The sequence below is a fragment of the Schistocerca nitens genome, chromosome 3 (assembly GCF_023898315.1).
Source record: "Schistocerca nitens isolate TAMUIC-IGC-003100 chromosome 3, iqSchNite1.1, whole genome shotgun sequence".
In the NCBI taxonomy this organism is placed as follows: domain Eukaryota; kingdom Metazoa; phylum Arthropoda; class Insecta; order Orthoptera; family Acrididae; genus Schistocerca; species Schistocerca nitens.
The window spans coordinates 179,282,796-179,542,696 of NC_064616.1; the positions used below are offsets into that span (position 1 = coordinate 179,282,796).

General features: G+C 43.2%; 2 protein-coding genes across 2 annotated transcripts; one reads left to right on the plus strand and one right to left on the minus strand.

The window, feature by feature from the left end:
* Window positions 1-30,976: 30,976 nt before the first annotated feature.
* Window positions 30,977-88,133, minus strand: LOC126249134 (coiled-coil domain-containing protein 70-like). The gene is made up of 2 exons (XM_049950787.1): window positions 87,729-88,133; window positions 30,977-31,051 (listed from the first exon to the last, which is right to left on the minus strand). Exons 1-2 carry the CDS (start codon window positions 88,131-88,133, stop codon window positions 30,977-30,979), a joined length of 480 nt encoding a protein of 159 aa, XP_049806744.1.
* Window positions 88,134-88,165: 32 nt separating this feature from the next.
* On the plus strand, window positions 88,166-198,029 carry LOC126249135 (uncharacterized). Its single transcript, XM_049950788.1, has 6 exons — window positions 88,166-88,361; window positions 100,646-100,842; window positions 116,045-116,155; window positions 140,717-140,927; window positions 157,563-157,694; window positions 197,866-198,029. The coding sequence occupies exons 1-6, from the start codon at window positions 88,166-88,168 to the stop codon at window positions 198,027-198,029; spliced, it is 1,011 nt and encodes a 336-aa protein (XP_049806745.1).
* The last annotated feature ends 61,872 nt before the right edge of the window (window positions 198,030-259,901 follow it).

The following is a 259,901-nucleotide window of genomic DNA, read 5'->3' on the forward strand; positions in this document are numbered from 1 at the left end:
TTGAAGCACACTGCACTTTAAATTACTTGCGTGGAGTCATTTATACACACTCCCTCGATGGATTGTCTGACGAAGAAATTCAGCACTACCTGTCTGACCAGGGCGTAATGGCTGTTCATAGAGTTATGAAAAGGGTTGACACGAACATCATTCCAACCCGCACTGTCTTCTTGACATTTGACAAAGTTCAACTCCCATCGAAAATCAAAGCAGGCTATGAGATCATTTCCGTTTGCCCTTACGTCCCAAACCCTACGCGTTGCTATCGGTGTCAGCGGTTCAATCACACCAGCCAGTCCTGGTCCAATCCAGCGAAATATGTTACGTGTGGCAAGGATGCCCATGAGGGTGCTTGTCCACCTCCATCCCCTCGCTGCATCTGTAAGGGTGACAACGCTGCTTCCTCTCGAGATTGCCCCGTTTTTAAAGACGAAAAGCTCATCCAGGAAATCAGAGTGAAGGAAAAGGTGTCGACCTTTGCTGCTCGAAAATTATTCGCCAGTCGACAGCCCACAGTGCCTCAGACAGGAAAATACAGCACTGTCCTTACTTCTCCTCGGCCAACAAAGGAGGCGGCCACGCAGACTTGCGACCTCACCTTTAGTGCCACAGTCGTCAGATCGGCCAGCGCAAAGATCGCCCGTTCAACCTCCCCACTCTCGCCTGCCCACTCTATGGCTCACCCTTCTTCGGGTTCTGTTAGATCTCGAGCCTAAAAGTCAGACACCAAGACTTCGAAAAAAAAAAAGCATACTCGTGAAGATTTTTTATGTACCCCAACTTCCCAACCATCGGTTCCTCCTCCATCTAAACATCATCCTTCCAAGAAGGCTACAAAGAAACCCAGTTCCTCTCCTTCTCCGCCAAGGCGTGTCCCATCTACTGCACCACCTGGCGGAAATCGCCCTCGGCCGTCTTCTGTGTCGCCGAGGCGCACTGCTAGCGGCCGATCAACCGGCCGATCGCTGGTGGCAAGAGCTGCTCCTGACCAACCTATGGATCAAGATCTTCTGCCTTCGGCTGAATGCCATTCCATGGTGTCGGTCGCAAGCTCTGAGCAGTCGTTGAGTTGACGGCAACCCTTGGTCACATTCCTCCATTTTCTGTTCACCCTATGTCCATTATCTACTGGAATATCCGCGGCATTCGAGCCAATCGGGATGAATTGTCGATTCTCTTACGATCCTACTCGCCGGTCATCTTCTGTCTTCAGGAAACAAAGCTGCGTTCCCATGACTGCTTTGTTTTCCCCCATTTTCAGTCCGTCCGATTTGATCTCCCTTCTGTTGAATGCACTCCAGCCCATGGAGGACTCATGATTCTTCTCCATGATAGTCTACATTATCACCCAATCCCCTTAAACACTTCCTTCCAAGCTGTCGCTGTCCGTCTTTCCCTTTCTGGATATACCTTTTCTCTTTGTACTGTATACATTCCATCGTCCACACCAATGGCACGAGCTGATCTCCTTCATCTTCTTGGTCAGCTTCCACCCCCCCTATTTGCTGGTTGGGGACTTCAATGCCCACCACCCGCTTTGGGGATCTCCACATCCTTGTCCACGTGGCTCACTATTGCTAGACGTCTTCCACCAAGTGGATCTAGTTTGCCTCAACACTGGGGTGCCTACATTTTTGTCTGCCTCCACGACAAATTTCTCTCGTGTGGACCTTTCGGTCGGTACTGTTCCGCTAGCTCGGCGCTTCGAATGGTTCGCTCTTGATGATACACACTCGAGTGACCACTTTCCATGTGTCCTTAGACTGCAGCCTCAACTGCCATATATACGCCCGCGACACTGGAAGTTTGCCCAAGCCAATTGGACACTTTTTTCGTCTCTAGCGACATTCGATGACCGTCACTTTCCTAGCGTCGACGATGAGGTCACACATATTACCGACGTTATTCTTACAGCTGCGGAACGTACCACGTACCACGCACCTCCGAATTGCACCGGCGCCCCCCACTTCCTTGGTGGAACGAGGCATGCCGTGACGCAATACGTGAGCGGCGACGTGCTCTTCGCGTTTTTCGCCACCATCCTACTTCGGCCAACTGTATCCGCTATAAGCAGTTCCGTGCGCGATGCCGTCGCGTCATCCGCGATAGCAAGAAGGCAAGCTGGAAATTCTTTATTAGCTCATTTAACACCTTCACTCCCTCCTAGGAAGTTTGGAGTCGGCTTTGACGGTTCTCAGGCGCGCCTTGTTTCTCCCCGGTCTCTGGGCTTACTGTCGCTCATGATACATTAGTGGACTCCGTCGCAATTTCTAACTCACTGGGTCAGCACTTTGCTGAGATTTCGAGCTCTTCAAATTACCCGCCAGCGTTTCTCCCGAAGAAACGTGCAGCGGAAGTGCGACCTCTTGCTTTCTCCTCTCAAAATCGCGAAATACTGTTTTCTCCATGCGGGAACTCCAACATGCACTCTTCTTCTCGCTCCTCCGCCCCAGGACCGGATGGTGTCCACATCCAAATGTTGCTGCATTTATCAACCCATAGTCTGCGTTTCCTCCTTCGTCTTTATAATCGAATTTGGACCGACAGTACTTTTCCCAGACGATGGTGGGAAGCTATCGTCGTTCCTGTTCCGAAACCTGGAAAGGACAAACATCTCCCCTCTAGCTATCGCCCCATTTCTCTCACGAGTAGTGTCTGTAAGGTTTTGGAGCGTATGGTGAATTGCCGTTTAGCTTGGTGGCTGGAGTCCCGCAGTCTTTTAACACCTGCCTAATGCGGGTTCCGAAAGCACCGTTCTGCAGTTGACCATTTTGTTGCTCTCTCCACTTACATCATGAACAATTTTCTCCGGAAACGCCAAATAGTAGCAATATTTTTTGATCTGGAGAGAGCATACGATACCTGTTGGAGGACAGGCATCCTCTGCACACTGTCCTCTTGGGGCTTTCGAGGTCGGCTGCCCCGTTTTCTTCGCGAATTTATGGCGGAGCGCATATTTAGAGTGCGGGTGAACACTACACTCTCCCGTACTTTCTCCCAAGAAAACGGGGTACCCCAGGGCTCCGTGCTAAGTTTTGTACTGTTTGCCATTGACGTAAATCCAATTATGGATTGCCTCCTTCCTGATGTCTCGGGCTCCCTCTTTGTGGACGATTTTCCGATCTACTGCAGCTCTCAACGGACCAGCCTTTTTGAACGACGTCTTCAAGGATGCCTCAATCGCCTTCACTCTTGGAGCATCGAAACCGGCTTCCGTTTTTCTCCCAGTAAGACTGTTTGTGTTAATTTTTGGCGACGTAAGGAGTTTCTTCCACCCTCCTTACATCTAAAACCTGTCAACTTCCGTTTTCGGACGTCGCTAAATTCTTGGGTCTTATGTTTGACAGAAAACTGTGCTGGTCCTCCCACGTTTCGTATCTTTCGGCTCGCTGTCTGCGATCCCTCAACACCATCCGTGTCCTGAATGGTACCTCCTGGGTAGCGGACCGAGTGGTCCTCCTCCGCCTCTATCGCATCATAGCGCGCTCGAAATTGGACTATGGAAGCATAGTCTACTTCTCTGCTCGGCCGTCTGTTCTTCGGCGTCTCGACTCTATCCACCACCGTAGATTACGTTTAGTGTCTGGAGCTTTTTACACCATCCCTGTGGAAAGCCTTTATGCTGAGACTGCTGAACTTCCGCTGTCTAATCGGCGAGCAGTCCTTCGGAGTCGTTATGCTAGCCATCTGTCTTCCATGCCTGCTAATCCAGCACATGACATCTTTTTCGACGCCTCCTTTGATGTAGGGTATACAGGCCGCCCCTCCTCCCTACTACCACCGGGAGTCCGCTTCTGTCAACTGCTCCATTCTCTTTCCTTCCGCTTTCCTAGAACCTTTTTGACAACTTGGGGTACAGCACCGCCTTGGCTCCGTCCCCGGATCTGCCTGCTCCGTGACCTTTGTCAGTTTCCCAAGGATGGTACCCCTTCACTTGTTTATCGTCGGGCATTTTCTGCTATATGTGCACAAATGAAGGAAGCCACATTTATTTACACTGATTACTCAAAAACATCGTTTGGTGTAGGGAGTGCCTATATTGTTGGCGACACCCCAAATCAATTTCGGCTTCCCGACCAGTGTTCTGTTTATACTGCGGAGCTTTACGCTGTTCTCCAGTCTGTCCACTACATCCGCCATCAGCGGATACAGTATGTTATCTGTTCAGATTCTCTCAGCTTTCTCCTCAGTCTCCAAGCTCTCTACCCTGTCCACCCTCTGGTCCACCGGATTCAGGACTGTCTGTGCTTGCTCCACCTGGGGGGCGTCTCGGTGGCGTTCCTCCGGCTCCCGGGACACGTTGGTATCTGTGGAAATGAGGCGGCCAATATAGCGGCCAAGGCTGCAGTCTCTCTTCTTCGGCCAGCTATTCGATCGAGTCCCTTCGCCGATCTGCGGAGCGTTTTATGTCGTCGTGTTGTTCTTTTATGGCACGCACATTGGTCGACACTACCCCATAATAAATTGCGGGACGTGAAAGCTCTTCCTTGTGCTTGGACCTCTTCCTCCCGAACGCGTCGTCGGGAGGAGGTAATTTTAACTAGACTCCGGATAGGGCACTGTCTTTTTAGCCATCGACATCTTTTAAGCGGCGATCCTCCCCCACTCTGTCCCCACTGCTCGCAGCTGTGGACGGTAAGACACCTTTTAATTGAGTGCCCCTTTTTTAATCCGTTACGCTCCCGTCTACAGCTATCGCCTGATCTATCGTCGATTTTAGCAGATGACACGCGCTCGGCCGATCGCGTTCTCGAGTTTATTAGTACCAGTGAAATGACGTCAGTCATTTGAAGTTTGTTTTTGGGACAACCAACCCCTTTCTGTAGTGAATTTTTAAGCCTTCCTTCTGCTTTTAGTTTCTCCAATTTTTTGAGTTTCGTTCCCATTGCTGCTGGTTTCCATTTTCGGTTTTTTACTGTTTCCTAAGTCACGGACTGGGCGCTAATGACCATAGCAGTTTTGCGCCCTAAAACCAAAACAAAAAAAGAACCAGGAATACAATTGCAATCCATGTCTGCTCCCACTTCTGTGAACTCCAGTTATTTCATCTACCACCTCCGTTCTGGGCCCACTCTGGTGCATCCCATGGCCACAGCTTTGTCTCGACCTATCTCAAGATCTAAAAGACTCTGTCTATCCCAAGGCCCTCTGTCACCAATTTTTATCCATTCTTGGCGGATGTCGAGAAGTAGCCTATACTGATGGTTCGATGGTTGCTGGTCATGCAGGATTTGCTTATAGTGCTGGATATAATGAACTGTGCTGCTTGCTGGATGGTTCTAGTGTTTTTACTGTGGAGTTGATAGCCATCTTTCGTGCTCTTGAGCACCTCTCTCGCGGTGGTGGTGGTGGTGGTGGTGGTGGTGGTGGTGGTGGTGGTGGTGGTGGTGGTGGTGGTGGTGGTGGTGGTGGTGGTGGTGGTGGATGGGCGGGCGGCTTTCTCATCTTCAGCGACTCCTTCAGCAGTTTGTAAGGTCTCGACCAGTGTTACCCTCGCCATCACTTGGTCATGGCTATCCAGGATTCCCTTATGCAGTTGAACAATATGGTTGTTCAGAGACCTTTGTCTGGACGCTGGGCCATGTTGTGATCCTGGGGAATTAACTCACTGATAGCATGGCCAAATTGTTTACAAGTAAGCCAGCTCTTGAGACTAGGATTCTGGAAACAGACCTCCGATCAGTATTATGCTATCAAGTTTTATGGATATGGAATGCATAATGGCTCACTCTTTCAACAAACTATGGGTGATAAAGGAGGCTACGTATTTCTGGTCATCCATACAGGCCTCTTGCAAGGACTCTGCCCTCCTTTGCTGGCTCCACATGAGCCACACTCAGCTGATTCTGTCGCGAGGACCCTCCTCATTATAGTTGTGGTTTCCATTTGACAGAGGTCCTCATTATGCTGGGCTGTCCGAACCTAGACGCCCTGTGACATACCCCTAATCTCCCTGACTCGTAATCCCCAGTGTTAGGAGATGACGCCTTAGCAGCTGACTTAGTTTTACATTTTATACTTGAAGGGGGCTTTTACTACTCTCTTTAAGAGAGGACCACTTAACCTTACCAGCTGATTGAGGGGTTGGCAGAAAACACTGTGTGACCGTCTGCCCTGATTGGACTGTTGATGTCTGGGCCTGGTGGTCTATCCCAGCCCCCATCCTACCTGCTCTTTTACTCTTCCCCTCCCCTTTTGCATGGTCTGTTTTACTTGTTTCTCTTTTGTCTGTGGTTCTCTTTTTCTGGTCTTTCCTAGGCAGTTCCTGAGTGGAGTACCTATGGTAAGTGCAGGGAGACGGAGGCTGTATGTCCCCTCATTCCAATCTGCCTTTGGGGACTTCCAGCTGCTCTCTAGATGGGGCACCTTGCTGCTTTTCTCCCAATGCCTTCCCTTCTTCTTTTCTGTCCTTTATCTAGCCTGTGTTGACCCTTGGTAGGCCTGGGTTTTGCGTAGTAAGCCATCTCTGATGTAGAGTCACATAGGCCTGTCTGTTGGAGGAAAAAGGGCCTGATGACCTTGTAGTTTGGTTCCTTTAATCATCAACCAACCAACCAGAAGCTCACTGAAGGAAGATGAATACCATAACATCCAAATATACCGAAAATAAACGCAGAATATATCTATTTAAAAAGCAGATTAAAATTAGTTTGACGCCTTTCTAAGAGGAGGTTACCATTCATTCCACGGTAACGCTGTAAGCGTAGACCATATCGAGTTCAAATTCAAAGGAATAGTACTAAGGACGGTTCAGAAAACATCGTTCTTGTGAAAGAGAACTGGCTCTTTATGCACATGAAGTAATCAGTGCCATCGACAGGGGCGGTCAAGTTGATTCAATCTCTCTAGATTTCCAGAAGACTTTAGATACCGCTCCTCATAAGAGACTACTATTCAAACTGCGTATCTATGGAGTACCGACTCAGGTGTGCGACTTCCAGTCAGAAAGGAAAAGTTCGTAGTAATTGACGAAATGTCGTGGAGTTCAACAGATGTGATAATTGGCGTTTCCCATGAAAATGTAATAGACTCTCTGCTGTTTCTAATCAATATGTTTTTAAAGACAATTTGAGCAGCCCCCTTGGATTGTTTGGAGATAACCTCCAGTAAATTCATTACGAGATCAAAATAAATTGCTAAATGATTTAGACAAGATATGCATGGTGCAAAAAGTGGCAATTGATTCTAAACAATAAAAAGTGAGAGATAATCCATGCGAGTGCTGAAAGAAATCCGTTAAGTTTGTCACACGATAAATAACACAAATCTAAAGGCTATCGGTTCAATTAAATACCTAAGGATTTCAATTATGAGCCACTTAAATTGGAACCTTCAGGCAGAAAAAATGTGGAAAAGATCAACAAAACCTGCATTTTTTGAAAGACCGCTTAGGGGGTGCAACAGATCTACTAAAGGCGCTGCCTACATTATGCTTGTCTATTCTCTTCTGGGGTATTGCTTTGTGGCATGGGATCCTTACCAGATAGGTTTAATGGAGGAAATCGAGAAGTTGGGAAAAAGGGAGCTCGTTTTGTATTTCATGAAACAGAGGAGTGTGTGTCACGTTTCTGACATGCGAGTCGGGTGACAACTATTAAGAGGCGTTTCTTGTTGCTACGAGATCCCCAGCAGGGGGTTGCGCTTCTTTTGTAAGTTCGTGTGTGGTCCACATGGGGCCCTGAGTTATTGCAGACCATTCTTCCTCCCCAGGCTGCATTTCCTTCACTGTGCCTCTCCTTCACCACTCTGGCTCCTACCTCACTGCCCTCTCCTTCCCCTCTCTGTGTTTTTATTTATGTCGACCTGGCTATCTACCTGGTTCCCTGTATTCCTTGCGATTTTCTTCCCCTTGGCTGTTCTTTCATCCATTTTGGCGTTTTTGGTCTCCTTTGGGGTCTGAAATCCACATCTATATTTTCCGTCTTTAGTGTGAGCCATTTGGGGAAGAAACCCCTCCTTAGTATCTGTGGATTCCTCTCCTCCCATCCTTCCTTTCTTCCTTAGCAGCTGTAGCACCTCTATGCGCCCCCCCCCCCCCCCCAGGTCACATCAGCATGTGTAGCCAGTCCATGTGGTGGGGCTGTTATATACCCGTATGGCTGAGCTACCTAACAACACTACTGATACCTCATGTGTTCCCTCCCCATTTATGGCAAGGAGTTGTTCTTGTCCTACTGGAGCATCAGAACTCCTTGCAATGGCCGCTGTTCCAGGCGGCCTTTGCGGTGGCTGGCTGGCGCCCATGGGGCAAGCCCCTGCTCGGAGTGAGTGGTATAAGAGCAGATGCTGGTGCATTAAGTATACCACGCAGCAAGAATCTGGCGGTCTCTCCAAGTGGTAAATCTTAATTGCATGCTGCAGCCTCCCCTTCCCTGGCTGCACCCTGGGCCAAGTTCGCCGTCTTGAGTTGAAACACTTTCCCCACTACCTGGTCTGTACTAGGACAGCTGGGGACATATTCACTGCCACAAACCCGCTGTTTTTTTGTGGAGAATATCGAAGGGAAGTTTGGCAAAGTGGAGTCTGTCAGATCGGGTTGGGCTCCCTGTTGACCAAAGCTGCTTCTGCCTCCTAATCTGCAGCCTTCGTGCTTGGGATCGTCTTGGTAACGTCCCAGTCTCTATCACACCTCCTCATCTCTGAATACAGTCCAGGGACTGATGTTTTTATAGGGGACCTGATCCTGAAAACTGATAAACTCTGGGCTAATCTGGAGCGATGTGGTGTTCATTTTGTTTGACATGTGTAGAAGGGTTGTAAAGACAACTGCACTGATACCAACGTCTTTATTTTGGCTGATGAGGGGATACTCTCCCAGAGAAGGTCACTGTTATGTGTCACAAATGTGATTAGAAGCTGTAAATCCCACCAGCCATGAGGTGCTTTTGGTACTTGTCTTTTGGGCATGTATCTTACCACTGTTTGGTGGACCCTCAGTGTGGTGACCGGAAAGTCCCTCCATGAGGAAGCCCCTGTGTTCCGCCACCTGTTCGCTTTAACTGTCATGACTGCATCTCCACACTCACCAGACTGGCCAGTTTTCAAGAAAGAGGATCCAGGGGGACAAGTTCCTGGATCTTCTATCTTATGCAGAGACTCGCCAAAAATATGACTGACTCCATCCAGTGTCGATTTCTTCTACTTTCACCTCTGATACATCCTTTCCCCCTACTACCTCTTCCTTACCCCAGCCCTGTCCACCTCTCACCTCCCCTTCCCCTGCAGTTGCCATGCTCTGCCAACCATGTGCTGCTCTCCCTCCCTGCCTACCAGTGATGGGGGGGGCTCCCCCCCAGGAGCCCTACCCTGCCGGCCTTTCTCAGACCAAAGGCCTGCACCTATAACTCGGCTATGGGATGCACCATCTGTTTGCCCCAAGGTTGCCTGCTCTCTTTTAGTTCTGGGTCTTGCAGAAGCCTGCTCTCCCTCTGTGCCCTGCCCTCCTCAATCTCTGAAACAGGGGGGGGGGGGTGGTGGTGGTGGTGGTGGTGGTGGTGGTGGTGGTGGTGGAGGAGGAGGAGAAAGAGAAAGAAACATAGGTCTGAGGACAAGGCCCACCTGGTGTCCCCTGAGTTGCAATCTCCCCCTTCGCAACCTGAGTCTAACATCTTATTTATGGATGTTCCATCTTCATTGGTGATAACCACTGACCCGTCCTCCTCTGGTGGCTGAGTGGTCGGCGTGATGGAATGTCATACCTAACCGCCTGGGTTCGAGTCCTGGCTGGGTTGGAGATTTTCTCCACTCAGGGACTGGGTGTTGTGTTGTCCTTATCATTTCATCCTCATCGACACACAAGTCGCCAAAGCGGCCTCAACTCAGACTTGGACCAGGCGTACGGTCTACCCAACGGGAGGCCCTAGCCATGCAGCATTTCCCACAGACCCAATCATATGCCATCCTCTTTGCTGCTTTGTCTAACTGGGGTTCTCGCCACACAGTAATCCAGTGGAATTGCAACAGATATTACAATCACTTACCTGACATAAAACTTGTTTCCTTTTATTCTGTGTTCTGTCTTGCTCTTCGACAAACGTAATTCTGTGATGAAAACTCTCCAACGTTTCGTGGTTATTGGGCATTCTGTCGGAACTGTGCTACCCCAGGATAGTGTCTGGCAGGGTCTGCACTTTGCTTTGCACTGATGTCATCAGTGACTGGATCCCCCTTCATACAAGACAGTGAGGTGGCGCAGTGGTTAGACACTGGACTCACATTCGGGAGGACGACGGTTCAATCCCGCGTCCAGCCATCCTGATTTAGGTTTTCCGTGATTTCCCTAAATCGCTCCAGGCAAATGCTGAGATGGTTCCTTTGAAAGGGCACGGCCGACTTCCTTCCCCATCCTTCCCTAATCCGATGAGACCGATGACCTCGCTGTCTGGTCTCCTTCCCTGAAACAACCAATCACCTTCATACAAACCTGGAAGCAATAGCAGTATGATTGTGAACGACCTCAGCCATCACCATTTGCAATGACTACCTCCCTCCAGGTGGGCCACTTTCTTAAGTTGACCTGACAACCTTAATACAGCAAGTCCTGTCCCCATTCCTCCTTCTCAGGGACTTCAATGCACAGCACCCCCAGTAGGAATCTTCTAATTGACCATCTTATTACAGACATTGATTTGTCTCCTCAATGACGGTTCCCCTACCCACTTAAGTGTCGCTCATGGCACCATTTCTGCTATCAGTCACAAGATCTCCACCCCTACTCACGTGGCTTCGCTACATTGACCACCCCTTAATGGGCTTCGTGACAGTGACCACTTTTTGGTGATTCTATCGTTCCCCTGCCGCCCCCAGGCAGACAGGTCCCCACATTCGGCATTCTGTAGAGATTGATGCGGTCGTGAAAGACGTCTCTGAGACTCTTCTTCATGCTGCTGGCACTGCTGTCCCAATCCACAGGTCCCTCTCGTAATCGACCGGTACTGTGGTGGACCAAGGATGTCACATTTGCTGTCCAGGACCGCCTACTGGCGCTGCAGCGATTTAAGATGGTCTTCACAGACCAACTTTATTACTTTTAAGTATCTCCATGCTAAGGCTCGCTACTTTATTAAGCAGAGTAAAAAGGAATGCTGGGAGAGCTATGTCTCCTCCCTGGGGCTGTATGCCTCTTCATCGCAGGTAAGGTCCAAGCTCCCTAGCCTTCTGGTCTGTCAGCGACAGTCAACTCCTCAGTGTCTTATCCTAAAGGGTATTCTGTGTACTGATCCATCGTCCCTTGCAGAAAACCACGTGACAACCTTTGCAACAGCATCGACATCCTCTTTGTATCCTGCTACCTTTCTCTCACAAAAACGATGAGCTGAAGATATCTTCCTCTGTTTCAACCTCTAAAAATCTGAATCCTATAATGAACCCTTTACTGAATGGGAATTCTTGTAGGCTCTTACTTCACATTATGCAGCCCCAGGCCCCCAGATACCATCCACAACCAGATGATCCAACACATTGACATTACATAGTGGCAACATCTACTTCCCCCCCCCCCCCCCCCTCTGGGTCCAGGGTTTAGAATAGGCCTGAGGTATTCCTGCCTCTCGTAAGAGGCGACTAAAATGAGTCGCACGTGTTTCGGCCTTTGTGATGGTTCCCTGCACGGTTTGACCTCCATTTTTCAAAACTTTCCCGAAGAGCGAGCCAATTATGGAAGGGTGCCTTTCATGGTGCATAGTGTCCATCATGTGCCGAAACCTCTCGCATCCTTCATCGACGTGGATCTGCACTTAAGGTCATTCTCCAGCTGTTGGGCGAGATCACCCTCCTGCGAGCATTTTCCTCCATCTTCTGTGCAGTATGGCTTCCTGCGCTGTCGACAATGGACTTCTTAGCTCGTTTGTACCTGATATCCAGCACGGTAGCCCATCCATTGTGGTGAGGCCGCCATGTACACTCTTTGACATAAAACTCGACCGGCGGCCGGCCGCTGCAGAGGATAAGTCCGCGCCGATCCCGCCATGGGACAAATAAACTGACCAAATCGCTAATTCTCTAAGTCTGGCTATCTGCACAATCTGGCAACACTGTAGACTGCGGCACTTCCTGGAGGAAGTCTTGTCCCATGTTAGACAAAAGGTAGACTATATACGCCTGTGGTCTAGCGGTAGCGTCCATTGTTTGTCTACAATGTCTGTGGATCGAGACCAGCTGGCGCAAAAATTTCTTATAGCTTCTTGTCTCTGAATGCTGAAGACCTTAATGTAATGGTAGCGCAGATTCAATCTGTTTCACTTTCTGACACACCGATAACAAAATTTTATCCAGTTACCATTTTGCGGCATATTTCTCGCAGACTGTCCTCCTCTGGACGCCGTATGCGGCAAATCTCCGGTATCCACTTTCTGGCTACCGGCAGCGCCCGTGGCGACAGCAGCGGCGCTGCACTCCCCCATTCTGTATCGAAAGCACCTGCTACCGCTCATCGCTTTTGATGATTTAAAACGCTTTATTATTATTAAATGTTGCTCTACAGAAAGTTTCTACGAGTTCAATTCTCGCTCGAAAGCAACGGACACAAACGCCCTGATTATTAGATGGGTACTGTATTAATCTCCAAGATATGCCGCACATATGGATAATGAGGAAGTCTGCGTCTTAATACGTTTACTCCTTGTAATCTGTACAACCCGAAATTAATTTTATAGACTGGGACGAAATCAGACTACCTCACTACATTAGATGATAGGCGAATGTAAGAATACTATGTCGCGACCACGAAAAGTAACTTGAAAGTTAATAGAATTTGATATTTCGTTTGAGTAATGCGGTGAACAGTAAAGTGTTGGAATTCAATTTTAAAACAAGTACGACACAAATAGGATTCGTGTGACTAACTACTATAGCCGAAAGACCTGGCACTCACCACATAGGGTTGATGAAGAAAATGAAGAAGAGTGGTTACGTAGTGCTAGGAACCGTTAGTTTATAAGTCGGAATGTGTTGATTTACCATAATTCCTTTTAGTAATGCTCAATTTAAATTTATGATTTTGGTTAGTTTCTTTCAAAATCTGATCTGAAAGTGTAGGAAAATATTATCTCGTGGATTTAACTAATCGAACTGCTAACAGAGTGTTTCAATTTGTAATTTTACGAGTTTCTGAAATTCACGGATAAAGCCAAGGTTACTAATTTAGTATGAAAGAATAAGAAGTCACATTTTGTGAAATGAGTCAGTAGAAATTTACACGTGAAGCTAATTCTTAGAACAACGGGATTTGAAAGATACGTGGGAATTAGTGATATCGCTTTCCTGAATTAAATAAAGGGGAAAAAGCATCGTGTAGCCATGCTATGCACGCTCTACAAGAACTGTAAGTATTGTGAAAAGTTCTGTGTGTGTGTATTTAAGTATCTTTTGGAGGGGAGGTTTTGGATGGTATATTATTTAACGGTGCCGAGGTATAATTAGGATATCAGCCTAGGTAACTTGTGGAGGTTTTTTTTTTTTTTCAGTTTCAATAACGTGCCCCGCACGAATATGAGGGGAACGTAAATTTCGGAATCGCGACCACGCGAACTTTCCAACCACTCGAGAGTTAGTTAACGTCGAGGCACGTCAATAAATGAGGTGTTTTTGGGATCAGACAGTGATTGAAGAAGTTATAGAATCTTTCTAGTACTGGTCCGCGTGGAGATACCATCATTGCTTTGCCCAATGGTAATAAGTGTGTGTTGCTGTGACGTTATGAATCAAGCATTGTAGGTTATCCTTCAGAAAATGGTTATCTTCGTAAGAGACCATAAGGAAGTAGAAATATCTTTGTGCTGTTACAAGATCAGCTGTTAGGCAATTTTATCCTGTATGTTACTGGTAATACCGTTATTATGTTTTGAGTAATGAAAGTAAGACAGAATGAAAAGAAATAGCTTACAGAACGGAGGAGTTATTATGAAGGCCCAGTTACAATTCCGGTTACTTACGCATTTTCTTTAAACGCAGTCGGGTGATTAACAGTGTACCAAATTTGTGGTTAACATTTCAGAATCAAACATTTACCCGTTCCTCATTCATTTGTTCATTTATTTCTTTGAGTAAAGAATTTAATTAGTAGTTACTATGGGTAACAACCACGCAGTGACACATTTAATGAGAATACACAGGGACCATTTAGTTTTAGTAGGTTTCCGGAACACTTTAGGACCTCGCAACTGGTTTGGCCTTTATTTTTCTTTCAGTACCCTACCCATCCTCCCTCGTTTTCTGTAATTAATCGAAAGTATCGGGGAAGTGATAAGGCTACATTCCTCGAGAGATTATGATGATCGTTTATCTCCCACCATGTATTCTCTATATTTTCCCACAGAGTTTCTGAATTCCTTGACCCAGGTGGTAACGACCCCGTAACCTCCAGCCACATATTTTCAATGGGGTTGAGGTCTGGTGATTTTGGCACGAAAGGAAGTAGTTTTATTCTCTGCTGACCTTGGAACCAGTTCTGGATGGCTCTGCTATTATGAATCGGGCTATGATTCTGTAAAGAAATGATCATCCATTAACACATTAATTAAATACTTCTGACTAATAGTATGAATACTTAATTTCCATGCTGTGAAAAAATTCGACAAAAAAAATTCAACAACTGCAATGGCTGTTTATTCGGAGGATTCCACATTCCAAAATATTTTGCTGATATCTGTTGATAAAAACCTACATTGACAAGGGAAGGCTGCTGGGACGGAGATCATAATACAGAGTGAATGGTAAAATAGTTTAAGGTGCCAGTTATAACACGCAGGTAGGCCTTCTTTCAGAATATACCGTCCTCCTTTGCTTTGGTAATGATGAGATGGGGTGTAAGTTGATCAATACAGTGCAGCAGTCTGTTGAACTGTTAGACTCTGTTGCATGGTTGTAAAGCTAATCTGCTTCGCTTATTAAAAACGATTGCTTGCCTTCGCTATACACTTCTTTTTTCTGTCTTTCCACTGACAAGGATATATAGAAGAAACAAATCTGTTTTAAAGGGAGATATTCTCTACGGACTTCACACGTGCTCGTTCACTGAATGTGTTGCATTTACCGAAGGCGACCGTGGCCGCTAACGTCACCTGTTCACGTCTACGCGGCCCCGCGCTCGGAGTAAACGCCTACAGTGAAGTGGTTTTGAGTTAGGAAACGTATTTCAGTTCAAAATGGTCGCTTCATGCAAAAGGTGGCCATACTCTCGTGTTTCACGTTGCGAGCTGTATACGTCAGCTAGGATTATGGCTCTGAGCACTATGGGACTTAACATCTGAGGTCATCAGTTCCATAGACTTAGAACTACTTAAGCCCAACTAAGCTAAGGACAGCACACACATCCATGCCCGAGGCGGGATTCGAAGCTGCGACCGTAGCAGCAGCGCGGTTCCCGACCGAAGCGCCTAGAACCGCTCGGTCACAAAGGCCGTCAGCTACGATTAAGGGCAGTATTTACTGCTGTGCGAACAAGGCAATGCTGCAGTAAAGTGCTCCATTTATATAACTATAGATGCTTTTTTCATTAGTTCCAGTTTTTCTGCAAGAGCTTTACCTTATCAGGTCTTTCCGCTACTGCTCTTTTTTAAGTTCTAGTGCCTAAGGGACCAAACTGTTTGGGTCATCAGTTCCTAGACGTAGTAACTACTTACATTAACTTAAACTAACTTATTCTAAGGAAAAGACACACATCCCTGCCCCGGGGAGGACTAGAACCTCCGGCGGAAGCAGCCGTGAAATCTGTGACACGGAGCCCCAGACCGTGCACCACCCCGCGCGGCAACTACTATTCTAAAGGTCAGAACTAAGACTATTCATAACCCTCAGTATCATGTGTGTTCTGTAAACCTCTCAGGATTTTCGGCAGTAGCATTCTTCGCGGATACCAATTTACATCAACAACAAAACAAGACTAAGTCCCTGAAGAGACTAGAATTAAGCCAGCTACTCGAATTTGTGTTGTTTACATCATCTAGGTGTCAAGTAAGACGGTAACAGCTACTGAAGCAATAAACGAGGTTTTTATTGATGTATTAACTATGGCACCTATGAATATAAAAACGTATTAAAATGCACATCAGCGCATTTTCCCATTGTTTCCTTTTTTCTTCAGTAGTCCCACATTACATTTTTCTTTGTGAATGCACCATATGAGTTCGATGTGTTGGACTATTATCCATAACACCTGATATTCTAGTCATGTATAACAAATTTCACTGAAGCTGATCAGTATAAGTACACAATTCATTCGTAGATTTCAGTGGTGTAACGTGCTATCGGGTAGGCGTCTGGCAGCGCAGCTCCACTAGGGCTGACACAAACAGGCTGTGGATGGCAGTGAGGCCTTTCTGATCTGTCCCATGCTTTCTTCATACTGCTACTGTTTTTGGTACTTGGCAGACGTTTTCAAAGTTTTTGGCACACCTGTAGTCATTCACTCTCTTTCAGTATTGGTGCTGAGGCACATGCTCAATTCCCATAACATTATCTTTTTACATTGACGAGTAATCTAGATAGTCGTCACGTTCATGTGCCATCTACATCGCAAATTAAATATTACGGTTCTAGGAACTACCCTGCAATACGTTTTGTATTTCATAATCGGAACTATCTGCATTAACCATCATCAGAACAATGTCAGGGAACAGATTGCAGCAGTGCCCTGGTAGCTACTTGGGGACCTCCTTGAGTCGTGATCTAAGGAAAGGGTAGTTGCTGGTTCACATATTACACTAGCGAGAAGTACCGAATTTTCCTTTTTCTCTGAAAACTTCCAGTTTGCATCATTGTGCCAACTCAACGATCAACCTATTTTTACAGGTTTTTATTTTCACAGCCATTCTCGTTCTGCATAGCAATAAACTTCATTCATTATTTGCTTGTTCTCGTTACGATTATTATTGTCATTCTCTCACTCGCAAGAGTTTTCACATCCCTATTTGGTATCGATGCACATAAAGAGTGTCTATGAAAGGAGGGAATACTGAATGTTACGTCATGCAGAATACACTCATATACCTCGGCACCTCGTGATCAACGCTACAGGAGAAGTGAGATACATAAAGTTGACAATGGGAGGACAGATATGGTGGCACAACTCTGCAACTACTCCTGTTGATTTAACACAGTGTTATCAGATAAACTGTTGCTCCGGAATCGAAAATGTAGTACGGGCTTTGCCACAGTAGCAGAGAGCTGCTAATTTCGGACCATGACCGAGCGTTACCCTTGGGTCAGCTGCTGGTTAGTGTGTTGCAACTGTAAATGGAAGACTTTGTTTGATAGTCTTGTGCTGATGCTGACTGAATAAATTATGCCAGTGTATAAAAAACGGTTTATTTTTGGGTCCTAACCCTCGAAGGCGGGGGGGGGGGGGGGGGGGGGGGAGGGAGGGTGAGCACAGCGGTCTGCTTCATGATTTCCAAGCAAGAAAACAACGCAGAAAAGGGTTCGAACAACTACATTCATGCAGAGACATGCATTTGGAATCTGTTCATCGTTTAAGGGGCCAAAAAAGAGGGTGACATTACGGGAACATTGAACTGGCTACTTAGTATATAATAGAGCATACAGATTTCAAGGAGGAAACGTATGAAGACGCAGACTTCCTCATTATCCATATGTGCGGAACATCTTTCGTGTTAACGAAAGTAATATCCCGCTTTACCTCTTAATAAATCACAAATGAAATGAATGCCATAAGGAATCGAATATTTGTTGATTGCACCTCTTCTTGCTTCCATCCCTACCAACATATTTCTTCATTCTCGTGGTAATCATGACATTCTATATGTATGCTGCAAAATATTTCACGTGGACACATTCGACATCGATGTGCAAAGCGTTTGATATCTTACATTATATTCAATTCAAATAAGCTTTCGATGTATTTTTACGTCGTTTGTATTTTGAGATGATTATGAACGTTACGGAAGATTATCTCACGTGCTTTATGCTGAATGAGAAACACTGAATCATCCGTTTTGCTTTCCCTGCGTTGAAATGATATAATGTCAGAGTCTCAGCGTTCTTCCACGCCAGAAGCTGAAACTTGTATCATTCTGGATTAATGATAATTGAATGCCTCAGATGTATACATAGCCCACAAGGCGACGTCAGAAACTATCAGGGGAGAATGCCGCAAAGAAATCAAACGTGTGCGCGCGTCTCCCCTCTGAAGAACCGTATCGGACAATCACAAGCATTTCGCTAAAGAGCTGCCTCGTAGGAGAGCTGAGAATTGGCAGCGTCGTAGCAAGTATTTGTCAACACAGTGATAGTGCATTTACTTCCGGGTGTAGCCCAGAATTGCCTCGCTAAATTCACTTGGCATTCGTTTTTCACATCGAAGACTCATACGATATAATCCACTGCAAGATGACACTTATAAAGTATATTTCATTTCTGGATTCTAAGAACGGCGTTCTTCACATAAATAACACCTGTTTGTGTGTTTAATGTTGCGTTTTGAGGATCAGGCAATATCGCAATGACTATAGTCCGCCTGTTGCCCCCAGTGTGTCGTTACCTCAGTGGTTCCCTTACGTGTTATGTTGCTAGTCCTATGAGGTGCCAGTTCCAACATCGGTGAAAGCCGCTGAACACAACCTTTTATTTTCCATTTTAATTAATGGAGTTGCAAACTGCTAGTAAAAATTCCTTATACGAAATCTGAAGAATGCCTTTACACACAAATATTCGTGCAATTTCGAATTATGTTAATATCATGGATGTCTGCTTTGCAAATGCCAAGGTGTTTAACTGTAAAATAGTTTCTGAAAAGATTCAAACCGACTGTCAACGATACGAATTTGAGCTTTGTTCGTCATATAGGTCTAACATATAAGGAGGTTGTTCATGAAGTGAACATGTTGATTAATATAGTTCCTCTCTTCTAAATTTTTGCAATAGCATTTAACTGTAGACATGTTATGGCACCAGCGTTAGCAATTCCTTTCTGTTCTGTGAAACCTCAAAACCGATAAATTTTTCTGGTTTAAATCTGATGACTTTAACTTTCACTTCCGATCGACGTTAAATACCTTTTGAATCCATACATGGGACTCCAAATGTTCAGTGTTCCTGTATTGCTACAGAGCATGAATTGCAAGGTATTCACACAGTTTATCGCATAGACTTACCATAAGGAATGAAACAAAAACTGTAATACACTTTACACCACAGACGCTCACTCTGGCTTGACGAAAGCATCCGAATATTGACCAAAATTTTGCACAAATAATTGACTTTGAAAGGAAAAGAACCGAGGTATAAAGCATTTATAAATTCATCGAATGTAGTGAGGTGGTTTGATTTCGTCCCAGTCTATAAAATTAATTTCGGGTCATACTCAGCTCTTGCCGATTAATGTGATACAGTACCCATCTACTAATCAGGGTGTCTGTCTCCGTTGCTTTCGAGCGAAAATGGAAATCGTAGAAATTTTCTGTGGAGCAACATTTAATAATAATAATAATAATAATAATAATAATAAAGCGTTTTAAATTATCAAAAGCGATGAGCGGTAGCAGGCGTTTTCGATAAACAACGGGGGAGTGCAGCGCCGCTGCTGTCGCCACGGCCGCTGCCGGTAGCCAGCAAGTGGATCACGGAGGTTTGCCGCATACGGAGTCCAGAGGAGGACAGTCTGCGAGAAATCTGCCGCAAAATGGTTACTGGATAAAATTTTGTTATCGATGTGTCAGAAAGTCAAACAGATTGAATCTGCACTACCATTACATTAACGTCTTCAGCATTCAGAGACAAGAAGCTATAAGAAATTTTTGCGCCAGCTGGTCTCGATCCACAGACATTGTAGACAAACACAATAGACGCTACCGCTAGACCACAGGCGTATATAGTCTACCTTTTGTCTAACATGGGACAAGACTTCCTCCAGGAAGTGCCGCAGTCTACAGTGTTGCCAGATTGTGCAGATAGCCGGACTTAGAGAATTAGCGAGTTGGTCAGTTTGTCCCATGTCGCGATCGGCGCGGACTTAGCCTCTGCAGCGGCCGGCCGCCAGTCGAGTTTTATGTGAAAGAGTGTACATTGTTGGTTGTATCCTCCTGAACACACACGGATTGCTCTGCTGATGCCTGCACCGTTAACAGCCCATGTATGCCAAGGAGTAGATGCTCGTCACTCTTGAGCATTGGGACTCCCAGCAATGTCCATCCTACCAGGTGGCCTTTGCTGCTGCTGGGTGATGCCCATGAGGAGGGCCCCTGGTTGGAGTGGGTGGCATCAGGGTGGACAACACTCCATGAAGTGTAGTACATCATCTCTTGCTGGTGGTCAAACACCAGCAGTCTCTAAGCGGTCATGGTTTAACTTCAATGCTAAGAAGTACGACCCCAAATCGTCCCCCCCCCCCCCCCCCCAAGCCCTCGCCACACCATGGGAGCAACGCCAGGCTAAGGATGGCAGCAAAGCTTACACACCCAGTACCTCGTATGTATGAGAGTTGATGGGGAATCTTTCTTGTCAATGAAACCTCAGTTTTTTGTGGGGCATTTAGAGGACAAGTTTGGGGAGGCGGAGGACTCGTCCAAAATGCGGTCAGGGTCGGTCTTTATCAACACAGCATCCTCTGCCCAGTCACAGCATTACTCACCTGTGACTAGCTGGGGATATTTCTACTTCCATCACGCCCCATAAGAGCTTAAATATGGTCCAGGGTATCATATTTTACAGGGACCTTCTTTTGGAGTCTGACGATGAGCTGCGCGCCAATTTATAGCGACGAGATGGCCATTTCGCCCGGCGCATCACACCGGGGTCGAAGGTATAAATAGATTGCCCCCCCACAGTACCTTCATCTTCGCCTTCGAAGGTGACACATTACCTCAGAAGGTAAAGGTGATGGTCTACCGTTGTGACGTAAAGCTGTATATCCCTCCCCCATTGTGGTGCTTTAAGTGCTAGAAGTTAGGCCATATGTCTTCCCACTGTACTTCCAGTGTCACCTGTCAGGATTGTGGACGTCCTTCACATCCCAATACTCCATGTGCCCCGCCTCCCAACTGTGTCAACTGCAGAGAGCACTATTCACCTTGCTCGCCAGATTTCAGGATTCTCCAGAACGACAAAAAAATAATGTAATACAAGACCATGGACCGACTGACCTACACTGATGCTAAGAGAAAATGAGAAGCTACAACCTGTGCATATGTCAACCTACGCAGTCATAGACTCAAGCCCCTGGCTTCCAGTTTTCATCCAAGAAGTCATGTCATGCATTTATATCAGTGTCACACCGTTCATCCAGAACAATAGCTTAACCTTAATGATGATCCACTCACTGTAGTGGAGACGTAGCGATTCTTAGGACTCGTTTTTGTTTTTGAGGCATGATTGACTTGGTTATCTCAAGTTCGTCAGATTAAGCGGAAATTCTGGCAGCACTTCAACGCCCTCCGCTGCCTGAGCGACACCAACTGGGGTGCAGATCGCTCTACGCTGCTGCAGCTCTACAGAGCCCTTGTCCACCCTGCCTTGACTATGGGAGTCTGGTTTATGGTTCGGTGGCGCCCTCAGCGCTGCATTTACTCGACCCAGTGCACAAACGTGGCGTTCGACTTGCTACAGGAGCTTTTAGGATGAGTCCCTTGACCAGTGTCCTGGTGGAGGCCCGAGTCCTTCCATTCAGCCCAGGTCAGGGCTTAGGATTGTGGTTTGCGTCCAGTCCCTTCTGTCTGAACTGGAGTCCTTCCCGTTTACACCTCTCCTCGAGATCCATTCACATACACCTCCATGGTGTACACCTAGGCTGCAGATTCTTCTGGAAATCTCACATGGCCCTTAGGACTCTGTTAATGCTGTGGCCCTCTATCACTTTCTTTCGACTCTCGACATGTACCAGGGCCATGAAGTGGTTTACACCCACCCCTCGATGGCTTATGGTCACACAGGCTTTGCATATGTTCATGGAGGACATATTGAACAGCACTCCTTGTTAGAGGGATACAGTTTTTTTTTTTTTACTGCAGAGCTGGCAGTCATATCTCGTGCTCTTGAGCACATCCGCTCATACCCTGGCGTGTTATTTCTCCTGTGTTCTGACTCCTTGGGCAGCCTACAAGCTATAGTCCATTGCTACCCTCAGCATTCTTTAGTTGCGTCAAATCAGGAGACCATCTATGCCCTGGAACAGTCCTGTCGTTCAGTGGAGTTTGAGGACCCCAGGACATGTCGGAATCTCAGGCAACGAGCTTGCTGACAGGCTGGCCAAACAGGCTATGTGGACCCCCCAGGGGGTCCACAACACTTTTGTGGACACGTGCGTAGCGAGCACGGGACCCCGAGGTAATGTGGCCCTCCTTCCTTTCCGGGCTGCATTCCTTCCCTTTCCGCATCCTTCCCCGTCCCCCATCTTCGCCCCCCCCCCCCTCACCTCTGGCTCTTTCCTTCCCTTTCTCCCACTCTGGCAGTATGGTTTGTGCCTACGTCTGGAGACGGACGCTCGAAACTGTTCCAAATTCCTTGCTTTCTACACTTGCAAGTCCTCATCCTTCCTCTGTCCTTCCCTCTTCTCTTTGCCCTTTTCTTTTCCTTCCCTCTTCTCTTTGCCCTTTTCTCCGCTGCGGCGTTTGAGACCCCCTCTTCTTTCCTTTCCCTTTCTCTTTTTTCCTCCCTGTGCGTGTCTGAAGGCCGACCCACGCACTTCCATGCGTAGCCGGTGACGGGGTAACGCGTAATTCCCCGCCCCGGGTAGACAGGTAGGACACGTACGTACCCCCTGGTAACGGCCAGGCCCAGGGAGGGGTGATTACCCGAGCTGATACCTTCCGAAAGTGCCGATTGGTCCCTCCGTCCGTTTGTCGGGAGGTGTGACCTGAGGTGTGAACAATCACCTAAGGCGGGTGTGCCCTCAGTGAGGGCCCCCACAAGGGAGGAGCGCGCCATCGGAGACGCCGGTAATCATGGGGGATTCTTCCGCAATGGTTTCCTCACCTTCCACTATGTCTGCTCACAAACGTAAGTTCACCGAGTCTCAGCCACAGACGGTTCTTCCATCGTTGCCACAGTTCCTTGTTGTTTCTCGGTCTGACGAAGGTCACGACTTCTCCACGGTCAACCCTTTCATTATTCAGAAAGGTGTCGACGCAATTGCAGGTCCTGTAAAGTCTTGTTCCAGATAACGGAATGGCACCCTGTTGTTAGAAACACACAGTGCCCTCCAGGCACAAAAATTGCTGTGTACTTCTCTGCTCCACACCTTCCCTGTCCGGGTGGAACCGCACCGTACCTTAAATTCCTTGCGTGGAGTCGTTTATACACGCTCCCTCGATGGATTGTCTGACGAAGAAATTCAGCACTACCTGTCTGACCAGGGTGTAATGGCTGTTCATAGAGTTATGAAAAGGGTTGACACGAACATCATTCCAACCCGCACTGTCTTCTTGACATTTGACAAAGTTCAACTCCCATCGAAAATCAAAGCAGGCTATGAGATCATTTCCGTTCGCCCTTGCGTCCCAAACCCTACGCGTTTCTATCGATTTCAGCGGTTCAATCACACCAGCCAGTCCTGTTCCAATCCGGCCAAACGTGTTACGTGTGGCAAGGATGCCCATGAGGGTGCTTGTCCACCTCCATCCCCTCGCTGCATCAACTGTATGGGTGACCACGCTGCTTCCTCTCGAGATTGCCCCGTTTTTAAGGACGAAAAACTCGTCCAGGAAATAAGAGTGAAGGAAAAGGTGTCGACCTTTGCTGCTCGAAAATTATTCGCCAGTCGACAGCCCACCGTGCCTCAGACAGGAAAATACAGCACTGTCCTTGCTTCCCCTCAGCCAACAAAGGAGGCGGCCACGCAGACTTGCGACCTCACCTTTAGTACCACGGTCGTCAGATCGGCCAGCGCAAAGATCGCCCGTTCAACCTCACCACTCTCGCCTGCCCACTCTATGGCTCACCCTTCATCGGTTTCTGCTAAATCTCGAGCCCAAAAGTCGGACACCAAGTCTTCGAAAAAAGAGCATACTCGTGAAGAGTTTTTACGTACCCCAACTTCCCAACCATCGGTTCCTCCTCCATCTAAACATCATCCTTCCAAGAAGGCTACAAAGAAACCCAGTTCCTCTCCTTCTCCGCCAAGGCGTGTCCCATCTACAGCACCACCTGGCGGAAATCGCCCTCGGCCGTCTTCTGTGTCGCCGAGGCGCACTGCTGGTGGCCAGTCAACCGGTCGATCGCTGGTGGCAGGAGCTGCTCCTGACCAACCTATGGATCAGGATCTTCTGCCTTCGGCTGAATGCCATTCCATGCTGTCGGTCGCAAGCTCTGAGCAGTCGTTGAGTTGACAGCACCCTTGGTCACATTCCTCCATTTTCTGTTCAACCTATGTTCATTATCCACTGGAATATCCGCGGCATTCGAGCCAATCGGGATGAATTGTCGATCCTCTTACGATCCTACTCGCCGGTCATCTTCTGTCTTCAGGAAACAAAGCTGTGTCCCCATGACCGCTTTGTTCTCCCTCATTTTCAGTCCGTCCGATATGAACTCCCCTCTGTTGAAGGCACTCCAGCCCATGGAGGACTCATGATTCTTCTCCACGATACTCTCCATTATAACCCAATCCCCTTAAACAGTTCCTTCCAAGCTGTCGCCATCCGTCTTTCCCTTTCTGGATACACGTTCTCTCTTTGTACCGTATACATTCCATCGTCCACACCAATGGCACGAGCTGATCTCCTTCATCTTCTTGGTCAGCTTCCACCCCCCCCCCCCCCTATTTGCTGGTTGGGGACTTCAATGCCCACCACCCGCTTTGGGGATCTCCACATCCTTGTCCACGTGGCTCACTATTGCTAGACGTCTTCCACCAAGCGGATCTAGTTTGCCTCAACACTGGGGTCCCCACATTTTTGTCTGCCTCCACGACAAATTTCTCTCATTTGGACCTTGCGGTCGGTACTGTTCCGCTAGCTCGGCGCTTCGAATGGTTCGCCCTTGATGATACACACTCGAGTGACCACTTTCCATGTGTCCTTAGACTGCAGCCTCAACTGCCATATACGCGCTCGCGACACTGGAAGTTTGCCCACGCCGATTGGACACTTTTTTCGTCTCTAGCGACATTCGGTGACCGTCGCTTTCCCAGCGTCGACGATGAGGTCACATATATTACCGACGTTATTCTTACAGCTGCGTAACGTTCAATACCACGCACCTCCGAATTTCCCCGGCGCCCCCCAGTTCCTTGGTGGAACGAGGCATGCCGTGACGCAATGCGTGAGCGGCGACGTGCTCTTCGCATTTTCCGTCAGCATCCTACTTTGGCCAACTGTATCCGCTATAAGCAGCTCCGTGCGCGATGCCGTCGCGTCATCCGCGATAGCAAGAAGGCAAGCTGGAAATTCTTTATTAGCTCATTTAACACCTTCACTCCCTCCTCGGAAGTTTGGAGTCGGCTTTGACGGTTCTCAGGCGCGCCTAGTTTCTCCCCGGTCTCTGGGCTCACTGTCGCGCATGATACCTTAGTGGACCCCGTAGCAATTTCTAACTCAATGGGTCAGCACTTTGCTGAGATTTCGAGCTCTTCAAATTACCCGCCAGCGTTTCTCCCGAAGAAACGTGCAGCGGAAGTGCGACATCTTGCTTTCTCCTCTCAAAATCACGAAAGCTACAATACTGTTTTGTCCATGCGGGAACTCCAACATGCCCTCTCTTCTTCTCGCTCCTCCGCCCCAGGACCGGATGGTATCCATGTCCAAATGTTGCAGCATTTATCAACCCATAGTCTGCGTTACCTCCTTCGCCTTTATAATCGAATTTGGACCGACAGTACGTTTCCCAGACGATGGCGGGAAGCTATTGTCGTTCCCGTTCCGAAACCTGGAAAGGACAAACATCTCCCCTCTAGCTATCGCCCCATTTCTCTCACGAGTAGTGTATGTAAGGTTTTGGAGCGTATGGTGAATTACCGTTTAGCTTGGTGGCTGGAATCCCGCAGTCTTTTAACACCAGCCCAATGCGGATTCCGAAAGCATCGTTCTGCAGTTGACCATCTTGTTGCTCTCTCCACTTATATCATGAACAATTTTCTCCGGAAACGCCAAACGGTAGCAATATTTTTTGATCTTGAGAGAGCATACGATACCTGTTGGAGGACAGGCATCCTCCGCACACTGTTCTCTTGGGGCTTTCGAGGCCGGCTGCTCCTTTTTCTTCGCGAATTTATGGCAGAGCGCATATTTAGAGTGCGGGTGAACACTACTCTCTCCCGTACTTTCTCCCAAGAAAACGGGGTACCCCAGTGCTCCGTGCTGAGTGTTGTACTGTTGGCCATCGCCATTAATCCAGTTATGGATTGTCTCCTTCCTGATGTCTCGGGCTCCCTCTTTGTGGACGATTTTGCGATCTACTACAGCTCTCAACGGACCAGCCTTCTTGAACGACGCCTTCAAGGATGTCTCGATCGCCTCCACTCCTGGAGCATCACTGGACTCGCATTCGGGAGGACGACGGTTCAATCCCGCGTCCGGCCATCCTGATTTAGGTTTTCCGTGATTTCCCTAAATCACTCCAGGCAAATGCCGGGATGGTTCCTCTGAAAGGGCACGGCCGACTTCCTTTCCCATCCTTCCCTAGTCCGATGAGACCGATGACCACGCTGTCTGGTCTCCTTCCCCAAAACCAACCAACCAACTCTTGGAGCATCGAAACCGGCTTCCGTTTCTCACCCAGTAAGACCGTTTGTGTTAATTTTTGGCGACGTAAGGAGTTTCTTACATCTAGGTCCTGTCAACCTTCCGTTTTCAGACGTCGCTAAATTCTTGGGTCTAATGTTTGACAGAAAACTTTGTTGGTCCTCCCACGTTTCCTATCTTTCGGCTCGCTGTCTGCGATCGCTTAACACCCTCCGTGTCCTGAATGGTACCTCCTGGGGAGCGGACCGAGTGGTCCTTCTCCGCCTCTATCGCGCCTTAGTGCGCTCTAAATTGGATTATGGAAGCATAGTCTACTCCTCTGCTCGGCCGTCTATTCTTCGGCGTCTCGACTCTATCCACCACCGTGGATTACGTTTAGTGTCTGGAGGTTTTTACACTAGCCCTGTGGAAAGCCTTTATGCTGAGACTGCTGAACCTCCGCTGTCCAATCGGCGAGCAGTCCTTCGGAGTCGTTATGCTAGCCATCTGTCTTCCATGCCTGCTAATCCAGCCCATGACCTTTTTTTCGACGCCTCCTTTGATGTAGGGTATGCAGGCCGCTCCTCCTCCCTACTACCCCCGGGAGTCCGCTTCCGTCAACTGCTCCATTCTCTTTCCTTCTGCTTTCCTAAAACCTCCTTGACAACTTGGGGTACAGCACCGCCTTGGCTCCGTCCCCGGATCTGCCTGCTCCGTGACCTTTGTCGATTTCCCAAGGATGGTACCCCTACACTTGTTTATCGTCGGGCATTTGCGGCTCTATGTGCACAAATGACGGACGCCACATTTATTTACACCGACGGCTCGAAAACATCGTTGGGTGTAGGGAGTGCCTATATTGTTGGCGACACCCCAAATCAATTTCGGCTTCCCGACCAGTGTTCGGTTTATACTGCGGAGCTTTACGCTGTTCTCCAGGCTGTCCACTACATCCGCCGCCATCAGCGGATACAGTACGTAATCTGCTCAGATTCTCTCAGCTCTCTCCTCAGTCTCCAAGCTCTTTACCCTGTGCACCCTCTGGTCCACCGGATTCAGGACTGTTTGCGCTCGCTCCACCTGGGGGGCGTCTCGGTGGCGTTCCTCTGGCTCCCGGTACACGCTGGTATCTGTGGGAATGAGGCGGCCGATATAGCGGCCAAGGCTGCAGTCTCTCTTCCTCGGCCATCTATTCAACCGATTCCCTTCACCGATCTACGGAGCGTTTTCTGTCGCAAAGTTGCTCATTTATGGCACGCGCATTGGTCAACACTTCCCCATAATAAATTGCGGGAAGTGAAAGCCCTTCCTTGCGCTTGGACCTCTTCCTCCCGAACGCGTCGTCGGGAGGAGGTAATTTTAGCTAGACTCCGGATAGGGCACTGTCTTTTTAGCCATCGACATCTTTTAAGCGGCGATCCTCCCCCACTCTGTCCCCACTGCTCTCAGCTGTGGACGGTAAGACACCTTTGAATTGAATGCCCCTATTTTAATCCGTTACGCTCCCGTCTACAGCTATCGCCTGATCTATCGTCGATTTTAGCAGATGACACGCGCTCAGCCGACCGCGTTCTCCAGTTTATTAGTGACAGTGAAATGACGTCAGTCATTTGAAGCCTTTTTTGGGGACAACCAACCCCTTTCTGTAGTGGATTTTTAAGCATTCCTTCTGCTTTTAGTTTCTCCAATTTTATGACTTTGTTCCCATTGCTGCTGGTTTTAAGTTTCGGTTTTTTACTGTTTCCTAAGTCACGGGCTGGGCGCTAATGAACATAGAAGTTTTGCGCCCTAAAACCAAAAAAAAGGCTTTGTGGAAACCGCTTTTGGAGATGGGCATCTCCAAAACGGATCTGTGTTCTGTCTTACGCCGCCGGGATTTTCGACTTTGGGAGATGGGATGGCATAACAGTATGCACACTAAACTGTGTGTCATTAAGGAGACTATGAATGTGTGGAAGTCTTCCATGCAGGCCTCTCACAGGGAATCAGTTATCCTCTGTCGGATCCGCATTGGTCACGCTTTGGCGACCCACTGTTACCGCCTGTACTGTTAAGACCTGCCTGAATGTTGGTGCGCCACCCAGTTGACAGTGGTCCATATTCTGGTGCACTGTCCCACTTTGAGTGCCCAGCGACGAAATCTTGGGTTACTGGACTCATTGCCGCTAATTTTATCAGACAACGCCTCATCGGCTGATTTAGTTTTACGTTTTATTCGTGAGGGTGGGTTTTATCATTCGATCCAAGTTTTAGCGTATGTCCTTTGTCCCTCTGTGTCCTCCATCCTAGTGCTTCTAGGGTGGAGGTTTTAAAATGTTGCAGAGTGGCTGGCTTCTCCTTTTTTTATTCTAATGGTCAGCCAGCCATGGTAATCTACTTTGTTGTTTTAATCTCTACATCCCTTTTCTTGCGTTTCTGTGGTTTCCTTGTCCCTTTTTGTCCATTTATGTGTTTGTTGCCCTTCATCGTTCTTGTGATTTTTCCTTTCATTCAGTTTTGAGTTTTCAGTCTCGTTTATTTTATTCTCACACTTGTGGCATTGTTTTATTTGGAACAAGGGACTGATGATGACCTCGTAGTTTGGTCCCTTTTCCCTCTTTTAATCCAACCAACCATCTCTCGCGCTCATGAGCAAATGAGTCCTTCATCTGTAGTGGCTCCTTAAGCAGCCTACAAGTTCTTCACCAGTACTTCCCTCGCCATCCTTTGGTCATGACTACCCAGGAGTCACTTTATGCCCTCAGAAACAGTGGACGTTCAGCGTCCTTCATTTGGACCCCAGTACATGTTGGGGTCCCAGGCAATGAACTTGCTGACAAGATGTCCAAACAGGCTACTCTGGAGAACAGCCTGATGGAGACTGATCTCCGATCAGTCTTCTGGTGTAAAGTTTTCGTGACCCAGAGTACTGAATGATGCACCCTCAGTATACCAAATAAACTACATATCAAGGAGACAAGAAATGTGTGTTGGTCATCCATGCAAGTCACTCTCGGAGACTGTTGTCCTTTGCCTGCTCCACATTAGCCATACGTGGCTGACTCATGGTCACCTCCACTGTTGTATGGACCCACCTGCGTGTCACTATAGTTCCCACATGACTGCCATTCACATGTTGTTCGACTGCCGCGCTGTGGCGGACTTTTAACATTCTGGACACACTGCCAATGATTTTGGCAGACAATGCCTCAACAGCTGATGTTTTACGTTTTATTTGTGAGGGGTGGGGGTGGGGGGGAGGGCGTTTATCTCACAATCTAAGGGTGGGCGTCTGACCTCTTCTAGGCCTCCACGCTTAATCCATTTTCACTCTTTCTTTGCTGTTTGTTCGCCTTGGTGCTCATCTTTTCCCTATGTGTGTTCCTCTACCCCTGACTTTTAGGCTGGAAATTTGTGTGCTGCAGAGTGGTGGCTCATCCTTTAATTTTTCGATCAGCCAGCCCAGGCCATCTGCTATACTATTTTAATACCTTCCACTATTCCATTTAGTGTACGTTTCCCCTGTTTGTTAGCTTCTTTCGATTTGGCCTTCAGTGTGATTTGAAGTTAGTTTTATGCCTTTCACTTCCCTCAACTCCTTTTGGGACTCTTTTTAACTGGAGACCTGTTTGACTGTGGAAAAGGGGCTGATGACCCTTTAGTTTGGTCCCTTTGTTTCCCAAACCAGCCAGCAGTTGCTCAAGACTGGGTTGGTTCTCTAGCTGTACTGAATGGTAGTTCGCCTTGATACATGTTGTATTCATCCACTTAATGCTTTCACATATGTCCTGTTCCCATAATTTGTTGTTTCGCCTTTTTTCCCCATTCCGGAGTATGCCTTCTTCCACCGGGGGGTGGAGAGGAAGGGGGGGGGGGGGGAGGGGAGATGCCGATCGGATCCAGAAACTGCTCCTCCCCTCTCGTCCCCGCCCGCAGGATAAGCCACTGGGGTGCTCGCAACTGTTTTCGGCAGGTGCACCTGCCGTATTCGTTCGTCCTCCTTCCCAAATAGTTCTGTATCACAGATGATAACGCATAGGATCAAACTGACTTGTTAAATTATCAAATGGATTGAAGATCTCGCTGATTTTAGTCACTTTTTACAACGCCAGTTGATCGCTGAAAATGTTTGCCATAGTAAGAAGTAAAGATTGAACACAAGGTACAAGCCTTTTTAACTAGTAAAAGCTCTTACGGGAACATTGATACACTGGAATCCGTGACAATCTTGTGGAAAGGCTTAATTCTTGTTGAAGCAGCCAGCACATCAGACTACGAAGCTCATAAGTTATACTCAGGCACACTCGGATGATCTCAGTTGGGTCATTGATGCCACCACGGCAAATCATGACTTTTTTAGTTTAATAATGTAGTCTTTCGTGCACTAGGTACTAAGGATTGTCTCTGTAATCTAATATCCAGTTGTCAGGAAGCTTCTTGAAAATGCGACAAGGCTGCTCGTGGATCTGTAACAGCACGTTAGTATTTACTCACAAAACGCTGCTGGCAGCGAAATAAATCGTGCCCGAAAGGAAAAGTTTCGTGTAACATTACAAAACCAAATATAATCGCAGAATTAGAGATCTATAGAAACTGCATAGTGTATTTTGCATTTTTGAAACTATTTGCATTGCCTTCCGTACTGCAGCAGGGTAACGTGATACATAATTTTTATGCAGCAAATAACGTGATACACCAAATGATAACGTTTGAGTTTATAGGCATCTTAAGTTTGTAGAAACCTAGTCTCTTAAATTTTTCTCCACTTTCGCATTCTGGAGAGCTGCCACAGTGTATTTCCGTAGATTTAAGGAGCAATATCATGACTGTATTTCAGAAACGTGTTAAGTCGTGGGACCGCTGTTCAACCGACAGGTTTATTGGAGTACGCTGTCGTCGTAGGCCGGGCGTGTCCATTCATCACTACGAACGAACTTCAGATCACCTAAGAAAGGATATACTCCTTCAGGTAAGAAGTTTTTATAAATAGTAAGTAATAAAACATTGTTTCTTGACACACTCCGATGTCACTGGTCTGTTACCATACTAGAAGACACAGGCAATCGTTAGTAACCTTATTATGACTGTAAAAGTATGCATGTCTTGTCTGTACATTGTTGCTGTGGTCTTCAGTCCCAGTACCTACTGCAGCCTACATCCTCCTGAATCTGCTTAGTGTATTCATCTCTTGGTCTCCCTCTACGATTTTTACCCTCCACGCTGCCCTCCAGTACTAAATTGGTGATTCCTTGATGCCTCAGAACATGTCCTACCAATCGATCCCTTCTTCTAGCCAAGTTCTGCCAAAAACTCCTCTTCTCCTCAATTCTATTCAATACCTCCTCATTAGTTATGTGATCTACCCATCTAATCTTCAGCATTCTTCTGTAGCACCACATTTCGAAAGCTTCTATTCTCTTCTTGTCTAAAATATTTATCGTCCATGTTTCACTTCCACACATGGCTACACTCCATACAAATACTTTCAGAAACGACTTTCTGACATTTAAATCAATACTCGATGTTAACAAATTTCTCTTCTTCAGAAACGCTTTTCTTGCCATTGCCAGTCTACATTTTGTATCCTCTCTACTTCGACCATCATCAGTTATTTTGCTCCCCAAAGAGCAAAACTCCTTTACTGCTTTGTCACATTTCCTAATCTAATTCATGCAGCATCACCCGACTTAATTCGACCACGTTCTATTATCCTCGTTTTGCTTTTGTTGATGTTCATCTTATACCCTCCTTTCAAGACTGTCCATTCTGTTCAACTGCTCTTCCAAGTCCTTTGCTGTCTGACAGAATTACAATGTCATCGGCGAACCTCAAAGTTTTTATTTCTTCTGCATGGATTTTAATACCTACTCCAAATTTTTCTTTTGTTTCCTTTACTGCTTGCTCAATATACAGATTGAATAGCATCGGGGAGAGGCTACAACCCTGTCTCACTCCCTTCCCAACCACTGCTTCCCTTTCATGCCCCTCGACTCTTATAACTGCCATCTGCTTTCTGTACAAATTGTAAACAGCCTTTCGCTCCCTGTATTTTACCCCTGCCACCTTCAGAATTTGAAAGACAGTATTCCAATTAATGTTTGTACATAAATAGTTTTAATCAGAAACTAAATGTTTCACTTTTGCATTTGGGTAGCATTATAAGGCCTGTCAATGATTTGTGTGTTAAGTGGAACGGAACGTTATCTCCTATCAGGGGAAAGTGGAATTGTTGTTATATTCAGGATTTCCGTACCAGGAGACTTCTCCAGAATACTGAACAAAGTGGGTACGCGTTATATCCTCATTGCTCGCTGCTAGAAATGGCAGCATACTAGTGGTCGCCTGCAGTAAGATCGGCTGGCAGTTAAAATATGTGGGACACTACCGGACACCAGAGCAGAATCAAGCGAGCAGTAGGTTCTTGGGTGAACCACTTACCACGTCTTCATATGGTTGGAAGTGCTCAACGCTTTCATAGCATTCTTAAGCTTCATGCGCCTCCTCTGTGTTAATAAATGGGGAGCGCATAAAGGAAATGGTCAGGAATACCAGAATTCTGGTTTGGCGAAAGAGTTTCTGAATAGAAAACCACCGGCGTCGTAAGTCCCATGTTACCGTGGTGTAAGTTTGTTGACACAAACCAGACTTAGGTAGGGTTTTTTAAGGCCTGTTATAAATTTCTGTAGTACATTAAGATTTATTGGGCATGCAGTGCATACTGCATAACTCTCTGTAATCGCGTCAAACTAACTTCTACCCGAATGCTTAACGTCCTAAATACATATATCAGACGTTTCGGTTCGTGGGGGCAATCGGTGAAAGTGTGGTATCTTCATACACAAACGACTCAGTGGATAAGCTGACAGCTAGATATCAGTCGAATGTGTGGAGTGATACCCTGCCTGCCAACGTGAATTCATCCAATGTGTGCAGCGTCTCAAAAAAGTAACTAACCAGTCTGTAAAACGACATAGCTTACTCAGCGCAGGCAAGGGTGTTGTCCTGCAAAACACTTAGAGGTAAATAACTGACAAAATGAATGGGAAATGGAAATGGAAATGAAGGTTACAAACTGATTAAGTAATGAATTTCAGTGACGAATTCCAGAAAAACTGACGTGTTTTACACTTTTAATACACATTTGATGCCACAAAATGTATACACAAGATTTCTGCTTCTTAATTTTATAGTTGTATACCACAAGGCTCTGTTAAAAATGTACGTCCAGCTGTAGAACCGTAGTATTTAAAAGTAAAATCCTTCCTGTATGGCGCCACGCCTTATGCCGCCTCTATGGCTAGCAATACTGCAGCTGAATACTAATAGTTCATTATATGTTCTGCATCCAATGACACTCTTCTGCGCCTAAGAGTGGTGGCTGAAGGACAACATCCAAATTCATGGAGGAAAGCAGCATTGATTATTCTCCTGAAACCGTGGAAGGATGGAATCTGCCCAGGTATTTATCTGATAATGCATGCAAATATCTCCGTTTGTAGAATGAGACATCAAACTAGAATCCTGTACCAACCGGTTAACCAGTGGTTTCCACTGGTGATTCATATACAGTATGTAGCGAAAAGATCTCTCTACTTGGAGAGGCTAATGTGTGAGTTGTTGTGGGGTCACTGACGTAGAGGAGGTATTGGCGGATAGTGGCGTGCGTGCCATTTTCAGCAGGCGCCATGACGTTTTTCTTTTTTTTTTTTTCTTCTTCGAAGAAGGTATCGTAACGGTAATACTTAATTCAGATTGCTGTCACGTGATACTCGTAAGTTAAACCAGATTGTTGGGGACGATGAAGAGGGAGAAGCCTGATTCCAACATTAAGGAGCCACAGCTCACACTTCTCGGCGTTCTCTATAAATTTTGAGATAGTTTCCAGAATGAGATTTTTACTCTGCAGCGGAGTGTGCGCTGATATGAAACTTCCTGGCAGATTAAAACTGTGTGCCCGACCGAGACTCGAACTCGGGACCTTTGCCTTTCGCGGGCAAGTGCTCTGCCATCTGAGCTACCGAAGCACGACTCACGCCCGGTACTCAAAGCTTTACTTCTGCCAGTATCTCGTCTCCTGCCTTCCAAACTTTACAGAAGCTCTCCTGTGAGTACCGGGCGCGAGTCGTGCTTCGGTAGCTCAGATGGTAGAGCACTTGCCCGCGAAAGGCAAAGGTCCCGAGTTCGAGTCTCGGTCGGGCACACAGTTTTTATCTGCCAGGAAGTTTGAGATAGTTGTTTGCTGAACGTCTTCGTGAGGAGGCATCGCCTTGCCCCCAAGGTCGTCCGATTTATCACCTAATTTTTTTCTTTTTTCCTTATGTCTCAAAGGTTTAAGTGTACAAACATCGTCCCACAGCCCTGCCAACGCGTGAGGAAGCAATCACCCTGCCATTCCACAGGAAATGACACGAACTGGTATGGACAACTTCCAGGAAAGGCTCAGTCAATGTGTCAACAACGAAGGGACGCCATTTACTGGACATAATTTTTAAAACCAACTAACGGAAAATTGCATAGCATTTGTTGTTCACAAGTAAAAGTATTTTCTCTGTATCTTTCTTTATAACTACCTTTTCAAATACGGGACGTCATTTGCCACGTTCTATACAACCTCACATAACACCAAAGGGAAAAAGTCCACAGCACCCACTATCTCGTTGGTTATAGGTCAGGATTTCCTCCACCAACCCAAATATCTTCTCTGTTGTTAAAGTGTTCACACAAACTAATATCGAAGTGTTATGAACCGGCTTTCTCGCAAACAAGACGCACGATCTCCAGCTGTGGCATAAATCTCCACTGAATTAACGTACCGTAATCAAATGAGGTGGCAGCAAAGATAATGCTGTTGGGTGATACGTACAATCACAGCCCACAAGCTGATGAAGCCTCGTTGCTAGTCTGAGATGAGCGAGGCGCTTGTACGTTCATCACTCCACACACACAGCTAGTTCGCCAGTCGAATACGCATCACGGCAGAAGACACCTCATCTACGAACAACAAAAATTATGGAAGTTCGATTCTGTGCGGGTGCACATATAAAGGACTGTCCTCGGCTGAGGACCCCATGTGCTAATTATTAGGCGATGTAGGCACTGAGACCGTGAGAAGCATAAATGAACACGGACACCAAGTAAATTATTGACAAATTTAATCCCTAATACAGTTTATAATAAATTGCACGCTACGCTTAACCAGTCAACACTGCGTGTCACCCTAGACCGAATAACTAGAGTTATCGAGACTCGCCACTGTGAGCCTTAAGACTGATTGACCCATCGTCCGAGCCTCGCTCGTTAAACAGTCTCCCCATTGTCTGTTTACCGTGTACAGGCGGCCGATGACTGCACTAGGTAGCCGTATACTGTGCCAGGTGTCACCTCATACAGGCCTAAGTACACGGTCCAGTCACATTTTCACCGCTTATGCTCGACGTCCCCGTGTGGTAACCACTCACAGACGTCAGGTGGCAGCACTAGCAGTGGATGTTATATAAAGCATGGCTGGGGGACGCGGAAAACACTGCAGTCATTGTCGTATTGTGGAAACGAAGCGATTCATCTGACGTCCAAAAGGGTGTTATTGTGGTGTCACAGCCAGACACCACACGTCCTAGGTGGTAGCTTAAATCGGCCGCGGTCCTGTAGTACATGTCGGACCCGCGTGTCGCCACTATGTGATCGCAAACCTAGCGCCACCACAAGGCAGGTCTCGAGAGACTGACTCGAACTCAGCCCCAGTTGTATGGACGACAGAGCTAGCGACTAGACGTACTAAGCCTTTCTCTCTCATTAGCCGAGAGACAGAATAGCCTTCAGCTAAGTTAATGGCTACGAACTAGCAAGGCGCCATTAGCCTTACAGTGATTGTAATTAGTCTCACTTGTGTTCACCATAGAGATGTACAAGAAGAAATTAAAGATAAGTATATGAGAAACTCCGTTCTTTTCTTCATAGCATTAATTACGTATCCTGTTCCAGTACTTCACGCCCGTCTGCGTTAGTCCAGCGTCCCTTTTTAAGCCACCTCTATCTACAAGGTGTTGGCCCAGCTGCCGACACATCAGTTATCATTGGCTTGCGGGCCAAGAGTGGAAGCATTTCCGAAACGGCTAAGTTTGTAAGCTGTTCGCGTGCCACCGTGGTTAAAGTGCACGGCGAAACTGCGCTATCCTAAACTGGTACTGAGGCAAGTGTGGTAAACCATGGGCCGGCGATGACGGGTGAAAGACAGCAGCGGAGATGTGTACGAGCGAATTGATGTGCAATCTTTGAGCAATTGATCATCTAGATGAACCAAGTGGCTGCTAATAGGCTCAATTACTTTTCAGCGAACGTTGTTTGGTATGGGCCTCCGCAGTAGGCGCTGGTACATGTACCCATGCTTACAGATGTTCGACAACCAAGGCTGGAATTTGCATCTTGGTACCTCAACTGGACGTTCATTGAGTGGCGACAGGTGGCCTTTTCTGCTGAACAACGTTTTATGCTCCATCGGACTGAAATCAAACATTCTGCAACAACCGTCATATAGGTCCAGCCTGGAGGCGGGAGCATTATGGCCTAGAGAATGTTTAAATGCTTCTGTGACGTTCCTAGGTGATCTCGTCATTCTGAAAGGCACAACGGATCAACACAGGTATGCTTCTATCCTTGAGGACCATGTCCACCCCTGCATACAGTTTCCTTTTTCTGGGCACCATGGCATATACCAGCAGTTCAGTGCAGTGTCTCACAGCCTCCAGTGTAAGTGCGCGGTTCGAAGTGTCGGGATGAATTTACAGTACTCGCTTGGCCACCAGACTCCTCTATTTAAACCCAGTCGAGAATCTGGGATCACTGCGGTAGGGCTGTTCGCACCATGAATCCTCAACTGAGAAACCTAGTGCAGCTGGCCTTTGGCATGGCTCCACACCCCAGTCGATACCTTCCATGCCGTCATTGATTCTCTTCCTGCACGTCTAGCTACGGTCGGCCCTGCAAAAGATCGTTATTTAGGCTTCTGACAGATGGTCACATTAATGTGCCAATGGTGTAGCTGATCAGGATTCCATAGATAGCGGCAGCTACGCGAGTGGTTGCTAGCATGCCTTTAACGCTTACAATTACTCCCTGCAAAGAAGAGCTACCCAAAATTGTTCACGACGAATACCTGGGCGTCGTCATGATTGTTACGCCAGTTGCGACATGAGAAGGCACTGCAACGTTAATTTCGTTTGCAGACACAGTATCGGATGGTACGGACGAGTGAGCATCTAAAATAAAAACTTGGTATATGACATGCTGCTGACATCAGATAAATTAATAGCAGTAACAAGAACCCAATATTGACAATTGTGTAGTAACGTTACTGGAAGATTCAAAAGACTAAATCCTGTTTGCTGCTTGGGCGAAATTTAATTCATTGCTGCTAGTCACTGGATTATTGTGGATATATGTAACTGCTATCCTTGGGAAAGGTACACACAGAATGGCTTGCGTATGTCAGTATGTGAGATTGTAATAAACTGGTAAATAAACTATACAGTGAAAACTTTCCAGCTGCACAAAAAGTAGCTGTGAATACAGGAGACATGTCAAAAGATCACAGGAATTCACAGTGGATAGCATTTAAAATTAACTTTCTACCATTTAATTTTACATATGGAAGGTAGTTCAGACATAACAAAATTTTTACATGTAAATGTCATGTTCAGGATCGAATTGAAGTAATTTATACCTTCGAAACATCTTTCGAGAAATAGCTGATAAGAAAGCATCAAAATTCTAGGGTAATCATCTCCAGCAAGATTATTCATAGATGGTTCTTTCTCACAGCTGTATACTCTACTATCTAAGAATACTGCTGATTCTGGCAAATTAACTTAAGACTTCTTTATACATATGCAGATTGAGCTCATTCAGAGATACAAAACAGCATTGAGCCTTACTAATCAGTAATTCTTTGAGAAGGTGTTTAAATATATGTGAGCACTCACCGCATACAATCCTTGGAACTCGCAGATGGTTGCATTCATTGCGCCACGAATTTTATTGAAATGTGTAGTGCATTTCCCTACAACTTGTTCAGTACAAGTTGCGTGGTTTTTAATGCTTCTTTGTTTATTCCTTAATATAGTTTTCATCAGGGTGGTTAGATAAATTTGTACAGATTGTCCAAGTATTAATTTTTTTTCCTATTTACCATCCCATAGATCTTGACTCCGTAAAGTACCAAATACAGTCTAAAATCAAACCAAACGTGTTTGTGTCTAATCGAGATTTTGTATGGCAATAGGTTTAAGTAAAGTTAATCTTTTTCATAATTGGGAAATGTAGGCTCTTGCTGCGTTTCTGCATGCCAAGACAGCTTCAATTTCCGAAACTGGGTCGTTTTCCTTAATGGAACGAAGTAGATCAGTTTGCTTTATAACAGAACTGAATTGTTGAATTTCATTTAAATTATACTTAAGCACAAGTTTAACGGTACTTGTTGCAACTATCATACCTTATCATGATTCAAACAAGACACCTGTTTTCTGTGGTTGGAATACACTGCCATAACAAAAATTAGAATTACCATGAATATAGTTCAATAGTTCTAAGGAAGAGAGTTAAACAGTGAACATAATACCAGTGTCTCTTATGGTAACCCGTAGAATTAAAATTTTGTTGAGGAAAAGCCTTTTTTTAAGCGTAGCTGCATTAGTAGGTCTAAAAAATATTTTCAATAATGTTAATACTGGTCACGTCTATGTATCCTGTTACCTAACTTACTCCACATCATTTCGATAAAACAATCGTTCATATGTTCTGTGGAACATCTAACTCCACATAATGTCTGCAATTCTACATTTGCACAACACACTGACATAGCACATGCTTGAAAATACACATACATTGCATTCGTTCACACTACATACATCTATCGAGATGGTACCTGTGCCTGGGGCTGGTTTGCTTCGTGTGTGGCGATGGTTCAGCTGCAAAATCTGGACTGCAGCCTTGCAATGCTCACTTCCTGGATTTAGGAACAGCTGAGCTGCCCCCAGTCGATCCTCCTCATATTGTGATGCTACAGTCCATCTAAAGATGGCTTTGCATGATTGGCATGAACTACAGCTGAGTAAATGGCAGTTCGAGCTTGAGAGATGACTAGTGACAACACCTTCAAGATTACATATGGTCCCTTCCAAAAATTCTCAAACTTTTCAACTGACTCCTCTTCAATGCTACATGCTCAGGTAGACAGTATCTCTAGTTGCCCCCTGCGGGTTCGGGGGTTAGACTAGGCCCGCGGTATTCCTGCCTGTCGTAAGAGGCGACTAAAAGGAGTCTCAAATGTTTCGGCCTTATGTGATGGTCCCCTCTCGGGTTTGACCTCCATCTTTCTAAATTGTTCCGAAGAGCGAGCCAATTGGGGAAGGGCGCCTTACATGGTGCACTGTATCTGTCGTGAATTGAGACCTTTAGCCGGCTTTCTCGTCGTTGCAATGGTGTCCAGCTCGTTTTCCATCTGTTGGGCGAGGATACGTCCCTGGGTGCGATTACCACACTGCACTGTGCAGTGTTGCTTTTCGCTGCGGCGACGACCTCATACATTTTTGCACCTAAGATCCAGCACGGTAGCCAGTCCGTTGTGGTGGGGCCGCCATGCACCCTGTTGGTTGTAGCCCCCTGACAACACAGGGATCGCTCTACTGATGCCTGCGCCGTTTACTCCCCAAGTATGCCAAGGAGTAGATGCCCATCTCCCTGGGGCATCAGGACTTCCGGCAATGGCCATCCTGCCAGGTGGCCCTTGCTGTGGCTGGGTGGCGCCCATGGGGAGGGTCCTTGGTCGGAGTAGGTGGCATCACGCAATGAAGCGTGGCACATCATCTCTTGCTGGTGGCCAGCCACCAGCAATCTCTAAGCGTTCGAGGGCTCATTTTAAAGGTAACGTTTATGACCCCAAATCGTTCCCATCCCTGGCCACACCATGGGAGGAACGAAAGGCAATGAATGACAGTGACACGTATTCGCCCAGGTATCTCGTCTGTACCAGAGCTGATGTGGAATCCTTTGTATCTGTGAAGCCTCAGTTCTTTGTAGAGCATTTAGAGGACAAGTTTGGGGAGGTAGAGGGCTTGTCCAAAATGCGCTCTGGGTCAGTTTTGATAAAAACGGCATCCTCCGCCCAGTCAAGCAGGTTACTTGCTTGTCACAAGTTGGGGGATGTTAACGTTACCATCACACCACATAAGAGTTTAAATATGGTACAGGGTGTTATTTTCCATAGGGACCTACTTTTGCAGTCTGATGACGAGCTGCGCGCCAACTTAGAGCGTAGAGGTGTTCATTTTGTCAGGCGCGTTCATCGGGGCCCGAGGGACAATCAGGTTGCTACCGGTGCCTTCATCTTGGCCTTTGAGGGTGATACATTACCAGAGAAGGTCAAGGTGATGGTCTACCGTTGTGACGTCAAGCCCTATATCCCTCCCCCGATGCGGTGCTTTAAGTGCTGGAAGTTCAGCCATATGTCTTCCCGCTGGACTTCCAGCCTCACATGTCGAGATTGCGGACGCCCATCTCATCCCGATACTCCATGTGCTCCGCCTCCCATCTGTGTCAACTGTGGAGAGCCTCATTCACCTTGCTCGCCAGACTGCAGGATCTTACAGAAAGAACGCAAAATCATGGAATATAAGACCTTGGACCAACTGACTTACACTGAGGCTAAGCGGAAATTTGAACGGCTACATCTCATGCGCATGATGGCATCTTATGCCTCAACTGTCACTCCTGCTCCAGCTCCTTTAGCTGCACCACAAACAGTCAGCTCTCAGTCAGAGGACCTCACCTGCCCCCTTGACGATGCGGGCCCCTTCTCTCGCTGTTGCTCCCACACCATCTACCTCGGGAGCAGCACCCACTAAACCAACGGGGACACCAGTCCCCACTTCTAAGCCGGAGAAGCGTAAGTCTTCTTCGGCTTCTCTCGCTCGGAAGGGATCCCTTGGGTCACTCCCTTCCCAGGTTCCTACCAGCGGCACAGCAGACACCAACCAGTGGCTGAAGAAGTCACAGGTTGCTGGTCGTCGAGCTTCGCGATCATCTTCGGTCTCAGAGACTGGCTCCAATAAGCCCTCTCAACAACGACAACCAAAGGAACAGGGAGAGAAAACGACATTGAAGACCCGTAAGACCAAGGCACCTGCAGTGGCACCTACTCCACCGCTACCTACACGCTCTGCGTCTGAGGATGAGGTGGAGATTCTTGCGTCCGCTAAGGACCTCGATCTCGCTCGTCCCTCAGACGCAATGGATAGCACTTGCACAGGTGCTCCATCGGAGGCAGCAGGTGACCCAGCGGCGTAATCTGCCTTCCCAGTCCAGTCATGCCTTTCTCAGCCATGGACAATACCATCCTCCAGTGGAACTGCAGCGGTTTCTTCCACCATCTAGCTGAGCTCCGACAACTTATCAGCCTTCACCCTTTCTTCTGCATTGGTCTTCAGGAAACTTGGTTTCCAGCAATGCGAACCCCCGCCCTCCGTGGCTATCGGGGTTATTATATGAACTGGGCAGCTTATGAAAGGGTGTCTGGTGGCGTCTGCATATATGTCCTTAACTCTCTTCACAGCGAGTCTATCCGTCTACAAACCGCTTTAGAGGCTGTCGCTGTTCGGGTGTGGACGCCACAGGCTGTTACCGTCTGCAGTCTTTACCTTCCACCGGATGGTGATGTCGCGCAGCATGTCCTGGCTGTGCTGATAGCCCAATTGCCGCCACCTTTCTTATTACTGGGCGACTTCAACGCCCATAACCCTCTGTGGGGTGGGTCAGTGGCGACAGGTCGAGGTGGAACCATTGAGCATTTATTGGCACAGCTCGATCTTTCGCTGTTAAATGATGGTTCCTTCACACACTTCAGTGTGGCACATGGCACGTACTCTGCCATTGACCTTTCGATCTGCAGCCCTAGCGTCTTACCATCTGTCCAATGGAGAGTGCATGACGACCTGTGTGGTAGTGACCACTTTCCGATCTTTCTGTCACTGCCACAGCGTCAGTCTTCTGGGCGCCCTTGCAGGTGGGCAATGAATAAGGCTGACTGGGACTTGTTTTCCTCCACTGCCGCTATTGAGCCTCTCTCTCTCTAGTGATGACATTGATGCGGTGGTTCAATCGGTCACCACTGGCATCGTTACTGCCGCGGAATCTTCCATTCCCCGATCTTCTGGGTCCCCTTTGAGGAGGACTGTGCCTTGGTGGTCGCCTGAGATCGCTGAGGCGATTCAAGATCGCCGCCGGGCGCTACAGCGTCACAGGCGACATCCCTGCATTGAACACCTCATCACCTTCAAATGGCTGCGTGCGCGGGCCCGCCGCCTTATCCGCCGAAGCAAGCAGGAGTGCTGGGAGCGGTATGTGTCCACCATTGGCCTCCACGTCTCTCCATCGCAGGTCTGGGCCAAGGTACGTCGCCTCTATGGCTATCTGCGCTCTCGCTGAATGGAGCAGTTTGTACATACTCAGACGAAATTGCCAACAGCTTGGCAGAGCATTTTGCTCTGAGTTCTGCTTCTTCCAATTACCCACTGGCCTTCCGCTCCATTAAAGAGCGGATGGAATGTCGGAGCCTTTCTTTTCGCACCCGCCATCCTGAATCCTACAATGCTCCATTCAGTGAGTGGGAATTTCACAGTGCCCTGATACCGCTTGCCCTGATACCGCTTGCCCTGATACCGCTTGCCCTGATACCGCTCCTGGGCCAGATCGCATCCACTGTCAGATGCTGAAACACCTTTCAGTGGACTGCAAGCGACGCCGCCTCGATCTTTACAACCGTCTCTGGGTCGAGGGTGAGTTTCCGTCACAATGGCGGGAAAGCATTGTCATCCCCGTTTTGAAACCGGGCAAGAGCCCTTTGGAGGTGGACAGCTACCGCCCCATTAGCCTCACCAACGTTCTTTGCAAGCTTCTTGAACGGATGGTGAGCAGGCGCTTGAATTGGGTACTCGAATCTCGGGGCCTTCTGGCTACATCTCAGGGTGGGTTCCGTAAAGGTCACTCTGCCACCGACAATCTGGTGAGTCTGGGGTCGGCCATCCGTACTGCCTTTGCCCGCCGTCAGCACCTGGTCACTGTCTTTTTCGACATGCGGAAGGCGTACGATAAGACAAGGCGTCATCACATACTTTCTATGTTTCATGGATGGGGTCTTTGGGGCCCTCTGCCGATCTTTATCCGAAATTTTCTGTCGTATCGTACCTTCTGCGTGCAAGTCGCGGCCTCTCATAGTTCCTCCCGAGTCCAGGAGAACGGGGTACCACAGGGATCTGTCCTCAGTGTCTGCCTGTTTTTAATCGCAATAAACAGGCTCGCTGCAGCGGTGGGAAATTCTGTCTCCGCTTCTCTGTATGCTGACGACTTCTGCCTTTACTACAGCTCTACTGGCATTGCAGCTGTTGAACGTCAGCTACAGGGCGCTATCCGCAAGGCGCAGTCTTGGGCTGTAGTGCATGGTTTTCATTTTTCGGCTGCCAAGACCAGCGTTATGCATTTCTGCCGGCGCCAAACAGTCCATCCTGAGCTGCGGCTTTATCTTGATGACAAACTTCTTGCTGTGGTGGAGAGCCACAGGTTTTTGGGGGTAGTTTTTGATGCTCGGTTGACTTGGCTGCCTCATATTCGGCAGCTTAAACAGGCATGTTGGAGGCATCTAAATGCTCTGAGATGCTTGAGCCACACCAGCTGGGGCGCCGACCGATCTACCCTGTTACGGCTCTACAAGGTGTTAATCCAGTCCCGTCTGGATTATGGGAGCCTGGCTTATGGCTCAGCATCCCCATCTGCGTTGCGGGTGCTGGACCCAATACTACACAGCAGGATACGACTGGCCACTGGTGCCTTCTGGGCCAGCCCTGTGGACAGCGTACTTGTTGAGGCTGGTGTACCTCCCCTGCGGTTATGGCGCCAACGTTTGCTGGCCGCTTATGCTGCCCATGTTTTTAGCTTGCCCGGGCATCCAAACTATCGTCTCCTGTTCCCGCAATCGGTCGTCCATCTGCCAGAACTTCGGCCCCGGTCAGGTTGTACGATCGCGGTCCGCATCAAAGAACTTCTCTCCGGGCTTCGGGTTTTCACTGTTCCACCTCCTTTCCGGGCCACTTTGCGTACACGTATCAGGGCTCTGACGTTGTTTACACTGACGGTTTGATGGTTGCTGGTCGTGCCGGTTATCTGCTAACTCTAGGGGACCATTCCGAACAACGTTCCTTGCCGGCTGGCAGCAGTGTTTACACTGCTGAGCTGGTCGCCATCTTTCGAGCCCTAGAGTATATCCGCTCCTGCTCAGGTGAGTCCTTCATGATCTGTAGCGATTCCCTGAGCGGTTTACGAGCTCTCGACCAGTGTTTCCCTCATTCTCGTCTGGTGATGGCTATCCAGGAGTCCCTGCATACTCTTGCCCGTTGCAGCCGCTCTGTGGTCTTTGTGTGGACCCCCAGTCATGTCGGTATCCCTGGCAATGAACATGTTGACCGCCTGGCGAAAGAGGCCACCAGTCAACCATCTCTGGATGTTGGCCTCCCAGAGACTGATTTCAGGGCAGTCTTACGCCGAAAAGTTTTTGCGCTATGGGACGATGAATGGCACGAACTGACAATGCGTAATAAAGTCCGTGCTGTCAAGGAGACGACAGCTGTGTGGCGGTCATCCCTGCGACCCACTTACAGGGACTCAGTAGTCCTTTGCCGGCTCCGCATTGGCCACTCCCGGCTGACACACAGTTATTTACTGCGCCGGGAGGACCCCCCTCTATGTCGCTGTGGGGCGGCTTTGACAGTGACCCACATTTTGTTGGCCTGCCCCCTTTTAGCTGTGGTCAGGCAGACATTTGCGCTGCCTGATACAGTCCCTGCCCTTTTAACTGATGACCCTGCTATGGCTGGCTTAGTTTTCTGTTTTATTCAGGCAGGGGTTTTTTATCATTTAATATGAGTGTTTATGTTTTATTTTATTGTTTTGTGTTGATTCTGGCCTTTGGCCTACGGTTTTAAACTCAGTTTTTAATGTGTTCTCGGTGGTTGGCTTTTCCTTTTTTATTCTATGGTCAGCCAACCACCGCCACACTCCGTGTGATTTTAATTTATGTCTGTTCTTCGTCTGAGTTTTTCTTGTCCTGTGTTGTCTGTTGTCTCTATTATCCGTTTTTTCCCTCTGTTTGGTAGTTTTTAAGTTTTGGAAAAAGGGACCAATGACCATTGCAGTCTGGTCCCTTTAATCCCACAAACCAACCAACCTATCTCTAGAATTCTGGAAACGTCCCCCAGGCTGTGGCTAAGCCATGTCTCCGCAATATCCTTTCTTTCAGGAGTGCTAGTTCTGCAAGGTTCGCGGGAGAGCTTCTGTAAAGTTTGGAAGGTAGGAGACGAGATACTGGCAGAAGTAAAGCTGTGAGGACCGGGCGTGAGTCGTGCTTCGGTAGCTCAGATGGTAGAGCACTTGCCCGCGAAAGGCAAAGGTCCCGAGTTCGAGTCTCGGTCGGGCACACAGTTTTAATCTGCCAGGAAGTTTCATATCAGCGCACACTCCGCTGCAGAGTGAAAATCTCATTCTGGAAGTGGAATATACACTCCTGGAAATGGAAAAAAGAACACATTGACACCGGTGTGTCAGACCCACCATACTTGCTCCGGACACTGCGAGAGGGCTGTACAAGCAATGATCACACGCACGGCACAGCGGACACACCAGGAACCGCGGTGTTGGCCGTCGAATGGCGCTAGCTGCGCAGCATTTGTGCACCGCCGCCGTCAGTGTCAGCCAGTTTGCCGTGGCATACGGAGCTCCATCGCAGTCTTTAACACTGGTAGCATGCCGCGATAGCGTGGACGTGAACCGTATGTGCAGTTGACGGACTTTGAGCGAGGGCGTATAGTGGGCATGCGGGAGGCCGGGTGGACGTACCGCCGAATTGCTCAACACGTGGGGCGTGAGGTCTCCACAGTACATCGATGTTGGCGCCAGTGGTCGGCGGAAGGTGCACGTTCCCGTCGACCTGGGACCGGACCGCAGCGACGCACGGATGCACGCCAAGACCGTAGGATCCTACGCAGTGCCGTAGGGGACCGCACCGCCACTTCCCAGCAAATTAGGGACACTGTTGCTCCTGGGGTATCGGCGAGGACCATTCGCAACCGTCTCCATGAAGCTGGGCTACGGTCCCTCACACCGTTAGGCCGTCTTCCGCTCACGCCCCAACATCGTGCAGCCCGCCTCCAATGGTGTCGCGACAGGCGTGAATGGAGGGACGAATGGAGACGTGTCGTCTTCAGCGATGAGAGTCGCTTCTGCCTTGGTGCCAATGATGGTCGTATGCGTGTTTGGCGCCGTGCAGGTGAGCGCCACAATCAGGACTGCATACGACCGAGGCACACAGGGCCAACACCCGGCATCATGGTGTGGGGAGCGATCTCCTACACTGGCCGTACACCACAGGTGATCGTCGAGGGGACACTGAATAGTGCACGGTACATCCAAACCGTCATCGAACCCATCGTTCTACCATTCCTAGACCGGCAAGGGAACTTGCTGTTCCAACAGGACAATGCACGTCCGCATGTATCCCGTGCCACCCAACGTGCTCTAGAAGGTGTAAGTCAACTACCCTGGCCAGCAAGATCTCCGGATCCGTCCCCCATTGAGCATGTTTGGGACTGGATGAAGCGTCGTCTCACGCGGTCTGCACGTCCAGCACGAACGCTGGTCCAACTGAGGCGCCAGGTGGAAATGGCATGGCAAGCCGTTCCACAGGACTACATCCAGCATCTCTACGATCGTCTCCATGGGAGAATAGCAGCCTGCATTGCTGCGAAAGGTGGATATACACTGTACTAGTGCCGACATTGTGCATGCTCTGTTGCCTGTGTCTATGTGCCTGTGGTTCTGTCAGTGTGATCATGTGATGTATCTGACCCCAGGAATGTGTCAATAAAGTTTCCCCTTCCTGGGACAATGAATTCACGGTGTTCTTATTTCAATTTCCAGGAGTGTATGTTCACAGAGACAAAATCCCTTAACAGAAAATGCCTGGTGTATGTCCCATACAAACATCCTGAAGTAGGCAGGCTTTCCTACTTAAGAAGCTGCTCTTTGGAGTCTCGAATCTATATGCCAGCATATAATTACAGCTGGTGACACTAATGCATATTTCCTATAGACTATTCCTTCCAATGCGAAATTAAAGCTGATACTTCTTCACATGTCAGCCCTTCAGCTTGCTTCTACCCATCGTGCTAACAGTAGTGGCACACTCATAGATACATTTGCAACGAAATCCCCAAACAGAGTAATTTGTACGTCTCTAATATCTGCAATTAGCATGTGTCCCCATGACACACTTTTGATGATGTACTCGCCAGTGCGTCCCGAAAAGAACCTGCAACCTACTACACTACTGGCCATTAAAATTGCTTCACCAAGAAGAAATGCAGATGATAAACGGGTATTCATTGGACAGATATATTATACTAGAACTGACATGTGATTACATTTTCACGCAATTTGGGTGCATAGATCCTGAGAAATCAGTACCCAGAACAACCACCTCTGGCCGTAATAACGGCCTTGATACGCCTGGTCATTGCGTCAAACAGAGCGTGGATGGGATGTACAAGTACAGCTGCCCATGCAGTTTCAACACGATACCACAGTTCATCAAGAGTAGTGACTGGCGTATTGTGACGAGCCAGTTGCTCGGCCACCATTGACCAAACATTTACAATTGATGAGAGATCTGGAGAATGTGCTGGCCAGGGCAGCAGTCGAACATTTTCTGTATCCAGAAAGGCCCGTACAGTACCTGCAACGTGTGGTCGTGTATTATCCTGCTAGGGATCGAATGAAGGGTAGAGCCACGGGTCGTAACACATCTGAAATGTAACGGCCACTGTTCAAAGTGCCGTCAATGCGAACAAGAGGTGATCGAGAGGTGTATCCAATGGCACCACATACCATCACACCGGGTGATACGTCAGTATGGCGATGACGAATACACGCTTCCAACGTGCGTTCACCGCGATGACGCCAAACACGGATGCGACCATCATGATGCTGTAAACAGAACCTGGATTCATCCGAAAAAATGACGTTTTGCCATTCCTGCATCCAGGTTCGTCGTTGAGTGCACCATCACAGGCGCTCCTGTCTGTGATGCAGCGACAAGGGTAACCGCAGCCATGGTCTCAGAGCTGATAGTCCATGCTGATGCAAACGTCGTCGAACTGTTCGTGCAGATAGTTGTCTTTCAAACGTCCCCATATGTTGACTCAGGGATCGAGTCGTGGCTGCACGATCCGTTACAGCCGTGCGGATAATATGCCTGTCATCTCGACTGTTAGTGATAAGAGGCTGTTGGGATCCAACACGGCGTTCCGTATTACCCTCCTGAACCACCGATTCCATAATCTGCTAACAGTCATTGGATCTCGACCAACGCGAGCAGCAATGTCGCGATACGATAAACCGCAATCGCGATAGGCTACAATCCGACCTTTATCAAAGTCGGAAACGTGATGGTACGCATTTCTCCTCCTTACACGAGGCATCACAACAACGTTTCACCAGGCAACGTCGGTCAACTGCTGTTTGTGTATGAGAAATCGGTTGGAAACTTACCTCACGTCAGCACGTTGTAGGTGTTGTCACCGGCACCAACCTTGTGTGAATGCTCTGAAAACCTAATCAGTTGCATATCACAGCATCTTTTTCCTGTCGGTTAAATTTCACGTCTGTAGCACGTCATTTTCTTGGTGTAGCAATGTTAATGGTCAGTAGTAGTGTACTTAATGATACTTCAAACACATTAATTTATCTGAACTTGCAACTGAGGCGCAAGACATAGTTTGGCGGATGTCTTCCATTCCCTCCGCAGACATAAACGAAAAACTTCATGGATTTAAAGACAAACTTACTATATGACTAGGCTCCGATAAAGACGACAAAAGAAAGAAGGAAACTTACTCCTTGGCTAAGTGAAGAATTAAAAAAGATCATAAATCTCAGACACTGCACATTGGTCATACAAATTTGCCCCACGCCTGAAAATCATACTGCTTACAAGCGGAAGCGAAACACAGTCAAGCTGACAGGGAACCCCTTGAGTGCGAGGTCGCAAAAGGCCACAGATGATTACAGCATTTGACGCCTCACATGTTGTCTACCATGCAACCACAATATTGGCTGCTAACGGGAACAGGGGCAGGACAGGTGGTATGCAATGAGCCAAAACACAAAATTTACAGATCTACTGTTACAGTATCCAGACATAGCTAAACCTAATTTGGTACCTAGCGAAATTAAACATGTCAAACACTATATTACCACTGAAGGCCCGCCTGTGTTTTCTAGGACAAGACAATTAGACCCAAAGCGCATGGCGATGCCAAAACAAGAATTAGATTCATGTTAGACAATGGCATCATTAGACCGTCTAAATCGGCATGAGGCTACAGAGCGTAGTTGAGCTGCTTAGTCGAAGAGTAACTCAACAGTGCTAGTGGCGTTGATAAAAAGCAGAGCAAGGGCACAACAAAGCAAACATTGCATTATATTCTAAAAGAACAGTTGCCGAAGTTGGCGTGTAAAGGCAACAGTGATGAAATCTAAATGGAATTTTTATATTTTATGAAGTTGCCAAGACCGTTAATAGTTATAGTTCATTACTGATAACATGATGTACTATCATTAATTTTTTTTGTTTATTCTTTGGTAGCAAAGATGTGATGATTTTGGGATAGCTGCTAAGAAAAAGTCAATAAAGAAGTCTTAAGCAGGCCAAGTGGCGTGTGTTCTTGGTGATTTAAAATTAGACTAAATATCGTCAAGCAACATCTTTTGGGAACTGCCGCAAATATTACGTTACAGCAGTTATAGGCGTTTCAACAGAAAGAAACCCAAGGAATTTCGCAGTTTGAAAAAGTGGTAGATGAAATATTAGCATTTCTGCAAGGTCAGTCAGTGGAATGTGCGGTGTCGTATACGGTCGACTATGCAGAAAATGAACATGAAGAGTAAAATGACGACGACACGTGCTTAACAAGTGATATTGATACTGAAACAGATGAGTCATGTTCATCATGTCATTGTCGAACAGGGAGCTACAAATCCCATCTCCAGTGAAGCGTAGTAAAGGACAATCGTTGTCCATGGAGTGGGTACTAAACATAATTATGCGCATGATAGACTATCCGCAGCATAATAAAACAATTATGAACAGATTTCGAGTAAGTCTGTATCAATATGACACTGTAGCGCATAAGAAAAACTATGGATATTCAAAGGAGAACAAGGCGCGCACTCTTTACAAAAACTGCTGTTTGTGCCTTACAAGGATGCTCGATAAAATTTACAGCATTTGCATGATAGTGACCTACGTTATGCACATTAAACTGCGCACGACATGTAGATTACATTGATTTCAAGGGAAGCAGTGGATGGGTTATAACTTCAAACAATGCTACAGGAATGGACGTAAGATAACAAAATTTCAAACAGAGCGCCAACTTAAGTATGCACAGTAAACTAAAGAATCGGCCCGAATATTTGTAGGTGAGAGAACAAACGTATCCCATCGGTCAGTAAGGAATTTATTTACAACTCTGAGCAACAGGGATTTGAGGAAGAAACGCATATGAAAGGAACCCTAGAAATTAGGGGTACCAAGAGAGTTCATCCAGATCAAGTAATATCAATGCCTTAACGCATTCGAATACAATTATGCCGATTGTTAATCTGGATGGCAAATTGACTGGAAAGTTATTATACAGTGAGAAGTTGGAGGTGCCCAGCCCCCCCCCCCCCCCCCCCCGCACACACGATTCGTTCTCGTGTGAATGATCTTGCAAGGGGAGTATGGAATATTTACGTCACAACAAGCAAGAGTGGAAAAATGGGCGTAAGAAAACAACTATGGTATGAGCACTGCTTTTGGCCAATAGCTGATCAAAATAACTTTCTTTTGCTTGATTCCTGATCTACGTATAAAAATTATGCCCCTTTAGAGCAAATTATCCCTTCTGAAGAATGTGACATTGCAATTCATACCACCTGGAACCACTGGATTCAGCCTTTGGATGTTTGTTTTTTCCATGCCTATAAAACATATTGTCGCACTACCTGCAGCTACTCCTTACAGGACAGCCAGTATCACGATAAGATCTACGACAAGCTGTTTCGCATTCGGTTGCGTGTCATCACATTCCGTCATACCTACCTGAACGTCCAGCACGGTTTGTACGAGGGTTGCCCAGAAAGTAATGCACCGTATTTTGTTTTCTCAGGCGAAAACAATGCTGCGAATGCGAAACGTTACGTATGTATTATTTGAGGTTTCATAGTAATCAAGTGAGCAAACTAGGGTCATGTTATAAATCTGGGGCTACTACTCTGGCACACTGATCAACGGAGCTCTGTTTGTTGGGTGAGTGTAGGCACTACCTGGCGGTACATTCGTCTCTTCCGGAGTAGATCTGAGTTTATGTCGGTATATATGAACTCCACGAGCCGCTAAGGAAACAAATTTCAACCCAGACAGAGCCCTAGAGCCCTAGCAAGCCTTATATAACTGGAAGGGGGGAAGGGAGGGGGTCCCAGAGGTTGCCCACTAACGACTAATTCACACCAACAGCTATTCATCTGATCAGTATGTAGCACACCCTGAAGTTTTCAATATTTTTTACATAGACGTGCGTATTTTCCTCGGGGTTCAGGTGGAGCGCCTTGGGAAAAAAAGGAAAAAAAAAACCAGCCGTTCTTTCCCCAAGTTGTAGCACACTCGGAAGGCCAATCCGCCGAGGCCTGTCTGGCTTAGGTGACCCTGCCAGTAGCTATACTGCTATAGTACCGCCAGCATAGCGCTCAGAGTCATTGAGGCACACACACACACTCGCCCAGTGCTGAAGGTGCCTAAGATCAGTCAATGTCCTCTGAGAGGGTGCCACAAATATGTTGACGAACAGGAGGCTATGTGGATGTACTACGTTTCATCCCATTCTTCCCCCTTGCTTCCATCATCATCTTTAACGCTAGCAATAATCACTTTCACACGACGAAGATATACGCTTCACACTGCACTGAGGAAAGAGCGATTATTTTCTCAATATTTCATCCTGTTTTACTAACAGCCACAAAAAAAGAGGCTCAACTTTCGAATCTTTACGAAAGTCTAGGCAGAGTTGTTGATAATTTAGAGGAAAATTAGCTCTACAGACATGTGCCAAATGTTTCCAGGTGTATTGTTACAGACATTAGAAGTTAGTACAGAAATATTTAAGGAGAACAGAAAGTAAACACTCTGCCAATGAAATCTATCAATATTGCTCATCAAAACTCACCTGCAGATGGGTGGGCATGAAGATAATGTGGTATTTGCATTTACTGCCTGAAGAAAATCCTCAGACTGGAGTATCTTTCCAATATAAGTTCTCTGTGATAATGTGATGTTATATTACGCTACACTTTGATATCGAACTGGTGTTTCTGTAGGAGGTTACTCTGACTATATTACCTTTGAAAGCCTTTTGCAAGAAACAATTTCGGTATATCCCCATTACACCACTACCTTTTCAAACTAGTGGCCGTAACTCATGATTAGGGAAACCAAACGGCTGCCACCACATTTTATTGCCAAAAACTGGAAGCTGCTGAACTGAAATGACGAAAGTCTGCCTTTGGACACTAAGGGGGGGGGGGGTATAGTTACCACACGTCAAGCTCTACTGTCGCCGCCGCCGCCGGGCTGAAACATTGTTGTTGCAACACAATACAAGATCCAGGTCGCCGTAGGGGTGACTGATCACAACATGCCTGGCCCTGGCATTGCACCACTTTCACAGTCTAAGAGATCAAAAGTGAATTTGTCACAACAGGGCTGGGTTGAGTGTCCATACATACTGCCTTCACCAGCAGTGCAATATGTCATTGATCACAGCCTATCCTGATAAGTACTCCATGCCAGCCGACCTGATGAGGATCATCCAGTCACAGCTTTTACTGGATGCTGCCTCCACTAGGCACAGGTCTAGGGCTGTGCCCAGTCCTGATACTGTCCAGAGCTGTACTGGTTCCTTCCAGGTGGGCAGCTTCAACTGACTGACGCCTCACAGGGGTCCTTGTCACTGTCTACAATCCGAGCTGCTGGGATTGCTTCAGCCATGAGGGTGATGATTCAAGTGACTGCTAGTGATAGTAAACAGACAGCACACTACTGGACTTCTGAATATGCTGGCCCAGTTTTGAGATACACCCTTCGGCTGCTATATGAATTCTGTTAAATTTGTTCTTACTCTTGCTGCCTGTATGGTTCCTTGAAGGCCGAAGAGCTGATTCATTGTACTTGCTACCATGTCTTCCATCCTGCTACAACACTGTGGCCTGTAATGAGGCGAACACCACTCGGGACCATCCTGACCCCACTACAATGGTGTCTGAAGTGACCAGCTACAATATCTTGGCCCAGCACTAATCATGAGTTACGGCCACTAGTTTGAAAAGGTAGTGGTGTAATGGGGGTATACCGAAATTGTTTCTTGCAAAAGGCTTTCAAAGGTAATATAGTCAGAGTAAGTAACCTCCTACAGAAACACCATTTCGATATCAAAGTGTAGCGTAATATAACATCACATTATTACAGAGAACTTATATTGGAAAGAGACTCCAGTCTGAGGATTTTCTTCAGGCAGTAAATGCAAATCCACATTTTCTTCAAGCCCATCCATCTGCTTTTGATGAGCAATATTGATAGATTTCATTGGCAAAGTGTTTACTTTCTGTTCTCCTTAAATATTTCTGTGTTAATTCTAATGTCTGTAACAATACACCTGGAAACATTTGGCGCATGTCTGTAGAACTAATTTTCCTCTAAATTATTAGCAACTCTGCCTAGACTTTCGTAAAGATTCGAAAGTTGAGCCTCTTTTTTTTTGTGGCTGTTAGTAAAACAGGATGAAATATTGAGAAAACAATCGCTATTTCCTCAGTGCAGTGCCAATTGTATATCTTTGTCGTGTGAATGTGATTATTGCTAGCGTTAAAGATGATGAAAGTAAGGGGAAGGGGGTGGGGGGGGGGGGAGGACGGGATGAAACGTAGTACATCCACATAGCCTCCTGTTCCTGAACATACTTGTGGCACCCTCTCAGGGGACACTGCCTTATCTTAGGCACCTTCAGCGCCGGACGAGAGTGTTTGTGTGCCTCAATGACTCTGAACGCTATGCTGGCGGTAGTATAGCTACTGGCAGGGTCACCTAAGCCAGACAGGCCTCGGCGGGATTGGCCTGACGAGTGTACTACAACTTGGGGAAAGAACGGTTGGTTTTTCTTTTTGTTTTTTTTTTTTTCCAAGAAGCTCCGCCTGAACCCTGAGGAAAATACGCACTTATATATAAAAAAAACATTAAAAACTCCAGGGTGTGCTACATGCTGATAAGATGAATAGCTGTTGGGTGGAAGTATCTAGTGAGCAACCTCTGGGACACAACCCTCCCCCCCCCCCCCCTTTCCAGTTATATAAGGCTTGCTTGGGCATGCAGGGCTCTAGGGCTCTGTCTGGGTCGACATTTGTTTCCTTAGTGGCTCGTGGGGTTCCTGTAGAGCGACATAAATTCACATATACTCCGGAAGAGACGGGTGTACCGTCAGGTAGTACCTACACTTACCCAGCAAACAGAGCTCCATTGATCAGTGTGTCAGAGGGGTAGCCCCAGATTTATAACAGGACACTAGTTTGCTCACTTTATTACTATGAATCTGTTACAGCAGAGTGAACGTTTGAGAAGGTTTGCTCTTTCTATATTCACAAGGCGTAGGAGGGTATTACTAGGTCCTTCAAAAGTGTTAAACGAGTTCATACTGGAACACTTATAATTGAAGCTGCCACGTCTAACTAGTGGAAGAGCGTGGGGAGCAGACAGGTCCCGCTTCCTGCAGTTTTATATGGCATTTGTCAGACAATGGTTAGATTATGGCAGCATTGTTTATGTATCAGGCTGTATTTCCTACCTAAAGATGTTAGATGCTGTCCACCATGAAGGCATTTAGACATCTACTGGACACTATCTGAAATGTCCAGTTCAGAGTCTGTCAAAGAAGGCGGTGAACCACCACTCTGGATTCGTTGGTGTCCCCTTCAGTCCACAGCTCGTGGTCGTGCGGTAGCGTTCTCGCTTCCCACGCCCGGGTTCCCGGGTTCGATTCCCGGCGGGGTCAGGGATTTTCTCTGCCTCGTGATGACTGGGTGTTGTGTGATGTCCTTAGGTTAGTTAGGTTTAGGTAGTTCTAAGTTGTAGGGGACTGATGACCATAGATGTTAAGTCCCATAGTGCTCAGAGCCATTTGAACCATTTTTGTCCCCTTCAGGCTCGAAAGGCCCTGAAATAAGTGTAGCCCACGACATTGGCATTTAGTGCGGCAGTCCACCCTAACTTGGTGCGGCTGTTCAGTAATAGGCTCTATGCAGTCAAGCAATTCGGGACATATACTACTGACTCTCAAGGATCTGGCTATATCAGACCTCCATATGCACTGCCAGGATAGAGCAAATTGCCACCTTGGCGTCTTCAGAGGTCCAAAATGATTTTAAGCTTGGCACATTACAAGAAAACTTGTACTCTAGATTACGTTTTTACAACTGCTTTCTTCAGTTTCATGTATCTTTCACAGTTTTATCGTTTATACGGATGGAGCCCAGCAAATAATGCTATCGGTTGTTCAGCTGCTTTCTCTTATGAGGCGTCACAAGTACACCTTCCGGAACACTTGACAAATTTTGATGCAAAGTTATATGGCATTATAACGGCACTTGATTGGATTCAGAGGCGTCACAGCACGGGTTTCTCGTCTATTCTGACTCGCTCAGTACGCTAAAAACAGTCCACCTAATGTAAAAAAAATGGTTCAAACGGCTCTGAGCACTATGGGACTCAACTGCTGTGGTCATAAGTCCCCTAGAACTTAGAACTACTTAAACCTAACTAACCTAAGGACAGCACACAACACCCAGCCATCTCGAGGCAGAGAAAATCCCTGACCCCGCCGGGAATCGAACCCGGGAACCTGGGCGTGGGAAGCGAGAACGCTACCGCACGACCACGAGATGCGGGCTCCACCTAATGTATCCGGAAAAGAAGTTAATTCAGCTGATCCATGACACTTTACAGTAGCTCTCACACCGTGGCAAGGTAAGGACTTCTGCCGGATATCTGGACACATCAGGATACAGGGAAACGACATGACCGAGAAAGCAGTCAAAGAAATATATCTGGATGGAGGTGTACGTCGATTTGTCGTCATTTCATTTGATAGATGAATCGTGTGTCAGTGGGAAACTGAATGGTTGGAGGTGGCGGAAAAGAAACTGCGGTCATTCAAATCGACCACACAGGTGGGTCAGACAGCATGCCAACCTGACAGATGGAAGGAAGTGCTGCTTACCAGACTCTGCTTAGCTCATAGCCCTTTAACACAATTTCCTCCTCCAACAGTAGGATCCACCACCACTGTGTGAAGTTTGTGGTGTCCCACTTTAGATTCAGCATATTATGACTATGTGTGTCTTATATACTGACATCAGGTCAATCCTCGGTTTGGCTGGAGAACAACCCACCCTCCTCGCCAATACTTACAATACACTGGTTCTGAAATTTTGCGAACTGTCAGGCCTCATCCCTAAAGTGCTGGGGAAAGTAGACAGACGTTAAAGGCTTTTGAACTACTCAGCATATGGGGATATGAGAATGGCATGTTGACTTTTCGTCAGGGTGCTGATGATCATTATGTAGGGTACCCTACATCCAAAATGATGATGATGATGATGATGATGATGATGATAATGATAATAATAATAATAATAATAATAATAATAATAATAAAATAATAAAACCCGTGGAGGCCCGGGAAAAGAATAGGCCTCCGGTATGTTCTGCCAGTCGTAAAAGGCGACGAAAAGAACAAACCACTAATAGGGCTAACCCCCCTTTTAGTGTGATTACTTGGTTCAGGACAGAACTAAAGAAGCCTCGGACAAGCGCCGTCATGGTCGGGGACGACGCTTGAACCCTATGCCCGCCCACAATGGTAACGACACTGCTAGCCAACTGGAAAATGATTTAAATCCAAATAGAGGTGTTTTGCATGATATGCTTCCTGCAACCACCCTAGAAGGAAAACAAAGACAGAGGATGAGATGGTCAGATGAAGTTAATCGACACCTCATGTTCTGTTATTACCAAGCAACAAACCTAGGAACCAACACAACTGGATACAGATCACAAGTACACACAACATTTATTACCAGATACCCAGAATTAAAATTTTTAACAGAACAACGACTAGCTGATCAGATCCGTGTAATAATCAAAAATAACAGGATACCCCAGTCAGAATTAGAAAACATCAAACAACAAGTACAACAAATACTAGAACAAAATAATGTGCAATCAGAAGAAGAAGAAGAAAATACAGTAATGGACTCAAACATCCCAGAGCAAACAAACAAAGAACAACACACATCAATTAAACAATCAGAGGAAAACGACATCTTAAGACAGCCACCAGAACAAGCACAAATAGAACACGAAGTGACACACATGTTAGATATAGAAGAGAAATTTCAGCTGACATATATAGAATACAAAGACACAAATACAGACATTAGACCATTCTTGCATAGACCACCAAATAACCCACAAGTCGAAACAACAATAACAACTATCAACACAATCATACACAACAAAATAAATGAAAATACAACAATGGAAGAGTTACAACTACTGGTTTATGTAGGAGCACTCACTACACTAAATATACACACTAGGCAGAGATCAGAACCAACCAACACACAGAAGAAACCCACAAAACCAGCATGGCAACACAGGCTACAGATCAGAATAGAAAAACTGAGAAAAGACATCGGACAGCTAACACAATTTATAAGAAATGAAATATCAGACAAAAAACGAAAAAGGTTAGGTAAAATCTCACAACAAGAAGCAATGGAGCAATTAGATGAAAAGAAGCAGAAGTTACAAGCATTGGCCAAACGACTTAGAAGATACAAAAAAAGTGAAAATAGAAGGAAACAAAACCAAACATTCAACACAAACCAAAAGAAATTTTACCAGACAATAGATAACACACACATTAAAATAAACAATCCACCAAACATAACAGACATGGAACACTTCTGGAGCAACATATGGTCAAACCCGGTACAACATAACAGGCATGCACGGTGGATACAAGCAGAAACAGACTCATACAAGATGATACCACAAATGCCTGAAGTGATAATTTTGCAACATGAAGTCACCCGAGCAATTAATTCTACGCACAATTGGAAAGCCCCTGGAAATGATAAAATAGCAAATTTCTGGCTAAAGAAGTTCACCTCAACACATTCACATCTAACTAAATTATTTAACAGTTACATTGCAGACCCATACACATTCCCTGATACACTTACACATGGAATAACCTATCTGAAACCTAAAGATCAAGCAGACACAGCAAACCCAGCTAAATATCGCCCCATAACATGCCTACCAACAATCTACAAAATATTAACTTCAGTCATTACACAGAAATTAATGACACATACAACACAGAACAAAATTATAAATGAAGAACAAAAAGGCTGTTGCAAAGGAGCACGAGGATGTAAAGAGCAACTGATAATAGATGCAGAGGTGACATATCAAGCTAAAACTAAACAAAGGTCACTACACTACGCATACATTGATAACCAAAAAGCTTTTGATAGTGTACCCCACTCATGGTTACTACAGATATTGGAAATATACAAAGTAGATCCTAAATTGATGCAGTTCCTAAACATAGTTATGAAAAACTGGAAAACCACACTTAATATCCAAACAAACTCTAATAATATCACATCACAGCCAATACAGATTAAGCGTGGAATATACCAAGGAGACTCATTAAGTCCTTTCTGGTTCTGCCTTGCTCTGAACCCACTATCCAACATGCTAAACAATACAAATTATGGATACAATATTACTGGAACATACCCACACAAAATCACACATTTGCTATACATGGATGATCTAAAACTACTGGCAGCAACCAATCAACAACTCAACCAATTACTAAAGATAACAGAAGGATTCAGCAATGATATAAGTATGGCTTTTGGAACAGACAAATGTAAGAAAAATAGCATAGTCAAGGGAAAACACACTAAACAAGAAGATTACATATTGGATAACAGCGACTGCATAGAAGCGATGGAAAAAACGGATGCCTATAAATATCTAGGATACAGGCAAAAAATAGGAATAGATAATACAAATATTAAAGAAGAACTAAAAGAAAAATATAGACAAAGACTAACAAAAATACTGAAAACAGAAATGACAGCAAGAAACAAGACAAAAGCTATAAATACTTATGCCATACCAATATTGACCTACTCATTTGGAGTAGTGAAATGGAGTAACACAGACCTAGAAGCACTCAATACACTTACACGATCACAATGCCACAAATATAGAATACATCACATACATTCAGCAACAGAAAGATTCACATTAAGCAGAAAGGAAGGAGGAAGGGGATTTATCGACATAAAAAACCTACATTATGGACAGGTAGACAATTTAAGAAAATTCTTTCTAGAACGAGCAGAAACTAGCAAAATACACAAGGCAATCACTCATATAAATACATCGGCTACACCACTGCAATTTCATAACCACTTCTACAACCCTTTATATCACATAACATCAACAGATACGAAGAAAGCAAATTGGAAAAAGAAAACACTTCATGGCAAGCACCCATATCATCTAACACAGCCACACATCGATCAAGACGCATCCAACACATGGCTAAGAAAAGGCAATATATACAGTGAGACAGAAGGATTCATGATTGCAATACAGGATCAAACAATAAACACCAGGTATTTCAGCAAGCATATTATTAAAGATCCCAATACCACAACAGATAAATGCAGACTTTGTAAACAACAAATAGAAACAGTAGATCACATCACAAGCGGATGTTCAATACTAGCAAATACAGAATACCCCAGAAGACATGACAATGTCGCTAAAATAATACATCAACAGCTTGCCTTACAACATAAACTTATAAAACAACACGTTCCTACATACAAGTATGCACCACAAAATGTACTGGAGAATGATGAATACAAATTATACTGGAACAGAACCATTATAACAGATAAAACATCGCCACATAACAAACCTGACATCATACTCACCAATAAAAAGAAGAAATTAACACAACTAATCGAAATATCCATACCCAATACAACAAATATACAAAAGAAAACAGGAGAAAAAATTGAAAAATACATCCAACTGGCTGAGGAAGTCAAAGACATGTGGCATCAGGATAAAGTTGACATCATACCAATTATACTATCAACTACAGGAGTCATACCTCACAATATCCACCAATACATCAATGCAATACAGCTACATCCAAACATATATATACAATTACAGAAATCCGTAATTATTGATACATGTTCAATTACCCGAAAGTTCCTAAATGCAATATAACATATACCGAACAGCAAAAAGGAAGTGACGCTTGATAAAGGTCCGCGTCACTCCATTCCTCACCAGACTTAACGTCTGAGAAAGTAAAGATGATAATAATAATAATAATAATAATAATAAGCAACAAACCTAGGAACCAACACAACTGGATACAGATCACAAGTATACACAACATTTATTACCAGATACCCAGAATTAAAATTTTTAACAGAACAACGACTAGCTGATCAGATCCGTGTAATAATCAAAAATAACAGGATACCCCAGTCAGAATTAGAAAACACCAAACAAGTACAACAAATACTGGAACAAAATAATGTGCAATCAGAAGAAGAAGAAAATACAGTAATGGACTCAAACATCCCAGAGCAAACAAAGAAAGAACAACATGCATCAATTAAACAATCAGAGGAAAACGAAATCTTAAGTCAGCCACCAGAACAAGCACAAATAGAACACGAAGTGACACACATGTTAGATATAGAAGGAAAATTTCAGCTAACATATATAGAATACAAAGACACAAATACAGACATTAGACCATTCTTGCATAGACCACCAAATAACCCACAAGTCGAAACAACAATAAAAACTATCAACACAATCATACACAACAAAATAAATGAAAACACAACTATGTAAGAGTTACAACTACTGGTTTATATAGGAGCACTCACTACACTAAATATACACACTAGGCAGAGATCAGAACCAACCAACACACAGAAGAAACCCACAAAACCAGCATGGCAACACAGGCTACAGATCAAAATAGAAAAACTGAGAAAAGACATCGGACAGCTAACACAATTTATAAGAAATGAAATCTCGGAAAAAAACGAAAAAGGTTAGGTAAAATCTCACAAGAAGAAGCGACAGACCAATTAGACGAAAAGAAGCAGAAATTACAAGCATTAGCCAAACGACTCAGAAGATACAAAAAAAGTGAAAATAGAAGGAAACAAAACCAAACATTCAACACAAACCAAAAGAAATTTTACCAGACAATAGATAACACACACATTAAAATAAACAATCCACCAAACATACGACATGGAACACTTCTGGAGCAACATATGGTCAAACCCGGTACAACATAACAGGCATGCACGGTGGATACAAGCAGAAACAGACACATACATGATGATACCACAAATGCCTGAAGTGATAATTTTGCAACATGAAGTCACCCAAGCAACTAATTCTACTCACAATTGGAAAGCCCCTGGAAATGATAAAATAGCAAATTTCTGGTTAAAGAAGTTCACCTCAACACATTCACATCTAACTAAATTATTTAACAGTTACATTGCAGACCCATACACATTCCCTGATACACTTACACATGGAATAACTTATCTGAAACCTAAAGATCAAGCAGACACAGCGAACCCAGCTAAATATCGCCGCATAACATGCCTACCAACAATATACAAAATATTAACTTCAATCATTAAACAGAAATTAATGACACATACAACACAGAAAAAAATTATAAATGAAGAACAAAAAGGCTGTTGCAAAGGAGCACGAGGATGTAAATAGCAACTGATAATAGATGAAGAGGTGACATATCAAGCTAAAACTAAACAAAGGTCGCTACACTATGCATATATTGATTACCAAAAAGCTTTTGACAGTGTACCCCACTCATGGTTACTACAAATATTGGAAATACACAAAGTAGATCCTAAATTGATACAGTTCCTAAACATAGTAATGAAAAATTGGAAAACCACACTTAATATCCAAACAAATTCAAATAATATCACATCACGACCAATACAGATTAAGCGTGGAATATACCAAGGAGACTCATTAAGTCCTTTCTGGTCCTGCCTTGCTCTGAACCCACTATCCAACATGCTAAATAATACAAATTATGGATACAATATTACTGGAACATACCCACACAAAATCACACATTTGCTATACATGGATGATCTAAAACTACTGGCAGCAACAAATCAACAACTCAATTACTAAAGATAACAGAAGTATTCAGCAATGATATAAATATGGCTTTTGGAACAGACAAATGTAAGAAGAAAAGCATAGTCAAGGGAAAACACACTAAACAAGAAGATTACATATTGGATAACCACACCTACTGCATAGAAGCGATGGAAAAAACGGATGCCTATAAATATCTAGGATACAGACAAAAAATAGGAATAGATAATACAAATATTAAAGAAGAACTGAAAGAAAAATATAGACAAAGACTAACAAAAATACTGAAAACAGAATTGACAGCAAGAAACAAGACAAAAGCTATAAATACTTATGCCATACCAATATTGACCTACTCATTTGGAGTAGTGAAATGGAGTAACACAGACCTAGAAGCACTCAATACACTTACACGATCACAATGCCACAAATATAGAATACATTACATACATTCAGCAACAGAAAGTTTCACATTAAGCAGAAAGGAAGGAGGAAGGGGATTTATCGACATAAAAAACCTACATTATGGACAGGTAGACAATTTAAGAAAATTCTTTCTAGAACGAGCAGAAACTAGCAAAATACACAAGGCAATCACTCATATAAATACATCGGCTACACCACTGCAATTTCATAACCACTTCTACAACCCTTTAGATCACATAACATCAACAGATACGAAGAAAGTAAATTGGAAAAAGAAAACACTTCATGGCAAGCACCCGTATCATCTAACACAGCCACACATCGATCAAGACGCATCCAACACATGGCTAAGAAAAGGCAATATATACAGTGAGACAGAAGGATTCATGATTGCAATACAGGATCAAACAATAAACACCAGGTATTACAGCAAGCAAATTGTTAAAGATCCCAATACCACAACATATAAATGCAGACTTTGCAAACAACAAATAGAAACAGTAGATCACATCACAAGCGGATGTACAATACTAGCAAATACAGAATACCCCAGAAGACATGACAATGTAGCAAAAATAATACATCAACATCTTGCCTTACAACATAAACTTTTAAAACAACAAGTTCCTACATACAAGTATGCACCACAAGATGTACTGGAGAATGATGAATACAAATTATACTGGAACAGAACCATTATAACAGATAAAACAACGCCACATAACAAACCTGACATCATACTCACCAATAAAAAGAAGAAATTAACACAACTAATCGAAATATCCATACCCAGTACAACAAATATACAAAAGAAAACAGGAGAAAAAATTGAAAAATACATCCAACTGGCTGAGGAAGTCCAGGACATGTGGCACCAGGATAAAGTTGACATTATACCAATTATACTATCAACTACAGGAGTCATACCACACAATATCCACCAGTACATCAATGCAATAAAGCTACATCCAAACTTATATATACAACTACAGAAATCTGTAATTATTGACACTTGTTCAATTACCCGAAAGTTCCTAAATGCAATATAACACATACCGTACAGTTAATAGGAAGTGACGCTTGATCAAGGTCCGCGTCACCTTCCATTTTTAACCAGACATAACGTCTGAGACAAGAAAGAAATAATAATAATAATAATAATAATAATAATAATAATAGCCGTCCCAAGGTACTATTTTAGTATGCAAAATATAACACAAAACTGATTGTTTCCACCTACATCATGATCGTGCATTCACGACCAACAAACTGGTGACGGTAATGGTATAGAGCCGTAGTTTTCCAGTTTTTAAAGCAGCACACACTATCCTCTATGGAAATTAAGTGATTTAAGTAATGTTCCGTTTCAGGTTTCCTCTTTTATTGAGCGTCCGCAACCTGTAGATGTTAGAATGCTACTTTGGAAGTTGCTTTTGTTCATGTTACTGTTTTTTCCGACCATTGTTTCTCATATGTATTACACGCAACATTCGCAACTAAACCTTGATAAACTAATTTCATATTCGACACATTTACAATTTTCATTTTATATTGCAGACAATTTCTGAGAGCCGGCCGCGGTGGTCTCGCGGTTCTAGGCGCGCAGTCCGGAACCGTGCGACCGCTACGGTCGCAGGTTCGAATCCTGCCTCGGGCATGGATGTGTGTTGATGTCCTTAGGTTAGTTAGGTTTAAGTAGTTCTAAGTTCTAGGGGACTGATGACCACAGCAGTTGAGTCCCATAGTGCTCAGAGCCATTTGAACAATTTCTGAGAACGTTTAATACCCTGTTGAGAAAAACTTTATCATTAACAGGACTTGAAAGAAGAGCAAAAGGACAAGTATAAAAGGCGGCTGAGAACCATTCTAAATATCCCAGAGCCATATGAAAGCATTTTGAGGATTACAAGTGGACAACAACGATATGAGCTCAAGGAAACGCACTGGCCAGTCCGGGCTCGAAAACATCCATTTTTGTCTGTACCAGAGCTGGTTCTGGACATGCCACTCTTCTCCGCTGACATGAGTAAGAAACTTCTACAAGAACTATATAATACTTAATAGATAAGTTTCTCACTATGTAGCCTATTTGATTTCGTAACTGTGTGTTGTATATGGCGTTTCCTAATTGCTATGGCAAATACTTGTATGAATACTTCACGAATATTTAATTACCCAGCCGTTTCCACCCAGTTCGTAGTGCGCCTCAAAAAATTTTTGCTCTAATGACATTTTGGTAGGAGTTCGTAAACCAGAATAAATGGAAAAGTTTCCCTGTGTAAAACTTCCAATGGTCGTATGAAAGTTTGAGTATAACATTAGAGTTAATTATACTTGCAGTACAGGCCACCGCCTTACAAATTGCACGGACGTGCAACATAGGCCAAACATCCATAACCTACATAATATTGTGTTAGCCAAATTCAGGGACGCAAAATAGCTGCAGCTCGTCGTGGTGTGGATTCTAAAATTCCTTGGTATGAAGCCTCTGGCGAATGGTAGGAAATATTTACAAACAAATGAATCACACCATTCCTTTAGATACGAAGTGTTGGTGAGTTCTAACACATTCAAAATGTGTTAGACACGACGAGGACCGTAGCTGACCATAGGCCGCAGCTTGGAAATTTTCCGACGAATGAATTTTTCGTGCTGCTATCACGATCGTGCTGCTTGTAAATTCAATACTGATTTGACATGAGATATCTAATTAATGAAGAAACAAATATTACCAAAATATATTTCTGCATATTTATGAATAACTTGAATATTCATATCAGTAATTATTGTAAAACGATATTTAAATATGAAAGTATTACATATCGTTAGGCAACCCTATTAGAATCTGTCCCCGCATCAAAAACACAATAAAACTAAGAAAAATATACGAAAATCTAATAATTTATCAGGGTGTACGTAGACGATAACTGATTTAACCGTTCTACGAATCCCACTATGAAAAGACAGCGTTATTTACTAACTTCATAATAATTCTCTCTTAACTGATGATTGTCATTTACATACCTCTTTCACAAATATAATAGTACACGGCATTCAGCTATTTCCAGTCTTTAACACTTTACATCTTTACGATGCTGTTTGCTGTAGTTTATTGTACGCCCAGGTGACAAACGATATGCACACACGAGTATACAGATAGTGGCAGTATCGCATGCGCAAGATATAATAGGTCAGTGCATTGTCGGAGCTGTCATTTAGACTCGGGTGGTTCATGTGAAATGGCTTTCGATGTGATTACGGCAGCAGGAAGGGAATTAAGACTTTGAACGCGGAATGGTAGTTGGAGATAGACGTATGGGACATTCAAATTCGGAAATCGTTCGGGAATTCAGTATTTTGCAGGGTCAAGAGTGTGACGAGAATATCAGATTTCAAGCACTGTCACTCACCGCGGACGACCCAATGGCCGCTGGCCTCCGCTTAACGACCGAGAGCAGCAGCGATTGCGTAGAGTTTCAGTGCGAAGACAAGCAATACTGCGTGAAATAACTGCAGAAATCAATGTGGGACGTGCGACGAACGTATCCGTTAGTAAAGTGCGGCAAAATTTGACCTTAATGGGCAACGGCAGCAAACAACCGACGCGAGTGCCTTTCGTAACAGCATGACATCGCCTGCAGTTCTTCTGTGCTCATGACCATGTCGGTTGGACCCTAGCCTTTTAAGTGGGCATGATGGATATATCCGTCCATTCTCTGCTATTGCACAGTGGGTTCGACGGATATATCCGTCCACTGCGTTCTGTGGCTAGTAGCTATAGTTCAATTCTTTTATCTTGGCGGTTAGCGGATGCCCGCCCAGACGCGGGAGATTGCTACGTTGCCAGTTGCACGCGCCAAGAGAAGCAGGGCCATAGTATAGTTCGCAAACTTACGTTTAGGGGGAAGCGCGCAGTTTATGAAGTAAAGCCACCACGGCCGCATTAACCCTTTCGCTGCTACAGAGACGTGGTGCTCCCCGCATTCCGCGCTGTGCGTGATTTTGTCACCACTGCACTGCTCGCCTGTGCAGACACATGGTGTTTAGACTGCTTTCACACACTTTATCATTCCATTTCACAAAAACTATTTGGCCCAATAATTTGATTTTTACACATCTTTTTGACTGATACCTTCCCCCCATGAATGACTTAATTTTGTTTCGATGTTCAACGCAGTTATTGTGCAGCATTAGATGTAGTAAACCATTGCATGAAATTTTGAACAGTTTGCAGAGGTAAAAGTCCATAGCGTATACTTTCCGTATGGTCGATTTTAGTCGCCACTAGAAATTTCAAAAAAATTAAATTCAAACGAATAAAATTCATGAAGTAAGACAATTCGATATTGTTTTTAAATAAAAAAAATTAAGCATTGAACAAGGTTCGAACTCAGGTCCTTATGCCTAGCAGCCAAACACTTTAACAATTACGCTAACGCACCTCGCCATGCAATTGAGCTTCTAAAGGATTTTAAAATAGCACGCAAAATACCGACAAACACTGTTGGTACGACTATGAATTACTCACGTTTCGTCGAAGTACAATAGGAAAGAAACAATTACCGCTGTTCTTTATTGCGAAAAAGCGATTAGTGAGCATGATACAAACACCTTTCCTTGCTATCGCATGAATTAGGAGACTTATTGCTTGTTTGATTCAATTAATTAATAGAATATGAAGCAACTGGTATAAAGAATGCTTTTTCCAAACTTTCTATAAAAGAAAGTCTGCTATCAAGACATTGCCTTTGTTCAATTATTTTATTTATGACTGAACGTTTCTAAAACTGAAGACACTCGTCCGTGCTCTGCACTGCAGTCGAGCTCTGGCAACGTCGTTCTCTGTTCATTGGCTGACTCCGTTTTGTGATGTTCGATGCGCAGAACGAACCTAAACTCGGCCGCCGTCGTAAATGACGCGCACGGGAATGACGAGTTATCGGCCTGCCGTTGACTCTGTGGTATTAGTTGAGCTTCGTCCACTAGATGGCGGCTCTTGTCACGCAACACGGCGTGTTCTAGGCTAGTTATAACATTGTCCACCGAGCGCGCGTAGAGAAAATGCGTCCTGTGAAGCAGCCGCAAAAGCGCGCCTTTTTCGTCTGTGTTTACCGCAGCGTTAGTGAGTGATCTTTTGCAATGGCGAAAAGAAGTCTCTCGTCAGGTTCGGAGATTGAGAAGCTGCTTTTAGAAAGTGACAGTTCTGAAAGTTTTCAAGATACAGATGTTGAGGCTAGTGAAAGTGACTTCGATTCAGAAACATCTGACGACGAGACACTACTGCAGCAGGCGGTACCTAGTGAATTTGTGCGTGCTAGTTCAGTTAGTATTCAATATTTGTTCAGTGGTAATAGTGGTACAGTTCTGCCTCTAAAACAAAACGATGTGATGACTTGTTATGTGTGTTTTGTGGATGATGCTTTGTGCACAATGATAGCTGAACCGACGAACTTATATGCAGAACAGTTCATAGCTTCTCATCCCAATTCAGCAGCATGCTCCAGGGTTCACAGTTGGCAGAATACTACACGCGACGAGGTAAAAACACTTATTGGAATGCTTGTACTTCAAGGAATTCTTCACAAACCAGACCACAAAATGTAATTTTCGAAGACGGAATCAGTTGACACACCTTTCTTCAGGAAAGTGATGAGTGAAAAGCGGTTTCATCTTCTATTGAAATTCCTCCACTTTGCTGACAATAGCTCATATGATCCACTAGACACTATCAGCAGAAAACTATTCAAAATTCACCCCATTATGGAGCATCTGCGGCGTAAATTCAGATCAGTGTACATGCCAGAAAGGAACATCACCGTTGACGAATCATTGTTGCTCTGGAAAGGACGGCTTGGATGGAAGGAATATATTCCATCAAAGCGTAGCAGTATTGGCATCAAATTGTACGAACTCTGTGAAAGCAGTTCCGGGTATGTATGGGACTTTATTCTTTACACTGTAAAGGACACTATGTTAGCCACTATCCAGACGAAAAAATAACCTCTCGAATTGTTTTGGAGCTTGCACACGATCTACTCGGGAAAGGCCACTGTGTTTATCTTGACAATCTGTACACCAGTACAGATTCGGTGCACAAAGTAACCAGCAAGAACACCAATGTTGTCGGCACAATGCGGCAAGACAGGAAGGGGTTCCCTGACTTCGTAAAAAAGGAAAAAACTGAAGAAAGGGGAGTACATAACAGGGTACAAAGGCAAGCAGATTGTAATGAAATGGAAAGACAAAAGAGACGTTGTTATGGTCAGCACCTTCCATGAGGATACATTTGTAAATGTAAACTCGAAGAAGGGAATCGTTCAAAAGCCACAAGTTGTCGTTGACTACAACAAGAATATTGGGGGCGTGGATAGATGCGATTCTCAGTTACAAAGCTACCAGATGGCCAGAAGCAGGCTGAAAAAATACTATCAGAAGCTTTCCCGCCACTTGTTGGACATTGCATGCTACAATGCATACATTCTGTACAAGAAGCATGGTGGCGAACAAAGTAGAATGTGCTTCCTGATTAGTCTTGGTGAACAGTTGACCCTATCTTCACCACATCAAGGGACATCAGTAGGACGCCCACCTCGAACACCAAAAGCAACACGCCTTACAGGCAGGCATTTTCCAGACCTTCTGCCACCCACAGCGAAGAAAAGACCAACAAGGAGGTGTGTGGTGTGTACGAGAAAAGGCCTTCGCAAAGAGACTTCATACTGGTGCGCAGAATGCGAAGTTTCCTTGTGTGCAGCACCTTGTTTTAAAATGTTTCCCACTGAAAACGATATGTAATATTGTGAAAATACAGTTTTGTTAACCTCTGCAATATATTTTATTCATTTCCACCCAATATCAATTTAAATTCAACAATGAAAACGTGAAGGAAAAAGTGAGAACAGTGCGCAGCACCACCGCGAACGAGCGCGCTGGCGTATATTACCCACTGTGGAAGAGGCGCGCGCAAACTACCCACTTAACAGGCTAGACGACAGGAAGATCGTGGCCTGATCAGATGAGTTCCGATTTCAGTTGGTCACAGCTGACGTTACGGATTGAGAGTGGCCCAGACTCCACGAAGCCAGGGACACCAGTTGTCAACAAGGCACTGTGCAAGCCGTTGGTGACTCCATAATGGTGTGTGGGCAGTGTTTACGTGGAATGGACTGGCTCGTCTGGTCCAACTGAACCGATCATTGGCTGGAAATGATTATGTTCGGCTATCTGACGGTCCTTTGCAGCTATTCACAGACCTCATGTTGCCAAACAACGATGGAATTTTTTATGAATGACAGTGCGCCATGTCACTGGGGCATAATTGTTTCACAGGTTTGACGGACATTCTGGGCAATTCGAGCGAATGGTTAGGCCCCCCAGGATAATTACTGATATGAATCCCATCGAACATTGATGTGACATAATCGAGAGGTCAGTTAGTGCACAAAATGCTGCAACGCAACGCTTTCGCAATTATGGACGGTTATACAGGGTGAAAAGTATTTAAGGGGCTCCGGAACGCCCTATACTTGCAATGTTAAAATAACGCTTATAAATTACATCTTTCCTCACAAATTATGAGGTAGGAAGTGGAACTTTTTACAGATTATTTATTGGAATATGGGCTACAACTTAACACAGGGATTTTACAAAATTTTAGTTCAGTTATTAAAGATTTTTTTTAATTGTAATGAAAATTCACAACATTTTTTTGCAATTTTTTATTTATATATTCAAAAATATACAGTTTTTTGGAAAAAGGCTGTGTTAAATTATGCAGAAGGTACTGTGTAACATTTACTGAAAGTTTGAAACAAATATGTTTGGAAGATCCTTAGAAAACATGTAATTAGTATGAGAAAATAAAAGTTTTGGGAATCGAGCGACAAGGATGGATTATCTTCATCCTCTGCAAACTCCTCCTCCAGCTTCCTCTTGTTCCTCCTCCTGTTTACTCTTGCTTGTATTTCTAGACTCTTTACAGCCCTGTCTGCAGCCCGAAGGCGTTCCTTGTCTAAAGCAAGCATCGCTCGTACCATGTTAGAACCTATCTTCATTCCCATATTTCTAAATACCTTGCACCTTACAATGTTGCCATCAATGAAAGTCGCAACAGCATCATACACACCAAAGTGAAGTGTTTCTATTCCAACAAATACAGTCTTGGGGATTCTCGACCATATAACACTATTTACACTTTCATTGGGGTTTTGAGTTTTTCCGTGAATACACTTTTTCAACAGTTCAGGTGCTGCTAAGTCTCTGAAAATAGGTTTTATCACCTCCATTATTGCATGAGGCAGACTATGCTTATGAGTGTACACTTCACCAGTTAGCAATCCTTTGTTATATTTACACCAACTGTCTTCTTCTTTGGGACACAAGCTATGTTGGGGATTTTCATCGTCTTTATTGTTTACAGTAATAACACATACCTTTGGCTTTCCAGCATTTCTCCTTTTCTTAAAAGCCTTCAGAGGATTTCTAATAACTTTACTTTTACTCATTATTATACTTCAACAAAACAGAGACTCAAGAAACAGAATTAATTACGAATATTTTCGAGATAACGACAGAGTAAATAAACATGAAACAATCGACAATCACACCAGCGATATATATTGAACCATCACAGGTTAGCCACAACACATACTTTATCTCACATCACTAAAATCTACCTGATGAACACGGACGTTAATAATAACACCATTTGACAGCAGTTTAACAGCGCCACAGTGGGTCACGCCCATGTAGAACACATTTCAAAAAAAATTTAAAAGTAGTTGTAGTCTTCGGAATTGAATAAATTATATATCTATTAAAAGGTAATAGTCTGCAGATTCAGAAAACGCAAAAAAGTAACAATTGAACTTCTCATGATTTTTAGCCTTTCCGGAGCCCCTTAAACCGACAAACTCTGGGAGGTTGTAGGGGACATCAAAACAAATACTTTTCCCTAATGTCATTTTTTCCTATGAGGATTATTTAAACCAATGGAGGCCATATTACGCTCTTCAGTTGTAGGCATCTGCTGTCCACCAGTGTAGTAGTGCATTGTCTCTGTTTACTAATGGATCGGTACACCTGGAGTGAGTACACTGATATGGTTGGTGCGTACTACGTAGCACACCACAACGGACGACCTGTACAGCGGGTTTATCCTAATCGCCGTATCCCGCATCATACGAACTTTGCTGCAGTGTACCAACGTCTGCGTGAGACCGGGTCATTTAACAGATTATCTAGATAGGGACGCCGCCGCACGGTAAGAACACTGCAATTTAAGGAAGCTGTTTTGCAGTATGTGGAGCGGGATCCTTCAATCAGCACTTGTGCAATTGCACGTAACATGGGGACAAATCAGACGAATGTAAGAACAGTCCTTCGAGAGCAATTGTTACGTCCACTTCACTTACAGCGTGTCCACAATCTGGAACCAGTTGATTATCCATCCAGAGCACAGTTTTCGCAGTGTCACCTGGAACAGTGTGAAATGCATCCTACATTTCCATTCTCTGTGTTGTTTACCGATAAAGCAACGTTCGTGCGTGATGGAGTCTTCAACATGCACAATTCGCATGTTTGGAGTGAGAATAATCCACATGCCACAGTTACTAGCGCTCATAAAGTGCGGTTCTTCGTTAATGTGTGGGTCAGTGTTGTTGGGTACTGTTTAATTGGGCCGCATCTGCTAGCTAGGCCATTAAATGGTAGGCACTATTACAATTTTCTCACCAGAGCATTACCAGAATTGCTGGAAGACGTCCCGCTCCCTACAAGACAACACATGTGGTGCCAACATGACGGGGCGCCGGCACATTTCAGTCGTCGTGTGCGTCGATTCTTGGACCGACGGTTCCCAGAAACGTCGATTGACTGAGGTGGACCTGTACCATGGCCTGCTCGATCCCCAGATATGTCCCCTCTGGACTTTTTTGTGTGGGGAGAGATGCTCAACCTTGTTTACGAAACTCTTGTTGCATCAGAAGAGGATCTGGTTGGACGGATAGTAGTAGTAGCAGCAGCAGGAGCAATTCAGGATACTCCTGGGGTTTTTGCCCGTGTCAGACAGAACATGATCCGACGGTGTAACCTTTGTTTACGTGTCTAATTAATTGAAATTGGGTTGTGTTAATGTGTTGTCTCTTGGTCATAAATGGAAAAGTGTTTGTTGGTTTAATTAATTTGCCGCCAGATAAATCTTCCTCTACCGGTTTAAATACTCCTCACAGGAAAAAACGACATTAGGGAAAATATTTGTTTTGATGTCCCCTACAATCTCCCAAAGTTTGTCGGTTTAAATACTTTTCACCCTGTATAGGCAGCATATTTCTGCAGCGGACTCCCGACGATTTTTTTAGTCGATGCCACGTTGAGTTGCTGCACTACGCTGGGCAAAAGGTGGTCTCACAACATATTAGGTTGTAGCCAATGACTTTTGTGGCCTCAGAGTAAACGATCGCGATGCTCGTTTGTTCCAGCCCTACAGAACTTTCAACTGCTACATACCTCACGGAGATCCTATTTTTGACACCTTTGTCAGATGCTACTAGATAAGTTCTGCTACAGAACTTGCTTGATTCTTCACAACCATAGTCATTATCAATAACACATTTGATCCCTTCCAGTACAGTTTTGGATTACGAACGTTTTATTGCAAACTGATATTTTTCATCATTATCCCCAACAAACAGGCACCTCTGAATTAGGCGATGAGCGTGCCGTCTACGTCTTCCAAAATTTCCTGATCTTCTCGCTGAAGCTCCGCTCTTCTGTCTGGTTGCTGTTGGTTCCAAGCAGAGGATTTTCTGCAAAATATTGTCTCTGTTCTTTAATATGTCACCTGTGACGCCAGTTCCCCGAATATCTTTTCCTGTTTCAAGCAACGAATTGTTCTTAACTTCCATTGAAATGGCAAGTCGGAGAATTCTTCTAGTTAGCGTGTCACAAAATCATTCTGCGACTGTGATAAAATTTTAATCGTCCCTTCCCTATTGTGACAAATGTTTTCTCAGTATGCCGTTATATTTCCTGAGATCTCTCGGTCATCGAAGTTCCACTCACTGTCAAATTTCCTTACAATTTTTCTTTCTTTTCTAGATTCAAATTATTGATCTGTCTCCAATTGTCAATGTTTCTGATCAGCATAAATACTTGATCACTGTATTGTAACGTCTTATTTTTGCGTTTCGGGTTATTGATTCTTTCATATGTTCTAGGAGATAGCGTGCTTTTTCTATTTCCTTTCGCTTCACGATTGTATCCGAATTTAGGAACCCAAAACATTTTACCTAATTGAGTTAACAATGATTGTCAACGTAAATACCGAGGCGTTCCTTCCCTGCCTGAGCTTCTACGTATCGAATTTACATTTCAGTTTTTGCTGCAGTTTAATTAAGTTTTACTAGCGACTGACTCGATTCTTCGCTATTGTTGGGGAGAATTTCTTGGTCGTCTGCAAAGACCAAACCGAGCGAGATGGCGTAGTGATTAATACACTCGGAAAGTGACTGTTCAAATTCGTGTCTGGCTATCCTGATTCAGGTTTTCCGGGATTTCTGTAAAATTGCTTCAGGCAAATGCCGGAATGGTTCCTTTGAAAGTGCGTGGCTTATTTCCTACCCCCCTCCTTCACTGATCAGAGCTTGTGCACCGTCTCTAATGACCTCGTAAAAGGGATGTTGAACACTAATCTGTTCCTCCTCCTACAAAGACCAAACACTGAAAATGTATTATATTTTCACGTAGTCTGCCAATAGTTACTTCATTTACTACTTTCTCCTCTGTCCTAATTAGTTTTCCAATACAAGATTGAACACTACGGGTAGTTCGCCTCCTAGTCCGAATCCTGAACTTAATTAGGTTCACGCATATTGCTCACGAATTTAACTTTTTAAGTGGTGTTAATATGTTTCTATCGGTTATGTTGTTTTTCTACCTGCTTTGAATTCTTTTAATCTGTTGAACAGTGTATATTTATAGTTACGGGTTTAAAGTCTGAAAAGGTCTGTTTGTCTTTGCGAATTTATAACACTTTGAGAGTGGGAAGTGGTTGCGAGCAGCCTCTTTCACGAATACTGGCTGATATCCACCAATTAGATGGTTTGTTGGTGCTTAGTCTCTTCAGTTAAAAGCTTTTGGCAGACTTCGGTAGGTATCTGGCAACTGGAAAATCCTTCTGTAGTTTTTGGTCTGTCTTATTCCCATACTTAGGTAAAGGGTGGGTTAGATCACAATTAGTGTTGCTAACTTTCCCGTATTATAGCTGCGGGAACTTATGTATTATTCTGCGTTTTTAAACAAAAACCCATCTCCCGTTTTTATTTTACTCGAGAAATTGTATCTCCTGTATTTAAGAAAATTACACAGATTAAAAGTTAAGCCTCCCGCATATTTTTCAAATCTCGTTTCTTGGTTGTCGTTACAATATTGATATGGCGAAGTAATATCGATGCGATGACTACTTTGATATTTAGTAAATATTAAAATGACTCAAAATTTATTTTATCTCTGGCACATTCCTTGTAAGTATCTGCAATAAAAATCCTTACAACTGGGGAGGACGCATGGATGCACTGTTCTAAGCTTCCCAAAGCATTTCTGTGCCTCTGAGGAAATGCAGACATGAACGGTGAAATGACATATGATAAAATTTCGCTTTAGAGACAAATAGTGATGAGAATCAGCTATTTGTTTGCCTTTACATTTATAACGTTTTGATTTTCCTTGGAAAGAGCCACATGATGTATTTGAAATTCTCCTTAAATGAATGTTTTGGGATTGCAGTGTTTCGGTGGAGACATACCAGGAAATATAAAAATCAGATTTACCTAGGAGGTATCACAGAATTCTACCAGTCTTTCAGTATTTCTTTGTCATCAAGTTATGTACTGAAGTCAGCATGAGTGCAAGGGGAGTTCTGGACAAAAAGTTGCTGGCATCAGCGTTGCCAAAATTCCCTCCAACTCGTCCACTTTCCGGAATTCGCTCCACCTCTCTATTATCTACTTTCCTGTAGTTCTAAGTAGCCAGTGAGTGATTGGTTCTGGTAGTCGGGCAATAGCCGTCACCAGAGAAGCATCAGCAACGGGGAAGTAACGCATTTCGTGACAATTTACAAGTTCTTAAGTATGAGCGAATTATATAGTTTCATCTGTGAGCATTGGTATTTTAATTTATAAATTCCTGTATTTTAATATGTTTACTAGACACAGTTCTCGCGCTTTAGTTCGTGTCGGAAAGTGACCGATTTTGTGACATTTTGCAAGTTCCTAATTAGGAGCCAATTCTTTAGTCTCATTTGTGTGCTTTGGTAGCTTAGTTTTTGAATCTCTGCATGGTAAGCCCCCAGGGAGGCTTAGTACGGGCTTGGCGACCCCGGGGTCCTGAGCTGGGGACCGGTCACCGTAACCCCCGGACATGCTTCAGCGACCACCGTATGGTGCGGCGGTGGAATGTTGTGTGCTGCGGGGAATGGTAATCTTGGCTTGACCGCCTGGATTGCGAGGAAGGTAAACCTCTATAAAAACACCTCAATCTTACGGTGTGCTGCGCGCCTATAAGATGCATGGCTGTTGGGGTGGAACAGTCGCAAGCGGGCAACCTCTGGGGCACCTGCCGCACCCCAATTGTATAAGGCTTACCTAGGCACGCGGGGCTCTGTCTAGGTGGACTTCTAGTTCCCTAGCTGCTCGTGGGACCTAGATGGATCCTTCGAAATCCTCTTTTCCTCCTCCCAGCGGAAAGGGTGGGCCGCTGGAAGGTTCTAACACCCAGTCTCTGAAGAGGGCTCGTGCATTCAGTCCCCCTGACTGCAGCACATCTTTGACAAGTCAAGTCTTTAGTAACAGAATGCATTCTGGTAATCAGAATGTGTTTCTCATTGTAAAACGGAAGGAGGGTAGTTTTGAGAAGGTTTCGCCCTTCTATATACAAAAGGGTCTGGAGGGCATCTGTGGCTCCTTAAAATCAGTGAAGCGTTTGCGTAATGGGACCTTGCTCGTGGAAACTTCCACTTCCCAGCAAGCCACTAACCTGCAAGCTGCTAAATGCCTTGGGGAGTATGCCATAGACACTGAACTGCACAGTACCTTGAATTATAGCAAAGGTGTTGTGACATGCCGGGATCTAGTCGACATTCCCAAAGACGAACTGCAACGTGAGTGGGCTCCGGAAGGTATCGTTGATGTTCAACATATCATGAAGAGGGTTGATGGCAATCTTGTGAAATCCGAATCTCTTATTCTGACCTTCTGTAGCACGAAACTTCCAGAACATATTAAAGCTGGCTTCCTTCGCCTTAGTGTGCGGCCTTATTTCCCGTCTCCAATGCGCTGTTTTAAATGCCAGCGTTTTGGGCATACCACCTTAGGGTGTAAAGGTGAAGCGACTTGTGGCACCTGTGGTAAGGCTGCTCATGAAGGAGTTGGTTGCTCGTCTCCAGCCAGATGTATCAATTGCTCTGGAAACCACCCTGTTTGGAGTAGGGACTGCCGAATATTTTTAGAGGAACGCAAAGTCCAGGAAATAAAAACATCCCAGCGTATCCCATATGGTGAGGCCAAGAAGATATATAAGTCGATGCAACCTCCCACATTTGCTACATCTTTTGCATCTCTGGTTCAGAAGTCTACTCCAAAAGTCGATGCCTCAACGCAGACTGAGGTGGTTAGTGTTGGCACTAACACCTGCAGCTGTCAGTGCACTTGCAACGCAGCCAGTGTTTCAGAGCCAGTAGCCCCTACTCCAACGGCACACAAAGGTACAGTGGCGAACTTGGGCCAGCCCCTGGCGCCTCCAGCAGCTTAGGCTGTTCCCAAGCCCAGTGCGCCAGTTACCACTCCCACATCAGCTCCCCCAAAGCCCACCAAACCACAGAAAGCTCCTGTACAGCAGCAACAGCGGGTCAAATCCCGTGGTAAACCATCTGACCATGCGTATGTTGTTTTACGAGACGCTTCATCTGACTCTTCCCCAGAGCTGATGGAATACGATGTATGTGTGGGGCAATCATCTCACCCCACGCCTGCCCCTCCACCTGCTGCGGTCTCCCCGCCCCGTCGGAGAGATAGGATGAAGGTGCTACCCCATCATAGATGGCTCCCATACTTCAGTGGAACTTGCAAGGGTTCAGGACGCATGTGGAGGAACTTCGTCTACTTTCTCAGGGTAGACCACTGTGTCCCTGTCTCCAGGAGACTTATTTCCATCCATCATACTCCCCTGAGATACGAGGCTATACACTCCACAAAAAGGACGACCTGCGTGGAGAGAGTGAGTTAGAGGAGGCGTAGATATTTTCGTCAGGACGGACTACCACTCCTCGCCTCTCTCACTTACGACGACTACAGGCCGTCGCTGTGTACGTGCACGTGCGTCATCCATTGACTGTATGTTCTCTTTACTTGCCCCCACGTGATGCACTTGATGAAGCGGCCCTTACCGACCTTCTTACACAGCTCCCCCAGCCATTCATTATTTGTGGTGATTTTAATGCCCACAATGTGCTTTGGGGCTCTGCAATTACCTGCCCCAGAGGTAGAGCAATTGAGAGGCTTCTCCTGTCATCCTTTGCCTACTTGCTCAATGGAGGACAGAGTACTCATTTCTGCACAGCGACTGGGTCGTTCTCTGCCATTGATCTCTGGCTTTGCTCTCCAGCTCTTGCCGCCGGTGCTCACTGGGAAGTGGTCGCTGACTTGCATGGCAGTGATCATTTCCCAATCTGGATTCACCTTCCAGATGGAGTGGGCCCCAAAAGGAGACCACCACGATGCGTGCTCAGTGGAGCTGACTGGACACTTTATAGCCAGTTGGCCCAATTCGAACACTGTGCGACTGTTGAGGTGTGGGTGGATCATATTACCAAAACGGTCCACCACGCCGCTGCAGCATCCATTCCACAGTCCACCGGAAGAGGCCACCTGTGCCTTGGTGGAGTGCCGAATGCCGCTCTGCAATCAGGACCAGGCGTGCGGCTCTGCGTCGGTTCAAGTGTCGGCCGACTGCTGAGAATCTTGCAGCCTTTCGGGTGGCGAGGGCAAGATGTCGCCGCATTATTCGCGAGAGCAAGAAGAGGTCATGGCAGCAGTTCCTGAACACCATTAATCGTTCCACCAACAGTTCCATTGTGTGGGAGACCATCAGGAGAATTTCTGGCAGAGGAGGGAGGTGCCCCATAGCTGCTGTAATGAATAACGGCACTCTCCACACGGATCCGTGAGACATTGCCCAGACTATGGCAGCGTATTTTGCCACATTTACTGCAACAACCAGTCAGGATCCAGGTTTCCAGCGCCATAGAGCCGTTGCTGAGAGATGTAGTCTGGACTTCCAGTCCACTTCCCATGAAGTTTACAACTGCCCATTTTGTATGTGGGAGCTGGATTCTGCATTGTCTGGAGCTCGTGACACATCCCCTGGTCACGACAGGATCCATTACAGTATTCTATGGCACCTCACTATGCGCAACAGAGAAATCCTCTTCGCACTTTTTAATGCCGTTTGGGCGTCGGGTCACTTTCCTGACGCGTGGCGTGAGGCAGTTTTAATCCCTTTTTTAAAACCTGGGAAAGATCGCACGATCCCAAGTAGCTACCGTAGTGTTGCCCTCACTAGTTGCATAGGGAAGACCTTGGAGCGGATGGTCAACCGCCGCCTTGTCTGGATGTTACAATCCCGGCAACTCCTTAGTAGCTTTCAGTGTGGGTTCAGGAGGTTTCGTTCCACCTTCGATAACCTTGCCCTCCTGGAGGCGGCTATACAAAAAGCTTTCCTACGCCGGCATCACCTTCTAGGTGTATTTTTCGACATCGAGAAGGCCTACGATACCACTTGGAGGCGTCTCATCCTGGAGCAGCTTCACGAATGGGGTTTTCGTGGTTGTCTTCCTCTTTTTATTCAGTCTTTCCTCTCGCCACGATATTTTAGATACCGAATTGGTGACGTCCAGTCTGATCGCTTTCCTCAGGAGAACGGTGTCCCTCAGGGTAGCGTTTTAAGTGTGACTCTTTGCCATCGCTATTAATAGCATTACGTCCATAGTGAAAAGTCCTGTCCAGTGTTCTTTGTTTGTGGATGATTTCTCTTTGTTTTGCTCTTCTTCAAGCCTTGCAACGACAACTCGTCAGTTGCAACTTACGATTAGGCGTTTGGATGACTGGGCGCAGAAGAGTGGTTTTAAGTTTTCCACCGAGAAGTCTGTATGTGTTCTTTTTAACCATTCTCGTTCGATTTTAACCTTTCCTGAGTTGAGGATGAGGGACACTATTCTTACTTTTAAAGACACGGTGAGATTTCTGGGGCTCATTTTTGACTCGAAGCTCACGTGGTTACCTCATCTTAAAGACCTGAAACGGCGGTCACTTAAGGCTTTAAGTATTTTAAAATGTCTTAGCCACAGTACATGGGGAGCTGACAGGACTTGTCTGCTCCAGTTCTACAGGCTGTTTGTGCGATCTCGGCTCGATCATGGGTGCACGGTGTATGGGTCTGCGAGGCCTTCTTACTTAAAGATGTTGGACGTTGTGCACCATGCAGGGCTTCGGTTGGCCACTGGGGCATTCCGAACTAGCCCCATACCAAGCCTCTGTGCAGAGGCTGGTGAACCGCCACTTCATATGCGTCGACGGCTACTTACAGTGCGCCAGGCGTATAAAACTTAGTCCACACCATACACCCCTGCATACCATACCGTTGCTCAGCCTCCTCTGGCACGATTGTTTCATAACCGGCAACGTGCGACGCAGCCCTATGGGATTCGCGCACAGGATTGCCTCGGTGCGATGTCTATGGCTGGTCTTCGTGTTTTACGTCGCGGTTGGAGCAGATCTCCACCTTGTCTCCTCCGGAGACCCAAACTTGTTGTAGATTTGACTAATTTTAAGAAAGATGGCACACCAGATTTTACATTCCAATCACGGTTTCAGTATCGTTTACACTGATGGCTCCAAACAGGAGAATTTCCTTGGCTGTTCTGTGGTGTTCCCTGATCATGTTACCCGGATTCGCCTCCCTGCTGAATATACCGTTTTCGCAGCGGAGCTCCACGCGATCCTGAAGGCACTGGAGCAGATGCATCGTGTTCGGGGCGATCGATTTCTTCTCTGCTCCGATTCTCTTAGTGCCTTACAATCACTGCGGAACCTATACTCGACTGAGGAGATGGTCCAGCTGATACATGACCAACTGTACTCGCTCCAACGGCGGGGCAAAGAGGTATCCTTCTGCTGGGTGCCTGGTCATGTCGGCATATGGGGCAATGAACAGGCTGATCGGGCTGCCAAGGAGGCCTGCAAAGAGCAGGATGTGGTCCAGTGTCCTATCCCCTTGCAGTCAGTCATCGCTGCACTCCACAGGAAGTGCATGGAGTTGTGGGAGGACGAATGGCTGGCGGTGACGGCCAATAAACTGCGGTCGGTAAAGTCCACCACTCGGCCGTGGCGTTCCTCCTGCCGGTTGCTTAGGCGGGAAGAGGTGGCCCTCACACGTCTTCGGATCGGGCACTGTCCTCTCACACATAGCTTTTGATTACGGCGAGAGAATCCTCCGTTTTGTGATGCCTGTGGTGTGCACATCTCTGTCCGGCACATTTTAATAGACTGCATTTTATACCGTGATGCAAGGGCAGAAGCAAAAGTTGATGGGGATCTGCCTTGTGTTTTAGCTAACGATGAGACGTGTGTGTCTAGGGTTTTGAAGTTTTGTGATGTGTCTGGACTCTGGCCTAAACTTTTAGGCTGGAGGTTTTAGTGTATTGCAGAGTGGCTGACTCCTCTCATTTTTCCTTGCGGTCAGCCAGCCACTTCCATCTGCTACATTGTTTTAGCTCCCTCTACCATTTCCTTCCTGTGTTGTCCATGTTTTACTGCTGACGCCCTGCTTCATCCCACGCTTCGGTGTGGGTGAGCACATATTTTTCAATGATTGTTCCCCGTGTTTTATGTTCGTTTTATATAAATGTTCCGAGTTATTTTCTTGACACCCGTCTCACTATGTTACTGAACGGGCGCTGAAGACCTTGCTGTCGTGAGCCCAAAAAACCCATCTACTACTACTACTACTACTACTACTACTACTACTACTACTACTACTCTGCATGGTAATCTAATTTACTACCCACTGCTCTCGCCTTTTTCGTCAGTGTGTACAATTGAGTTTCACAGTGCATGTCAATAGTCGTTTGTTTGTCTGTGTAGTGCAATTTTCCACCGTCTTTAGAATAGAAAGGGATGGTGATTGCTGTGTGCAGATGCAAGCTGAGTTGGTGACACGTCGCTCTCAGCTCCAAGCTTTGTTGGCTTCGGTTACATAGCTTGAGAGTGCAGTGGATGGGCATCACTGTTGTGGACCGGGCGTGGGAATCCAGAAGATGTCCAGCACGACTCAAGAGTCTGCTGATCGATCCCCACTGGTGGCCAGCACAATTACTGTTCGTATTGAGTTTGACCCCTCACCTGTGGTCGAGTGGGAGGTCGGCTTGGGGAGTGGCAGACTGCGAAAGACTTCCCGGAAGGACCGAACGTAAGGCCTCCACAGTTAGTCTGACAAACAGTTTCCAAGTGCTGGCTGTGGCTGATACTGTCCCTCAGCCAGATGCAGTAACTTGTCCTGTTTCAGAGGAAACCTCTCAGCCTGCAAGATCCAGTCAGTCACAGAGGCTGGGGTTATTGGTAGTCAAGAGCTGCAATGTTAGGTGTGTTACAGGGTCGCTTAGTGACATGGCTGCCAAGGAGGCGAAGAAAGCCAGTGTGCACTGTGTGTGCATACGATGTCGAGTCATTCTAGATGTGGAACAGGTGCTTCCAGATGCATTGAAGGGCTCATGGTGCAACCAGCTGCAGGTGCTGGCTCATAACGGTACTAGAAATGAGTGTTGCTTTGGAGTGGAAGAGATTATCTCTGGTTTTGAGCGGTTATCTAAAGTGGCTCCAGTCTTGCTTGCAAGATGAAAGCAGTGCTCACCATTTGCAGGATTTCAGACCTCTCGTAAAGAGCCAAGTTGATGGTCTGATATTGGAGGTTGAGATAGTTCTGTGACTATGTAGGATGCAGATTCCTCGACTTGCGCCGTAGGATGTTGGGGATTTGTATTCTGACAAATAGTTCGTCCATTACACACACGATGCGGCTACATGGGTAGTGGCGTCTGTGTGGTGTGGACTGGACGGTTTTTTAGGTTGTGTTTGGCAAACAAAAAAAGGGTTCAGTCTCAAAGGGTACAGGTCGAACTTGGGAAGAACGTGTTGTAGACGCCAAGGCATCAGAGGACCTCTTACTGACGCCAGATTTGTAGCCCACCAGATGTGGCCTTCTACGTGAGTGTAGGATAGACAAGCAGAGGTGTGATGGTGGCGTCTTGTGAAGTGCTGGGACGCTAATGACATCATTCAAGTAACAATCATTTATTAGCAAGACTTTTACATTCACTGTCTTCTTCCCGGCGCTGCCTAGCAGCTGCCGTGCGCTACTTAGCACAAAGGTGCAGGGTGGCATGTTGCCACCCAATAAGGAATATGCAGACTCAGGTGGTGTTAGATGTCAGTGTTGCTGCCCCACAATAGGAAGGTCAGGTGGCCAGCATGTTGCTACTGATAGTATGGGTCTAGACGTCTGTCAAAGCCTCAGAGCTCTTGGTTAGTGAAGCTACACTTAGTCTCGGCCTCATAAATCTGTGTGCCCTTGTTGTCAGTTGACTATGTGGTGTGCACGAAGAAGACCCAACAGTGACACAGACAGCCTGAGAGGCAGTCCCAGCATACAGCCGGTAAGGCAGTACTTGTACTGCTAAATATTGGGGGGCACAGACGGCCTGCTCCACAGTTGAACAGGTCACACATGAACAGATAAGTTCTTCTGTCACAGATGATCAGCCCAGGCCTCGTCTTCAGTCTGTCACCATTGTGACAGACAGGAGTGCAATTCACTAACTCAAAGTTAGCAGTGGTTGCAGATATTTAATTTTATTCACCAGGGCCTCATGAAACTAGTAGATCTGACCTTCCATCACTATCCATGATGCAGATGGAATGACATAACACTGTTAGTGGAAGTAAGGTGAGGGTTTTGTACTAGTCTGGCATCATTACCATCATTCAGGTAAAAGTGTGTCCTCTTTACTGAGCCTTCAATGTTCGCTAGCCCAATGTTTAATGTGAGGGCTTGAGATCGTTCCTTTATGCAAAGCTCGCAAACTCAAAACCTCTTGTCATCCATAGGTGGAGTTACTACCTGTAGCCTTGTTACAGAAGAGCATTTTCCAGTCGGTACTGTTGTCTAAGTGCTGAAGCAGGTGTTCCCTAGAGACCTCTCACCCACGTTATGAGACAATAAGCTCCCTGTCTCAACGTACCTCAGCATAGTGTTGACATTGGTCATGCCAAACAATATGTACCTGGCGGACGTGTACCACTTAGTGTTGCCCCCAGCTGGTTCTAACAAAATTTTATTCCTACACTTAATTACTATTCTGCTCTGCAACAGTATTTACCCTACATATTCGAAGAGAACGTTAACTAGGTAATTTTTTTAGATATACTACTGTACTGTTGGCTGCACCTAAAATTTCGTTATCATATCCACATCACCATAGTGAAGTGTGACCACCCATAAAAAGTGATAGAATAGACCAAAAATCAAGCGTAAGTAATTTGGTAGAATTTGCTACATGGCGGTAAGAAAACATCTCCTTTTGAGTAATTGCAAGTCTGTCTACTGTCTATAACATGATTAGGATCACTGCGTCCCCTATAATGTACGATAGAAAGAAAGACAAACTTTTACTATTCGACAAGGAGTCGATCGTCACAATTAAGCATTGCAAAGCACGACTTGTGCATGTCTTTTTTCTGCTACATATTCATGTTTGAACATTAACACTTCGCACGGTAAAGCGGCATCTACAACAAAATATTTTCATGTATGTACAACGCTTCTGATGATTGTGATTCGCCCTGTCACATGACACCCTCAACAAATGCAAATTATTATTACACGGAGCCTGTGAACGAGTACCTCGGAAACAGCGAAGCTGATCGAATGTTCACGAGCTACTGGCGTAAGTATCTACGGAAAGAGGACAGTGAAAATACAATTAGGCACTAAATGGTTGGACATCCACGACTCTTCACAGAACGTGGTGTTTAAAGGACAGACGATCTGTGGAATCTCTGCTACATCATCACAGGGCTGGTGCACGCGCAAGTGTTTCGGAGCACACTGTTCATCGTACATTGTTGAACATGCAGCTCAGCAGCAGCCCACTCCTGTGTTGACCAAATGACATCGTGAATTAAGTTTTCAGTGGGCTCGGGACAATCAGGATTAGACAGTCGATCAATGAAGACGTCTCGGCTCTTCGGATGAATCACATTTTTCGCTACACCAGGTCGACGGTTGCCTCCACAAACGCCATCATCGAGGTGAACGGCGGCTCAAAACGTGCAGCGCACCATGTACGTAGGGTGGTGGGAGCAGTATGTTGTGGGAGACATCCTCCTGCGCTTGCATGGGATTTGCGGAAGTAATCGACGACATGCTGACAGCTGCGAACCACCTGCATCCTTCATGCTTAATGTGTGCCCTGGCGTCAATGTCATCTTTCAGCAATATAACTGTCCGTGTTCCGAGCCAGAATCGTGCTACAGTGGTTTGCTGAGGATTATAGTGAACTCACGTTGATGTCTTGGCGACCAAATTCGCCTGATTTAAATCCTATATTACCCATCTGGGCCGCTATTGGGCGCCATCACCACGTACGCAAATCAGCGGCGCGCTATTTATGCGAATTACATGATCTGTGTTTAGATATCTAATGCCACATACCTCCAAAAACCTACCAACAAACTGTCGGATTGCCGATACGCAGAATCGGTGATGTATTTGGTTCCAGAGATGAACAAACAAACTATTAAACAAGTGGTCATAATGTTTTGGCTCATCAGTATATATATGCCACACTGATTTTGAAATGTAATTCGCTTAAGACATGTAAGCTGTAATCCAGAGCAACGACGTAGAATTCCATCAAGAAATTGCCTTCAATGCAACTGTATGTAACGCTGTTTTGGTAGTTACTGTAATCGATTTCCACATTAAATAATTAATACACAGCATAGTTTGATACCATATTATCGACTCTGATTAGCTGGAATGTGTGTACTTTCAGGTCATCAAACTTTACCTATATCTTAAATTCGGTTCCATGCTTCCTGATACTTCCACAAATATCACTCCACGACCACATAAGAGCTTGGGCCAACAAGAGTATGTCTAAGCTTGCTTGCAGTTAAGACTCAGAAATATAAACGTTTCAGATGGGCAGTCCTATTTAAGTTTTTCTTTCTTTATGTCCTGGAACTCTTCACAAGAACAGGATTTGGATACATAATCCGTTCAGCATGCTAAGTGAATGGAGTAAAAGATACGTCTTTATACTTTGCATAACATTTTATTACGCAAACACAATGGTCCATAGCAAATATCAGAACAGTGAACCCTGATCTCCACAACTACCCTACTGACACGCATTTTCAAAGTTACTTGATTGTTAGTATTCCTATTTTTAGAGATTACAACTAAAAATTTATCACATCAAGTTAATTTGACATATTTACAGAAATGTTATAATTTCTCTTATTTCTATCATGCATACAATGTGTCCAGAAAAAGATGTTATCACTTGGATTTCCATCAAATAAGCATAATGAACAATGTTTTAATAACTTAATTACCGGCATTTGACGAAATTAAGTACAGTGTTCATACAATGTTTTCGATATATGATTAGAGCTTTCTATCAGTATTAACAGTAATTCTTTTACACAGAAAATATCTTTTGATGATTTATTTACATAAATTGGGTGTCATTATTTTGCAAAATCTGATAATTTGTTTCGAAAAGTAGTGAATTTAGTTATGTACATGTGTAATATGGATGAATAATAGCAGTACATCCGTCTGTCCAAACTTTGTTTCACGCGTTTTGGCTGACAAACGAAATGAGTACCGCAGTAGAGACCTGAAGATAGGCAAAACAATTGTCACATAGAGATACATTTTATTGTTAAGTTCATTGTATTCTGTTCTGGCGTACTCCAAAATGATACAGTGGAACACGAACAAATAAAGGAGCAGCATAGAAACGACAAAGTTAAATGGGAGGACGTGAATGAGGTACAGCCATCACCGCTTCTCACTGCAGCAGGTACTTCCACCATCCAGAATCCTTTTTCCACCATCCAGAATCCACTTTCCACCATCCAGAATCCACTTTCCACCATCCAGAATCCACTTTCCACCATCCAGAATCCTCTTTCCACCATCCAGAATCCTCTTTCCACCATCCAGAATCCTCTTTCCACCATCCAGAATCCTCTTTCCACCATCCAGAATCCTCTTTCCACCATCCAGAATCCTCTTTCCACCATCCAGAATCCTCTTTCCACCATCCAGAATCCTCTTTCCACCATCCAGAATCCTCTTTCCACCATCCAGAATCCTCTTTCCACCATCCAGAATCCTCTTTCCACCATCCAGAATCCTCTTTCCACCATCCAGAATCCTCTAGCAGTTTCTAAATGGTACATGGCAACCATTAGCATTTTTGTCAATTTCTCACCGACTTTCAGAAGAAATGGAGTGCCATACAGAGCTGTACGCCATGTGTGCTGCCATCTGTCATTTTAGAGACACAGACGAAGAGAAACAACTCTACATCTACACTGACCACGCCCCCTGGCGGCGCTGTTCGAAAAATGTACCCCAAACAGGTCTCTTAGACAATGGAAATAGTCCAGCGATTGACGATAACAATTGTCTGTCACAGAGAGGTACATTTGTCTTGATGTTAACTTCTTGGTATTCCGTTTTGGCTCTGTGTGATGTATCCTAGAGACATTTTAAGGTTTGAAATTTTGTGTACATTAAGTGTGTAGTAACGAACTGTGTGCACTTTCACTTTGCACCAGGGCATCATTCGAAACCCTACTGGGAGCTACGATATTTCCGAACCGGGGAAAAAGCTTAGAGGCGCCCCCCCAACCCTGACCACCGCTCGAACGTTTGAGACAGGATGTTATTTTTTTAAAATCGATTTTCAAGAACATGTTAATTTTGTACAGCACATATTTCAACCCCCCTGCGCGTTCTGGGGTTTGAATAGGCCCGCGGTATTCCTGCCTGTCGTAAGAGGCGACTAAAAGGAGTCTCAACTATTTCGGACTTTAATGTGATGGTCCCCATTAGGGTTTGACCTCCATCTTTCTAAATTCTTCCGAAGAGCGAGCCAATTGGGGAAGGGTGCATTACATGGTGCACGGTATCCATCGTGAGTTGAGACCTTTAGCCGGCTTTCTCGTCGTCGCAATGCTGACTCGCTCGTTTTCCACCTCTTGGGCGAGGATACGTTCCTGGATGCGATTACCACTATGCACTGTGCAGTGTTGCTTTTTGCTGAGACGACCACCTTGGACATTTTTGCACCTAAGATCCAGCGCGGTAGCCAATCCATTGTGGTGGGGCCGCCATGTACCCTGTTGGTTGTAGCCCCCTGACAACACAGGGATCACTCTGCTGATACCTGTGCCGTTAACTAATGAAGCCATTGATGCGGTGGTTCACTCGGTCACCACCGGCATCTTTACTGCCGCAGAATCTGCCATTCCCCGTTCTTCTGGGTCCCCTCAGCAGAGGACTGTGCCTTGGTGGTCGCCTGCGATCGCCGAGGCGTTTAAAGATCGTAGGCGTGTGCTCCAGCGTCATAAGCGGCATCCCTCATTAGAAAACCTCATCGCCTTTAAATGGCTCTGTGCGCGGCCCGCCGCATCATTCGCCAACACAAGCAGGAGTGCTGGGAATGGTATGTCTCCACCATTGGCATCCATCTCTCTCCATCGCAGATTTGGGCCAAGATTAGGCGCCTCTATGGCTATCGGATCCCTGTCAGCATCCCTGTGCTGTCACTGAATGGAGCAGTTTATACTGACTCCGACATATTTGCAAACCGCTTAGCAGACCATTTTGCTCTCAGTTCCACTTCTGTGAGTTACCCACTGGCCTTCCGCTCCCTGAAAGTGCAGTTGGAACGTCGGAGCCTTTTTCACATGCGCCAACCTGAATCGTACAATGCTCCATTCAGTGATTGGGAATTCCACAGTGCCCTAGCCACTTGCCCTGATACAGCTCCCAGGCCAGATCACATCCACTGCCAGATGCTGAAACACCTCTCAGTGGACTGCCAGCGATGCCTCCTCGACCTTTACAACCGTATCTGGGACGAGGGTGAGTTTCCGTCGCAATGGCGGGAGAGCATTGTTATCCCCGTTTTGAAACCTGGCAAGGACCCATTGGAGGTGGACAGCTACCGCCCCATTAGCCTCACCAACGTTCTTTGCAAGTTACTCGAATGCATGGTGAGCCGGTGGTTGAGTTGGGTACTCGAATCTCGTTGCCTTCTGGCTCCGTCTCAGGGTAGGTTCTGTAAAGGCCGCTCTGCCGCCGACAATCTGGTGAGCCTGGAGTCGGCCATCCGTACGGCCTTTGCCCACGGTCAGCACCTCATGGCTGTCTTTTTTGACATGCGGAAGGCGTACGATACGACATGGCGCCATCACATCCCCTCTACGCTTCATGGTTGGGGTCTTCGGGGTCCGCTGCCGATTTTCATACGAAATTTTCTGTCACATCGTACCTTCCGCGTGCAAGTCGCGGCCTCCCATAGTTCCCCCCGAGTTCAGGAGAACGGGGTACCCCAGGGATCTGTCTTAAGGTGTCTGCCTGTTTTAATTGCAATTAACGGGCTCGCTGCGGTGGTGGCAACGTCTGTCTCAGCTTCCTTGTATGCTGCGACTTCTGCCTCTACTATAGCTCCATTGGCATTGCAGCTGCTGAACGTCAGCTGCAGGGCGCTATCCACAAGGCCCAGTCTTGGGCTGTAGTGCATGGCTTCCAGTTTTCGGCTGCCAAGACCTGTATTATGCATTTCTGCCGGTGACGCACTGTTCACCCTGAGGCGTGGCTTTATCTTGGCGGCGACCTTCTTGCTGTGGTGGAGACACATCGATTTCTGTGTGTGGTTTTTGATGCCCGGTTGACTTGGCTCCTGCATATTCAGCAGCTTAAACAGATGTGTTGGCAGCATCTTAATACTCTGCGATGCTTGAGCCACACCAGCTGGGGCGCCGACCGATCTACCCTCTTACGGCTCTACCAGGCATTAATCCAGTCCCGTCTGGATTATGGGAGCCTGGCTTATGGTTCAGCATCCCGTTCTGCATTGCGGGTGCTGGACCCAATCCTTCACAGCGGGATTCGACTTGCCACTGGTGCTTTCCGGACCCGCCCTGTGAACAGAATACTTGTGGAGGCAGGTGTCCCTCCACTGCAGTTACGGCGCCAACGTTTACTGGCTGCTTATGCTACACATTTGTAGCTTGCCCGGGCATCCTAATTATTGTCTCCTGTTCCATCAGTCGGTCGTCCATCTCCCAGGACATTGGCCCTAGTCGGGTTGTACGATCGCGGCCTGCATCGGAGAGCTTCTCTCCGGGCTTGGGGTTTTCCCTCTTCCACCTCCTTTCCGGGGCCCCCCTGCCTACATCCCCGTGGTGTGTGCCCCGCCCTTGCCATCGGCTTGAATTGGCACAGGGCCCAAAAGACTCAATCCCTCTGGAGGCCTTCCAGCGCCGCTTTCTTTCCATCCTTGCCACATATCAGGGCTCTGGCATTGTTTACACTGACGGTTCGATGGTTGCTGGTCATGTCGGTTATGCTCTCACTCTAGGGGACCATTACCAACAACGCTCATTGCCAGCTGGCTGCAGCGTTTTCACTGCTTAGCTGGTCGCCATCTTTCATGCCCTAGAGTATATCCGCACCTGCTCAGGTGAGTCCTTCATTCTCTGTAGCGAGTCCCTGAGCAGTTTACGAGCTATCGACCAGTGTTTGCCTCGCTCTCGTCTGGTGATGGCTGTCCAGGAGTCCCTCCATACTCTTGCCCGTTGCGGCCACTCTGCGGTCTTTGTGTGGACCCCTGGTCATGTCAGCATCTCTGACAACGAACATGTTGATGGCCTGGACAAACAGGCCACCAGTAAATCAACTCTGGACATTGGCCTCCTAGAGACTGATTTGCGACCTGTCTTACGCCGCAAAGTTTTCGCGCTTTGGGACACTAATGGCGCGATCTGCCCACACATCACCGGCCAGTGTGGCCGTGCGGTCTAGGCGCTTCAGTCTGGAACCGTGTGACCGCTCCGGTCGCAGGTTCGAATCCTGCCTCGGGCATGGATGTGTGTGATGTCCTTGGGTTAGTTAGGTTTAAGTAGTTCTAAGTTCTAGGGGACTGATGACCTCAGAAGTTAAGTCCCATAGTGCTCAGAGCCATTTGAACCATTTTGCCCACACATAATAAACTCCGTGCTGTCAAGGAGACGACGACTGTGTGGCAGTCATCCATGCGAGCCATTCGCAGGGACTCAGTTATCCTTTGTCGGCTCCACATTGGCCACACCCGGCTGATGCACAGATATTTACTGATCCGTGAGGACCCGCCTCTATCGCGGCGGGGCGGCTTTGAAGGTGCTCCACATTTTGTTGGCCTATCCGCTTTTAGCTGTTCTCAGGCAGGCATTTGTGCAGCCTGATACGCTCCCTGCCCTTTTAACAGATGACAGTGCCATGGCAGGCTTAGTTTTGCGTTTTATTTGGACAGGGGGCTTTTATCACTTAATCTAAGTGTTTGTCCTTTTTTCTGTTGAGTCTGGCATTTGGCCTACGATTTTAGACTGAGCTTTTTGTGTGTTTCTCGGTGGTTGGCTTTTCCTTTTTTTTTGTCTCTATGGTCGGCCAACCACTGTCACCCTCTGTGTGATTTTAATTCCTTTTGTCTGGTCTCTGTATGTCTTTCTTGTCCTGTGTCGTCTGTTGTCTTTTCCACTGTTCATTTTTATTCTGTATGGGTGATGTTACGTTTTGGAAAAAGGGACCAATGACCGAAGCAGTCTGGCCCCCTGTAATGCCACAAACAAACAAACAAACCAACCAACCAGCATCTTTCAAGAGTTTGATATATAAAACCTACAAGTTCGAGGAAATGTAAGACATATTATTTGATCTTAAGTGTGCCAAAGTGAAGTGTCACGCCTCTCCGCACAGCATTCTTCTATCGCATGTCACTGTCTTTTACTTTGTGGAATTCAAACGTGTATATTTTGTAATGGAAGCCATCAAACCTATATTCAGGGCATTGGAAATTAACATGTCCTGTGGTGCCATTCCTGCTCCCTTGTAATGGAAGCAATCACGCCTATATTCAGGGCAATGGATTAAAATGTCCTGAGGTGCCTCTCCTGCTCACAGTCAGCCGGTTTGACATTCTACCCCCCTTTAAAAAAATCACAATTAGTAATGGGTGGGATTATATGTGACCGCGAGAATAAGAACTCTCAGAAAATTTCCACTCTGTATTGCCTATTAGCTAATAACTTTCCCTTTTGTGCGCCATAAAATTACATATAGGAAACATGAAACCAGGAAAGACAAGCAAGACAGTACACATTTCTCCAATCCTTAGGTCCCAGCATTTTTTCCTCTCTTATCTTGCTACAGCTTTACATGGCGTCCTTTCCTTTCAGCAAAAGAATATATTACGTCACCAAAGTTCGTCAAACGTTTCGCAACATGAAAAACCAAAACGCAGTTGTTTAATATTGCAAAAACTGTTAACACGAGTAGTACCCAATACTGGTTTGGTTTCTCTGGTTGATTACGTCTATTTTGTCTCACTGTCTGGTAGTTAAAACGAAATAGGCCTTTCTAATATTGCAGCAAGTGTAACACGCGCCAAATAAGGGAGACTGTTTTGGCACAGACGGTCATTTTTATCTACCTCATTTACATAAATAACACGACAGAATATAATTCAAGAGTACCAATATCAAATGTCTATTAGGCCTACTACAAGCAAAAAGCTTAATGTTAGAAAATAGCTTCACATTTCATTCATATGCTCCAGTTTCTCAAGCCTGAGATCCAAAAGTGGTGGTAGTCGACATTTTTGTATAAATTTGGAACCGTCTTATTCTTCCATATAATTTATGTGATGTCTCCGTTTCTTCTCCGTCGTCGTCCTAACAGTCACTCTTGTCATCACTAATTCTGTAACTATTCCTGACATTTTCAAAACTTATTCTCCGGTTAACTCCACTAGCCCAGCCGAAATCACCGATTCAGTTATCACGCATTTACTCTCCGATTAGGCGTTATTACGTTTCGTACAATGCGTTTTCCACACTGTTCCGAGAACAGAACTTAAGCGGCTGCTAACCTGGGACAGTACATCTGGCCCTTTGTAGTGTAGCGAGATGGCAAAAATTTCATGTCAAAATTTCATTTTCTTGGATACACAGAGAAGATAATATGTAGTCATGCTTACCTGTTATTGCTCGTAACCGTCTATTTCCACTCTGGTAGTATGAATCTATGGATTTCGTTAACAATAATAACGCTTATCATACACAGAATCAACCACACAGTGTGCGATTTGCAGGCGGGATGGGGGGATTACCCCCCCCTCTGCATCAGACCATCCCCTCCTCTGGTTTTAGTTTATGCATCCCAACCTGGGATGTAAAACTTTACATATAATTTAAATTTGTGGAGCCGAACACTGAAAGTTTTTAATAAGTCTTACTATTAATATGTTTCAGTTTTCTATCATCAGAATAAGTACAGTTTTTCACAAATGTGCCTCTACTTTTTGAATTACCCTCGTATACCTGTATGTAGATGATTTTGTAAATAAGCTTTACCTATAATGTACTTTTAAAGATATAACAAAGGATGGCTTTTCTGACAGTGCATACGCGTGAATAGTGAGTTTCGGCAGTAACATCTATTGATAAATAGCTGTTTAACCATGCGTAACGCCACGGTCCAAGCTAGTAACATATATAATTCTACTAACCCCCTAAGACATCCCCCCCCCCCCCCCCCCCCCCACTGGTAAAAGCACAAATCGCACCCTGCAACCACATAAGCCAACAGCTATTGGCATTCACCCGTTTGGTTTTATTCGGCTCAGCTCATACAGCCCCATCACCTTTTGTCTGCGGGTATGTTTACTTCTAGATGCGACGGGGATTCCCCTGGCAGACACATCACATGCACTATGCACGCAGTCAAAAATCAACTCGTGATTCGTTCAGAAATCAACTCAGAATGTGTTCCAAAACGTTAAAAAACCAACAGGGCTGAGTTTCAAAATCATATGAATAGTCAAGAGACCTGCGTGCACACAAGCTCCAGGAAGCCAGTAGCGGTACTGAAGAAACAACAGGTTTGTCATTTTACATTTTAAAAAGCTACATGAAAATAGAGATGTAAAGTAAAACTGTAGCTGAAGGAGAGCTCTTATCTGGATATGTAATATACGTGTATATTTAAATGGAAGTTTTTGCATCTTAGACCATTTACAATTGGTTTTAGATCCTTCCAATAAAGAGCATACACAGCCAACATTTCATGTATCTAAATATGAAAATCTAATATCAATTCACAAGAGCAGTATTTTGTCATACTGAAGAGAGCATTCGGTATACTTTTTTTTTTCTATGAAGAAGTCATTCATGCAATTCTGTATCTGTAAGTATGTACATTATGAAACAATTTAGGTAAAGTTCTGTTTTAAATATTTCTTTGCAATAGTGTTTATATTAATCATACAGAACACCTGCATGACTGTGCTAAGTAACTTACAAGTGGCGTTTACCTAAGCAGTACTTCATGTCCAAATCAGTTACTAAGTGGTCTAGTTTATATTTATTTTTGGAAAACACAGTCCAAATAAGGGACGCAGACATAGATGTAGAGCGCAATGATTTGCCCCGTTTCTTCAAAAACTTACTATGGCCTATCCATAAAATCTGTGGCACTCACAGATAGTAGACATGCATCAATGAGCAACTTACTAGTCTATATTGTGGTGTTGCCACAAAGGCATTGCTACTTAAATCAGGAACAATATGTGTTGTAATGATACAACATATAACTTCAAACAAAACTTTGGGTGGTACATTTTCAGAGGAAGACTTAATTTGCTCCAAGGAATCACTACCCCCTCCCCCTTTTTAAAATCCCATGTTGAATGGTCAGCCATTCACCAACTGATTTAGGTTTATGGATGCCGTACACTGTAACTGACTGTCGAGTCACATTAATATGACTACCTGTCAAAAGCTTACACCACCTTTTACAGTGTGAACCACGGTGAGACATGCAGGGTGAGTGTTGGTGAGCTCCTGGAAGGTACCAAAAAGAATGTGAAGCCATGCCAACTGCAGTGCCTTAGCCAGGTGCACTCGGTTTCTCAGTTGAAGATCCATGATGCAAACAGCCTGACTGAGGTGGTCCCACATATTTCTGATTAGGTTTGAATCTAGGAAGCTCAGTGGCCACAGGAGTATGATAAACTCATCCTGGTGCCCTTCAAACCGTGCACACACCCTGCAAGTCGTGTGACACATTACATTATTCTGCCAGCAGATGCCATCGTGCTGAGGAAAGACAAACTGCGTGTAGGAGTGGACATGGAACCCAGGTATAGATGCATATTTTTTGTGGATCTGTTGTGCCTTCCTGAATAATATGAACACCAAGGATATGTCACAGACCATAACTCACCCTCCTCCAGCCTGGACCCATCGACAATTGTTGCAGGGTGTTTGCTTTCAGATGTTTCGTGCCTTACACAACTATGGCCAACTATCTGATGCAGCATAAAATGTGATTAATCTGAAATGGCCACCTGTCACTACTCAGTTATCATCCAGTTGCAGTACTAGTGTGAACAACAGTCAGGATGGGTGCATAAACCAAGTGCCTGCTGCTGAAGCCCATATGTGGCCAAGTTCACTGAATCGTTGTTGAGGAGAGATTTTTGATAGCCCCTTAGTTCATCTGGGTGGTTAGTTGCACATCTATTCACCCTTACACATCTCTGCAGCCATCAGTCACTCCTGTCATCTGTGGCCTGTGGTGCACCACAGTGGCCTTGGTACTGCTTTTGAATAGCACTGTGTTACCATTGATGGTATACTTTAACCATGGTGGAACACAAACAGCTTACAAATGTAGTCATTTTGGAAAAGCTTCCACCCTTGGCCCAAAATCCAATGAACATGCCCTTTTGGACACAAGATAAATTGCTGTTTCCACATTACAACAGTGACTGCATTGTTTTGTGTGTTCCACCAACATGCTTTATATACACTCCATTGTTAGTGCTGCCACCTGTGAGTGGTTACTGCATATTGATGTTGAACGTAGGAAGTGGCCATGCGTGCATGCGAAAGATACAGGCTACCAGAGGCACAAAGAACTAGATACACAAACTGCCTCTGGCCACTGAGGTGAGGCCGGAATTGTTTGCCTGAGTCAGTATATCTATCTATCTATCTCTATCTCTCTCTCTCTCTCTCTCTCTCTCTCTCTCTCTCTCTCTCTCTGTGTGTGTGTGTGTGTGTGTGTGTGTGTGTGTGTGCGCCTGCCTGCCTGCCTGCCTGCAATTCAGGGTCCCCTCTTTATGGTGAGTAGCAATCTCTCCTTCCCATAGTGTTGTCAGTACTGCTGAAAATGTTTTACCGTACAATACTCTCGTTGTTGTTGTTGTTGTTGTTGTTGTTGTGATCTTCAGTCCTGAGACTGGTTTGATGCAGCTCTCCATGCTACTCTATCCTGTGCAAGCTTCTTCATCTCCCAGTACCTACTGCAACCTACATCCTTCTGAATCTGCTTAGTGTGTTTGTTTCTTGGTCTCCCTCTACGATTTTTCCCTCCACGCTGCCATCCAATACTAATTTGGTGATCCCTCGATGTCTCGGAACATGTCCTACTAACTAATCCCTTCTTCTTGTCAAGTTGTGCCAGTAAATCCTCTTCTCCCCAATTCTATTCAATACCTCCTCATTAGTTATGTGATCTACCCATCTAATCTTCAGCATTCTTCTGTAGCACCACATTTCAAAGCTTATATTCTCTTCTTGTCCAAACTATTTATCGTCCATGTTTTACTTCCATACGTGGCTACACTCCGTATAAATACTTTCAGAAATGAATTCCTTACATTTAAATCTATACTTGATGTTAATAAATTTTTCTTCTTCAGAAACGCTTTCCTTGCCATTGCCAGTCTACATTTTATATCATCTCTACTTCGACCACCATCAGTTATTTTGTTCCCCAAATAGCAAAACTCCTTTACTACTTTAAGTGTCTCATTTCCTAATCTAATTCCCTCAGCATCACCTGACTTCACCACATTCCATTATCCTTGTTTTGCTTTTGTTGATGTTCATCTTATACCCTCCTTTCAAGACACTGTCCATTCCGTTCAACTGCTGTTCCAAGTCCTTTGCTGTCTCTGACAGAATTTCAATGTCATCAGCAAACCTCAAAGTTTTTATTTCTTCTCCATGGATTTTAATACCTACTCCAAACTTTTCTTTTGTTTCCTTTAGTGCTTGCTCAATATACAGATTGAAAAACATCGGGGATTGGCTACAACCCTGTCTCACTCCCTTCCCGACCACTGCTTCCCTTTCATATCGCTCGACTCTTATAACTGTCATCTGGTTTCTGTACAAATTGTAAATATCATTTTGCTCCCTGTATTTTACCCCTGCCGCCTTCAGAATTTGAAAGAGAGTATTCCAATCAACATTGTCAAAACCTTTCTCTAAGTCTACAAATGCTAGAAACATAGGTTTGCCTTTTCTTAATCTTTCTTCTAAGATAAGTCGTAGGGTCAGTATTGCCTCATTTGTTCCCACATTTCTACGGAATACAAACTGATCTTCCCCAAGGTCAGCTTCTACCAGTTTTTCCATTCGTCTGTAAAGAATTCGCGTTAGTATTTTGCAGCTGTGACTTATTAAACTGATAGTTTGGTAATTTTCACATCTGTCAACACCTGCTTTCTTTGGGATTGGAATTATTATATTCTTCTTGAAGTCTGAGGGTATTTCACCTGTCTCGTACATCTTGCTCACCAGATGGTAGAGTTTTGTCAGGACTGGCTCTCCCAAAGCCATCAGCAGTTCTAATGGAATGTTGTCTACTCCGGGGGCCTTGTTTCGACTCAGGTCTTTCAGTGCTCTGTCAAACTCTTCACACAGTATCATATCTCCCATTTCATCTTCATCTACATCCTCTTCCATTTCCATAATATTGTCCTCAAGTACATCGCCCTTGTATAGACCCTCTCTATACTCCTTCCACCTTTCTGCTTTCCCTTTTTTGCTTAGAACTTTGTTTCCATTTGAACTCTTGATATTCATACAAGTGGTTCTCTTTTCTACAAAGGTCTCTTTAATTTTCCTGTAGGCAGTATCTATCTTACCCCTAGTGAGATAAGCCTCTACATCCTTACATTTGTCCTCTAGCCATCCCTGCTTAGCCATTTTGCACTTCCTGTCGATCTCATTTTTGAGACGTTTGTATTCCTTTTTGCCTGCTTCATCTACTGCATTTTTATATTTTCTCCTTTCATACTCTCATATGTGCTTATATTTTGTGTATCTACAGTTCTTAGCGCCTCTGGTAGCCTGTATCTTTCCCATTCTTATATTTATTCTCCTGCATTTATGAAGCCAAATGACAAGCTTATACTACAAGAAAACATTTCTATTGTTTGTAGGAGGTGAGTAATCTGTTTTTATGTTAAGGCATATGGTTTATCATTCATGTAAACTGTAACGTTAACATATAGCTTAAGCCGTTGTTGCTTCTGCTAATACACCCTAATCCAGCTGATCTAACTGGTGAAACTTGAGTTCTGAATATAGCTTTCAGGGGTTTAAGCTGATCTCTTGAAATATGCCTCCTTTGATCTGAATCTGCTCTGTTGTTTTTTATTGCTGCATTTTAGCTGTTGTCTCCGTGTTTCATTGCAGATGACAATGTGTTGATCTTTGAACTGCATGTATCACAAATCTGCAGCACTTTAATAAGCCATGTGTGTTGAACAGCATCAAGAATTTTTTGCAATCCATCTAGTCCATAACTGTGTTATGTTCCTATCTGCTGATTGCACTAGAATGGCAGCATCTGTGATTTATTTGCTGCTTTCAGATACCTTCTTACAACTTTTGTGTTCTTGTTCCATTTGCTCCTTTGTCTGGATTCTTTATATTGCTTCATTCTCTTACTTGCAGCACTAAGCTTTTGTTTCAATGTGTATAGTGAATCAGAGATGAGTTGTATAGTTCTAACCCGACTACAGACTAAGCAGCAGTAAAGCATGAGAAAACCTCAAATTCAGATCTATGAACAGATAGGAAGCAGCACTGCACTGTGTCAAGATGACACTTCCTTACCATACACAAAAGGTAGTTTCAATGTGTTTGTTCCTAATGTTCTAACTTTAAAACTAAAAGTTCTAGAGTGTTTCCATAAAGCTACATACTCAGATCTGTGAGAAAAGTGTGTACTGATGGATGCACAAGGAGAATTATACATCTCATGTAACCTTCATTGTTCAACAATACTAATTGGAAATCAGCATATTATAGCTTATTCACTGGTCATCACACTACTGTATGTAAGGTGGTGGTTGCTTATTTCTCTGATATAGTGTGTTCAAAGAAACTTTTCTGGACTTCAGAAACAAGACAACAGATGGAAGTCCTTTGCTGACCATTACAATATGCTGTTACCCTCTGCAAGCATCAGTCAGCATTCCAACATGTTCCCAACTGTGAAACATAGCAGAAATTGTGCCACTGAATTCATTATTTGCCTTTGTTTACACTGTATGGTATAGAGATTGATTCATTACTGGTTCATCCTGAAGTTAACTAGATTTCTTGGCTGTATTTGAACTTCCATTTGAGATTTTTTTGAAATCACATATATATGGTTCACTGAATTTACTGTTCTATTTGGCAACTTCTATTATTAAGTGACATTATACTCATTTAGTCTAAAAGGACCTATTAACTGGTAGGCCTACTTATTAGGAGCATGTGAACTGTGTGTGAATCAATGTTCTTATTTATTTTAAAATTTGTAATCTAGTCAAATCACCAATTAAATGTAAGTAAATAGTCATTATTTACAGGTTTAAATACTTTAGACTGGGGAAAAAATGGTTTAGCATCATCACTGGGTGATGCCATTTTTATATGGAATGGATCAAAAGAGATTCAGAAAATTACAGCTTTTGACGAAACAAATCAAGAAATGTTTGCCACAGCACTGAAGTGGAATAAGAACGGTAATCATCTCGCAATAGGAATAGAGAGATCCTGTATTCAGGTAATCAAATTAAATTGGTAAAACGGTATTTCTAACATAATATAGATATCTGAGAAACTTTTTGGCATTAACATACATTTGGATCTGTCGAATTTTATTCTATTTTTATGACAGTATTAAGTTCATTGCAATAGATGTCTAGTGTAGATGCTGGAAACAATTATATACTACTGCATCTTAAAGAACAAAGCCAGTGCTGATTAAGGTCCAGTCATCCAATTCAATTTAGATTTTATGTAGTTCCCTTAAGCTGCTAAATATTTGGGCAATGAATTTTCCTTGACTGCATGAATGTAACATGGCATTCTTTCTGTGTGCTATAAATGAGCTAGTGTTCCATATCCAAACTTTGTTTAGAAGTTACATCTTTGTAAAAAGAAATGAGAAATATTAAAATAGTTTCTGGGCCTAGCATATACATGATCCTGCAGTTTTTATTTTAATTCTGTTTTCCACCACTGTGGTTTATTTGCTTAATGTTAAAACTTTAAAAGTTGCTACTGCTGCTACCTAAGCAAAAATAGTCTAATATGTAATGTGGAGATGGTCTTCAACTGTACTGATAACAGAGAAAATAGTACCTGAAGATACAACCCCTTTCTCAATAGCAATGAATTTCTGTTGCAAGTGGATATAGATGTTGAGAAATTTGTTTTGGAACTCAACAGGAGACACCAAAGACACAGCAAGAAAGTATACTTACAGATTCTACTGAAGATACAAAGAAGAGGGCTACATATCTCAAATAGAATTGGAAAACCTTTTTTCTAAAATAAATGACCAACTACTGCAATGTGGTTGTGTGAGAGAAAGTAAGATGTGCCATGAAAGCAGCTGTGATGTATGAAGAGAAGAGTAGAAACTCACATTTCATGCACCAAGAACAATGAAACCTAATACATACACACGTCAATCACCCCCCCCCCTTTCCACCCCCCTTGCCACCCATTTTCTCTATGTAACAATTTGAAATGGGGATAAATCAAAACAACATCCATCAGAATCATTGTTGTAATTACACTATACAACAAAAAAATTTTTTTTCAGGTACAAAGAACATTGTGGACCTAACTAATTTGGACTTGCTGACTCTGAAAATGCAGTTAAATTTTTGCCATCACCCTCCAATTTTTTGTTACTGAGATTTTTAAATTCCTATATCTAACAACAGAGACTAGGATGGTTTACACTAAATTTAGACAATATAGAACATACATAATGCCATAAAACAATTTTACTCTAGTGTTCTGGGTCTAATGTACATTTTTACAAGAAAAATTGCAACATTCATTTGCGTGGTGGTGGTGGTGGTGGTGGTGGTGGTGGTGGTGGTGGTGGTGGTGGAGTCTTTTCGATGACAACTTCTTTCTTTCAGATATATATCCTTCACGCTTCAAAAACCAACTGTAGTCACCTAACATTTATGGGTCCCATCTACCTTTATAGCAGCTTACCATTCACAAAATGTCCTGATGGAACCTTTCTCCATGTTCATCACTAACTGCTCCCAAATTGGTAGGGAAGAAATCTAAATGAGAATGAAGGGAGTGCATTTTTAGTTACATTCTGCATCCAACATTTTTATAGTTCTCTAAAAGAGTTCCCACTAATATGTCACTGTTTTCTGCTCTTGTATTCCCTAGGAAACCTTCTATGACATCCTTAAAAGAATGCCATGCTGCAAGTTCTAACTGACTTAATTTTTCTTCGAAGTTCTTATCATGCATTAACTTCCTAATTTGTGGTTCAATAAAAATCCTCTCTCTCAGTTTGGCGTCACTTAATTCAGGGAACACTTCACATAGATACATGAAACCATTAGCATTTGTGTCCATTCCCTTGACAAAAGTCTTCTTAAGACCAAGCTTAATATGCAGTGGGGGAAGGAAAACATTTTGAGAATCTACCAAAGGTACATATTTCACATTTTCTCTCCCTGGAGCCAATTTCTGTCATGGTGCCAACTGTTTAATGTTTATCTGTTGCACAGCTGTTCCAAAAACAAAGGAAACAGCAATACTTTATGAAACCACTTTAGCGACCAGATAGTAAACCAGTCACCTTAAGATCACCACGTATTTTCCAATTTTCTTCCTTATAGTTAATAGCTCCACATATCTCTGACAAATTTATGTAGTTCTCTTTCATAGTTACAGAATACCCTACAGGTACAGATGGAAACGTATTACCATTATGCAGTAGTACAGCCTTCAGACTTGTCTTGGAAATATCAGTAAACAAGTGCCACTCAGCAGCATTGTATGGTATGTTTAACTTTTTCATTAATTATACTACATCACTACAAACATGGCCATAATATGTCATCAGATCTTGATTACATTGCCTAAAGTGAGTAATTCTTGTTTCTTCGTGAAGTAAGTTCCATTCCTTAAGATGTGAAGATAAAATTTCTGCATGCTCCTTGGATAAGTATAAATTGTGAACTAGGTCATTCAAGTCTGCTTGTATAATTTAAATGTAATCTTTGTTCTGGAAAGTGCCCCTCTTCACTTGATTGACATTGTGCTTCCTCAGTGTTCGTAGATTCATGATCAGAATTAGGAACTCCTTCCCACACTAGTGGAGGAGTTGGAACTGGCAGGTCTTCACCGTGGGGAACAAGTCTAATTGCTGAGGGCAGGTTAGGGTACTTAATATTCTTGTCATTCTTTGATGAAAAGCCAGTTATATTAGTCAAACAGAAGAAGCAATCATCAACACGATTTTGAGGCACTCACCAGATCATTGGTATGGCAAATAAGTGCTCTGTTTTTCTTTTCAGCCATTGTGTTAGTTTAGAATTGCACCTAGTGCAAGTTATGTGAGGTGCCCAATCTTTATCCTGATCTCCCAGTTGGCATTTGAAGTATATGATACATCGTCGTCAGTAACTTAGGAATTGGTCAACTTTGTTTCCTTGTCATGAATTCACCACATATATAACAAAATGAATTGGGATGATTCATACATCCAAGTTTTGATTTCTTCATGTTGTATTTTCAATACCTACAAAACACTTTTCTGTTGAATGAACTTAGCCAGATCAGTTCCTGAAAAAGAAAAGAAAAATTCAGGGACTAGAGATAGTATAGAAGGAAGAGTAAGTAAATGTATGTGACTGGATGTTTTAAATACACAATGTAAAATACACTAATGTTATATATTACATCTAAAAAGTAGTTAACAGTAAAGATAAGAACAAAAAAGTCACTGCACTAACTTTTATCACCCTCCTTTCAAACACAAAGCACTTAAAATTATACAGTAAATTCAACTATGTTATATAACTTGCAGGTCATAACTTTTAATCCTGACATGACGGACACTTTCTAATTTCACATTTTATGTCACATTACAATATAGAATTAAGTTTTGTGTGTACTTTGTCTGTACCCAAACCACTGTTGACAAGTGTTATTAATGTATAATTCCAATAACATAAACTCCCACCCTCCTTCCTATCTGTCACTAACAGAAGGCAAACACTAAGATTGTGCAGATGCAGATAATACTTCCGATAATTAATAAATCAAATGTGTCTCCTAAAACAGTTGTATGTGATAGTCTAATTGTTTCTTTGTACTTTATCCTTTTGTATTCCTCTTCTCTCAAGGTGCATATGGACTGTGAAAGATTATACTTTATAATATTAATTTTAATTTGTCCTGAGTAAGTGACTAACCTTCTTTCTCTCTCCTTTCCACACTCCTGTGAGGACAAAACAGCCTGGTCTAGCCTCATTCGAAGACACACATACTTTGGGCTACAGATAATAACTAACATAGAACAGTTCGATATGCAGAGACTAGTTCATTCTGCAGGCTATTAGTTGAAGGTATCCTCATGCTCACCACCCAATACTATCCACTATCCATGATCTTCTGTATGATTTCAGCCACAATGTCCACTTGGTTGTCTTTCTCTGGTTCTGAATCATATTTGGAACCCTGGGAATGACATGGCTGATCACCTAGCCAGGGAAGTGACTTTACTACTGACTTTGGCAGTGAGGTACTGAGCAATGACCTGTGAATACATCTGTCACTGACAGGCTGTCATTCATATCTGTAACAAAGATTGGTAAACTACCATTGTATCTAACAAGGGAACCTCCCCATCGCTCCCCCCTCAGATTTAGTTATAAGTTGGCACAGTGGATAGGCCTTGAAAAACTGAACACAGATCAATCAAGAAAAGAGGAAGAAGTTGTGTGGAACTATGAAAAAAAATAAGCAAAATATACAAACTGAGTAGCATATGTGCAAGATAGGTAACATCAAGGACACCGCGAGATCAGGAGCGCCATGGTCCCGTGGTTAGTGTGAGCAGTTGTGGAACGAGAGGTCCGTGGTTCAAGTCCTCCCTCGAGTGAAAAGTTTAATTTCTTTATTTTCACAGTCATGATCTGTCCGTTCGTTCATTGATGTCTCTGTTCACTGTAATAAGTTTAGTGTCTGTGTTTTGCAACCACACTGCAAAACCGTGTGATTAGTAGACGAAAGGACGGGCCTCTCCAATGGGAACCGAAAACATTTGATCGCAAGGTCATAGGTCAACCGATTCCTCCACAGGAAAACACGTCTGATATATTCTATATGACACTGGTGACGGCATGTGCGTCACATGACAGGAATATGTTGTCTACCCACCTAACTTGTACACTTGGCGAATGGGTAAAAAGATTCTTCTACCTTGCCCGATTTAGATTTTCTTGTGGATGTGATCATCACTCCCAAAAAAGTGATGAAAACATAAGAGTTTGTCACATAAACTGCAACAAATGAGTGCAACAGTTTCACAGTCGCACATTTTTCCCTGTGCTCTGTCAAAACATATGTTTTTAATGTTTTCAAATTTTTCCGTGTGTAGACCGTCAAATCCTGCATATGTCCAAGCAAATCTGAACATGTCCTGGAATTTTGGAGAGCGAAGTTGATATTGTGTGTGTGTGTGTGTGTGTGTGTGTGTGTGTGTGTGTGTGTGTGTGCACCTGAACTTTGATAATTGTCTGAAAATAAAAAATTAAAATTTTCACTCTAGGAAAGACTCGAACCAAGGACCTCTTGCTCCACAGCTGCTCACGCTAACCACAGGATCACAGCGCTATTGAACTGGCACTTTCCTTAATGTTGCCTATCTTGAGCATGGACTACTCAGTTTGTATATTTTGCTTATTTTTTTCATAGTTCCACACAACTTCTTCCTGTTTTCTCGATTGATCTGTGTTCAGTTTTTCAAGGCGTATCCACTGTGCCAACGTATAACAAAATCTGAGGGGGGTGCGATGGGGAGGTTCCCTTGTAAGAAACTGTGTTTTCAAGGAGATCAGTACTGTGTTGTATTCATTCTTCCACACATCTCAGAGGGAGTCAACGATTTTCTTGGCTCTGTATTGAACACACTCCTCTGACCTGTCCTGTGTGATGAGATATACCCTACCCACCCTCCATCACACCCCTGGGCAGTTGGTGTAGCTATGGTGCCTTGTTGATAGCAGCTAGTATCTAATGGAATGTGTACATTAGTCCAACAAGTGCAGTGTCTTAAGGGTTTCTTATCCTTGATTCTGGGCACTGACAAAAGAGCAGTTGGCCATGTTTTATGTTTCATCTGAAAGAATGGGTTTTATTTTTGACAGTGATGTTTTGACTGTACCTGATCAACCTGGGGCAGGTGTGGTGTGGGTGCTTCCAGCTTCCTCCTACATGCCAAGCGTTGGGGGCTTGTCAACAGTGTCTGCCCCCATTTGCCTGCTAGTTCATTTTTCATCAATCTATTTTATCTTGTTAACCATTCTGATCTTGTAAATGCTTATGCTTCCTTACCTTTTACTTGAATCAACTTTCTGTACATTAGTCACGAGGGATGGTTTTTTTAAAACAGCAATTTATGGTTAGCTGGTAGTCAGACATCATGGGGGGGGGGGGGGGGGGGGGGTCCTCTCTCATTGTAGATGAACACTGAGGGATCCCATTGGTTCCCCGTACTTAAAGAATATCTAATTTTACATTCAACATGGAACTACCCAAACTTCAAGCATTGTTATAACTCAGGTACCTTGTTTGTGCTATCACTGCATACAATAGCAATAACAAGAAGATGGCCTTCACCATTAGGTGGAACACTACTCTTTTAGGGCCTTTTCTGTGAATGGACCACCTTATAACCTAATTTTGTTACCTTAATCTCCTCAACCAATCAATACCTTAAATAAAATGAGAAAAATCTCCTGTTTTGACCACCAGTAGTAATATCAGCCATAGTATTACACCAAACCAGTTTACACACAAAGCCACTCAGGTTTATAAACAGATGCCTTATTGATAAAGTAGACCCTTTCAAAATTGAATATAAAATATTGGCTAGTGAAATAGCTCTGTGGAAGTATTTTTAGTAGGCTCAATATAAATGAATGCAAAACGACAATATATTGAAATTTGTATTTAAACTAGTATGAACACAGTTGATAGGTAGTTCTCAGATAGTGTAACTCAAAATCCCTTTGAGCAAAATGGAAAAATTCCTGTCATAGTTGGCGTTAGAGCTGCACCTTCTTTGATTGAAGTTAGCTGATAGGTATACCTGCTTACAGGAAGTCCCTCTAACAAAGGGCTCACCTTCAGAGGACATCATGTTTCCAAGTAGAGAAGGAATTAGTATCTTTCATCAAAATATAAGAGGTATTACAGATAAAGTTAGTGAACTGCTTCTAGATGTTGACTCTGAAATTATTGAATTTAGTGAAACTAAAGTTCTAATTGTTGTTGTTGTTTATAGGTCCCATAACTTTTAACTTCAGAGCATTTCTGCTCAAGCTAGAGAGGGTTCTTGATTCACTTTGTAGGAAGTACCAGAAATTAGTTATATGTGGTGACTTCAATATAAATTTTGTATATGATAGTGCAAGAAAAAGGATGTTGGTAGATCTCCTAAATGCATATTATCTGATCCAGACAGTGTTTTTTCCAACTAGGATGCAAGGGAACAGTAGCAAAGCCATAGACACTCTTTGTCTTTAAATATGTCTGCTTGTGTCTGTATATGTGTGGATGGATATATATATATATATATATGTGTGTGTGTGTGTGTGTGTGTGTGTGTGTGTGTGTGTGTGTGTGTGTGTGTGTGTGTGTGTGTGTGTGTGTGTGTGTGTGTGTGTGTGTGGGCGCGCGCGCGCGAGTGTATACCCGTCCTTTTTTCCCCCAAAGGTAAGTCTTTCCGCTCCCGGGATTGGAATGACTCCTTACACTCTCCCTTAAAACCCACATCCTCTCGTCTTTCCCTCTCCTTCCCTCTTTCCTGATGAGGCAACAGTTTGTTGCGAAAGCTTGAATTTTGTGTGTGTGTTTGTGTTTGTTTGTGTGTGTATCGACCTGCCAGCGCTTTCGTTCGGTAAGTCACATCATTTTTGTTTTTAGATATATTTTTCCCACGTGGAATGTTTCCCTCTATTACATTTTTATTGATTCTTCATTACTAGATTGGCATTCTGTTAGTAAAAGGGTGAATGGCCTTTCAGACCATGATGCACAAATTTTAACACTAAAAGGCTTTTGTACTCACACAAATGTCACATATAATTTCATACTATGTAGGAAAGTTAATCCAACAGCAATAGACAAGATTTTTAAACCTCGTCAAGGAACAAGAGTGGCAGGATATTTATAGTGCCGAAAACATAGATGACAAATATAATGCTTTCCTTAATACATTTCTCATGCTCTTTGAGAGTTGCTTTCCATTAGAACATTCTAAATGGGGTATTAGCAGTAAAAGACATCCTAGGTGGCCGACTAATGGGATGAGGATATCATGTAGAACAAAGTGGGAATTATATCAAAAGGTTAGAAGTAATCACAATCAGTCTGCAGTAACCCATTACAGTACTGTAAGGTACTTAAAATGTTATTATGAAGGCAAAGAGTATGTGGTATGCAAAACAGAATAGCTAATTCACAGGATAAAATTAAAACCATGTCGTCAGTTGTGAAGGAAGTGTCTGGTCAGTGGCACAAGGTCAATGGTATAAAGTCAGTTCATAGTAAAAATATTTCAAATGTTGATAAATCATATATATGTACAGTATTTAACAATTATTTTCTGAGCATTGCTAGTGAATTAAATAAAAATTTAGTTTCTACAAGGAATCATATGACCCTCTTGGCAAATGCCTTTCTGAGATTGATGTCTGAAATACTCCTCTGTGATACAGACAAGGGGGAGATAGTCAATAATTGAATCATTGAAGACTAAAGACTCTCATGGATATGATGGAGTGCCTAGCAGAATATTAAAGTACTGTGCTGCACATGTTAGCCCTGTATTTAGCCATATTTGTAGTTTTTCCTTTAGGAATGGTCAGTTTCCTTAATGATTAAAGTACTCAGTAGTAAAGCTACTTTATAAAAAGGAAGAAAGGGATAATTTTAGACCTATTTCTATGCCATCAGTGTTCGCTAAAGTTACTGAAAAGGCTCTGTATGCAAGGATAATTTATCATTTTATATCATATGATTTTCTATCAAATGTACAGTTTGGCTTTAGATGTCATTTAAAAACTCTTTTCTCTGTGAGGTACTCAATGGGTTAAACAAAAGGTTTTGAACACTAGGCATATTTTTTTTATTTAACTTAGGCGTTTGATTGTGTTGATCAAAAAATATTGCTCCAGAAGTTGGACCATTACGGAATATGGGGAGTGGGATATGGTCAAGTGGGGGGGGGGGGGGGGGTGCCCCAGGGATCAGTGTTGGGACCACACATGTTCCTTGTTTATATAAATGATGTGCCCTGTAGTATTATGAGTAACTCTAAAATATTTCTGTTTGCTGATGACTCTAGCTTGTTAGTAAAGGATAGTGTGTGCAACATTGGCTCGATTTCAAATAGTGTAGTTCATGACGTAAGTTCATGGCTTTTAGAAAATAAACTAACGCTAAATCACAATAAGACCCAGTTTTATAGTTTATAACACACAATTCAACAACACCTGACTTTTTAATTTCACAGAATGGACATATGATTAGTGAAACTGGACAGTTCAAATTTCTAGGTGTTCAGATAGATAGTAAACTGTCATGCAAAGCCCACATTCAGGATCTTGTTCAAAGACTCAATGCTGCCATTTTTACTATTCGAATGGTATCTGAAGTGAATGATTGTTAGATACGAAAATTAGTCTACTTTGCTTATTTCCATTCGCTTATGTCATGTGCTATTATGTTTTGGGGTAACTCTTCCTATTCTAAAAGGATATTTTTGGCTCAGAAATTGGCAGTTTGGACAATAAGTGGTGTAAGTTCATGAACCTCTTGTCGACCCCTGTCCTCAAGTCTGGATGTTATGACAGTGGCCTCAAAAACCTTACTGTCATTTCTTGTTAACAATATTACCTTATTCCCAAGAATAAGCAGCTTTCACCCAGTTAATACTTGTCGGAATTCCTTAACTCTTGTGCAGAAAGGTGTGCAGTATACTACTGTATCCATTTTCAATAAGCTGCCACAAGAATTCAAAAATCTTAGCAGAAATTTGCATGCTTTCAAATTGACATGGAAGAGTTTCCTCATGTGTTCAAGTGTTCAAATGTGTGTGAATTCTTAAGGGACCAAACTGCAGAGGTCATCGGTCTCTAGACTTACACACTACTTAAACTAATTTATGCTAAGAATGACACACACACACACACACACACACACACACACACACACACACACACACACACACACACACACACCCATGCCCCAGGAAGGACTTCAACCTCCAGCAGGAGGGGCCATGCAATCTGTGACATGGCGTCTCAAACCATGTGACCACTCCTCACGGGTCACTTCTTCTATTCTGTCGAGGAGTTGCTTGAAAAATTAAGCTGATTATTGTTGTATTGTTGACTGTGTTTAAGTAAACTTATGGCTTGACTTTTTTTGGGCTCATAAACATTTTATTTTTATATTTTATTACTTTTATGTTGTAATTTCATGTACTGACACGTTTCATGACTCTGGAGATTTGCTCCTCAATTTGGTCCTACGGAACTTGATGTGTAAATAAAAAATAAATAAAAGCAACTTAGACATGGCACAGGGTACTGTTGATCATATGGGAACTTACCTTGCTCTACAGTTTCAACAGATGTGTCGTACATAATATAAAATAAAATTGCATCCCCCACTCTACAGTGCCTTTAAATAAACTAAAAAAAAAAAAAAATTGAGAGGTGTAAAAACTGTTTGACATAGTTATGAAAAGAGAAAAAAACGTTCAATAGTCTTTCAAAATATTGAAATGCAGCTCAAACTTCATGAACTGAGAGTGCTCAGGAAAATACTGTCTGGGACGTAGATGATATTTCTGAGATAAAACTACAGAGTTATAGAGAAATTGTTAAATCAGCCTTTTTTTTTTTTTAAATAATTTTCCCACATTGTTCATTCAGGATAATGTTGCACTGGCAGGAGCAATTCTTAAAGAACGGTGTGCATAGGCCTCATAGACTTTTGTGAGCATGACATCGAAATTACAAATAAATTACTGAAACATTCAAATGAACTTTGGAAATTAATTTGGACATATAAGAACTATAAAACGTTATTAATCAATATGGCAAGTGGTTCTGAAGTACAGCAGTTGTCTAAGATGTCAATTTGACACCCTGAGCCCTTAGACTTCCACACTACTGCTGATTATTGTAGGTGGTCAACATTTAAATGCTAGTGAAAGAAAATGAAAAGGACTAAGAAAGCCTGTCCACAGAACTCATTAGGAAAAGTATTCAGCAAAATAAAAGTACTGTTATTTGAATCACTCGATGGAGAAAACCTAGTAAACAGAGGTTGAAAATACCGCTTCAGTTGTAAATTTCTTTATTTTCACACGACCAGTTTTGGACTGTTATAAGCCCATCTTCAGGTATCATAGCTGTGCTGTGATCCCCGAGTGCCGCGTGTACCAGGTGCTGTGTGCTGCCTGTTCCGCGCTCATAGGTGGGGATCACAGCACAGCTACGATATCTGAAGATGGGGTTATAGCAGTCTGAACCCGGTCATGTGAAAATAAAGAAATTTACAACTGAAGTAGTATTTTCAACCTCTGCTATAATGCTCGGTTGCGGATGTTCTCCCAACAGGATTGTTTTTAGTAAACAGAGCAATTGCACATACACAAATGACAGCGTTGTTTTCTGGAAATTCTAGAGTGAGAATGAACTCTGACACATTTCTATATGTGTATCAGAGGTGCATAACTGTAGACAGTAGTATAAAAAAAGCATATTCAATATGCTGCTTCAAAATATAATTTTTGTGTGTCAACACTCCAATCTTAAATTTGACGTATCCTAATTAAATTAAATATATTTTAATACATTTTATTATATAAGAACTTTTCGATACATACAATCACAGATTTCCAATAATGTCAGAGTTACAGATAGGAATGCCCATGTCAGAATTATGTATTCTGAAGATACCACATTACATAAATTAAGGGAAAGGCAACCACTCACTTATAGCAGGTTGATGTGTGGAGCAGAGAAACATGCAAGTCTTGCTTTGCCCATGGGGGGGGGGGGTGCATTTGGGTGTCGCTGTGGTTGTGTGTGTGAATGTGTGTACTATGTCAAGAAGAGGTGCTAGTGCTCAAAAGCTAGAGTGAATGCTGTTTTCTGTTACAGGTTTCTGCCCTCCATGCAGTGATCTGCTATAGGTGAGTCGTTGCCTTTCCCTTATTTTATGTATTGTTCGATCTAGTAATTTCCATTATTAAGATACTTCATGGCACTTTGTGGCTGTACCATAATCTTGGGCATATTTAAATCCTGACTACCTGCATTCTGGCTAAAAATAAAGGCCTATATAACTGTTATGAGATGATCCACTATATTCTGAATTATTTTGGTTGAAACCCCTGTGCAATCATCCAGATACAGGTTTCCCATGGTCTCTGTAGCTCACTTCTGGTAAAGAACACAATAATTTCATAAACAAGACACAGCTAATTTCTTTCCCCATTGTCTAGCATGAAGTTGTGCTCCATCTGTAGTGGTACTTGTATTAATGAGACGCTAAACTTTAATAAACTTGCTGTCTTCCCAAGTTTCCTGAGAGATTCTTACCTTAACTCTCTTATTTTCTTTACTTAAAGTCCTCTTTTATAATACTAAGATCTTTACCATTAGGCAACCTGATTTTAGTAGCTTCCTTAATAGCACAGTCCTAATAATGGCAAGCAGCAGCAGCTGCTTACCTGTCTTGTATTTCATACTGTGTCTTTCCATCAAACAATGCTCCACCAACACAGATTTCTCCAGTTTAACCTAGTGTGGTGGTGATTCCACACACCTGTCCTAAACCATTCACTGTGTCCTATACAAGCATTCTCATAGTACATGCAGTAGAACCTAGATAAAAAGAAAAACAATATCAAAACTGACAAGTAGATCCAAGAGAGGGTAGTATATTTCATATGGTGTACAAATTCCATCAAATAAGATGTTTATTTTTGGAGACAAAAGTCAAAGAACACTCACTATACACTTAATGAAGTTGTTGTTGTTGTTTGGTATACTAATAATGCTGCAAATGGGATGAAATGGTACAGCTTCTTTGTAAGTTTTATGTATGCCATGTAATCTCAATGGAACAGTGACAGTACACTGAAGTTTCTTTAACATATTCTCAGTGACTGCATTTTCAGAAAGTAATGGCTTTTTGGTACATCCTCTACAACCTTTGGTAAGCTGGGTCATTAAATAAAAAACTGAATTTCATACATAATCATCACATAAAAGGAAAACTTTGGCTTTCCCTTTGTCTTCTGGTAAAATAACTAAATTTCATCTTTTCTAAAGGAATAGATTACTGTTGTTTGAGCCATGTCTGGTTTAGTGTGTGAGTAACACTCTGCCACAATCTATCTGCATGGTCAAGAGAATGGATACTGCTTTAGCTACTTAACAGTTGAATTAACTAACTGGAAGCCTTCTTAAAACAGGAGCAAAATTTGAAAAACTTTCATCAAAGCAACTACTTTAGAATTTCCAAAACCCTTGCTCATGACATTAATCATGGACAATAGATGTCTCAGGATGAAAAAGTAGTAGTTCATGTCTTGAAAGTTGTATGGGCACCATATGTATGTGCCTATGGGGTACAGTCAATTCCAAGAAACTCTGGACAGTAACAGTAAAGTTTCTGAATACAAATAAAATAAATCATTGAATGGAACATCCCGTTGTCCATAGGTAAAATTTGAGTCTACTCTCACTAGTAGATGGCTCTTATTATGATAAGTCATCCTAGTCATAATTTTAACACTATTTATAAATTTTTCATTTTTGTTTCTTTGTGGAATTCCAAAGTCTGAGAAGCAGATAAGAGTTTTAGAAAAGTTGCATGTCTTAAGACATTATGTTTGTGCCATATATATTTAACATGTATATAAATGATCAGTCTCTTCCTGAATGGATGCAAAATTTCATCTGTGATTACAATCATATTGTCACTGTTCAATGAAAAAAAATTAAGGCAGTAGAAGAGAGATTGTCAGCAGCCCTAAAAGCCCTCTTTACACACTGGGAGATACTGAGTAAAACCAAATGCACTGAAAAACCCACAGATGTTTTTCATTACAGGCGAGGATGGAAAAAAGGAGTTCAAACCTTTCCTGGGAAGGTAAAACACTGGTACACTGCACAACTCCAAAATAACTAGAGTTACATTGGTCCAAACATATTCTTTCATGAAGTACTGTCTGAACATAAAGCTTGAACTAGCTTTGTGCTACTATGCAACTGAATAGGCATGACCTGTATGGTACAGATTCCAGATATTAAGATAGTAGACGTAGCTCTCAACAATACATATCACAGCACTACAGCCTGTCAATATCCCACCCCTCTGGAGAAACAATATTGTCTACTGAAATTGGTCCTCTTGACATTTGACAAGAAGTGTTACAGAAGAATTACTTAAATGCATGCACTTTTGCTGAAGTTTGTATGTTGCTCTGAGCATCCTCCATGTTGGAAGCTCACATTATCGATATCAGATTGTCTTTATTTGATAAAACTCCAGGATGATGTCAGCTCCACATATAATGAAGAATATTCAAATGGAAACCACTATCCTGATAAATAAGGTTCTGTGTTATATTTCCACTGATTCCTAAATGATTGAGTACAGAAAGTTTGAATTATGGGACACACTTTTCCTTTCATTGTAATTCATCAGGTGACCAATAAAAACAGTGTTTAACAAGAGTAGATTTTCTGGCTTGCAGGAGAACAGTATACTGCCGGTGCTCCACCATGCACTCCTGATTTTGGCTGTAGACCCTAAGACCACTTTAACCTTGTGTTTTATTGATGCCCCATGCCTTATGTAAAAATGGTAAAATATTATGTTTTCACATATTAAGTTTTCACACATAGTTTGGCCGTTTTCAACAATTGTTTATCTGTCCAACAACCCAGCTTTGCAGCAGTCAGCTGAATAACCACAAAAGCTAATCCATACTCTCCTACCTTGCTTGAAAAATGATTGACTAGGCTGCAAGCAGTAGCATCTATCAGAGGCACTGAAGAAGTGGACCGGGTTCTGCATTTGCTCTCATTTGAGCTACCTGATCTAATAAAGATTGAGTTGGTTCCTTAGTAGTAACCCCCATGAGACTGCCTCAATCATTTTAAAGATTCTGTCTGACAACTACAATAGGGTAAACACAAGGGCAGTTAACCTTAACAACACTGTAACAACTCTTGATACAACACAACCTCTCCAACTGAGTACTAGCCATATGTACTTTTTTCACTCGCTAGTGCGAAGCATGTTACAGACAATGAGTTCAAGGGGTATTATGATCTGGTAAATTACACTGTGTACACATGACAGAATGCAAGATACATTAAACTTGTTCAGGTATGTGGGCCTTCTGAGTAGATTATCATGAGATGATGATCACTCAAATCCTACACTGACAAAGAACCTTCCACTGAATCACGTGGGCCAATTGTTTGAAACTAGTGTGCAGTGATGAAAAACACTTAGAGATTATCCCTTCAAAACAATGTATAGCTTACTTTAAAACTGTTAGTAGCACATATATCTGTGCCAAAATGTTGTCCTATAACTTTCTGTTAATGTAGCAAGGATGTAAGTATATGGGCATTTTGCTGATGTGTGTAGATTGATATAAAAATTTTCAGGTGTGGAATGCAACATCACTTAAGAAAGTCCAAGAAATGTGGTGTGCATGTGCAGCCAGTACTGGCTGTGTAATAGCAGCTCTTGAATGGCATCCAAGGGAGAACATTTTGGTGAGGTATGGTAGAAAAAAAAAATAAAAAAAAAACTACTGTAAGCTTATTGACAAAATGGAAATAAAATTATTATTATTATTTCTTTACTTTCTCAGACGTTAAGTCTGGTTAAAAATGGAAAGTGACGCGGACCTTGATCAAGCGTCGCTTCCTTTTAACTGTACGGTATGTGTTATATTGCATTTAGGAACTTTCGGGTAATTGAACATGTATCAATAATTACAGATTTCTGTAGTTGTATATATAAGTTTGGATGTAGCTGTATTGCATTGATGTACTGGTGGATATTGTGTGGTATGACTCCTGTAGCTGATAGTATAATTGGTATAATGTCAACTTTATCCTGATGCCACATGTCCTTGACTTCCTCAGCCAGTTGGATGTATTTTTCAATTTTTTCTCCTGTTTTCTTTTGTATGTTTGTTGTATTGGGTATGGATATTTCGATTAGTTGTGTTAATTTCTTCTTTTTAGGGGTGAGTATGATGTCAGGTTTGTTATGTGGTGTTTTTATCTGTTATAATGGTTCTGTTCCAGTATAATTTGTATTCATCATTCTCCAGTACATTTTGTGGTGCATACTTGTATGTGGGAACGTGTTGTTTTATAAGTTTATGTTGTAAGGCAAGCTGTTGATGTATTATTTTTGCTACATTGTCATGTCTTCTGGGGTATTCTGTATTTGCTAGTATTGTACATCCACTTGTGATGTGATCTACTGTTTCTATTTGTTGTTTGCAAAGTCTGCATTTATCTGTTGTGGTATTGGGATCTTTAATAATATGCTTGCTGTAATATCTGGTGTTTATTGTTTGATCCTGTATTGCAATCATGAATCCTTCTGTCTCACTGTATATATTGCCTTTTCTTAGCCATGTGTTGGATGAGTCTTGATCGATGTGTGGGTGTGTTGGATGATACAGGTGCTTGCCATGTAGTGTTTTCTTTTTCCAATTTACTTTCTTCATATCTGTTGATGTTATGTGATCTAAAGGGTTGTAGAAGTGGTTATGAAATTGCAGTGGTGTAGCCAATGTATTTATATGAGTGATTGCTTTGTGTATTTTGCTAGTTTCTGCTTGTTCTAGAAAGAATTTTCTTAAATTGTCTACCTGTCCATAATGTAGGTTTATTATTATTATTATTATTATTATTATTATTATTTATGAATTCTCCCAATAACGGAAGACATTAAGCAAATGACATTAAGCAAATGACAATCAACTTTTTTTCTGGTTCTTCTTGTTGCTCCAATAGATCTTCATTCTTTTTGAGAAGGCTTGCTTTCGCTCTTCTGACCACTTCGGTCTGTACTGTTTTTGTTTTGGTTGCTCTGGTAAAACTTTCCACTTCTCTACTTTGTGCTTAAAAGTATCTCTGTCTGAAATATCGGTTGCTGTTATATCCGCGTTGGTGAGGTCTTTTCTAACTTCGATCATCCAAGGTGTTGAAGCTTTAAGTGAGGTTACGTAATTTATTAGCTTTCTGGTCAAACGGTTTTCTGGTAATCTGCTAAGATGACCAAAGAATTTCAGTCGCCTTTTCTTAAAATCAATTTCTATGTTTGAAAACTTTTCTGTTGTTTTGATTGTTTGCAGTCTGTAGCCATCTTTAGTCTGTCTCGCTCCTAAAATTTTCCTAATGATTTTTCTCTCTTCTTTTTTGATGTCTTAGAGTTCTCGCTTTCTGTTCAGTACTAGTGTTTCACTTGCATAGAGGACTGTTGGTTTTATGACGGTATTGTAATGCCGAATTTTAGTTTGTCTTGACAAGGATTTCTTGTTGTAGAGGTTGTGGACTAACCAGAATGCTTTTTTGACTTTTTGTAAACGATTTTGCTGTGATACTATTTCTTGGCCTGTTGGTTCAATGTATTCTCCGAGGTACTTAAAATACGGGATTCTATTGATTTTGCCATATTTTGTTTTTAAGCTTGCAATTTCTACTTTTGAACATAGGAATTCAGTTTTTTCAAATGAGATTTGTAGCCCAACTTTCTCAGCACATTCTTTGAGTGTGTCAATATGTTTAATGGCGGTCTGCTCATCCTCCGCTAGTATTGCTAGATCATCTGCAAAAGCGAGGTATGGAATGTAAAGATTGTTTTTGGAAAAGCCAAGTGAAATTGGTTTCCAACACTCATTTTTCCGTAGTTGTTTCTCCCATTCCTCCATAACTTTGTCAAGAACGATGTTGAACAAAAGAGGAGAGAGTCCATCGCCTTGTCTCACACCTGTCTGAATGCCGAAGGGCTCCGAAATTTCTCCCATGAATTTTATTTTAGACTTCGTGTCAGTTAGTGTTTGTTTTATTAGTTCTCGTGTCTTGTAATCTAATCCCCTTTCTTCTAAAATTTGAAATAATGAGGGTCTATCTATTGAATCGTATGCTTTCTTAAAGTCTACAAATGTGCATACTAATGGCTTTTGTCTGAGAGCTCGCATTTTGACTATGGTTTTGAGGTTAAAAATTTGTTCTGGGCATGACCTGTTTGTTCTAAATCCTGCTTGGTATTCAGATAATTTTGATTCTAGTTGTTCTTGTGTTCTCTTCAGGAGACAGGCTGACAAAATTTTATAGGTGACTGGTAAAAGCGAGATCCCTCTATAGTTGTTCACATCTGATTTGTCACCCTTTTTGTGTAGTGGGTGAATTAGTGCGATCTTCCAGTCATCTGGGATTTTTTCGGTTTGCCAAATATTTTGGATAATGTGTGTGATTTCTCTGAGTGAATTTGGACCTAAATTTTTCAGGAGTTCAGCTACAATTCCATCTTCACCTGATGCTTTGTTATTTTTAAGCTTCTGGATATGTGAATAAATTTCTTCTTTTGTTGGTGGTGCTGAGTTTTCTGATACGGTTTCTGGTTGTATTTTCGGAAACCTCTCCTTAGGTTCTGGACAGTTTAAAAGCTTTGAAAAATATTTCGCTAGTTCTTCACAATTTTCCTTATTTGTTAAGGCCAGTTTACCATTTGATTTTCGGAAGCAGAGGTTCTGTGGACAGTACCCTTTAATGTGGTTTGCAAAGGTTTTATAGAAATCGTGTGTGTTGTAATTTTTAAAGTTGTCTTCTATCGATTTTAGTTGGTCATTTACATATTTCCGTTTGTTTTGCCGTAAAATCTTGGATGCTTGTTTGCGGACTTCAAGGAATTTCTTGTGGGTTTCTTCTGATTTGTTGCAATTGTAATTTTGAAACGCTTTTTTTCTCTCTTCTAGAGCGTCTTCACATTCCTGGTTCCACCATGGGTGTTTTGGTTTTTTACGTAGTGGGATTAGTTCTTTCGCTGTTTTGAGGATTTTAGTTCGAAATTTTGGCCACTCTTCTGCAGGTTGGTCTTCCCATTTTTCTGTGATCCTCGAATCTTTAATTCTGTGTAGGTCGAACTTCGGGATCACGGGTGTTCTCCTGTTACATTTCCTTTTAGGTGTGAATTTAATTTTAATTCTAGTTAAGTAATGGTCTGAATCAACATTTGCGCCTCTGCGCACTTGTACATCATGAATTTCTTTTTGGTACTCATATGATATTGCAATGTGGTCAATCTGGAATTCTCCTAGATGATGGATGGGTGATCGCCATGTTTTTTGTTTTTTGGGTTTTTTTCGTAATGAGGTTGACATAATTTTGAGATTGTTTTGTTGGCATAACTCCACAAATCGTACACCATTTTTATTTGTAAATTTGTGTGCGCGGTAGTCCCCTACTGTCTTCTTATATTTGCGGTCCTTGCCAATTTGTGCATTGAAGTCACCAAGCAAAATTTTCACATCCTCTGTTGGAATTTTTGACATCTCTGTTTCGAGTTCTTCCCAAAATCTTTCCGTTTTTTCGGGCTCTTTTTTGTTGTCCCCATTTGTTGGTGCATGTACATTGATGAAAGTGTAGTTTTTGTTTGCATGTTTAATTCTCATTGTCATAAGACGATTGTTGATGGGTTTTACATCCTTTACTGAATCTAGAACTTTTTTGTCCACAATAAAGGCCATGCCAAATAGTGCTGCTCCTTTACAAATTGTCTTGTTCGTTCCACTTTTGAAAATTCTGTAATTATTATAGTCTACTGTTTCTGAGTCCCTGAAGCGTGTTTCTTGTACGGCGAGGATTTGGATTTTCTGTTTAGTTAATTCTGTCGTGAGGTTGTGCAATTTTCCTGTTTGAATGAGCGTCTGAATGTTAAAGGTGCCAATGTAAGTATATGTTTTCTGCGGTAGTTTACCAGAGCACTCCGACTTGCTCTCTCGTATAAGTCCAAGCTCCCCAGAATCCGAATGCTCGGTTGCCACTTTGCAGTGGGTGGATTGTCCACCTGGGGTAATTTTGTCTTTACTTGTACGAGTCATGTTTGCTTGTTATTTATTTTCTAGCTTTCGCTAGTGGTTTAGAACCAGGGATTGTAAGTTCCTGGAGCATGTTTGCAGCCGCACCTCCTGGTGGACAGACGCTGACCATACTGCCGCTTGTTCCAAGTCAGACGCAGCACGGGTTTTGGTTGTCATTTGGTCCGCGGGTGGTATTTTATTATTATTATTATTATTATTATTATTATTTATTATTATAACTTCAAGAAAATTAGTAAAGGCCTAAAGCTCTTGTAAACATAGATATCTAACACTTTTGAATGTTAGACTACTAAATCAAGCATTGAAATACAGATATCTGAAGACTTCTATGATTCCAGAATGAGATTTTCATTCTGCAGCGGAGTGTGCGCTGATATGAAACTTCCTGGCAGATTAAAACTGTGTGCCCGACCGAGACTCGAACTCGGGACCTTTGCCTTTCGCGGGCAAGTGCTGTACCATCTGAGCTACCGAAGCACGACTCACGCCTGGAGTTAGTCTCGGTCGGGCACACAGTTTTAATCTGCCAGGAAGTTTCACTTCTATTATTGTTTCTAAGTTGTGCCAAAAGTAAAAAGAAGTGATAATGCAAAATAAGTAAGTAAAAATTTCAAAAATGGCTGAATATATTTCATTTTCTTGCACTGAAATTGAAACAAGATTAATATTTTTTGGGAAGTAAACACAAAATAACCCTAAATTCTACACTGAAGAACCAAGGAAACTAGTACACCTGTCTAATATTGTGTAAGGCCCCTGCAAGCATGCAGAAGTGCCACAACATGTGACATGGACTCAACTAATGTTTGAAGTAGTGCTGGAGGGAATTGTTACCATGAATCTTGTATGACTGTCCAGAAATCCGTAAGAATACAAGGTGGTGGAGATCTCTACTGAACAGCATGTTGCCGGCATCACAAATTGCTCAATAATGTTCATATCTGGGGAGTTTGGTGACCAGTGGGAATGTTTAAATTCAGAAGAGTGTTCCTGGAACCACTCTGTAGCAATTCTGGTCCTATGATTTGTCACATTGCCCTGCTGGAATTGCCCAACACCATTGGAATGTACAATGGACACGAATGGATTCAGGTGATCAGACAGGATGCTAACGTATGTGTCACCTGTCAGAATCATATCTAAACTTTCAGAGGACCCATATCACTCAAACTGCAAATGCCCCAGACCATTACAGAGTCTCCACCAACTTGGAAGTCCCCCGCTGACAAGCAGGGTCCATGGATTTGCAAGGTTGTCTCCATACCCGTGCACATCCATCTGCTCGATTCAGTTTGAAATAAGACTTGTCTGTCCAGGTAACATGTTTCCAATCATCAACAGTCCAATGTCAGTGTTGACAGGCCCAGGCAAGGCATAAAGCTTTGTGTTGTGCAGTCATCAAGGGCACACGAGTGGACCTTCAGCTCTGAAAGCCAGTATCGGTGATGTTTCATTGAATGGTTCACACACTGACGCTTGTTGATGGCTCAGCATTGAAATCTGCAGGAATTTGTGGAAGGGTTGTACTTCTGTCATGTTGCATGATTCTTGTCAGTCATCATCATTGGTCCTGTTCTTGCAGGGTCTTTTTCCGGCTGCCTCAATATCGGATTTGAAGTTTTACCACATTTCTGATATTCACGGTACACTCGTGAAATGGCTGTTTTTGAAAATCCCCACTTTATCACTCCGTCCAAGATGCTGTCTCCCATTGCTCATACGCTGTCTGTAACATCACATTCAAACTCTCTTAAATCTTGATAACCTGCCATTATAGCAGCAGTAACTGATCTAACAACTGCACCAGACACTTGTTGTCTTATATAGGCATTACTGACCACTGCCTGTTTAGATGTCTCTGTATTTGAATGCACATGCCCATACCAGTTTCTTTGGCATTTCAGTGCACAACAAGTACTGTTTTTGAGTATTATGCAGCAAAAAGCTTCTCAGTGATTTGATAAAGGTTTTGAAACTAAAAGCCTAAAGACACGTTTATGTCCTCTTTGAACACAGTAGCTGTTTAGTTTTGTCAGTTTCTAGCATCAGTCAAGCAAGTATCATTAAACAAAACAAAACAGTTTTCATGTATCAAACTTAAGAGTGGGCCTCGCTGAAGAGGGTTCATCTAATTTCAAATACAACTTTCTGTATCATGACAATCTGTATTACAAGAAACTGCAGCAGAATTAATTTAACTTATTGTCACATAACAAAGAATTTATTTGAATGCAGTTTTACACTCGTGCAACGTAACTATTGTCGCATCTCTCTGACACCTTGGCAGTGAATATTATCAGTAGAGATTAGTACTGTCAGGTGAAACTTTTTCATATCCCAGTCCCTGAGTAGATTGAAATTAGATAAGAGTTTGGACTTTTCTGCATCAATTAGCATATTAGTAAAATTCTTCTAGCAGTTGCAATGATCTCTTGTTTTCTGTGACATAGTTGTTGGTTTTTTAGGTACTTCAGATGGTCTACCAAAGACCTGTCTTTATCTAGACATAACACAGCTGCTTACTTCTGGATATTCCATTATAAATTAAAACATAGACCGCAACTGGCTGTTGCGCAAAATTCAATTCCATCACACCTAAAGACCACCAAAGTTCTAGAGCAAACTGAAGGAATACCTAATACAAAAGTCATTCTATTCAGTTAGTGAATTTTTTAGTGCATAGGAGCAAGTTTTTACTATACAACTGAGTTAACCATTCAATGTAAGCATAAATGTAAACTATTTGTTGCTGTAGTGTTATATTGTTGCTCAAATACACTACTGGCCATTAAAATTGCTACACCAAGAAGAAATGCAGATGATAAACGGGTATTCATTGGACAAATATATTATACTACAACTGACACGTGATTAAATTTTCAAGCAATTTGGGTGCATAGATCCTGAGAAATCAGTACCCAGAACAACCACCTCTGGCCGTAATAATGGCCTTGATACGCCTGGGCATTGAGTCAAACAGAGCTTGGATGGAGTGTACAGGTACAGCCGCCCATGCAGCCTCAACACGATACCACAGTTCATCAAGAGTAGTGACTGGCGTATTGTGACGAGCCAGTTGCTCAGCCACCATTGACCAGACGTTTTCAATTGGTGAGAGATCTGGAGAATGTGCTGGCCAGGGCAGCAGTCGAAAATTTTCTGTATCCAGAAAGGCCCATACAGGACCTGCAACATGCAGTCGTGCATTATCCTGCCGAAATGTAGGGTTTCGCAGGGATCGAATGAAGGGTAGATCCACGGGTCATAACACATCTGAAACATAACATCTACTGTTCAAAGTGCCGTCAATGCGAACAAGAGGTGACAGAGACGTGTAACCGATGGCACCCCATATTATCACGCCGGGTGATATGTCAATATGGCGATGACGAATACACACTTCCAATGTGCATTCACCGCGATATCACAAAACACGGATGCGACCATCATGATGCTGTAAACAGAACCTGGATTCATTCGAAAAAATCACGTTTTGCCATTCGTGCACCCAGGTTTGTCGTTGAGTACACCGTCGCAGGTGCTCCTGTCTGTGATGCAGTGTCAAGGGTAACCACAGCCATGGTCTCCAAGCTGATAGTCCATGCTTCTGCAAACAACATCAAACTGTTCGTGCAGGTGGTTGTTGTCTTGCAAACGTCCCAATCTGCTGACTCGGGGATCAAAACGTGGCTGCACGATCCATTACAGCCATGCGGATAAGATGCCTGTCATCTCGACTGCTAGTGATACAAAGCCGTTGGGATTCAGCACAGCATTCCGTATTACCCTCCTGGACCCACCGATTCCATATTCTTCTAACAGTCATTGGATCTCGACCAAAGCGACCAGCAATGTCGCGATACGATAAACCGCAATCGCGATAGGCTACAATCTTACCTTTATCAAAGTTGGAAACATGATGGTATGCATTTCTGCTCCTTACACGAGGCATCACAACAACGTTTCATCAGGCAACTGCTGTTTTTGTATGATAAATCGGTTGGAACCTTTCATCATGTCAGCACATTGTAGGTGTCGTCACCGGCGCCAACCTTGTGTGGATGCTCTGAAAAGCTAATCATTTGCATATCACAGCATCTTCTTCCTGTCAGTTAAATTTCGTGTCTGTAGCACATCATCTTCATGGCGTAGCAATTTTAATGGCCAGTAGTGTACTTTGATATTGTTAATTTGAATGTGTACACATAAGTGTTAATTCTGATGTGTGTAATACATTTTTATTCCTTCTAGTGTTCCATGTTGTTACTATCAGTGTTGTTATGAATTAACCATATTGTGCGCTGCTGTATTGTTAACATTGTAAAAATAGTGATGTATTCCATATCTTTGCAACTCCATTGCTATCAGGATCAATGGAACTCACAATAAAATAAAATAAAATAAAATAAAATAAAGGAAAGAAACTAACCTCAGGTCTGCTCTGTGTTAGAAGAAATCGTTAAACTTTGATAGTACAAAATAAAAATCAATGATGACATTGCATTTAACAGTGTCACAATGACACTTTCTTAAAACCAAACAGAAAAATCAATACCGATCAGAAATTCATATCTTGTAGGATTTAACTCCCCCCATCCGTGTTTTGGATGGACTTGACCCATTTTCTCAGTGTAGACCATATTTGTATCTGGCTATAACTCTGAGACTGAACCTATTACATTCAGCTAACTTGACACAACTGAAATTATGTCTGATGAACTACATGATGCCAGTAATACATTTTCATCAAATTTGGACTTGACCCCTTTCTTTCCATGTAATCTTCATTTTCATGGTGGACCAAGAGTAGCACTGTTAAAATGTTTTGATTGTACAGAAACTGCCACATTTTCCAGAATAGTATGTTAGACAAACCATAAAATTCAGTTGTAGGTAGCTGTTCTCTAAATGCAACAAATAGTTGAAGTTAATGTCAAACTTGAAAGTGCTATAAAACTACATTCTTAATCTAGTTTATGCTTGTCAAGTATCACATGAATAATGTGTTTTCTAGAATCTATAAAATTTATTGTGATATTGTAGTGGTTGAAAGAAAATTACTACATAATGAACATTTGAGGCATTACTGAATCAGTAAATAAATGGCTACCAGTACTATAGTCATTTGTGGATTAATTTCTGCAGGAAACTTCAAGGTTGTGTTTGTTTAATGTTCTAGAAATATCTGTATGTTCTTACTCCAAGTACATATTAAAGTGTATTTCATACAAGTATATTCCTGAAACAGACTTAGTGAAGACAATTACTTTTTATCAGTCTTAAAAGTTGTATGATGGTAAACTGCTATAGTATACAAGTTGACTTAATTCTGCTTTCTTCCAGTGGATGCTCAAAAGGAATTATTGAAGTATGTACCGTACCAGGGGTCTCAATTACTCTCTCATTTCTCAGCCACATGCTGCCTAGTATTAACACGATGAACTTTTCACCTGATGGTAATAGGATTGCTATTTCAAGCTTCAGTGGAAGATTAAAAATTTCAAGATGGCCTCATGATAATGATGTTCTAGAGATTCCAAACATATCTACATGTCGGGTAATGTAAAAAAAGTCTAATATTAAATATAAGATTTTTTTCAATTGAACTGTAACACCACTACCTGTGACACATTCAAAACACTACTCACATAAAGAATTTCTTTTAGAATTATAAAATATTTGAGAACATAAAATACTTAAATTTGAAAATACATAGATTTATTTATTTATTTAGCATATGGCATTACACATGAACAGCGACTAGCAATTTTGGATTACATAGTTTTACAAAATTTTACAAAAATATATTAATTTCATAATTTGAAAAATAAGCCTATAAATTAATATCTAATTTGTCAATCCATTCAAGGGCTGCCTCTGTCACTTCAAAGAAATCTGCAAAGTTCCCATGTTAGGCTCTTCTATTACAGCTTGTTACAATGTGATGGATTGTCTGGTGTTAATTTCCTCAGCCACACTGAGAAGATGAGGTGGCCTGTGTGGATCTGATTGTTTTCCAGTCACGTCACATTAGTTCCATACTGGCTGGTCTTGTGTCAGGGCTTTGGAGGGTCTGATGTTCCTCATGGGCAATAGTGTTCCACATTTCTGTCCACTTTGTGTTGTTACTGAAAGTAGCTGCCTGTAGTGATTCTGGCAGGACAGATGGCTGCCTAGATTTTAATCAGTTCATTCAGAGTGCAGGAACATCATAGTGCATTGTAAGCTCAGGGATTTTAAGTAATTTTTGGTATTCCTTGAGGAGGGCATTCTGTCTTTGGAGGTCTGGTGGTGCAATGTTGCTTAGAGGTGGTCACCAGCACCAGTATGGAGGAGATGATTTGATGCAGCCTGTTATTGTCCTCATTGCTGCATTTAGCGCCATGTCAATTTTTCTCACATGTGTGCTATTGAGCCACACTGTAGCACAGTATTTGGCAACAGAACAGACCAGCCCTAAGGCAGCGCATCACAATGTCCTAGCTCACCCCCCCCATGAGGTACCACCCAGCATCTGTATGATGTTATTGCGTGATCTCAGATTTGCTGTGGTGTTTTCTATGTGCTTCCTGTAAGAGAGGGTTCTATCAAGAGTCACTCCTAGATATTTTGGAGTGTCTTGGTGATGATGGACCTGACCATTAAAAGTGACATTCAACTTTGCATTAGCCATTCTTTTGTTAAGATGAAAGCAGCTGACTTCCGTCTTTATTGGATTTGGTATCAGTCTCCAGTTTTCAAGTATTCATCTATTGTGCTTAGATCTGGCGATAAGATCTCCTCACCAGCTTCAGAAATTACAGATTACTACTTACAATAGCAATATTTAAATAAGTTTTATCACAAACTGTAACAACAATAAATTCTCAGCTCTTGTAGTGCTAAACAATTTAATGTTGATGAGAGCCAGGCCCACAGCCTGTATGTAATTATTGGATGTAGTTATTCCACTTATGGCTGTTGAAAATATTTTTGCAATAAATTGTTAACTTAACTTTGATGGAAAATACAGACAGCAATTTATGTATATGCACTGATGAACAACTGAATTAGATGCACCAACCTAGTAACATGTAGCACCCCACTTGATCCTGATAATGTTGATAATACACTGACAGAAACTGTTCAGAAACTCATGACTGGCAAAAATAGTTTGTGATTAAGATGGACTTGATCTCTTGAAAGATACGCACCTTGAAACATATCTATGATCAAGGTACATATGTAACAAAGATGACTACAGAACTCCAATGATTACAAAACGAGCAGAAATTATTACATGCTCAGCATAATCTCAAGCAATGAAAATATTGTGACAAAAGTTTATTTACATAACAGATCAAGCTCTAGAAAAATAATTAAAAATATGTACCTCCTTAACTTCTAAATGGAATAATGACTGATGTTGTACTGTCACATTGTATGATCTTCTCAAAATCTCACGAATTCTTTGCATTTGTTAAGTCTGTCAGTGGCACAAAAACTGGAATAGAGGCACTTGGTAAGATGAGAATTGGAACACCCTATAAACATGAAATCTGAAGTTCAGTCTCTTAAACTTGCAGGTCCTACATTTGTAGCCTCTTGATTATAACACAGCATAAAGTTATGTAAGGAATCTGATTAGTTCCCAGCTTCTTACTCCTTACTCCTTACTTCTCACTTCTTAAGGATTTCAAGTGACAAATCAGCATAAAGTTACGCACATTCAGATGATTTGAAGAGGATACATGTCATCATATTCATTAATGTATGCTATCAAACAATTATTATTCCCAGGAAGTGGATAATAGGAGGGGGAGAGGGGACGTGTGAAGTCTTAAAGACTACACAACCCCCACCCCCCTTTGGCGCAGTGGTTAGCACACTGGACTCGCATTCGGGAGGACGACGGTTCAATCCCGTCTCCGGCCATCCTGATTTAGGTTTTCCGCGATTTCCCTAAATCGCTTCAGGCGAATGCCGGGATGGTTCCTTTGAAAGGGCACGGCCGATTTCCTTCCCCATCCTTCCCTCACCCGAGCTTGCGCTCCGTCTCTAATGACCTCGTTGTCGACGGGACGTTAAACACTAATCTCCTCCCTCCTCCTCTCCACCCCCTTTACTTCACCATCCACCGTTATTTTACAGTAGCAGTGACACAACTGCAGCAAAACATGTTGACATATTATATGAGTGAAAGTTGATTTAATGAAGACGTTTATTGAGCTAATTTCATATTTCTCATCCACTTAATAAATGTGCTACAGGTTAAAGAGGATTTCAGAATAATTTTTCTCCCTTCCTGTAAACATACTGAATGATGTAAGAAAAGCAGCCTGTGGGTGATACGGGTAAGGAGGTGATTTTGCCCACATTATTCAATTTGTTGCACAAGTCACAATGTGAAAATTAACTTTAAGCATTTGTTTCCTAGTTTGGGCACCAACAGAGCTGTGCTATTCATAGGTTACTTGCCTTTTTGCCAGTATGTCCTGCGAGTGGGCTTTCAAGATATTCTTTTAAAACTTGTTCTAATCGTAGTTCAGGCACAACTATGTGGCTTCCTTTAACAGAAATCTTGCTCAGTATCCCATTAACTACTTTGAATTTAGGATCATTTTTCCATGACTGACACTGCATGTCAGCTTCTTGCACATTTATTAGTTCCTCTCCCTAGTTGATTGTGAAATGTATTCTGACCTTCATACTATGTCCATATGCACTGCTGTGTAACTTCCTGTGTTGGTGGATTACCTTTAGCTGAAACTCACTCAACCACAAAGACATTCTAGTTAATTTACTACTGGGATCTCTCAGGTTGAGTAGCCATTCAACGCAGAGTGATCCATCACTACAGTGAATTCTTGGCCCTCTAAAAAAAGCTTTGCTTTTAGTTTATGCCATAGACAAGTGCATATAACTTCTTTTCTGTTGTTGAATAGTTGCACTTAACCTTGTTCAAGAGATGAAAAGCAAGTGAAATTAGATGCTCTTCTCCATTAACTTCCTGCAAAAGAAACATGCTGAAAGTGAAATGGCTAGCATCAGTTGCTAGGATGAAGGGTTTTGAGAAATCTGGATAAGCCACTATGGCAGCTGTTGTCAAAGCTATTTTCAGAGCTTCCATTTCTTGTGAACATTTGGAATTCCAATTAAAAACTGCTCCTTTTTTCAGTATTGTCACTATATCAGCATACCCCTGAATGTATCATCAGTATAAATTCACAGGGAATGTTGCTGGCACACCCCAAAGACTGAAAGGAAGATGGTTACACTTGTACGCACTCTAGGCATAATGAATGATGATTTCACATAATAGTCTGGATGTACAGTCATTTTATTGTACCTGCTGGTTAGTTCACAAACAGAGAGGATTTTGCATGCGTCAAGATAATCCAAAGTGTGTACAAGATCCAGTAATGGACGAACATCTGGTAACATTGCAGCATTCAGCTTCCGGTAATCAGCACAAAATCTGTATGTCTATTCTCCAATAGGTGATTTCTTCTTCAAAATTATGATGGGTGGTGATGAGAATGGATCTGATGTTACTCTAGGTTCAATGACCCTCAGCTTCCAGTTGGTCTTTAATAATATCATTACCCAGTGAGGTGGTGCAGTGGTTAGCACACTGGACTCGCATTTGGGAGGACGATGGTTCAATCCCGTCTCCAGCCATCCTGATTTAGGTTTTCCGTGATTTCCCTAAATCGTTTCAGGCGAATGCTGGGATGGTTCCTTTGAAAGGGCACGGCCAATTTCCTTCCCCATCCTTCCCTAACCCGAGCATGCGCTCAGTCTCTAATGACCTCGTTGTCAACGGGACGTTAAACAACACTAACCTAACCTAACCTAACCTAACCTAACCTTAATAATATCATTGAGGAGCGATGGGTTCTGCTGTTCCTGTGTGTAACCCATGTTAAACTAATAGAATTGCTGCAAGATTATCCCAATTACAAGAAAAGATCAGTGTAGCTCAGTAGCACTGGTGAAATTATTTCCTGATCCTCTGGCAATAAGTGGTTTGGTTTAGTAACTAGCTCTAGTTCAATTGATCCATGTGCTTCATCAGTTGCCTCTTTCATAGTGACATTTGGGGTACGATACCTTATTACCTATAGATATTTCTCCTTGGTAGGGACTTCTATCACATTTTGTAAACTATGTTTGATACTGTAGCCACAATAGTTTCACATGGTAATTCTGCTTCTGCATTACTCATGTTGTCAGTGCTTACTGGATCACGTAATTTTCCACTTGATTCATCCTTAATGACTCTGACAGTTCTTGTTATGTAGCAATGCCCCTGGTCACCATTTACTGATCGTTCTGTTAATGGCAAAATACTTCTGTGGCACTTCAGTATCTTCACATTGATATACAGGATTTTCTTCACTTAAAGCTTCTGGGCTGATAGACCATGGTCGATGTATAAAACTCTCCCCTGACATTTCGTCTCTGACTGTGGGGGACGTCCTCTGGGGTAAAGCAGTGAATGGCATTTCGCCGCTTTACCTCAGAGTAGGTCTTCCACAATCAGATATGAAATGCAATGGTCAAGTTTTATACATCGACCACAGCTCAGATGTTTTAAGAGAAGACAATACTGGCCATGAAAGCCTACTTTGTATGATCATACAGAATTTTTCCTGTCTCTGGGGGGATGTGCTCACTTTGTCAAATTTGACTCCCTGTTCTGCATTCATAGGTAGCACATCCTTATGAGAGCCAGAAACCAGTTGTGATAAGAAAAGAAATTTACAACTGAAGCGGTATTTTCAACATCTGACAAATTAACATTGACTAGGAATGTTATACTTAGGTCACCACTCTGTTTGCGCATGACCTCAGTGGCGCTGAGATTGCTTTGAGTCTGCCTCTTAAAGATCCCATTGAAGCCGTAATCAATATGACCAAATTGGATTTCTTTTTGCTACATTGCTGTGAGCATGGTTAACTGAAGCCGCTGTGACCGAGCGGTTCTAGGCGCTTCAGTCTGGAACCACGCGACCACTACATTCGCAGGTTCGAATCCTGCCTCGAGCATGGATGTGTGTGTGTCCTTAGGTTAGTTAGGTTTAAGTAGTTATAAATTCTAGGGGACTGATGATCTCAGATTTTAAGTCCCATAGTGCTCAGAGCCATTTGAGCCATGGTTAACTGATGGGAAATCCAACCCTAGTTTATCTTCGTAGTGTTCCTCTATGCTCCTTATCAGTTGCATTTTGGCCTCATATTCATCTCTACCTACTCTCAAGAAACTAACACCTTTTAATGGTACAGTCCGGCTGCTTACAGCTTCTTTCCTTAACTACATGGCACCACATCGGAGAAATTTGGGCCCTATATCAATTAGAAAATGGACGTTTTGTCCACTGTAAATTGTGCTAACAAGCAGATCTTGGAAACTGTCTTCTGTGTAGATCACAGTAACAACCTACCTCTTCTTGGGGGCAGCAGCAGTGGTGACCCTTCCATTCCCTCTCTCGTTTAACATATCCCTGGCATTCCTTTCTCTAAAACTCCTTATTGTGTAGCCTCTCCCTCCACAAATGAAACATCAAATCTCCTTCTTGTGAGTATTTGTAGCCTGTTGCATGTTTACATGTTAACTGGTTCCTGTGCAAGCTTAGAACACACAATAATCTGGTTTATGGCCCATTTGAGGTCTCTGTAGCTCTTTCACAGATCAAACTGTCATTTGCACGGCTTCTTCAAGTGCCTCATAATGTGTTAATCTGACTGCACAATTGATTTTGCACTGTAGCCTCTTCAAAAATGTATCTAATGGCCTTTGTCCTGCTTTAAACAATTTTGCTTCATGGTATGGATGGCGTTTATAGTGGGAGACAGGAGGGAAGGGGTGAAGAGAGCAAAGTGCCCACATGTGGTCAGTTCATCAGTGCATCTGGTTGTGGCTAGGTGGCCACTTGTCAAAATATTTTATACTGAATTCTGGTCGCTCACCCATGAACTATTTTATCTGACTGAATGACAGTGAGTACACCTCCATATACCTTTTCTCTAATTTAACCATCATTGTATTTGTGGGCTGGATTATGGAGGGTGTAATTTTGTTTTACTCATATTGGAACACAGGTTCCCAGAATGAGATTAAGACTCAGATTCACCACTCCTTTCCTGTAGCCCTTGCCATTGTAGACCTTGTCATGCCTAGATTTGTGTGTCATTTCAACCTTTAATCCTTCTGTGCTGAAACCCCCTATAAATGACTGTGCCTGATTGACCATGTACTCAAACAATATCTGCTCTGTTCACTATCATCATAATTTTTACACAGGATATTGATCATTTCAAAGCCTCCTTGCACTTATAAAGCTATTCTTACCTTGTAATGTCTTCTAATATAACTGCCATCTGTGAAGTTTCAAAGGCTTTCATATTATCTATAATCTTACTGGCACAGATCATGAACAGTTATGTCCAAATTGCATTTACTTGAAGTGTGCCAAATGCTATTATCACATGTATCGGTGCTCACTCACTAAAAATAATGAACCAGTTTCTGTTTGCTAGGGAGTGCTAAATTCAGTCACATACCTGTTATGTTACCTCATAACCATTTCTTCTGTGTAGTAGGTAAAAATGCAGAATTGTACTGCTAAAGCAGTGTGTGGCTTTCTCAAAGTATGTGGAATGCTCCATTCTGGTCCAAAGATGCAGTTCTTCCACATATTGGATACAAAATCTTATGAAGGAAAAGGTACATTGGCTGCAGACTTGGAGGAAGCTGGTTCAAATCAAAATGGTTCAGTAAAATAGTCATCACCATTATTTGGTCATCAAGGATGGATAGGTGGTGATGCAGAGTTCCTGATCCTGATACTTTGTGCCAATGTCCTCATGTAAATTCTTAGTCAGTTCAGTCTCTTGTAAGTCAAAGTACTGGATTCCTCCTCCTCCTCCACCACCACCACCACCACCACCACCACCACCACCACCACTTCTTCTTACAGGTTTTGATGAAACCACAGAAAGCTGGAAAATTATTTCCACAATTTTAAGGTGTACTGCCAGGTAAATAGTGTCAATGAGCCTGGAGATAGGTGCTTTTTGCTGCCTAGTAGCAGTAGCTCCTAAGTTAATGTAGAAATTGGACTCTGAAGACACAATAATTGGTGACCAACAATCTGTTAGACAAATCCATATCTTTGCTCCCCAAATTATCAATACTAACAGGCAATACCTGCTCACCATTTACCTCATATATGCGAATAATACTCCTGACCACAAAAACGCCACACTTTATCTAACTCATAATTATCTCCAAGTAGCTCAGCCCCCACACAACATGTTTACAGACAGCACTGATCCTATGCCCACCCATAGCTGATTCCCTGTACATTGTGGTACTTTATCATGCAAACTGATTCTTGGTGTCTTGTATGCAGCTTAATTAGTTCATTTTTCATGAGACATGAACCTCATGGCAATATGTCACTTACAGGTTTTTCCCATATGGAACAAGGTTTCACAGAGTTCTATGCATTGTCCAAGGTCAATTTTGGCACTGAGCTGATACAAATAATTTAACCATAGTATTGCACAGTAACCATCACCTATGCAGGGCAGAACTTCCATACAATCTTGGAAATGTTTTGCTTCCACCTCAAAATTTAATATTGTTGTACCTAGTGAATGAACATCATTACCAGTTGGTCAACATAATCTGTACCATGCAGGGTTTAACTGCCTCAATCCCCTGATAATCCAAACTTGGCAGAGATGTGTGCCTAAAAATTTGTTCCCCCTGTCATCCACTATACCAGTGAAGCAAAATTTCACTTCAATATACGTTTCTAATAAGTTAAAATTCACTGGGAGCACCATCTGGTGGATCCTGGGACACCCACTGTCATTTAATGGGTGGTTATTCCCATTTTCCCCATTCCTCTTATGCCATTTACTTCCCTACAGTCCCATTCTCATCATTAAATGCCTGAATGACCATAGTGGTAACATTTTATATTACATGTGTTAACTTGAGTTCATGACAGGAGAAACAGCTTTTTCCACTATTTCTTCTAAAGTTGTTGCTGTGTCTAATGGCTCCAGCAAAGTCCCTTGAAAATTCCATGGGTATTTTCATGATACTTTGATTGACAGTCCCTATAAAAATGTTCCCCATATCCTCTGCTCTGCTTCTTTCAGGAGGACCTTATTGCTGTTGACACTGTCCATTAATGCAAAGGCATTAACATTGATATTATTTATTCTATCTATAAGCTTACAATGGATTTGCCCTGTATCTCTGACATGCTATCTAACTGCTTGAGATAGTACTCATAGTTACTCTGTTTTCTGTATCATTGTATGAAACTACTTCTCAGCAAGTCAAACCTCTGAGTATTTCTGAGGCCATCATGATAAAGTACAAACATTTTCACATCCCCTGTTAAATGTAATTTGGCCATTTGCAACAGTTGTTCATCTGTCCAACAACCCAGCTTCACAGCTGTCAACAGGTTATCCACAAATGCTGTTACATCCCCTCTACCTTGCTTGAAAAAGGATCAACTAGGCTAGCAGTAGTAGCATCTAGGACAGGTACTAAGAAACTGCATGAGGCTCTGTCCTTCTTCAAAGTATCTGTCTATGCAAGTCTGGATTATCTGCTCTCATCTGAGCTACCTGATCTAAAGAAAGGCTGAACCACTTCCTGAGAAGTATCAATGTGTGCCTTTAATACACTAATTGTAAAACCTCTGACAATTGGACAAACATGTGGATAGTTAACCTCAACATTACTGTAACAATTCTTGATAAAATTCAAATTCTCTATCCTTTATCTGACCATCCTGATTTAGGTATCCCATGATTTCCCTAGATCAGTTCATGCAAATGCCAGGATGGTTCCTTTGAAAGGACATAGCTGATTTCCTCTCCCATCCTTCCCTAATCTGAGCTTGTGCCCCATCTCGAATGACCTCATTGTAGATGGGACATTAAACACTAATCTCCTCCTCCTCCTCCTACAAATGTCCACAGCTTGTGGTCTCACGGTCACATTCTCGCTTCCCGAGCATGGGATCCTGGGTTCGATTCCCAGTGGGGTCAGGGATTTCCACCTGCCTCGAAATGACTGGGTGGGTGTGTTGTCATCATTATTTCATCCTCATTCATGAAAGTGGCGAGATTGGGATGAGCGAAGGTTGGGAATTTGTACATTCACTGATAACCATGCAGTTGAGTGCCCCACAAACCAGTAACCACCACCACCACCACCACCACCACCCCAATTCTCTGCCTACATATTAACTATGTGCACTCATTGCACTCCCTGGCTTAATCCCTAAATCTTCTATAAGTGAAGCACATTACAGGGCTCAACTGAGTACTGGGGAAACTATGCCCCAATAAATTACATTACATTACATTACATGCATCTAACAGGACACATTCTGTCCTAAGTATCCCTAAAATTCCCTCTGTATTTGTTGAAGTCTATGCCCTCATTAACCTTCAAAAATTTAATCAGGTTTACCTGCCATTGCACATATTTGAAGGTATAGCAGTGTTTCTACATGACTCACTGTGATGTTTGTTGACCTACAATCATGTTTGTTGTAACTTCTGGTACCAGTTGTTATCGTCAATGTGGTCCAAGCAATATTGACCCTATAATATGTCAGAATGATGCAGGAGAATGTACCTGCTGCTCAGGCAACCAATGAACCATTTCCTTGGCAATTGTGGAATAATAAATTCAATAGTAAAAAAATTAATTATTCAGCAGAATTCATATAGCCAATTTAAATAGAATCCCAGAGGTGTGCAGTGACTCTGGGTGATGGTACTTGCCCAGCAGAGCATGCAGTAATGTGAGGCAGTAACAAGGATGTAAAGCAGGAAATCAGTCACAGAAAGGAGCAGTGTCAGCACCTCAATAAGTGGACAACTGTGTCAAATGCCAGGCCTCAATAAGTGGACAACTGTGTCAAATGCCAGACACTTAGTGGCAGCCAACACAGGTGTGGGCCAGTCATGCTACAGGGTGTAGATGCAGCAATGAGGTAGCAGCTTGCAGTTGCTCATGTGCAGGATACGTCCAAGTTTGGATTGGGAACCAAGGATGTCTTGGAGGTGCCCAGGAGTTGGTAGATGTCAGCCTTACATAGGCCCCAGTTGGAAGGTACAAGTTTAGACCCTGGCAGCTTCAGGACCAGTGGATAGTGGAGGTGACTGCTAGTTGTAGATAAAACTCAATGACCCACACTGGGTCAGTGGCTGGCATGAAGGCATTCACATTTTAGGCAGCAGTTGACAACACATACTGCACGGCTGGAGCGGCCATTATTTATACTTGCTTGCCCCAGTGTTATGAAATTGTGCCACTTCGTCATGTACAGGGTCATGGTGCAAGCATCAGGGACTGGAGTTTGGTAAGCATACTCCTCACCAGTGCTGGAGCAGAGGCTTTTCTCATGCCAACTCAGCAACTTCCCAGCACTGACAGCAGAATCTGGAAGGCAGTTTGCAATCTTGCCAGGCTGAAGATCATGGATAAGGAGCTATCTTGGGAAGGTGGTAGCATAACAATATCTTCTTTATGTCCTCCTCAAACTGTATGGGGTGGAACACAGTGAAACATACAGTTGCAGACTTTAGAATTCTGAAATCAGGTTGTCATAGTTGCACAGTAACATGTCAAATTGGGGAGAGGACGACTATTTTGTCTCAGCTCTAGGCTGTTAAAAGCTGATTATACCTAATAATTTGAGAGTTGCTTAGGCAGGTTTTAAGGCTGGCTGTGTTATGATTATCAGGGCAACCCATAGAAAGTAGCTTTCAAAATGTATTATGTAAATCGTTAAGTATTCCAGCTGAGATTTAAAAAAGCTATGGCAGGAAAATAATGTAATAAATCCAACAACATGGTCAGATGTGAAAGTTTGTATGCAAACAGTGTTTTAAATGGCATCTAAGCTAATAAATGTGTTTAAAATTTATTCTCCATTTTGATGGCTGTTGTTGTTGACATTCAACAAGGTTTTCTCTGTCGGCCTGATTTCCTTTCTTTGTGAGATTTTTAACATTCAGTCCCAACTTAATGTTATTGGTATTTTAATCTATATATATAAAAGAAAGTCGTGTTAGTTACACTATTTATAACTCAAGAACGGCTGGACCAATTTGGATGAAAATTGGTGGAGAGGTAGCTTAGAACCAGGAGACGGATGTAGGTTACTTTTTATACCATTCAACTGCTATAAAACGTGGTATAACAAAAACGCATCTGGCATGGAATTACAAAACGCAAATGACAGCTAAACGTCTATGGTTAAGTTCCAATATATATCATTAATTAAATATTTAAAGAAATAATTTGTATTTTCTTTGAATCATCAGTAACAATTCTGCGACCAAGATGATCAAATATTTCTTGACAAAGCCGTAATCCAAGAAGGATACAAAACATTGCGAATGAAAGGACTGTTAGCGGCTAAGAATAAAGATGTAGATGACCTAAACTACATAATTCAGAATGAGATCATTAGTAAAATGCATTCATTCAAATCTATTGACTGTGTAACAAATGAAGATGAAGCCACCAACTATCCAATTGAATTTTTAAACTTCTTGGATGTGCCTGGCTTACCACCGCATTATTTACGCCTAAAAGTTGGCGTCATAATTATCATGCTTCGAAACATAAACCAATCAAAACTGTGCAACAGTATGCATTTGGTGGTAAGTAAATTGATGAACAGTGTTATTTATGTGATGATACTCAAAAGAAAATTTGAAGGTGAGGAAGTTCTCATTCAGAGGATCCCGATGATCCAAACCGATATGCCATTTGAGTTTAAGAGAGTTCAATTTCTGATCCATCTTGCATTTGCCATGACCATTAACAAATCACAAGGCCAATCCTTGAAATTTTGTGGTTTAAATCTGGAATATCCATGTTTTTCACATGGTCAATTATATGTGGCATGTTCACGGGTCAGAAGACCATCTGCGTTGTTTGTTCTTGCGCCTGACAATAAAACAAAAAATGTTGTGTATCACAAGGTACTTAATTGAAGAATGGAAGCTATGCACCAAAAAACATAAAGAATAAAGAATCATTAAAATACTTAATTTTTTTATTTGTATTTCCTAATAAAAAATTGAACTTAACATCTAAAATCTGATTATTTATTGGCTTTAAGGCAGAACAGAGTTCACCATGTCAGCTAGTAAAAATATATGTACTGTATATTTTCTAGCTTCATTTCACTTCTTGTTGCATAAATGAGATTTGATCCAGTGTCAATATATTAATAGTATAAAAATGTTTACTTCGTATGTGCTGACAAATAATCCTGTCTTTTAGATGTCTAAGTAATCTAAGTTTCAAAAAAAATCTATAAAGTTCATAACTGTCATTCATTTAAGATAAAATAAAACTTTGTATCCTGCCACTTCTTATTTCTGAGACATTCATTAAAAGTTCTAAAATTCACATCATGATTAAATAGTTGGGTTTCTGCCAGTTATTTGCATCTTCTCTGCACCAGACAGCACCTGAAGAAGACTGTGAGTCATGCAGTTGAAATGTCGTGCAGCAAAGATGCAAATAACTGGCAGAAACCCAACTAGTCAACATGACAATACCTCACTAGAAAAGCCTGAAGAATTACTCACATAATGAGTTACACCAAAAGTGGTGATTTTAGTGTCTTGTCCACTCCTAGATAAGTTTCTGTGGATGCCTATGCCTTGGGCACTGTTAGCATTTAGGAATCAACTGTCTTTCAAACACAATTAATTCTGATACTTGTCAATCACATTTGTAATAGTACGCCTGTTGATGGTGACATTTGTTTTACTTATGTGAAACAAAATTCACGACAAAATGCAGCATTTCATCTTTCATTTTATAATTGTATATTTTGGTCTCTCTCTCTCTCTCTCTCTCTCTCTCTCTCTCTCTCTCTCTCTCTCTCTCTCTCTCTCTCTACCTACCTAAACTTGAAATTAAGTGGGAAGTAATTGTATTCTCGCACTTCCCTGCCATGCTGCAAGATTTGATAACTGACAGTTGATTGCATGGCACATAGTTTTTATTGTTTGTCAAACATATTGAAGATCTCTCAACAATCTTATGACTCTTTAGACTTTCCTGGAAAATCTATGGAATGTCCAACTATCAAGTCTGATCGACCATCTTGTAATAAATTACACAAGAAGTCTAGTGTAGCTGCTCAATATCATCAGGTGACTGCTGCTGTTTACTACTGCAAGTGTCAGCTTCTGCCATCCACTATGTGTTTGTATTTTTGTGGAGGTCGTATTCAGAAATGTAGATACAAGTCCTAGAACAGTACAAGCAAATGCCAACAGCATGTCCAGAGCTGCAACTGAGCTGTGGCCTTCTGCTGCACACTCAGCAACTGATGCTGGTGTTGCAGATGCTGCAAGCCATTACTGTGGTGAGGTGTCAAATCTAAGTTGATATTTAGATGTTCCCTCCACTGCAGTGATATGGTGCTATCACTGGAAATTCTTGTTTTCCTTGTTTAGAACAGGGTTCCAGGCTGTACACTATTGGAATCCTGCAGTGCTGTGGGAATACATTTGGTCACCTACACTGCAGAGTTCCTCGCTGTTTCTAGAGCTGCCTAGCTATAAGTAAAATGATTTTGTGGAGTTGCAAGGAACTTACAAAATGGAATCACCTGTCAATTCTACTGGGGGTATGAGCACTGATTGTCTCTTGGAATCTTTCTGAATGCAGTTAGGTGACTGCAAAACAGTAATCATTATTGACATGTTTAAATTTGCCTCATGGGTTAAAGCAAGGCTGGAATCTCTTATGTAGACTGCTTTTTTAAAATGTTAGCAGCACAGAGTTGATCCTGGTCTGCCAATAACTTTTTAGCTAATCTTTAGAATGGTATCTCACACAATGTATCTCACATCCCAAGAGCATATGGATTGTGGCCATGGTTGCAAAAACTACTTCATGTGGCAACCACAATATCTCCAGGGACATAATTTATGGAACATATAAATAAGCTTAATCCTTTCTACCTCCAGTATTATAATTATTTCCATAATTGTGATTCTGGAAACAAATATACAATTACTCAGGCTTGCAATGCTCAGCAATTAGAATCTTAGAATTCAGTGAGAAATTTTCCTTCAGATATGTTTAATTTAATGTAAAGGAATTAGTTTTGAAATGCTATAACCAAAAATATTTCTTTTTTTTGTACAGTCATATGCATGGCATCCATGGGATTCATCACTGATTGTAACAGCAGGTATCACAGGTGAAGGTGACTTGTATCTTTGCAACATTGAAAAAGTCAGTATTGTAGCAAAATATACAGCTGGAGATGGATGTCTATCAAAGGTTATAGCCTTAACTTGGAGTCCTGTTACTGCTGAACTTGTAGTGAGCATGCAAGTAAATCGTAACTCAAATGGTGAGACAATGGCATTTATTTTTCTCAAAGTTTAGTGTTCTGTTGCTCTAGTGAATGATTTGATAATTTGATAATTTGTAACATTGATCTGGGAAACCTTATTTTGTACAACAGGTGTGTATCAAGGTACTGTCCTTGGCATTAAAAAGCATAAAAGTCTCAGGCTTTCAGAGCCATAGGGTTCTCAGTCTGGAGTCAGAACAGAATAGAGAAGCACAGTAAAACTCAACTTTGTAAAAAGTTCCTTCCTTCCATCTTTTATTTCCCAATAAGGTGACCACTTAAGCCAAGAATTAAGCTTTCCAAAGTTACATTTGATTTTGTTTCCAATTTCATTTTATGTAGCCTAAAATTTCAACTACCTTCTTCTGCTTTTAGTGTCTATACTTCCTACTTTTGAGTCCAGATCAGAATATTACCTTACCTGCTATTTCATATTAAAAAACTAGCTGATGGTAGATGACTTGCAGTTCCTATTTTGCATATTGTGGCTCCTGGTGAGGACCTAGATCTCGCCAGACCCTCAGACAAAATGGATATAGACTGTTCAGGCAATAAGTTGGTGGCAGCAGGTGAACCTTAGACATAAACTGCCTCTTCGAATGCCTTCCCAGGCTCATGACGACATCATCCTCCAGTGGAATTGCGGCAGTTTTTTCCACTGCCTGGCTGAGCTACGGCAACTGTTAAGCTTTACACCTGTTTCTGCATTGCCCTCCAGGAAACCTGGTTCCTGGGACTGCAGACCCCTGCCCTCCACAGCTGTAAGGGATATTACAGGAACCATAGTGACCATAATAGAGTGTCAGGTGGAGTTTGCGTTTATGCCCTAAACTCAGTCTGTAGTGAAACTGTGCCCGTTCAAACCCCTCTTGAATCTGTGGCTCTTAGAAAACGGACAATGCAGGAAATAACTGTCTGCAATGTATACCTTCCTCCACATGGTGCAGTACACCTGAATGTGTTAGCTGCACTGACTGATCAACTTAAACCTTTCCTACTTTTGGGAGATTTTCACATGCATAACCCCTTGTGGGGTGGCACTGCTTACTGGTCAAGGCAGAGATGTCAAATCTTTACTGTCTCAGTTCAACCTCTTAAATATTTGGCCATTGATTTATTAATTTGCAGCCCAGGACTTCTCCCATCTATCCATTGGTGAGCACATGATGCTCTGTGTGGTAGTGACCACTTCCCCATCTTCTTGTCTCTGCCCCGGCATCAGGCCCATGGACACCTGCCCAGATAGGCTTTTGACAAGGCAGACTGGGAAACTTAAACCTCTGCTGTCACCGCTGAATCTCCCCCACACGGTAACATGGATGTGATGGTTGAGTGGGTGACAACAACAATAGTTTCTGCGGCAGAAAACACAATCCTTCACTCTTTAGGGTGCCTCCAACAAAAGGCAGTCCCTTGGTGGTCACCGGAAGTCGCTGAAGCAATTAAGGAGCATTGGCGAGCTCTACAGTGGCATAAACAGCACCCTTCCCTGGAGCACCTCACAGCCTTTAAACAGCTCCATGCCTGCGTTCGCCAACTGATCAAATGACGGAAGCAGGTGTTGGGAGAGATAAGTCTCAACCATTGGGTGCCATACTTCACTTTCCCAAGTCTGGGCAAAGAACAAACCAGTTTTCGGGTACCAGATCCAAACAGGTGTTCCTGGTGTTAACATAAATGGCGTGTTATCTACTGACGCAAATGCAATTGCCGAGCACTATGCTTGAGCCTCTGCGTCGAAGAACTAACCCCCCACACCCCAGCCTTTCGCACTCTCAAATGGCAGCTGGAAGGGAATGTCCTCTCGTCCACTACACGCCACAGTGAATCTTATAACACCCCATTTGGTCCTGGAGTCATGTGGCCTACTGGCTCCATGTCAGTGTGGCTTCTGCCAGGGTCACTCTACCACTAATAATCTTGTGTCCCTCGAGTCTGCCATCCGAACAGCCTTTTCCAGATGCCAACACCTCGTTGCCGTCTTTTTTGATTCATGAAAAGCATATGACACGACACAACCTGGTGACATCATACCTTGCCACATTATACGAGTGGGGTCTCCAAGGCCTGCTCCTGATCTTCATCCAGAATTTCCTGTCACTTTGTACTTTCCATGTCCAAGTTCGTGCCTCCCATAATTCCCTCCCCCCCCCCTCCCCCACCCCCCATATCCAGGAGAATGGGGTCCCACAGGGCTCTGTATTGAGTGTCTCTCTATTTTTAGTGGCCATTAATGATCTATCAGCAGCTGTAGGGCCGTCCGTCTCACCCTCTCCATATGCAGACGACATCTGCATTTTGTACTGCTCCACCAGTACTGGTGTTGCTGAGGGACACCTACAGGGAGCCATCCACAAGGTGCAATCATGAGCTCAAGGCCACAGTTTCCAGTTTTCGGCCGCAAAGTCATGTGTTATGCACTTCTGTCTTTACCTTGATGATGATCCACTCACTGTAGTGGAAACATGTCGATGCTTAGGACTGATTTTCGACGCCTGATTCACTGATTCACTTGGCTCCCTCACCTTCGCCAGCTTAAGCGGAAGTGCTGGCAGCACCTCAGTGCCATCCGCTGCCTGAGCAACACCAACTGGGGTGCAGATTGCTCTACACTGCTGCAGGTCTGCAGAGCCCTTGTTCAACCCCACATTGACTATGGGAGTCTGCTTTATGGTTTGGCAGCACCCTCAGCATTGCATTTACTCGACCCAGTGCACCACTGTGGCATTCGCCTAGTGACAGGAGCTTTCAGGACGAGTCTGGTGACCAGCGTCCTGGTGGAGGCCAGAGTCCCTCCATTGCAGGTTAGGTGTACACAAATGCTGGCCAGTTATGTTTCACATGTTCATAGTTCTCCTGCACATCTGAATCGCCGTCTCCTTTTCCCACCCATGGCTGTTCGTCTCCCACATCGGCAGCCCAGGTCAGAGCTTCAAATTGCAGTTTGTGTCTGATCCCTTCTTTCCAAACTGGAGTCCTTGCCTTTACCACCTATACTTCAGGTCCATTCAAGTAAACCTCCATGGTGTACAGCTAGGCTGCGGCTTTGCCTGGACCTTTCACATGGCCCTAAGGACTCAGTTAACCCTGCGACTCTCTGCTGTCACTTCCTCTCGATTCTCGACTTGTACCGGGGCCATGAAGTGCTTTACACTGATGGCTCGATGGCTGATGGTCACGTTGGCTTTGCCTATGTTCATGGAGGACATACTGAATAGCACTCCTTGCTGATGGCTGCAGTGCTTTCACTGCAGATCTGGCGGCCATATTTAGTGCTCTTGAGCACATCTGCTCATTCCCAGCTGAGTCATTTCTCCTGTGTACTGACTCCTTGAGCAGCCTACAAGCTGTCGACCAGTGGTACCCTCATCATCCTTTGGTAGCGACCATCTAAGAGTCCATCTGTGTCCTGGAACGGCCCAGTCATTCTGTGGTGTCTGTCTGGACCCCAAGTCACATCTGTATACCAGGCAACAAACTTGTTGACAGGCTCGCAAGCAGGCTATGCAGAAACCACTTACGGAGATTGGCTTCTCTGCAACTGACCTGTGTTCAGTACTATGGACAAGGTTTTGTGGCTATTGCATAACCTTGGTACACACAACAAACTGCATGTCATCAAGAAGACTACGAATGTGTGGAAGATCTCCTCGCAGGCCTCTCGCAGGGACTCTGTTGTTCTCTGTTGGCTCTGCGTTGGCCACACTTGGGTGACACATGGCTACCTCCTGCACCGTGATGACCCGCCTCAGTGTCGGTGCGGTTCCTGGCTGACAGTGACCCATATCTTGGTAAGCTGTCCTCCTTTGGCTGCCCTAAGATGGACTCTTCAGTTACTGGACTTCTTGCCACTAATTTTAGCTGACAATGCCTCATCAACATAATTTAGTTTTATGTTTTATACATGGTGATGAATTTTATCGTTCTATATAAGTTTTAGCGCATGTCCCTTGTCCCTTCGTGGTCTTCACTCTAATGCTTTTAGGCTGGATGTTTTAATGTATCACAGAGTGGCTGGCTTTTCCTTTTATTCTTGTGGTCGGCCAGCCACAGTCAAATGCTCACTTGCTTTTATCCCTTATACCTGTTTCTTTGCTTCTCTCAGTGATTTTCTTTTCCTGTTTTGTCCATTGTAGTGTTGGTTGTCCTCCTTTCTTTCTTCTGGTTCTTTCTTTCTCCTGTTATTGTGCTGTGCATCTCCTTTCTATTCTTCTTTCTCTTGTGTAATCATTTTACCATGAACAAGGGACCAATGACCTTGCAGTTTGGTCGCTTCCACCCCGCCCCCCCCCCCCCTCCCTCTTTTAAATCAACCTACCATTCCCAGTTATTTTGCTACCCAAATAACAACAATCATCTATGGTACTTCTCCTTTCTCATTTCCTAATCCAACTGGCTTAGCATCCACTGGTTAATTAAAGTACATTCCATTAGCCTTGTTTTACTTCTCCAAATATTCATTTTATGACCTCTTTTGGAGACACTACACATTCATTAAAACTGCTCCTCATAGTCGTTTGTTATCTCTAACTGGATTAGTGTCATTGGCAAATCTCAGTTTTGTTTCTTCTTCCAGAATCTTAATTCCCTTTTCAAATCTCATTTTGCATTACTTCACTGCTTGCCCATTGTGCAGACTGAGTAACATTGGGGACAGTCTGTAACCTTGTTTTACTCCCTACTTAACTACTACTTACTTGTCATGTCCTTTGACACTTATAACTACAGTCTGTTTTCTATACAAATTGCATATAACTTTTGCTTCATATACAGGGTATAAATAACTGTTCACAGTGTACCATAGTGGTGTAGAGGAAGTAGAGACAACCAATGTGATACCAAACAGTCATGGTTTATCAATCTGGGAAAGTACCTAATATCGACCTACAAAAACTACCTAAGCTAAAAGTTACATTTATAATTTTATTTAAACTTAATGCCCACAAGCACAGTAGTTTCATAGTAAAAGACAAAACAAAATGATGTAACTGTTAATTTTATGCTTTTGAAACACACAAAATTGTAAAGAAAAATTTACACCAATGTCAATTTTTTTTTACAATCTGTAAATGCATGAGTGAGCCATTGGCATAAGAGCTCAGTCAATGAAGAGAAAGGGTTGAATATAGGCAATAATTTATGTAGTCACAAACCTTTGTGCAGTAGTAGGAGGGATTGCCATGAACAATGTACTACGATCCTGACTGGTGAGGACTGAAAGTGGAAGTGTGTGTGAGTTTGAAGGTCACATTTGTACTTCTCTCTTCAATGATTCAAAAAACTGTGGCCTCTAGTGAAAATGTATCCCAGTATAAAATTAAGCTATGTCAAATTTCCTACAAAAAAGGTTCTATTTATTTTCCCCATGTTAATAGTTTGTGTGAAAATCTCGCAGGACACACAGGATCTGTAGCTTAGGTGGTTTTTGTAGGCCAGTTTGCAGTAATTCCCTGACTTGGTAGACCCCAAGTGTCCTGTGTCATACTGTTCATCTCGACTCCCTCTACAGCACTGTAGTACACCATAAACAGTCATGGTTTACAAGCTATATTTTTCTCCTGCTACCTCCACAATTTCGAAGCATGTGTTCCAGGAAACACTACCAAAAGCATTTAAAAATGCTGCGAGTTTAGGTTTGCCTTTCTTCTGAAATAAGTGAATAAGACCAGTATTTCTTCATGTTCCTATTTCTCTTCAGAACCCAAAACTTATATTCCCCGAGGTTGGCCTCCACCAGTTTTTTTTTTTTTTATTCATCTGTAAGTAACTTTTCAGTATTTTTCAGTTGTGAATTGTTACACGGACAACTCTCCAAATGGAATAGATTTGTTACTGGTGGCTCTCCCAAGGATCTCGATAATTGTGAATGCCATCTACTTCCAGGTGCCTTGTTTCAAGTGATATCATTCAGTGTCCTGTCAAATTCTGCTCACAATACACATCTCATCTACATTTACTTTTTTCTGCCCTTTCTATAATATCGTCCAAAAGTTCATTTACCTTGAATAACTCTTCTATATATTCCTTCTGCCTTTTAGCCTTCCCTTCTTTGTTCACCATTTGTCACTTGAGCTTTTAGTATTTATAAAGAAGCTTCTTTTCTTGAAAAGTCTCTCTAATTTTCCTATAGGTAGCATCTATATTTCCCATAGTTGACATGCTTCTACTGCTTTGCATTTATATTTTAGCCATTCGTGCTATGTTATTTTTGCAGTTTCTGTTGCTCAGTATATATATGTTGCCTAATGCTCTCTTTGAATCTCTCAAGAAACTCTTCTTTAAATTTATGCAGCCTCTTCCTGCTTAATATGCAACCTTTATGCAATTTCTCATGTTCCAATTCAACATTTGCCAACAGCAACATGGGAAACCCTTCTTGCAAGTCTTGATTCAGCAGACAGGCTGCTTTCCCAACTCATGGAGAGAGGCAATTTGGATACCTCTCCACAAACCAGGAAAGGGCCACAAATGTCCCAGTAGTTATCAGAGTGCCACCTTAACGAGCTGTGGGGGAAAGACCCTGGAGCAAATGGTTAACTGTCATTTGGTCTGGTTGTTAGAGACCAAGCAAGTAAGTCGTCAGTATGTGTGGATTTTGAAGATTTCGGTCCACTATCGACAACCTGACCTTGCTAGAGGCAGCTGTTATACAGGCTTTTGTATGTGAAAATTACTTTCTTGACATAGTCTTTGACATCAGTAAGGTGTATAATGCTACTTGGAGACAGTATTCTAGACAACTCTATCAGTGAGGCTTTTGTGGTCACCACCTGTTCTTCATACAGTCTTTCCTGCGTAAGTGGTTTTGTAGGTTACGAATTGGTGACAGGCTGTCAGATCATTTTGGGCAGGAGAATGATGATGTCCCTCAGGGCAGTGTTTTAAGTATTACCCTCTTTGCCATAGCCATAAACAGTATCACATCTGTGATAAGGAGTCCTGTACAGTGCTCCTTCTTTGTAGACAATTTTGCAGTTTTCTTTACCTCCTTCAGCGTTGCAACAGTGACTCATCAGTTGCAGTACAGAGGCTAGGGGACTTACATATCAGGTACACCATTCTACATTTTAAAGACTCTGTAAGGTTTCTGGGTCTCATTTTTTTACTCCAAATTGTCACTGCTAGCACACCAGAGAGACGTGAAAGCCAGAACCCAGAAGGAACTGCATTTCATAAAGTGCCACAGCCAAGGTCTTCAGGAGCAATCAGGGCATGTACAGTTTCATAGGCCTTTTGTGCATTCACAGCTACACTATGGGTTTAGAACGTATGGATGAGCAAGGGCTTCTTACTGATCGTTGACACTATCCATTATATATCATTATAAGAACGTTGACACTATCCACAACAATGGGCTTAGGCCGGCCACGCTTGCTTACTGGACAGTTATCTACCAAGTCTCTGTGCTGAGGCTGAGGAATCATCACTCACAATCCAGTGGCAGTTCCTCGTGGTGCATCAGACATGTACATTCCTTGCAGCTCTGAATTCACCTGCATACCAAATAGTTGCTTGCCTGCCTCTGGGTTGTATTTTCTCAAATTGTCCATGAGCAGTAAGGCTATTTTGGATCTGCATGCAGTGTGTAGTGGTGTCACTGAGTGTGGAGCAAGTTCAATCCCAAATCCAGGGTTTCAACTGCCAGCCATCCTGATTATTGCACAAGCCCAAATTAATTTTAGATTTATTGCAGTAGAGGAGATGTTGTGCTCCTGTATATATTTTAAATACAGTATTTTGTGACAGTTTAACTGAACACCACAACTCTGCAGCTGTCTTTACAGATGGATTTAAACAGGGTGATACCATTGGTTCCTTTATTGTTTTCCCTGATCACACCCTTCAAGATCTGACTGCTTCAAGACTTCACTGTCTATTACCCTGAATTATATGTGATATTGTGGGCAGTGGAGCAGATGAGACGTGCTTATAGTGCTAAATTCTTTGTCCTCTCTGATTCTCTGAGTGCCCTTCATTCTCTACAATGTTTTACCCAGAAGATAAGGTAGTCCAGAATGTCCAGGTGGTCCTTCTCCAACTACAAAGCCTGGGAAAAGAGGTGTCTTTTACTGGGTATTGCAGGATGCAGAAGGGCAGACACAGCAGCCAAGGAAGTGTGTGGCAATCCTCAGTCAATTCAGTGTGCCATCCCCATGCAATGCTAACACCTCATTGTGAGGTACAGAGCTATGCAGCAATGGGAAGACGTATTTCCATAAGTGGCAGGTAACAATTGCATCTGCTGCCATGGCATACCTCCTTCCAGTCACAAAGCTGGGATGTGGTCCTCCTTAGTCGTCTCTGAACAGGCCACAGCCCTATGATGTATGTCTTCTTGCCCTGTTTGAGAGGCTACTATTGTACACTACACTCCTGGAAATTGAAATAAGAACACCGTGAATTCATTGTCCCAGGAAGGGGAAACTTTATTGACACATTCCTGGGGTCAGATATATCACATGATCACACTGACAGAACCACAGGCACATAGACACAGGCAACAGAGCATGCACAATGTCGGCACTAGTACAGTGTATATCCACCTTTCGCAGCAATGCAGGCTGCTATTCTCCCATGGAGACGATCGTAGAGATGCTGGATGTAGTCCTGTGGAACGGCTTGCCATGCCATTTCCACCTGGCACCTCAGTTGGACCAGCGTTCGTGCTGGACGTGCAGACCGCGTGAGACGACGCTTCATCCAGTCCCAAACACGCTCAATGGGGGACAGATCCGGAGATCTTGCTGGCCAGGGTAGTTGACTTACACCTTCTAGAGCACGTTGGGTGGCACGGGATACATGCGGACGTGCATTGTCCTGTTGGAACAGCAAGTTCCCTTGCCGGTCTAGGAATGGTAGAACGATGGGTTCGATGACGGTTTGGATGTACCGTGCACTATTCAGTGTCCCCTCGACGATCACCAGTGGTGTACGGCCAGTGTAGGAGATCGCTCCCCACACCATGATGGCGGGTGTTGGCACTGTGTGCCTCGGTCGTATGCAGTCCTGATTGTGGCGCTCACCTGCACGGCGCCAAACACGCATACGACCATCATTGGCACCAAGGCAGAAGCGACTCTCATCGCTGAAGACGACACGTCTCCATTCGTCCCTCCATTCACGCCTGTCGCGACACCACTGGAGGCGGGCTGCACGATGTTGGGGCGTGAGCGGAAGACGGCCTAACGGTGTGCGGGACCGTAGCCCAGCTTCATGGAGACGGTTGCGAATGGTCCTCGCCGATACCCCAGGAGCAACAGTGTCCCTAATTTGCTGGGAAGTGGCGGTGCGGTCCCCTACGGCACTGCGTAGGATCCTACGGTCTTGGCGTGCATCCGTGCGTCACTGCGGTCCGGTCCCAGGTCGACGGGCACGTGCACCTTCCGCCGACCACTGGCGACAACATCGATGTACTGTGGAGACCTCACGCCCCACGTGTTGAGCAATTCGGCGGTACGTCCACCCAGCCTCCCACATGCCCACTATACGCCCTCGCTCAAAGTCCGTCAACTGCACATACGGTTCACGTCCACGCTGTCGCGGCATGCTACCAGTGTTAAAGACTGCGATGGAGCTCCGTATGCCACGGCAAACTGGCTGACACTGGCGGCGGCGGTGCACAAACGCTGCGCAGCTAGCGCCATTCGACGGCCAACACCGCGGTTCCTGGTGTGTCCGCTGTGCCGTGCGTGATCATTGCTTGTACAGCCCTCTCGCAGTGTCCGTAGCAAGTATGGTGGGTCTGACACACCGGTGTCAATGTGTTCTTTTTTCCATTTCCAGGAGTGTAGTTCATATGTAAGTACTGTAAGGTTTTACTATCAGCTTCACCACTACAGAGCTATCTACATCCATACTCCACAAGCCACCTGACTGTGTGTGGCGGAGGGTACCCTGAGTACCTCTATCAGTAAGAACAAACGAAACCAGCCAGACACAGTTCATCATTGAACACAGCAAATCAGACAGTGGGTTCTACAAGAACAGAAGTAGATTTTGTAACCATGAGGCACAGTAATCAAAAGGCCATCTTCATATTTTCTTCTGTTTTCAGTTCATAAGGAAGTGTTCAATTTTTCTCAAAGTACACTAAGCCACCGCCTTGTACACCCCTCCTCCAACTTCCCATCCCGACCACCGTCCTCCTCCCAGACCTGTCCCATCCCCCCCCCTTCTCCTCCTCCTCCTCCCATAAGATCCCCCACTCCTCCTCCTACCAGATCCCCCACTCCACCTCCCACCAACCCCATCCCCCGCGCCTACTCCCACTGGCCTCCCAGGGGTCCATAACTCTTTTGTGGATATGTGCGTGGCAAGCACAGGGCCCTGAGCTATTGCAGCCTTCCTTCTTTCCAGGGCTGTGTTCCCTTCCCCTCCTTTCCTCTCCTTGCTCCTTTCCCCTCGCCCTCTCCTCTCCCTCTCTTGGTGTTCTTGCTTATGTTGGCCCCCGCTATCCTCCTGATTATGTTGGTTTCGCAATTTCGCTGTGTTGCGTAATCACCTCCTCTTTTTGGCACTCCCTGGTCCCCTCTGGGGTTTGACCTCCATTACTAAAGTTCTCTTCCATAGTGTGAGCCATTTGGGGAAGAGCACCTTACCTAGTGTCTCCGACGTGTGCCCTCCTAGTTCATTCCACCTTTTCTTTCACGTCGTTGTCTGATGCTAGGGTGCATAGGCAGCACGGTAGCCAGCCCGTGTGGTGGGGTCAATATGTACCCTTTTGGTTGAGCCCCCTGAACACACAGGGATCACACTTCTGATACCTGAGCTGTGACCTCCTGATGCAAGCCTTGGAGTGGTTGCTCGTTATCCTGGAGCATCGAAACTGCCGGCAATGGCCGCTGTGCCAGACGGCCCTTGCTGTGGCTGGGTGGCGCCCGTGAGGAGAGCCCCTGATTGGAGTGGGTGGTATCAGGGCAGACACAATGGAAATGAAACACATACGGGTCCAGAACTCTGGCCATTCTTCTGCGGCCATCTCTCTGCATGGGACTGATTTCTTCTAGTGCTGCTTCTCCTGCCCCTTCGGCCTTCCCTTCCATGGCTACCCCCTGGGAAGAGGGTCAGGCCCATCAGCTAGGGGCAAAGCCTTTCCCCCGCTATCTGGTTTGCACCAGGACTGATGGGGATACTTTCACCAATACCAAACCTTTATTCTTTGTGGAACACATCGAAGACAAGTTTGGCGAAGTGGACTCCCTGAGCAAGATGCGGTTGGGTTTGTTGCTGATCAGAACTGCTTCAGCTGCCCAGTCTGCGGCCCTTCGTGCCTCTACCTATCTTGACACAATTCCTGTGTCCATTACCCCCCACCAGTCTCTAAATATGGTTCAAGGTGTGATTTTTCACAGGGACCTAATCCTTCAAACTGATGAGGAACTTCAGGACAATCTTGGACGGCGGGGTGTTCACTTTGTTCGGCGTGTTCAGAAGGGTCCTAAGGACGATCGCATTAAAACTGGTGCCTTTATCCTGGCCTTTGAAAGGGATATACTCCCTGAGAAAGTAAAGATTATGGTTTATTGATGTGATGTGAAGCTGTACATCCCACCTCCTATGAGGTGTTTTAAGTGCTTGCGTTTTGGACACGTCTTCCCGCTGTTCGCAGGGCCCCTCTCTGTGGTGACTGTGGACGTCCACTCCATGAGGGGAGTCCGCGTGTTCCCCCTCCTGTGTGTGTTAATTGTCATGGCAATCACTCTCCATGTTCACCAGATTGCCCAGTATATAAGAAGGAAAAGAAGATACAGGAGTATAAGTTCCTCGATCGTTTAACCTTCAGAGGCTCGTAAGAAGCATACACGTCTTCACCCTGTGTCCATGGCATCTAGTTATGATTTAGTTACATCTTCACCCCATCCTCCCTCTTCCTTAGCCCAGTCCCGGGCCCCTCTCCTCCCCCCCCCCCCTCCCCTGTGGCTCCCACACCTTCTCCTCTGGGTGCTGCTCCCCCTCTCCAGCCGGAGAAGTGTCTCACTCCTTCAGCGTCTGCCAGTCAAGGGCGCCCCTCCCAGGATGCCCCTTCCCGGCATCTTCCAGGCCAAATGTCTGCTGCCACGCGATGACCGAGAGAACTGCAGTCTGTTGGCTCCCAGATCGCCCGATCCTTCTGTTCCCGATCTTGCTGCAGCTGGCTCCTTTATGCCACACAGCCCTCCTCGATCTCAAACAGAAAAGAAGAAGAAACATAAGTCCCGGGACAAAGAGCCTCTGGTGTCACCAGAGGTCCCATCCCCGGCTTCACAACCAGATTCTGACCTGCCGTTCATGGATGTCGCCCCTTCCTTGTCGGAGACAGGTGGTGACCCGGTGGTATGACTGGCTTTAGCCTGATCAACCCCCATTTAAATTATCATTCTGTGGTTATCCAATGGAATTGTAATGGATACTACTGTGACCTTCCAGAATTGAAATCCCTTCTTTCGTCTTACTCTGCAGCTTGTGTGGTTCTACAGGAATCTCATTTTACTGATGATCACGCACCGGCCCTCTTTGGGTTCCATGTTTTCTGTCGAAATCGAGTTGGACCCCTGCGGGCTTCTGGTGGCGTTTGTACATTGGTCTGTACAGACATTGCTAGCACATGGATTCCTCTTCAAACTACATTCAAACCGGTTGCTGTTAGGGTCCACCTGGACTCTGAGGTCACAGTTTGCAATCTTTATCTCCCTCCTGACAGGACTCTTACACCTGCTGAATGGGAATTTCTTTCTGCACTTTCTTCTTCTCATAATGCGGCCCCTGGCCTGGACTCTTCATAACCAACTGCTTCAACATCTCGGTGCTCCACAACGGCAACATCTTCTCCGGGTGTTTAACCATATCTGGCTCCAGGGTGACTTCCCTTCTCAGTGGAGGGATAGCATCGTGGTTCCTGTCCTTAAGCCTGATAAGAATCCCCTATTTGTTGACAGCCATTGGCCAATTAGTCTGACCAATGTTGTTTGCAAGTTACTTCAACAGATGATAGCCCGTAGGCTCAATTGAGTCCTCGAATCTCTGGATATATTGTCCCTTTGCCAGTGTGCCTTCTGAGAGGGATGTTCTCTGATCGATCATTTACTTCACTTGGAATCCGCAGTTCGGCAGCCTTTTTCCCAGCTCTGCCATTTGGTTGCAGTATTTTTTGACCTTCACAAGGCCTATGACACGGCCTGGCGCCATCACATCTTACTTACATGTCATCAGTGGGGTCTTCAGGGCCCACTCCAGATTTTTATCTGCCAGTTCCTGTTGCATTGGTCATTCAGGGTTCAGGTTGGTACTGTTTTAGTTCTCCATGGACCCAGGAGACAGGCATCCCACAGGGTTCTGTCTTGAGTGTACTCCTTTTCCTCATTGCTATCGATGGACTTGTGTTCTCTGTCAGTCCTTTGGTCGCCCCTGCCCTGTATGTATGATTTCTGCATTTGGGATAGTTCCTCTTTGATGGTCTCTGTAGAGTGGCAGCTCCAGGGAGCTATATGGCATGCCTCTGCATGGACCCTCTCACACGGATTTCTATTCTCTCCTTTAAAATCACGGGTGGTCCACTTCTGTCGCCGTACTACGATCCACCCTGATCCAGAGCTCTACCTTGATACACGACGATTGCCTCTGGTCCCACAGTTTCATTTCCTGGGTCTTCTTTTTGACAAAAAGTTCACTTGGCTACCCCATATCAGACTTCTGAAGGAAGGATGTTTCTGTAAACTCAATGTCCTTCGCTTCCTTGCCCACTCCTCTTGGGGTGCAGACCACTCCCTCCTCCATCTATATCATGCTTTAGTTCTGTTTCGCTTGGACTATGGTTGTCAAGTTTATGGTTCGGCTGCTCCTTCCACACTGCACGTGCTGGATCCAGTCCACCATCGTGGTATCCGTTTGGCCACCGGTGCCTTCCCTACTAGCCCTGTTGATAGTCTCCTGGTTGAAGCTCGGATCCTCCCCCCCCCGCCCCCCCCTTTCTGTTTAGCGGTCCCAGCTTCTGGTGTCTTATGCACTCGCTGTCCATTCCTCTCCCACTCATCCTTCCTATTCTATCCTGTTCCAAGACCATGGACGTCGCCCACCTGATTCCCGCCCTTGGGCGGGTTTACCGGTTGGATTCCGCCTTGGGTCTCTTTGCCGTGATTTTCAGCGTCCTTCTTTGTCCTGTCTTCCTCGCTCCCTCTCCTCCATCCCCCCTTGGTTAGTCCCTTGGCCTCGAATTCGGATGGACCTCTGCCGAGGTCCGAAAGATTCCATCCCCCCGATGGTGTTCCGTTCCTTTTTCTGCTGAATTTTATGGGAGTTTCAGGATGCTGTTGTTTTTTACACTGATTCTCTAAATCTGCTGATCATGTGGGATATGCCTTCACATCCTCTGTTGGAATGGAAAATCATCTGCTGCCACCTACATGTGGGGTGTTTACTGCGGAATTGATGACAATTTCCCAGGCCCTTACCTTTACTAAACAGTCCCAACACAACCGCATTTTGTTATGTATGGACTCAATGACTGGCCTTTTGGCTATTGACCAGTGTTTTTTGCACCATCCCTTGGTCTCTGCCATTGACCATCTCGTTGATATTCACCGTGCTGCTTGTTCCGTTGACTTCTTTGGGACACTGTCTATGAGGGTATCCTGGGTAATGAGCTCGCTGATCATTTGGCTGGGGGAGCAGTCACGTACCCCCCATTTTCTGTAACCCCTCCTGCAGCGGATTTACGGCTTCACATCAACTCCCACTTCGCACAATCCTTGCGCCAACTCTTGGGAGGCTACTTCCCTGTCTAATAAACTTCGTGCGATTAAGGTGACACCAGGCCCGCAGTGTTCTTCCTTTTGCCTCTCCCGACAGGACTCGACCACACTGTGTCATCTCCACATTGGCCATACCAGGCTGATCCATGGTTTTCTTTTGTGTGATGAGCCACCCTCACTTTGTGGTTGTGGAGCCGTCCAGTCAGTAGCCCACATTTTGGTTGAATGCCCCCTTCTTTTGGCTCTGTGTGCTAAGTACAGACTCCCCCACACTTTACCTTTGATATTGGCTGATGATTCCCAGATGGTCGACCTGGTTCTCGGTTTCCTCCAGGAAAGTGGTTTTTATTCTCATTTTTAAGGTTTTTAATCTCTCTCTGGTGTTGGGCAGGGCAGTGAGGGTTGGGGTATCTCCCACTGTAAGACGTGTTTGGAGATGCCCGACTCCCCTCCCTGGCAGAGATCCTCTTTTTCTTCCCCTTTTACTCTGTTTTTATCATTGTTTTTAGGATTGGTTACTCTCCTTTTCCCATATGCACTTCTACATTCTAGCGGTTGCACCTTTTAAGTCGCAGGTGGTCATGCCTCTGCTGCTTCAGAGGTGGGATATTTCCTGCCTCTAGCATAGCATTGGGTTCACTCTCGTGCTGACTTACCTCATTTTGTTTTTACCATTGACAACATGACTACCCTTTTACATTTTTTAGCCTTTTCCCTTTTATCATTCTGACTTTACTGAGATGTTACACTATCGGAATGGACCACATTTGAAACAACGGACTGATGACCTTGCTGTTTGGTCCCTTCAACCCGAACCAACCAACCAACCAACCAACCGGCCGGGTCTCCCGCGCCTCCTTCCTCCGGCCCCGGCCCCGTCCCCCATCAATTATGTTTTTGTATAAGTGTACAATAGCTTAGAAGGTGTGTGTGTCACATTTCTGTCTGCATCATTAATGACTGTGGATCATACACAAGTGTAGATGGTAAGCAAAGATCAACCACCCCACAGTTGTCTATCAGTGGTAGTAATTTAATTAATCTCATATTTTAATCAAAGTTTTTAGAATTTTTCTTAAATAGTATCAGTAATTTAACTGTTTGTGTAAGTCCTATTGTTGAACTAAATATATTCTCAGTTCTCTTGTTTAAAAGTGATTGATTGAAGCTATGGTTACTGGAAGTGACAGACTTCTAATTAAGTCAGCTAATATGTTAATTGGAATCTAGGATTCAAACAAAGTATTTAAGTGGCTGTCATCTGTAGTATATGGAATTTACATGTCTGTTTCTCTTGAGTCATCTCAGAATCATTTGCTTAGATATTTATATGAATTATAAATATTACATGTTACTCCTCCTGTTAGCTATTCTGAGAGCAGTAAGTACTCAAAATGTTTTTTATGCTTCTGAAGAAAATGAAAAGATCAGCTAAATAAAATGCATTGCAATGATAAAAGTGAAAACCATTCAGAGATGCTGAAGCTTCAGTATAATGAATACATCATGGCAGTAAAAATTTGTGCAAAATTGGGATTCTGGTATTTGGTATTCCACAGACCTTCTACCAGACGTGTTACCCGTGTGCTGTTATTCCCACATACCCAATGGGAGAACTTTTGTTAATAGTGCATGGGAGTTACTTGATGAAAACATGACATTGAAGGTTTCTCAGTACTGTAGGCATACTTTGATAATATAGTTGGTTAAATTGGCTGCTGATGAGAGACTAGGATTGACAAGCAGGTTTCCACCATCTCACTAAATTTCATTTTGATGGCATATTAAATAAAGTAAAAATATGTCATGTGTAGTAACATACTTTGATATAAAACTGTTCACATTCTTAATTCAATTTTTGTGATACATAATACACTGTTTTCTTATGTGCATTTCTGCTTTCCAGATGCAGATGTTGTCTGGAAGACTGAAATATTGGTACTTGCTAGTCTTACTAAGGTTGTCGACAAACTTGACATGGAAGGTACTCACTGTCATAGTCCATACCTTTTGTGGAGTCCTGATGGACATGACATTGGTAAGTTTTGTTTTGATTTTAACATTGTTTGTCAAAAGTTAATAAGATGTGCCATAAACGTGCATTCCTGACACCAAGACATCATACATGCAGTGAAGCTAAATAGTTCAATACTTCAGATCTATTTTATTATATTGATCACATTAGCTATTTATATTGATTGATACTTACATATATTTCTCTCTTAAGTCACAAATAATAAATGGTAATATCAACTCATTCATTCATGCATTCATTCATTCATTCATTGAGGAGAAGTAACTCGTGGATGAGAAGTCGCTCCTAGTTTTAAATGCCCATAATCTTTCTAATGACTATTTACATGCATAACAAGTTGTCAGTTCTCAGGACCATGAGAATTTGTGTAAAACACAACAATCCTACATATGTTCCTGTGGCTTTGATCAAATGACATTATGCTGGGAAGTCACAGGTATATTTCTCAGGACAACTTGGATCCTCTCCTCTAATTCATCCAGAGTGCATATGTTTAAACAGTTCATCTCTCTTTGCCATCCCAGCCAAAGTCCTGGAAAGTATTCATCCAGCCACTCATGAATGATGCAGGCAAAATGAGGTAGTGCTCTACTTCAACAGACTGCCAATTTTGGTTGACTTTGTGAGCTTTCACTTGGCATTTCTGGATTTGTTTCTGCATAATGATGACCATTGTGTCAATTGATGAATTACCCAATGTGATATACCACCTCTTCACTCCAAAAATGTTCTTGTACAAATCCTCCCAATCATTAATCCATGACAGTGTAATTTCCTCATACTCCATCCACTTGTCACAATCCTACAATGATAACCCCTGAACAAAATGGGATCTCCAGTGTTTCCAGATCAGGTCCTTCTTTAACATAATATGCACTGTGCACCTGCTGAATCCACTCTCAAAAGCTGCCTGGTTTGTTGATTTTCTGGGACTCTGTGTGAAGATGCTGTTCACTGCTGCTGCATTTTCTGGAGATCACACTACCTTGTGGTTTATCTGCAATTGACCCAGTTGCCATTAGCTAGGTAGGAAAATTCCTAATGGCTTTAGCATCAAGTCTGGCATGAGGGCCATGAACAATCTACCACCATCACTGAATAAGGGCTACAGAATGCCACAGTTCAAACCACAAAGCAACCTGGGTGCACGCCTGTAAAGTCAACTTCATGCACTTCATCATTCATCATAAAAAGGTGCTATAGATGGTCAAGGTATTCCTAGGTATCATGTTATGAAATACAACAATGTTCATTAATACATAAATCACAAAACTAGGGAGCAACTTCATGACATGTAATGAGTCAAGCTACAGGCAGGAGCAACCACTTACTACTTCTGCAAGGTGTACTAGCAACAAGTTATGATGGGTACATGTCTGCTCAAATTATGGTAACTTCTACAGTTCGTTGGTAGACTTGTGGAGCTATGTGGCACCACCATGCCATACGGCCCTTGCTGTGGTTGGTTTGGCACCCATGGGGAGAGCCCCAGGTCAGAGTGGGTAGTCGCAGGGAGGATACTTGGCGCACGAAGCATATCAAGCTGCAAAGTCATATAATTCTCATAAATAACTGGCCGCTAATTTGTGTACAGCGTGATTGTGCTTGATGGCAATGTGATTTCACTATCATGCTCCACAAACTACTCTAGCATGATTCTGGCTTTCAGATATAGACAGTTGTGCTGCTGAAAGATGATACCACCGTCAGGGAAGACATCAAGCATGAACGGGTGCAGATGGTCTGCAGCTGACTTGGTGTCTTCAGTTACTACCACAGGTCCCATGCAAGCATAGGAAAATGTCTATCATAGGGTAATACTGCTCCCACCAGCCTACATCTGTGGCGTGGTGCACGTTTTAAGCAGCCATTTGCCTGGATGATGTCATCTGTGGAGATGATCATCATCCTGGTGAACCAAACACATGATTCATCCAATGAACTGACATGCTTCCAGTGATGCACTGTCCAATCTTGATGATCCTGAGCCCACGAAAATTATGACTGATAGTGTTGTTGGGCCCACATGTGAACACACGGGTCATTTGCTATGGTGCCTCTTGTTCAACAGTGTGCACTGAATGGTGTACTCCAAAACACAAGTGGCATTGTGCTCTTTCACCAAAGGTGCCACAGAACTCCATCTATCCTCCCTGATTTCCTGTGTTGGTTGCAATTTTGTTCCTTTTGCCGATTCTTTCACCTTTTTTTCATGTTTAGTTCCCTGCTTGAGGTTTGACCTCCACTTCAAAATTTCCTGTTTATAGTGTGAGCCATTTTGGGAAGAATACCCTCCCAAGCATCTACAGTGTGGATTCTTCTCCACCCTTTCTTCTCCCCCCTTTCTTCTCCCCCCTTTCTTCTCCCCCCTTTCTTCTCCCCCCTTTCTTCTCCCCCCTTTCTTCTCCCCCCTTTCTTCTCCCCCCTTTCTTCTCCCCCCTTTCTTCTCCCCCCTTTCTTCTCCCCCCTTTCTTCTCCCCCCTTTCTTCTCCCCCCTTTCTTCTCCCCCCTTTCTTCTCCCCCCTTTCTTCTCCCCCCTTTCTTCTCCCCCCTTTCTTCTCCCCCCTTTCTTCTCCCCCCTTTCTTCTCCCCCCTTTCTTCTCCCCCCTTTCTTCTCCCCCCTTTCTTCTCCCCCCTTTCTTCTCCCCCCTTTCTTCTCCCCCCTTTCTTCTCCCCCCTTTCTTCTCCCCCCTTTCTTCTCCCCCCTTTCTTCTCCCCCCTTTCTTCTCCCCCCTTTCTTCTCCCCCCTTTCTTCTCCCCCCTTTCTTCTCCCCCCTTTCTTCTCCCCCCTTTCTTCTCCCCCCTTTCTTCTCCCCCCTTTCTTCTCCCCCCTTTCTTCTCCCCCCTTTCTTCTCCCCCCTTTCTTCTCCCCCCTTTCTTCTCCCCCCTTTCTTCTCCCCCCTTTCTTCTCCCCCCTTTCTTCTCCCCCCTTTCTTCTCCCCCCTTTCTTCTCCCCCCTTTCTTCTCCCCCCTTTCTTCTCCCCCCTTTCTTCTCCCCCCTTTCTTCTCCCCCCTTTCTTCTCCCCCCTTTCTTCTCCCCCCTTTCTTCTCCCCCCTTTCTTCTCCCCCCTTTCTTCTCCCCCCTTTCTTCTCCCCCCTTTCTTCTCCCCCCTTTCTTCTCCCCCCTTTCTTCTCCCCCCTTTCTTCTCCCCCCTTTCTTCTCCCCCCTTTCTTCTCCCCCCTTTCTTCTCCCCCCTTTCTTCTCCCCCCTTTCTTCTCCCCCCTTTCTTCTCCCCCCTTTCTTCTCCCCCCTTTCTTCTCCCCCCTTTCTTCTCCCCCCTTTCTTCTCCCCCCTTTCTTCTCCCCCCTTTCTTCTCCCCCCTTTCTTCTCCCCCCTTTCTTCTCCCCCCTTTCTTCTCCCCCCTTTCTTCTCCCCCCTTTCTTCTCCCCCCTTTCTTCTCCCCCCTTTCTACTCCCCCCTTTCTACTCCCCCCTTTCTACTCCCCCCTTTCTACTCCCCCCTTTCTACTCCCCCCTTTCTACTCCCCCCTTTCTTCTCCCCCCTTTCTTCTCCCCCCTTTCTTCTCCCCCCTTTCTTCTCCCCCCTTTCTTCTCCCCCCTTTCTTCTCCCCCCTTTCTTCTCCCCCCTTTCTTCTCCCCCCTTTCTTCTCCCCCCTTTCTTCTCCCCCCTTTCTTCTCACCCCTTTCTTCTCCCCCCTTTCTTCTCACCCCTTTCTTCTCACCCCTTTCTTCTCACCCCTTTCTTCTCACCCCTTTCTCCGCCCCCCTTTCTCCGCCCCCCTTTCTCCGCCCCCCTTTCTCCGCCCCCCTTTCTCCGCCCCCCTTTCTCCGCCCCCCTTTCTCCGCCCCCCTTTCTCCGCCCCCCTTTCTCCGCCCCCCTTTCTCCGCCCCCCTTTCTCCGCCCCCCTTTCTCCGCCCCCCTTTCTCCGCCCCCCTTTCTCCGCCCCCCTTTCTCCGCCCCCCTTTCTCCGCCCCCCTTTCTCCGCCCCCCTTTCTCCGCCCCCCTTTCTCCGCCCCCCTTTCTCCGCCCCCCTTTCTCCGCCCCCCTTTCTCCGCCCCCCTTTCTCCGCCCCCCTTTCTCCGCCCCCCTTTCTCCGCCCCCCTTTCTCCGCCCCCCTTTCTCCGCCCCCCTTTCTCCGCCCCCCTTTCTCCGCCCCCCTTTCTCCGCCCCCCTTTCTCCGCCCCCCTTTCTCCGCCCCCCTTTCTCCGCCCCCCTTTCTCCGCCCCCCTTTCTCCGCCCCCCTTTCTCCGCCCCCCTTTCTCCGCCCCCCTTTCTCCGCCCCCCTTTCTCCGCCCCCCTTTCTCCGCCCCCCTTTCTCCGCCCCCCTTTCTCCGCCCCCCTTTCTCCGCCCCCCTTTCTCCGCCCCCCTTTCTCCGCCCCCCTTTCTCCGCCCCCCTTTCTCCGCCCCCCTTTCTCCGCCCCCCTTTCTCCGCCCCCCTTTCTCCGCCCCCCTTTCTCCGCCCCCCTTTCTCCGCCCCCCTTTCTCCGCCCCCCTTTCTCCGCCCCCCTTTCTCCGCCCCCCTTTCTCCGCCCCCCTTTCTCCGCCCCCCTTTCTCCGCCCCCCTTTCTCCGCCCCCCTTTCTCCGCCCCCCTTTCTCCGCCCCCCTTTCTCCGCCCCCCTTTCTCCGCCCCCCTTTCTCCGCCCCCCTTTCTCCGCCCCCCTTTCTCCGCCCCCCTTTCTCCGCCCCCCTTTCTCCGCCCCCCTTTCTCCGCCCCCCTTCCGCTTCCGCATCCTCCCCCCCTTCCGCATCCTCCCCCCCTTCCGCTTCCGCATCCTCCGCCCCCCCCCTTCCGCGTCATACCGCCCCCCCTCCCGCGTCATACCGCCCCCCCTCCCGCCTCTCTTCCTCCCCCCCTCCCGCCTCTCTTCCTCCCCCCCTCCCGCCTCTCTTCCTCCCCCCCTCCCGCCTCTCTTCCTCCCCCCCTCCCGCCTCTCTTCCTCCCCCCCTCCCGCCTCTCTTCCTCCCCCCCTCTCTCACTCTCTTCCTTTTCCCCCTTCTCCACCCCCTTTCCCCCTCCCCCCTCTTCTCTCCCCCTCTTCTCCCCCCTCTTCTCCCCCCTCTTCTCTCCCCCTCTTCTCCCCCCTCTTCTCCCCCCTCTTCTCTCCCCCTCTTCTCCCCCCTCTTCTCCCCCCTCTTCTCCCCCCTCTTCTCCCCCCTCTTCTCCCCCCTCTTCTCTCCCCCTCTTCTCCCCCCCATTCCCCCCTCTCCCCCACCCCTCTTCTCCCCCACCCCTCTTCTCCCCCACCCCTCTTCTCCCCCACCCCTCTTCTCCCCCACTGTAATCCCCTTTCACCATGCTAAGTCACTAGCATGTGTAGCCAGTCCATTTGGTGGGGCTGTTATGTATCCATATGGCTGAGTCATCTGACAACAAAGGTATCACACTACTGATACCTGAGCTGTTTGCTCCCCATGTGTGCCAAGGAGTGGTAGCTTATCTTTATGGAGCATCAGAACTCCCAGCAAAAGCCACCATGCCAGACGGCCCTTGCTGTGGTTGGTTTGGTGCCCATGGGGGGAGCCCCAGGTCAGAGGGGTAGTCGCAGGGTGGATACTTGGCACACGAAACATATTAAGCTGAAAAAATCTGGCTGTTCTCAGTCAGTCACCTCTTTGAATGGTGAAGGATCATTGAATGCTGCTTTGTAGTATCCAACAACCTTCCTTTCCATGGCTGCACCATGGGAGGAGGGCCAGGCCTGCCATCTCGGGATGAAACACACTGTCGTTACCTCGTCTGTACTAGGATGGATGGGGCACATTCACCACCACAAAGCCATTGTTTCTTGTGTAGAATATTGAGGACAAATTTGGGGAAGTGGAGTCTCTTAGTAAGTTGTGGTTGGGCTCCCTGTTGATCAAAGCTGCTTCTGCCACCCAATCTGCAGCTCTACATGCCTGTGCTCATCTTGGAATGCCCTAGTGTGTATTACGACTCACCAATCTCTGAATATGGTCCAGGGAGTGATTTGTCATAGGGACCTCATCCTGCAGACAGATGAGGAACTCTGGGCTAATCTTAAGTGGCACGGCATTCATTTTGTTCGATGTGTGCAGAAGGGTCGCAAAGACAACTGCACCAATACTGGTGCCTTCATTCTGGCTCTCAAGGGGGGTTACCCTCCTGGAGAAGGTAAAGGTTATGAGCTTGGTCTCACCTTTTATGCCTTTTACCGTGTGTGTATTTAGTGTTTATTAGTTTGTAATTTGACACCACTGGCTGGATCTGTCCACTTCTAGTGGACACCCTTTCGTCTGTGACAAAGTTTGGAATCGCAGGACTGATGAGCTCACTGTTTGGTCCCATAACCCCCCCCCCCCTCATTTAATCAGTCAGTCAGTCATTATCAACTTCATACAATATCCTTATTGTACCTTAATGTAGAATAAATACAACTTTTTCACTTAGTTGCTGTGTGCCAGAAGATTAAGAAACAGTACAGAACTGAGTGAAAGTATGCTTGAAGTGCCACGGGTGTGACAAACCATAGTCATATAGCATTATAATTCTGCTGCTATCTAGATTAAGCAGTCATATGATTCATGGTTTTCTTACAGACTACAGTACACATCAGTTTTTGGGAATGAAGATGGCTCACCTCATTTATTTCTGCAATATTTCGAACAGAACTGCCTCCTGGATGGAGTGTGTTGCTTTTTGTACAAACATCAAATATTTCGTCATATGCAAACATTAGACATAAATAATTTTGAGAACCTTCTAGAAATAATAAATACTAAACAACAAATATTTTTGGGTGATTGTATTTGAACTGTTGACCTCCAGTGATGCTAACTACTAAGCCATACTGCATCAGCAGTGCTTCCCCTCTTGGGTAACAGCAACCTACTGTTTCAGAAGTTCTCATTGGAACTGACTACACAATCCAAGATTTTGTCTGTGGTGCTCTATATGACAACACCAGAGGCCCCTCACATTTTGATCATGTTGTCACATCCTTTTCATTATGATTATTATTGAAGGCAGCCCCCCCCCCCCCCCCCCCACATCAAAGCCTCCACCATTGAACTGCACCTTTGGACCATAGGAGGGCTTCATGTAGAGGACACGAATACCATCTCTGCAATTTTGCCTTATTCAAAAAAGGTCATAATCATTGACTTTATCTGTCACTTCTGACAAGTGATTAAAGATAAAATATAGCCCAGAGTAGCATTTTAGTAACAAGTCTGATATACCCACTTTCTGCACATGTTGAAAACCCCATACCGAGTCTCCCAAGCTATATCTCAGTGGCCAGTGCTTCAGGTTACAGTGCTCTTTTCTCCTCATGGGAGGATGATTGTTCAAACCCATATCCAGCCATCCTGATATAGGATTTCCCTAAATCACTTCGAGCAAATGCTGGGTTGGTTCCTTTGAAAGGGCATGACCGACATCCTTCCATAATCAGATGGGAACAATGACCTCGCTTGTTGGTCCCTTCCCCCAAATAAATCAACCAACCTCTCCCGTGTGTCTAGGGGACACAACTGTCTTGCTTCTTTTGTCCTGGTAATGCAGTGTTTCATATATCCATCCTGAGCATCAGCCAGTTGAAACAGGAACATTGTCATTTTGGTCTCATGACCATTGAGCAGAAAGGACTGTAGTATCTTGCTTTAGTGTATTGTATGTGACTGTCATGACAGACAGTATTGTATCCCAGTCTCTTGGTTCCACATCAAAGTATATCAAGAGCATATCTGTCAGTGTTCTGTGAAATGATACCTCTGTTGGTGATAGGTAATTGTCATCCTGGGGGTGGTGTTGCAAAGTGAAATTACTTCTGAGACTAATTTGGACTGGAAAACGTTCCCACAATTGGAGATCATCACCCAGAGTGGCTCATGTTTCAAAACGGTCATCTACAATTAACCTTACAATTTCCAGAGTTTCAGCAGTCTGATAGCAGCGTAGTGGATGAGGTCGTCATTGCATACTACTATCCATTGATTCCTGTTTGTCAAGTTTGGAAACCTCCCCCAAGATGATTCCAGTCCAGTGGAATGGTGCTGTTGCAGGTGTAATTAGTATCAGATGCCCCAGAGGTGATTACATCATGTGCTTCTGTCACTCGCACTCCTTACAGTGGCTCTCAGTGTCCAGTGGATTGGTAGAGATCAGGCCAGTGAGACCTGTGTCTGATTATGGCCAGAGTCTTCACAAATCTCAGATGACCTGTTGTTGGAGACCCATGGAAAAAATTCAGGATGATTTGAAATTAATTCACTAAATATGAATTCCTTGGCATCAGCTGTATTAGGTACAGGTATCTACCAAGTGGTGACATGAAAATTTGTGCAGGACTGGAACTCAGACCTGGATTTCCCATTCATGATGACTGTTTGCCTTAATCACTCCTGCTATCCATGCATGCTTCTGAGACCAAACCAAACATTTGTGTGTATCACTATATACATCCTTATTTTGTAGTCCACTGAATTCATTACCTATTGCTTGCAACATTACTTGGACTCGTGCAACAGGGAGAATGGTAAAAGATGTATAAAGACCAATTCTATTGCCATGGGCCTGCCTGAGCTTGTAATACTTACATGCATGTCTGATAGAACAGACTTGGTGACAGACAGCATCACATGTGGAAGTTTGGGTTGTCCAGGGAGCATGTATGGATAGTAGGTGTGGTTGAAGTGACCTTGTGATAAGTGGGAAGTCTGGGTGTGAGTCCGAGTCTTGTAGAAATTTTCACATGTCACTTTGAGATAGTATGTCAATACCTAATATAGATGTTGAGGAATTCACATTCAGCAAATGAGTTTCAAATTATTTGTTAGCACTGTGGATTGTCAAGAGAGTCTGATCTTTAAACGTGCCTGTAAATACTTCAGGATGGCTGGCTGATGATGAGCCGGGATGATGATCAACCATTTCTGTCCCATTAGATCATAGTTCTTCTTCTGCAGTGTTCCATTTATTAAATGGAATTCTTCTTTGGTTGGTCCCACCTTCTTTGATGTTTCTATGGTTTTCAGCAGTGTTGGATCATCCCCCTGTTCAGCAGCAATATAATTTAATGCAGTGATGAAGTTTCATGAATGCTGCTGTGTTGCCCACTAAGATTCCTTGAAAGGCAGCTTGCATACTTGTGTTGGCATTCAGTTTTGTATACAACTATGACAGTGTACTCTTGAAGACTCAGTGGCCATCTCACCAGTTGATTCAATGGATCCTTGAGGCAAGTCATCCAGCATAGGGAGTAATGGTCCATCACAGTTGTGAATTGATGGCCCAAAACAAATGCAAGGCACACTCTGTTGCAGATTATTTATTCTTGGACTTCGTGAGTGCAGTGGAAGCATAATCTGTCATGTTTCCAGCATCTTCCTGAATTTGCCCTAGAACTATGCTTATCACATAGCTGCTAGCATCAGCATGAAATTTGGTTTTGGCATTCTTGTCTCACAATGCTAGGACTCAAGATGTTAGCAATTCCTAATAACAGAAAGGTCTTTATTGCACATCATTCCAGATCAAATTGGCATATCTATGCAGTAGTTCTTGCAAAGGATGTGCCTAGCTATGCAACTCCTTTCTGAATCAAGTAGTACGAGCACGTTCTGGGAAACTTCTCACATCGTGAATGTGCTGTGGAGTGAGAATCTGTGCTACTCTTATTTTCTATGGATTGGGATGGACTCCAACTCCATTAACTAGATTCTGCAAGGTTTTTATTCCTTGGGTGAGTGGATAGGCACTTTTTTTGATTCAGAAGGCCTCCTGCTGTATGAACACTCTTTGGTTCAGTTGTCAGGTGGCTTAAGTGTTCTTCAAACGTCTTCAGAAAATGACAATGTCATCTAAACAGCAAAGGTATGCCATCCATTTAAGCTGTTGAGGCAGGTTGTCCATCATATGCTTGAAGTTGGCTGGAGCATTACAGTCCAAATGGCATAATGCTGAACTCACAGAAGCTGTCTAAGGTTATTAAGGCAGTATTTTCCCATATAGCTTCATCAGGCTTGATTTGCCTGTAATCTGACAGTGTGTCCACAGTTGAGAAATACTTTGCTCCTTTCAAGCAGTCAAGGGTATCATCAATGAATAGCAATGGATAGACATCTTTTTTTGAGATTTCGTTCAGTCAGTGGTCATTGATGCAGAAATGCCATGTGTTGTTCTGCTCCTTCACAAGAACCACAGGAGAGGACCAGACTTTCTGAAGGTTTAATGATGTCCTCTTGGAGCACTTTCTCCCAAATTGTGCATTGTTCAAGTGGCAACACACACTAGACTGCTGCCTAATTGGTGGTTTACCATGGGTTCCTTGGTGTCTTTCCTCCGGTCTGGATTTGAAAGAATTGCTAATGTTCACCAATGTTGCTCCTCAATCAAGTGGGATCCTGTTGGCAGATTGATGGTAGCTTCCCCACAGCAGTGTCTGTAGCAGTGGTATAGTAAGATTCTATATCAATGCCACTGAAGTGCCTATTATGGACTCATCTGGCTGTTCCTACACACACATCTCTAGGGTTGAGCAGTGGCTGCTTGTGACAGTTAGTAATCTAAATGTTTTCCTTCATCACCTGCAATGTTTATGTTCAACACTGGAATATAGACACTCTCTCTCTCTCTCTCTCTCTCTCTCTCTCTCTCTCTCTCTCTCTCTCTCTCTCTCTCTCTTTTTTTTTTTTTTTTTTTTTTTTTTTTTTTTTTTTTTTTTTTTTTTCCCCAATGTGGAGCTATGATCTTCGTCGGACTGCTTGTGATGACTGCAAGAAATTCCACCCTAGAATAACATTGAATACATTCTATTCAAATGACAGATTCAAGGGCCTGTGTTCTGTCATTAATAGTTGTTCTCACAATACATGTTCCTATTGGCTGGATATATTCCCTATTTGAGACCCACAGTACAGTTGCTTATATATCTTAGAATATAGCCTTCTTTAGCTGTCACTGTAAGGAATTTGATATTTCTGGAAGAATGGACACCATATATAGGGTGGTCCATTGATAGTGACTGGGCCAAATATCTCACGGAATAAACGTCAAACAAAAAAACTACTAAAAACAAAACTTGTCTAGCTTGAAGGTGGAAACCAGATGGCACTGTGGCTGGCCCGCTAGATGGCGCTGCCATAGGTCACACGGATATCAACTGAATTTTTAAAAAATTGGAACCCCCATTTTTTATTACATATTCATGTAGTACATAAAGAAATATGAATGTTTTAGTTGGACCACTGTTTTTGCTAGGTGATAGATGGTGCTGTAATAGTCACAAACGTGTAAGTATGTGGTATCGCGTAACATTCTGCCAGTGCACATGGTATTTGCTTCGTGATACATTACGTATGGCTATTGTGATCAAAATGCCCAACAAGCATGTGCTATGTATGCTGCTCGGTATCCTGGACGATATCATCCAAGTGTCTGGACCATTCGCTGAAGTGTTAAGTTATTTAAAGAAACAGGAAGTGTTCAGCCTCATGTGAAACGTCAACCATGACCTGCAACAAATGATGCCCAAGTAGGTGTTGTAGCTAGTGTCGCAGCTAATCCACACATCAGTAGCAGCCAAATTGCGTGAGAATTGAGAATCTCAAAAACTTCAGTGTTGAGAATGCTACATCAACATCAGTTGCACCCGTACCATATTTCTATGCCCCAGGAATTGCATGGCGATGACTTTGAACATCGTGTACAGTTCTGCCACTTGGCACAAGAGAAATTACGGTATGATGACAGATTTTTTTGCATGTGTTCTATTTAGCGACGAAGCGTCATTCACCAACAGCGATAACATAAACCGGCATAATATGCACTATTGGGCAACGGAAAATCCACGATGGCTGTGACAAGTGGAACATCAGTGACCTTGGTGGGTTAATGTATGGTGCGGCATTATGGGAGGAAGGCAATCTAAATGGTACAATGTATGCTGATTTCCTACGTAATGTTCTACCGATGTTACTACAAGATGTTTCACTGCATGACAGAATGGCGATGTACTTCCAACATGATGGCTGTGCAGCACGTAGCTCATGTGCGGTTGAAGCGGGATTGAATAGCATATTGATTGTATCTTGCAACTGGTATATTTTACATATGGTCAGAATCTCTTTGAGTTTTCTTCCAGATTTTGAGACAAAATTTCGTTGGGGAAACTATTAAACACATCTTACATTGAAGTTCATGCTAAATTTTGGGCTTCTGTAAAACTCTACCATTCTTTGAGATTTTGCATTCATTTAAATTTGGCTTGCTTTTTTCATTGCTTCTGCAACAGTGCTCTGACCTGTTTTGCATACCATGGGGGATCAGTGCCACCATTTACTAATTTGTGTGTGTGTGTGTGTGTGTGTGTGTGTGTGTGTGTGTGTGTGTGTGTGTGTGTGTGTGTGTGTGTGTGTGTGTCTGTCTGTCTGTCATATATTGATACTATTTCTTTGAATTCAAACCACAACTTGTCTATGCTCACATATTCAGATCAGGAGTGAAGACACTCTTAGAAAGGCATCAAGCAAATTTTATATGTTTTTAAGCAGCTGCACTTTAAATTTATTTTTGGTGGGTTTGGAGGTTACAGTATTCATTCTCACTAGGCCAGCCTTGTGCTCACTAATCCATGTATCCATCATGATGCTTCCTATTGGCTCAGGATTATTTGTTGCCAAGAGGTCAAGTATGTTTACACAACCATTTACACTTTGAGTCAGCTCCTGAACTAATTGTTCAAAACAATTTTCTGAGAAACATCCAGCACAATTTTGGATCTCATTTTATGCCTACCAGCTTTAAACATGCATTTTGCCAATGTATTGAGGGTAGCTTGAAGTTACCAGAAACTTCAATTGTATGACTGGGGTACCTATTTTAAACCATACTGAGGTTTTCTGTAAACTGTTCAGAAACTGTATTGTCTGAGTCAGATTCATTAAAGGTAACCAATTATTAATTTATTCCAGTTGTCTAGTATAACCTCTATCCATACTAACTCACTGGAATTGTCTACTTCAGTTTTACTACAAAGTAAACTACTACTGACAGCAATAAAAACTCCACCACCAACTGTATTTCATTTATCCTATCTGAACATGGTTATATCCTTAGTAAAAATTTCAGCTGAACTTAGTTCCAGCTTTAGCCAGCTTTCCTTACGTGTAAGGATTTGAGCTTCAGAACTTTTTATTAGCCCTTGGAGCTCTGGTTCTTTTCCAACGCAGCTACAATAATTTACAACTACAATATGAATTGTTGTTAGGTCTACCTTTGTGTTTTTGCCCTGTACCCTTTTAGACTGACACCTTTTCTATAGTTTCCCATGACCTTTTAACCTAAAAAATGGTCCAGTCCTACCCGCATAGCCCCCACTACCTGTGTAGCCACTTTCTCTGTGTAGTGGATCCTGAGCTATTAAGCTGAACCCAGAATTCTACCACCCAATGGTGCAAGTCAAGCAATCTGTAGCCTACACATTTGCAGAACTACATGAGCCTCTGATTAAGGCTCTCCACAGGACCACGGTCTGTTGTGTTGACAACGCTGCAAATGGTGAGTTCAGGCTTCATCTTGCAAGTAACACTTCTTCTAACAGCCCAAAACCAATATGTCACACATCATTGGTATCACTGATAATGACCTGAGCTGCCACCTGCAGTTTGCTGCACCCTGTGCTCTTGATGGCTTTCAGAAGCACCCTTTCCACACCTGGAATGATTCCTCTTGGTACACACGTAGAGTGCACACTTGATTCCTTCCTCTCCTTGACAGCCATATCCGTAAGTGGTCCCCAAATGCGCTTGACATTGGAAAGTCATTCACTGCCTGTCACACCTTGGAATAACCTCTCACTCAACCATGGGTGAGGGGTCAGCCTTGGAGCAGGCAGTAGGCAGGGCAGCCGCAGTAATGAACTGATCAGGGGACACATGTGATGTGCTGTGTCCCTCATATCACCACATCTGACCCACCACAGTGATGCACATTGCCAGCAGCCTCAAGCTGCATTGCTGAAGTCAACACTGACTGAAGCTGTGAATGCAGGGTCACCAACTTGGCTCACACTGCCTGAAGCTGGGAATGAAGGGTGACCAAGTTGGCTCACATCTGAACACAGCAATCACAGTTCCTGTCTATACTAAATATAGCAAAAATAAACTCTAGACAGTTAACAATCACAGAACTTCAATCCAAGAATGCAATCCGAAAACAAAGGAAGTAGGTTACAGTACACTTGTTCGCCCACTGCTTGAATATTGCTCACTGGTGTGGGATCCGTACCAGATAGTTGACAGAAGAGAGAGAGAAGATCCAGCGGAGAGCAGCGCTCTTCGTTACAGGATCATTTGGTAATCGTGAAAGCATTACGGAGATGATAGATAAACTCCAGTGGAAGACTCTGCAGGAGAGACTCTCAGCAACTCGGTATGGGCTTTTGTTGAAGTTTCGAGAACATACCTTCACCGAGGAGTCAAGCAGTATACTGCTCCCTCCTATGTATATCTCACAAAGAGACTATGAGGATAAAATCAGAGAGATTAGAGCCCACACAGAGGCATACCAACAATCTTTCTTTCCACGAACAATACGGGACTGGAATAGAAGGGACAACCGATAGAGGTACTCAAAGTACCCTCTGCCACACACCGTCAGGTGCCTTGTGGAGTATGGATGTAGATGTAGATGAACTGTGTCAGCTAGATAAATAAATGTGCACAAAATTGATGTGTTTAAGCTAAAGTGCACAGAGGAAATTTATATTAAGTCATTTTCTATAAGAAGTTCTGTCAAACTTGCAGAGCAAAACAGTGTCCGCAGATGCAGTAGCAAAAGCTGAAAAACTGTTTCTCCAGTGATCTGTGAATTAACTCTGCATTGTAGCATGTGCCCAAAATGATCATAGTACCATACAGCCAACTGGGGACTGCTCGTATGAGAATGTGTGAAACATACAGCAGCTTCCAACAACATACCTTAGTGAAACATCTTGCTGTGAAAATTCTGGTCATATGTAAAAATCCCTAATTGGTTCTAAGGCTTCGATCAAGTCACATCTTGACCAGTCTGGGGAGGAAACAGAAGACAGGAAAAGGAAATATGAAGGTTGAAATATCATGTTTAAGAAAACATTCACATAGGAGGATCATACATACATACATACATACCATAATGCAATTGTAGTTCCTTATGGAGGACATAGAAATTAGCATAGGTGGCACAGAGAAGCAACTGAAAGAGTTGAAAACAAATAAGTTTCCAGGTCCATATGGAGTGCTAATTCGGTTTTATAGAGTGTACTCTGTGGTGTAGGCCCTTCATGTTCATTTATCGCAAATGTCCCACACAGCGAAAAGTCCCAAACAAATGGAAAAAAAAGTGCAGGTGACTCCTCCATGTGAGAAAGGTAAAAGAGGAGGCCCACATAATTAAAGGCCAGCATCCTTAACAATGGTTGCCTTAGTTCACATTTAATTTCGTTGAGACAGAGGAGCTTCTGTCCACAAATCGTCATGGATTTAGAAAACTTCGCTCATGCTAAACTGAGGTTTTACTCATTGCTCTCATGATATCCTACAAATGATGGATGTAGAGCAACAGGCAGATTCCATATTCCTAGATTTCCAAAAAGAATGTGACTCGATATCCCACTGCAGCCCATTGAAGGTCTGAGCATATGGTTTAACTTTCCAGATGTGAGAGTGGCTCAAAGACTTCATAAATAATATAACCTAGTATGTGGTCCTCAACAGCTGCCATTAATCAGAGACAAAGGTAAAGGTATTGTCAGGAGTGCCCCAGAGAAGTTTAATATGATTGCTCTCATCCTCTATATACATAAATGACCTGACAGCATGACAAGCAGTAATTTATGGCTGTTTGCTGATCATGTTGTGGTGCATGGGAAGAAATTGTTGTTGATAGACTGTAGAAATATATAAGGTGACTTTGACACAATTTCTGGATGGTATGATGAATGGCAGCTTGCTGCAAATATAGGAAAAACATAAGTTGATGTGAACGAGTGTGAAAGAAAAAGCCTGTAACATTTGAATACAGCATTAGTAATGTGCAGCTTCACACAGTCACTTCGATTAATTATCTGAGTGTAACATTGCAAAGAAATGAGAAATGGAATGAGGGCATCAGGATGGTATTAAGGAAGTTGAAAGGTTGACTTCATTTTATTGAGAGAATTTTGGGAAAATATAGTTCATCCATAAAGGAGACAGCGTATAGAACACTAGTGCAACCCACTCTTGAGTACTGTTTGAGTGTTTTGAATCCCCACCAGGTTGACTTAAAGGAAGACATCAAAGCAGTGAAGAGGTGTGCCACTAGGTTTCTTACTGGTAGGTTCTGAAAGCATGCAAATATTACGGAGATGCTTCATGAACTCAAATGGGAATCCCTGTAGGGAAGACGATGCTTCTTCTGCAATATTGTGCAAATTTAGAGAACTGGCATTTGAGACTGACTGCTGCCAACATACGTTTTGTGTAAGGGCCATGGAGATCAAGTGAGAGAAATTAGGGCTCACATGGAGGCTTTTAGTCAAGTCATTTTTCTCTTGCTCCATTTATGAGTGCAACGGGAAAGGAACTGAGTAATAGTGGTACAAGGTACCCTTGGCCATTGGACTATGGATGGAGATGTAGCATTTTATTGCCACAACATAAGCCAAGACAGATCTAATATAAAATGTAAGAGTAGTTGTAACTTATAAGAATGATGATTAATCTTGAATCAAAGAAATAAAAAAATAAAAAAATCAATCAAGTTTCTGAAATCGTCATAGCACAGCAACAGTAATAACCAAAGTGACTAACATCATCAATATATCAAGGACAGATGTAATGCCATCATTTTAATGCTGCCAATTTCAGCATGGCTTCTGATTCTGTTGATTTTGATATATTACTTAAGAAAATTAAATAACAGAATTGCTCAAACAGTGCAATGCTGTGGTTAGACAGATACCTTGAAAATGTGTCAATGAGTCTCTTGTGGTTCAGAGGAGTCATTACAGAAATGTTTTCTCTGGAGTACCCCCAATATTTCGTACTTGGTCTGTTACTTTTCTCACTGAATGTTAATGGTATTTCATCTGTGCTATGTTCTTGTAACTATTACTCACATGTTTGGCATCCAGTTGTGTGGAAGCATCAACCCTAAGAACACTGCTGCAGTCATATCAGATATGAATGATTCAGTGTCACAATGAGCACAGAATCTGTATTTTAAACTTAGCCCTAACACACGCGAGATCATTGTCATATAAAACTGAAAGTTGATAAGTGAACAGTTTCTTTCAGTTCCACAAGAACTTCTTGTTGGTATCCAGTTATCCTATCAAAATATAATAAAATACCTCTCTATAGTCTTGGATGAGCATTTAAATTAAAGGAATACATTGTTACAGCTAACCCAAAAATTTGGAAAAATATTTCCAACACAAATTAAACAGAAAAATACTCCATCCTTGAGTCGTGCCAGATCTTAGGTACTGTGATTTAGTTCAGCAACACACAATATAGGCAGTGTAGAATAAAACTGGTCCAAAAAATATTTCACGCACCTTCAGACAGGCAACCCAACTTATATCATCTGCTTCCGGACCAGTTTTATTTCACCCATCCATAGTTAAAATTCCAGACAACTTGAGATAACTATAAAAGTTCGAAAAAGATGTGTGTGTAGCATTTTGTTACTGGATCATGTCACTCCTTCCAGTGCTTATTAGGTGTGGATGCAAGTGGACCGATGACAATATTTTTATGTGCTCTGTTTTCTTGATTGGTTTCTTAGTCACTAGTACCTTCAACATTTCTCCTCAAATATTAGAAGCTGATCACAATTCCATAACTACAATACCAGATCATATACATCCAGCTTTGCAGAACATCAAATCTTTCTCCATTTCAACCATATGACTCTGGAACAAGCTATTCTGTATCCTACACTTCATCAAAAATCATTATGCACCCAATAAGAGAGAAAAGCTAATCTGTTATCATTGGTATATCTCTCATCTTGGCATGTTCCAGCATTTTTCCCAGTGTCCAACAGTGAACTAGTAACTCCATCCTCACATTGTAAGCCATCCCTTATTTTTCATCCATACCTATTTATGTTCCTTTCCTTCCATCACAATTTCTAATCTTGCCCGGTTATTTCTACTTCTCCCTTTGACCAGTCAGCTACTTCTGCACACTTCATTCCTCCTGTACTGCTGACATACATTTGTTGGTCATCCCTCACATTTGATAATGGCATATCCTCACTAAATAAGTCTGGTTAGACATGAGAAGGGGCCCACTGAAGACACTAATATTGGCATGCACCATTAAATAAATAAGTAAATAAATAAGTAATAAGTGAATAAATAATTCAGCATCACACATGCAAATGGGTGAACAATTACAGAGTTTACCAAATATTTCCTGTAATGTTACTAAGTCTCATCTACACTGACTGGAAACCAGAAATTTCCATAGCTGCTCTGTTTGAATGTAGCCAAGCTTGTCGGATTGCTGTGTACAGACCCCAGTGTCCACCTTTCACAAATGACACGAACTAGACTACTGCAATGGTGGGGAAACAGAATAATAAAATGATATCCTGTTGTCTTTTATTCTCCATTTTTGAATTAGGGCAAAGGATTAACATTTAGCTTGGATTATTTTTTAGATGCAGTGGTCACCAATTCTAGCTTTGGCTGTCACCCACCAAGCTGAGCTAAATGCATGGTTTGCACAATTGGCACATTTTTCCCTAATTTACATCCCAGTTGCTGAATAGGAGTATATTTTGGGCTATCAGAGCATTCATATGAGATTTATCAAGGTGTAGTGTTTCATTTGTGGTTGAATAAGACTCAATAAGAGATACTGATTTCAATTTGTCCCTTTACTAACAACATACTCAATGAATTCCAAATTACTCTGAATGTTGACTATCTCATGAATTTCACCAGTTATTATCTTCAACAAAAAATAAAATAAAATAAAAACTGTGCCCAGTAGTTGGGAAAAAATGCAGCTCTCACTCATCTACAAGAAGGTAGCAGAAAAGATAAACAATTCATTCTTATTGACATCCATCTATGTAACATCCTAGAACACTTTCAGAACTCACACATTAAAGTATTTTAACAGAATGAAGTTCTCCATGTCAAACAGTGATGATTTTGAAAACATGAGTTATGTGAAACCCAACTTGTGCTTTTCTCACATATCATTCTAAAAGCCATGGTTAAAGACAACTGAGTGAATGCAGAACCTCCCAACTTCTAAAACCCATTGGTATTGTACTAATACCAATGTTTGTGTACAAAAATAGTCATATGAGGTATCGAGTAAAATTTTTGACTGGATTCAGGATTTCTTGGTAGGAATGATTAGGCATGTTATTTTGGGTGAATAAGCATTGCCAGAAGTAGAAGTAGCTACAGCTACATGCATACCCCAGGGCCCTTGCAGTTCATATTTTATATAAATGACCTGGCAGACAGTATTAATAGTGACCTCAGGCTCTTCATAGGTGATACTTATTTACAATGAAGCATTGTCTGAAAAAAGTCCTCAAATTTTCAGTCGGTTCTTTATAATATTTCAAGGTGTCACAAAGATTGGCAACTTGCCTTAAATGTCCTGAAATTTGACTGATCACTTCACCAAATTAAATAAAAATAGTATTCTGTGACTACAGTATCAGTGCGCCACAACTGGAATTGGCCAACTTGTCCAAACACCTGGGTGTAACAGTTTATAGGAATATGAAATGGAATGATCACATAGGCTCAGGTGGCAGACTTTGGCTGATTGCCCTTTTCTAGTATACTACCAATCTGCCTAGGAAGGATACTACTTACATAACACTTGAGAGTCCCATCTTAGAATATTTCTAAAATGTGTTGAGCTCATACCAAATAGGATTAACAGGGCATGCTGAACATCTTCAGTGTCAGCATGAGTTGTCACAGGGTGATTTGACTCGCAGAAGAGTGTCACAGAAGTGTTGAAAGAAGGTAGGTGCCGATTATCCTGCAAACACCTAGTTAAAGATTTCAAAGAGCCAGATTAAGTGAATACCTAATAAATATACTTTAACACCTCTGCAGTGCTCTAGTAGGGACTTCAAAAAGATGAAATTACACTAATTGTAGCATGCACAAAGATTTTTTAGCAGTCACTCTCCTCACACTCCATACAGGAATGGAAGGGGAAGCAGTCCTAATAACAGATTCACTGTGAAGTACCATGTGCTATGGACTTCAGTGATTTGCAGAATATAAATGTGGATATGGAAACTAAACAACACTGATTTTTTAATGGATGTGTTCTCTGTGATAAGACATAAACAGCAGGGAGGTGGTACTCCAAAAAGTAGGAATTAGCAAAATAAGTAACTTATTCATGTGGCATAGAATTGTGAATATGCTTCATAAGTCTACTAGAAATCCCAACTCAAAACTGTGCAAGATAGTCACAGGCACCTACTTCGGGAAACCAAAATTATCTCGCTATATAGGTTGAGAAGATTCAAAGGTATGTCAATGACACATTCATGTTTTATTTGTCAGTTACAAGCCAAACAAGAGCAAGTCAGACAATAAAGAAGTGCCAGTCTGGTATAATTTCTCTGTGATAGAGCTTGCATTAAAAATATTGAAAATCCAGAATTACAAAAGTTGCATATCCACATTTTTGCTTCCACATCATACAATATAACTTAATTTTCTTAAATATAAAACTTGATTGAACACTCAAAAATTCCTGATGATTCGTTAAGGAGGCTTTTTTATATATCTGCTCTCATCACCATATTTCAGTGTTGTCACTTTAGACTTGAAATGCTACTCACATAGGAGTGCACTCAGACACAATTTATTTCATGGTTAAATTTGAAAATTCATGGTATTCCAGGAAAGTTCACAGTTGATGTTTCATTTTTACATAAACTTGTAGACAAGGTCATAATAATGGTCATCACTATGGTGAAATTTTCTGCCACTCGCATTAAAAAGTACCAACCGCTTCCATAATAGGGAGATTAAAAATACACCATTTTTAATAAAAACTAGTTGATTACGACTTCTCAGCTTAAGTTCTTGATGAATTCATTAGTCTGCATGAGAAACAATTATATGTATTAGCTCTGAATATGCACTTCACTATGGTATCCTCTTTGTTGACCACAGTCAATCTTGAAGGAATGTCACTTGAATACAATAAAGTGCTTATTATATATACGAAGACCGTAATTAGTTCTCAAAAGAACAGTTACTGTTGATGACCGTGCAGCTTTTCCCTGTGCTCACATGGCAGATGCTCTATCCATCTGAGCCACCGAGGACACAGATGAATAGCGTGACTGCAGGGACTTATCCCTTGCATGCTTCCCGTGAGACTCACATTCCCAACTGTCCACAATTCTACATATGTATTGTACCTTATAGACATTTGCCCACCCACTCATTACTCGCGCACGCTTTGGCAATTCCCTTAAGAGTTTGGGCAACCTGTGCGCATTCGCACAGACGAAGGTCAATGGCTGGGTAACCTTTAACTATATATAGGAAGACAGTAATTAGTTCTTGAAAGAACAGTTACTGTTGATGACCGTGCAGCTTTTCCCTGGAATAAATGATGACTAAATGACAACCTCAGCTGCCGACAGGTTTTTGTTGTTATACCTCGGCAGCTGGGGTTGTCATTTAGTCATCATTTATTCCAGGAAAAAGCTGCACGGTCATCAACAGTAACTGTTCTTTCGAGAACTAATTACTGTCTTCCTATATATAGTTAAAGGTTACCCAGCCATTGACCTTCGTCTGTGCGAATACGCACAGGTTGCCCAAACTCTTACGGGAATCGCCAAAGTGTGCGCGAGTAATGAGTGGGTGGGCAAATGTCTATAAGGTACAATACATATGTAGAATTGTGGACAGTTGGGAATGTGAGTCTCACGGGAAGCGTGCAAGGGATAAGTCCCTGCAGTCGCGCTATTCATCTGTTTCCTTGGTGGCTCAGATGGATAGAGCATCTGCCATGTAAACAGAAGATCCCAGGTTCCGGTCACGGTCGGGGCATGCATTTTCAGCTGTCCACATCGAGGTATAACAACAAAAACCTGCTGGAAGCTGAGGTTGTCATTTAGTCATCATTTAAAGTGCTTACTGATTGCAAAAGCACTGTCCAGTTCCTGGTAATGGGGCTGATAATGGTTGCTACTGCAATCTGAAAACATCGAAGTGGTCATCAACATCTGCTACTTGGAAGGGACATCTCGGGAGAGCTCAGGAGAACAAGGTATTGTACGCTACAGTCAATGAAGAGCACTTTTGCGAAAATCCTTTGGAACAGAACTGGTATGAATGGCTTTTCAGAAGTAAAATAAATTATAACAGCACTTCAGCAAGACACAGAAACTTAATACACACAGAAAATGTAGTGCACAAACTAAATTAGTGTGTAGTGAACTCAAACAACTGAATTCTACATCTAAACTTCATGACCTATTCAGCACTAGGCCACTAGCTCCTACAGAAGTAGGCTGCTCTTAAATTACTATACCCTATAGTGCTGGCAGCTGGTACAGATTAATGGAATTCAATGATGGCTAGTTGTTAACTTTGTCACTATGCCAGCAACCTGCTCACACTGGGCCTCTGGTTGGTTGGTCTGTTGGTCAGGTTTTTTGTGTCAAAGAATGTAGGGCAGAGAGCTACATCATCTATATCTACATGGTGGAAAGCCTCACTTGTGGGGTGGAATCTGAGCTAACTATTTGTAGTGTCGTTCACAGAACCAGTTGCAGTCCTCTGGTTTGGAACCAAGTGGAAGGCTTAAACCATAGGCTCAGATGATTTTGCGGAGATCTGGGGTGCAAATTTCTTGAACTCCGCTATTGGGTGGAGAAATGGAGGGTCCCCCTGAATAGGTCAGATGTGCACTACACGCATGAAGTGGCTAAAAGGGTAGTGCACATAAGAGTTTTTTAGGTTAGAGAATTCCCTCCCTAGGCCCAACAAGATGCCTCCTGAGATGCGACAAGGTAGCAGTAGGAAAAATGCAACAGAGAATGACAATATTAATGTGGTAATAGTAAACTGCAGGAGCAGCTATAGAAAGGTCCCAGAACTGCTCTCATTAATAAATGGTCATAGTACTAGGGACAGAAAGTTGGCTGAAACCAGATGTAAACAGTAATGAAATTCTAAACTCAGATTGGAATGTATAGAGACACGCTGGACAGTGAAGGGGGAGGTGTGTTTATAGTGATAAAAAGTGCAGTAATATCGAACAAAATCGACGGAGATCCGAAATGTGAAATAATTTGGGTGAAGGTCATGGTTAAAACAAGCTCAAACATGGTAATTTGATGTCCATAGGACTCCTGGCTCAGCAGTTGCGGCAGAACACCTGAAGGAAAATTTGGAAAATATTTTGAGTAGATTTCCTGACCATGTTACAGTTTTGGGTGGAGATTTTAATTTACCAGATATAAACGTTTGTGTCTCCTAGTCTATAATGGGTGGCAAGGGACAAAGAATCCAGTGAAATTTTTTTAAGTGCATTGTCTGAAAACTACTTTGAGTAGTTAAACAGAAAACTACCTTGAGCAGGTAAACAGAAAACTACCTTGAGCAGTTAACGAGAAAACTGACTCGTGGTGATAACATATTACATCTTCTGGTGACACAGACCCGAACTATTTGAAACAGTTAACGCAGAACAGGGAATCAGTGATCATAAAGCGGTTACAGCATCGGTGATTTCAGCCGTAAATAGAAATACTAAAAAAGGTAGGAAGATTTTTTGGTTTAGCAAAAGTGACAAAAAGCAGATTTCAGAGTACTTGACAGCTCAACACAAAAGTTTTATCTCAAGTACAGATAGTGTTGAGAATCAGTGGACAAAGTTCAAAACCATCGTACAATATGCATTAGATGAGTATGTGCCAAGGAAGATCATAAGAGATGGAAAAGAGCCACCGTGGTACAACAACAGAGTTAGAAAACTGCTACAGAAACAAAGGGAACTTCACAGTTAACATAAACATATCCAAAGCCTTGCAGACAAACAAAAATTACATGAAGTGAAATGTAGTGTGAGGAGGGCTATGCGAGAGGCGTTCAACAAATTTGAAAGTAAAGTTCTATGTGCTGACTTGGCAGAAATTCCTAAGAAATTTTGGTCCTATGTCAAAGCGGTAGGTGGATCAAAACAAAACGTCCAGACACTCTGTGACCAAAATGGTACTGAAACAGAGGATGACAGACTAAAGACCAAAATACTAAATGTCTTTTTCCAAAGCTATTTTAAAGAGGAAGATTGCACTGTAATTCCTTCTCTAGATTGTCGCACAGATGACAAAATGGTAAATATCAAAATAGATGACAGAGGGACACAAAAACAATTAAAATCGCTCAAAAGAGGAAAGGCCGCTGGACCTGATGGGATACCAGTTCAGTTTTACACAGAGTATGCAAAGGAACTTGCCCCCTTCTTGCAGCAGTGTACCGTAGGCCTCTAGAAGAGCATAGTGTTCCAAAAGATTGGAAAAGGCCACAGGTCATTCCCGTTTTCAAGAAGGGACGTCGGACAGATGTGCAGAACTATAGACCTATGTCTCTAATGTCAATCAGTTGTAGAATTTTGGAACATGTATTATGTTAAAGTATAATGACTTTTCTGGAGACTAGAAATCTACTCTGTCGGAATCAGCATGGGTTTCGAAAAAGACGATTGTGTGAAACCCAGCTCGCGCTATTCGTCCACAAGACTCGGAGGGCCATAGACACGGGTTCCCAGGTACATGCTGTGTTTCATTATTTCTGCAAGGCATTTGATACAGTTCCCCACAGCCATTTAATGAACAAAGTAAGAGCATATGGACTATTGGACCAATTTTTTGATTGGATTGAAGAGTTCCTAGATAACAGAACGCAGCATGTCATTCTCAATGAAAAAAGTCTTCCAAAGTAAGAGTGATTTCAGGTGTGCCACAGGGGAGTGTCTTAGGACCATTGCTATTCACAATATATATAAATGACCTTGTGTATAACATTGGAAGTTCACTGAGGTTTTTTGCGGATGATGCTGTGGTATATCGAGAGGTTGTAACAATGGAAAATTGTACTGAAATGCTGGAGGATCTGAAACGAATTGATGCATAGTGCAGAGAATGGCAATTGAATCACAATGTAGGCAAGTGTAATGTGCTGCGAATACATAGAAAGAAAGATCCTTTATCGTTTAGCTACAATATAGCAGGTAAGCAACTGAAAGCAGTTAATTCCATAAATTATCCAAGAGTAGGCATTAGGAGTGATTTAAATTGGAATAACCATATAAAATTAATCGTCAGTAAAGCAGATGCCAGACTGAGATTGATTGGAAGAATGCTAAGGAAATTCAGTCCGAGAACAAAGGAACTAGGTTACAGTACACTTATTTGCCCACTGCTTGGATACTGCTCACTGGTGTGGGATCTGTGCCAGATATGGTTGATACAAGAGAGAGAGAAGATCCAACGGAGGGCAGCACACTTCGTGATGATAGATAAACTCCAGTAGAAGACTCTGCAAGAGACTCTCTGTAGCTTGGTATGGGCTTTTGTTGAAGTTTCGAGAACATACCTTCACCGAGGAGTCAAGCAGTGTATTGCTACCTCCTACATGTATCTCACGAAGAGACCATGAGGATAAAATCAGAGAGATTAGAGCCCACACAGAGTCATACTGACAATCTTCTTTTCCACGAACAATACAAGACTGGAATAGAAGGGAGAACCAATAGAGGTACTCAAGGTACCCTCTGCCACACACCGTCAGGTGGCTTGGAGAGTATGGATGTAGATGTAGATTACTCTGTAATTCACATTTAAGTGTTTGACAGAGGGTTCATAGAATCACTCTATTTCTAAACTGTTCCACCCTCAAACCACTCATGGAAAAATTAACACCTAAATCTTTCTGTATGAGTTCTGATTTTTCTTATTTTATTTCAATGGTCAGTTCTTCCTATGTCAACAAAATATGAAAGCAAACTGGATTGAACCTGACCTGCATCAAACTCTGAGTTGAACTGTGAGACATCAACGTAGCTGTCAGTGAGATTATGACAATTTATTGAGTACTGTCCCTGCTGGATAGAGACACCAATTCAAGTGAAACGCCTAGGGCACAGATATTAAAAAAAGAAGAAACAACATGTTTTGCCTCTTTGAGGTCACAATACACTTTAATAAGAATGCTAATATCTTCATTTGTTAACTGTCATATTATCCTTACGTGCAACATACTAAAATTTTAGCAAAATCATTTCACATACGTTATGGTGCAAGAAATGCTACACAGAAAAGTGTGATTCCATTCTATATTTTTGATGAACACTGGTTTCACTTGTGTAGGGGTACTTTTTATAACTGTTTTTTTCTTTGACTTTTTCTTGCCACACTGAGTGAATTTTCCACATTTCTAATTCAAAGGAATCAAATGATGCCCATTTCTTTGGGTGCTTATGGATGGTAAATCCTTATGCTAATTTGTAATCTCACTCGTATGCAAGTTACAGTAATTGTAGAAGCATACACCTTTTTGAGACAATTTTTGAAATTTATGTATACAGTGAAAATAGAGTATATTTGTCAACATAAGAATAATTGTAAGTTATCCTCCATAACATTCAAGATTATTGCATTGTACACATAATTAAAGTTACATGTGGCATAAATTGGTCTCCAAAAATTCAACAACACAATAAAAACAATGCTGTGGTGTTATACTAGTGACTTTTTCCTGAATGACATTTTTTTAATTTTTGACTAACAAGGGGACTGTGCCTTCTTGTCATAGTTGATTTTGTCCAAACACATGGTGTACCTAGGGATTGGAGAGAAATGAAAGCAACTGAAGTGGAAACTCCAGATGGCCAAGAATTTAGAAAAAACACAATTTTTTTGTGTAGTTGGGTGGAGAATGAGCGATTTATGTTGTTTAGTTTCCAGTCTGCAGTTAGTTCTGCAGAAAGAGTACAGAAAGGTAAACAGAGAATCATGGGTTCAAGCCTCTATGCAGAAAGATTTATTAATTTACATTCACTGTACAGAAGCTGAAATAGTGTTCAGTATATTGTATTTATTAATATTTTCATAGGAGGAGATGCGAGGGACAATTAGGGATTGGAAATAAAGTCACAGGAAGGGATTGTGAGGCTTACATGAGAACTTTGTACAGTATATAAAATGAGATACTTTTATCATTTTAAAGTTAATCGTTAACATGTGGTGTGGTGAGATTCATCGTGAAAATAGGGAAGAAAATAATTTCCTCAGCATCTTGCACAAATTATAAAAGTCACATTTTTATGATTACGTGGTTGTTTTAAAATTCCTATACAAAAACAAATTTATTTCCATTCAGAAAAGGTTGTCAGAAAACCACACATTATGCATCATTTTTTCCAAATATTCCTGAGGAGAGCTGATGATGTACAAAGTAATGTATTCTCATGCAGTCTCTTCTTGGATGTGATTTTTTTTTCTCTCTCAGTAATATACCAGGTGTAGAAGTAAGAAACCAGAATTGCCCTATAGATGGTGCTAGCTGTCGGTGTAAGGCCATGAGACTGCATCTGCAGTGCCAGCTGCTTCCTGTAATGGCTGACAAGTTCCCTACATTGGCATGTTTCAAAACCACAAACGTGTCAAGTTTTGTGTTACAGCAATTGCTTTCTGTTGTCATTGAAGCAAACTGCTGCATAAATGCGTTGAATGCTTGTCAAAGCTTTCAACAAATGTGCTCTTGTGAAAACACTGTTTCAAGTGGTTCAAAAAATTAAAAGTGGTGATTTTAATGTGAGAAATGATGAGCATGGGAAACCACTGAAAAAGTTAGAGGGCAACAAATGGTAGGCCTTATTGAAGGAAGGTGATACTCAAACTCAACAAACTCACAGAACAACTGAATGTGACACAGAAAGTGGGGGAATTGCTCTTTAGTTATGCAAAATGGCAATCCCTCATAATCTAGAAAAATCTCATCATATAATTGTGGATTTTTGTCCTCCCTGTGAGTCAGTTAACAGAAGACAGATGTTGAGCTTATTTCAGTTTAATTGCAGTGCAATTAGCACAACAGTTAAAAGTAATGTAAGTTTGCTTACAGGGACTTCATCTCTCAAACCTCAGGCCACTGTTCAGTACTTTTTCCACTGTGCTAATTGCTGCCTGGTAACAATACTATCATAATTGGCTCATGTCTTGCCCAACGTGCATTTTTTTTTTTTCCCCACTTCTGTCACTTTTATTTCTGGCCATAATCTGTATATATTATAAATATGGACAAAGTTGATGACAAGTAGGTAACATACCCTTGTAAGAAAATAATTTATTATAAAGTGTGCTGGCTAAGTGCCTCACACTGTGCTGCTGTTTACTCAGTATTTGGCTTTTTAAATGGATGTTGCCATTATTGTGGGTTTAGTGTTCATGCACATCATTACTTGTTTTAAATAGATGGCTATTCTTACCTACATATGAAACACTCTAATATGTACATGCAAGAGTCATGTAAGATTACCAGTTGTTTAAGATTTGTTTGGTAGGTTTACATAGAGGCAGTCATTTCATGATCTTCACAACTGGTTTTTGTTAGGCAAATACTTTCTTATTTGACAACCCACCACCCCTTCACCAGAAAGAAATGCCATATCAAATGATACAGTTAACCAGAGCAAAGCACAGAGTTTTAATGACAGTCATGTCAAACATTTGACTGAGCACTTTATTAGCATAACACAGATCACTCATTTTGCACAGCAGTGTCTCTGGGAATATTCCACTGTAGTGTTATCCATCCACATCCCAAGAAATTCTCTCATTAACCTATTCAATAACTCCATTGTCTATGACCAAATAAAAGGTGAAGCTGTTGGCAACCAGAAGATTGGTCTGACATGACATTGTTGTAGTATGTGTGGCCCTATTAGAGGTTGTATACCCTTGGCTTTCTCTGATCTTCAAACTGGCTGACCCAGCCAGTAATGAGGGGACTTACAGTTTAAAGTGTAATGCAAAACTTGCTGCAACTCAGCTTTTTCACATTGGTAAACATTGCTAGAGGTAAAAGAAGTGAAAAGTGACAGATAAATATTGTAAGACTGGCTGGTCATCCAGCTCAAGACCTTCAAATCTATAGTTACACATTTTAGCATCCAGCCACAAAGCCACTTGTCTGTGACTATTCAATCTACATCTACATCAGTACTCTCCAAGCCATCGTATGGTGCATGGAAGTGTGTACCCTGTACCACTATTAGTCATCTCCTTTCCTGTTCCACCCGCAAATAGGCCAAGGGAAAAACATCTGTCTATATGCTTCCGTATGAGCCGTAACTTCTCATATCTTGCCTTCATGGTTCTTACTGCCTATGTATGTTGACGACAGTAGAATCATGTGGCAGCTAGCTTCAAACACTGGTTCTGTAAATTTTCTCAATAGCGTTTCTCAAATAGAATCACGTTTTCGCCAGGGATTCCCACACGAGTTCCCAAAGCACCTCTGTAACACTTGCGTGTTGTTCGAACCTACCCGTAACGAATCTAGTGGCCTGTCTCTGAATTGCTTCAATGTCTTCCTTCAGTCTGACCTAGTATGGATCCCAAACACTAAAGTAGTAGTCAAGAATAGGTTGCACCAGCATCCTATATGTGATCCCTTTTACAGGTGAACAACTCATTCCTACAATTCTCCCAGTAAGCTGAAGCCAGCTATTCACCTTCCCTACCACAGTTCTGACATACTCATTCCATTTCATATCACTCTGTAGTGTTATGCCCAGATTTCTAAATGACTTGACTGTGTCAAGCAGGACACTAGTAATACCATATCTGAAAATCACAGGTTTGTTCTTTCTATACATCTGCATTAACTTAAATTGCTTCACATTTAGAACTAGCTGCCATTCATCACACCAACTAGAAATTTTGTCTGTGTCATATTGTATTTTCCTACATGCACTCAACTGTTACGGTATTGGCTCCTTCCTTTCTTGCATTTATTGCAAATCTATTGCCCAGCACAAAGTCCCAAGCGACTGCAAATAAGTGCAGGTGACTCCAGTATACACTCAATCTTCAGGCCACGAGTGGCCTACCGGGACCATCTGACTGCTGTGTCATCCTCAGAGGAGGATGTGGATAGGAGGGTCGTGTGGTCAGCACACCACTCTCCCGGTCATTATGATGGTATTCTTGACCGAAGCCGCTACTATTCAGTTGAGTAGTTCCTCAATTGGCATCGTAAGGCTGATTGCACCCCGAAAAATTGCAACAGCGCATGGCGGCTGGATGGTCACCCATCCAAGTGCCGGTCACACACAACAGCGCTTAACATTGGTGATCTCATGGATCCCAGTATACAAGAAGGGTAAAATAATGGACCTGCAAAATTACAGGCCAATATTCCTAACTTCTGTTTGCTGCAGAATAGTTGAACACATTCTCAGTTTGCATATAATAAACTTTCTTGAGACACTGAAGATTATTCCCATAAATCAACATGGTTTTAGGAGGCATCGCTTGTGTGAAACTCAGCTTGCCATTTTCTCACGTGATTAATTATGAACTATGGATGAAGAGCAACAGGCTAGATTCCATAGTTCTAGATTTCCAGAAAGCATTTGACACTGTGCCCCATTGTATGGTGTTAACAAACATATGAGCATATGGAATAAGTTCACAGATATGCGAGTGGCTCAAAGCCTTCTTAATTTATAGAACCTAGAATGTTGTCCTCAATGGCAAGTGTTCATCATAGACAAGTGTGTCAGGAGTGCCCCAGGAAAGTGTGATAAGACTGCTGTTGTTCTCTATATACATAAATGATTAGGTGGACAGCGTGGGCAGCAATCTGTAGTTGTTTGCTGATGATGCTGTCATGTACAGTAAGGTGTCAAAACTGAGTGATTTTTACGAAGATACAAGATGACCTACACAAAATTTCCAGTTGGTGTGATGAATGGCAATTAGCCCTAAATGTGGAAAAGTAAGTTAATGCAGATGAATAGGAAAAATAAACCAGTGATGTCTGAACACAGCATTAGTATGTAGTGTACTGCTGTCTCTGTCTCTGGCTTGTGGGGTACCAAAGTAGACAAAGATGTAGGTTTAGATTTCTTAAGCCAGACATATCTAACATTTATATAGTACAGCATTTTGTAATGGTGAACATAAAAATGCGGTCAGACAAGTCATAAATACACAATTAAAACAAATGACCTAACATACAACATTTATACTGTGTACAGTATGTCCACTCAGATGTAACACATTAACAACCAGGGACAATAATAATTTCCATATTAATGACCACATTATGTTTACAAAGGAATATGTTGTCCTCAGAGCAGATGCTCAAAGTTACCCGGGCTATGCACGTCCAGATATTGTGACCTGCTGTATTATACAGCTCACAACTCTTCAAAACATGGATGCATCCACAGGTACAAAAGCAGCATGAACATATGCTATAGCTCCTTTCACATGTGTTGACAGAGTAGAATGCACATGCTCCTTCAAGTGTCACTACAGGAGGAAGTCCAGAGGATTTCTGTTAGGTGAACACAGAGGCCATACAACTGGATCTCCCCATCTGAGCTGTTTCCCAGGAAATGTTGTGTCTAAATACCTTCGTACATTAATTCCAAAATGTGGACGCACACCATCATGTTGGAACAATAACCTCTTCCGAAAACAAAGTGGAATGTCTTCCAGTGCAACAGGCACATAGTGTGAGGGGAATGCATGATACTTTCATTCAATCAACTGGTCAGGAAATAATGTAAGGGCCCAAATTCCTGTCTCCCAGAATTTCTGCCCTGATGTTGGTGCCAAAGTGAACTTAATATCCTTGATCATGGGTGGCATGGGCTAACATCACACCAGTGGTGGGCATTTTGCATATTAAAGACACACTCAAGAGTGAACACTTCTTCATTCAACCATATTACAGTGTTTGTGAAGTCATCGTTTGTTTCCTGTCGTTAAAACCATTCACAGAATTGCATTCTGCAAGATGCAGGTGTTGCATTAAAGAATAATGATATGGGTGCACCTCATGCTTGTGCAGCACGTCAACAACTGTGCATTGCAAGAAATGCAGTTGTCTTGCTACACTACATCTACTTTAATGGGGTTCTTGGTGTTGACCATCAGAATAGCTTCCTCAGTAGCAGAAGTGCAGTGAGTCTGTGGGTGACATCTGTCACACAACAGCAGGAGGAGAGAACCTGTCTCCCAGAGGCAAAGCTCCAGACAACGAAATACATTTTCATCTGAATGACATTGACCAGGATATCTAGCAGGATATTCACGAGTGGTAACACTAGCCCAGTTATCAGATGCACCAAGGACTGGAAGCATATCCACATATTCATTGTGTGTGTATATGCATATGTTTGCCTAACTGTTGCAGAATAACATAAGAAAAAAAATATATGTGAACAAATAAACATGTGGTCTGTCATGGATACATTACTCCACCAGCAACTAATCCCTATCTGTCGAACAGCACATACAGTATAAACACATAATTAGTCACAGCAGGTTGTTCCACCTAATGTGCATTATCTCTTACAGAGTTTGTTCTGCATGATTAATAATCCTGAGTAAATAACCAGCATCAAAACCAATATAGGGATTAGTGAACACAGGGTTGTTGTAGCGAGATTGAATATTGTAATCCCAAATCCTCAAAAAATAAGTGAAAAATATACCTATTCAAAAAAGCAGATAAAAATTCACTTGACACCTTCCTGAGAGAGAATTCATGCTCATTCCAAATTAATAATATAAGTGTAGACCAGATGTGGTTTAAATTCAAAGAAACAGTATCAGCAGCAATTGAGAGGTTTATACCAAATAAACTAACAAACAATGGAGCTGATCCTCCTTGGTACACAAAACAGGTTATAACACTGTTGCAGAAACAACGAAACAAACATGCCAAATTTAAACAGATGCAAAATCCCCAAGATTATCGATCATTTACAGAAGCTCGGAATTTAGCGCAGAGTTAAATGCGAGATGCCTATAACAGTTTCCACAACGAAACTTTGTCTCGAAGCCTGGCAGAAAATCCAAAGAGATTCTGATCATATGTGAAGTATGTTAGCAGCAAGAAACAATCAATGCCTTCTCTGCATGATAACAATGGAGATACTAACAAAGACAGTGCTGCCAAAACATTTACTAAGCAGAGCCTTCCAAAATGCCTTCACAAAATCAGATGAAGTAAATATTCCAGAATTCGAGTCAAGAACAGCTGCCAACATGAGTAACGTAGAAGGAAATATCCTCGGAGTAGTGAAGCAACTCAAATCACTTAATAAAAGCAAGACTTCTGATCCAGACTGTATACCAATTACGTTCCTTTCGGAGTATGCTGGTGCATAAGCTCCATACGTAACAATCATATACAACCGTTCTCTTGATGAAAGATCCATACCCAAAGACTGGAAAGTTGCACAGGTCACACCAATATTCAAGAAAGCTAGTAGGAGTAATCCACTAAATTACAGGCCCATATCGTTAATGTCGATATGCAGCAGGATTTTAGAACATATATTGTGTTTGAACATTATGAATTACGGTACCTCGAAGGAAACGGTCTATTGACACACAGTCAACATGGGTTTAGAAGACATTGTTCCTGTGAAACACAACTAGCTCTTTATTCACATGAAGTGCTGAGTGCTATTGACAAGGGATTTTAGATCGATTCCATATTCCTGGATTTCCGGAAGGCTTTTGACACTGTACCACACAAGAGGCTCGTAGTGAAATTGCGTGATTATGGAATATCGTCTCAGGTTTGTGACTGGATTTGTTATTTCCTGCCAGAGAGGTCACAGTTCATAGTGACTGATGGAAAGTGACTGAGTAAAACAGAAGTGATTTCTGGTATTCCCCAAGGTACTGTTACAGGCCCTTTGCTGTTCCTTATCTCTAAACGATTTGGGAGACAATCTGAGCAGCTGTCTTCTGTTGTTTGCTGATGATGCTGTTGTTTATCGACTAATAAAGTCATCAGAAGATCAAAACAAACTGCAAAACAATTTAGAAAAAATATCTGAATGATGCGAAAAGTGGCAGTTGACCCTAAATAACGAAAAGTGTGAGGTCATCCACACAACTAGGAACTCTTTAAACTTAGATTACATGATAAATCAGTCTAATCTGAAAGCTGTAATTTCAACTAAATACCTAGGTATTACAATTACGAAAAACTTAAACTGGAAAGAACACATAGAAAATGTTGTGGGGAAGGTTAACCAAAGGCAGCATTTTATTGGCAGGACACTTAGAAAATGTAACAGACCTACTAAGGAGACTGCCTACACTATGCTTGTCCATCCTCTTTTGGAATACTGCTGCATGGTGTGGGATCCTTACCAGGTAGGACTGACGGAGTACATCAAAAAAGTTCAAAGAAAGGCAGCATGTTTTTTATTATCGCGAAATGTTACAGGATTTGGGCTGTAAATCATTAAAAGAAAGGCGTTTTTCGGTGCGACGGAATCTTCTCATGAAACTCCAATCACCAACTTCCTCCTCCAAATGCGTAAATATTTGGTTGGCACTGACCTACATTGGGCAGAATGATCACCGCGATAAAATAAGGGAAATCAGAGCTCATACGGAAAGATATAGGTGTTCATTCTTTCTGCACACTATACGAGATTGGAATAATAGAGAACTGTGAAGGTGATTCAATGAACCCTCTGCCAGGCACTTAAATGTGATTTCTGGAGTATCGATGTAGATGTAGATTAATCCCAACACTACTAATTGTAAAATGTTCATTTTCAAATTTCACTGTTTTGCTAATAATAATGGACATGACGTTCCCACATTTCCATTAATAATAATAATAAAAATAATAATAAAAATAATAATAAAAATAATCATAATAATAAAAGTATGGAGGTACTTAATAAGCAGCATACACTTATCAGACTCGATGTTGAAATGCATAATTAGTGGTTCCAGTATGATGATACATACAACTGGTAACAAACTTTGTAAATTATTTGCAAAGCGTGTTGCTAGCCCTACTGGTGACATAAGGTGAAAAAGAAATGTAATGTACCTGAATGTGACAAGAATAATAGTTGGTACTAAGCAATGACACCATTGGGAGAGGATACACAAAAAACAGGTTTGGAATCTAGTAAATGCAGTGGTCTGAAACAATTCACTTCCATAATGTGCAAAGGTTTCTTTAAAAGCTGACCACTGAAAACAACTGTACTTACATTTCTGGGCTCATTCTACACGTGTGCAAATGTTTTTGTAGAAAACCCACTGTTATCATTCTGACAGTTAAGACACCAGATACCATACCACGCAGACTACATTTAGCAAATAAAAACAAATACGCCTCTGCCAAAAACTGAACCCTCAAGCTCCCGCATGCAAACCCAAAATGCTACCCACTAAACACTGACAGGGGTGGTTGCAACACATGCAGTTAGTGTTGATGGATTGCCAATCATCAAAGCCCATGCTGTTAATTCAGCATGCATGAATTTTTCATCACCCTGTGTAGAGAACAACAGTGGTCCTATCACACTTCCTTGGGGCACTCCTGATGATACCCTTGTTGCTGATAAACACTCTGCATCGAGGATGAGATACCGGGTTCTATTACTTAAGAAGTCTTTCAGCCACTTGCATATCTGTGAATGTATTCTATGTGCTCATACCTTCATTAACAGCCTGCAATGGGGCACAGTATCAAATGCTTTCTGGAAATGTAGAAAAATTGAATCTGCCTGCTGCCCTTCATCAATAGTTAACAGTATATCATGTGCAAAAAAGGGCAATCTGAGTTTTGCATGAACGATGCTTTCAAAAACCATGCTGATTCATGGACATAAGCTTCTCTGCATCAAGAAAGTTTAATATATTCATACTCAGAATATGTTCAAGGATTCTGTAGTGAACTGAATTTAGGGATATTGGTCTGTAATTTTGTGGGTACATTCTATAACCCTTCTTATACACTGGAAATACCCGTGCTTTTATCCAGTCACTTGGAACTTAGTGCTGAGTGTGAGAGTCATTACAAATGCGGGCTATGTAAGGGGCTAATGCCCTTAGAGTACTCTTTGTAGATTGAATTGGGATTCCATCCAGACCTGGTGATTTGCTTTGAAACCTTTCAGTTGTTTCTCTAGGCCAGGGATACTTATTATTGTGTCATCCATGCAGGAGGCTGTCCAGTGGTTAAATGGTAGTATCTTGTGTGCATGATTTCTTGAAAATGAAATTTGCGACTTTGGCTTTCATTTTGCTATCTTCATATGCCGCACCAGCTTGGTCAAACAAGGGACTGAATGGAAGCCTTAGACCCACTTACTGATTTTATGCAGGATCAAAATTTTTACGGGGTTCTCTGCCAGACCTTCTGCTAAGCTCTAACGATTGTTATTGTTGTTGTTGTTGTTGTTGTTGTTGTTGTTTGCTTCATGCATAGATCTTTCCACTGATGTGTGAATCTCTACTAACCTTTGCTTGTCATTTTTGCATTCTCTTTTGAGCTGAGATTGCAACAGCCTCTGCTTCCTCAATATCTTCCGAATTTTGTTGTTAAACTATAGTGCCTCTTTTTCATTCTTTATCCACTTACTAGGCACATAATTCTCGACACCACAATTTACAATCTGCTTAAACTTTGCCATTATTCCTCTACATCCATCTTACTGGAACTAAGTGATGTCAGTTCATTGTCGAAGTGAGATGTGAACAACTACTTATCTGCTCTATCTAGCAGGAACACACTCCTAGCCTTCTTGACTGATTTATTAACTTTCATAACCATAGTTGCTATAATGACATCATGATTGCTAATCCCCATTTCTGCACTGAGATTGTTGATAAGATCTGACCTATTTGTAGCTACAAGGTCTAAGAAATTTCCATTGTATATGGGCTGTTGAGCTAGCAGCTCAAGACAGTTTTCAGAAAAAGTATTTCACACAACTATCTGTTGCAATGAATCCATAGTCATCCCAGTCTATACTTGGTAGGTTAAAGTCGCCTCAACTAGTATTGCACAATCTGGGTATTTACAAGCCACTGGCTGTATACTTTCTTTGAATAACTCTAGAACTGTCACTACAGAATCAGGTGACCATTAAAAACATCCACCACTTAATTTGGTTTCACCCACACCTGTTATAAGTGACCAGATAACTTCACTGTTGCACTCAACTTCGTCCTCAATAGAAACAATACTTTTGTTAACTACAATGTACATTCCCATTCCTGTGGCCTCTAATATGTGTTTCCCATATACTTTCTATGACTCGCTAAATATCTCAGAGCTCTCCACCTCAGGTTTCAGCCATTCCTCAGTACCAAGAATAACATGAGTGTGAGAACTTCCTGGGCTGTTGTATGAATCTTCGATAGGCAGTCATCATTTGAGCAGTTTTATTCATATTAAGAGATTATATTAGATTGCACTAGATTAACTTCTTGTACCAATAGACCCATAGTGCAGAGATACTCCAGGATGTAGAACATGTCAGAAAACAAAAATATAGAATAAATATTTGCAAAGAAAAACAAATATACTAATGTAAGTTCCACTGATTCCAAGTGCAATGGTCCACATGGAGCCAGTACAGAAGCCTTTCACTGCTGTCATCTAAGTCAGCCATAATCTAACATAGAAAAAGTCACAAGAATTGTGATTTGCATCATCAGCAAATAATAAAGGTAATGTGTTTCTTGAAGTTTTCCTGGCAAATGAAATATTCTGTCCTTTTTGTTTGGGCCTGCATCCAGGATATTTTTAATTTGTGTTCCAGTATTTCAGATGACAACCTTTCAGCCATTCTCAGGGTGAGTCACTTGCAAGTTTTTAAACCTCTTTCTACTGTATCTCTATCAGATTCTACTTTATGTGGAAATTTCTTCAAACATTGCAATAATAGTGAAGCAGCATAAAGTAGACAAGATCTTCCTTCCTCTGGCCAAGATGGAAGCTCTGCTGAGATCTGTGGAGGTTGAAATGCGTTTATAGATGGTGGGTATGTATGAAATTCCATGAGAGTGTGGTAAACAGTACATAGCACAAACAATAAACAATGTAAAAGAGCATTGCATCAAACACCTGTGATACACCCACCATCTACAGCCTCATAAATCAGCTGTGGCTGTACACTGTATTTAGACTGGCCATACCATGGATTATGGGAAAGGTAAGATATAGGCCATAACTTCATCCTACTTGTATTGAGTAGTAAAGGAAGCTGTGGAAATGTTAAAGCAGGCAACCTGTTCAACTGAGATGACAGTTACCAGCTCAACAAATCATGGAAACCCCTCATTTCACATCTGCACACTGAAAAGAAATATTCTAAGTCTTTATGCCACCCATTATTGTCAACAACACACTTTGGAAGAACTGTGGATTCACTGAGCCTCTCTTGCTTTGTTTTACTTTTAGATGCATCAAACTTAATCCATGACTGACACTCTTGTTACCAACAGTGTTATGTATGAAACATCACATTTACTCCAGAGTACATAGTGATTTAAAAACTTACAAGTGATTCAAGCTGAGATTGGCAGAAAGGTTGGAATGTGAATTAATAATATCCTGGATTCATATCTGAAAAATGATGGAATACAGGTAATGTTGATGGTAGGTTTTCTGGGAGATATTCAATAAACAGAACAGCTAGGAGTGAGCCTTGCTGCATTATTAGCAGGGAATTACTTTTTTAAGAAAAGACATTACTGAAATATACATAACTCTCTTTTTTTTAATGTATAGTTGGGAGGCTGGAGATTGGTTGCCAGTTGTTCATCTCATGCATATGTCCTTCCTTGTGTAATGGAACAGACTTTGAGATTCTGAGTGCCTAAGGGAAGAAGCCAGTGCTCATAGAACAGTTTTTTTTTTATATTTCAGTGGTTTTACTATTTCATTATTAGCCTGTTTTATTGCATAGCTAGGTAAACAATTTAGGCCAGATTAGGTGAAATTCTTCATATTGTTGATAATTAGGATAACCCCCTACAAAGATGCAGGCATTAAAAAAAGTGATTTCACTGATCTTATACACTTTGGAGGGAAAAACTTTATTGGTGGTGAGTGACCAACTAAATGACTGGTAGCTACACTTTAAAAATATTTACTATATTTATAAGAAATGTCTTTCATTTGTTGACCATTACATTAGGGAGATTCTGGTGTTTCCTATTTGACATCAGTTTTGTGAAGTTTGTCTGGATGTATCCCAAATGGCTTTGTGTTTGTTATTTGAATCATTTGTGTAGTTTCACTTTGCTGGCTGTTTTGCTTTAGATTTTTTAAAGACAACCTTATTCAGATTAAAATAATCATGCAAACTGGAATCATTACAGTTACCCTTTGCTTGTAGATTCACCTCTTTAAGTGATATACTTATACTCTTTAGTCAAGGCCTAGAATTTTTGCTGCACTTACCTTTCCCATCTTCACTATTATTGTGTTCATGCTACAGCTTTGAGAATTTTGTCTTTCCAGCTTCAGTCTGGGTGATTTGCCACACTTTTCAGTTTTCCAAATTGGGCCTGAAATGTAACACACTTCTTTAATTACAAAAAAATATTGAAACACCTAAATTACATTACTAAGACACCTATGGTGGTTCACATATTTTGACAGATGATGACTAACCCTTTTTTTCTGCCACATCAGCACAGGGTCAGCATGGTTATGAATACATTTGGCATGGTTAGCTGAAGGGATGAGCAGATGCACTCAATGTTGCTTTCACTCTTGGTAACTTCACGATTTCAAACTATGTAATGCAAGCAACATTATCAAAAGCAGTCAAATAACATTTTGTTGCTGGAACCAGTCTCTACATTATCCTTTCTGGAAGTCAGTTGTGCTTATACTATGAAGTCTGATAAAATTAGTGGTGCCTGTCACATTAAATATTAAAACACATGAAGTGATCACACAGCATTACTAACCAGGTGACCCCATCTTGGGTTGTTTGGCCACCTAGTGCAAGTCTTTTTATTTGACTCCACTTTAGTGATATTAATGTTGAAATTATAGCTGTTTTTCTGTTAATTTGGTTTTATTTCCTATCACACTGTAGTATGATATGCACCACATTTACACATCAATCTGTATAGCCTACACTTTACATATAATTTCCTTTACAGCCACTGCCAGCTCTGATGAGACACTGCGAATCTGGAATTTTCTTGGTGTGGAAAAAAGGAGATGCCCATTCCCAGCTCATAAGAAACTATTTAAAAAGCCTAGATTAAATATCAGAAGCTGTTGTCTTACACCTTTTAATTATATTAGCTGTATTATTCGTTGATCAATTTAATGAAATGTAAGTTTCAATTCAAATCACTTGATTATTTGCTTTTACTTAATCTTGAAATTTATGGAATTGAATTTCCTATTAGTAAGCTTATTTTTTTGCCCGCTGGTTTCCAGGCTGAGAGATTATTTATGTTGTATATGAACATTCTTAAGAGATATTTGATAATATTATTTTTTTTAAATGGAAATAAGATACGGTACCAAGTACCAAAGATGAACAAAACCACAAACATAAATTATAGTGTAATGTATTTAAAACTATGAGTGGTTTTATTTAAGTTAGTCTGTACACAATATGCCAGTAATTCCAGAAAACTTGGCTTTTTATATATGTCAAACACAATGAGATCTGTTAGAAGTGAAATGTAAATTTTGGTATATGATGGAAGAAACAAAGTTCAAATAGAGCCATTAACACAACATATAGCTTTAAATAAGTGACTAAACAGCACATGTTGTTTGCCAACTGAACAATTCATTTAGTATTTGAAATGTATTTTTGCCTGGCTTGTAAATGAGAGGAAATCAAAATATCAGTTGACATTTTATGCATTGTTAGTGCTGTTTTCATAAAATATGGGAGGAAAAGACAGAGGTGGGTCACCAATAATAATTTTTATTTGAGGATCATAGTGTTTTGAGCTCCAGACAATTGTAATTGACTGCTTATTATAATTAACATATTTTGTGTATAGCAGTTGTCAGTGGTCCTGTTGTTAAGAACATACAGATGAGCCACTGTAGCTGAAAATGCTTTGTACTCCTTAAATAAAATTAAGGTTAAATGTCTGAAGGTGAAATGTTTTCTTCCATATTTTATAAATAAAACTTTGCTTTACATTTTCTGCAGTTGAGAATTATTAAACAGGATTTATAAATGTGAGTAGTATTTGAAACACCTGCCTCTATCTGTAGGCTTCCAGGGATACTCCTAAAAGCCTTGTCCCTTCCCTGTTTTAACCAATACTTATTGACCATTTCATAATGATTGACCTCTGACTTTGAGCTCGTGTTCTAGTCACATCATATGAGGATCATCAATTTGAAACATCTTGCCAGAGTTGTGGAAATTTCTACTGTTATTTGGTGTATGAATATTACATTTTCCTTTAAAAGGAATTTAAGAAAAAGCATGGTTTTTTTGACCATTTTTGGTGATTGTCATATTTGAGGAGCCATATAAGTCGGACCACAATTAGAAGGAAAATTTACTTTGCACAGTTTAAAGTTACAACCATACTCAGCTTCCAGACAAATAGTAGTTGGTTTCCAATAAGTCATTTTGTCCTAATAATGACAGGCGTAGATAGCTTCAGTTTGCGTAATGGTGTTACGTATTAACAAGATAAAAAGTGTAAATGCAAGCCCTGTTGTTGCCTTTCACAGGTGTTATGTTTTGTGCACATAAATCTACATAAAGAGCTAATATCGCATCTTCAATTTATTTGCTTTTGCATTTGTATATACTGCATGCTTGTGTGTTCTATGTTGCTGGACCTCTGAACAGTATTTCCACTTCTTTGTTCATAGTTGCAGCATTTACACTGCAGCTCCCATCAGACAAACAATGCTCTGTCAGTGTTTTGCAGTCGAGACAGACAGTGTTCATAACATAATTAGTTTCCTTGTACTTGTGTGAAATCGTGCATTTATGGAGTTGTGAAAAGTCTCTGCTGATCAGGGTATTTATGAAGTTGTGAAAAGTCTATACTGATCAGGGCACATGCTTACTTTGAGGCTGAAGAAGAACAGGGCACAAGCAGCTCTGTGTTGCAGCCAGTGAAGAGAACTTCTGAATATCTTGGTATTAGTGAAAGTACAGTGAAGCAAATTTTGAGAGAATGTAGAGGAACTTCATGATTGTATCACCATAAAAGAGTTTTGGCAGGCAACAGAAGTTTGACACAGGGAGTCATAAGAAGAAACATCCACTACTTTTCTGTGGAATAGTGCTTTCCAACAGTGGCAGCCATGTTGGGAAAGTTGAAGACTGAAGTGGAAGATTTTCCTGATAAGTGAAACAACCTCTTGGTTTGCTATTCAAAAATTGGGTTTCAGACACAAAAAATTCAAGAAAAAACCTGTGCAGGAAAAATAGACAAGTTCTTGTGGGGGGAAAAAAAGACACTTGCACAACGCTTTATGGACTGTATCTTCATATTTTCGTGGTGCAAGAACTGTTCCATAAAACTTTGTGAAAGCTGCATAAATTTGACTTCTTCTTCTAATATTTCAGCTGAATACTGTCCATCCATCTTCAGAGTGAGCAAAGGTGACAGATGCTCCAGCACTTGCTCCGTCCTTTTAAACCCATGGACCGAACCACTGCGCATGTGACCACAGATACACAATGCGCCAGACACATTGAGTGGTGGCAAAGAGAGATGACATTTGAATGGAATTAAACCTATGGATGCGCATTCGATCGAGTGATATCGATGTATCACTGTGAGCTGCATCATCACGATGTCTTTGTGATTTAATTATAGAAACTGCCAGATTCCATGATTTGTCCAAACTGAAGCCACTATTTCTAGTAATTAAATTCATTGCCAACTGAATTTAAATTGCTTCTTTCACTACTGAGTCCCAGAAAGATGAAGGAGAGGCTAAAATTTCAACTTTATCGTACACCATTGAGTGCCCAGTGTCGATACAGCGCTCCACCACCACAGATTTATTAGGTTGTAAGAGCTGGGTGTACCTGCAGTGCTCTGTGCATGTCTCCTGGACTGTACATGTTGTATGTCTGATGTATGAACGGCTGCACTCACGGGGGATCTTGTAAACCCCAGACTTCTGAAGCACCAAACCATCTTTAACGGAACACAGGAGTTCTGCTGTCTTTGGTGGTGGGCGAAAAATCACTTTCACTTTGTGTTTACTGAGGATCTGTCCTATTTTTGATGATAGGCTTCCCAGGGGTGACATGAAAGCCATGGATTTAAAACTTTCCATGTCTTCTTCTGTTTTTCTTATACTCACTGTTGGTTTCATTTGTAGTGTCTTACGTATCTGCTGTGGATTGGCTTCAAAAACTCTTCTCAGGTGTAGTAGTTTATCCTCCAGACTGCTTTCATCAGCAATGATGTGTGTTCTGTGTACCAGAGTTCTGAGTACACTCACTGTCTGCCAAAGATGGTAGCAGCTATTTGCACATAAATATAAATCCATATGGGTCAGTTTTCAAAACCTTGTTTATCCCAAATTGCCATCATCTTTGCACCATACCAACACATCCAAAAATGGAAGGCATCCAACTTTCTCAATTTCCATTGTGAACTGAATTTGATATTGGATAGAATTCAGATGATTTAAAAATTGTTTTACCTTGTTTTCACCATGGGGCCACACTACAAACTCCTCAAAATCCTCGATAAAAAAGTTGGCCATGAAGGGCGACAAAGGGCTACCCATGGAAACACCATCAGTCTGTTCATAAAATTCGTTATTCTATAAAAAATATGTCAAGGTCAAAACATGTTAAAAAATCTGAAATCTCTCTATTGAAAGTCTTTCCAATGAGAGACAATTATTCCAATGACACTACATCATAGCTGACTAACATATCAGAATTGAAACTTCCTGGTGGATTAAAACTGTGTGTCGGACTGAGGCTCGAACTCGGGGACCTTTGCCTTTCACGGCCAAGTGCTCTACCAACTGAGCTACCCAAGCACGACTCACGACCCATCCTCACAGTCTCAGTTCCACCAGTACCTCGCCTCCTACCTTCCAAACCTCACAGAAGTCCTCTTGCATACCTTGCAGAACTAGCACTCCATTGTGGAGACATGGCTTAGCCCACGAAAGGCAAAGTTCCTGAGTTCAAGTCACAGTCCAGCACACAGTTTTAATCCACCAGGAAGTTTCATATCGGCGCACACTCTGCTGCAGAGAGAAAATCTCATTCTGGATATCAGAATTGTTCAGTTTGAGTGATTTCAGTTTGGCAATGAAGACCACAGAGTTACGCATGTGACGAGTCCATTTTTGCACCAGAGGCCTTAATATCAATGCTAAGTGTTTGGCATGATATTAGGTTAGAGAGCTGATGTTACTCAGCATCAAACACAGAACACCACCATTTCTGTGGATCTCTGTAAGTCCATAAAGCCTTGGAGGATCTGCACCACTTGGTTTTAATCTTCGCACACCTTCTGGTGGAAAGGGGGAGGCATTCAGAGGTGAAGCAGTCTTCCTTACTGCCTGGTTGGTGTGGTCCTTACTGATCTTCCAGTATGTGCTGTCACTCAGTAATCTGTTCATTTTATCATGATAGTCATCATGAGAGATTAAAACAGTGGCATTACCTTTATCAGCTGCAAGAACCACCATCTCAGTATCCTGGCAAAGCTTACATAATGCAGCCCTCTCAGCCACAGATATGTTATTCCTTTGTGGGCGAGCCTTCGTAACTGCTTGACAAGTTTTGCATCTTATTTCCTCTGCTGATTCCATAGAAAGAGGACAAACAGCTTCTTGAATGATACTGATCAGAGCTAGTATTGGTAAAACCTTTGGCGTGGGTGCAAAGTTCAGTCCTTCACTTGAAATCATCATCGTTGCATCATCCAAATGTTTATCCATCATATTAATGACGGAGCATCAAATAACAGTTTCTTGCTGTGAAGATGTCTCAAGCTGGCAAGTTTCACAGCAAGAAACTGTTATTGGATGCTCCATCATTAATATAACAGATAGAGATTTGGACGAAGCTACGACGATGGCTTCAAGTAAAGGATTGAACTTTGCAACCGTGCAAAAGGTTTTACCAATACTGGCTTTCATGAGTGCCATTGAAGTTGCTGTTCGTCCTCATTCTATGGAATCAGCAGAAGAAATAAGGTGCAAAACTTGTCAAGCAGTTATGAAGGCTCACACATGAAGGAGTAAGATATCTGTGGCAGAGAGGACTGCACTATGTAAGCTTTGCCAGAATACTCAGATGATGGTTCTTTGAGCTGTTAAAGGTAATGCCACAGTTTTAATGTCTTGTGATGACTGTCATGATAAAATGAACAGTTTACTGAGGGACAGCACATACCAGAAGATCAGTAAAGACCACACAAACAAGGAAGGCTGCGTTGCTTCTGAACACCTCCCCAATTCAACCACAACTTGTGAAAAAATTGAAACCAAGTGGTGCGGTTCCTCCAAGGCTTTATGGACTTCCAGAGATCCATGAGAATGGTGTTCCTTTGTGTCTGATACTGTGTGTGCCAAATGCTTAGTATCTTTATTAAGGCCTCTGGTGGGGAAATGCACTCACCACATATGTAACTCTGTGGACTTCATTGACAAACTGAAATCACTCAAACTGAACAATTCTGATATGATATGTTAGTCAATTCCAAAGCAGTGTCATTGTTCACAAAGGTTCCTCTTTTGGAATAATTGTCTCACATTGGAAAGACTTTCAATAAAGATTTCAGATTTATTTGAACATGTTTTGACCTCAACATATTTTTTATTCAATAATGAATTTTATGAACACTCATGGTGTCGCCATGGGTAGTCCTTTGTCACCCTTGGTGGCCAACCTTTCTATGGAGGACTTCAAGGAGAAGTTGCTGGACTCTATTAGCTTGAAGCCCACAGTGTTTTTGGAGGTATGTTGATGGCACATTTGTAGTGTGGGTCCATGGTGAAGACAAGTTAAAACAATTTTTAAATTATCTGAATTCTATCAACAGACAAATTCAGTTCATGATGGAAATTGAAAAAGTTGGATGCCTACCATTTTGGGATGTGTTCCAATGGCACAAAGATGATGGCACTTTGAGACATGCAGTGCATCAAAAACCAACCCACATGGACATATATTTATGTACAAATAGCTGCCACCCTTTTTTGCAGATGGTGATTGTACTCAGAACTTTGGTACACAGAGCACACATTATTGCTTATGAGAGCAGTCTGGAGGACAAAATTCTACACCTGAGAAGAGTTTTTGAAGCCAATGGGTACTCTCCACAGCAGATACATAAGACACTACAAATGAAACCAACAGTGGGTATAAGAAAAGCAGAATAAGACACAGGAAGTTTTAAATCCACGGCTTTCCTGCCAAACTGAAAGTGATTTTTTGCCCACCACCAAAGACAGCAGCACTACTATGTTCCATTAAAGATGATTTGGTGCTTCAGAAGCCTGGGATTTACAGGATCCCCTCTGAGTGTGGCTGTTCATACATTGAAGAGACAAATGTACAGTCCAGGAGACATGCACAGAGCACTGCATGTACACCCAACCCTTACAACCTAATAAATCTGCAGCGGTGGAGCACTGTATCAACACCGAGCACTCTATAGTGTACGATAACAATAAAATTCTAGCCTTGACTTCATCTTTCTAGGACTCGGTAATCAAAGAAGCAATTGAAATTCAATTGGCAATGAATTTAATTAATAGAGATAGTGGCTTCAGCTTGAACAAATCATGGAATCTGGCGATTTCTGTAATTAAATCACAAAGACATTGTGACAGTTCAGCTCTCATTGATACATCGATATCACTGTGTGGATCGACTGCACAACCATAGATCTAATTCCATGCATATGGCATACTTATTTTGCCACCAGTCAAAGTCTCTAGCACATTGTGTATCTGTGGCCACATGCGCAGTGGTTCAGTCCATGGGTTTAAAAGGACAGAGCAAGTGTTGGAGCATCAGTCATCTTGGCTCACTCTGAAGATGGCTAGAGGGTATTCAGTTGAAATATAAGAAGAAGAAGAAGAAGAAGAAGAAGTAGTAGTAGTTGAATTTATGCAACTGCACACACCAATTTTTATGGAACACTGTATGAACTACACTCCTGGAAATGGAAAAAAGAACACATTGACACCGGTGTGTCAGACCCACCATACTTGCTCCGGACACTGCGGGAGGGCTGTACAAGCAATGATCACACGCACGGCACAGCGGACACACCAGGAACCGCGGTGTTGGCCGTCGGTGTTGGCCGTCGAATGGCGCTAGCTGCGCAGCATTTGTGCACCGCCGCCGTCAGTGTCAGCCAGTTTGCCGTGGCATACGGAGCTCCATCGCAGTCTTTAACACTGGTAGCATGCCGCGACAGCGTGGACGTGAACCGTATGTGCAGTTGACGGACTTTGAGCGAGGGCATATAGTGGGCATGCGGGAGGCCGGGTGGACGTACCGCCGAATTGCTCAACACGTGGGGCGTGAGGTCTCCACAGTACATCGATGTTGTCGCCAGTGGTCCGCGGAAGGTGCACGTGCCCGTCGACCTGGGACCGGACCGCAGCGACGCACGGATGCACGCCAAGACCGTAGGATCCTACGCAGTGCCGTAGGGGACCGCACCGCCACTTCCCAGCAAATTAGGGACACTGTTGCTCCTGGGGTATCGGCGAGGACCATTCGCAACCGTCTCCATGAAGCTGGGCTACGGTCCCGCACACCGTTAGGCCGTCTTCCGCTCACGCCCCAACATCGTGCAGCCCGCCTCCAGTGGTGTCGCGACAGGCGTGAATGGAGGGACGAATGGAGACATGTCGTCTTCAGCGATGAGAGTCGCTTCTGCCTTGGTGCGAATGATGGTCGTATGCGTGTTTGGCGCCGTGCAGGTGAGCGCCACAATCAGGACTGCATACGACCGAGGCACACAGGGCCAACACCCGGCATCATGGTGTGGGGAGCGATCTCCTACACTGGCCGTACACCACTGGTGATCGTCGAGGGGACACTGAATAGTGCACGGTACATCCAAACCGTCATCGAACCCATCGTTCTACCATTCCTAGACCGGCAAGGGAACTTGCTGTTCCAACAGGACAATGCACGTCCGCATGTATCCCGTGCCACCCAACGTGCTCTAGAAGGTGTAAGTCAACTACCCTGGCCAGCAAGATCTCCGGATCTGTCCCCCATTGAGCATGTTTGGGACTGGATGAAGCGTCGTCTCACGCGGTCTGCACGTCCAGCACGAACGCTGGTCCCACTGAGGCGCCAGGTGGAAATGGCATGGCAAGCCGTTCCACAGGACTACATCCAGCATCTCTACGATCGTCTCCATGGGAGAATAGCAGCCTGCATTGCTGCGAAAGGTGGATATACACTGTACTAGTGTCGACATTGTGCATGCTCTGTTGCCTGTGTCTATGTGCCTGTGGTTCTGTCAGTGTGATCATGTGATGTATCTGACCCCAGGAATGTGTCAATAAAGTTTCCCCTTCCTGGGACAATGAATTCACGGTGTTCTTATTTCAATTTCCAGGAGTGTATTTATTACGCTGATGAGAGTTGGTGTGGTGCAAATCATTCCAGAAAGTTTGGTTGGCAAAAAGAAAAAATGCCTTATGCATCAGAAAATATATACAATTATCACACAGGAAGTGTTAAAGAGTGTAATGGCTGGAAAGGAGGAATTTAAATACTATCTGGTTCTGAAAAAATGATTATAATGTGCCACATTGGGAATGAAGGTGGGATTGGGCAAAATGGTGGCTTATGTTTTATTGAGCAAAAAGGAGGTGCAGGTCGTCATTCTGAAATGAATGTGAAGATTGGTTTACGAGCAGTCTCAAAAAATCGCCAAATAGAAATGCAACTGCTTTAGATCAGGCTCCATATCATGAAATCCATCTACAAAATGGATAAAGGATTCTATTATTGAACCAGAGGAAAGCAATAATGTAGAGCTTCCACCTAATGCAACTTCATATGAGGAATTTACTAAAGGTGGCCTACTGGAATACATGCAACCACACTTCAGGGTCCAGGAGTACTTTCTGGAAAGTATATTGCAGTCAATGGCCAAGGAAGTTAAACTTCTGTGGTTGTCTGTAGGGCACTGTGAATTGAACACCATTGAACTTATTTGGGCATTTGTCTAGACAAGGTAACAAAGGATAACAACAATTTTAAAGTAAAAGATACCTTACAGTTGGGTCCCTCAAACCTGAAAAGTGTTTCCCAAAGTGTATGGATGAATTCAGTGAGTCATGTGCACAAACTCGAAAACAGTTGTGCGCAAAGAGTCCACTGTGTTGACATAGCAATAGAACCATATTTTCCACGTCTGCAGCTCATGGTCTCATGGTCGCTTTCTCGCTTCCTGAGCACAGGATCCCAGGTTTGGTTCCCATTGGGGTCAGGGATGATTTTCACCTGCCTCAAGATGAGTGGGTGTTTGTGTTGTCCTCATCATTTCATCATCATTCATGAAAGTGAAAGTGGCAAGGCTGGACTAAGAAAAGATTGGGAATTTGTATGGGCACTGATAACCACGCAGTTGAGTACCCCAAAAACCAATCACCACCACCATTATCATTTTCCACATGAGAAAATGAAACATTTGCAAAAAATTGGGACAAAAGAAATGAGACATCGAATATAAAATAGAAGTTTGTCTTGTAATATAAAATTTCAAGCCGTTGTACAGGAGACTCATCAAAACAAAAACTGTTTTACAATTTTCCTTATAATATCAGTAATATAATATACAGTACTGAATAATTACTTAATTAAGCAATTAATAATTTTTCTCCAAAAGTGACCAACTTTTAAAAATTAAGAGTCCTAAAGACCTGTTCTCTCCTGCTCAAATTTTCAGGTTGTCACTTATGAATTATTCTACCAAATAGTAACATTTCTGCACTCGTTTCTCATGTAAGGATTTTTTCAGTGTTTCTAAACTTATGCTGAACAATTCTCTTCCTTTCACTGTGTTAAAAATTTTCATACCTATATAATGTGGAGTTTGAGCATAAAGTTTTAAACGATGGGTGGGCAGCATAAAATTATTTTGATTTCTGGTGTTGTAATCTTGTTGAAAATGATTTGCTACAAATAAATCATGGTTACTGTGTAGAAAGATAATCAGCTCATATATGTACAGTATGGGAACACTTAATATACTTAGATTTTTTTAGGAGTGGCCACCATGATTTCCTCATTCTACATTGTGCATATTTCTAACAATGGTTTTCTGAAGTTTTAGTATTCGACACACGTGGTTTGAGTTACCCCAAAATACAATTCCATATCTTATTACTGACTCAAAGTATCTGTGATAGACTACTTTTCTTATGACCATACTAGTAGTATTGTACAATATCCTCATTGCAAATGCTAGGCTATTTAATTTATTTGCAAAGTACTATATATGTGATCCCTATGATGGATTTTTACCTAGTTGCATTCCTGGGAATTTCACACAGCTAGATTCCTGAAAATCCTGGTTTCTGTGACTGACGTGAGTATCATTTAATTTTGCTTGTTCTGTTTTAAACTGCTTTGAGTCTTTTCCATGTTTAATGTTAACCCATTTAAATGAAACCAGGTATCTACTTTTTCTAAAGTATTTAATACAGTTTATGGAATTCAATCAGTACTGTTACTTTCAATGATTACAGATGTCTCATCTGCAAATAAAACTGAGTGACACTCAATATTAAGTGGCAGATCACTTATGTAAAACAAACACAGAATGGGACCCAAGACAGAACCTTTGGGGTACACCATGTCAATGGTTTTCCATTTTTTAAGTATAAGTTCCTCTCTCCGATGATATAACCACTTTATGTCTTCAGTTGCTTAGATAGCACATAACCATTCTAATACCATGCCCCTAATGCCGTACTTTTCCAGTTTACAGATTAGCAAGGAGAAATTCACACTATCAAAGGCCTTTGATAGGTCACAAAAAATTCCTGTGACATGCAGTGAGTTGTCTAGAGAGAAGCTAATTTTATCAACAAAATTATTTATAGCAGATTTTGAAATCAATACTGATTTCTTGAGATTATTTTAAATTTTTCTATGAAATTTTGAATTTGTTAAATTTGTGTGGTGACTACCTTTCCAAATATTTTTTATAGTAATGGAAGAAGAGAGATTGAGCAATAGTTTCTCACGTGTTCTTTTGTGCCTTTTTTAAATAGTGGCTTAACTACTGTGTACTTCAGTGTGTCTTGAAAATAACCGTCTTGAAGGGACTAGCTAACTATTGTAGTTAGTGGATGTACCATTAAGTTAGAGACTGTTTTTAATGCTTTTTTTGGTATCCCATCCCATCCTGCTGATGTTTTACTTTTTAGTGATAGAATCACATTTTCTATATCTTTTACAGTAGTTTTGGTAAATGTACTGAAAAATTCACCTTCAAATTGCTCACTGTTGAAGAAATTCACCTTTTCTGGGCAGTCTTCTACATTGATTTAGGATTTGTTTACATGTATATAGAATTCATTAAATAATTCATCAATTTGAGCAGGGTTTACAATAATTTTTGTCCTCTATCTTGATTTCAGAAACATCATGGCCTCTACCTGTGGCACCTGTTTCAGTTTTGATCACCGACGATAATGCCTTTGATTCGTTTTCACTATCTAATATAAATCTATTATTTGCCAGTTCTTTGTCTGTCTTTACGACTTTTAAAAAGTATTTTTTATATTTTTTACATAGGTAACAAAATCAAGACTTTTGTTATGTTTTATTTCCCTGTGTAGCCATATTTTTCTTGCATTAGAGATTTTTATTCCTTCAGTAATCCACTTTATTTCCTTTTTTTAAGGATGTAAAATAAGGGGGAAAGTTTCATTAAAAAGGTGTAGGAAGTCTTCTAAGAAAGTAGCAAACTTTCCAGAGTGTGAAATACACTCCACTCCATCTTATTTAATCTATGATGAAATAAGTTCACTTTTTCTTTGATGAATTGGCATTTGGTGTAGGTTTTTTTCCAAGCAAGGTTCTATTGTTTCTGGTAACTCCACAAACAGAGCACAATGATCAAAAAGTTATGACAAAATTTATTTGCCTCATTATATGTATAATTCGTTAAAATATTATTTATACATGTTGCAGACATTTCGTTTGCTCAAGTAAAATCAGTGAAATTTGCGCTGAAACCCAATAATTGAATCATATCAATGAATTTTGTCGAGTTATTGGCTTCACTGGCTAGATCTATATTGAAATCAGCAGTTATTTCCACTCTCTTCTTGGTTTATTTTTGAAGTTTTTGCTATAAACACTGGAATTTCAATAAAAAATGTTTCGGTATTTCTGCACCTGGAATTTTATACACAGATAAAATTACAATATTTTGCCCTAAATCTACACTACAGCTTTCAAATATACATTCTTCATTAAGGGAATTGAAATCGTGTCTTGCTGTATATTCCACTGATCTTTCCACAAGTATGCACGATACTCCTCTTATTAAATTACGCCTTCAAAAGCTGCTGGCAACATAAAAGTTATCAAGGTTATTTAAGATTTTGATACTATCCTTTGTAAGCCAATGTTCATTCAAACATACAACCCTGATATTTAGTATTTTTGACAAAATGATTTGCAAATTGTTAAGTTTTGTTTCTCTGCCGTTTGTATAGTTATATTCAAGTGCATACTAAGCAAAAAGAAAATATTCTGCAAATATGATTGCATTGCTTTACTAAAATTAAAGTTTATATACACAAGAAGTATATATTTTACAAGACACTTAAAAACATGCTTTTAATGACACTATGTCATATGATAATTAATTGTCTTCCTTAAACTAATTATAATTCAAAATATTGAGAAATTGATATAATGATTTCTAACAGATGAATGCTAATGTATACATCAAAAATCTGTAGATAATTACACAACTGTGTGAAGAACACTGCTATTAATTTTGAACTTATCAGAAGATGTAATAACTTTCAAAAGCCTTGAACAGGTTAGTAGGAGACCGTAGAACTTCATCCAGGTAATATCTTGATAATGAGTCTTTTACTTCAACAGTTTCTGTGGTAAAATGGTTTTTCTCATCAATACAAAGGGAATTCACAATTGAATATACCCTTTCCAGAACAGCATTTGTGCCTGGTACATGTACAGCAAGAGCAAAACGCACAAGCATCTGTCAATTTTTACGTGAAATATCTGTACTTATAAGAGTATGGAGTACATCACATTATCTATTATTTGTTTCCAAAGTAGCTCTTTTCCCATTCATCAGAGGTTTAAATGGAGAAACCCATTTTTCTAAGTAAGTCACAAAAGTGTCATAAAATAAATAGGTAGTCATCTTGTATTTTGACTGAGTGAAAATATGTTCCTTTTCCAAGTTAATTAAAACTGAAGAAATAACTGAAGTTTGAAATTTACGAAATTTCCTATTACTGGCTTTTTTGTTTAGGCAGCTCTAACTCCTCAGCTGATTCTGTAGCTAAAATCTAGGTTCTTTCCAACATCTGTACTGAATTTGAAAACATTTCGAATTAGCTTTGTGGGAAATGAAGCCAAATAAGTGACTGTTGGTTCACAAAAATCTTTTTCTGTGATATGACACCTATCCTGAGAAAAAAATTAGATTTCAAAGGTTCTTCATATCAATAACACTTGTATTCTCCAACCATCCAGTTTTAATACTACCTAGAACTTGTTTGTATTCAGTATCAATGAAAACACAGAATGATTTCAGTTCCCCCACAAGCACAGTGTAAGTGTGAAAATATTGAAAGATTTTATTCACTGTTGTTTCTGTGTCAATGGGAAGAACGTCTGCACTTGTTTGAACTCCAACAGTGTGTAGCACACGGGCTGCACAACCAATTCCTTGAATGTTCATTTTGAGAACACTGTTTACTTTTTAATAAACATTGTTTGTTACTGCCCTTTTGTACCCTTCTCAAATATTTTGCTGATGAGAAGAGCCCTGCAATCCACTGAACAGAAGGAATGACTGTTTTGTGGTATGGAACTCAAACAGCCCTTCTTCTGGAGAAACTGCCAACAGGTGCTTCTTTCTCTAAAAGTGCTGTGTTATATCAGCATGTACCTCATCTTCAATGGAAAAAAATGAATGACACACTGTACATTTTACCTTCGTCTTCATGGTTTCCTTCACGAAAAAGTAACTCTCCTTTCATGGTTTTCAAGAAAGAACAGTTTCTTTTCCCCATATTAATGGACATGGGTTAGTTTCACATGCAGCAAACAACAGACAATGGAGTGCATAAAAGCGAGATTGATGAACCCAGTGGTGAAACTGCTGTCTACTTCTCATTGTTGTCTCTAATAGTCTGAAGACATCATGTTGGTTGCATCTACTACAAATTTATGCCATCTAACACTGAATAGATAATGCTTAACTATAAATGTGATTGAATGTTGATAGCCTTATATCATTCATTTGTTACATCCATCCATCATTTCTGTAGCAGCAAATAATCAATATGGATCATGAAGCTCATGCATAAGCCACTGGTACTGAACTCAATGATGGAAAATCTTCTGTTCACACCTCTCCTTATCCCATCACCAAACATAATCCTCCTCTACTCCCTCTATGCTTTCAAAACAAAGCAAGACTGAAGAAAATGTTAAACTATGTCTATGACATTAGATTGATGTAAAAATAAATAAAAACATAAATTGAAGCAAAAATAAATAAAAACATAAATTGAAGCAAAAAAAGTAATGCTACTGCTGATTACAAAAAATGGGACATTGGTATCCCGTTAAATATTTTGCAGAACACTTGGATACAGAACGTAGAAAAAAAGGACAGTTCCATTAAAAATGGGACATCCAGTCACCCTGCAATAGAACAGTTGCTGATCCACGTAGACAACCACAATAGCAGCAGCGAGACCTGAGCCAACAGTAAAACCAATTAAGGTAGGTTCTATTTCAGTCATTCTTTATTGCATTATTTGAGCTAATTGACTTTTCCATTTACTGTTGAAATGTGCTATACAAATCTTCATTTATTGTGCATTGCTTGTGTATCAAGTGTCCACCACCACCACCACCAGAGGGCTCACCACTCTTTGCTCAGTTCATGCAAGGCTACCATGGAGCTCCAGCCTTTGCAGCACCTCTTCCTTTTCCCCCACTGAATGTCTGCTCTTCTGCTATCCTTCTTCCCCTCCCTTAGTGAACAAGTCTGGGATATTTTTTTTTTTTTTTTTAAGTATTCTGACATTTCGACAGCCCAGCATCAGAACCGTCCCTCATGTTTTCTTCTTTCTTCCTTCATTCTCCATTTCAATACTCTCATTCTGCTTTGGTGTTTGAGGTTCCTCTGTTTCTACTTCCTCCTCATGTGCTGCTGGAGGCTGGCCCACACATTTAACATGTAACAGCTGACTGGATGACACACGAAAGCCAGCCACAGGGTCGACAGGTAGGGTTTGCACATACTCCCTGGTACAAGCCAGGCCCAGGGAGGGGTGATTGTCTGAACTGTGACCTTCCCAAATAGCAAGTTGGCCATTTCTCAGAAGTTTGAGAGGTGTGACTTGAGGTGTGAACAATCACCTAAGGCAGGTGAACACCCCTCCGAGGGGGCCCTCAATTAGGAGGAGTGCGCCATCAGAGATGTCTGCAATCATGGGGATATTTTTGCAATGAGCCTCTTACCTTTATCTCAGTCTGTCTACTAATTGTAAATGAAATGAGGATAAAGATTCAAAGACTCTCCCAGTCACACCTTAGTTCCTCGTGATATCTTGTACTGGAGGTCATTCAGTCCTTTGTAAGGTTAATCTGTTTATTATTCAGAAAGGTGAAGATACAATTGCTAACCATGTGAAATCTTGCCCTTGTCTACATAATGGGACTTTGATTTTGGAAACCAATAGTGATTTTCAAGCCCAATAACTGCTTATAGCTTCTCACCTCCATGGCTATCCTGTTTGTGTTGAGAACCATTGAATGCTGAATTCTTCACATGATGTTATTTAGACTCAGCTGCTTCATGGTTTGGCCAAGGAAGAAATCCAAACTTACCTCTCTGATCAGGGCATCACTGTGGTCCATTGTGTAATGAAAATGTTTGATGCAACCTCGGTGCCAACAAACACACTTTTTCTCACATTTGCTAGGATAGTGCTCCCATCAGAGGTCAAAGTAGGCTATGAAGTCATAACAATCTGACCATACATTCCAAACATGATGTGTTGCTACTATTGTCAATGTTACAACCACATTCAAATTTCCTGCAATAACACTGCCAAATGTGTCAGTTACCGTAGGGATGCTCAAGAGGGTGACTGACTGACTGCCTCCTTTTTCTCCCCACAGTATCAACTGCTATGGAGACCATACTGCCTCATCCAGAGAATGTCCATGTATCTTGATGAGTGGGCTGTCCAGGAGATTTGACTGAAGGAAAAAGAACCTTACCCTGTTGCTCGCAAGTTGTTGGCCAGTTTATAGCCTTGCATTTTTCTATCTGGCACTTACAGAAGCGATCTTGCTACACCTCATTCCATGAAGGCCATGGCCCCACACACTAGCAATCTCAAATTCAGCACTGCAGTTATCAGATCACCCAGTATCATGGTAGCATCCCCCCCCCCCCTCCTCTTCCAGCTGCACACTAAGCCACCAAATCTTTACCCCAGAGGGTAAATCCCATGCTTCACAACTTGCAGGCCAGAAAAAGTGAAAGGAACACTCCAAAGAAGACTTCTTATACTCCTCCTGCCAACAAACATCTGATTCTTCATCTACCAATCACAAATACTCTAAAAAATCAAACAAAGACAAATGGTCTTCTTCTTCTTCACCGACTTGGAGATCTTCTCCAATGGTGTCACCGCGTGATACCCTCAGCCAGCAAACTTCCACTTCACTGGTGAATACTGCCAACCATTTTTCTACTGTGGAATCCTCAGACCAACCCAGAGAGAATGCCAATGACCTGTCAATCTCATGGAACAGGATCCTCCAGTCTCTGCGTCTCCTAGCAGTGAGTCTTCGAAGGCTGGCACTTGGCAATTGTCAAGGTGAAACCCTTCATTTTTTCCCTCTTCCTCCTTTCCCCATCATGACTGTCCTCCAATGGAATGTTCACAGCCTTAGACCCAACAAGGAGGAATTATGGCTGCTCTTGGAATCACTGCATCCAAATGTTTTCTATCTCAAGAAAACAAAGTTGTATCTTTGTGACACCTTTGCCCTCATTCATATCTTTCCAGTCTGCTTTGACCTTCCCCCAAAGGATGGCATTCCACCTTGTGGGGAACCATCTCACTGAACACCTGGCTACAAACTGCTGTTGTCCATATTTTCCTTCCTCACTTTACCTTTTATCTTTGTAACGTCTACATCCCTGTGTCATTCAGTGTCACCACGGAGACTTTCTCCACCTTATTAGACAACTCACTCAGCCCTTTCTGCTGCTGAGTGGCTTTAATTCATGCCATCCCCTCTGGAGCTCTCCCAGAACTTGCCTGAGAAGTGTCCTTTTGGCTGACCACCTCAACCAGCTCGAACTCATGTGCCTTAACACTGGAGTACCACCCATTTTGACCTCTTGTTTTGCACTGCCAAGCTTGCCTATCATCTAGAGTGGTCCCATTCTTTCTGACACATTCTCAAGCATCCATTTCCCATGTGCAATCCATTTGTCAACTCCTACCTCACCTACGAGTAAACCCAACTGGCAGCTTTCTAAGACCGACTGGAGGCTTTACTCGTCCCTGGTGACATTCACCAAACATTATTTCTCCAGTAGTGATGGCCAGATACGATACCTTACAAACATTATTGTTACCACTGCAGAATGTTCCATTCCTCACACTTCATCTTTACTGTGCCATGTCCTAGTCTCTTAGTGGACTGAGGCATGCCATGACACAATTCACGTGCGGAGAGATGCTCTCCACATTTTTAGCCATCATCCTATAATGGTGAACTGCATTTTTGCAGTGTCGTTGCATTTTTTGGGATAGCAAAAATGTTAGCTGGATTCCATTTACTAGTTCTTTCAACTGTTCCAGTCTCTCTTCCATTGTGTGGGCCAACCTTCAGCAGCTCTCTGGGGCCAATGTCTATTCCCCAATTTCAGGCCTGACCATAGCAGATGATGTCACCGTGGACCCCATTGCTATCTCAAACACATTATGCACTACATGGTCATATTGCTGTGGATAATCAAAATCTGTTAATAATTGTTTTTACTATGCTGTGGGTGATCTTCTATGTACATAACTATGTTTAGTACTACCTCCTTGGACAATGATAGTCATTTTGTATGGATATGGGCTTTGTGGCTCCCTGTGGGCTCAACACCTGTTTCAGTATCACTTTCACTTGTGAAACATGTATCATCATTATTCTACTCATGTACATTGTCTGCACAGTCAAGCGTAAACAACACCACACGTTCCACTGAGTCAGGCAGCAACAGCTGGCTGAGACACAAGCAGCTACTGGGTACTAACCAATTTTGTGACATTTTACAAGTGCCTAACTAGGAGCAAATTACTTAGTTTCATCTGTGTGCTTTGGTAGTTTAGTTTCTTGAATTTCTGCATGTTAATTTAATATTTAATAGAGCAGTTCTTGTGTTTTTGTCAGTCCTACAGTAGAGTTCCATAGCGCATGTCAATAGTCCTTTGTTTGTCTGTGTAGTGTAGTTTCCCACTGTATTTGGTATGGATAGGGACTGTGATGCAAGTTCAGTTGTTGACACTTCACTCTCAGCTCCAGCCTGTGTTGGCTTCAGTTACACATCTTGACGCTGCGGTGAATGGCCATCACTGTTGTGGACCAGCCATAGTGCTAAAACTGATGTCCAATTTGACTCAAGAGTCTGATAATTGGTCCACTCTGGTTGCCAGCCACATTGAGGTTGATCCCTCATCTGTCATTGAGTGGCAGGTCACCTCAGGGAGTGGCAGACTGTGAAAGACTTCCCAAGGGGCTGAACATAAGGCCTCCATGGTTAGTCTGACAAATACTTTCCACATGCTGTCTGTAACTGACACTGTCCCTCAGCCAGATGCAGTCACTTGTCATGTTTCAGAGGAAACCTCTCAGCCTGCAAAATCAAGGCAATCACAGAGGGTGAGATAATTGGTACTTTAGAGCTCCAATGTTAGACATGTTATGGGTCCCCTTAGGGACACATTCTTGTTCCTTCTCCTTAGAAACTACCTACAATCAGCATGCCCATACCAAATATGTATAAAATTTGCAGACTACACCAATGTTCTGTTAAGAGGGAAGACTGTAGGTGAACTGGAGAATGAAATCAAAGAATGTATCACACATCATTGATCAGTTCTCCAGAAACAGTCTTATCATTAATGCAGAAAAGACTAACTTCACATTCACATACTGCACTAAGGTTACATCATTTAATCCCTGCCATAATGATGAGAAACTGTAAACAGCATTAAATTTCTCAGAATATGAATTCATGAGACCCTAAGGACAGCCATGTGATCATCATCAGTAAAAAATGAAGTATGATCTGCTACTGTATGAAAATTCTTATTGCCTGCATGTCCCAACAAACAAAAAAATGTATACTATGCACAGGTGAAATCGCTGTTGAGGTAAAGTATCATTTTTGGGGCCACTCACTGGTAGCAGAACTTGCTTTATTGTCCAAAAACGAATTTTATGGACCACTTGAAATTCAGCTGTTACTAGTTCATACAAGCCATGACTGAAGAACTTGCAAGTTCCACCAATAACTTTGTTTACTTACTGTGGAAGTTACTAGTTTTATTACATTAAAAATATACTCTGAAGACCAACTAGTGTATAGGAATGCAACAGTTTGTAAATATAACATGCAACAGAAAATGAAGCTTCATAGTGAATATCCAAAAACCAAACTGAGACAAGCTTGGCCTCTACTAGAAAGGGGAAAAAAACTTTGCAAGTTAAAACACAAAAAACGAATGGGCTCTAAAAATGTTTCTTTTAAATAAACTTTACTAGTGTTGATGATTATATAAATGATAAATTGTATAACAGCTAATGAAGCTAGTTGCTTTTATACCATGAAAATGCTGCAAAAATGGTGTACTTCCTTGTGATTGTTAACTATATTATTATTGTAAATTCATAAGAAGAGTATTATGATGCAGGGTAAATTTATTTCTCTCATATAAAAGAAGATACTGTGAACTACAGTGAACATACTGCTGTAACAATGATAAACATCAGTTCGCCCTTTTAACTAGAATAACTATTACAAGTTCTGAAGAAGAGTATAAGTATACTTATCCATGCATGTACTTTGTGAGATTTGAACACAGTTTAAACTGCTTACAGTTTTTATGTATGTAAACTGATGTTAATTTGTAGTATATATACAGTATATAATCACATTAACTCATGTTGTCTTATCTCACAGCCACTTACTTTTCCAATATCTATGTACAAAATGAAGCACAGCAGTAAAACAAGATAATATCCAGGTTCTTTCACAGAAAAAAATGTAAAGTTTGTTCTCTCATACACAATGTGTTATTTTTGATGTAGTTATGAATATTTTTCTTTAAATTACATTCAAAAGGAAGTCGAAATTTTCATCATTTTAAGCACAGCAATGCAGTGAGCACTGCTGCTGGCTTTTTAATATCTGTGTGACATTTCTGTCTTATAAAGATAGTTAGGTTATTCATCACAATCCTAAAATTTTGATCCATGACTATTCACTATGGACATAAGAAAAGTAATCTGTCCTGGCATATGAAACATAATGTACTTTAAACAGGAACTGGTTTATCGATTCATGGAATTCATAATAGCAAAGTGTGAATATCTTACTGGCTATAATATAAGTAAAATCATTGCATATACTGTATATTACACTACTGCTCATAGAAGTTTAAGGGCATAGCATGATGTAGATATTATCTTTCCAATTAGTTTAATATCTTTGTACCATTTCACTTGATAGTCAACATGTATAAAACTGTTCCGTATAGCACTCAATATCATTTGTCTACTACGATTAAAATACTGTGCAAATTTTAAAATGTGTGAAAAGCAACTTTTAGATTGGAAATGGCAACAAAACTGTCATTTTATTGATACTAAGGACTATTTGCAAATATTGTCAGCTCAGTGCAGTCACCATTATCTGAGAAACAATAGCTCTTTGGTCACTTATTTTCTGCAAAATGCTGAACTCATCATACAAATAAACTAATTGAGAAGTTAACTTTGCATTATGATGTGATTACTGATCTCCTTGATATCTCAGGGTATATGAAACAATGTGGCACTTGTATTCCTTCCTAGTAAGACTGAAAATCTCAAAAGTGCATGTGAAGGTCATATTCAATAATCCTCTCTAATAAACTACTAGGACAACTTAAGTTAAATTCTTCCATTAAATCTTATGACAAGGACAGTCCTGCATAGAAGGATACATGACTTCATGAAGTATGTATAATGAAGTGAATTGGTGGAAGACAAATTTTGTGAAGAATTTGTTACCAAACCCTAAAGATAGTGGCCTTCCATTAGCAGTGGCATCAAATTCTAAAGTTGGCTGGAGTGGCCGTGCAATTCTAGGCGCTACAGTCTGGAGCTGAGCGACCGCTCCAGTCGCATGTTCGAATCCTGCCTTGGGCATGGATGTGCATGATGTCATTAGGTTAGTTGGGTTTAAGTAGTTCTAAGTTCTAAGTGACTGATGACCTCAGAAGTTAAGTCGCATAGTGCTCAGAGCCATCAGCCATTAAATTCTAAAGGATAGAAACAAACATTCAAGTAGTGATGCCTCTTCATCATATATATGTAATTTTGCAAGAGAATTTAACGTGGCACTGAGCAGGAAAATGTGGGGAAGGGGGGATTTGATTTCATCTGTTTCTCAAGAAGTTACAAAAGTTTGATGGCTGTAGTTCATTTTTGATAATGGACACAACAATTTATGTATGTTTTCAGTTGATTTAGCACCTTCTATAGTTTTTAAGTGAATTCTTCACTGACCCCATATCTTGCTTTAGGCCAAAAGTACCTGTAATAAAATACAAAGGTTTCAATTAAGCTCGTCAAAAACAGTTACTTAAGTAACATGTAAATAATATAATGTCAAAAGTTCTCCAAGAGTGATTCAGAAACTTTATACTCACTATGTTTAAAATTTATTTACTATTATTCACAAACTGGAGGCATTAATTAAATGCTTTCTTGAATTAGTGACAGGCCACTTTCAAGAGCACACTCACTGTGTTGACATAGCTAGTCTAAAAAAACCACACAATAAAACACTTAAACATTCTGCAGTTTAACAAATCAATTTGCTGGAGATTAGATGTACCTTACAACAAATTTTGGTGTTATATACCCATATTATGGGCAACAGAAATTTCCTTTTCTTGTGACTGGTCCCGAGAGGGGATTATCAGTTTCTGAAGTGTTCCAAAGAAACTGGCGCTACAAACCAGATGGCTGTATTTTGCGTTAGAATTGTCAAACTGTGTTACCTGTGAAAATAAAATGGTTTCCCTGAGGTAGACTGACAGAGGTAAAAGAAACATGTTTAGCAAAAAATAAAATAAAACAAAAACTATTGCTTAACAACCCACAACACATCCTTGGGTAATTTTATTTACACTAGACAGTACTGCATAAGAACAAGTTCCCATCATTCTCAGCAGTCTCTCCAAACTACTTCTTGACCTTGGTGCACAGTATACATATGAACATGTAAGATGATGTCAGGAGAGTACTTAAAATTATGTACAGTGTCAGAAAAAAATTAGTATATCCTTTTAGAGGTTTTCAATTCACTCAATAAATTGCATGCAGGCAACTGATGAATGAAAATGGTCTTCAGTTACTTTTAAGAGAGCATAAACTCACCTCCTTTTTAATCTCAAGATGATCTCTCTCTGACAGAAGCGCTTTCCACAGAAAATATGGCTGGGCAACCATCCTTTCTTGTGTCCATAATATATAATATCTTCCTTTTAGAGGTCACATGGTCTGCCTTAAAATAAAACATACATGTTGCTGATTCATTTCAATGGAGTTTAAATGTTCCTGCTTCCTCACAGTGATGGTATAACTACTACCACATTGCAAAAAAGAAAAGAAAAGAAAGAAAAAACCTATAAATCTATCTCAGCATTTAAAAATTCCTGATCTCACCAATTATGTGAATACAAATTAGGCAAAAAAGAGTTTTAAGTCAGCATATGTAATTGTGCCAGGTAGAACAATTAAAGATGAACAAATACTTACCTCTTGATAAAATTAATGAAAACAGTAACACAGAGCTACAAAAAGTCACTAAAGTGTACTCAAATGCATCACCACCAATCACAGAAGGCCATCTAAACAATTTTTCCATGCTCAGGTAGTGTAGCTTGCAACACATTTGCTTCCACAAAGCCAATAATGGGTAGGGCACATAACACTTTGGGTAATACTAAGGAATCACCAAAAGTTGCAATTCCACCCACCTCCTTTGACATGTGACATCACTACGATGGCAGACCCACATATTACAAGCATGTATGGCTCAAAGGTAGTTCTCTGTATTGTGTACCCACACACAAGTTCAAAAATCGATACTGCAAATTTCACTTAACCTCCATCTCAACTAAAATGAAGCCTTTAGTACCAAAAACCAACACTCAGATCATCAATTGTGCAAATCTTCACTTACCCTATCTAAAATGAAGTCCACAGTACAACAAACCAGAACTCACTCACATAACTAATATTGAAAACTTAACAAAACCAACAATGCTAAACCAGTATCCATGATACTCGCCAACCACAGAGCAACACCTACATGCAAACCACCAAAACTTATGAAATTGTGCAACATTACTAGTTTTGATATGCATGAACATGACCCAACTCGAAAACACTGTGCCACTATGACATCACACAACATAGTTAAGTAATGAGTCAAAGCAGATGGGTGGAATCAACATTCAGTTGACCCAACTTTAAGATACAAGTAAAATGACTCTTGACATTTATAGACATGTGGCTGTAGTGAACTAACACTGTATATCTAAAAGTAAAGATGAACCCAATTCAGCCACAAAGATACCTTAACATGGTCCTAAGAAATTTTCCATTCATAAGAGTATTTCAGCAGTTGTCCAAAGTAGTGTGATAGAAAGCAGCTTACACAAATAAACAACTACATACAAAACTATGTGTTTCTGTTTCCACTGTGGAGGACGTGCATAGGCTTAGATGTGGGTGTTTACTAAAGGGATGGTAAATGTGGTACTTTATATGAAGAAAATCAGAGAATAGTAACTGGCCAACAGGTATACACATGAACTTGAGACCAGTTTTAAACTTTTACGAATCAACAGGGAAAAGAAAGCTATAGTGTGAGTCAGAATACTATTTAATGGACTAAAACAATATTATAAACTTTTTGTAACGGCTCAAAGCTAAAACAGACACCTATATATTATACAAGAGGTGTTACACTGTTGAGCGCTACTTGAAACTATCTGCAAACTAGCAAACCCAGCAATTCTTTGCAGTTCTAAAATTTTCACGGGTATTGGATATACCTCCTAATCTCCTCCACCCCTCTATCTTTGGCCATCTCCTCCTCCTCCTCCTTCCTCACTCTGTACATCAACTCATCCCCTTCTCTCTGTCCATTTCCTCATATCCTCTCTGTCCATCATCACCTCTTCCCTCTATGACCTTAAGCCTTGTTCATTGTTATTGTGAATGAAACCTTGGTTGGGAATGCAAGTCACTTAAAATGAATGGGCAAGTTGACTGCAGTCATTGGTGTATGGGTACAAGAGATACCTTCAACTGCTAGATCTGTGAAGCTTCAATCACAGTATTTTGCATTGTTTTAATATTTGAATTGGTAGGGCTACAAAGTTTTGAATACTTCAAATTCCATCGTAGTATTCTTCTCATAAGCTATAAATACACATTTCCTTTTTTTCTGTAAAACCGATGGTGAGGAAGAAAACAATGCAATAAATTGTTGTAAACACAATTTTTGTTTGAAATTATATGTAATTAGAAAGAATATACATGTGAGAAACAAGTTGTCTAATGGTTTACATGCCTTCCAAACATAGTTGAAACTGACTGCAAGAAGAAAATGAAGCCCTACATTTTCATAGTGCACACAGCATTTTCCATGTCTGTCAGTTTTAACAGGTAACCTGAACAGTTTCATTTGAACAAATATGTAGCCTATGGTCATTTAAATGTTTATAGGTGTATTGTCAAAATCTGAAGTAAATTGGCCAAGAACTTCTTTTTGTAACAATATTTCCCGTTTATGTATTATATATACATAAAAAATACACTGTATACATTTAAAAATACATCACCTATGTATGTCTTAATGTTCATTAGCATAATGTGTAGAAATATCTGAAATAAATCTACGAACTTACCAAGATTTTTGTCGACAACGTTTTCCCTTTATATATATTATATATCACATACATTAAAAATATGTAGCCTATGCCCATCCAAATCTTTATTAGGTTGTCATTTCACACCCTTTTCACAACAATTATGCAATGGCTTCAAGAAAGTGTGCCTTCACCATTGGCAGATATAAATTTGGTGCTCCAAGGAGATGCCGCACATCGAAATTGGAAAAGGCTGTTTTGCATCATGTTGAAGAGAATCCGTCAATGAGTACATGAACAAATTCTTTGGCTGTTAATGAGTGGAATTGCAAAAAAAGTGATGTAGTGGGTCACACCTAATCAACTACTTGTAAAAGTGGTTACATTACCAACATCTTTCCAAACAATTGCAGCACGGATATGGTACATTTCTGGGCACAGGTTCCATTTCAAAATATTATCTACTCACTCCATTCTACAAGTCCTAAAAGTTTGTGACAGTAATTCCTGAACATTGTGTATATTAAGCAAATATGTAGCCTATGTACATCGAAATGTTTATTAGATTATTGTGTGAAAACTGGTCAAGAACTTTTTGAAATTTTTGATAACAATGTTAAGCACTGACTTGGGCTTGTAAAATAGTGCTTTGACTAATGGCATCATCACCATGCCGAAAACCCCTATTTTGAGTGTATCCAATGTGGCAACCAAAACATCAATAATAAAACCTGCAAAAATACAAATACCATGAGAACCAATACACTGACTAAACACAAAGAAGTTAGCGGGACAATCGTGGGAAAAAGGGGGTTCTGGGCAACAATAAACTAAAACTTCTATAATGAAAAAACATCACCATTCAAGACACAACACTCTGCAAAACACTAAAACTGCCTAAAAAACCAACAAAACCATAAAAACCACACCATAAGGTTACAGTATCCCAATCTTCAGTTAACCTGTGTAGCTAGGCCCAAGATACCAGGATACCAATAACCCGTCCCCTCCTCCACAACTGCAGAAGCCATCAACCCAGCCTCCAGTGTACCTATACAGCTTTACCCTAGACTAAATGTGCGCTTATGGGGTCAGCAGCTTTTCTGTTGCAATCACGTCACCTATCAGTAAATATTTTCAAAGTTTTTTTTTTTTTTTTTTTTTTTTTTTTAGTTGGCAAAGGTAACAAACGTGAAAGAAAAGAAAGTATAGGTCAGATTGGAAGGTAACAGTTTGATTGTGAGTTGGTGAAGCCAAAAAATTTAATACTAAAGAAACTGGGTTGTCACAATGCCATCTATGGACAAGGCTTCACATTGTAAGTCTGAGGAGACTGTGATGTCACCGATAGAGGTCTGGAACTAGGTGGCATCAAAGCATGCTGAATCAGCATAGTTTGAAACATTTTCTGGCTTCATATTGATCATTATGCATGTAGTAAATGGTAGTCTTTTCATTTGCATTCAATATTTGATCACACTTCATTAAAATGCACTGACCTGCATAGTTTTCGTAGTTGATTTGTACCTTGCTCACAACGAATGTATAGATGGTGAGAGACTTTATAGCTAGTTAATACGTTCTTTTTTAGCACTTACAATACCTAAGACCATAGTGCCTAGACAGGCAAAGCCCAGCATACAGGTTTTAATCGCTCATCACATTGTACCTATGTCGTGTTATGAACAGCTTTCTGTGTGCATATTCCTAACTTCCTTATATGAATAAAGGTAAATTATGATATGTAGTTTTGTAAAGTGCTAATGGATAATGTCTGTGCCTCAGATGCTTTTACTTTGTAATTGACGTACTTTATAGTGATTATAGTATGTACAGGAAATGTATGCGCAAATGTGGTCTTTGCATGGGTATGTGACAAGGAGTTATAGTAATGTTGTGTTTTAATAGTAATGAGTGGTTGTAGTCTGGGACTGTGTGTACACTGCTTGGACAGCGCTATCTGGTGGCTGGTTGTGTACCCCTAGAATCACAGCAGGTAAGCCTGTGCGGAATAGGGCAGTTATGATGCCGAGCGGTGTTAGGCGAGCAGTGGTAGTTTCATCTGGTGACTTCAGTTTTATATTTTATGGAAAGAGCGACCATGAGAGCAGTTTTTTATAATTTTTTATTGGTTGTGACAATGATTTTTATCAGATGGTCTGCCTCATGTGCCATGATGTCCATATGGTTTTATAAATGTTAATCCACGTTTCAGGTATGCGGTTCTGTAATAATTGTAATGTATATAGTTAACTCATGCAAGTCCTCCCTCGAACCAGTTATGTTATACCTTAACAGATCCGATGATGGCACCTTCAGAGTTCTGAAATCGGCGATCTAGTAAACTATATTGAAGCGATTGTGGCTTTTCAATTATTTTAAAAATCTGTGGTTGGCTAAAATGGTGACCCCGAATACTGAATTCCGTTGTAGACGAGTAAATGCAGCACCGTTCATTATCATCTACCGTAGAGTCGGTGCGTCCACACAACACGCAGAGTACTACAGATCAGCGTGATGCTTTGTTGAAGCACCTCAAAGATTTACGACGCGACATTGAAAACTGGGAAAATACTGCATTGAACTTACCTATTGCTTCAAGAAACTGCTGTTCAGCGGAATCCTTAAAACAGGTGGAAATTTAAGTTCAGGGGTACACTATTTGTTAAGAAGTGTAATGAATTGCACAATTTATTGATTGCAGAAATCTCTCAGAACAATGTGTGTTGGTCAACTACCGCCAATAGTTTCACATTTTCCTGTGTCAGAGAGGGAGACACCACCATTATGAGTATGCGTGCAACAGACCTGGCGTTCACCGTGCCTAGCTGACGTGACGTCACGAACAAGTGCCGAGGCCTTCCTTTGAGTCGGTGTAGATTAAAGGCGCCCTAGGGCGAGGTTCTCTGCCTACATTCGATGACAGATAAGAAAACTGCGAATCCATGCCACATGCGCAGTCAGTTAAGCACAACATGGTTCAACACATCAGGACTAACCCGGTCAACCAGTATCTCAGCAACTTCACCAGTTAGCTCCTGATTGTTTCGCCATAGCGAAGGTAGAATTCGAAGAACTATTGCGCTCGGCAGTCGTCTGTATATCCGACAGCCCGTGGTCATCACCACTTCATCTAGTAAAGAAGAAAAACGGGACCTGGAGACCATGTGGATACTACCAGGCACTCAATACCCACACTAGTCCCGATCGTTATTCAATGCCACGTATTAGCGGTTTTACACACGCACTGGCAGGTGCGAGCATTTTTAGTGTCATTGTTTTCCAGAAAGCGTATCACCAGATACCGGAAGTGCCTGCTGATATACTGAAGGCGGCTGTCACGACGCCATTTGGCTTATTCGAATACCTCTGTATCCCATTTGGTTTGAAAAATGTGGCACAATCTTGGCAACTGTTTGTTGACGAAGTACTAACAAGGGAACCTCCCCATCACACACCCCTCAGATTTAGTTATAAATGAACGCGGTGGATAGGCCTTGAAAAACTTAACACAGATCAATCGAGAAAACAGGAAGAAGTTGTGTGGAACTATGAAAAAACAAGCAAAATATACAAACTGAGTAGTCCATGAGTAACATAGGCAACATCAAGGACAATGTGTGCCGAGGAGTGCCGTGGTCCCGTGGTTAGAGTGAGCAGCTGCGGAACGAGAGGTCCTTGGTTCGAGTTTTCCCTCGAGTGAAAATCTTACTTTCTTTATTTTCGCATAGTTACGATCTGTCCGTTCATTCATTGATGTCTGTGTTCACTGTAATAAGTTTAGTGTCTGTGTTTTGCGACCGCACCGCAAAACCGTGCGATTAGTAGACGAAAGGACGTGCCTCTCCAATAGGAACCGAAAACATTTGATCGCAAGGTCATAGGTCAACCGATTCCCCCACAGGAAAATACGTCTGATATATTCTATACGACATTGGTGACGGCATGTGCGTCACATGACAGGAATATGTTGTCGACCCACCTAATTTGTACACTTGACGAATGGGTAAAAAGATTCTTCTACCTTGCCCAATTTAGGTTTTCTTGTGGTTGTGATAATCACTCCCAAAAATGTGATGAAAACATATGAATTTGTCACATAAACTGCAACAAATGAATGCAAAAGTTTCACAGTCTCACAGTTTTCCCTGTGCTCTGTCAAAACATATGTTTTTTACGTTTTCAAATGTTTCCGTGTGTAGACCGTCAAATCCTGCATATGTCCAAGCAAATCTGAACATGTCCTGGAATTTTGCAGAGCGAAGTTGAGTATGTGAGAGTGCCTGAACTTTGATAATTGTCTGAAAATAAAAAATTAAACTTTTCATTCGAGAGAAAACTTGAACCAAGGACCTGTCGTTCCGCAGCTGTTCACGCTAACCACGGGACCACGGCGCTCCGAAGCTCGCACACTCCTTGTTGTCGCATACCTTGCGCATGGACTACTCAGTTTGTATATTTTGCTTATTTTTTCATAGTTCCACACAACTTCTTCCTGTTTTCTCGATTGATCTGTGTTCAGTTTTTCAAGGCCTATCCCTGTGCCAACATATAACTAAATCTGAGGGGGGTGGGGGGGGGGGCGATGGGGAGGTTCCCTTGTAAGAGGTTTAACGTACTACTTCATATACCTTGATGATATCCTGGTATTTTTGGCATCCGAGAAATTGCACAAACCGCATCTGAAGACTGTTTACCAACGCATTGATGCATATGGCATTTTGGCCAATGAACCAAAGTGTTTACTTCGATTAGATTAGATTAGATTAGATTTACATCACATGCCGTTGTTTAGATACCCAGTGACACCAACCAGTATTAGCCCACTGCAAGATACCCCCCTGCAGGTCCGGGGTAAGAATAGACCCGGGGTATTCCTGCCTGTCATAAGAGGCGACTAAAAGGAGTTTCAACCGTTTCGGCCTTCCATGTGATGTTCCCCCTTGGGGTTTGACCTCCATTTTTCAAAATTCTACAGAAGTACGAGCCTTTTGGGGAAGGACGCCTTACGTGGTGTATCACTGGTCCTCAGTGCACTAAGACCTTGGCACTCAGCATTGTAACGGCGTTGTAACCACACCCACTATTCCTCAAATTGGGCCTAAATGCCTGATGGGTTGCACAAGTTACGCCCATAGTGCGTCCCCATCTGCACCTACGATCATGATGGCACCTGAAATCCAGCACGGTAGCCAGCCCGTTGTAGTGGGGTCATCATGTACCCTCTAGGTTGTAGCCCCCTGACAACACAGGGATCATACTGCCGATACCTGAGCGGCACCCTCCCCACGTTGGCCAAGGAGTAGATGCCCGTCTCCTTGGGGTATCGGGACTCCCGGCAACGGTCATCCTGCCAGGTCGCCCTTGCTGAGGCTGGGTGGCGCCCGTGGGGAGAGCCCCTGGTCGGAGTGGGTGGTATCGGGGCAGACGTTTCGCAGATGAAATGTCAATATGTATCAGGTCGCGCTGCGGCTGAGTCTTTTAAAAAGAAAGGTACTGTCTCTGGTTCTGGTTCTCATGCTCATGCCCTTTCCCCCTTGGCCACTCCCTGGGAGGAAGGACAGGCCCGCCGGCTTGGGGCGAAGTACTTCCCCCGCTATTTAGTCTGTTCTCGGACCGATGGGGACACGTTCGCCACCTCCAAGCCCATGTTCTTTGTCCAGCACATCGAGGACATCTTCGGGGAAATCGAGGCTCTCAGTAAAATGTGTTCGGGGTCCGTTCTTATAAAGTCCGCCTCCGCCACACAGTCGGCGGCGCTACAGGCGTGCGACCGACTAGGGGACATCCCAGTGTCTAGTGTCCCGCATCTGGCACTGAATAGGATGCAGGGGGCTATTTTTCATCGGGACCTCCTGCTGCAATCTGATGAGGAGCTCAGGGCCAACCTGGAGCACCGAGGCGTGCATTTCGTGTGGCGAGTTCAGCGCGGCCCCAAAGACCATCGCATCGACACCAGAGCCTTTATCCTCGCCTTCGAGGGGGACATTCTCACGGAGAAGGTAAAGGTGATGTGCTACCGGTGCGACGTGCGACCTTACGTCCCGCCTCCTATGCGCTGCTTTCGGTGTTTGCGCTTTGGGCACATGTCGTCACGGTGTGAGGCTGAACCCCTTCGTGGCGATTGCGCACGTCCTCTTCGTGAGGAACACACATGCACTCCACCACCTCGGTGCGTCAATTGTCCTGGCATCCACTCGCCTAGATCTTTAGACTGCCCCGCATGTCGGAAGGAGAAGAAGATTCAAGAATTAAAAACTTTGGATCGTCTCTCTTATTCTGAGGCCAGGAAGAAGTATGACCGCCTCCATCCCGTGACGTTGACAACTTCGTTTGCCTCAGTCATGTCCACTCCTTCCACAGTATCCTCACCCCTCTCCTGTCCCCCCTCCACCTCCTCACCCCATCCGGGGTATTTGCCTCCGTCTCCCAAATCCCTCCCTTCCAAATCCTCCTCCCTCGCGGCCCCTGCCCCCTCTGCCCTGGGGGCCACCCTTCCTCCTCCTCCCCCTCCGCCGCCTGAGAAGCGATCCTCTTCTCAGGCGTCCATCGGGGAAACGTTCCGGAATCCGGCTTCCGAGGTCCGGCGTTCCAACACGGACCCCGCACGTGAGGACCTTCTTCGGGTCCAGCCCACCATCCCCGTGCCTCATCAGACTTCCAAGACAGCCTCCAAGAAGAAATATTTATCCCCCTCTCCACCCCGGTGCGTTTCGTCTGATGCTCCATCCATGAGTCGCTGCTCCCGGCCGTCCTCAGTTTCGCCGGGACGCTCTGCTGCCAGGCGCTCAGCTGGCCTCTCGTCGGCGAATGATGCTGCCCCTCCTACACAACCCAGGAAAGCAGCCACCGCTGGCGACGACTCGATGGAACAGGATCCGCCTCCCGCCAGCTGTAGCGTTGTTCCCTCGACACCTGTCCCTCCGCGGCCATCGAGGTGACCAGCTCTTCACCCGTTTCGTTCCCCTCCTTTCTGACTAGCGATGGCTTTGTTACATTGGAACATAAGAAGTATTCGATCTAATCGGGAGGAATTACAACTGCTCCTCCGCCTGCACTGTCCGCTCGTCCTTGGTCTCCAGGAAACCAAATTGCGCCCAACTGACCGTATTGCTTTTACCCACTATACCTCGGAGCGGTCTGACCTACCCCCTGTGGACGGTATTCCAGCTCATGGTGGGGTCATGTTGCTCGTTCGGGACGATGTCTATTACCATCCCCTCCCATTGACCACCCCACTCCGAGCAATAGCTGTCTGTATTACTCTTTCTGCCTTTACTTTTTCTGTTTGTACCGTCTACACTCCATCGTCATCCGCAGTTAGTCGGACTGACATGATGCACCTGATTGTTCAGCTTCCCCCGCCGTTTTTATTGTTTGGCGACTTCAATGCCCATCATTCCCTTTGGGGCTCTCCTGCATCCTGTCAAAGAGGCTCCCTCTTGGCGGATGTCTTCAACCATCTCAATCTTGTCTGCCTCAATACTGGCGCCCCGACTTTCCTCTCGGACTCTACTCATACCTACTCCCACTTGGACCTCTCGATCTGTTCTACCACTCTTGCCCATCGGTTCGAGTGGTATGTCCTTTCTGACACCTATTCGAGCGACCACTTCCCCTGTGTCGTTCGTCTCCTGCACCACACCCCATCCCCACGTCCTTTGATCTGGAACATACCGAAAGCTGACTGGGGACTTTACTCCTCCCTGGCGACCTTTCCGGACCACGATTTTCTCAGTTGTGACAGTCAGGTCGAATACCTCACGGCTGTTATCATCAATGCTGCCGAACGTTCCATTCCTCGTACTGCCTCTTCTTCACGTAGCGTTTCCGTCCCCTGGTGGAATGAGGCTTGTCGAGACGCTATCTTTGCTCGACGACGTGCTTTACGCACGTTTCGCCGCCATCCTACGTTGGCGAATTGTATTGGATACAAACGACTCAGAGCGCAATGCCGTAGAGTCATCAAAGACAGCAAAAAAGCTTGTTGGGCCTCTTTCACCAGCTCCTTTAACAGTTTTACTCCCTCTTCTGTCGTCTGGGGTGGCCTGCGCTTGCTGTCAGGCATTAAGGCATTAAGGCCCACTCCTCGGTACCTGGCCTGACTTCAGGTGATGAGGTCCTTGTTGATCCTGTGGATATCTCCAACGCCTTTGGCCGCTTTTTCGCGGAGGTTTCAAGCTCCGCCCATTACCACCCTGCCTTCCTTCCCAGGAAAGAGGCAGAAGAGGCTCGGCGACCTTCCTTCCACTCGCTGAATCTGGAAATTTATAATGCCCCCTTTACTATGCGGGAACTCGAACGTGCACTTGCACTGTCCCGGTCCTCTGCTCCGGGGCCAGATGCCATTCACATTCAGATGCTGGCACACCTTCCTCCGGCAGGCAAAAGCTTCCTTCTTCGTACCTACAATCGCGTCTGGACCGAAGGTCAAGTCCCCATGCGTTGGCGTGACGCCGTCGTTGTTCCTATACCCAAACCCGGGAAGGATAGACACCTTCATTCTAGTTACCGCCCCATTTCTCTTACAAGCTGTGTCTGTAAGGTGATGGAGCGCATGGTTAACGCTCGGTTAGTTTAGATTCTTGAATCTCGACGGCTACTTACCAATGTTCAATGCGGCTTTCGTCGCCGCCGCGCCGCTGTTGACCACCTTGTGACCTTGTCGACATTCATCATGAACAACTTTTTGCGAAAGCGCCAAACGGTCGCCGTGTTCTTCGATTTGGAGAAGGCTTATGATACCTGTTGGAGAGGAGGTATCCTCCGCACTATGTACAGGTGGGGTCTACGTGGTCGCCTGCCCCTTTTTATTGATTCCTTTTTAACAGATCGACAGTTTAGGGTACGTGTGGGTTCCGTATTGTCCAACGTCTTCCTCCAGGAGAACGGAGTGCCTCAGGGCTCCGTCTTGAGTGTAGCCCTTTTTGCCATAGCGATCAATCCAATTATGGATTGCATTCCACCTAATGTCTCAGGCTCTCTTTTTGTCGATGACTTCGCGATCTACTGCAGTGCCCAGCGAACATGCCTCCTGGAGCGCTGCCTTCAGCGTTGTCTAGACAGCCTATACTCATGGAGTGTGGCAAATGGCTTCCGGTTCTCTGAAGAGAAGACGGTTTGCATCAACTTTTGGCGATATAATGCGTTCCTTCCGCCATCCTTACATCTCGGTCCCATTGTTCTCCCATTCGTGGAAACAACTAAGTTTCTAGGGCTCACACTGGACAGGAAACTTTGTTGGTCTCCGCACGTCTCTTATTTGGCGGCCCGTTGTACACGTTCCCTTAATGTCCTCAGAGTTCTTAGTGGTTCATCTTGGGGAGCGGATCGCACTGTCCTGCTTCGCTTGTATCGGTCCATAGTCCGATCAAAGCTGGATTATGGGAGCCTCGTCTACTCATCTGCTCGGCCATCCCTCTTACGCCGTCTCAACTCCATCCACCATAGGGGGTTACGTCTTGCGACCGTAGCTTTCTACACTAGTCCCATCGAGAGTCTTTATGCTGAAGCTGCCGAATTACCATTGACCTACCGGCGCGACGTACTGCTTTGTCCGTATGCCTGCCGGCTGTTGTCAATGCCCGACCACCCCTCTTATCAGTCCTTCTTCGCCGATTCTCTCGACCGTCAGTATGGGTTGTATATGTCTGCCCTGCTGCCCCCTGGAGTCCGCTTTCGTTGCCTTCTTCGACAATTGGATTTTGCCCTCCCTACCACCTTCAGAGAGGGTGAGAGCCCGACACCACCTTGGCTCCAGGCTCCGGTTCATATTTATCTCGACCTCAGCTCGCTCCCGAAGGAGGGTACTCCGGCTGCAGTGTATTGCTCACGGTTTGTCGAACTTTGTGCGTGACTTGACAGTCACACCTTTATTTACACTGATGCTCCAAAACTGACGATGGTGTCGGCTGTGCCTTTGTCGTCGGGGCCGTCACCTTTAAATACCGGCTCCTCGACCAGTGCCATTCAGTATGCCCGCCGCCACCGCCATTCATCGTATGTACTCTGCTCTGATTCACTCAGTGCTCTTCAGAGCCTTGGAGCTCCATATCCGGTCCATCCCTTGGTGCAACGGATCCAGAAGTCCCTCCATTCTTTCGCTGAGGGTGGCTCTCCTGTCAGCTTTCTGTGGGTTCCCGGCCATGTAGGAGTGCCTGGGAATGAGGCTGCTGATGCTGCAGCCAAGGCTGCAGTCCTCCTGCCTCGGCCAGCCTCCCATTGTGTCCTGTCATCTGACGTTAGTGGGGTTGTTTGTAAGAGGCTTGTGTCCTTGTGGTGGGATACTTGGCGCTCACTTCAAGGAAACAAGCTCCGGGCAGTAAAACTGTTCCCAACTGCTTGGACAACCTCCTCCCGACCATCTCGGCGAGAAGAGGTCCTTCTGACCAGGTTGCGGATTGGGCATTGCCGGTTTAGCCACCGCTACCTGCTCTCCGGTGACCCAGCCCCGCAGTGCCCTTGTGGTCAATCATTAACAGTGCGCCATGTTTTCTTGTCGTGTCCCCGTTTTAGTCAATCTCATGTTGTCCTGTCTCTGCCATCTACTTTACAGGATATTTTAGCGGATGACGCTCGAGCAGCTGCTCGTGTTCTTCGTTTCATTACTTTGACTGGATTGTCCAAAGACATCTAACTCTTTCACTTATTTTATCAGCATCTTTGTAAGAACTTTATGGTGTCCCCCCCCCCCTTGAGTTTTACTAGATTCTATGTGCTCTAACAATTGTGACTGGGCGCTAATGACCTCAGTAGTTGAGCGCCCTTAAACCCCAAACAAACAAACAAAACAAAAAAAAAACTGCAAGATAAACTTCCCATTATCAAAGAGAAGGCTAACCCTGTCGATTATCATAAACTACACCGGTTCCTTGGAGCATTTAATTTTTACAGACATCTGTCTAATGCAGTGGCCATCCGGCCACCTTTGATGTCAGCACTGGCTGGCAATGATGCAATGGGCAAACGACCTTTGCAGTGGACACCAGAGATATTGATGACATTCGATAAGACCAAGGTCTTCATGTTGGCACAACCAGTTCCTTAGATGCGACTGGGAATTGTTGTGGATGCTAGCCAGCAAGCCATTGACGCAGCTCTACACCAGCATGTCGAAGGCCACTGCCAGCCCCTGGGCTTCTTCCCCCGTAAGCTTACGTTGTCACAAGTTAAATGGAGCACTTACGATAAGGAATTGCTGACAATTTATGAAGCTGTCAGACATTTCCAGTCATAAGTGGACGTCAAGCTATTCACAGTTTTCACAGACCACAAGCCAATTACTTTCGCCTTCAGAAGGAACAATGATGGCTGCTCACTGTGACAATTTAGACATCTTGCATTCATTGCCCAATTCACGACAGACCAACAGCATATAAAAGGAGCTGAGAATTCCATGGTGGATATCCTGTCTCAGTTGCAATCAATCTCTCAGGCTACTGACTACAAGGAATTAGCTGCTGTGCAAGGGACAGACCAACAACTCGCCAAATTTCGTTGTGACAGCACATCCGGGTTATATCTGCAACAAATACATCCTACTGGTGAATGTTTCCTAGTTTGGTTCAACGTATCTCACTGGAAACTGAGACCTTTTGTACCTGAGAAATTGCGACGTAATTATTTGACAGTACACATACATGGGCTGGCTCATCTAGGAATAAACGCCGGCGTCAAACTGATGATGGACAGATTCGTGGGGCCCATTGTGTAGGACTGCTGTAGTTTGGCGAAAAGGTGCTTAGATTGTCAGAGGGACAAGGCTGGACGACATGTGCACAAAGCAGTAGGAGACTTCCCGCTTACGATGCAACGTTTCACACATGTGCACCTGGATATCGTGGGACTTCTATTGCCTCAGAAGGATAGCTCTACTTAGTCACTGCAGTGGACAGCTTCACCAGATGGGCGGAGGTGATTCCATTATCGGACATATCCGCGGAAACGGTGGCAGGGGTATTTCATTTATCAAGGATCACACGTTTTGGCTGCCCTTTTCACATCACCATAGACGCTGTTCTCACAACTGGCCAACCTCTGTGGTTTCCGCCATCATCATACCACAACTTACCACCCAACAAGCAATGGATTGGTGGAATGCTTGCATAGAACGTTAAAAGCTGTGTTAATGTGCCACTCGTAAACTTGGTCATCAGCTTTGCCACTGGTTTTGTTGGGCCTTTGTACAGCATTAAAAGCGGATTTAGAAGCATCCACTGCAGAACCGGTTTATGGTGAACCCTTAAGGCTGCCGGCAGAATTCTTGACTAATCAAACCAGGGCACGACAGACCAAATTGCCTTATGTACTACAAACAGTGTGCGAGCAGATGGCCACACTTCGTCCATCCACTGTCTCGAGACATGGGGCGGTAACTACGTTTGTGCCCAAAGATGTACAGTCATGTACACATGTGATGCTACAGACAGACACTGTCAAGTCACCGATGGAGCCCCCATATTATGGACCCTACAGAGTTCTCTCCCAGGATGAACAAACCATGTGTATAGATCAAAATGGGAAGACCCAAGTGGTTTCGTTGGAACGGGTCAAACCTGCACATATGTTACCGACCGAAAAGGACGTACATGCTGAACATCAAGTGTCACTTTCCATCCTACTGGGCACAGATGACACTTTCTCAGCGCACAACAGGTAGTAGTACTGTCACTGCCAGCACAGGGGGCTGAAGACGTTCAAGCAACACTTTCAGTACACACGAGAGCTGGACGTCGGGTGAAATATAAATACCCCTACATTCCCGGAGATCCGGTATATTGGGGGAGCGGAAGGGGGGGTGTGGGAGTCGCCAGAAGAATGGTGAATCCACAGTGAAACAGAGCATTTTTCTGTGGCGATGAGTGTATGGGCAATCTGCTTCACTCTTTGATTTTTATTAGTATTCTTTGTATTGACTTAGATTTTTCAGTTGATTGGTTTTCGAGCTGTCATTGACTGACTATTTGGTTGTATTTTTTTAGCTATCGAGAGCTTATATGCATTTAAATGCACACTTAAGAATTATTAAACTTGTCTGAAATAGTTACTCGCTCCCTGCCAGAGACGGCTGCTGGCACTTGTAAGACCTGCAGTGTCATGTTCTGTGACGTACTCGCCATGGCCTGCCTTTCTCGTGGGCCTCGCTCCGTTATAGGTGGCGCACAAACATGACAGGTCACTTCACAAAGGCTGTTAATGTATAACACGAAACAGTGTTGGAAATGGTCACCACGAGGTATGTCGGAAAAACGATCAACGACTGAACTGTGGCAAAAGACGCGTTTTGTTGTCCTGATTTTAAAGTCATGTCCACAGTTAACCACAATCTCGTGATGTGCAATTTATACGAGAAAACAGCGGTCAGCAATCTGTGGCAGTACTAAAATCACGATCGCTTTGTTCACAGCGATTAAAGCTAACCTCTAGGAGCAAACTCAAGGCAGAAAAAATTCAGTTTGAGCGCTAAAAGCAAACTGTAATTTCTAGCTATCCTTCGTTACTTGAAACTATGCTCTCATTGGCCTCACGAGCTGCCGCGTTAGCAACTGATGAGCAGTTCGTATTGGAACTTGGTTGCAGATTATAGGTGACACAGGAAGATTCCAGATGAAAAAAAGACTGATAGGAAGAAAAATAAGACAAAATGAAAAAGTCAACTGATGATGAATATAACATGTCAAGGAATTAGAAATAAAAAATTACAATGAAACCAATTAACTGAGTAAAAACAATAAACAATCAATTTTTTATTAGATGAAGAATTTTTTTAAAAAATTGCTTAATTTGATGAGATTCGAACCTATAATCTTTGATATGTAAAGTTTATACACTAACCATTACACTACACTACAACACAAGGACCAACATCTATTTTTATGACTCTAGTCAGTCAGTCGCAACGATGAATTGCAACGTTCAAAAATTCTTCACATAATGTCGTGCGAATCTCTGTAATTGTGATGACTGTATATGTGACGCTGAATCACATCTTGTGCAGAAGTATCCAGTAGTGTTTGGTTATGAAATGTGTGTATTTCATTATAATCGTTGTGTGTGTGTGTCCAAATACATCAAGGAAGAGTATTAGACAAGAAACTGGAACTCAACTGGCCAATTGTTGTGGCAGTGTTGCAATGGCGAATGGTTCGATCGTGACCTTGAATGCTCTGATTGGAGGAAACCAACTCCAATGCGTGAACTGTCAACTATCGACTGATTTTTAAACAGACTATATAAAACATATCTTAATGCTGAAACAAGTAGCAGCTCTTAGAAAGCCAATTAGCTCTTAAAAAAACCTATGTTATTTAATTACGACCACTCTGAAACCATATGTTCACCAGCAAGAAAAAAGAATTGCCGTACAATGACTCTCTTCTTAAAAGGTAATTGTATTTCTTTCCCAAGATGAGCTGTGTGCTGTACTACAGATTGCCATTTCTCATTTCCAGTGACAATATTTACACTCGTTTTTACGGTACTACATAATGGTTTCTGGAATTTGGTAAGGTAATACTGCATTTATTATTTAGGTGTTCAAAGTGCGTCTAATTTTGTATATGTATAGTACACATTATGCTACATGAATGTTTCTTGGAGGAATAAACAAATTAATCAAAACAGTGCCAAGAAACAGGCAAAATCCAATAGCTTGAGACACCATTAGACTCATTCACTGGTTCGTAACCTATAAACACAATCCCATTTCTTTGCTATGGTGTTAATGTAACAGTACACCAGACAACTAGCCACACTTACTTCTCACTAAGCTCACACTCGTTTCAAAATGTTCTGTGGCATGCACGACTTACTCGAGATGACCATGAAACTCGATAGCAGTTGAAAAGAGAATGTAACTGACTTATATACATCATTTTGATGCCACCTGAGAGAATACGGGCGTGAGAGTTATCATTGCTTTTTTATTTATTGTTATTTAATCGCCCCCCCCCCCGCCCCATTGGAAGGCTGTGGGAGGGGGGGGGGCGCGCTTACATCTACATCTACATCCATACACCGCAGGCCACCCGACGGTGTGTGGCGGAGATACACAATCAACCTGCTCTTCAGGTAGTAGACACTATTCTCAAACGTGGTGCTAGATTCAAAATCAGGGAGAGATGTTTACCATGAACTTATATTTGCGGAGGAATTTCTTTTAAAAGTTTAAGTTAGGTTATTTACAGTCCAAATAAATACATTTATTTCACTTACGTACACACTGAACACACTTGGCTTTTCACATCTCCAAATCCTTCCATATCCTTTCTTTCTATATGTGTGACCACTTCGAATGAAGCTGGTTGCTGCCTTCTGCTCACCTCTGTTGCCTTCATTCTTTGTCGCCAAAGTTTTATCTGTTAGTTTCATACAATAACCATCAGCACCAAAAGTGAACTTGAGGCTTTGTAGTTCACCCTTTAGATGTTCCTTATCTCTGATCCTGTGAGTATGCAGGACGGATTTCTTCTGTGTAGGGTGATGATGAGAGGAGGCATGTAGGTACCTGTCAGACGCTGAATCTGAAAAACAAGAGCCTGTCCTTAGCTCAAGGTGGTGCAGTTTAGACACAAATTGTCATTCATGCGGTTCCTAAGGGGTAGAGAATAGATATTACCTTTCTTCTTGATTCGTCCTTGCTGGTGGTTACCTGTAAAAAGAAGTAAACACACACTGCTGGGGGATTAATAAGACTTAATCCTTCAGCAGGTCAGGCCAATGCATGGTTGGCCTGTGGTGCGGTTGTTGGCCCAGTCCTCATACGAGCCGGTTGCAGGAGTGACCCACTTTCTCGCAGAACTTCCTGGTGATGGCACGGATCCTATCCCAGAGCGGCAGAATCCTGGTGTCCTCATGGAGTTGGCACGTCGAGTAGCGCCTCGGGAGATGCATGGCAGTCTTCAGGGTGCGATTCTTTATCCACTGTAGAATTACAATGTGAGCATCTGCGGCTGCATACTATAACAGTGGACGGACCAATGTTAGGTATAGCGTGATGCCATGTTGTGATGACAATGTCGACTGCGGATTTAGCAGTGGATACAGGATGCGAATGTGTCCTATTGCTCTCCCTTTGACATCACAAATGTGATGCTTCCAGGCGAGCCTGCGGTCTAGGGTGACCCCTAGGTATTTCGCCATCCCACTCCATGGGATAGGTTCTCCCCGGATTTTGACTGGCGTAAGCCCTGGCGGTAGGAGTCTTCGGGTGAAGACAACTGCCTGGCTCTTCGTGGCGTTGAATTTCAGCCTCCATTTTGTTGCCCATGAGTCCAAGCCGTCGCACCCGCGTTGGAGGCGGCTTCTCAGCACTTGGACGTTCGTGCTGCAAATGAATACGGCTGTATCATCCGCGTACAGCGCCAGTTCAACTCCTGCCACTTTTGGGGTGTCGGCAGTGTACAGGGAGTACAGCAAGGGGCCGAGTACCGACCCCTGTGGCACCCCTGCACGTATCTGCCAGTCTGTGGACGTACCATCGTCGGCTCTCATGTGGAAGGTTCGCACAGACAGGTACGACCGCAGTAGCGTCATGTGGGACGTTAGTATCCCTTGTTAAAAGAGACCGTCGTGCCACACTAAGTCAAACGCTCGGGAGACGTCGAGGAACCCTGCCCCTTGTTTCTAGTGCTCTCATCGCCGGTTCTACCACCGCAGGAGCTGGTGGGAAGTGGCATGTTCTTCTCGAAACTCGAACTGCTCGTCCGGGATTATGCCCTCCTGGGTGACATACAACGTCAGTCTTCTCGTGTACAGCCTCTCGAAAACCCTCGAGAGGGACGGGAGCAGGCTGATGGGTCGTTAGCTGGATGCCTAGCGTGGGTCCTTACCGGATTTCAGGATGGTCACAACCTCCGCATGTTTCCACACAGAGGGGTAGACATCTGATCGGAGGATCTCATTGAAAACATCGGCAAGTTTCCACCCCGGTGGAAGGTTCTTCAGCAGGAGGTTTGTGACGCTATCGCTACCTCCAGCCTTCTTGGGGTGCAGCGAGTGAAGCTGTACAGCAACTTCTTCCTCCATTATCGGCTCGATAACGTTGCCTTCCTCCCTTGCAGCGCAGAAAGTTGGTAGTTGCTCGTGGACCCGTCGTATGCGCTCCACGTCGATGACGTCGGACATCGGTGTCAAGTTCGCTGCGAACGTGTCTGACTGAGCACTAGCTTTCGCGTCCAGATTGCTGGAGAAGTCGTTCCTGACATGTTAGGACGGTATTCGCTGTCGCCAGCGTAGGAAGGACTTTACCACCCTCCATGCACTACCATCCTCAGGATTAAGCATAGACACAAGGTCTGCCCATTCCTGTTTCCGGTGTTGCTCGATTACTGCCTTAATTTCCCGTCTCATGCGGCTTAAGCAGTACTTTGTGTCAGGTTGGCGAGTGAGCTGCCATTCACGAAACAGTCGGCTCTTCTCGGTGATCGCGTCCAGAATAGGGTGCGGTAGCTGACGCGAGAAGTCTCGTGGCCCTCGTCAGTGTCTCGGCGTGGCTTCATCTGCTGCTCGGAGTATTCTTCGGGTGAAGAATGCTAGGGCGGCGTCTGCCTCTACCTCTGTGGGGTTTGGCACGTCCTCGAGGAGTTCGAGGACTTTCGTCCAAAAGTACTCGGCATCCAGCCTGCGATAGCTCGGACGGGTCTCTGGGAGAGAAGCTCTGACCACGTCAAGGCCAAAGATGATCAGAATGTGGTCGGAGGACAGGTCGTCTCGCGTCTCGGCGGTCGCGAATTGCCCGATGCGCTTGAGAAGAGCGATAGCGAGCACGTCCGGTTGTCCCCGTACAGGGAAGATCGTGAGGTCAAACGGCCCCACAGTGATCGCGCCGTTACGGTGAACAGCGCGGGAGAGGCAGCACCCGCTGCCGTTGACAGTTCGCGAGTTTCACTCGGTGTGTTTCACATTGAAATCCCCAGCAATGAAAGCTCGCCCCTCCAACAACAGCACGGCATCGAAGTCTGCTTTATGTAGCGGTCTACCTGGCTGCCGGTACACCGACACAAAAAGAATTTTTATGGCGGTGGTATTGACGGCCACTCCTGTGGCATCCAGCGCATTATGCGCCGGCAGTTGGACCCGGTGGTGGCGCAGTGACTTCTTCACGTAGATGGCAGTGCCGCCCCCGTGGGTGGCTCTGTCGTCTCGGTAGCAGAAAAAATTTGCTACTCGCACGTTGACCACAGGTTTGAGGAAGGTCTCCTATGCAAGGCAGATGTCGACCGCCTCGTTTCGTGGGAACTGGTGAAATTCGCCCTGCTGGGAGTGGAGGCCCCCAGCGTTGAACGTTCAAATGGTTAACCCATAAATATGGTCGTTATCCATTTTAAGGCTGGCTTCTACCGGTGGTGGCCTGGAGGGCCGCCGTCACTGCTCCCACGAGCACCGGTAGCTGAGTCATCAGCTGGTTGATCGACCGCAGAAGTGCACCCAGCTCTGTGGTGTCTTCTTTCGCTCTTTCGGGAAGGTTTGACTCAATCGCGACATTTCCCATAGTCGGCAGTGGAGTGGCGTGCTGGGGAACGCCCTGCGCGAGTGGCAACCCTCCTCGCAGTCGTGTGCCCCCTCGACTGCAGGCGGTGCCGCCGGCGAAGGCAGCTGCGACGGCTGCGGTGCCAGTGCAGCCTCCCCTGCGAGCGGTTCTGGCCTCTCGGAGGGGGCAGCCGGCTTCCCCTTGGCGACGTCCGCAAAGCTGCGACTCGGGTTTAAGCGGCTGGCGCGCTTCCCACGCTCGAATGTAGCGCATCCTCGGTAGCAGGCGACGTGGTCCCCGTTTGAGTTGCAACACCGGCCGGTCTTCCTTCTTCTTCGGACAGTCCCGCGGCTGGTGCTCCTCGGCGCACTTGCAGCAGCGCTCAGGAATCCTGCAATATTTAGCCACGTGATCCATGCGCTGGCAGTTGAAGCACTGGGCTCGTTGCCTTCCGCACAGAGTGGTTCGACTTTTACGTCTAAGTCGGCAATGTTGTCAACCGGAAAAATTTTTCGGTTGTCAATGTTGTCAACCAATACCATTAGGAACGAGGGCATGTCTCTGTGGGTGACCTCATCAGGCCGACGTGGTGGGTCTGGAAGCCGATCTCCTCCAGCTGTCGCTGTAGGAACGCCGGTTCCATCTTCAGTGGCAGGTGGCGAAAAACGACCTTCAGCTGCTTCAGCTGTTCGGTACTCTGCGTGAAGCAATGCCACTTCTCAGTTTCGCTGAGCTGCATGAGTTTCGCGTGGTCCTCAATGCCATCTGCTCTAACCTTGTAGTTGTCAGTTCCCGCGATCATCTTTTGTGGTTTTACGACCGAGTAGAGCTTCTCTCACAGCACACCATAGCCCTCGCGCCAATGGATAGCGATCGGCGGCGGGCCGCGGAATGGTTTCGTCGCCATGGTCGGTGTGGTCCCGTCCTCGCCAGTCTCGGTTGCTTCCGGCAGATCTGCATACCGGTCTGGACCTGTTCCGGCGTCACCAGTTAGAACGCCCTGGCTCTCGCTGTGTGGCGCCGGGAGGGCGCGATGAAGCCTTCTTCATCGGGTTTCCTCGGCGATGCGGTCGTCCTGCGGTGCACCTTCCTCTTCTTCCGCCTGGCGCGACCGGAACTTGCCTGGGAGGGCGGGAGTGTCCTCTACGGTCGCAGCTGGCCGCTTCTGCGAGTTTTGCTCGGCCTGTGCAGTCTTGTCTGGTGTTGCCAGACTGGACGCTGGCGAGGGCGTGGCGGCTTCTGTTGCCGGCATGGCTGTTGCGGGCGCGACTGCTGGTGTGGCAGCTGCGACGTGCGCTTGGCTGTCGCGACCCACGGGTACCGAGAGGACCGGAGTCTCGAGAGTACCTCCTCCCTGTCCTCTACTGTACCCAACGGCCAAACGTTGAACGTTGCATGTAGTTGCAATTCTCCTGAGGGGTCAGCCTCGCCATGGCGGTGGCAAATTCCTACTTTTGTCAGGGGCACCGGCGGCTCTGTGCGTCGTCTCCGTCCAGAGAGTGTGAGGGCGCGGCGCCGAACATTCGCGGAAATTTCCACGTCCGTTCGGCGGCAGCGCACAACACTCTCGCTCGTCTTCTTCGTCGGTGGTGGCGGGTCAAATGCTGCCGCCGTCCGGGAAACCTCCCTTGGACGGTCATCTGCCACACCCTGCGTCTCGCCAAAGCGATCTTCTCGTTTCGGATCCTCCTCCACGTTGTGGCCCCCAATACGACAACTTTGCTTTTTTTAGAAAGCGACGACAATTTTTCTTCCTTTGATACGGGGGTCATGCCACGTGGATTTTGCCACCCGAGTCCCTAACGGCCCTGGCAGGCTGATGTCAATACCGAGAATGCTGGTGAGCGAGGACGCACAAGGCGAGCAGCCAACTGTGTGAACCCGAGTGTGCGCAACGAAATCACAGGCAAAGTGTTAGTTTCGGCAGCGTCAGCACAAAGCGTCCGCACGCTTTGACAGCCACAGCGCGAGTGCGTATGGATACCTGTCAGTACTGGTTGGCTACCATACACTCTTGTGTTTCCTCCTAGGTGATTTATGTATTGCTTCACATGTTTCTGGAATAAAATGTAAAATGGTACACTACAGGATTCGAGTCCTATATTATAAGCTGGAACAGCTTTCGCCTGTTACTAAAAATTTTCACTTGACTATGAGACGATTTTTAGAAAAAATAGAATTCATGATAAAAACAATGGAACACTGCACCATTTACGTAGTTTTTCAAGGTTTTCACGTTGTTTTGCAATAATTTATTCTCATTATCAATTACAAATATTTACACAGGTGTTCTGTATGATGTTTCAGAAAATTATACAATAGAAATTGTCCGGTGCAGTAAACCATAAAAAGCACCTGCAGGGCAAGAGAGGCAGGACAACACACAAACACCACATAAAATACGGTACCCAATGTGAATATTTTCTCTCAATAAGGAGAATAAATTCTCTAAACGCGTCAGTTTAAGCATGTGAAAATACGTAACTAGTGCAGTGTTCATTACTTAAGTCATGAATGACTGTAGCAGACTTTGCAAAACTTCGATTATGATGAATGAAATAAAGAAAAGGCAGTTCTTAAATAAGTAACGTGTATGCAATAAAGAGGGCAGATTGAAATGTTTGTTCCCCCCTTCTCAAATAATTTACTTTGTCGTTAATGTCCTTACACTGCAGCTCACGAAGAAAATTCTGATGAACACTTCAAGCTTCTGTTCTTGCTATCCATGGTTTCACACACATTTTTCCATTCTTTTCAAGCATTGCGCTCCACACCAACATATGCTGTTGTACAGGGGACTTACTTACTGTTCGGCTTCCACTCCCAAACAATTACGATAAAAGGTCTCTCGCTTCACAGGTTTCCATAGAATTTTAATAACTGTGCTTGCTGATATTACAAAACTAAACTTCGAGCATTAGAATAATCTGTCTGTCATCTCGAAGCTACTCCTAATCTCTTGTCGAATGCGACTACCTCTCTCACTAACATATTTTGCTTCTCTGTTTTGTCTCGTATCAACACTAATAGCTTGTCATACGATGCAGAACTCATCAGAACATAATTTATGAAATCCTTCAGGTTCTTGAGTCTGATTTAAGTCAGTAAATTAACGTGTGAGCAGTCGTTCCTTTCTTCAACCAGTATCGGACCCATTTTTCTCTTTCTTGTTGTTTTCTTTTGCTTGCTAGCTACAGCTAATATAATTGCAGCATGCACTTTCTTTGGGTGTCCGACATCTAAACCTTGTAAAAACTCTTTGTCAACTGACAATTTTTGTCAATGTTATTGAAAGTATGCGGTCGCTTTGAATATACTGAAAGTTTGACAAACTAGTATTGTCATAAAATATTGAGTATTTTGATGTATATTAAGTATGTAGGTGTACGAAGTATGCAAGCCTATACTGCTTTTATCCAGTGCGCTACTACCTAGGTATGTAAAATGCATGTCACTCACACCACATTATCGCTGAATGTAAACAGACAATAGTATTTGTTATCTGAATATATTCTTGTAGGACAGATATAAGTGCTTCACAGTGTTCCACAAAAATTTTGCTGATTGTGTTTGCTGACATTACATCATTAAATTTCAAATACTCAAATGATCTCCCTGTCGCTAGGAATTTCAAAGTCAATCCAAGTCTCTCTTCGACTGGAACTGCCTCCCTCATTAACGTATTTCGCTTCTCTATCTTATCTCGGGAAAGGACGCATCCGAAAATAGTTCATGAAATCTATCAGGTCTGTGGTTCTCAATTCACCTAGTAAATTCACATGTGACCAGTTGCTCCCTTTTTTCAACCATTCTCTGACCCATTTTCTCTTTATCGATGCTTTCTGTTGCTTGTAAGCTACAGATAATATAATTGCAGCACACGCTTTCTTGTGAGTATTCGACATCTTACCCTCGTGAAATCACGTTGCCAACTGACACATTTTGTCAATATTATTGGTGGAGTAATGTCGCTTCAATATATTGACGATTTGACAAACTCGTATGGTCAATAGAAATTGAACGTGTGCAGGCCCAGTTAATAGCTGCAGTGAAGTAATTTGGTCAAAGAAGTTTGACGAAATGCTTGACAAAGTTTATTGTCAAAGAGCTACTGTGTAATATGGGCCACACACTGACGTGCATTTAGGCCTTTATTTGGCGTTTATCATGTCACATGCCATAGTGATGACACAGAGTAGGGTTACCGAGGTGCATCTAGCGTCTCGCTGATGACAGTGCGAATTTGCTTTGAAGCTGCTGATTCTCTTCACCTGCTAGAATGGCTGTCGACACGTGCCTTTATTTGTATATTCATCACGAGAGGAACTGTGACTGCGCTCCTTTCAAAGATATACTTTGGCTGTAGCACCTGGATGAGGCCATATTGGATTTCATAAAACTCATATTTGGTGTGTTTTATATTACAATCAATTTATAATTTATTTCCTGTAAATGAATGCTATTCCAAAATACTAGCACACTGAGGACCTCTCAGAAAGGTACAATTTATTGATACTGAATGCATAATCAGCATTCAAAAGTTTCAATAGTCACATGAGACCAAACAAAGCCACTGATTGTTAGTAACCACTGCTGTGTAGCGGGTGAGTAGACAAAGTTACGATGCTTGTGCGGAAATTTTGGTTCACGTCCTGCCATCCGCAAAAATTTTGATACTCAGCTTCACGCTTTGACGGCTTCTGTGACCAGTGGCGGATTTAAAAATTTTGCGCCCCTAGGCACACCATATTATATGCGCCCCCTCCCCCACCCCCCAAAAAACATATTTTAAATAATAATTATACCCGATCACTTCACGATTGCCGTTTTGGGTGGGAGCGCTGTGATCTGTTTCCGTACTCCGCTATTCGTTGTTCCGAAGGAAGCGTCAACGGTCTAGTCACGCTCTTAATCAAAATGTAATATGGTTCCTGAACTGTACTTGGTGTACGGCAGTGAATAAAACAAACTTAAAACTGCATTGTGTTAACACATTCTTCTGTCGAAAGACAATAGAAACGAACACAAGAAAAATAACTTTTCTTTTATGGCCTAAAAATACAGTAGAGCGATTAGGAGACAACGGATTTTTGTTATACATTCACTATTAATATGTTGTTTTACACGAAACCGTTGAAAGTGAAAATAAAAAAGTTGTGTTACGATCTAAAAATTGAGGCAAACGTGTCATACATCAGAAATTAATGCGTACTTTTACAGAGATGCGTTCAGAATTTGAAACAGCAACATTTTTTGCAAAAAATTGATATACTCTGCCAAGCGTTTTTAGAGCATTGGCTTCTCCTTCTCGCCGTTCCTTCGATAATTTCCGAAATACCACCCAATTTAATTAAGCACGTTTGCTTTTTTTAACTGTTATTCATGTTAAGGCACTTACAAAATTGTCAACCAACAGCCGAAACAAAAGAAAAAAATTGTAAAAGGAAAGAAAGAAAGGCTGTGTCCAGTTCCAATCGTACTACACCACACATGAGCACAAAGATTTTTATTTTAAACATGGCACACTAGCACAAAGATTTTTCCTTTAAACACAGAGTTATGAACTGACCAACTCGAATCACTCAACGTAACTGTGCTATGAAAGAAACACAATGCGGAATAATTGAATTTCGTTGTCGCCTGTTTCTCTGTTGTCAGTGAACAGTAGAAGCACATCTGCCAGCTGGAATTCGTCTCGTAAAGAAATTGGGGCAGTCCCTTTTTTGGTTTCTGTTTCTAGCGTCGCCGGAATTTAACTGGGACGCAAATATTTTCTGAATATTCTTGACACTGTCTTTCTAATTTAAAAAGCAAATAATTTTTGCAATTTCTTGCAGTAAGGTGTGTTGGATCGACTCTTATCCCACTTATTCTTATCAAATTTTGGCGGTTTCTGTGGGCAGAGAAGAAATACTACAAAGTTTAAGTAGTCTGCTTGGCAGCTGATGTTGTGTTGCAGTTGATGCAGTGTGAACACTGCTGTTATGTCTACACACAAATGCACCTTTTGTTCCAATATAATATATAAATAACCTTTCCTCGAAGATAAAAATCTTAATAAGAAGTTTAATATAAAATTTGCGGTGCCACATACTATTCGATTAAACAGAATGGGAACTTCGGTATCGTGCAGGTGTCAGCACACGAAATGAGACAAACTAAAGTTGGTTTCTTCTTCTTTTTTCGCCTAGTAAAGTAAACAAATAAATAAAATTTTTAAACTGTTGTGAAGTGTATTTCACACATTATTAGATATTCTGCTTATGTTCTTTACGTGTAAACGTGTTTAAAAATGTAAAACATTCCTAGTATCAACACCGAGCGAGGTGGCGTAGTGGTTAGACACTGGACTCGCATTCGGGAGGACGACGTTCAATCCCGCGTCCGGCCATCCTGATTTAGGTTTTCCGTGATTTCCCTAAATCGCTCCAGGCAAATGCCGGGATGGTTCCTTTCAAAGGGCACGGCCGACTTCCTTCCCCGTCCTTCCCTAATCCGATGAGACCGATGACCTCGCTGTCTGGTCTCCTTCCCCAAAACAACCCAACCCTAGTATCAACATGTTTTGTTAAATGGGTGACATTAAATGAAAGCTCAGATATTGAAGACCACAGAGCTTTTACATTAATTACAGTAACGGAGGGTTGACTTGATGCTGCCCCATAGTTTCTAAAAGAAATTTAAGTACAGTCAGGTTTTACATACTGAGCCCACACATGTTACAGTATTTAAGAAACTGCTGATTAGCTTATCTCAGCTTTTCAGGGGTCCTGGTATTTTCACAGGGAAAATATGGTAGGGTTAAGTAGTAACTGACAACATTATCTGAATAATACCGTTTCAAACATTGTATTGTAGATTGCCATCCTGACAGCTTACTTCAAAATATTTTGAACAATCATGAAGATGATACCAGATTTCCATTCAGTCACCAAGTAAACTATGTATATTTCCAAGCTTGTATTGTCGAATTTCGTTCTTAAGGTTTATATAAACTGGCAAGTTGTTTAACAATATTAAAAAATATTGTCGTTTGTAAGCACAGTTATTTTCAAATGTAAAAGGTTAAAATGAGTATAGAGCAAAAAATGCTGTCCCCCTTAAGGTGCCACCCCTAGGCCCGTACCTAATGGGGCTATATGTAAAGCCGCCGCTGTCTGTTACTTGTCATTATCAATCATTTACAAATTAAGCATGAAACACGGAAGTGAGGGTGAATATTAAAAACACATTGATTATGTGGTAAATACAAACTACCACACATTGTCAGAACAAAAAACATAAACAAGGCTGACTTATGTGAGAAAGAATTGAAATGTGACTTAGTCTCACTGTCAGCCACTTATAATGCATAAAAGAAAATTTACAAGCTAGTTATTTTAGGAGACTTCTTTCTCAAACAAGAACATCTTCAAGTTAAGCACATACGTGTACGAAATAATTCTAATAATGATGCAACAAGTTGTTTAAGTTACTTTCCTGGCACTGGATTGTAATTTTTTGTGCATAATATTAGAACATTCTTCACACAAGCATCACATTTATTTGCCAGTGGGGGAACTTCTCCATATATAATTTTTGTAGTAAATGTCATTACATAAATAACCAGTATGTAATCAATAAAACTTTCCTTTGTTTGTAACCGCATTATCAATATGTCAGACTACCAACGTTTTGGTCACTATTGCAAGTGACATACTTCAGGATGTTTTTGTTTACTGCTTTGTGGCCAATAGCGACCCCATCTCATGCGAGGGGAAGGGGGTTCTGAATGAGTATTAATTATTGAATTTTGATTCCCACGCAAAGGGGGGGGAGGGAGGGCTGGCAACAGATTGATATGCCATCTTCATCCTACAAGAGAGTTAAAAAAACGTAATCAGAAGATAACAAACAATAAAAACAGGCGATAAAATGGTGACGTTTTAAAACCTGCAAAATGGCAAAAAATTCTGGAAGTTAAAATATAAAAACACAGGGTTGACGATGCTAATTAAGACACACAGTAAGTAGACAGACACAATTAAAAAACATGGTGACAGTCTGGTTTCTGTTTGCAACAATTAAAAAAGTGGATGCATAACACTGAACACTCACATAAACACTGCACTATAGAGTAGACATGAAGATGACACACCACAGTCTAAGGCGAATGTGGGGAGGGGGGTGAGTACCTGGACAGATGAGGGGAAAAAGGGGGGAGGAGAGGAAAAAGCAAAACGGGGGGAGCTGATGGAGGGAGAGGACACATAAAAAGGGGGCAGGGCGGATGTGAGAAGGAGTGGGAAAGGCAGACGAGGGGAAAGCAAAAGGACTCGGGGGATAGAATGGGGCAAAGAGAGGGTAGTCGGGGAAAACACGATGGAAGGAGGGGGTCAAGAGGGAGCCCGGGAAAAGGACAGAGGTAGGGAGGGGGAGATGAGGATCAGAGTTGATAGGAGGGATTAATGGGAGGAGAGAGGGCATCATCTAGGAGGGAGAGTTGATAGAAGCCACCTTTGGAAAGGAGATGAAGGGTGTAGAGGTGGAGAGTGTGTGGGACACAACAGTGAAGGCACGGCAGTGGGCATGGGTTGAAGAGCAGAGGAGCAACCAGGAGATGGGCGGGTTCAAGTCTGTGGGAGGTGTAGAGGACTTGGATATGTTCAAGGAAAAGGAGCAGATGGGGAAATCAGGTCATAGAGGATCCACATGGTGGATGGGAGGCATATATGGCTTTGTAGGTGTGGAGGATGGTAGAGGGGTTCAACCCGCATGTCCAACCAGAGAGGAGATTAAGGCGACGGAGGCAGTTGTGAGATTTGGATTGGATAGAGTGGAGATGAGGATCCAGGTGAGGTGATGGTCAATGATGAGTTCATGGTAGGTGAGGGTCGAGGACAGGCGGACAGGAAAGGCACAAGTGGTAAGGGAAAAATCTAGGAGCCAGAAGGAGCGAGTGGTAGGACCTACGATGATTGCCTGTGTCTTTGAAGGACTGATTTTTAGGAGCTACTGGTTATACGATGTGACAAAAAAGTCAAGGTGATTCAGGAGAAGGCGTTGTGACTGTTGAAGGGTAGGAGTGAGGGTAAGGAAGGTGGTGTCATCAACATAGTGCATTAGGTGGACCGGAGGGAGGGAGTTGGGGCATATCTGCTGTGTACAGGAGGTAGAGGAGAGGAGAGAAGACAGAGCCCTGAGGTACACCCATGGAGGGATAGAAGGAGAAGGATGGCCTGTGGGGGCAGGGCTGGGTGGTGAGGGTGGATGGCTAGCTACACCATCAGTCAAGGTCTGGTGGAGGAAGGTAGCAGCTTGGGAGATGTTGTTGGGAGATTGGAGGGTAGGGTTGTGGCGTTCGACCAGAGTGTGTATGGAGTCCTGGTAGGTATCATAGTTTGCGCGGAAGTAATCATGGACAACTTTAGGAGGAATCTCAGGGCAAGGAGCATGTCTGCGATGGTGACCATCAGAGATAATGAGAAGGATGGGGCTTGGTCACTGCCAATTAGGTCAAGGACTTCTCCAGTGATGCGCCCAAGAAGGTTGGGAGAGGCTAGGACCACATCAGGAGTGGTGTTGGATACAGTTGGATGTGTTGGGGGAGGGGAACCAGGTCTTCCTGGAGGGTGGTGATAAAACGATGCCACCGATGGAGATCAGCAGGAGCAAGGCTGTGTATATTGAGGTCTGCAGCAACCACGTAGGTGGTCAATGTGGTCCAGGAAATCGTATGAGATGGGGATGCAACGGCAGATGTAGATGGTGGCACATTTGACGGTAATGGTGGGGAAGAAGAGGCTGAGGGTTAGATGCTCGGTGGGATTGTTGAGGAGAGGTTGGAGCCGAACAGGGAGGTGTATAGGGTAGCTGATAGCAACCCCACCATGTGCTAGGGGGTATGGGTTATTGGTGTGATGGAGGGTCTAAGGGGCTGAGGAGACTGAGAGACAGGGTTGAAGGAAGGTTTCATTTAGGATGAGGCATCTACGAAGTGTCGATTGACGGTGTGGTGGAAGAGGAGTTTGTGGATGGGCAGGGAGCAGATATCTACATCTACATCTACATTTATACTCCGCAAGCCACCCAGTGGTGTGTGGCGGAGGGCACTTTACGTTCCACTGTCATTACCACCCTTTCCTGTTCGAGTCACGTATGGTTTGCGGGAAGAACGACTGTCTGAGAGCCTCCGTGCGTGCTCGAATCTCTCTAATTTTACATTCGTGATCTCCTTGGGAGGTGTAAGTAGGGGGAAGCAATATATTCGATACCTCATCCAGAAACGCACCCTCTCGAAACATGGCGAGCAAGCTACACCGCGATGCAGAGCGCCTCTCTTGCAGAGTCTGCCACTTGAGTTTGCTAAACATCTCCGTGACGCTATCACAGTTACCAAATAACCCTGTGACGAAACGCGCTGCTCTTCTTTGGATCTTCTCTATCTCCTCCGTCAACCCGACCGGGTACGGATCCCACACTGATGAGCAATACTCAAGTATAGGTCGAATGAGTGTTTTGTAAGCCACCTCCTTTGTTGCTGGACTACATTTTCTAAGCACTCTCCCAATGAATCTCAACCTGGTACCCGCCTTACCAACAATTAATTTTATGTCATCACTCCACTTCAAATCGTTCCGCACGCATACTCCCAGATATTTTACAGAAGTAACTGCTACCAGTGTTTGTTCTGCTATCATATAATCATACAATAAAGGATCCTTCTTTCTATGTATTCGCAATACATTACATTTGTCTATGTTAAGGGTCAGTTGCCACTCCCTGCACCAAGTGCCTATCCGCTGCAGATCTTCCTGCATTTCCCTACAATTTTCTAATGCTGCAACTTCTCTGTGTACTACAGCATCATCCGCGAAAAGCCGCATGGAACTTCCGACACTATCTACTAGGTCATTCATATACGTATATTGTGAAAAGCAATGGTCCCATAACACTGCCCTGTGGCACGCCAGAGGTTACCTTAACGTCTGTAGACATCTCTCCATTGATAACAACATGCTGTGTTCTATTTTATAAAATCTCTTCAATCCAGCCACACAGCTGGTCTGATATTCCGTAGGCTCTTACTTTGTTTATCAGGCGACAGTGCGGAACTGTATCGAACGCCTTCCGGAAGTCAAGGAAAATAGCATCTACCTGGGGGCCTGTATCTAATATTTTCTGGGTCTCATGAACAAATAAAGCGAGTTGGGTCTCACACGATCGCTGTTTCCGGAATCCATGTTGATTCCTACAGAGTAGACTCTGGGTTTCCAAAAACGACATGATATGCGAGCAAAAAACATGTTCTAAAATTCTACAACAGATCGACGTCAGAGATATAGGTCTATAGTTTTGCGCATCTGCTCGACGACCCTTCTTGAAGACTGGGACTACCTGTGCTCTTTTCCAATCATTTGGAACCTTCCGTTCCTCTAGAGACTTGCAGTACACAGCTGTTAGAAGGGGGGCAAGTTCTTTCGCATACTATGTGTAGAATCAAATTGGTATCCCGTCAGGTCCAGTGGACTTTCCTTTGTTGAGTGATTCCAGTTGCTTTTCTATTCCTTGGACACTTATTTCGATGTCAGCCATTTGTTTGTTTGTGCGAGGATTTAGAGAAGGAACTGCAGTGCGATCTTCCTCTGTGAAACAGCTTTGGAAAAAGGTGTTTAGTATTTCAGCTTTATGCGTGTCATCCTCTGTTTCAATGCCATCATCATCCCGGAGTGTCTGGATATGCTGTTTCGAGCCACTTACTGATTTAACGTAAGACCAGAACTTCCTAGGATTTCCTGTCAAGTCGGTACATAGAATTTTACTTTCAATTTCACTGAACGCTTCACGCATAGCCCTCCTTATGCTAACTTTGACATCGTTTAGCTTCTGTTTGTCTGAGAGGTTTTGGCTGCGTTTAAACTTGGAGTGAAGCTCTCTTTGCTTTCGCAGTAGTTTCCTAACTTTGTTGTTGAACCACGGTGGGTTTTTCCCATCCCTCACAGTTTTACTCGGCACATACCTGTCTAAAACGCATTTTACGATTGCCTTGAACTTTTTCCATAAACACTCAACATTGTCAGTGTCGGAACAGAAATTTTCGTTTTGATCTGTTAGGTAGTCTGAAATCTGCCTTCTATTACTCTTGCTAAACAGGTAAACCTTCCTCCCTTTTCTTATATTCCTATTAACTTCCATATTCAGGGATGCTGCAACGGCCTTATGATCACTGATTCCCTGTTCTGCATTTGTAGAGTCGAAAAGTTCGGGTCTGTTTGTTATCAGTAGGTCCAAGATGTTATCTCCACGAGTCGGTTCTCTGTTTAATTGCTCGAGGTAATTTTCGGATAGTGCACTCAGTATAATGTCACTAGATGCTCTGTCCGTACCACCCATCCTAAACATCTGAGTGTCCCAGTCTATATCTGGTAAATTGAAATCTCCACCTAAGACTATAACATGCTGAGAAAATTTATGTGAAATGTATTCCAAATTTTCTCTCAGTTGTTCTGCCACTAATGCTGCTGAGTCGGGTGGTCGGTAAAAGGAGCCAACTATTAACCTAGCTCGGTTGTTGAGTGTAACCTCCACCCATAATAATTCACAGGAACTATCCACTTCTACTTCACTACAGGATAAACTACTACTAGCAGCGCCACCACCGGTTGCATGCAATCTATCCTTTCTAAACACCGTCTGTGCCTTTGTAAAAATTTCGGCAGAATTTATCTCTGGCTTCAGCCAGCTTTCTGTACCTATAACGATTTTAGCTTTGGTGCTTTCTATTAGCGCTTGAAGTTCCGGTACTTTACCAATGCAGCTTTGACAGTTTACAATTACAATACCGATTGCTGCTTGGTCCCCGCATGTCCTTACTTTGCATCGCACCCTTTGAGGCTGTTGCCCTTTCTGTACTTGCCCGAGGCCATCTAACCTAAAAAACCGCCCAGTCCACGCCACACAACCCCTGCTACCCGTGTAGCCACTTGCTGCGTGTAGTGGACTCCTAACCTATCCAGCGGAACCCGAAACCCCACCACCCTATGGCGCAAGTTGAGGAATCTGCAGCCCACACGGTTGCAGAACCGTCTCAGCCTCTGATTCAGACCCTCCACTCGGCTCTGTACCAAAGGTCCCCAGTCAGTCCTGTTGACGATGCTGCAGATGGTGAGATCTGCTTTCATCCCGCTAGTGAGATTGGCAGTCTTCACCAAATCAGATAGCCGCCGGAAGCCAGAGAGGATTTCCTCTGATCCATAGCGACACACATCATTGGTGCCGACATTAGCGACCACCTGCAGATGGATGCACCCTGTACCCTTCATGGCATCCGGAAGGACCCTCTCCACATCTGGAATGACTCCCCCCGGTATGCACACGGAGTGCACATTGGTTTTCTTCCCCTCTCTTGCTGCCATATCCCTAAGGGGCCCCATTACGCGCCTGATGTTGGAGCTCCCAACTACCAGTAAGCCCACCCTCTGCGACTGCCTGGATCTGGCAGACTGAGGGGCAACCTCTGGAACAGGACAAGCAGCCATGTCCGGCCAAAGATCAGTATCAGCCTGAGACAGTGCCTGAAACCAGTTCGTCAGACAAACCGAAGAGGCCTTCCATTCAGCCCTCCGGAATGTCTTTCGCCCCCTGCCACACCTCGAGACGACCTCCCACTCTACCACAGGTGAGGGATCAGCCTCAATGTGGGCAGTATCCCGGGCAGCCACAGTCGTAGTCCGATCGGGGGATGCGTGGGACGAGCTGGTCGTCTCTGACAAACCCCCATCCGGGCCCCACAGTGATGCCCATTGGCAACAGCCTCAAGCTGTATGACCGAAGCCAACACTGCCTGAAGCTGGGAGCGAAGGGATGCCAACTCAGCCTGTATCCGAACATAGCATATTATGGTAAATGATACTGTAATGTTGTCAGGCCATGGTAAGGGAGATTTAGATGAGGGTGGTGAGGGGGGTGAAGGTGAAGTGGGCCTGGTTGTGGGAGTAGATGGCATAGATGGTGAGGTGAAAGATGAAACGGGCAGCAAGGACGATTTGAGAAAGGGTGTGGGGGCATAGGAAGGGGTGGATGTTTTGTAGAACAATTTTGATGAAGTAGATGATGTCCTCTGCAGTAGAGGCAGGGCGGAGCGAGTTGTTGAGGTGGATGGCATCATCTACAGAGCGGATGGGGACAGTGAGCTCTGGGGTGACAGGAGAAGGATTACAGGAGGGGGGGGGGAGTCGAGGTTGGGGCAGTTCTTCAGGAAGTGGGAATCTTTGCAGTGGGAACAGGTAGGGGGACTCTTGCAAGCAGCAGTAACATGGTCGTTATACTTAAGGCAGAGTTGGCAGCGATAGGATTGGAGGGGGGAACGGGAGGGGTCAACTTTATGGCATCTATTATACATGTGGGCTCTCTGTGTAAGGAGGCGGTCGATGGAGGAGGCGGATTCCGTGAATAGTCGCATAAGGTAAGTTGGCACAGCATCATTAAAGGTGCAATGCGCTGAGCGAATTTCAATGTCGGGATGGGAATTGAGTTCCGCCAACACCTCAGCCTCCGTGATCATGACAGTGAAGGTCGGCAGACGGCAGGGAGGTTGAGGTTGTCGGGGAGAGGAGGGGTGTTGTAGGGGGTAAGGGTGGCCAGTGGGCCAAATTGGATACATGGGATTTTGGAGAGGAGAACCACGTTCTTTCAAGGAATGAGAAGGGAGATGGGGCCATTGGGGAAGTATTTACAGATGATAAGGGTGAAGGTGCAGGCATAGAGGAATTGAGGGTCAGTATTGGAGAGGATGAAGGTGTGGGTTGAAGGAGATGTAGGAGTGGGGGATGGGGTCGCATCCATGGGGGTGGGTGTGTCGTAGGGGATCAGGGGTTTTCTTTGTGGAGAGGGTGGGGACAGGGCGTTTAGTAGGTTTCTTGGATAGGAAACGTTGGGAAGGGGGCTGGGGGATGGGTTGGAAGGGGAGGTGTTGAGGGGCAGGTCCACCCTGAGAGGCAGGTGATGCTGGGGGTAGGGGCATGGGTGTGGCAGAAACTGTGGCGTGGCAGGCTGAGATCCATGCTGGCTGGGCGGCTGACGTAAGTGGTGCAGTAAGTGGTAGAAACTCTGAAGATGGTGACAGCTAAGGGTGAAGGAGAGTCGGGAGAGGTTACAGCTGAAAACGGCACAGGAGTAGGGGAGACTGCGAAGGGAAGGGAGAACGGGCTGATGAGCTCCATGTGATGGTGGTTGCAGCAGCTGAGGGGGAGGTGAAAATGGTGAAGGTGGTAGGGTGGGCCATGGTGGTAGTGAGCAAGTGGGGGTAGGGGTGAAGATAGTGATGGTGGTGATGGCGACAGCAACGGTGACAGCGGCAGGGACGAGTAACTGGGGCATCAGTGAGGACAGTGGCGGGGACGGAAGACTATGGTGATGGCGGCAGCAGCAGGTGCGACGATGAGGCAGCCCTCAGCGAGGTGGTGGGGGGCAGCGACGACTCGAACAGGGCAGGGTGGCAGCCCCCCTCCCCCGACAGATGGTGAAGTCGGTCTGACGAATCCTTCCGGACAGCGGCTGTACAATGATGGCAACAGGGGTGGCCCAGTATCCTTGGCTGGGAGTGGTGGTGGTGGCGAGCACCGGAGGGCGGGTGGCAGCGAGCACCGGGCTGCAGAGAGGTGGCTGATGTATGGACTGACGGCTGGCTGGCTGGCTGGGGGCGGCAGCGGCGACGGTGGACAAACAAACAGCAGTAGCGGCCGGCACACAGACGGCAGCAGCAGGGGCAAGGGGTTCTTCCAAATGCATCGATTCCACTCTGAGTGTAGCCCAGACAGTGTAATCCTCCGAGTTGGAAGCGAGGGGATCCAGTCCTCAAGATGCTGAATGAGAAAATTTCGTTTGTTATATACCTGCAGACGTGGCTGTTATCTGTTAAAGATGAAGGAAAAGGATGTTAGAAGTTCTTTATTGGTGTTTTTATTATTTCTTCTCATTGGTAGAGACCCGACGATTTGATTGGTGTTTGCATTACTACTTGTGATTGGTGGAAATTGATGAGTGGGTAACTAGGCAGCAGTTGTAACGTGGCGTTGTTTTCCTGCAGTCTAGCGCCGGCTGAAGTGCGCCAGTACTCTATGTACCTTCCGCCGCCGCTGCTGTCTCCCGCGCTCCTGTGTGTATTGCTTCATGTGAGCTGTCGTCCCGTGGTGCTGTTATTGTTGGCACCCAAGACGTCGGAAGTCGATACTCGCCTTCTCTGTTCATGTTAGCGGATCGCCTGGCTATTTCTATTGCCTCTCTAACCTTCCACCTGAAAGTAAGAGGTCGTTTCACCAGCAAACGAGCTTCGCCAAAATCAATCTGATTGCCACACTAAGCCTGTTGTTCTGCCACCACTGACTTGGTGTCTTATCATAGTTGGATATATCTTTCGTGTTCAGATATCATGTGCTGATGGGTCCTCCCTTCTCGCCTACGTGCACTAATCCGCATTCGCACCTGATTTCGTGAACTACAGCAGCATGTAGTTTGGTAACTGCATCTTTTGTTGTGTGAAGGGAATCTCTTATTCTGTTGCTGCTTCGGAAAATCGGCTTGATGCCTGTTCAGTGGAGAATTTTGTCCACCCGTTCAGTGACATCTTGAACATATGGTAATAGAGCGATGTTTTGTGCTTCCTTCTGCTCTCCCCTATAGCCTTAATTCTTCGCCATAGTTTTATCTGCTAGTTTCAATCCATAACCATCAGCACCAAAAATGGACTTGAGGTTCTGTAGTTCACCCTTCACATGTTTCTTATCGCTTATTCTGTGAGCCCTTTTGGCTAAAGTGTGCAGGGCGGTTTTCTTCTGCGTAGGGTAATGATGCTTTAGTTCGTCGTTTAGGATGATAGTCACGACGATACCACAGTCTAACATAACAGTCGCGACACTCACTGCTGTAAAAGTTGTTGCCGTTTGACAGATGGAGCGACACTAGCGCTCCAAGCGGCAGGTAAGGTGAACGTCAGACGCGTCGTAAGCATAATGTTTGTTTGCATCCATTTCTTACGTAATTTCCGAATTATTCGAGTTCTTGCCTCCAAGAGTTTGTGTAGTATCAGAAGGCATATATGTTTCTAAAAATGATTCTAAAATAAGCGCAAGTATGGACAAAAACCATGAATAGAGTGGCAAGCTACAACACATTCGTGAAGAAACACTTACGACATTGGACAGAATTGCAGCTTACCACGTTAATATCAAAAGAATATAAACACACAGATTCACATGTAAGAAGCACAGACATGTACCTCTACATGCAAAAGCGATGCACAGCTCGTTTATCGTTCTGTAGGCCTACTGTGTTTGTCATTGTCGCCTGTTGCCACAAGTAGGACCTTCATCTTTATATTATTCTAAGTGGGACAAGCAACTGACAAATAGTGGGAGAAATATGCTGAAAACATTATAATGAGCTGATTACATTACATTTCACGAAAAACCAAATGTTTGAATAACTTTCAAACAATCTGTCTGTAGGCACTTTCCTTGTCCCATAATAGTTTCGCTCGAAGCCTAGCGATCTGCACATTCTGACACTTCACACGCTTTTGTAAGACACGAACAGCTCCACTTAATCTAACCACTTCATCGTCAAAGCAGGTCTGTGTTGACGATTCTCACGAATCTGGCACTAATACATGGAGAGTAGAACTGGCTGCTTCTGTGTCATAGGACTGTTTTACAGCTTTATATTGACTGTCGAATCTTTGTGGCAGTTTCCTCTTCATCGTCAGTTGAGGTGGCTTATTTGGAATGTCAAACAGTGTGGGTACTGCATTCCACACGAGTTTGTTATTGTCTGCGTTCATGAACTGGTTTTGTTCGAAATGTAGCGAACAAAACCAAATATTATTCTACAGGTAAACCGGGTCTTTCTTCATAAGGTCTTCTCGTCTGCTATTAACTAGCCATTTTTTTGCTCCTAAAACGAAACATTCATCATTTATACACATACATTTGTAAGTGAATCCTGACGATACAGTTTAGTAACATGATGGTATATACCTCCCAGGATCCTTAGGAAACCTAAAAAAGACGGCTGTGGTGTCTTCTGCCTGTTGCTGCTGCAATTTATTGCGTTACAAACGTTCCCGATGGTAAAAACCATTGTATAAATCAAAATAAACAATCACTATTCGCTTTCACGATCGCGCCGAACTCGCAGTTCAACCTACCGGCCGCTTGGAGCACTGCTGGCGCTGAAGGCAACAAAATCGAGGCGAAGTGTCGCGACTAGACCATGTTAGACTGTGGTTAGACTGTGACGATACCATGACAACAGAGACATCTATCG

Bases quoted from the DNA above. Each gene is read 5' to 3' on its own strand.
- LOC126249135 (XM_049950788.1), top strand. From the start codon at position 88,166: ATGGAGTGCCATACAGAGCTGTACGCCATGTGTGCTGCCATCTGTCAT. The intron at 100,843-116,044 runs GTAATCAAATTA...AAAAATTTTCAG, and splicing joins TAGAGAGATCCTGTATTCAG to GTGTGGAATGCAACATCACT. The intron at 116,156-140,716 runs GTGAGGTATGGT...TTTTTTGTACAG, and splicing joins ATCCAAGGGAGAACATTTTG to TCATATGCATGGCATCCATG.
- LOC126249134 (XM_049950787.1), bottom strand. From the start codon at position 88,133: ATGCTAATGGTTGCCATGTACCATTTAGAAACTGCTAGAGGATTCTGG. The intron at 31,052-87,728 runs GTGAGAAGCGGT...GTGCTGTTACAG, and splicing joins TGGTGGAAGTACCTGCTGCA to ATCCACGAGCAGCCTTGTCG.